Here is a 243793-nt window from a genome sequence, read left to right as displayed (position 1 = left end):
TCTGGGTTTTGTGCCGCAGGGCAGCACCTGCCTGGGCTTGGGGACAGCCTTTGTGGCCAGCCCTGGAAGATTCAAAGCCCAGGATGCTGCTGGATGTTGCCAAGCCACTCAGGGTTCCTTTCTGCAGTGTGGTGACAGGAGAAAGCCCAGGCAAAGGGACATGGAGGTGTGGGCCACCCAAAGGAACCTGCAGGGTGTGGCCTCCCAGAGGGGGGATGAGATTTTGGGGGCTTCCGTGCCCAGCAGCTGTGCCGTGCCAGGGGGAATGTGAGAAATCTCTGTGAGAAAACTCTGTGAGAAATCTGTGTCAGAATTCCGTGTGCTGCCTTGGCAGTGCTGGGGGGCTCCTGGAGTGACACAGAGCAGCAGTGTCACCCCCAGGTCCAGCCTGGGACAGGCAAACAGAGCCCAGGCAGAGGGAGAGGAGATGCACTCTGCAAAGGGGATGATGTGCATCCGTGTCCCTTGTCCCCACGGCCGCCCCGTTTCGCCCGGTTGTCACGGCCACCGTGCCCTGGTGACCGGGCAGGAGGGGCTGGGGGCAGTGGGGGTCCCTGGCCGGGTTTGGGGTGTCCTGGCTGGGCAGAGGGCAGTGTGTGCCCGTGCTTGCTGTGCCAGGGGCTGTGTGCCCGGACAGCTGCCGTGTGTTGTCTCGGCTCCTTCCCTCCTTTGTTTTTCCCCGTCTGCCCCCTCTGGTTTATGCGCGAGTTCCCTTCCTCCGATTGTCAGAAATTTCTTTTTCACTGTGTGGGCAGGAGACAGATTTTAACTGTCTCTATTTTCTTCCCTTTTTTTATTTTTTTAAATTTCGTTTTATCCCCCCCTCCCCCTTCCCTGCCTTCCTTCCCCGCTCCTCTCGTCTCTCCCTCCCCCCTTCCTCTCCCCTCCCTCCTTTTTTCCCCTCCCTTCCCCACGGCTCTTTCCCTCCCTTTCCCATTACAAACCATGCCTGTGGAATGCCCCCCGGCCGGATCCATGCCTCCGTGCCCAGGTAAGGATGCTCAGCGCCATGGGGGCCCTGGACCAGCTCCCGCTGCTCTCCCGAAGTCCGCGGGGACATGGCGTGTGTCCCCCTCCCCATCCAGCTCGCTGCTACCTGTTGGGGCCGGTCGGGAGACGCCACTTGGGGCTGTCTCCATCCTCCTCCTCCTCCTCCTCCTCTCTCCGAGCGGTTCCCGGTGGGCAGCGCTGCTGGCTCCGCTCTCGGGATGCGCGGGGCTCCGCGGATGCAGCGCGGGGGAAGGAGCGGGAGGCAGCCGGCGGCCACAGGTGGGTTCAGCCCGGCCCCCTCGGGGTTCCAGCACCGCTCTGGGACGACACCCCAACTTTGGAGCCCGGTTTTGCCCATTCCCGAGGTTTTTGAGGCGCGGGGATGGGCTCTGGCAAAGTTTGGCTCTGGGCGGTTTGGGGGGGAATGGGGGTCCCGGGGGACCCGCCACGCTCGGGGAGGATGCTGTGTTAGTGGGGGTGCCCATGCTAATGCCCCGGTGGGTGAGGCCGGATTGAGGTGTCACCCCTCTGCTGCCGTGCCCTGGGTGCCCTGGGGTGCCCTGGCTGGGATGCTCGGGGCTCCTCCGGCTCCAGCCCAGCGCTTCCCAAATGAGCGGCATCCTTTTGCTCCGCTTCTCTTCCGCGGGGCTCTGCCTCGTGTTGTCTCCCTGCTCCCAGTCCCCGCTTTCTGTGGGTCCAGGTGCTGCTCCCGAGCGCCTGGCTGATGCTGGTGACAGTGATGAGTGAGTGGGGTCCTAAATCAGGGATTGTAGGGATTGTTTGCCTCGTTGCTCCAGCTCTCCCAGCTCCTCCTGCGGTGCAGAGCGTGTGTTTGGGCGCTCGTGGCTCCAGCGGCTGGAGCAGGACCAGGGATAACAACACTTCCATCCTGGGATAACTATCCCAGATGACAACTGACAGCCTGGACCCTGCCCAGGAGGGGTCACACCTCCCTCCTGCGGTCCCGGGGTGATCTCAGCCTGCTCTGCGGGCTGGCTCCGTGCTGCACTCCGGGCTCAGGGTGCCCTGGATGAGGTGACACTCTGGGCTTGGGGTGCCCTGGATGAGGTGACACTCTGGGCTCAGGGTGCCCTGGATGAGGTGACACTCCAGGCTTGGGGTGCCCTGGATGCAGTGACACTCTGGGCTTGGTTCATGCTGCATTCCGGGCTCAGGATGCCCTGGATGAGGTGACATTCTGGGCTCAGGGTGCCCTGGATGAGGTGACATTCTGGGCTCAGGATGCCCTGGATGCGGTGACACTCCAGGCTTGGTCTGTGCAGCACATGGGGCTCAGGGTGCCCTGGATGAGGTGACATTCTGGGCTCAGGGTGCCCCGGGTCCAGTGACATTTGGGCTGGCCCTGAGCCATGGCAGGGCAGCTCTGGCACAGGGGGCAGAGCAGCACGGAGGGCGCTGCCAGCGGGATGTGCCAGGCGCTCCAGCTGCTGCTGCCGGCAGCTCTGGCAAGGCTGGGACACATCCAGCACCCCTGAGTGACAGGAGCCACCCCAGAGTGACAGGAGACATCGAGTGCCACCCAAATGTCAGCGTTTCCTGCAGCCCCCTCTGCCCAGAGCAGGCAGGCTGAGCTCTCCTGGAGCTGCTGGTGGTGGCATCAGGCCCTGGCACTGAACTCCCCTCTGGTCTCTGCTGCTGCCTGGCAGAGTTGCTTCGCTCCTCAGCAGTGCTGGAATGCCTGGAAAGTTTGTGTGCTGTAGTTTGGGAAGCATTTGCATCCCTTGAGCACCTGGGGTAGGGTTCCTCCTCCTCTGCTGCCACGCCGGGCAGTGCAAACCGGGCTGAGTGGGAGCACGGCCAGCCCCTGTCACCTTGGCACCTTTTTGGGGCAGGTGACGGGCTGGTGCTGAGGCAGAGCCTCCCTCTGGCTCACTGAGGGCACTAATGGGGACCTGAGCACGTGTGTGACACCCCTGGCAGCCCTGTCCCCTGGGCCATGTGAGGCTGCAGCCCCCCGTGGCCCATCCCCGGCGTGGCTGAGTCAATGCAGTCACCCACCGCATCCAGCGTGTGACTCACAGCTCCTCATGCACTGCTCTGAATCACTCCCAGCCACACCGGTGACTTTGGTGACAGCTGAGAGGAGAAAGCGGTGCCCCCAGCACTCCCCCAGCACCTCTGCTGCTGCCAGATGGGCTCCTGGTGGTGATCCAAGGGAACTTGTGTGAGTGGCAGCCGGAGTTTCTGCTCACGCCTGCATCCCGAGGATGCTCGTGGCTGCAATTTATGGGTGGACACTGGGCTGGTGCAGCCAGGGGGTGACTCTTGTGCTCTGCTTGCTGCTTTGGGGTGAGTCTGATGTCGTTCTGAGCCACTTCCCCCAGGCCAGGGCTGCACTTTGGGCCTGTTCTCCAGGTGCTGTTCAATATTCCCCCTGTGCCTCTCTGCCGTGGTGGTGTGGAGCCCCTGGGGTGCAGCAGCACTGCCTGAGCAGCTGGGGATGAGCAAGGGGTGCCAGGAAAAGCTGCAGATGCCCCATGGCTGTGGCTGGCAGATGGTGTGGCCGGCAGCTGGGCTGGTGCTGCCCTGTCCCTGCTGGCTCCCCGGGGCCGGAGGCGCCTGCTGGAGCTCACACAGGCTCGGTGATTAATGAACCTCCCCGGGGGCTGCCGGCTGTCACCTTCCTGCCTCTGCTGGAGACACTGCAAAGGAGCAGCCTGGGGACACACTGCCTGCTCCTGCCTCCCCGGGCAGGGATTCCAGCCGCCCTGCATCCCTCACAGGGATTCCAGCCACCCTGCATCCCTCACAGGGATTCCAGCCACCCTGCATCCCTCACAGGGATTCCAGGGACCCTGCATCCCTCACAGGGATTCCAGGGACCCTGCATCCCTCACAGGGATTCCAGCCGCCCTGCATCCCTCACAGGGATTCCAGCCGCCCTGCATCCCTCACAGGGATTCCAGCCACCCTGCATCCCTCACAGGGATTCCAGGGACCCTGCATCCATTCCCAACCATGGAGAGGGATTCCACTCATCCTGCATCCCTTCCCAACCACAGACGGGGATTTCAGTGACCCTGCATCCCTCACAGGGATTCCAGCCACCCTGCATCCCTTCCCAATGAATTGACAGGGATCCCAGCCCTCCTGGATCCCTTCCCAATGAATGGGTAGGGATTCCAGCCATCCTGCATCCCTCCCCAGCCACAGACGGGGATTCCAGTGATCCTGAATCCTTCCACAACCACAGACAGGGATTCCACTCATCCTGAATCCCTTCCCAATCACTGATAGGGATTCCAGTGATCCTGAATCCCTTCCCAATGATGGACAGGGATTCCAGCCATCCTGAATCCCTCCCCCACCACAGAATGGGATTCCAGCCATCCTGCATCCCTCCCCAGCCACAGACGGGGATTCCAGTGATCCTGAATCCTTCCACAACCACAGACAGGGATTCCACTCATCCTGAATCCCTTCCCAATCACTGATAGGGATTCCAGTGGTCCTGAATCCCTCCCCAGCCATGGACAGGGATTCCAGTCACCCTGCATCCCTTCCCAACCACCCACAGACCCGCTGGGGGTTACTGGAGCATCCCTGTGTCCCCACTCCAGCCGTGTGTTTGGGAGGAGATGATAAATGAATCCAGTGCCTTGCAGCTCCACAGAGCTCCAGGGAAGGCACAGCCAGGGAGCAGAGGGGACCAGAAAAGCTCCCCAGGTGCCTCCCAGGTCTCAGCCTGCCCCTCATCCGCCTCCTGAGTCTTTTCCATGCTGCTCTGCTTTATCCCTGCCTGTTGCTCTTGCGAAAGCTCTTTCCACCCTCCCCTCCCGGTGCTGGCTCCCCACCAGCCTGTCCCCTCCTTCCTTCCTGCTCCCTGCGGCTGAAATGAAGTGCTGGAGTATTTCAGGGATGTCAAAACATACCATTAGTCACGGTGGTGAGGCCTCGTGCCTGGGGAGAGGCTGCCGAGCTCTCTGTCAGGCTCAGGAATGATCAGGGCAGGAGGGAGCCCAGGGGCAAAGGCTTTGGGCTTTCTCCCTTTCTGGTACCCCTGGCATCATCCTGACTTTGTTCTGAGCCAGCAGGTTGGTTCAGGTGCTCCCTGGCCCCAATTGTTCCACAGTTCCCCAGGGATGCTGGGATGTGGCATCTGCAAAGTGAGGGGGGTGGGATTCTCCCCACAAAAATCCCGTGTCAAGGGGACCCTCCCATCGTGGCGTTTACTGGCTCAGAAGGGCTGATTTTCCTCCTCTTCAGCAGAGATGTGCTGGGATCCGTGCTCCCTGCTTCAGAGGCTGCCTGTGGTGGATTTAAATCCAATATTGGGTTTTTCAGGCAGTTGTTTAAAGGAACCAGCATGGGCACCAAAACACCCGCTCCTGCAGCTTGCCATCCACAGGCATCTGTGCTTCCCAGCCTGCCTCTGAGTTATTGTTCTGTTTCTTTAGTGACAAAACACTTTATTTCCTCTCACTTAACACACAGGGAGTGGGGAGGTTCCATTAAAAACACCCCAAGGTCCGGGTGTGCAGCCCCTGCCCCAGGCATTGGAGATGTCTGAGCCTGATCTCTGCTGGAAAGCTCAAAATGATCAGGGGATCAGGGGCTCAGCTCCGGTGTGGTTCTGACAGGAGTGCTGCCTATAAATCAGCACAAACCAGCTGGAAAGGTGCCTCAAAGCACAGAGGTGTGGGCAGGCCTGAGCCTCACCCCTGACAGCACATCCCTGGAGAGCCTCATTAGGCTGTGGCTAATGCTTTTCTGAAGTTCTCTGGTGCAGCCAAGAGCATTTGCATTCCCCTTGCCTTGTTTGCCCACCGAGCTGCAGGCAGAAGGTGCTGAGGCTTCCCAAGCAGGGCTGGGAAATCATAACCTGGTTTAAAATTAATTAAAGCTTGTCCTAAAAGGAGAACAGCACCTCTTGTGCATGTTCCCATGTCCTGGATGAGCCCCATGGCGGGCCAGGGTGGTACTTCCATGTCGGTTTTGAGACGAGTTTTAATTGAAACCTTGTGTGAGAAAATCAGGCTGTACCGAATGGGAGTTGCTCAAGATGGTGACTAATTACTGTGATTAACTGAGCAACACTTTGGGCTCCTCTTCCTCCTGCTCTGCCTCTCATCCTGGCCCCTGGGGAGTGAGTGGGTCAGGGAAGGATCACACCCTGCTTATTTGGGGGATTGGGAGATGGGGCACAGCCCCCCAGTAATGGGGTTGTTGTCTATATGGCCTCTGCTTTCCCTGAAAATAGGAGATTTTCTCTGTGGAAGCAGCTTGGGAGGGGAGAATTATTGCTGTGGGCAGGGCTGGAGCTGGGACCCTTCTTGTGGTGTGATACAGGGTGAGAAACTCCATCCTAAAACCTTGCAAATGTGAGTTGGGACATATGGGATGTGTTGGGAAACAGGGGCAGCCCTTGAGTTTTTTTCCTCTGTGGGATTTTTCTCTGTGATGGGGTCCCTCCTTCAGTTCTGCCCCACCCAAGGCTGCCTTTGGGTGTTTGGTTCTGGCTCCCTGAACCCTAAAAAAGCCCTGTTTACAAAACCTGTCCCTGCTGTCTGCCTCCGTGGGCTGCGCTCCCGGCTCCCAGCGAAATGTGTCACTGGCACCCAGCGTTATTTTTAGAGCTGAGGTTTGCAGAATGCAAAGGCTGGGCAGGTTTTTCCAGGGTGCCAGATTTTCCAGGGAGGAGGAGGAAGAGGGGACTGAGTTGATTTCTTGCTCTGTGCCACTGTGTGGTGGCTGCTGCCACACCAGTGTCCTCTGGTGAGATGGTTCCACATTTCCATGGGGATTTATGGATCCTTCATGTTCCTCTCTACTTGTCCTTTTTTGCTCTGTGTCCGGGGGTGTTGCTGCCTCTCTGACCCATCTTTGGCTCCTTCCAGCCCTTTTCCTTGCCTGGCAGCAGCTGCACTGTGTCCAGGGCTGGTTGGGATGCACAGGCAGCAGGAATGGGCGGGGTGTCAGCTGCTCTGGAGCTGTGGGGAGCTGGTCCTGCCAGCAGAGCTTTGCTTTATCCAGGTTCACCTTCACACCTGTCTCTGGAGCTCCTGCTTCTGATCCAGGCTGGAAAACCACCATGTACATCAGCCTGCTGTCCTGTCAATCCTCTCCTGCTCCTCTCTCTGCATCCTGAGCTCTGGGAGAGGCTCCTTCCCCTTCCAGCCTGACTTGTATGCATCAATGAACTCTTAAATTTCCCACTGGGCTTGTGTCTGCTTCTGTGTTTGTTCCAAGGGGTCTGGAGGTGGATGAGGTTGCTGGTGGGTACCAGATTCACGCTCCACACGTGTGAAACTTGGTCTCTTCTGAGAGATTCATGTTTTTTTGGGCAGGGACCTACAGGGGGCTGTGGAAAGTGAGTCTTTATAAAGACAGTGTCCCAAACTCTGCAGTGTGACATGGGCACTAGGAGGTTGGCTTTGCTCTGTTGATAGTGGATGTGTATTCTGTGATTCAGTCCCAGGGCCATCCCCTCTGTCGATCCTGGAGCATCAGAAGTGCTGGAGCACTTTGCAGTGTCACAGGGGGTGAGGAATGCCCTAAAATGCCTTTTTGTGGGTTGGGGTGATGCTGGGCAAGGAGAGGAGGAAGCCACTCCTCAGGATGATCCAGGGAATCCATGGACATCCTGTGTGTTGGACCAGGGTGCAAAACCAGCACACCATGGACAGGGATGTTCCCCCAGCCTTGGAAGCAGCATTTTGGTTGAAGTTGAAATGCTTCTGTGGGGTGAAGCTGGTTTTACACCAGGCAAAATCATGAGAACCAGTAGAAAGGGTGAGAGGAGGGCAGAAGTTTAAACAGCATCCAGACTTGATGGTAAGGGCAATAGGAAGCTGAAGGTTTGGAGGCTTCAGGTTTGAGAGCCATCTTTTAAATCTGGTGCTGTTTTTCCTGTGGTGGATGTGATATAAAAAGCAAAACTGCAATGAAGTGTGCCTGCTGTGTTGGAGTAGATGCTTTCTACCAGATAAAATGACTTTTTTTTTCTTCCTTCTCCCCCCACCTTGGCACTTTTGCCCCCAGCAGATCTCTGCCTGGCTGCCACCCCACACCCTGGGCAGGCAGACCTATTAAAGACCTTGCAGGGAGAATTTCTCACTCTGCTGCAGGATTTTCCCCTTTTCCCACTGAGTTATGGTCCAGGTGTTGATCTGGCCCTTTGGGGTGGCGTTTCCCATCTCCCAGCACTGCGTGGCCAGGGATGCTGCAGCGTTCCCTGCCTGCCTCCTGTCCCAGTGCCTGCTCCCAGCCACCTGCCAAACCTCCCTCCGTGGCTGCCACATCTCCCTCGAGTCCCCCGTGGCTGCCATGACTTTGTTTTAGTCACTTTGTGTGCGTTGCTCATGCAGGGAGCACTCAGTGCTGCTCAGAGCGTTTATCAGCCTTGGAGCCGTCACCTGTTTCCTACTTGTTATTCCAGGTATTTAATTTGCTGCTTGAGAGCTGGAGCTTGTTTTTCCCTATGATTCCCTCTGAAGGGAGGTGGTTTTTCAGCTTCTGCCTCGGGGAGGGGGTGATGGAGAGGGCTTTGCTGTGCCTGGGGCTGAGCCTCAGAGCTGGGCTCTGACCTGGCTCCATCCCTTACTGGGATTTTTGGGTGACTGGAGCTGGCCCAGAGCAAAAGCTGTAATCTGAATTAATGTTTTAATTATGCTGCTCTCTTCCCCAAGGGCTGTTCTCTTTGTTTTGAATGTGTTAAGCTCTTGCATGCATTTTTTTCCCTGCTCCCCTCACCGTGCAGCTCTTTCCAGGATGAGCTGGGGTGAGGCGATGAAAAGAAAAGCTGAAGCTGCTCTGATGGCTCAAATATGTATTTTACTAATAAAGGTTTCCTCTGTGAATGAAGTGCCCAGCAGCAGGAGCAGAGTCAAAGCGAGGTTTTAAATCAGCTTGAAAAAAAATCAGATTGGAGAGGGAGAAACTGATGGTGTTTTCATCTCCCTCTGTTATTCCTCAGTTCCTTTAATAATTCAGGTGGGGTTTTTTTGTCTATATTAAACAGAGCAGACTTGGCAAATGAGTGGAATGTGGCTCCTGGAGCTACAGGGTAAGTACTGAGCCTTGACAGTTCTCCTTTCTGGGTGATATTGGATCCTTGCTGGTAGAAAACACAAGTACCCTACACCAGGAATTGATCAGCCTGTCTTGCAGCACATTATTATTATTATATATTATTATTATTATTATCATCATCATCATAATATTGATAATAACAACAACAACAACAATATTTTTTGCTGTATGGGATTGCACTGGAAGTGTTTCCATCCAGGTGTGATGGGCTAACTCCCACTGGCACGTTAGGGTGGGAATAACCTCCCCATCCCCTGCGTCCACTTTAGGGGCTGCTCTGAAGCTGGGCTGGGTGAATGTGGCCACAGAAAGGTGCTGCCTGTGTGATTTTTGTGCCCTGGGAAATGTTCTGCACCCCTCAAATTACCCTGGCTGCTGTGGCTGTGCATCAGTGTGGGGAGAAGACAAATCACCTCCCTCGGGCCATGCATGGTTCCCAGCACATTATAGGAAATCTGTCTTGGAGTGCTTAATGTGTGTCCAAAGGGTGTGGGTGACTTGAAAAGGTCTCCTTGTGTGTTGGTTGCATTAAATGCCTTTATTTGGGTTTTTAATCCCTTTTCTCCCCCAGTTTTGGGGTGGATCTGGAGCTTTGTGGATTCAAAGGTTGAGTGCTGCAGGCTCTGTGCTGCTCCTGCTGTTCCCTTCAGCCGAGGAATGTAAACATTGCACTGGGATATAGAAACTGTGTGAGGCTTTTAGTTTGTCACCTAAAAAAAATTAGCTGAAAAGCACTAGCTCTTGGATTAACTCCTGGCTTCTTGTATTAACTCCTGGCTTCTTGTATTAACTTTTTCAGGTCTGTTTTCTGAAGGTTGGCACAAGGAGGGAGGGCTCAGAGGGACTGCTGGTGCAGCCCTGTTTTGGTTGTGGAACGTTTTGCTCTGGTGGCCTCTCAGTGATGCTTGGTGGAGTTGAGGGGGCTGCTGCCTCTGTTTCATCTTGTGAATGCCAAATAACTGCATTTCTCATCTCTTCCCCAAACTCATGTTTTTCCACATCATGCTTCTTTTCTGGGCTCTTGCTTGGTGTGTGTTTTCCTGAAGCCTCAGTGGCTGGGGCTGCTTTGGGAGTTGCCAGGCTCTGCTGCTCCTCTAGTTCTGAGCCAGGATTGCATCTCATGGCACAGCACCTTGGGCTGGGCCAGCCTTTCCCCTTCAGTCAGCTGAATTTTCCCTGTTTTCCTGCCTGCAGACCCCATAAATAACCCAAACTTAGGTTTGCAGGCCCCTGTGGTGGATTGGGATGACACTTTTTTAACTCCATGGTGGGACCTGGGAGCTGAACCTGGGTGGTGCTGGGAGTGAAGGGCTCACTGCCTAGCCTTTCCTGCATGGAAAAGCTCCAGCTGGGTCAGAGCTGGCCCTGGGGATGCTGGGGAGCCCTGTGCAGGTTTGGCTGGGGGGTTGAGCCCCTTGTTCTCTGGTGTGTCCCATGAGAGCAGGCGTTTGGCACAGGAGATGTCCCAGCTCTGCACCAGCCTGGTGGCGCTCAGTGGGGAGCCCAGCAGCAAGGGTGAAATCAGGACAGTTCTGCTGGGTTTAGGGTGAGCTCTCACCCCTGCCACTCCTCACTAAGTCCCATGAGGTGACAGCCTGGTGGCTGCATGCTCCTTACTCTCCAAGGCAGCGTGGGGCCAGCCTGGGTTTCCATGCCCTGCTTTGGACCTGGGGTGAAAGTGCAGGTTTTGCTTCTTAAATAATGAGCTGCTGCAGTGGATGCTGAACAGTGACAGACCAAGCTTGCTGTTGTCCTTTTGTCCACAATATGCTGTTATGGAAGTGGGCTTCCCCCTCCTCTTCCTTTTGACTTAATTTGCACAGGGGAATTTCTGGGAGGCTGCTTCTACTACAGGTTTGGTTTGGGTTTTTTTTTTTTATTCCTTCCTTTGCTACAGTAGCTTTATAAATTTATCACTGCTCTGATTTAAGGCCTTTTTTTTCAATTATTATTTTTTTCCTCCTGGCATATGGAAATAGCAAGCTTGGGAAAAATGCAATCCGTTAGCCATTTCAAGCAGGCTCTGCATCCACGGGGCTCAGCAGGCTGAGATTTTTAGAAACACTCAGCACTGGCCTTGTGTTACAGCTCCTGTGGGATGTGGAAAGCACCCAAAGCTCCTTTAGAGATGCCTTGCTTGGTGTGGAGCACCCTCAGGCAAGGTTTGTTTGGGGTTTGGGCTGTGTGCTGGGGTCTGGGAAAGCCTGGAGGTGAAGGAATCTTCACCCAGAGGTGTTGGCTCAGCTCCTGGCAGCTTGCTGGGACACCCTTGGAAGGGAGCTGGGTACCTGGGTTTGCTCTTGGATCCCCACCAGGCTCTGGGTGATGTCTGGATCCATGCAAGGAGCCTTAAACCATTGTGGATTATTCTTGTGGCATTCACAGTCTTTGAAAAAATCCCTTTGCCCAGGGTTTTTCTCCTGGGAAGCTGAGAAGCCTCAGAGAAAAGAAAAACAATTCTTATCTCATTTGCTTCTCCTGTGTTGTGCTGCTTTGGAATGTGTTTGGAGACTGTTTACCCACAGGTGATTGTTTCATTGGATTCCGCTGTGAGTTGTTTTCACTCTTTGGCCAATTGGGGCCAAGCTGTGTCAGGACTCTGGAAAGAATAATGAGATTTTATTATTATCTTTTTAGCATTTAGTAAGTATCCCTTCTGTATTCTTTAGTATAGTTTAGTATTCTTTAATATAATATAGTATAATAAAGTAATAAATTAGCCTTCTGAGAACATGGAGTCAGATGCATCATTCCTGCCTTCATCAGGACACTCCCAGCAAATAATACAATATTATTCTTGCTTCCCAAAAGCTTCTCCAGAAGGGTCCCTTGGGTGCCAAGGCTTTGTTGAGTCCTGTGCCTCCTGGCACTGCAGAGATGCTGAAAGCTCAGGGAGCTCTTTGCAGATGGCTCCACACCTTCCTTGGGCACTCAGCGGTGCTGAAAATCCTCCCTGCTGAGCTTCTGGGGCCAGGTTTGCTCTGCAAAATAAACCTGGGTGTGGTAATGTCCTGGGTTGACTATATAATGCTTTTATGATATAAAAAGCATCTCCCAAATTTACCCTGAACCAGAACAAATACATTTAGGGATGAGCCAAGGTGCAGCCTGAGTGTGCAAGGCTGGGCATGCACCCCAAGGGGCTGCAGGATGTGGGTAAAACCTGAGGGATCTGCTCTGCAGAGGGCTGGCTCATGTGGAGGAGTGGTTTTGGCTTGAAGGTGTCAGTGCTTTGGCTCAAGGATGTTTTTGGAGGAAATGTGGCAGATTTATGTCTTTGTGCTTCCTCAATAATTTCTGGAGTGGTTTGGATGAGAAGGGACCTTAAAGGTCATCTTAGTCTGGCACCCCCCGCCATGGGGTGTAGGGGGATAGAACATAAGTAAATAAAGGAAATGTAGAATGTAATTTTACCCCCTAAAGAGTTGCAGCTGAGCTAATTATTAAGGATTAGGAGCAGGCCTGATTTTACCAGTCTACAGCTGTAGCCAATAAGAAGAATGTTATAAAAGAGTGGATTGGTTGGTTGAGGGGGACTGGAGTCAGTTGGCTGCTGTGGGGATGAGGAAGAGTCAGTGCCTGGAGGAGCTGCCTACGAGAAACATCAAGGAGGTAGTAAACTCTGGCAATATGGAACCCTTGCAATGTAATGACAATAGAACTCCTGCACTATAATGACAACAATGGGGGGACACCTTCCATGAGACCAGGTTGCTCAAAGTGGCTTTGAACGCTTCCAGGGCGTTCACAAGCAGGGGAGGAGGGAAGAGTGAAGTTCTGAACACGAGGCCTGCTTCCTCCCTGTGGGCATGCTGGACATGTTCCCTCACAGCAAGAAGGACTAGGACAGACCCTTTGCCTTCACCTGCTCTCCAGAACCCATGGAAGTGTTCAAGGCCAGGCTGGACAGGGCTCGGAGCACTCTGGAGTCCCTACCCAAGGCACTGGGGCTGGAACAAGATCATCTTAAGGTCCCTCCCAGCCCAAACCATTTTTTGAGCCTTGACCATTCAGTGGGGCCCAGTGCAGTGATGAGCTGGGTGTCACCTGCAGCAGGGGTGACAACCTGATCATTGCCTGGGGAGGGTGACAGGGCTATGGGGCAGGGCCTGTGAGCAGCTCTTGGAGAGGCCATAAACTCAGTCCTGGCAGCCCCTGCTTTAGGGGAAGCCTTGGTTTCTCTGGAGGTGCCTGGTCCTGGCTGCAGTGCTGGCCCTGTGCCAGGGACTCCCTGATGTAGGGGATCCTATCTGGGTGCTCAGGGTTTGAGCACCCCCCTGTTTTCAGCTTGGGGCCCTTTTAGGGAATGTCCAGCCCATTTCAGGCACAGAGGAGGGTGTAAAACCCAGGAACACATGAGTGCAGCATTCCCAAATGGAGTTTCTGTGCTGCTATGTGGTGTGAGGGAGTTTTGATGCACCTCAGGTAGATCCATACACCCTGAGGAAGACTCTGGTATTTTTGGGGTCACATGAATGGAGGCGGAATTGAGAAATCTGACTCCATGTTCTTAGAAGGCTAATTTATTATTTTATGATATTATATTAAAGAATTCTAAAGCTATATTAAATAATAGAGAAAGGATACAGACAGAAGGTTTAACAAGATAATAATGAAAAACTCGTGACTCTCTCTAGAGCCTTGACACAGCTGGCTGTGATTGGCCATTAAGTTCAAACAATTCATGTGAAACCAATCAAACAATGACCAGTTGACCAAAAGATGAAAACTTGTGACTCTTTCCAGAGTCCTGACACAGCTTGGCCCTGATTGGCCAATGAGTCAAAATAATTCACACCAGAACCCAATGAAACAATCTCCAAACACATTCCCCATGAGCAAAACACAGGAGAAGCAAATGAGATAAGAATTATTTTCCTTTTCTCTGAGGCTTCTCAACTTCCCAAGAGAAAAATACTGGGTAAACAATGTCCAAACCACATTCCAAAGCAGCAAAACACAGGAGAAGCGAATCAGATAATTATTGTTTTCACTTTTCTTTGCAGCTTCTCAGCTTCCCAGGAGAAGAAATCCTGGGCAAAGCAGATTTTTCCAGAAAATATGAAAGTGACAGAAAGACTGGAGCCCTCACAAGTGGTTCAGCTGGCAGCTGACACACAAACAAGGTTCAAAGCAAGAATATGACCTGGTTTAAACCCGGAATGTTGGATGGCAGTCATGTAGCAGTGCCAGTCTGGGGAGGGTGGAGGTGTCAGCCTGGTCCCTTTTGGGAGGGATGGATTTTGGTTGCTGCCACTTTGAGCTGTGCAGGTGGGGGCTGGGGGCCATGAGGGATGATTGCTTACTCCTCCCCAGCTCAGACATGCTGCTGGTGCTCCCAATGCTGCTGGCAGACGGCGGATGGCTGGCATGGGGAAAATCAGTGGTGTGAAGCTATTTAGGAAGGAGCGAGTGGGCACGAGGAGAGAGAGAGGGGGAGTGGCACTGCCAGAAATAGCCCTGGCGAGGGGCTGCAAGCCAATGGGCTCTGCTGGTGTCCAGTGTGGGGGTGGTGGCGAGCACAGGGCCGTGCTGGCCAGCTGGGCAGTGCCAGGTGGCCGTGCCAGGCTGCAGGAGGAGCCCCTGGTGTGTGCAGGCTGGGTGACACACGCCGCCAGTCTCACACCGCCGGGCCTCTGCCATCCTGGAGATGTCTCAGAGTTCCAGATGGCAGCTCCCTGGTGTAAAAAGAGCTCTGTGTGTGTGTGTGGCTGTGGAGGAGCCTCGTCTGGAGCCTCTCCAGAGCTGGAGAGGGATGGATGGGGGGCCAGCAGCGAGAAGTGTGAGGGGCTGGTGTTTGCAAATGTGGTGAAGTCCAGGCTCCAAGGGCACGTGCTGCTGCAAAAGGGTCAATTCTGCGGTGGATTTAGCAGCTGATTGAGCTGTGGGGCATCATTTCAGCAGGGAGATGGAGCAGTCAGCTTGGGTCAGAGCCAAGCTCTTTCTAGCTCCGTGCCTGTCCTGGCTGTTCAGTCAGGGCTGTGGAGAATGTTGGGCTGGACTGGTGCATGTCTTATACAAAGAAGAAATGGGATATGCATTGCTCTTTTCCTGCTGGACCTTCCTGGGCTCCAGCTTTCAGCAGCACCAAGCTTGGAGATTGGGGCTAGGCTGTTATTCCTGGCTGTTGTTTCTGCCCTCCTCCGCTCCACGAATTTGATCCTAAATTCACCCTAAATCTGAGCTCCTTTGCACTGTGCTCAAGTGCCCCACAAAGCGTCTCCCTGTCTGAAAGTTTGCTGTGGCAGGAATTATTCTGAGAAACGTGCTTCAGAGGGATGGAACAGCAGAGAGGGAATGATGGCACAAAGAGGAGAAGGAGGGAAGGCAGGCACGGCTCGGCGCCAGCGATGGCAGCGGGCGGATGAAAGGAGGGAAAGCAGCGCTGGGTGAGCTCTTGTTGGGAGAAAAAACACTCAGAAAAGAGGGAGCCCAAGGATAAATCGGTGGCTCTGGTCCAAAGGGAGGTGCTGGAGCTGCTGGCTGTGAGGAATCAAGGCAGATGGGGGGTGATCAGCAGTGCTGGGGCAGGATTGGCATTGGGGCTGAGCTGTGCTGCTGGAGGGAGAAGGGGCCACTGCTGGTGGCTGGGGTCCAGCTGGGTGTATCTGAGAGAGCAGTGCCTCCAAATGCTGAGCTTCATGCCTGTCTTCTTGCCCAGATGGCTTCCAGAAGCACAGACCCTTCGCTCGGCCCCTCAGCAAAGCATCTGGGCTCGTGGCCAGGCTGGCTCAGACCCTCTGCAGGGTCCAGCCTTTGGCAGACAAGAGGAATCCCTCAGCCAGGCTTTCCTGAGGGATTTGATGGTGTCCCCTGAGCAGGAGAGGGGCCCCTGGGACTCACTGGGAGTGTGTGTGCATTGAGTAGGAGGTGAGAGCTCTGTGCTTGCTGAGCCAGGTTATTAGTCCTGGTGGAAGAAGCAGGATTGCTGAAATGTTCTTTTTAGCTCCCTGATGACATTTGTTTGTTTTGTTCCCATCTCCCCAAGTGTGGGAGAAGCTGGGCTCAGAGGATGAGCTCTGGGGGTGTGTGGCAGCTTGGAGTGGCTGAGGATGGCAGGAACAGGGGAGGGGCTGGTCCAGGCTATTGGCCCTAAGCAGCAGAATGCCCTGGATATGCTTTCCCAGCCACTAGGCAAGCTGGTTGCTTGCTCAAGGGTCCTCAGGGCCTGATTTCAGCATGTGTGATGCTGCCAAGGCAAAAAACCACTTTTTATTGTCCATTTATCCCAAGTCAGGATAAGGCAAATCCACTTTGTTCTCTGTGGCAAAGAGCAAAAGCAAAAGGAAAATATGCTTTTCCTCCTTTAGGGTGGAATCAGGAAGGTTTTGGCCTGTTTAGCAGGGATTTAGGGCTCTGCTCTGTCCTAGTGCTTGTCAGGCTGTAGCTGCTGGTGAGGACCCTGCAGCGGAGGATGCACAGCACGTGCTCTCCATGGAATTCTGGAATGGTTTGGGTTTGAAGGGACCTTAAAGATCATCTTGGTCCAGCCCCATGGGACACCTTCCATGAGAGCAAGATGCTCAAAGTGGCTTTGAACACTTCCAGGGACGGAGAATTCACAACTTCTATGGGTAACCCATGTCTCACCACCCTCACTGAGAGGAATTTCTTCCCCCCCAGCATGGCAGCCCAGACTTATCCTTTATCCCCTTCCCTTCCTCACTGTGCAATTTGTGCAAGAGACTGTCTTCGTTTTTGCACAAACAATGAGACCTTCCCAGCAAATCTTTGTGCATAATGGGAGCAGGATTGAAGGAAGAATAAAGCCTGCTGTCGCTCACCCTCGTGGCATCCCTTTGTTTCCCCCTCTCAGGGGTGCTGTGACTCCTTTTGCCAGGAATCTGCTGTTTCCAGGATGGAGTAATTACCTGTGCAGGTCTATTAAGCACTGACACACTTTGTGGCTTGTGAGTCACCTCAGCCAAGGCTCTGTTGGAAATCAGAGCTTGTTTTCAGTGCCTTTGCCAGGTTAAACACTGATTTTGTGGCCATGGGATGCTGCCATCCAAGCTGGGTGTCTTTCCTGCTCCATCCCAGCTCCTGGCTCAGGCAGGTGTTTTTTTGGGGAAGCCATCAGTGTTTTTTGGGGAAGCCAGGGTGCTGGTGATGCCTGGGGTGCAGCAGGTGTGGGAATCCACACTATCAGAGGGTTTTGGGAAAGCTGCAAAAGGCAGGCCTCAGACAGCAGAACTGGGATTAGAGCTGAGCAGAAGCCATGAGATTGGTCAGCAGAAAAATTATTTAAAAAGTAGAAAAGCAAGGACAAATAGAACAATGGTCTGTGTATTAATGCTTGTCTGGAATAACTCCCTAAGCTACAGAAAGTTTTTCTAGCAAGATACTAGGAAGGTTAAAGCTTAATAATAGATCTCTGTGCATTATGTTTTAAGGCTTACAAGCAGGTATTGTATTCAAAATAAGCAAGCATTGTTTAACCAAAGGTACCTGTGCTTATTATAGTGCTTGGATAGAACTACTGTCAATGTGCTTTTGCTCTGTGTGATTGGTTAAGAAACTTTTAAAGTGAGTTGTAACATTGAGTTCTTGGTCTGCTGCCTGGGATGTGAGCTGCTGGCATCTTCCCATTGTCATTTCCTTCTCCATCCACATCAGATCCTCTGTATGTCTGTGGTTTCAAGCTGACCTGGTGTCCCCCAGCAGCAGCAGTGCCCTGCTCTCAGCTCCACCTCATTCCAGGTGGAAGGAAACAGGGCTGGCTGCGTTTTGCCAGCAGAGCTTCCCAGAGGCTGCTCCATTTATTTATTTTTAAAAGCATTTTCTGCCCCTGCTGCACAGCAATTTTAACACACCCTGGCTGGTTGGGCAGCTCCTGCTCCTCTCCATGGCTTGGCAATACTTCAGCTGCTTTAGGCCTCAGGGGGATGGGGATTGATGCTGAGCTCTGATGTGCTGTGGGTTCTCTTGTTCGCCCTGAAATGTGCCAGCTCAGGCTGAGTTTCCAGGCTTGGCAGCACTGCTTCCCATATTCCCATTCCCTGGGTGTGGGAGCAGCTGAGGTGTGATGTGCAGAGTCAGTGCTGCTGTGCACTGTCAGGAAAATTAACCCACAAACACCAGAGGTTTGTGTCCAAAAAGGAGACAGAGGAGTGCTTTTACTTTATTCCAATAAAGGGAGAGGCCATGGGGCATTCCTCTGGGGTCTCTCCAATTTTTGGAGGATGTAGCCTCCTTTTTATCCCAATTTCCCAGCTGCATTTCCCTTCTCTCTTTCCCCATTTCTGAGGGACTTGAGAGGTTCAGACTTCCCAGAATGCCTGATACCAAAGATTTCCCTCTAATCTACAGCCCTCCCTTTTAATTTTTATTTCTTATGGAATTTAGGGGATTTCCCTCATTTCTGAGGTACCTGAGGGGTTCAGACTTCCCAAAACACCTGACACCGAAGATTCCCCTCTAATGTATAACCCCATTTTAATTCTTAATTCTTATGGAATTTAGGTATTTTTTTCTTCCCCATTGCTTCTTTCATCTTTCAATGTCTAATTTCATTTATCAGTGGAATCCTTCCCATTGTTTCCCTTTTCTCTCCCAGTGCTGGTTTTATCTAACAGCAGACCCACAGCTTGTTTCTAAAGACAAATCCACTATTTGTAAAGACAAATTCCACTATTTAGTGCTGGGATCTCTATAAAAAAGTGCAAATTTATGTTGTTCTTGGGGTGATGGGGGTCTGTCCATGACCACCTGCATCCACAGGCTCTCAGATCACCAAATGTCCATGGAATGGTGGGCTGGGCTGTGCAGATGCCACTCTCCCTGTGCCTGTGGCTGGGCAAGGGGACAGTTTGAGGCTGTTCCCATAGCTGTGCTGTGCCTGGGCTGTGTGCCCTGCCTTGGAGCACCACAGGGAGTACAGGAGTGTCACAGACATCTTTCATGGAAAATCCTTTCCTTAGGATTTTTTCCTCCTGAGAAGCTGAGGCCTCAGGAACAAAATGTAAACATTGATTATCTGCTGCTGTGGAATGCAACAGGTGCATCTGTGATTGGTCTCATGTGGCTGTTTGTAATTAATGGCCAATCACAGTCAGCTGGCTCGGACAGAGAGCTGAGCCACAAGCCTTTTTTATCTTTCCTTTCTATTCTTAGCTTAGCTACCCTTCTGAGATGAAGCATTTTCTTCTATTCTTTTAGTATAGTTTTAATGTAATATATATCATAAAATAATAAATCAAGCCTTCTGAAACATGGAGTCAGATCCTCATCTCTTCCCTCATCCTCGGACCCCTGTGAACACGGTCACACAGGAGGACTGCTGTGCCTTTCCAGAGGGGAATCTCCTCCTGGTGGGAGTGGAGGGAGAAGGGCAGCACGGTTCCATAGGGGTGACAGCTGAGCTAATTCCTGGAGGGTGGCCTGGAAATTCTCTCCAGGAGCCCTGGCTGTGCCCTTCTTTGGAAAGCGAGCTCCTGCCCGTGCTCGGCGCTGCTGGGCTCTGGACGCTGCTGCTGCTCCTCAGATCCCTCTGGAATTCCCATCCTGGATTATTCCTGTTGCCAAGCTTCATTCCTGCTGTTTGCAGAGCTGCTCCCACTGGAGCAATCCCCTTCCCTCCTGGGTGGAAGAGCTTGTACACGGAACACTGAGCTGTGCCAGGCGTCGTCCCATCTCCCCCATTCCTGCCCACGGCGGATGGCACAAACCCCTTCAGGTCTGTCTGTCTGTCTGCCTCTGCTCTGCTCTCTGCGGGTTTGGGATGCTGGTGTGGAGCTGGAATTGGGGGTGGCAGGGTGTAGGTGTGGTGGATGTGTGATGAGCTGCAGGCAGAGGGGTTGGGATGAGGCTGTCTCAAAGGTGGTGCTGGAAGAGGTTTGGGTTGTCAGGACGTGTGTTCCTGATAGGAAAAGATTTTAAAATCACAAAATTTGGAGAGCTAGAAAGAAAGTCAGGCGTAGTAGACCCTGGGAAATGTTAGACCTTGTATTTGCTGGATCCTGTGAAACTGCACCTGTGAAAGCAGCATATGATAAATGATATAATTGTTAGATGTGATTAGATGCAATTATTGCTTAAAGAATCATGAGAAACTATGTTAGGAGTTTGAGGGGGATCATGAGAAACCCATGCTTGGATGAAATCAATGTATACAGTAGAACAATGTAAGTTTAATCATTAATATGTGAGTTATATAACAATAGAATATAAAAACATGTTCGGCCCAAAACTATGTCAGAGTCAGATTTGGGTCTGTCAACTCCTGACCCCAGAGCTCTCAATGAAAGCACCTGCATGTGATCAATCTGTGATTATGTGTTCCTGAATGCTCACATTTTCAATCTCTGTGCCTGGTTCTGCCCCAGTGCCAGGCCACACAGCCCTATCTCTCACTGCCACTGCAGCAGGGATGTGCTGCCCGTGCTCTGAGAGCATCCTTGGGGCTGGGTTTGCTGTTTCCTGGGCACAGGGATAAATAGTTGGTGGTGTTGTGTCGCAGACATCTTTTATGGAAAATCCTTTCCTTAAGATTTAGTCTCCTGAGAAGCTGAAAGGCCTCAGGAACAAAATGTAAACATTGATTATCTGCTGCTGTGGAATGCAACAGGTGCATCTGTGATGGGCCCGTGTTGGATGTTTGTAATTAATGGCCAATCACAGTCAGCTGGCTCGGATAGAGAGCTGAGCCACAAACTTTTATCATTCTTTGCTATTCTATTCTTAGCTGGCCTTCTGATGAAATCCTTTCTTCTATTCTTTTAGTATAGTTTTAATGTAATATATATGATAAAAAAATAAATCAAGCCTTCTGAAACACAGAGTCAGATCCTCATCTCTTCCCTCATCAAGAACCCCTGTGAACATGGTCACAGTGTTGTTTAACAGTTGCTGTTAAAGGAGGGATGAGATGATTTAATGTTTTGTTTCTCCTAAAGCTGATCCCCTGAGATTGGGCTCTGTAGGAGGGCTCCTGTGCTCGGGGCTGTGCCCCCCAAGGTGAGCCCTCAGCCTGGGGGCTCGCTGCCCTTGGAGCTGCTCCTGCCTGGGCTGGGGCCTGAGCAGCAGCCTGGGCTCAGCTCAGCCTTCCCTGGGCAGCACAACTGGTGCTGAGCCCTGGGGAGTGGGCTCTGCTGCTGTGACAGCCCTGGCCTGGCAGAACAAAAGCTGTTCCCCAGACAAAAGGTTCTCTCGTGTCTGCTGCTGAGGCTTCTCCTGGCCTGGAGCAGCTCCTGCGTGTTCTGAGCTCTGCTCTTTGCTCCTTCTGATCTTTGCAGGTGTTCCAGGGCTCTTTGTTGTGTTGTTTTGCTGTCGCTGTGGCCCAAAAATAAGCGTGTAATATACCAGTGGGTGATGAGAAAATGATGGTTTTTGAGCCAAATGGCCTTTCTTTGATTCCACCATGTCCCTCTGCCCTCAATATGCCAGCACATGTGATGCTGCCTTTCCTGACTCTCCCATTTTGGTACATTTGACCCAATCCTTTCATCCACACCTTTTGCTGTGTGTAGGACTAAATCTGTGCAAGAAACCTCTGCCTGTAAATACCTTTTCCTTCTCCCTTTTCCTTCTCCCTTTTCCTTCTCCCTTTTCCTTCTCCCTTTTCCTTCTCCCTTTTCCTTCTCCCTTTTCCTTCTCCCTTTTCCTTCTCCCTTTTCCTTCTCCCTTTTCCTTCTCCCTTTTCCTTCTCCCTTTTCCTTCTCCCTTTTCCTTCTCCCTTTTCCTTCTCCCTTTTCCTTCTCCCTTTTCCTTCTCCCTTTTCCTTCTCCCTTTTCCTTCTCCCTTTTCCTTCTCCCTTTTCCTTCTCCCTTTTCCTTCTCCCTTTTCCTTCTCCCTTTTCCTTCTCCCTTTTCCTTCTCCCTTTTCCTTCTCCCTTTTCCTTCTCCCTTTTCCTTCTCCCTTTTCCTTCTCCCTTTTCCTCCTCCCTTTTCCTCCTCCCTTTTCCTCCTGCCTCTCTCTTTTTGTCCCTTTCCTCCCTTCTTCCCCACCTCATTTAAATCCCTCTGTTAGGGGTGTCCAAATCTCCCAAGCCTGGGAATGCAGCCCCAGCTCTCAGTGGATCCCAGGGATGCTGGGAGCAGCTCTTCCCCAGCAGAACCACTGCAGATCTGCCAACGCTGGGGGAGTTTCATCCCACAAACTTCCCCCCCAGCATCAAATGACTAAAAATAACCCCCTCACCAGCTGGCACTGCTCTGAAACAGAGCCCCAGATGGGCTGGAGCCCCCCAGAGCTGCCCCAGGCAGGGCTCACCCAGCCCAGCATCCATGGCAGTGCCAGGGGAAGTGCACGTGGCAGGAGAGGAAAAGGCCATGAGGATGAATCAGCCTCTCTCACAGCCCATCTGTCTCTGTTTGGAAGGGCCCCACGCTGAAATTCTTCCTCCGAGCTCTGCTTTTCCACCCTGCCTGCCTGAGCTCCCCTTCCCCCCTGGAGGTAATTAGCAGGGACTGGTGATTAGCAGCTCAGGGCAAGCAGGCTCGGTGGAGAGAGGCTCTGGATTGTCCTGAAGTGTCCCAGGGAAAGGTAGGACCAGGCCAGGCTCAGGTCCCAGCCTGTGAGCTCCCAGCCAAGCTCCTGTGGGCAGGTGACATGGAAAATCCTTATCTGACTTTGGTCATCCCCAAGGTGCTTGGGTGCAGCATCCTGGATGCTCTTGTTAGGAAAATTAATCCACAAACACCAGAGGTTTGTGTCCAAAAAGGAGACAGAGGAGTCCTTTTACTTTATTCCAATAAAGGAAGAGGCCATGGGGCATTCCCCTGGGGTCTCTCAGATTTTTGGAGGATGCAGCCTCCTTTTTATCCCAATTTCCCAGCTGCATTTCCCTTCTCTCTTTCCCCATTTCTGAGGGACTTGAGAGGTTCAGACTTCCCAAAACATCTGATACCAAAGATTTCCCTCCAATGTACAACCCTCCCTTTTTATTTTTAATTCTTATGGAATTTAGTTTTTTTTTTCCTTCCCCATTGTTTCTTTCATCTCTCAACGTCTAATTTAATTTATCAGCAAACCTAAAGTTTATTTGTAAAAGCAAATCTCTTTTTTCCATTCATCAATCAGTGGAATCCTTCCCATTGTTTCTTTTCTCTCCCAGAGCTGGTTTTATCTCCCAGCAGCCTCACAGCCTGTTTGTAAAGACAAATCCCTCATTCCTCTCACTCTCACACAGAGTTATATTATGTGTATATATAGCTAGTACCATACACATTTCTCATACATACATATATTTAACAGCTTCTTGCTCTGATGCTGCTGTCAAAACCATCCTGCAAACCCTCAGGGGAGGCTGCTGAGCCACGTTTGGAGAGCCTGTGGGATACAGCATGACCAGGGTTTGTCCATCCTGCCCTCTCTGGGAAGGGATCTCTGCCTCCCTGCTCTCCGGGGCGCTGCTGGAGCTCAGCACAGCGTTTAAACCTTTTCCTTTAACTCCGGGATTTTTGGCCAAAGTTGTCCAGCTAATGGAAGCAAAGAGCTCACCCAGCTCTGCCCTGAGTGTGCTGAGTGTGGTGATTATGGTAATCCACCTTTCACTTGGCTAAAGGCTTGATTGCTGCCCTTGGAACACAAACACAGCACTGAAAACCCCTACAAGGAATTTCCTCCTGCTGCTGCTGCCAACCTGCTCCTCCCTGCGGCTTTCTATTAGTTAATCAGCTGCCAGAGGGGAGAAAAATGAGCCATGGTGTGAGATCTCTGGGTCTCCTTCCCGCTGGGGTTGAGATAACAGGTTGAGATAACAGGGTTGGGTCCCTTGAGGATGCTGTAGGGAGGATCTGTGTGTGCTGCTTCTTCCATCACTTGTGCTCCTGTGCTTGAAAAGCATTTTCTCAGTGGGTTGTGGGGTGGGGATGCTGATTTTGTGCCCCATTTCAGCCCACACTGATGTACTAGTGGGGCCAGAGCTGCTCTGTGTTTGGCTGTGTAAGAAGGAAAAGGAAGGAAAGGAAATGAAATGGAAAGAAGGAAATAAAATGGAAGGAAGGAAATGGAAGGAAGGAAATGAAGTGAAGGAAGGAAATGAAAAGAAATGCACAAGTGCCAATGTTGTTTTTGGTAGCTGAATATCTCCTCTCTAATTCAGTTTGGCCATTCTCAGTGCCCCGTGGCCATGGTTTTATCCAGATGATTTCTCTGCAGCAGGAGCTAACAGTAATTTTCCTGACTTTTATTGCTTTTAGAATGAAGTTTGGGAGATGAGAGCTTCTAGACACTTCACTTTAATGTGTTGGAAGCCTTTTATCACAGTGCAGTAATTCCTTGGGTCTGTATGAAACACAGACCAGTTGGGCAGTGACATCCCTGTTCCTGTGGCAGGGGCTGGGAAACCACCTCTGGGACCACAGGGGTGTCAATACACGTGGATGTGCTGTTTTCCTGTGCTGTTTTTAACCCCTAATTGTCATTAGTGGAGGTGTGAAGTCATTTTCTGCCTGGCTGTTAGCAGGGAGCTGTGACAATCTGGGTTGATCCCCAGGAAAGGGCTGGTCTGCAGCTGGAAGGCCTCAGAGGCACTGAGACCTGAAGGGAGCCTACAAGAAAAATGGAGAGGAATTATTTATGAGGGGCTGGAGTGACAGGACAAAGGGGAATGGCTTCACACTGACAGAGCAGGTTTAGGTTAGATATCAGGAGAAAATTCTGCCCTGTGAAGCACTGGCATTGGTTGTCCAGAGAAGCTGTGGCTGCCCCATCCCTGAAAGTGTCCAAGGTTGGATGGGGCTCGCAACAGCCTGGGATAGTGGAAAGTGTCCCTGCCTTTGTCAGGGGAGCTGGAACAAGATGAATTTAAAGTTTTTTCCCATCCCTGGCCATTTTGTGACACACACACGCGCAGAGTTCTGTGTTATTAAGAAAATCCAGGCTGGAGGCAGGGCTGCTGGCTGGCTCCTGGCTCTGGCCATGCCCCTTTCCAGCATGGTTCCCACCAGCAGGGGCAGGGCTGGCATTTAAACACCAGAAATCAAATTACACGAGCCAATGTGGTGTTTTTCCCATTAATTCAGATCTTGGGTAAAAAATAAAATGTTTGTTTTCAGTGCGTGAGGAAGGGTCCAAAGGCCAGAAGAGGTGCCCTGGTGCCAGCTGCTCTGTACCTGGCATGTGGCATCCCTCGTTAGCGTGAAACCTCGTCAGCTTTCCTTAACAAAATGTTCTGGCATCCTCCCTTCTCTCCTTGTCACTTCTCCAGAGGGAACGTGGCTTGTTCTGCTGGCAGCATGAGCCCTGTTTGCTTGGGGGAGGCAGAGCTAATTATTTCTGTTTGTTTCCTCCAACTTTCTCAGGGTTTTGTTTGAGGGCTCTGCCTGAGCTTTCCCTCTTGCCCCCAAGCCTTGGACTCAGCTGGAGTGGGAGATGCCCTGGGAATGTCTGTGGGGATGCTGGACCTGCCCTTGGGATTTATCCTCTTTTGCTCTTGGCTAATTGTCCTCAGGCATGCCTGAAACCTGGAGTGTTCACGCCTGGTGTACGTGAAATCCTCCTGTCCTTGCCAGGGAAATGTTAAGGGAACGAACAGGGCTAATGGCTGTTTAAAATAAGCATAAAAACCCCAAAACAAACAGAAGCTGAACAAACAAAACAAAACAAAAAAGCTCACCAACCACAGGAAAAAGAGAACCAAAAAAGCCCCCCCAGAAAGCTCACCAGCCACAGGAAAAAGAAAACCAAAAATGCTCCCCCAACCCAAGGAAACCTAGAGTTAAACTTTGAGAGGCGAGGGTTGAGAATAAGCAGAGCAATATGAAAAGGAAAAGCAGAAGCTGGTGGAAATGAGATATGATGAAGGTGTCCAGAACTGACTTGAAGAAGTAATTAATGCTCCTAAAAAAAGTCGCATGGGTAAGCAAAGTAGTGGAGTGGAGGATCCGTTTATAGCTCTCAGTGGGAGCAGCCAAACTCCTCTTATCAATGTGCTAATTAATTTGCTGAGGCTCTTGCTGGCAGTTGCCTTCTTCCTCCTGGAGAGCTTGCCAAGGGCTGAGTGCCCCTTGGGCTGGACTGGTTTAAATCTGAGGGCGGCTTTGGATGCCTTCTATTTACAGGGCATCACCTGGAGGAAATGGGATGTTCCCCTGGGCCCTCCATCCCTTCCCCTCGTGAGGAATGGCAGGTTTATTTTCACTAGGATTGCTGTCCCCTCAGTTACTATTAATTCCCCCCCCCCAATATTTAATTTATTTTTGCTTCTGGTGGAAATGTAGTGCTCCCCAGCCTTTATCCCATCCTCTCTTCTCATCTCCCTGTTTGTTCTGGAGGTGTCTCCAAACGGGAAGGGGTTAAGATGATGATGTGCTTAGCTTGCTGCATGGCTGGGGGGTTTAAATCCTCCTTTTCCTTGCTTTCTCCTGCATTAGGGATGGAGTTAGGAAGGGAGCAATGGCCTTGGCTGCCTGCTGCTTTCTCTCATTCCCTTTTTCACCTTCATCATGGGTAAATGCTGGACAGGGAATTTCTGGGACTGCCAAATCAAAGCCTTTCCTGCCTCAATAAGAGGCTGAACAGAGCTTTTCCAACACGAAAATAAAGCATTTCTCCATGGCTTTGGGTGTAGTCCTGGCCATGAGCATCTCCTGCCTGTAGGGCATCCCCTACTTTGCTTGGCCAAGGAAGGAGCACTGCTCTGTGTGGTGTTCCTGGCACTGTTCCCCTGTCTCTGGCTCCCTTGTGCAGCTCCCAGCTCAAAGCCAGGCTGGTATTTCCCCATCCAGCCTCCTGAAATTCTGCTTCTCTCCTTGGTTGTCCTTGGCTGTGGGGCTGGAGGAGAATCTGGATGCTCCAGCCAGGGGTGTCCCATAGAGGAAAACCAACCAAATGGAAGGATTGATTGTTTGGTGTGGTTTGATCCATGTGTTCCCAAATCCTTTTTCCCATCTCATCCAGCTGTGCTGCTCCAGGGAGGGCTGGCTGCTGGGTCAGGGAGCTGCAGGTTCCAGAGGCTCAGTTGGGAAGGATGAGGGAGGCAGGAGCTGCTGTCCTGTTGCTGTAGGACACGAAATAAAATGATGCAGACACTGGAACTTTCAAGGTAAAAAGAAGACAAGTTTAATTTCTGACTTCAACATTTATAGATTTTCAAGAGTGATGGTGGATTGGAGGATGACAGTGCCACCTCTCCAATGACACTGGGCAAACTAACAGACTATTAAATTTCTCTTCTTCCAGAAAAGAATGTAAACCAATAATTATTTGCATAAAACTGCCTGAGAAAGTTCGTTACAAGGGTGTAAACATCAGAAAGCTTAGAAGAACAGGATGACACTGCCCCTTGCCCTAACCTTGGGCATCCAGTGATGTGTGTCCTGTGTGAGAGGGTCCAGCCCCATAAACCAGGGGGAAATGGGACTTTTGGCTTATGGGGGATCAAAACCAGCAAACTCCAGCCCAACAAACTAATGAGAAACAGAACTTTTGGTTGATGTGAGGGGAATGGAGGGAATCATGGGGCAAAACCAGCAAACCCCAGCCTGACAAACCAAGGGGAAATGGGTCTTTTGGTTGATGTGGGGCAAAACCAGCAAACCCCAGCCTGACAAACCAAGAGAAAAGGGACTTTTGGTTGATATGGGCCAAAACCAGGAAATCCCAGTCCAGCAAACTAATGAGAAACAGGACTTTTGGTTGATGTGGGGGGAATGGAGGGAATCATGGGGCAAAACCAGCAAACCCCAGCCTGACAAACCAAGGAGAAATGGGACTTTTGGTTGATGTGGGAGGAATGGAGGGAATTGTGGGGCAAAGCCACTTACCCCAGCCTGACAAACCAAGAGAAACAGGACTTTTGGTTGATGTGGAGGGAATGATGAGGCAAAACCAGCAAACCCTAACAAGGGGAAATGGGACTTTTGGTTGATGTGGGGCAAAACCAGTAAACCCCAGCCTGACAAACCCAGGAGAAACGGGACTTTTGGTTGATGTGGGAGGAATGGAGGGAATTGTGGGGCAAAGCCACTTACCCTAGCCTGACAAACCAAGAGAAATTGGACTTTTTGTTGATGCGGAGGGAATGGAGGGAATCATGAGGCAAAACCAGCAAACCCTAAACAAGGGGAAATGGGACTTTTGGTTGATGTGGGGCAAAACCAGCAAACCCCAGCCTGACAAACCAAGAGAAACGGGACTTTTGGTTGATGTGGGTGGAATGGGGGGAATCGTGGGGCAAAACCAGCAACCCCCTGAAGCTCCCTCTGTGCTGTTCCCTTGCAGAGTGATGATCCCCAGCAGCAGCAGCCATAGCCATGCTGGGATTCGGGACGTGCTCCATGGGCGCCCCGGTGAGGGCGGCTGAGCTGGATGCCGCCTCGTCCCGCTGCATCCTGGCCCTGCCCGAGGAGGAGACGTGGCGCCAGCACCGCCTGGGGCTGATGCAGAACACCCATTCCTGCAACCTGCTGGAGCCCCAGAGCCTGGCCCAGGCCCTGGTGTCGCGCGCCGCCTCCTTGGACGCGCTGTGCGGGTCGCGCTGCCGCGATGGCGAGGTGGAACCGGGGCTGGCCCAGCTGGTGGCCGTGAGCCCCGAGGTGATCAAGCGCCGGCGGGGAGGGCTCATCGAGCAGAGGGACATCATCAAGGCCCACGAGGCACACAAGATGCAGAGCACGCCCCAGGCGCGGAGGAAGGAGTGGGAGTAAGTACTGGAGCGTCCTGTGGCGTTCGCGTTCTCGGAAAAATTCCTTTGCTCACGGTTTTTCTCCTGGGAAGCTGAGAGGTCTCAGAGAAAAGGAAAACAATTCTTGTCTCATTTGCTTCTCTTGTGTTGTGCTTGTGCGGAATGTGTTTGGTGATTGTTTCATTGGATTCTGCTGTGGGTTGTTTTGGCTCTTTGGCCAATCAGGGCCAAGCCGTGTCAGGACTCTGGAAAGAGTCACGAGCTGGGATCTCCAGCTGGGCAGAGTGACCCCAAGAAAAGTTGGAAAGTCTCTTTTTCTAGCCCGGCACTTGAAGGAGGAGTCAGAGCTCTTCATTTGTCATTCTCAAGGTTGTTTATTGTTTCTTATCTATAAAAAATTTTCTGTTGTCTAGCTGAGGTCTGTTCAGCAGGACAGTTCCAGGCCTTCTGCCTGCCCCAGGGCGGTGTTATGTCTTTATGCTAAAAACTACATGTACAATATTTACAATTACTTTCCAATACCCATCACCCATGTTAGACAGTGAGCTTCTACTCCAAACCAGTCCAGAAGTGCCAACATCACAGCAGAAGATAGAGGCCAAGAAGGAGAAAGGCTGGATATGCCCAGTTCCCCCCATCTTGCCTCCTGAACCCCCATACCAAAAACCCTAAAATCTACTTTTCCACCCTGTGATAACTTCACTAATATTCTATTTAAGCTGTTGTAGCCTGCTGATCTTCATACAAGGTTGGTAATTTGCTCCACGGTTCATAATCAAACCCACAGGGGCATTTTGGGCTCTGTGCCAGGGTCTCTGAGCCCCCTGGCAGGGTCTTGGCTGCTCAGGACAGCCAGAGGGATGCCCTGGGTCCTGACAGTCACGAGTTTTCATTATTATCTTTTTAGCATTCTGTAAGTATCCTTTCTGTATTCTTTAGTATAGTTTAGTTTAGTACTCTTTACTATAATATAGTGTCATAAAATGATAAATTAACCCTCTAAAAACATACAGTCAGATGCATCATTCCTGCCTTTGTCGGGCATCCCTACAAATGCAATAGCCCCAGCCAAGGTGGGCAGCTGGGGGGACTGGGAGCATTCCCTGTCCTGTGTGGGGCTGCTGGAAGGGTCTGGGGGTGCCCTCTTGGCTCCCTGTGGAGACAGCTGGGCTCCATCTCCTGACTCTGAGCTGGACGGTGGCATCCCATGGGAATGGTGTGTCCTCAGATTGTGGGGTGGCAGGTAAAAGTTGGAAACTTTCTGTTTAGGAAGTCCTCCAGGCAGTTTCCCTTGGCTGTATCTGGGTATTTAGATAACATTTGGGGCTGTTGCCTTTCTGCTTTTTCTGTGGCTTGACCCAGCTATGAGGGGATTATCTGTAGCTATGGTGGTTGGGGACATTTTTTGTGGGATTTGGAAGTGCTGAACCAAGGGTTGGACATGATCTTTGAGGCTTTTTCCATGATTTGTATTCAATTCTAAAAGGTGCCCAAGTCTTCCTGAATCAGAGCAAGCTGGGACATTAACAAACTTGAGAAAACAAGAGCTAGAACCCACAGGTTATTTTATTATTTTCCATTAATTAGCTTATTGTTTTATTTTCCTTTAATTAACTTATTCTCATGCTTTGCCTTGGTGCTGTGAGAAAAGCCCAGCTCCAAGTCCTGGATTGGGCTCTCTCACCCTATGCTCAGTGTATGGCAAGGCTGTGGCCACGCACTTCAGTCCCACATAGAAATAACATAATATTAATAATAATAAAAAATTATTATTTTATGTTTTAAATTAAAATAATAAAAACTACAATTAAAATTATAATCAAAATGATAATCACTATCATAATAATAGTGATATTAATTAAATAGAAATAACAATAATAACAATAACAACATCAATAATAATAACAATAATAATAATAATAATAATAATAATAATAATAATAATAATAATAATAATAATAATAATAATAATAGTAAAAACAAAAAAACCCAACTTCCCCTCCCTGTGCCTGCCCAGCAATCAGCAAGACAGCCTGGCATAAGCTGTTGCAGCACATCCTCCTCCACTATCACTGGTCTGGAGCAGTTCCCTGCCTCCAGAAGCTGATTTGGGAAATAATGTTTAATAAAACACCCAAAGGAGACGGGAGCCCCCGAATTAATGAGATGTGGCACGTTGCTTTGGCAAGATCTAGGTCAGTGCTCTGCTCGTGTGAGGCTGGTAGGGTTTCCTTGGGATGGCTTCCATGATTAAACCACTTGTGATAAGGCTGAGGCTGCTCCTGCTTTTATTTGGAGAGCAGCCCATGGCTGGGGCTGGGCTCTCCCTGGCCCTGCTCATCCCTTCGTGCCCAGGGAACCTCCTGGCTTTGCAGGGAAATAATAAATTGCCATATGGGCTCGGCAGGCGCTCGGTGCCTCGTTATCTTGTGCAGCCCCCTGGGGGTGCCAGATGAATAAATCATGGCGGGGCAGGAAGCTGAGGGGTGGCCTCCTTAATTGTTGGCTCGCTAATTAGCAGCCTGCAGCTCCACAGCTCTGCTTGGTGGCAGGGACGTGGGGCTGGAGCTCTTCCTGCTCCTGCTGGCGGGATGTGCCCACCTTTGGCTGCCCTCAGTTGCTCCATCCAGCAACACAATATTTAAAAAAAAAAAGCCCCCAAAAGCCCAATATTTCTGTTTTAAACCCAGAGGGAATGCTCAGTGTGGTTTAAGAGGATGCTTCTCCAGGCTGGAAGGGTCCTGGCTTTGCATTTCCCAGCTCCTGGGTGATTTGGTTTGTTATTTCATCCCATTTTGTGATGGTTTTCTGGAAGGCTGTGATGCTGGGGAGGACAATGGGCCCTTGGGCTTTGCAGCCCCCATGTCCCACTGAGGAGCAGAGAGCCCCACTCCCTGCCTCTACCAGGAATCTTCCTGGGATGTGGGTGTCAGGAAAATTAATCCACAAACACCAGAGGTTTATGTCCAAAAAGGAGACAGAGGAGCCCTTTTTGGCTTTATTGGAATAAAGGGAGAGGCCATGGGGCATTCCCCTGGGGTCTCTCCAATTTTTGGAGGACGCAGCCTCCTTTTTATCCCAGTTTCCCAGCTGCATTTCCCTTCTCTCTTTCCCCATTTCTGAGGTACTTGAGAGGTTCAGCCTTCCCAAAACACCTGATACCAGAGATTTCCCTCTAATCTACAACCTTCCCTTTTAATTTTTAATTCTTATGGAATTTAGGGGGTTTTCCCCATTGGCTGAGGTACCTGAGAGGTTCAGACTCCCTGATATGCCAGATACCAAAATTTCCCTCTAATGTACAACCCTCCCTTTTCATTTTTAATTCTTACAGAATTTAGGGTTTTTTCTTCTCCATTGTTTCTTTCCTCTCTCAATGTCTGATTTAATTTATCAGCAAACCTAAAGTTTATTTGTAAAAGCAAATCTCTTTTTTCCATTCATCAATCAATGGAATCCTTCCCATTGTTTCTTATCTCTCCCAGTGCTGGTTTTATCTCCCAGCAGCCCCACAGCTCATTTGTAAAGACAAATCCACTATTCCTCTCACTGGTGAGCACCAAGGGGCTTCTTCTGTTCCTTTCCCAGATTTCTGTGCCCTGCTAACCAACCAAGCCACAAAAACCACGTGCCAGAGGGTCCTGCTTGAACATCAGGAGGAGAGGGACTTTTGGTGAAGCAGGATGAGGGCGAATGGCTTTAAACTGGAAGTGAGTGGGTTTAAGGTTAAGAATTCTTGACTGTGAGGGTGGGGAGACCCACCACAGGTTGTCCAGAGAAGCTGTGGCTGCCCCTGGATCCCTGGAAGTGTCCAAGGCCAGGTTGGATGGGGCTTGGAGCACCATGGTCAGATGGAAGGTGGCTCCCTGTGGCAGAGAGGCTCAAACAAGATGATCCTTAAGGTCCCTTCCAATCCCAACCATTCCATCCTTCTGGGACAAGCCATCTGTGCTCTCCCCAAAGCTTTGCCAAAGCCCAGGCAGGTGGGCAGAACCAGCAATCCCAAAGCCCAGTCACAGGCATGCAGAACCAGCAACCCCAGCACCAGAGACATTTTCTGGCAATAGATGGATGCCCTATGGGTGAGAAAACAAAGCAAATTGATTTCCTTATGAGTAATTTTAATAGTAACAAAGCAATTTCCCTATGATTTCATTTTCCAAAGGGCCCATCTCACCTGCCTTGGATCACCCTGGGGGCTTTCACTGGGGCACTCTGGCTCTGGTTAGCAGTGAGGAGGGTATGGGAACTATAGCTCCATGTGTGGTGGAGGGCATTAAATGGGACATGGGAAACATGGAAAATGTCTGAGCAGCTCCAGGCTGTGGCTGGGTGCTCTGCAGGGTGCTGGGCACAGCCAAAGATGCTGCATGAGCTCCCCTGTCCTTGCAGATGTGGCACTGCTGGTGTGTAGCCAGATGTGGTTTAGCTGCTCTGAGGGGAGGGAAGAAAGGCTCTTTCTTTGTGCTCACCAGTGTTATTGTATTATTTGTGTTGGCAGGTCTGACCCTCACTAAACCTCTGCTGCCTTTTGCCAGGGAAACAATTCCACAAGTAGAATAGGAATAGGAAGGGTAAAATTATGTTTTCCCTGGTATTTTGGTTTTTTTTTCCCAAGAAGAAACCAAGACAGAAAACACCAAGTGCCTGTGGGGCAGTGGCTCTGGGGGAGGATTAACTTTATGGTGAAAAATGAATGTTCCAGCCCACCTTGTTCACGTCTGAGGGGCTCCAGCCCAGGGCAGACACTAAACCCCATTTTTCCATTGTGCCAGCCTGCTGCCCTGCCCTCCATCCCTGTGCTCACACACTGGGCTCAGGGATGGAGGAACCTGGAGAGATCTGCAGTGCCCCAAGGTGGGATCAGTGCTGTGTTTGCTCTGGATGCCTGGCAGCACCCTTTGGGTAGTGCTGGGCTTAGAGACAGCTCAGAAGAAAAGCTCCTCATCAAAACATGCAAACAGGGACCCTGCTGTGGCTCCTCCAGGAGGAGCAGCTTCTTCCTCAGGTGATGGTGAGGACAGGGAGCACATCCCAGAAAGGCTCCAGGCTGAGTTTGAAGCACACAGGGCCCAGCCCTGCTTCGCATGGCTGAAACCCACATGTGCATGGGGATTTAATCTTGGTTTGTGCAGTTTGGGGAATGCAAGCTGTGCTCTCGTTTTGGGATGATATTTACAGCCAGGGTGCATGGAAAAGCCTGATTCCAGGCAGGTGTTGGGCAGGCAATGGAGGAGGCTGAGGGGAAAGCAGCAGACCTGTGGCACAGTGAGGGTGGGATGCTGTAATTCAGCCTTTGAGCACCTGAGGTATCAGCAATGAGGAGAGATGGGGAAGACTTGGAGGTGGTCAAAGAATCCAATTTTACTGTGGAGTACAACTGCTTTTATACTTATTCTAGGAAGGCTAGTAATGTTTTACTACAGTGATTTGGTTAAAAATCATATAAACCAACTTATACATTTTAAGCATCTCTTGCTTGCAGAAGTCTGATGTAATTTTCTTTTTCTGGTAAACCTGTCTGATTGAATCTTCTTGCAATCTTGATTTAATCCTCAAAGTTCTGTTTGCTCTTGCCAAGGCATCCTGTTATCCAATCTCTTAAGCTAGCCAGGTACAAAATCCATAATCTGTCCTGTGTGTCCCAATATCCCAATCCTGAGTGAGGTGGAGGGTCTAAGTGTCCTGTGGGAAGCAAAACACTCTGCCCTCAGCACAGTGACCCCAAAGGAAAATGTAGATAAAAGTGATGTCCTGCCTTGCAGCATCTCAATTCACGTCTCTGGCGCTGTGAATTTGTGAGATCTCCTTTTTTTTGGGAGCCTGGGAGCTGCCAGGAGAAGGAGACCCAGCAAATGCCTGCTGTAGGGAGCTTGGTGCTGCCCTGTGAGACAAAGGGCCCTTTAGGTGTGTGCTGGTTCCATTTCCCCCAGTTCCATTGCTGTCTCCCAGTGTACTCCCCAGCACTATTGATTCTTTTGCTTCTTTTCTCTGCCAAGGTTGGGATTAAATGCATGAGATGGCATTTCTTGCTCAGACTCAGATGTTTGTTAGTTCTTATCCATGTCACAGTCTCACAAACTGTGAGCTCTACAGTACTTAAAAAAGTAAAAATGGAGCCCTAGCTCTCTCTTCACAAGGCCTTTCAAGGATAAACTGTCCAATTAAGAAGTGACACCTGAATTATTTTTACTTTTAACCCAATAACCAACAACCTGTAGCCCACAATGGAGACTTTTTTACCCAATTACACAAAATCACCCAAACCCATGAAGAAGAAGGTGGAGAAGAAGGTGAAGAAGGATCAGTCTCTGCCCTAAAACCTCCATCTTGCTTTGTATTTATTACTATATTCTAAAACCTTAAACTCTAAATTTTCCACCCTGTGATATTACACACTTTTATTCAAACTGCACATCTATAATCTCAATTCTGTCATTCAATTTTGGAAGCCTTCTCCACGGCCTCAGGTCAAATGCAGTGTTCTCTTGGGGGTCAGTGCCTGTCAGCACAGAAAGTGTGAAATTCTCAGTGGCCAGGGTTCCAGCACATCTGGGTCTGTCCTTGCCCACCTTGGGACATTCCATACCTGGGACATCCTTCCTCTAGATCCACCCATGCTTCCAAATCTTCTGCAACCCCCTGCAAAGCAATTAACCTCTCTGAGCCTAATGAGTGTCTCTTTGTTGATGTGGCTCTGCCTGTTTTTGTTTCCACCTGCATGAGGAGCAGTGCAGGCAGTGAAAAGGATCTGGGTGTGCTAAACCTGGCACAAATGCATGCCCTGAAATGTGGCTTTTGTCATGGCACCTTGCCTTGAGCAGCAGACAAACATTTCTCCAAAAGGGACCTGCCCTGAACCTCCTGTAAGAGCCAAAATGAGGGATGAGGAGCTCTCCAAAATGCAGTTTATTCCATCCAAGGTGTTACAGCAGTCCAGGGTCATGGGTGACAGAGCTGTGCCCACAGCTGTCAGCTCCAGCTGCAGGCTGGCCTGGAGACCCTTAGTTTAGGTTACAATGCATTATAGACTTTTCTTTTGGTTACAATACATTATATACTTTTCTTTTGGTTACAATGCATTATATACTTTTGGTTACAATGCATTATATACTTTTCTTTGCTGAATATCTTAATACAGTAGAACTAATCTATACTTTTACTATTATCTACAGCCTATCACAAATGCTATAATTACCATATTCATGTTACTGCTCTCCAATCACTAAAAGTCAGTACATTGCAGTTTAAGCTAGAAGTTGTTTTTCAGTTTTCTTGCAGTGGAAAATTCTGAGACATTTTTGCTGCAACATTTGCTGCCTTGTTTGCCTGTGCTATCTTTCTGCTTGGTAAAAACATCTTGTTTGAGGTGGGTTTATCCTTTGCTCTAACTCATAAAAATCCTTTCTAACTAACACACCCTTTGCCTCCTTGGTTATCCAGTCAGACTGGCTCAGCAATTCTTTTCTTCTGTATCAAAACTTGATTTCATTTCTATTCCTTCTTCAGGTTCTACATTCAAAACTCTTTCTGCTAAGCATGCATATCTGTGACACTTTCTTGCCAAACTTTCATCCTTCCCAACAACCTGCCTGTGCTCTCCCTGCTTCCCTTTGGTGCAGATCAAGGTTTGCATCCTGGGGAGGAGTTTTCTGGCTTTTCTGTGGTTGAGATGATCTCCAAGGTATCAGAAAGTCTATTTTCTACCAGCCCCATGACTGAAGAAGTGGAGATTCCTCAGTTCTGCTTTTCAAGGTTGTTTATTTTCTCTTATCTGTTCCATTCCGTCTCTGACCTGCTGAGATCTGTCCAGCAGGTCGGGTTGTGGCACAGTCCCTGCCCTTGGGGTGGTGTTGACTTTTTATATTAAGAACTACATGTGCTTTATTTACAATAATTTTCCAATACCTATCACCTATGTTAGACAATCTGTCTCTACTCTAAACCAATCCAGAAGTGTCACCATCACAGCAGAAGATGGAGGACAAGAAGAAGGAGGACAGGACACACCAGATTCCATCTTGCCCCTTGAACCCCCATTCTAAACCCCCAAAATTCTACTTTTTCACCCTGTGACAAATTCACTATCATTCTACTCAAACCCTTGTGGCTTGTAACTCTTCACACAAAGTTGGTAATTGTTTCCATGGGCTAAAATCAAAGGCACAGGTGTTTGTGACTCTGTGCCAAGGTCTCTGAGCCCCCTGCCAGGGTCTGGAATCACCCAGGGCAGCCAGAGCAATGTCCTGGGTTCTGACAGAGTTTGTTTTTCTGACGTGGCATGAACTCGAGTTCCACTGAATATCCTGGCAACAGCGTGGAAACAGCAGCATCCTTCACCCAGTTTCCTCAAAGCCTGGGTTTCTGGCACACCCTGCAGGAATTCCCTGAGCTAATTCCAGCGCCTGCAGAGCCTCCCAAGGGCTGCAGAGGGGTGGGCATCGAGGAGAGTCCAAGCCAGTTCATGTCACTGTGGTATTTTCTGAAAAATCCCTTGGCCAGGATTTCTTCTCCTGGGAAGCTGAGAAGCTTCAGCTTTTCTCTATTTTGCTGTTCTGGAATGTGGTGTGGAGATTGTTTATCCAAACATGTGGATTGTTTTTAATTAATGACCAATCACCATCAGCTGTGTCGGACTCTGAGGAGTCAGTCAGAGCTTTCATTATCATTCTTGTTTGGCCTTCTGTCTGTATCCTTTCTATTTCTTTAGTACAGTTTTAGTATAGCATAATATGTAATATAATGTAATATAATGTAATATAATGTAATATAATGTAATATAATGTAATATAATGTAATATAATATAATATAATATAATATAATATAATATAATATAATATAATATAATATAATATAATATAATATAATATAATATAATATAATATAATATAATCAGCCTTCTGAGAACTTAGATTTTCATCTCTCACCTCGTCCTGGGGACCCTCACAAACACCACCAGTGCAGGCTCAGAAGGGGTTCCAGGGAGCTCCTCAGGAGCTGAGCATGGAAGGACAGGGTAATTCCCAAGAGATGGCTTACAGAAGGCATTATTTAATATTTCTACAGAGGGGGGAGACAGGAGTCCCACCAGCAGAACAAAATCCTTAAATACGGAATGGAAAAATTTTAGACTAATATGGACCAATATGGACAAAAGAGAGCACAATGATTGCTTTGTTTTTGATGAAGCCACAAGTAGTTGCAAGCAAAACAGACTCTCCTAAAACCATGATATGCTTTTTGTCCCCTTTTTACTTTCTCCAGTAAATTTCTCATGTTGCTATTTTCATTGTAGTGCTATGTTTTATTATTCCATTAAGTTAATTAAGAGCACTTTCCTGTTAAGATTGATTTATGTTAAAGGCTGATTGGTCTTAAGTTTATTTAGAAATAATGCAGGCTCAGAAGTGGTTCTAGGGAGCTCCTCAGGTGGTTCCCAGGAGATGCCTCCACTCAGGAGCTGCTGCCTTGTGTTTTTCCACTGCCTCCTGGCAGCCCCTGCTTCCCTCACTGGAATCCCAGCTGCAGGTTTTTGGGAAGCTGTGTTAGCACCTCAAAATGTGGTCTGTGCCTTCCAGGGACCATATTGGTTCTCTTTTGCCCACATTGGGCCGTATTAGCCTTTGGAAGGAGCTTCCCCCTTGGCCTGGGGCTGGCTCAGAAACGCAGAGTTATTGTGGGGCAGGGAAGTGGCAAAGAGCCTCAGGCAGGGTCACCTATAGCAGGCTCCAATGTCCTCCAGGTTTCTCCCAGCAGAACATCCAGGTGGGTTTTGAGTGTCTCCACACATGGAGAGCCCACAGCTGTGACCGTGTTCACAGGGGTCTGAGGATATGAGGGAAGAGACGAGGATCTGACTCCATGTTTCAGAAGGCTTGATTTATTATTTTATCATATATATTACATTAAAACTGTACTAAAGGAATAGAAGCAAGGATTAATCAGAAGGTTGGCTAAGAATAGAAAAAGAAAGAATGATAGCAAAAGCTTTGGTCTCGGACAGACTCCGAGACAGCTGACTGTGATTGGCCATGAATTAGAAACACCCAACATGAGACCAATCACAGATGCACCTGTTGCATTCCACAGCAGCAGATAATCATTGTTTACATTTTGTTCCTGAGGCCTTTCAGCTTCTCAGGAGAAAAATCCTAAGGAAAGGATTTTCATAAAAACATGTCTGTGACACACAGCCTCTCTGGGTAGCTTGTCCAAAATGTTTCCTTGCCCTCACAGTGAAAAAGTTTATTCCTCTGTGCAGGCAGAATTGGTTTTGTGGCAGTTTGTGCCTGTTGTCTGAAGCCTCTGGAGGAGCTTTGCCTCTTCTCTCCCTCTGTGCATGGATCAGATCCTCTGTGAGCCTCTTCTGAGCAGCCCCAGCTCTCCCAGCTCCTGTCCTTCTGTCACCTTCCCTGGAGCTGCTCCCGGAGCCCCTGTCCCCTGTCCTGTGGGGCACAGCACTCTGGATGTGTCACCAGGGCTAAGTGAAGGGGACAGGCCACCTCCTTGACCCACTGGCTTTGCCTGACACACCCCAGGGAGTTGCTGGCCCATTTTTTATAAGACCATAGTGCTGGTGGCCACCACGTCCCTTGGGATGTGTCCTTGGGACTGGTGAGGGTACACCCTGAGTGAGTGCTGTGTCCCCTTTGTTTGGGAAGGATGTTGAGATGTTTGAGCACATCCAGAGGGGGCAACGAGGCTGAGGAGGCGCTGGGAACACAAACCCTGTGAGGAATGACCGAGGGATCTGGGGATGCTCAGCCTGGAGAAAAGGAGACTCACAGGTGCCCTCATCAATCTCTGGAGCTCCTGAAAGATGGCTGTGCTCAGCTGGGGCTGGGCTCTTTCTCCAGCAGCACTGACAGAACCACAGCACACAGCCTCAAGCTGCACCAAGGGAAATACAGGCTGGATATTAGGGTAAAGTTTTTCACAGAAAGGGTGATAAAGCTCTGGAGTGGCTGCCCAGGGAGGTGGTGGAGTCCCCATCCCTGGGTGTGTTTAACAAAGCCTGGATGTGGCACTGGGTGCCAGGGTTTAGTTGAGGTGTTGGGGCTGGGTTGGACTCGATGGTCTTGGAGATCTCTTCCAACCCAGTGATTCTGTGATTTCTGTGGGGCTCTCCCTGCCCAGCCCCTCCCCAGCCAGCACAGACGGGTTTGTTTCTCCCCCAGTGCAGGGTTTGGTGTTTCCAGCTCCACGCTGCTCTTCTGCTGTTCCTCCAGGCTGCTGGAGTCCCTCTGGATGGCAGCACAGCTTCAGCACTGCCTGGTTTTTAGCATCTCCCTGCACTGGCAGAGCGTGATTCGCTGCAGCACCCACACTTCTGATATTTCCTGCTCATTTTCATCCTAGTCCTTTCCCTCCTCTGGGATAATTCAGCCTCTTCCCCTCTCCCAGCCAGTCCCCAGCTGTCCCTGTGTGGTTCTGATGGGAGGCTGGCTGCTGTTTGTGACAGAGGCGTTTTCCAGCCTCTCCAGTTTGTAGGGTTAATGTTATTTACTATTCTCTATTTCTCCAGTGTAGTACCTGCCTTGACCCTCCCACCTCCCACACTGTTTGTATTTCAGGGATAACAGTGTAATAGATTAATTCAGGGACCTCAGGAGGGATCTAGTTTGATCAGACAATCACTTATTTTTCATTTTCTCCACATTTCCATTTGACAATACGGAGGATGGTTCACTGGGCACTCCCAAAATGGCATTTTCTCAACTAAGTGTGGGGAGGCTCTGGCGCAGGTTGCTCAGAAAAGTTGTGGATGTCCCATCCCTGCAACTCATAGACAGCACCTGATTCACTGTAACTTCCTTTCCTATTGTATTTGTGGGGTGCCCCGTGGCAGGGAGGAATGATGGATCTGACTCCATGTTCTCAGAAGGCTAATTTATTTTTATATATTATGTTATATGTAATATGTTATATTACATTACATTACATTATATTACATTACATTATATTACATTACATTATATTACATTACATTATATTACATTATATTATATTATACTATATTATACTATATTATATTATGCTATATTATACTACATTACATTACATTACATTGTGTTATAATTATGCTATACTAAAGCATACAGAAAGGATACTTACACAATGCTAAAAAGATAATAATGAAAACTCCTGACTTTTCCAGAGTCCTGACACAGCTTGGCCCTGATTGGCCAATGAGTCAAAACAATTCACATGAAACCTATGAAACAATCACCTGTTGGATAAACAATCTCCAAACCACATTCCAAAGCAGCAAAACACAGGAGAAGCAAATGAGATAATTATTGTTTTCTTTTTTCTCTGAGGCTTCTCAGCTTCCCAGGAGAAAAATCCTGGGTGAAGGGATTTTTCAGAAAATATGAATGTGACACTTTCCCTTGCATTTTCCCTGGTGGAATTAAGCCCAAAAATTCCTCAATGAGTTTTTTCCCCATTGAGGAATGCTGGGGGCCGTGCTCAGCCTTGGCTGCTGAGGGTGTTTGCCTTCAGGGAGGCTGCTGAGCTGCCTGCCTGTCACTGCAGCAAGGGGGAAGCTTTTTCACACCTCCCAGCACTGAGGAGCTCTCAGAGAGAGGTTTTGCTCCTTTGGCCTTTTCTCTTTCACAGGTTTGGGAGAGGGAAGCAGCATCTCCTTCCTGGCTGCACGCCAGGGATGGGGCTTCTCTGGCTGTCTTGAGCATCAGCTGCTCAGTGCAAGTTCAGACCTGCTGAAAAAAAAAAGAAAAAAAAATTTTCAACAGCTCTGTCTTCTCCTGGCTCTTGTCCTGACAACGTGGTTTTGTCAAAGCCACCCCTGTTTGCTAGCAGGGCTGCTTTGGGGAAAGCTGAGCCTGGGAGTTTGGTTTCTTTAGGTTGGAGATGGAGCTGGAGGAGTTGTGGTCCAGAACTCGCTTTCTTGCTTTTTTTCTGGTCCATCCAGCCCTGGATGGACCATAAAAGAATATAATATAAATAATAACAATAATAAAAAGAATATAATATAATATAATATCCTTTTTATCGCAAGGGGTGTTTGCAGCCCAAAGACAGGAAGGAGGCTCCTGTGCCATCCCACCCCCTGGCACTGGGTGCTCTGCTAGGTTTATCCACCTTGAGCCTTGCAAGGTGGGCAGAGAGCAGAGAAAGCACTGGAGGCTCCTCAGGCATGGACCTGCCTCTTGGAGGGGTGAAAATGAGAATAAAAAGGGTATAAGAGAGAAGAAAATCTCCTGCTGGCTTTGGCAGGAGCTAACACTGCTGTGCTGGACCCCTCTGGAGGCTGGGGGATTTCTTTTGCTTTGGGTAGGGCAGCAGCTGAAAAAATGCTTCTAGAAATCCCTCTCCAAGCCTTTGACAGGCTAGAAATAAGTTTTCTGCTGTTGGCTGTTCATGGATGGCTCTGGGGATGTATTTTCTGAGCTTGTTCCCACACACATGTAGAGTTTGGCAGCTTGCTGTCTGGCTCTTTGGTGGCAAGAAGGAGAATTTCCCCCCAGGTCTCTGCTCCATCCCTTCCTCACCTCTTTGCTCTCCCTTTCTCCATGCTGCTCAGCCCCAATATTTTGGGCATGGCCATTCTGAAGAATTCCTATTTTCCCTCATTGGATCTTCTCAAGTGGATTTCTCTGGAAGTGCCTTGCCCAAAGCTGGACCTGTGTGAGGCGGAGGAGAGTGGGGATCTGTGATCTCACCTCCTGCCATCAGCCGGGGATGCTCCACAAGCTCTTGCTTGTGTGCAGGGATTTGGGGGCTGGGAACAGCCATGGAAATTCCCTTTAATGTGGTGGCAAAGAGGGGAGGGTGGACAGCTGTTCCCTGAGAGGGGGGATCGCTGCAGCCTGCCCAGAGCAGGCAGGATGTGACTGCAAATGCCAATTACAGCCCGGGCTGGCAAAGCTGAATGAAGCAGCAGGGCACTCCAGGCAATTTATTAATGGCTGATTATTGCAGGGCCCTTCAGTTGAGCCACAAAGCCTCCAGGGCTGAGGCAGGGTTGGCCTGAGGAGCTCTGCATTGCCAGGAGCTCTCAGAGTGGGGTATTTGGGTAGGAAAGGGGAGAGCAGGCAGTGTCAGGCTAGGGGGAAGCATCCCTGCAACGCTGTCCCTTTTCTCAGCAGTTTTAGGGTGATGGGGTCTCACCTGCCTGTGTTTGAAGGGGCCAGCAACTCCCCTGAAGTCGTTTGGCTTCAGAGGTGGCTCTGGGTTTTGGTTGGGTGTTTTTGTGGAGCACAAAGTGCTGAGCCCTGTGGGGGTGGGTTAGTGCAGGCACTGAGCCCCACAGGGACAGAGTGAGCCCCAAAACCAGCCCCTGTGGGTTCTGTGGGGCTGGGTGCACATCCATCCCTGATGGAAATCAGCCCCTGTGGGTTCTGTGGGGCTGGGTGCACATCCATCCCTGCTGGAAATCAGCCCCTGTGGGTTCTGTGGGGCTGGGTGCACATCCATCCCTGCTGTGCCCCTAAAAGCGCCCAGGGCTGGAGGTTCCTTTGCTGTCTTTAATATTCTCCCAGCCTGCCATCATTTAAAAGTCTAGTTGAAGATTGGGAATTGGACTAAATGGCCTTTAAAGGTCCTTCCCAACCCAGTCCATTCTGTGATCCCACCATTTGGTTGCTAAGTCCACCTTTAATTCAAGATTCAACAGCATTCTCCTGTATCAGTGGCTCTGATACAGAGAAGCCCCACTCTATGCACGTGGGGCCACATCTCCCTTAAATGAGTTTAATCTTCTTTTATAAGATGTATTTTAAGAGAAATTAAATTTTTCAAAATAATATAACACTTTTTAGCTTCTAACTGCCAAGTTTTTGAGATATTTAGGTTTTTTTAGCTTAACAAAATATCAAAACTACGCTCAATGGTTAAACTTAAAAATTAACAGATATGCATGTTAAAACCACTAATATATATATATATAATTTTAGAAATCATAATGGCATCAGAGACACCATTAATGTGTGTATTTATAAGGTGTATTTTAAGAGAAATTTAATTTTTCAAAATAATATAACACTTTTTAGCTTCTAACTGCAAAGTTTTTGAGATGTTTGATGTTTTAGCTTAACAAAATATCAAAACTACGCTCAATGGTTAAACATAAAAATTTACAAATATGCATGCTAAACCCACTAAAATATGTATATAAAATTTATGAAACTGTTCCTGGAAAAAACCCTGCATTCCTGCATGGTTATCAACACACTTCTGAGTCACAGCTACTCCTCAGTCCCAATTTGAAACTTGGCCAGAGCACACTGGAGAGATGCCTCTCATTTGATTTTTTTATTTTTTTAATTTTAAATTTTATTTTTTTTTTCCTCTCAGCAGAGCCACATTTAAAAAATAAATCAGGATGCCAAAAGGCACTTTCTAAGATGAGTGCAGGCCTGGGAATATCAGTCATGGAAGGGGAGCCTGTCCTCCCTCTCCAGACTCTATTAGAATTATAGAATGGCCCAGGTTTGAAGGCACCCTAAAATTCATTTTCTCCAACCCCTCTGCCATGGGCAGGGACACTTTCCTCTATCCCAGGTTATTCCAAGGCCCATCCAGCCTGGCCTTGGACATTTCCAGGGATGGGGCAGCCACAGCTTCTCTGGGCACCCTTGGGAAGAAATCCTCTGGAATTCCCTCCCAATATCCCATCTCACCATTCCCCCTTGTCCTGTCACTCCAGGCCCTTGCCCAAATTCACTCTCCAGCTCTCTCGAGTCCCTTTAGGCACTGGAGCAGCTCTGGTGTTCTGAGCATCCCGAGGCTTGGCAGAGGATGCTTTTAACATTAGTTCCTGAGTTTTGGTTTTGATTTTTGGGTTTTTTTGTTTTTTTGTTTTTTTGTTTTTTTTTTTAATTTTTTCTATTTGTTTGGGGTTCTTTGATTTTGTTTGGTTTTGGGTTTTTTGGTGTTTTTTTTTTTTGTTGTTGTTGTTTTGTGTGGGGTTTTTTTGTGGTTTTTTTTTTGGTTGGTTGGTTGGTTTTGGGGGATTTTTTTTGTATTTTTGGGGCTTTTTTGTGGGTTTTTTGTTGTGGCTTTTTTTGGTTTTGGGGGATTTTTGGTTGTTTTTTTTTTTTTCCCTGGGTTTTGTGGTTTTTTTGGTGGGATTTTTTTTTGCTTTTTTCGGTCTTTTTTGTTTGGTTGGTTGCTTTTCATTTTATTGGGGGGGATTTTTTTGTTTATTTGGTGGATTTTTTGTGGGTTTTTTGTGTGTTTTTTTGTGGGTTTTTTGTTGCTTTTTTGGTGCAGTTTTTTGTTTGCTTTATTTTGGGGGGATTTTTTGTTTTCTTGGTGGGGTTTTTTGGTTGTTTTTTGTGGTTTTTTTGTTGTGTTTTTTGTGTTTGTTTGTTTTTTAGGGATTCTTTTGGTTTTTTGGTGTTTTGGGGTTTTTTTTGTTGTTTCCTGTTTTGATGAGTTTTTTGTTTTCTTTTATTTAGATTTTCTGTTTTGGGGTGGGTTTTTTTTGGTGCCCAGGGGCACCAAATCTCTACCTACCAATGCACAGACAGGAGATTTTTGTTTGTTTGTTTTGGGGGGATGTTTTTTTGTTTTGCCTTTTTTTTTTTTTTTGTGGTTTTAATGTTTTGTTTTCGTTTTGGGGATTTTTTTGTTTTCTTGGTGGGGTTTTTTTGTGGGTTTTTTGTTGTGTTTTTAATGTGGTTTTTTTTTTTTTGTTTGGTTTGGGGGATTTTTTGGGTTTTTTTGTGGTTTTTATTTGTTTTTTTTGTGGTTTTGTTTTATTTTAGTTTTTTTTTTGTTTTCTTGGTGGGTTTTTTTGCATTTTCTTTTTGTTGTTGTGGGGGTTTTTTTGTTTGTTTGGTTTGGGGGGATTTTTTTTTTTTGTGGGTTTTTTTTTTGTAGTTTTGTTTTTGGGGATTTTTGTTTTGTTTTCTTGGTGGGGTTTTGTGGTTTTTTGTTGCTGTTGTTTTTTTTGTTTTGGTGGTTTTTTTTTTTTGTTTGGTTTGGTTTTGTTTTGGGGTTTTTTGGTGGGATTTTTTGGGTGTTGGTTTTTTTTTTTTTTTTTTTTTTTTTTTTTTTTTGTTTGTTTGGTTTTGTATTTTTTGGTGCCTGCAGCCAGCAACGCAAAGATTTTGGGATACTCCGCTGGCCGCACAAAGGGATGCTCGGCGGGCTCTCACCCGATCCGAGCATCCCTGGGGTGGCCGGGAGGGGACAGCTGCCACTAGATGGCAATGCCGGAGCGGCTGCGGCTCCACGGAGGGGGATGCGACACCGGGATGTGACACCGGGATGTGACACCCGGGATGTGACAGCGGGATCCCGTGTGCCATGGGGTGTCCGGCCCTGCTGGCGGGGCTGGGAGAGGCGGGGACAGAGCACGGAGGGGACTCGGGTGTGAGAATCGCAGAATGTGGCATCGTTCCGGTGGCAAAAGGCTTTAAACTCATCGAGTCCAACGTTAATGAGGGATGTGGGACTCCAGGCAGCTCTCCAAAATGCAGTTTATTCCATCCAAGGTGTTACAGCAGGACAGAGCTGTGCCTACAGCTGTCAGCTCCAGCTGCAGGCAGGCCTGGACACTCTTAGTTTAGGTTACGATGCATTCTATACTATTCTTTTGGTTACAATGCATTCTATGCTTTTCTTTGCTGAGCATCTTCATACAGCAGAACCAATCTATACCTTCACTTTTATCTATAGCCCATCACAACTGCTATAATTACCATATTCATGTCACTGTTCTCCAATCACTAAAAGTCAGTACATTACAGTTTAAGCCAGAAGTTGTTTTTTCAGTTTCCTTGCAGTGGAAAATTCTGAGACTTTTTGTTGCAGGATTTGCTGCCTTGTTTGCCTGTGCTATCTTCCTGCTTGGTAAAAACATCTTCTTGTTTGGGATGGGTTTATCCTTTGCTCTAAGCCATAAAAACCCCTTCTAACTAACACACCCTTTGCCTTCTTGGTTAGCCAGTCAGACTGGCGCAGTCTTTTCTTCTGTATCAAAACTTGGTTTCCTTTCTATTCTTCTTCAGATTCTACCTCCAAAAATCTTTCTGCCAAGCACACATATCTGTGAGACTTTCTTGTCAAACTTTCACCCTTCCCAACACACTAACCCAGCACTGCCAAGGCCACCACCCGGCTGTGTCTCCAAGTGCCACATGTGCACATCTCCAAATCCTTCTAGGGTTGGTGACTCCACCACTTCCCTGGGCTGCCCTTTCCAGGGCTAGACAATGCTTTTGGACAAGGCACCTTTCCTAAAATCCAGCCTGAACATCCCCTGGTGTGACTGGAAGCTGTTTCCTCTTGTCACTTGTTGCCTAACAGAAGAGACTCACCTTGCTTCATCCTCCTTTCAGGAGCAACCAGGTCTCTCCTGGGCCTCCCTTTCTCCAGGCTGAGCCCCCCTCATCTCCCTGAGCTGCTCCTCCTCAGAGCTTGCTGGAGCCTGGCTCTGTAAAACCGAGCTCATCCCCAGCGCCTTCCTGTCCTGGCACCTGCTGTTCCCTGTCTTCCCACATTTCCTGCCCTGATAAAAAACCCAAACAGCCCCACAGAGCTGGCTCTGAGTCCCTGGGCCACGTTGAATCATGTGGGCATCAGCCACACTTGTCCCTGACTCACAAATCCCAGCGTGCTGGGTGAGGGTCAGGATGAGGATGGCAATAAACATCCTGGGAAACAGAGCCTGCATCTCTTGGCATAGCCAGAGAGGGTTTTTGTTTTTTTTAATTTATTTCCTTTTGGCTCTCAATCTTCTCTTAAGGAGCTGCTTTCTCATAAATATCCCATCCTTTAGCACTGTCTGAGCAGGAGAGAGGCTCCCAGCGGGGTCATCCTCTGCAGCAGTGAGTGTGGAGCAGGGGTGAGAGCTGGCTCTGGGTTCAGGGCACAGCTCAGGGCCCCAGCAGAAGTGTCCAGGTAAGGGATCTTACCTGCATCTGAGGTACTCAGATCCCTGCTTTCAGGGAATGAGGATGAAGGCTGCCTTCCTCCTCCTCAGCCCTTGCTCAGAGCCAGGCAGGGATGCAGTGCTGGTGCAGCCCTCCCCATCCTCCCGGGGCTCTGAATTGGGGCTGGGGGAGGCCTTGCTGGGCAGGCAGGGGTGGGACAGGGCTGGGGCAGCAGGAGCAGGAGCTCTGCGAGGCCGAGGAGCTGCCCCTGGCAATGGACCAGCCTCAGGCTTAATTAACAGGGCTGAAAGGTGGCAAGAGCAGCGTTGGTGGGAAGGAGGAGGAGGAGGTGGAGGAAGAGGAAGAGGTGGGGTGAGCCACAAATTGATTCGTTTGGGGCAGTGTCTTGCCTGGGCTGGCTGGAAGGGACTGTAACCAGCTGGTGGCTGCTGTGGCCACCCCCTTGCCTGATGTCAGTAGGATGCAGAGCCAGGGTCACTGTGCTTTGGGAGGGATCTGGGTACCTCTGCTCCACTCTGGGCTGCAGGGGCTTGTTGTTCACCCCCAGGTACCCCACTTTGCTTATAAACATCATTGGAAGGAGAGAATTAGGAAGGGTTGGGTGTCACAGGGAGCTGGTGGGTGCCTGGCTGAGCTTGGGGCAGAGCTCCCACAGCCCTTTTTGCAAACACTCCTCTGTTGCCTTGCTGAGGAGGATCTGGCCCTTCCTCTTTCTCACCCAGCCAGACCAAGGGCTCCTGGCAGTGCACCCAGCAGAGCCTGGCCCAAAAAACCCAAACCCTGTGGCCCTTCAGCCACTCCAGAGCCTGCAGAGTGCTCAGTGTCCACTCCCTGCTCAGGTGTTGCCAGGCTGCACGGACGGAGAAGCCCTGGCCCAAATGAGTCAATGATTTATGTGATTAGGAGCTTTATCAATTTATTTATTAAAATTGAAATGCCTCAAGCAGCCCTGGCTGCAGGTGTGAGGGGCAGGGCAGCAGGCTCTGTGCTTGCAGGGCAGGGTGCTCTGGTGGGGTGGGCAAGGGAAGAGCATGGCAGGGACCCTGGGTGTCCTGTGCTGCTGGCTGGAGCCGTGGGGTGGGAAATGCAGGTAGAGAGGGTGTCACAGGCCCTGGGGTTCAGCAGGAGGAGTGGGGGACCCTGCATGTGAACAGCTCTCAGGGTGTGTGCTGTGCTGTGCCCTGCTGTGCCAAGAGGCCCTGGGGACATCCCTGGGGGCACCCTGTGTGTGCCAGCAGGGCAGGGTGGGTTCCCCAAAGCTGGCTGGGTGTGCAGGCAGCCCCCAGAGCGGGGCACAGCTCAGCACAGCCCCAGGGGACCCTGGGTGACCTTGGCACTGCAGCAGCAGCAGTGTCCCCACTGCCCTGCCCTCACTACAGGGGGGAGCAGGGTCACCCCCAGCCCCAGGGAAGCTCCTGCAGGGGGGCACATCCAGCCCAAGGGTTTTTACACCTCCTGGACGAGCCGCTTTTCCCAGCCACCCTCGTGTGTCAAGAGGAGGAAAATCCCGAGGTGTGGAGGCTCATCTGTATGCGAGTGAGCAGCAGGGCACTCCCCGGGCACCCGCGGGCATCGGGCGGCTCCGGAGCGCCCCGGGCATGGGCAGGATGATGCGTGTGCCCACAGAGAGGTGGCTGGGGGGGATGCAGGGAGGGCAGCCCCCCTTTGCCCCCCAGTTCAGCCCCTCACCTAGGAGCACCCGTGTGTGCTGGAAAGCCCTCTGCAGCCAGGGCGGGGATGGGGATGGTGGGGGGAGTGTGTGCGCGCTTCTGGCAGGGTGGGGGCTCCCCCATTGCCTTTGTTCCCTTCAGACCCACCCCTCGCCTCTGATTTTCCTTTGCGGCAGCTCCCGTGCTTGCCAAAAGAACGCGCTGGATGGAGCGAGGCAGCGAGCCGGGCGTGTGTGCGCGCTGCTGTGCGCCTGCCTTGCCGCTGCCTTCATCAGAGCCGGCCGTCCCCGAGCTGCAGAGCCGCGCCAGCCGCCTCTAATTCCCTGGCCCGGCTCCTGCGGGAAGCCCTGCGTGCTCCTGCCCCGGCAGCCGAGGGCCGGGCATCGCTGCCCACCGCCCGTGTGCCCCCTCCGGCCCCGCCATGGGCGGCCGGGCTCCCGCAGGATGCTGAAGATGGAGCCGGGAGGAAGGAGTTGGACACTTGGCTCCAACTAGGCTGGACCACGCTGCTGCAACCTGTTCGCCCGGGTGCTGTTCCCAATCGTGCCTTGCCGTGCCGCGGGGTGGCCGCGGGGACCCGGCTCCTGCCCGTGCTGCGGGGGGCTGGGGGGCTGCTCTGGGGGGGATGTGCCTGGGGTTCACCCCTTGCTTCGGGGGGAAGGTGCTTAGGGACCCCGCGGCTGCGGCCTCCGCTGGGCACGGAGGAGGAGGAGGAGGAGGGGGAGGAGGGCTGGCTGCCCGCCCCGCTGCCCGGGTGGCCGTTCTGGGGGGGCCCGGCTGCCCCCCGTGCCCAGCCGGTGCTGCCTCTCCTCTCTGCCGCGGGTGCCCCGGAGGGATGGAGCAGAGCCGGGGCTGAGCATCACCCGGAGAGGAGGAGGGGGCTGTGGTTGGGACTGCGCCCCGCAAACCCCCTCCCTCTTCTTTCCCACCCTCCCCCCGCTCCCCTCCGCCGCCTCGGTGCCGCTGCTTTGGCTCACCTGTGCGTTTCCTTGCAGGATGGCTCGCTTCGGGGAGGCAGTGGCCGGCAGGCTGGGCTCCGGAGATGGGGGCTCCGAGCAGAACCGGAGCCGGCAAGGAGCTGCTGCCCCTGCGGGAGGCAGCCCGGGAGCCTTCAAGCAAACCAAAGCGCAGAGAGCCCGGACTATGGCTCTGTACAACCCCATCCCCGTCCGGCAGAACTGCTTCACCGTCAACAGATCGCTCTTCCTCTTCGGGGAAGAAAACATAGTCAGGAAATACGCCAAGAAGCTCATCGACTGGCCATATCCTTTCTGCGGCCCCCGTGAGCCGTGCTGCCCGGATCTGCCTCGGGGGCTGCCCAGGACACGCGTGTGTGGCACTGTCGGGCAGGTAAGGTGTGCCCACAGGGGTGCCCCGGCCCCCGGGGATGCTCTCCTCGCCCTGTTGCTGCTCCCCCTCCTGTCCTCGGATCCTCACAGGAGCTGAGCCCCTTTTCCCCCCCTTGGGAATCCCCCAGCCCCTCCTGAGGCTTGGATTTATTATCCCCCCGTGCTGATACGGACGGGTGCTGTGATCCCTGCGTGCTTTGGGATGCTCTGTGTGCGTGCCTGGGGAGCTGGGAGGCAGTGGCCTTTCCTCGGTGCCTCGATGTCTCGTGGAGTTTTGTCACCCCACCCCACCCTGGGGAGCCCCGTGTGTCCCCAGTCCCTGCTGGGTGGTGGCTCTGTGCCCACTGTGTGTGCCTGGCAGGGGCACAGCCGCCCTTGCCCTGCAGCCCCCGGCCCCCGCGGTGGCTCTGGGAACCGGCTGCCCCCTCCCTGCGGCAGAGGGAAGGATGGTGGGAGCCTCTGGCTGTGCCCCGTGGCCTTTTTTGGGTGAAGCTGGCACGCTTTTATCCCAGGGACCCCTCTGCTAGCGCAGGGTGGAGGGTGCAGATCTCTCCCACTCCTTCCCCTGCTCCTCCATCCTTCCACCCCTCCCCACGCACCTCTCTCTCCTCCCACCCTCGCCGTGGGTGCTGCCCAGCACCACATCCCTCATCCCCACACCAGCCTGGCCCCAGCGCCTGCTGCCCCTGAGACACCTCCAGGGCTTTGCCCCCAGGGAGGATCTGAGCCTGAGAACTTGAGCGTGGCTGGGCTGTGGCTGTGGGAGCCTCCCCGTGCCGCGCTCTGCAGCACTGATTCCATGCAGCTCCTGCTGCTGCCGCTGCTTTCTCTCCCTCCAACTTGTTGGTGGAGTTCCTGGCTCCTCTGGTGGGCACGGCAGAGCTCTCCCTGGTGCCATGCTTGGTTTGGTGCAACAGGTACCACGAGGGGAGGCCTCTGGTGTGGCCCAGGGATGCAGAGCATGGCAGGGGAATTGTCCCTGTGCAGCTCCGTCAGGAACAGCTCCTGCCTCGGGAGCTGTGACAGCTCCAGGCTCCAGAGGGTGACCTGGGCTTGAAGGGCTGGCTTGGAGGGGCTGAATTCCCCAAATCTGTCCCTCCTGGCAGTGCCCAGGGTGTGGGTGGCTGCAGGAGTGCTGGTGGTGAGTGCGGGGCCCTGGGCGGCTCAGCGCAGAGCCCTGCAGGGCAGCAGCCAGGCCGCTTTTCCAGAATATGCCAAATTATTCATGTGCTTTTCCAGCATGCTGTGGGAGGGCTCTGGCCCCTCCAGCTTTTGCTGGGAGCCAGAAGGAGCTGGGGTGCTGCCACTGGGCCGGCACTCGCGGTGTGGGCTGGGGTCCCGTGCCGGCGTGATGTCTCATCTCCAGGCAGCCGCTGTCTCCTAGAGACTGGAGCTCCACCACCACCACCACCACCACCACATGAGCACAACTCCCCAGCATTATTCTCCCCTGGAATTTGCAATGCATGAGGGAGATGGGCTCATTTTGTGGTGTTTTTTTTTTTTTTTCCCCCAGAAGTAAGTGACATATTCCCATGTGAGCGCTGGGAACAGGCGTGCTCCAGGCGCGGGAGCTCGGTGTTCCTGCCTGTCCCCCGCCCTGCTGCCATCTCTTTCCCAGAAAAACCCATCCAGCCCTGGATGTTTCTCTGCACCACTGGAGTTTTGAGGGCTTGGGAATGGGCAAGGCCTTTTGGTGATGAGTTTGGTGAGGCTGGCCAGGCTGGTTGTTCCCATCCTTGGAGTTGTAGCCTGGCACGGGCAGCTGGTGCCTTTTGGTAGGGCCAGGAAAACCATGTGAGCACCTCAGCTGCCTGGCCTGGAGCCCATGGCATCGCTCCTGGGCCAGGGAATTTTAGGGAGGAGAGCATTGGATCTTGGCCATGGTCAGTAGGAGCTGCTGGCCCTGGGAGGGTGATGCTGTGGGTCAGGGTGGGCTCAGCACTGAGGAGAGCCAAAGGGGCTGGAGAGGAGCTCGGGGTGGAGTGGAGGCTCTTCTTCATCCAGCTCTGGTTGACTAGGTAATAGGGCTAAAAATATCTGGTGATTCAGGCCTGGATATCTGCTGGGTAACTGTGTAATTATAACCAGCAGCCTCTGCAGTTTGGCTTCCCAGTGTAAATAGGGATGATGCATGGAGGAGAAGGAGGAGAAATACGAGCAACTGGGATTGGGATGCAGCTCCATGGGAGGCAGACCTTTGCTGAGTTCCTCGCTGGGAACCTCCACTGGAGCTGCTCTTTTAAACCTGGTCCTGCCCAAACTGTGGTGCAGCTGCTGCTTTGGCTGTAGGGAACATCTCCTTCTCTTCTCCTTGGGAAACGCAGCCTCGTCCTCTTGCCTGCTCTCCTCCTGCTGATGGCCAGGCCTTTCACCCTGATTTCATTTGTTTGGCTGCCTGGAAGGCTCCAATTCAGTTAGGATACGAGATGGGCTGCAGCTCATCTATATCTGCTCCGTTCCTCATCCGCTTAATCACATTTGACCTGGATAAGATCCCTCTCCCGCCCCAGGAAGGCCAGATGACATTGTGTGGCTCTGGCTGTGTCCCCAAGGACAGCATCTGCCTGCAGCCTGTCCACTGCACCTACCCCTAGTGTGGCAGGGGAAGAGGATGCCCATGTTCCCTGTGCTGAGGGATTTCATCTATTTCATCCCCAGTCTGGTGTTGGGCTGGCCTGGAGCAGCTGGAGTGCCCTCAGAGCATCATCAGGGGGGTTTTGCTCCGTGGGAAGCACACCCGTGAGTGGCTGAGCTGTTTTGCTGTCCCTGTGACCTGGTGCTGTGTGGGCACAACCCCCCTGGCCAAGCATCTCCTCCACCTTGGCTTTTCCCCGGCCAACATTCCAGCAGGTCTCGCCTTCCCAAGGGAAGAGCCTGCACCATGTCGTGCCATCCTTGGGCAGCTCCATCCTTACCCTCCCCAAGAACATTTCCCCCCTCCCCCTGCTCCCAGGCTGTTTTCTGTGCCCTCCATTCATCAGATTTTAGAAGGGTTTTTTTTTGGGAGGGGCGAGTAGGTGTGATGGCAGGTCCATCTTTTTGACAGCCGGGGAGAGCGAGGCTGCCTGTCAGATGGTGAATTTAAACAGAGGCAGCTGTTGTCATGGTGATGCCAAGTTGCATCCTGTTGCTGTGGCAACCAAAGTTAAAAAACTGATGTTAAGGCAGGAAAATCACATGATGTGGTCCTTTTTTGTTTAAAAAAAAAAAAAAAAAAAAAAAAAAAAAAGAAGGGAGGAGGAGAGGAGAGAGATTTGATTTCCAGGGTGAGGTGGGGGAGAAGGAGACGCTTCTCCATGGAGCTGTTTGCACGTGGCAGGCAGGCATCCCACATCCTGCATCCTGCATCCCTACGGGAGGGAGGGAGGGAGGGAAGGAAAGGCAGCAGTGTGGGCAGCTCTGCCCCGTTGGACTCCTGGCTGTCACTGCCTTTGGCTTAACCCTTGGTGGAAACCACACCACTGCCTTTTGGAGCTGTAAAAGCTGGGACTGCAGAGAGGGAGGGGAATCTCCTGCGTCCCTGCAGTGGGATTGAGGCAGGCTGGGTGCTCCAGGACACAAGCACAAGCCAAATTCACTCCCCTGAGCCTCTGTGCAGCAGGCACACAGCAGCTGGCTCGTGTTCCAAGTGGGAGGATTTGGGGTCTGGATGTTGCTTTCTGTGGCAGGACACAGGGATGGAGAGAGCCAGGAGGGGCCACAACTCTGTGGACAGTGTTATCAGTGGAGGGAAATCCCTTGTGTCCTCGGGGACAAGCCAGGGAGGCGCTGCGGGGATGGGGAATCCCAGAGTTGAATTAGGGCCGCTCACAGACTTTGCTCTACTTGGCACTTTGGTTTTTTTCTTGGAAACCAAAAACCTCCCTTGCCCAGGGAGGCTGTGGACTCCCTGGAATTGTTGAAGCTCTGATGGGATGGGAATCTGAGCAGCCTGGTCTGGTCTGGTGGAAGGTGTCCCTGCCTGTGTCAGGGGGTTGGAACGAGATGACTTTAATGCCTCTCCCAACCCAAACCATTCCATGATTCTGTGAAAACAACCTTGGAGAGAAGGTGCTCTCTTTCCTGCTGAGGGGAGGAGGATTGGGGCATCCTAAGGGTGGATGCTGAAGGTGTGGATCTGTGGTCCTGTCTGTGTGGGACAGGCAGCAGTGCTGGGACTGGGACCAGCAAGATGAAGTCCACAGGTGTAGGAACTTTTTCTCATTGGCATCTGAGGGGAAGAGAGAGCCCCAGGGAGGTGTGGGGAGAGGTGGGAAATAGAGACATGACTTTCTAGGAGGTGTTGGAACCTGGATGATGCAGGCGTGGACAGGGCTTAAGTTGCTCCTGCTCTTTTGGTGGCACTGGAAGGTAGAATTCCCCAAGGCCTCATAAACCCATTCACCCAGCACCATAAACCCCTCCAGGGCCTGGAGCTGGGCTCACTGCCTGCCTTAGCCAGGTGGGTGCTCTGGTTTGGGCTTCTGGCTGGCGAGGAAGGTGAAGAGGAAGCTCACAGCTGCAAGATCTTCCTGGCAGAGCCACCAAGGAGCTCCAGCTGCAGGCATGGGGTTATCCCTCCTCCAGGTGGCCTGGGGGGTGCCCCCATGGCCTGGGGTCACTGTCCCTGCCTCAGAGGCATCCTGAGGGAAGCGTGGAGCTGCAGGTGTGGCGTGCACAGGGATCAGCCCAGTTGCTAAGGAAACAAGTCAACGGTGCAGGGGAGAGAGCATTGGGTAAAGGAGATAAATCAATAAGAAAACCTATTTTTATCGGCTCCCTAATGATCCTCCAGGAGCAGCCAGACGGAAGAGGAGGAGGAGGAGGAGGAGAAGGCTGGAGGGACATGGGCTCTCATTACTTGGCCTGGAGGGAGGAGAGGGCTGCTCTGCATTTTGGGTGGCTGAGAGGTTTTGTAATTACTCATCTGATGTGGGAGAAAACAAAGCACTGATGGAGGGTTGTCTAGTGGCCCTGACTGGGAGGATGTTTGCTTGGCAGAAGTAAAGAGTGGGTACAAAACATCCCTCAGTTCAGCCAGATGTTCCTGCTGTCCCTTGGGAGATTCTTTTCCTCTTGGAACTCAAAACCTGTCGCAGCTGGAGCTATGGGGGCTGGTTTCCATGGGGCTGATGTCTCACACAGCTCTGGATGTGAGAAACTGGATTTCTCCAGTTTCTCCTGGAGAAACTGGGCCACTGGGGTTTGGGGAGTCACTTTTGGCAGTGCTGAGGTCAGTGCTTTGGGGTGCAATTGCCCTTTTAGGCTTGGCCAGGTTGGACAGGGCTCTGAGCACCCTGGCCTAGTGGGGGACATCCCTGTCCATGACAGGATGGAATGAGATGGTTTTTAATGTCCCTTCCAGCTCATTCTTTGACTTAGTGGTATCTGTTCACCCACTTGCTGGAGGTGCAGCAGATGTGCACCGTCCTCCTGCTCTCAACCAGATGTTGTGGCCAGGTGGTCCTGAGCCCCCCAAGCCCTTCTGAGCAGGGCTCCCACGCTGCTGCAGCTGGGTTTTTCCCTCTCCCACGGGAGCAGTGCGGGATGCTGGGGCGGACAGACGGACGGACGCTCCCGCGCCGCTCCCACACTTCTCCTCATCTAGGCAAATGTGCCTGGTGCCTGGGGAGCTGCTGCCCCGCCCCACTAACACGCTGTTTGTCTCTCCAGCCGGTGCTAATTGCTCGCAGACTTTCAGGAAAATGATACAGAAAGGTCCCAAATAGGCTGGTGGCGCCGGGCCAGCGCCGCGGTGGATGGAGCGGGGTGGAACGCAGGGAGAGGGCTCTGCTGGAGCCTTGCAGGGAAATATTCACTTGTGCCGAGCCTCAGAGGAGAACTTTTGGAGTCTGGCCCCCCTCCCCAAGCACGGGGAGCTGCTCCTGCTCCGTGCCCGGCTGGCTCTGCAGCCTCTCTCTTTCGTAGCAATCATTAATTTCACTGAGCGCCTTTATAAATGCCTTGGATGTCTCTTTCCTGGCTCTTCTTCCTGCCTGGGTTAAACACATCCCAGCTCCCACGGGCTCTCCCTGGCTGCCTCTCCTGCCCCTCTCCCTGGGGATGTTTCTGTGCCCATCCCTGCTCTTGCTTTGCCAGCATGCCCAGCCTCACTGGGGCTGGGTCACTCCATGCTTTGGGCTGGGGTCACTCCATGCTTTCCCTTTTCCCATGCTCATGCTTGGCACTGAGGTGTCTTCTCTTGCCCGTGGGCTCAGGGCCACTGGTTGAAAGCATTTTGCTGTAGTCAGTGGCCAAAAGATGAGGTTGGAAAAGAAAATCACCCCTTTTCCCAGAGCTGTTGGACACCTCCTTGCCTGAAATGCGTAAGCCTGAGGGTGTTGTGTGTGGAGAAGCTTTGGTGTGGTGGGGAAGGGCTTGGCCAGCTTGGGATGGTGGAGTGTGGATGATTCCTTCATCCCAGGTGGGATCACATCCCCTTTGCACAGGGGAAGGTGGCAATCCTCTCCCTGGTGCCAGTGGTGACAGTAATAGAGCTGTTTTGGCAAGGAGGGAGCAGAACCAGGGGTGCATTGCTCCACATTCAGTTATTGAGGACAACAGGGCTTTTATGGTGGAGAATTGGGAAAGATGGATGGGAAGTTGGAAAGATATGGCCACCCTGTCATTTGGAAGTGCTTTGTATTCAGAGCTCGGCCCTGGGCCAGGCAGGAGAGAGCTCCGTGTCCCTGCCTCCATCCCATGAATCAAAAGGCAGGAGGAAGCTGAGTTTGGGGTGTTTTCCTGGGCATCAGCCTGCCCTTTCCTTCCTCAGCTCCTCAGACACCAGCTCCTGCTGCCACTGCTCAGGGTGGCTCCTGGAGAAGGGCTGTGTAGGACCCAGACGTGGATGTAGGATTTGGGATTGCTCATAAGGGTCCAACCAGGTCCTAGACGTGGATGTAGGATTTAGGATTGCTCATAAGGGTCCTAGACGTGGATGTAGAATTTAGGATTGCTCATAAGGGTCCAACATGTGGATGTGGGATTTAGGATTGCTCATACGGGTCCAACCAGGTCCTAGATGTGGATGAAGGATTTAGGATTGCTCCTAAGGGTTCAACCGGGTCCTATTGTCCAGGTGCTGCTGCCCCTTGGGGTCTTTCTGGGGTGTGTTTGAGCTGGGATATCTCCACAGGGAGTTTCCACCCTGCTCAGAGCCAGGTGCCATCAGAGCTGTGAATGCTCAGCCAAGTGCTCTGCAGCTCCCAGTGCCACCTGGGCTCATCCTGCTGCCCACAGGGTGCTTGGCAAGGGCACAGGGTGGGCTGATCCAGGTCAGAGCCCCAGGACCTCCAAGGGATGCTCCATCCTCCCCAGGCTGTGCAGGTGCTCCATCCCATGGGGGTGTTCAGGACAAGGGCTGCCCACGCCTTGTGACACCTCCCCTTTCTGAGCCCCATCTCCTGCTGATGGGTGGTGGAAAAGGAAGGAAAAAGGGACATGCCAGCCCTGGCATGCCAGGGAGAGCTCCCCCTGATCCTGCCCAGGACCATGCCAAACCTTCTTCCAGCCAAAGCCCAGCCTGGTTGTCCTGCTCCAAACCTTGTGTGCACCTTCTGGGCTCCCTGCACAAGCAGCATCTCTCCCATGCTGGGAGACGAACAAACTCCACTTGTTGGGAGTTTTCATCCCAACAAAGGTGTCCTGTGAGCCTGGGGAGGAGGAGATGAGGCCCAGCAGGTCTGCAGGGAGGAAGGTCTTGGGGGGCTCTCACCCCTCTCATTTCCAAACACCACCGAGGTGGGCTTCATGAGGATGTTCCTGCGGGGAAAGCAGCTCCAGTGGCTGGGCAAGTGAAACCAAGGGTGGGCTGGGGGGTTGTGGGTGTCACCCAGCTCTTCTGTGCTCCTTAACTCCCCTGCACTCCCTTCGAGTACATGATCCTGGCCACCATCATTGCCAACTGCATCGTGCTGGCGCTGGAGCAGCACCTCCCCGAGGATGACAAGACGCCCATGTCACGGAGATTAGTGAGTACCCCGTGCCCATCCCTCCCTGCTGGGCTGGGGGCTGGCCCAAGGGCACCCACACAACCCTACCAGGCAACTGCTTCTGATTTTGGGGTGGCCTGACAGGATGTTTCCTCTGGGAATATCTCTTCCAGCCTGCCTGGGGCTGGTGTAGCAAATTCCTTCTGCGTGGAAAGGGTTCAGGAAGGTTTAAGCCCCTTAAAAAAAATGGGTAGGGGAGGACTGGGCAACCTGAGCATGTCGTAGCCACCCTCTGTTTATTCCTGAGGTTGCTGCTGGCTGAGAAAGGGCTGGGAAAGCTCCCAGAGGAGATGAGGGGTCTGGGGGAGGTGGGAAGGGATGCGAGTTGGGTCAATGTGAAATGCCTGCTGCTGTGTTTGCTCAGTCTGCCCCTCTCACTGGCTCCCTGATTTCACCCTGGCAGGAGAAGACAGAGCCCTACTTCATTGGGATTTTCTGCTTCGAGGCTGGGATTAAGATCGTGGCCCTGGGGTTCGTGTTCCACAAGGGCTCGTACCTGCGCAACGGCTGGAACGTCATGGACTTCATTGTGGTCCTCAGTGGGTGAGTGCTGCTGGGGGCCCTGCTGGGCTGGCCTGGGCTTGGGGGCCTGTCCTGATGATGACACGAGCTGCAGGACGTGGGGAGAGCCCCTGGTTTGCTGTTGTCAGCGGTGTTTTGTTGTCCTGATGAGGGAGGAGAGGATGTGCTGGAGGTGCTGTGCTGGCATTGCTGTGGATGCTGATGGTGGGACAAGCTGTAGCGCTGGCTCTGAGGGCCACCATGTCCAGCTGTCCTCACTTGGTGGTGGCCTGTCACCCACCTGAATACAAGGCAAGGTGATGGCATGACCTGATAAGCAGCTGGATGTGATCTGGGAGAGATTCTGGTCAAACCCTCCATGGGGAGGGGGAAACCTCTTTTCCTCTTGCCTTCCCGAGCACTTCCCAGGCTTGCCCTGGTGCTGGAGGTTGGGGAATGAGGTCTGGGCAGGGTCACACTCCCAGGTGATGCTGCTCACCATGCCAGCATGCAGGAGTGGTGCTGCTGGGGGTGGTAGCACACACGTGTGCTGCTTGTGTCACTGGTGGTGCCACCTGCCAGGGACATGGCCCAGATCTGAGTCCTGCTTGCCGTGTGCTGGGCTGTCCTGGTGACACAGAAACAGGCAGCGACATTTGGGCTTGTGTTAGCCAGCACTGGAAGTCAGCTTGAGCAGGAGGCCAGCCAGGGTGACCCCTGGGCCCCTCTCTGTGTGCAGGGCACGTGGAGCCTGGATTGTGGGTGTTTCTTCTTGCCTGCTGGAAACATCACGCTCAGAGGAGCTGGTTTGATGTGTACAAACAGATGGAGCCTGGGGGTCTGAGTGCTCCGTGAGCTTTGCTGGGTGCAGAGCAGCTGCAGGGCTGGCTGGGAAACTGAGGCACGGTGACCAAGGGGGTCTCTGCAGAGCTTCAAGCTGCACAGTCCTGACTCTTGGTGGCACCATGTGGGATGTGACACCCGGCTGGGTGTTTGGAGGAGGAGGGGAATGCAGAGCCTGCTTCTGCTGGGGTGTGGTGGTGGGAGCTGCTTGTCCGTGGTGGTGGCACTGTGCACCACAGGAGGCTTCAGGAGAGCATGGCTGGGGACAGTTTGCCTCCCTTGGTGCAGTGGGGACCTGGATGGCCGTGCTGGGACCACGTCAGCTGGGAATGGAGGGTGTGCTGGTGGGTGTCTGACGGGCAGCGAGCAGGCGGCCTGTGGGAGGTGCAGCCCTCGCACGGGAGGGTGCTGCTCTCCCACATCTACATGGTGACTCATGGAGAGGGTTCTGTGGCTCCTGGGCTGGGCAAAGGGGCTCACACCTCTGGGAACAGCATGGGACACACTTTGCTAGAACAAGAGGGGCTTTTGGCCTCTCTGGGCTGAGTGTGCGGGAAGCAGCTGGGAAATGCCCATCACCTGCATCCTGACCTGGGCATCCTTTGGGACGTGGGCCAAGGGGCAGCACTGAGCTTCACCAGGGCCCTGTTCCTGCTCTCCCCACGGCTCTGGGCCGGCTGCTGTGCCCAGCAGGTGCTGAGTCAGCGCTCAGCAATCACTCACTGGCAGAGCCTCGCCAGCTCCTCTCGCTGCTGGGCTGAGCCAGGCCCCGTGCCAGGGAATCAACTGCCCATGAAGGGCTGCCAGCACTGTGCTGCCCCCCCCAACAGGAGGGGCCTGTGTCCCCCCCAGCTCTGCCAGTCATGGGGTGCACCTCTCCAGTGTCTGCTTCCCCACCATTATACTCCTCCTTGGGATCCTGGTGTTGGCTCAGCAGAGTGGAACCCAAGGGACGCCCCTTCACCTGCTGGCTCTGCCCCAGCACTGTTGGAGCAAATTCTATCATATCTCAGAGGGTGGAGGAGGCAACCCGTGGGTTTTTACCCTGGGCTGGCTTTGGGGTCACTGGGATCAGCTGCAGCTCCTTCTCCCTGTCCATCTCCTGCCTCTGCGGTGCTGCCAAAGCTGCTGCTCCTCAGCGCTGTGCCTCCCATGCAGGAAACTCTCAGCCTGTTTAATCCGCTGAATTATTGGCAAATTCCTGCAGCAAATAATCCTTGGCTGGCAAATGCCTTGCAACAGCTTGTGGGAGAAGGTTTGCACTTGGCGGCTCGCTCTGTGTCGGTTGCGTAAGGCGGGCGGGCGGCGCAGCCTCGGGAGCGCCTCTGCGGCTCCAACTTGGGGAATGTAAAAGTGTCTGGATGGAGACTGGGGAGATCTGGTGGTCGTGGGGGTCGTGTTGTGGCTTACTGAAAGGTTGTGGCTGTGGTGGAGGGGATGTTGTGATCAGAAATGCAGGGTGGTGCTTGCCTCAAGGTGTGCTTATGGGTTTGGATGCTGGTGCATCCAGAGAAAACATCCATGTGAGCAGGACCCACTCCAGGATCTGACCCAGAGGGAGCCAGTGTCACACTCACTGGCTCTCGTCCCTGCAGTTGTGACACAGGGTGTTACTGCTCCTTTCTGGAATTATTTTTTTGCTATGTGTCTGATGGGAGAGGTTCTTGGTGCAGGTGGAATAATTTTTTGCCATGTGTCTGATGAGAGAGGTCTATAGTGCAAGTGGAATCATTTCATGCCATGTGTCTGATGGGAGAGGTCCTCAGTGCAGGTGGAATAATTTTTGCTGTGTATTTGATGGGAGATGTCCTTAATGCAGGTGGAATAATTTTTTGCTATGTATTTGATGGGAGAGGCCCTTAGTGCAGGTGGAATAATTTTTTTGCTGTGTGTCTAATGGGAGAGGTCCTTGGTGCAGGTGGCATCATTTTTTGCCATGTGTCTGATGGGAGAGATCCTTGGTGCAAGTGGAATAATTTTTTGCTATGTATCTGATGGAAGAGGTCCTCAGTGCAGGTGGAATAATTTTTTGCTGTGTATTTGATGGGAGAGGTCCATGGTACAGGTGGAATCATTTTTTGCTGTGTATTTGATGGGAGAGGTCCATGGTGCAGGTGGCATCATGGTCACAGACACCATGCTGGGATTTCTGTGAGCAGAGGGATTTTCTTCACCCTCTCCCTGCTGGAAATAAGCCCAATGAGGGATTTCTCCCATGAGTGGCCTCCTGGGACCTTGTGCAGGAGTGGATGGCACTGACTAGAGTTCAACTGGTGTTTGCTTCTTCTGTCAATAAATCATTTTTTTTTCCATCTCAGTGGAAATCAACACCCACATAAAACTCCCTGATGCTAAAGCTTCCACTGGGGAACTAATAGTCACATTTGTAAACCTGTTCTCTTTGTAACCTGTGGTTTCCAAATCATCATTGCTGCCTGAAAAAACAGCCTGTTCTCCTCCAGCTAAAAATAATTTTATATGAAAGTGTGCATAAAATATCTTTACTCGTTCTGAGGCAGAACCAGCGAGGGGAACATCTGCATTTCCCCTGGGGTTTGGGGATGCTCACCCTGTCTCTGTGAGAACCAGAGCCAGCTGGGTGCTGAGGCTGGATTTGGGACCTGCTTGATGCAGTGTGACCTGGACCAAAAGGGAAAATGGCTCAGAAATGGTCAGAAAGGGCAGGGGAAGGTTGGTGATCTCTTAATTGGTGGTTCTGAGAAAGTGAGGCTGAAAAAGCCACCAGCAACTGGAGCATGAGCTCCCTGTGTGCCATTGGGAATAGAGCACAAGGACCCTACAGCTGCCTGCTTTGCCCTGCCCCCTACTAGATGGAACAGGAAGGGTTAAACTCCCTCTGCAAATATCCAGGTGGGTGTGTGCTTCACACACTCCAGTGCCTGAGCCTTATCAAAGCACCACTGGCTTTTCTTTTTTTTTTATAGCAGCAATACAATAACACGTGAGAGGTGAAGGGGTGGGGGAACGCTGCTCACAATGAGTGAAAAAAAATCCAAATGTGAATCAAAAGGCCCTTGTGAAGTTGTTCTGCTCAGGAGCTGGGGAAGCAGCCGCTGTAAGAGCTGGATAAAAACCCCAGGGTCACTAAAAGGAAGCTCTGCTGTCAGGGTTTTTGGGAGGGTTTAACAACCCTCTACACCTGGGTGCCTTTTGTGAAGCCCTTGGGCACGGTGGTTTTCATTAAAGGCTTTTGTGGGGTGGAGCATGGCCAAGGGAAAGCAGGAGTGAAGGATTGCTGGCACTGCCTGCCATGCCCTCAGCAAAGCCAGAGCAGAAATCCTGGCTCTCCCAGTCCTGTCCCAAAGGCCAGGCAGCAGCTGTAAGCCTGGTGTGTCTCTCTGACCTCCCAGGGAAATCCTGTGCATGCTTGTGCATCCCTGATTTCCTGCTGTGCCTGGTGGGAAGCAGGATGGAAGCATTCCAAGGCTGCAAGGTGAGCCCAGGGATGAGGAGGGCAGCTTGGCTTTTCTGCTGGTTCTGATGCTGCCTGGGTTTTGAGATGACTGCCCTGGAAAGTTCCCTTTTCACGGTTCCCCCTGAGCTCCCCCGTGGGAGAGGTCGGGATGTTTTGCCCTCAGGGATCTAGTGCACCTCACACAAGCCCAGTTCTGTGGGTTTGGATGCTCTTTTCAGTCTTGGAGTTGCAGAGATGGAAGGGGCATCCTTGACCAGGCGCTGGCAGCAGCTGCATCAGGGAACATTGAGGTGCTGCATGCCCTGGTGGTTTGTTTTGGGGTGCTGGCCCTACAGGTGTGGGAGCACACCTGGGCTGGGAACAAGCTCTTCCACAGCCCCACACCTACATTTCCCTGACCCAGGGAGTGGATAAGAGGTTTGGAGAACTTGAGGGAGTGGATAAGAGCTTTGGAGAACAAGTGTGGAATCAGGGCACAATGCAGCATCCTGATGTGGTTGTCCTGCTGGAGCTTGAGCCCCTGCAAGGAATGCTGTGCTCTAGGGATAAACCAGCAAAGAGACACTCCCAGGTCCAACCCCAGCAATACTTTGATCACACCAGACAAGACTTTCCCCCTGCCTCTTTCCTTCTTTTTATTTCATGAATGTTGGAAGTATCCAACGTGATGCCTGCCCCCCTTTCCCAGCTCTTTCCTTTCAGGACAATTAGTAAAATGTTTGGTCTCTGGTTTGGATGAATAATTAATCTCCCAGCTTGGTGAATGATTCATGTGCCATATGCCATGGCCCTGGGAGCAGCACCTTGCACAAAGGGCAGCACAGCTTCCCTGGCTGGGTCAGCGGACAGGCTGGGGAGGAGGGTAAAGCCTTCCCCTTGTTGTGATGCCTTGTGAAGGCTGACCTAGAACAGAGGCTAGACAGAGCTGAAGAATAAAGTAGGGACTTATTAAGAGGATTCCATAGATCCCCTTTGGGCAGCGCAACCCAAAATAGCCACAAATTGGACAAGTCACAGGGTTTTATGCTTTTATTAAGTTTTGGTCTATTAGCATATTGGAGGTAATGGTTTAATTACACCTTTACCCCATGCAGTCCCATCCTTCTTGTTTTTGTCTCTTCAGCCCACATTGTTTGTGCTCTTGGGCCTGAGATTTGGATCATTTGTCCTTGGTCCCCAACTAGAGCAGGAATTGTTTTGTCTCCCTGCTCTGTGCAGAGAGCTCATAGGATGCCCAGACCCACACACTAAAGAAGCCCAGAATCTGAAAACCATAAAGGCTCAAACCTGAGGCACCACCTGGGCAGGCAGAGCTGTGTCTCTGGCTCTGGGGGAGCCTGGCACCCCCTTTTCCCAGTGCAGCATCCGTCCCTTGTGCCGCTCACGCGATCGCGGCTCCATCGGCTCCATCCTCCCCACCCCGCTGGTTCCCTGAAGCTGCAGAGTGAGTCAGCCCCTCCCACGTGGCTGCTGGTCCCCGGGGGCACTGCCTCCCCTGCCAGGCACCCCTGAGCTCCCCAGGGGCTCTTGCTGCACCCCGGCACCCTGGCAGAGCTCCTGCCCTGGGGGATGCCCTCATTGTCCTTCTTGGCACTGCCATGTGCCTTCCTCTGGGAGATGGGGTGGGGGGCATGGCCGGAGGAAAGGGGGTTGTTCCCTCCTCATCCTTGGTGAGAAGGTGGGTGCACACAGGTGGGTGCTCTGCGGTCTCCTCCCCCTCCTTTGGCACGAGCCCTGCTGTGATCAGCCCTTCCCATTCTCTGTTTCTCTGTGGGGCCAGCTCTCCTGTCTGCTCTCAGTGGCTTTAGCTTTCCACCAGGTCCTGTGTGTGCAAATGCAGTTTTATCAGCACCCTCTCACCCTGCCAAATCCTCTGTCTGCTGAGGGGCAGTGTGGGGATGGAGCAAGGAGGGAGATGTGGGGTTTGGCCAACCCATGGGGTCCAGGACAGGGGATGCTCCCTCATGCCCCAAATCCTGGGGGCTTCTCTGGGAAGGAGTGGCCTTTGGGGGTGATTTCACCCCCCAGATCAAAGGCTGGTAAAGGCAGATTTTGTCCTTCAGCCTCATCATATTGTTCAGGGAGGGGCAGGAGCAGGAGCTGTGCAGCAGCTCAATCCACCTGGGTCACAGCCCCGAAACCTAGAAAGAGCACGAGAAGGTGGTGGAGGCTTTGACGCTGCTCTGAACTGTGCCAAGGGCAGGACTTGGCCCTGCCGTCCCTGTCCCTTGGTGTCCCCAAGGCTGTGCTCTGCTGTGGCATCCTCAGAGCGGGTGACCTGACCCTGCTGGCCCTGCCTCAAGACAGGTTGGCCCCCAAGAATCATGAGAACATCCTGCTGCACGTGATGCTGCCTGCAGAGAGGGCAGGGATGGATTCACCCCATTGATTCACCCCAAACAGGGCAGGAAGGGGGTGAACTCATCAGGTACCTCACTTTCTGTGAGCTGTTTGACCAGTATATTAATTATGAAGTAGTCTCCCTCCTAGAGTCAGGTGGCAGTGCAAGCCTTCAGGGGCCTTTCCACTTAATTATAAATATTAATTTGCATGCCAGCCAGCACCCTGCCTGCCCCAGATTTTGGGCTGAGATTAGTCTGTCTCAGCCTATGCCTCTCTCCACCCAGCACACCCTTTGCTGGGACAGTTTGTGTGCGTTTCAGCAGAGGGGAATGCTTGAGGGGGGCTCAGTTTGGTGTCAAGAGGGGTGAATTGAGGGTCAATCTGATAATTTGGGGTTCAGCCTTTGCTGGGAGTCTCTGATGTGAAGCTCTTTGCAACGTGGCCTGAGCTGTGTGTGCTGTTCCTTAGGGTTGAGAGCTGTGGGTGGGATGTCATGGGGATGGGATGATGGTGATGATGGGGGTGGGGATGGGGTGATGATGATGATGATGAGGATGGGATGGGATGATGATGAGGATGGGATAAGGGTGGGGATGGGATATGATGGGGTGGGATGATGATGGGACGGGATAGGGATGGGATGAGATGGGATGGATGGGATGGATGGGATGGGATGGGATGGGATGGGATGGGATGGGATGGGATGGGATGCAATGATCATGAGGATGGTATGGATGGGATGATGGGGATGGGATGATGATGGGGATGGGAGCCCAGCAATGCACAGGCACAGAGCCACGTTGGCTGCTGCAGAGTGGGATAGTGCCCAAATTCAGTGTTGGCTTTGTGTGGGCAGCATTGTCAAGCACCGCTTGTTCTTTATTCTTCACGGTCCCAAAGATCAGGGAATCCTTTAAAATGAGATGATTCTTGGGGCTTTTTTCCTTCTTTTGACCCCTGGGAGAAGAGATCTAAAGGTGCAGGTCCTCAGCTGGAGGTGAGGGCGTGTTCCCTGCTCAGATGGGGGCTGATCCTGGCTCTGCCCAGCCCCAGAGCCCACGGGTGTGGTGGCCCCAGCGGGAGCTCGCCCTCCTCCCCAGAGCCTCCAAATAAATAAAATCAAATCATCATCCTGGTTGCAAACACAAAGCAATGGATTATTATTTTTTTTTCCTCTCCTGAAAGAGTGTTTTTGTCTGCTGGTGATTGCTCACTATTCAATTATACTTTGGGGGATTAGCATATATTTCCCATCCTGCCTCCTCTCTCATTTGCATCCTTCCAAAAGCTCCTCTCTGCTCTTTTCTCCACCTGAAGTCTCTCTTCCCCCTTTCCTCAGAAGTAAAACTAACCCCTTTGCCTGGGTGACCTATAAAAACGCCTTCACTCTTTTTTTTCCCCCCTTCTTTTTTTCCTCCAGTACATATGATGAAAAGCATGAGATCATTGGGATTTTTATAGCCTAAATCTGGCAGCTTTTTTCAAATAACTTGGATGGTGAGATGTAATTTTAGTTTGGGTCCTTGCCTAAAAATAAAGAATAATTATTAGCACATCAGACGTGAATATTGTAAGTGATCAAAAAGGGTTTAAATTGTTCTACAGATACCAGAGCTCCTGCCCTGTGGCAGCACAAAGGTCTGTCACAGCCTGAGTTTCATCTTAGAAGCTGTGAGAAACCTTAATTCAGAAAGTTCTGGCTGATAGGGTTTACAAAAAAAATTAAATTATTAATAAAAACCATGGCTAGAGTGTTAATAAACAATTGCCAGGTGAGATATGCTGAAGTCCAAAGCAACAAGGTGTGTTTTGAACATTGGATTTACAATCAGCAGTGCTGCCTGTGCCTACCAGCAAAGCCTGGCTATCCAGGAGAAGGGATGTGTGTAACTTCCAGCCACAGAAGGGCTTGGGAAAAGTTATCCAGGAGAGGGGATGTGTGTAGCTTCCAGCCACAGAAGGGCTTGGGAAAGGCAGCCAGCAGCCAGGCTGGCATGCCTGGAAGCTTGGTTTGCTTTTCCCAGACACTTTATTAGGTGTGAGGGTGATGTAGGGCTGCTCAGAGGCTCTGGGCTGGCTGGGATCAGAGTGCTCTCTGTCCTGCCTGCCTGCACGAGGATGTGCAGGCACCTGTGTCACACCTGGGTTAGCTTTTTGTCACCGCCCAGGTGACAGCTCCCAGTGCCACCGCCTCAGTCTGGTGATCTGTCCAGACCTCCTTCCCGAAGCACTCGTGATGTCCTCTGTCCCCCGGAGAGGACAAGGAGCATGTCACCTTGCCTGTCACAGAGGAGTCCCATTCTTAGCAGCTAATTTAGAGCGCGGGGAAGGAGTGCCCTGGAATCGCCCGAGCCTTGCCTGGAGGCTCAGCCAGGCTCCGGAGCCCTTCACACAAATCTGGGTTAGCCGAGGACTTTGCAGCCAGGTGCTGCTCCTGCCCCGGGGGCTGTGGGCTCCACCTCTGTTGGTGTCACCAATATCGTGGATGGGACATGCCTTGGCTTGTGTGGCCCTTGGTGCTGAACCAAACCACGGCACTGTGGTGTTTCACCCCAGAGACACTTTTGGCCTAGTGGATGTTGGTGTTTCACCCCAGAGACACTTTTGGCCTAGTGAATGTTGGTGTTTCACCCCAGAGACACTTTTGGCTGGCTGGGTGTGTGGTGTTTCACCTCACAGACATTTTTGGCCTAGTGGATGTTGGTGTTTCACCCCAGAGACACTTTTGGCCTAGTGGATGTTGGTGTTTCACCCCAGAGACACTTTTGGCCTAGTGGATGTTGGTGTTTCACCCCAGAGACACTTTTGGCTGGCTGGGTGTGTGGTGTTTCACCCCACAGACATTTTTGGCTGGTTGGGTGTATGGTGTTTCACCCCACAGACACTTTTGGCCAGCTGGGTGCTGCAGCTGGGCTCTTGGAGGCAGGTCCAGGCCTGCAGGAGCTCTGGTGGTGGTGGGATGAAGCTTTCCCCCATAACAGGGTCTGCTCCTCAGGTTTCCCTCTGTGGAGAAGCTTTAAGGTGATGGTGAAGGAAAGGAGTCGGTTCTGATGGAGGGTTTGGATCCAGAGCTTTATTCTGGCCCTCAGGCCTCTGAATCCAGCACCAGCTCCAACAGAACTCCCTGACCCCATGGTTGCTGTTCCTTTAACCCCGGGGAGAGGGGCAAGGAAGGGGTAGGGAGCCACCAACCAGGTCCAAGGGACAAAAGACACCTGGATGGCCCAATGTCCCTCCAGGGCTTGAGGGCACCTTTTGAATCTGCCAATCACTCAATGCCCTTCTGTAATTCCAGGATTGACAGACAGTGCTGGGAGGGGTCAGGATGGGGAAAAGAAGGGTGATTGACACACCTGGGAGGGGATCTTCAGGGGAGAAACCCAGAGTTCTGGGGTAAACCCTGAAATCACACTGCAACACACCTCCATCTGTGTGGCATCAAGGCTCTGTGATGAGGGGAGAGAGCTGCCCATCCCTGTGCTGCTCTGCTGTGGCAGCTGGGCTGGCTGGAGCCTGCATCCTGCATCCTGCCCAGGAGCATCCCCGGCCTCCTGGAGCTCCTCAGCTGCTGGGGAATGTTTGAAGGAGCTGGGGTTGTTTAGCCTGGAGAAAAGGAGGCTTAGAAGTGACCTTATTGCTCTCTACACCTTCCTGAAGGGAGGCTGTAGACAGCTGGTGTTGGTCTCTTCCACCACGCAGCACTGACAGAGCCAGAGGACACAGTCTGTAGCTACAGCAGGGAAGGTAGAGGTTGGATATTAGGAAAAAAATTTTCACAGAAAGAATAATAAAGTACTGTAATGCTCTTCTCAGGGAGGTGGTAGAATCACCATCTCTGGATGTGTTAAAAAAAAGATTGGACATGGCACTTGGTGCTACAGTTTGGTTGAGGTGTTAGGGCATGGGTTGGACTCGATTCTATGATCTTGGAGGTCCCTTCCAACCTCATTATTCTATGATTCTGTGATTCTGTGATTCTGGGATGTTGTGATTCTGTCCTGGCTGGAGTCAGCGCTGGGGCTGCTGCTGCCCCTTTGGGAGGCTGGTGCCACACCAGGGGCTGGGACACAAGGAGCAAAAGCTGAAGGAAGGTTTCCAGCATGGTGTTGGCACAGTGTGTCCCCTGTGCTGGCATTTTGGGGAGCACTGGTGTACCCTGCTCTCGCTGGCAGGGTGGGTGAAGGGTGGGAAGTGACGGGGCTTTTGTCCCTCCCTCGTGCTGCTGAGTGGCCGTGCTTTATCATACTTATTGATTTTGATCTTACAACCAATTTAGCAGCACAGCTCTCCCCAGGCTCTGGCTGCTCCTGACTTAATTAAGTCCCTTTCCTGCTCTCCTGTCAGTGCTGTGGGCAGCAGGGGCTGGGCACAGGCTGGGACATGGAGACTGAGTGCACAGAGGGAAAGTGCCAGGAAAGGTAAAAGATCCCAGTAAATATCAGGGATAAGCAGTGTGATACCCAGGGGGTTGTGGGTGATGCATCCCACTGCTGCTGGGGCCTCGCAGTGGGGCAGGGAGGAAGAGGAGGCTGGGGAAAGGAGCTGAAACAACCCGGTTTGCAGATGTGAGAGCTGCCAGGGTATCCTAGGAAACCCAGCCGCCTTTCTGGAGGGACAGGTTGGTACCTGCTGTACCTCAGGGAGAGGGTGAGAGAAAGAGTGCTAATTGCTCAGCACGCCAGAGAGCTGCTCTGGCCTGTAATTAGATGAATTAGTGGAACAATGACCCAATTTCCCTCAGTTTTTGGATTGCTGCAAACAAGCCTGAGGTTGCTGCCTCCCTCTGTCCCTTTCTCCTCCCCATCCCCTCCTCTCCCACCCCTTCTCTGCTCCTCTCCCAGCCCCTGGGGACCAAGCCTGGATGGGAGAGGATTCTGCCAGCATCCCTGAGGTGCAGCATCTCTCAGCATCCCAGAGCAGGTGCAGGAGCCCTGAGTGTTTCCATTGCTGCACTCAGTGTGCACCAGCTTCCCTCCCTGCCCCAATTTGTTTTCCAGAGATGGGCTTGGGAAAAGAAAAAAAAATCTTTGTGTTTTAAAAGAAAACCTCTGGAGTCCTTCCTGTGCCTGCTGGTTGCCTTCCAAGGTCATCAAACTTTCATTACTATAGATTTTGGAATGTGTGCGAGGTTCTGGGCTCCTTCTCAGCAATCCCAGAGGTGGGACTCTGAGGAAGCTCCATGCATGGAAAAACCCAGGGCAGCTGATGGCTGGAGGTGCTGCCACAGGAGCAAGGAGGGGAGGGACTCACAGCCCTGAGCTGCTGCTCCTGGCCCACGTGCCACCTTCCTGGGAGGGATCCTGCATGATCCTTGGGACCCCAAATGGGATCTGTGGGTGATGTGGGGCTCTCCTGGGATGGGATCCTGGGATGTGGGGGTTGCAAGGGCTGGGGGACCTCTGTTTGGCTTTGTCTGGTCATAGCTGCCCATGAATTTGGGTTTGAGCATCAAAGGAGGCTCGCTGACCCTTGAGAGGAATTGAATCTCTGTCCCTGCCCAGGGACACGGCTTGAGAAGCTTCATGGCTTCCCCAGCTGGTTCAGGAAAATATTTCCTTGTAGAGTAGTGGGAAAAACTTGTTTATTTAACAGGCACAAGCACAAAAAAATGAACAATATTACACAATAAAATCTCTTGGTGCTCCCAAGAGACGACCAACTCAGCAAGTCCCCTCAGTGGGCTGTAGCCTGGCTAGCTCAGCCAGCAGAGTGTGGCACTCTCAATCTCAGGCTCGTGCCTTCCCACTGGCCTGGTTTGACCGCATGGCACTGAAGTGGCCAAGAGCTTTCCGTGGGCTAACTGTGCTCTGTCTCTGTGTGCCCACAGCATCCTCGCCACGGCCGGGACACACTTCAACACCCATGTGGACCTGCGGACGCTGCGGGCCGTGCGCGTGCTCCGGCCGCTGAAGCTCGTCTCGGGCATTCCCAGTAAGTTGGATCTTCCTGATTTTCTCCCTGGGGGTCTGCATCCACCTCTGATGGCCCTGCGGGGAGAGGGGTCCTTGTGCCACCTTGTCCTGAAGCCTTGAGAAGGCTGGCCTAGAACAGAGGTTGGACAGAGCTAAAGAATAAAGTAGGGATTTATTAAAGGCCTCAATGGATCCACCTTGGGCAGCACAAGAGCCCAGCCAGGGCTACACCCAAGATGAAACAAAATGGTCAGAAAAAATGGACCACTGGCCATGAGATCTCACACTTCCTTAAGAGCTGTTCCATTTGCATATTGGAGTTAATGTCCAATTACAGCTTTACCCCATGCAGTCCCATCCTTCTTGTTTTTCTCTCTTCAGCCCACGGTGTTTGTGCTCTTGGGCCTGAGATTTGGATCATTTGTCCTTGGTGCCCAGCTAGAGCAGGAATTGTTTTGTCTCCCTGCTCTGTGCACAGAGCTCACCAACCCCTCATATGAAGCCCAGACCCACACACTAAAGCAGCCCAGAATCTGAAAAACGTAAAAGCTCAAACCTGAGGCATCAATCCCACCTTTCCATCTAGTGGGAGCTCAAAGGTGGCAGCACTTGGTGTCCCCGGGTGGCACTGTCCCCTGCAGAGCCCGCTGGCAGCTCCTCTTCCCTGGCCAGAAGGCAGTGGGTGGATCCTTTCAGGACTGGGGTTTGTTCAGGGGAGATTTCTTGGTTTGTTTGGGTTTTTTTTTCCTTTTTGTTGCAAGATTTCATCTGTTGGCACAGGGTTAAATAAAGAAACTAGACTGCTGCTGGCACAGTGCTCCTGTGCCTCCTGCCCTGGGCACTGGCAGGGCTGGATCCATGCCCTGGGGGCAACAAGGGGGACAGAGATGCACGAGCCATGTCCCACCAAGTCCAAGCTGGACATTGGAGTGGGGATCAGAAACAATCTCTGCTGGAGGCTGCTCTGTAGCTTGGCTGTCCTTCCCCTCCTTTCCTCCAGGATCCTCCTGCCCTCCAGGAGGGCGCCTCCAGGCTGTGCTGGCCTCTTTTATCTCTCTGTTGGCTGTCCATCTTCTCTGCTTCCTGTCCTTCTCCTACCAGATTTGGAATGGATGAGTCCCTGGAAGGGTGTTAGCACTGCTGCTCTGAGCCGTGCCCTTTCTCTCCTCTCCCAGGCTTGCAGATTGTCCTGAAATCCATCATGAAGGCCATGGTGCCTCTCCTGCAGATCGGCCTGCTGCTCTTTTTTGCCATCCTCATGTTTGCCATCATTGGCCTGGAGTTCTACAGTGGGAAGCTGCACCGAGCCTGCTACACAAACAATTCAGGTGGGGACAAGGGCTGGGCACCTGCTGTGTTTGTGGGGTGCCCTCGTGGGAGGAGGGAATGATGGATCTCCCTCCATGTCCTCAGAAGGCTAATTTATATTAAGATACTATTATATTTATTTATTTAAGATACTATATTATATTAAAAAATACTAAATGAAACTATACTAAAGAATATTTGAGTATATTATAATATTTAAGATACTATATTATATTAAAGAAAACTAAACTAAACTATACCAAAGAATACAGAAAGGATAGTTACAGAAGGCTAAAAAAGATAATAATGAAAACTCCTGACTCCTTCCAGAGTCTCGACACAGCTTGGCCCTGATTGGCCAATAAGTCCAAACAATTCACATGAAACCATTGAAGTAATGAACCCCAAGACCATAAACAATCTCCAACCACATTCCAAAGCAGCAAGTCACAGGAGAAGCAAATGAGATAAGAAATGTTTTCCTTTTTCTCTGAGGCTTCTCAGCTTCCCAGGCAAAAAACCCTGGGTGAAGGGATTTTCCAAAAAATATGAATGTGACAGGCACCCTCTCCACATCCCACGAGTGGGAAAAGATCTGGATGAGCTGTCCCTCACCTCTGCCTCCTTTGGGTCTCTGCTGTGTGCTGCAGGTGAACTAGAGGAGTTGGACCCTCCCCATCCCTGTGGGGTGCAGGGTTGCCCCCCGGGCTACGAGTGCCGGGAGTGGATCGGTCCCAACGATGGGATCACCCAGTTTGACAACATCCTCTTTGCTGTGCTGACCGTCTTCCAGTGCATCACCATGGAAGGGTGGACCACAGTCCTGTACAATGTGAGTACTGCTGCTCTGGCTGGGCAGCTGGAGGCTCTTTCTGTGTGCTGGAAGCTCAGAAGATTCAGGGTTTCCTTTGTGAAGGAAATGGAGTTAATCTTTCCAGAGTTTGGGTGTGTTCCTTGCCTCGAGGCAAAGGGAACTCTAAGGGCCTAGTCCCTATCTCTGACATGGAAATGGGGTTAATCTTTCCAGAATTTGGATGTGTTCCATGCCTCCAGGCAAAAGAAATTCTAAGGGCCTGGTCCCTATCTCTGAAAAGGAAATGGTGTTAATCTTTCCAGAATTTGAGTGTGTTCCTTGTCTTCAGGCAAAGGGAGCTCTAAGGGCCTGGTCCCCATCTCTGACTTGTTTCTGAGAGCAAAACTTCATGGGCATGTCCTGTAGTGATCTTCTGCTTGAAGGTTGAGCTGGATGGAGGCTCTTTCTGTGTGTTGCATGCTTAGAAGATCCAGAATTTCCTTCGTGATGGAAATGGGGTTAATGTTTTCAGAGTCTGGGTGTGTTCGATGTGTGTTCCTCGTGTCCAGGCCGAGGGAGCTCTGAGGGCCTGGTCCCCATCTCTGACCCATTTCAGAGAGCAAAATCTCATGGGCATGTCCTGCAGTGATCCTCCTGCTTGAAGGCTGAGCTGGAGGCTGTTTCCGTGTACTGGATGCTCAGAACATCCTGAGTTTCCTTCGTGATGGAAATGGGGTTAATCTTTCTAGAATTTGGGTGTGTTTCATTGCTTCCAGGCAAAGGGAGCTCTAAGGGCCTGGTCCTCATCTCTGACATGGAAATGGGGTAAATCTTTCCAGAATTTGAGTGTGTTCCTTGTCTCCAGGCAAAGGGAGCTCTAAGGGCCTGGTCCTTATCTGGTGGCCTGGGAAAGCCTCAGAGCTGTTCTCAGACCCCTTCTCTGGGGCAGGGCCAGAATTTCAGCCTCCAGCAGGGAGCTGGGATCTTTGTGCTGATGGAGCAGGGAGTGCCTGAGCTGAGTTCTTGTGGTTTGCAACTGCTGATGCCCAAACCCTTGGGGTGCCCAGAGAGCAGCTTGAGGGCAGAGCTGGATAAAAAGCTCCAGGAGATCCCAGAGTGCCGTTTTGCCGTGAGTGACTGGCCATACAAGCATGTTGGAGTTTGTGGGCTAGAGGAGCTGTGCCTCTGAGGAACTGTTCTGTTCCCAGCCTCATTTCAGCTGCAATTTTGGTGTCACTGCACCGGGAATGTTTTTATACCCTGGTTCCCATAACGCCCGGGGATTTGCAGAGTGGCACTGCTCTGCAGGAGGCAAATGGATGGCATGAGGTGGGGAAATGCTGCAGGAGGGACTCTGGCACTGGGAAAAAGGCTGGTTTAAACCCCAGGCTGTCAGCATTGGGGCCCCCCTTTCTTGCTGAATCTGTCCCTCTGGGGGTACAGGATGGCTTGTGTGGACAGATGGATTGTGAAACCAAGACTGGAGTAGAAAGGGGAGAGTTCATTGCAAAGGCTTGAACTTTCCACAAGGATTTGGTTTTCCTCTTCCTGAAGGAGACAGCAGTGGCAGGATCTTGCTGTGTCAGTGGGGGAATTAAGCAGGATTGAACCACCTGAGAGTTCAGACCAAAAAACTTCAATTTTATGTCTGTTTTTGGTGTGTCAGTGGGATTAGAGACTCACCCACAGCACGTGTTACCCAGGTAAAATTGAGTATATCAGGGAAGGTGGTTTGCCAGTGTATCATGTGTAGCCTGTGCATGCCCGGGGTTGGTGCCAGCCACCTGCCCTGAGCCTTGTACCTGTATTAATATCTTCCTGCAAAACCTGCTTTCTGCTTAATTAAGTCCCTTTTCTGCTCTCCTGTCAGTGCTGTGGGCACCAGGGACTGGGCATGAGCTGGGGCTCAGAGATTGGGTGTAGAAAGGGCTCTGGGGAAAGGAAAAGTGCCAGCAAGGGTAAAAGATCCCTGTAAAAATCAGGGATAAGCAGTTTGGTTTTCCTCTTCCTGAAGGAAAGAGCAGTGTCAGGTGGGGTGATGAAGGAGGATTGAACCACCTGAGAGTTCAGACCAAAAAACTTCAATTTTGTGTCTGTTTCAGTGCTCCCTGTGTCTCCCCCTTCCCAGCAATCAGCAGCAGCACTGCCCATGCTGGAGTCCTGCTGGTGGGGTGTGAGGCCATGGGGAACAGGTGGGCAGTTTACGGTCTGATGGACCTCAGGGGTTTGTTTGAGTGAGTCTGGTCTCCTGCTGCTCGGGGTGTCCTTGCTGGGAAGGTTTGAGGTGATCCCTTCAGTGTCTGGGATTTGCTGATTCATCACCTGGCTCTGAAAACCCAGGGGCTGGGAGCTCTCAAAGCTGTGCCTCCCCTACAGGAACCCCTATACATAAATATAAATATAAATATAAATATAAATATAAATATAAATATAAATATAAATATAAATATAAATATAAATATTCTATTTTAAATATATAAATATATAAAAATATACTATAAAATATTATATATAATGTATATGTATATATATATAAAATATATAAAAATATATATAATATATATTTTTAATATAATATTTATTATATCAGGAGGCCCCTATATATAAATATATATTATATATATTATATATATTTTATATATATAAACATATAAATATATATTTCTATATTTTTATATATATAATATATATTATGTATAAAATAGGGATTTACTACCCTAGCTGCTGAGCTGGGGGCTCTCTGGGACCTCCTTGGGGATCCAAATAATCTTCTCATCCTGATCAGCAAAGCTGAGCAGAGGTGCTCTGTCACCAGTGTCACTTTCACGCTCTGTCACCACATTCCCAACAGCCAGGACCACAAATAAGGTGCCTCCCATCCCTGTTCCTGTGCAAAGAACCAGCTGTTAGTGCTCAGTTATGGGAAGGAGCAGGGAGCTTCCTTGGCTTTTAATTGAATGCGAGTTTGTGGCCTTGGTGTCATTAAATGCTGCTGATTCACCTCGGGGGTGGCCAGAGCTGGAGTTCCCAGCACTGCTGGGCTGCACCTCCTGCCCTCCCCAGGAATTTTCCAGGGGCCTCATGGTGCAAAGGTTGTGGGTACTCGGTCCTTTTGTTGTTTAGAGACAGAAAAATGGATTTTTGTCTTTTTTTTTTTTAATAAGAAGACGAGGGATGCAGTTCCTGGGGGATGCAGGAGGAGGAGGTGGCCAGAGCTGGAGTTCCCAGCACTGCTGGGCTGCACCTCCTGCCCTCCCCAGGGACTCTCAGGGGCCCTCATGCTGCACAGGTTGAGGGTGCTCACTCCTTTTGCTGCCTGGAGCCACAAAAATGGATTTTTGTAATTTTTTTAATAAGAAGATGAGGGATGCAGTCCCTGGGGGATGCAGGAGGAGGGCTTGGAAACCACAGGGGTGCTCTGCCATCACCTTCATCACTTGGGGCAGCAAGGCAGAGCAGACTCCTGCTGCTAACCCTGCCCCAGGTTTGGGGAGCTCCATTTTCCCACTGGGATAAAGCAATGGGGGACTGTGTCCTTGTGGATTAACACTGCAGGGGAGAGGGAGATGGCAGGAAAAGCACTTTAGCAATCTCTCAAAGAAATTGCTTACTCTAGAATTCCCCTGTGTGACTGTTATCATGATTTTAAGATCTGTTTTTTCACCATTTTACCAGGTTTACAAGTGTGGCTCCTGGAATTTGCAGGCAGCATTACAACAAGCTAATTTCCACATGGGTTATTTAATCCCTGTGCTTGCTTCTTGCTTTCTCCATGTCAGCTTTGCCCTCATGAAGCAGAAATCACAGCATGGGTTGAAATAAAAGAATTGTGGAGTGTTGGTGCTTTTCCACCTCCTGTCTCTGGGAGCTTGGAGGAGTTTGATTTTTTTTGGAGGGAAGTTTGGCTTTGGAATTGCTTCTGTAGTCTGAAACAGAGGCACACTCACTGTCCTGCTCCTCTGCCTCTGGGCTGGCCTGGGACCATTCCAGGAAGCAAAGGGGAGAGGGGTTTGAAAATGATATTTCCTGAGAGAGCTGGGAGGACTCACCTTTGGAGAAAAGGAGGCTCAGGGGGGACTTTCTCACTTCCCTACTGTCATGGGAGGATGGTGGTGCATCCATGTATTTTTTTCCTCTTCTAAAAATGTCTCCATAACCTTAACGAAAAAGTTTCTCTTCCTAACTAAACTAAAAAAAACCCTTTTTAAAATATAAGCTAACTAAAAATTTTAAGGTTTATTTCTTTACATTATCAACCTGCAGCAGGAGGGGAGCGTTTGCTGGGGGAAAGAACACCAAGATGCTGGTAGCTTCCATAAACACCTCCCAAAACGCAGCAGTGGTGGGCAGAGCTGTGTCCATGGCCTCAGGGGAGGTGGGTCTGGGTCTTGCAGCCCCTTGCAGAGCTGGGCAGCTGCAGCAGAGAGCCAGGGGGATGCAGGGCCGTGGGTTGGGTGCCAATGTGAGCCGTGAGTGCGGGCACGCTGCGGGAGCTGCTGCAAGGATGGGGGTTTGCAGCATGTGTGACTCAACCCCCACGTGCTTCCAGCGTGCTGGGAGTGCTGGGGCCAGGAAGGGAGGATCCCCTCAGTGTCTGGGATCTCCTCTAGGCTGGGTGCAGAAGGGTTTGGGTGAATCTCACCGTGTGCAGAAGTCATTTCAGGCTGGGTTTGCACGAGCTGGCTCAGACTGATTTTGTGTGTGAAGCACCAAACTTGAGATCACAGGATCACAGAATGGTTTGGGTTGGAAGGGACCTTTTAGAGATTATCCAGTCCAACCCCCTGCCATGGGCAAGCACACCTTCTCTGTTCCAGGTTTCTCAGAGCCCAAATCAACCTGGCCTTGAACACTTCCAGGGATGGAGCATCCAACACCTCTCTGGGCAGCCTGTGCCAATGTGAGACCACCCTCCTTGGAAATGAATTCACAGAATTCACATAATCTCTGGGTTGAGAGACCTCCAAGATCATCAAGTCCAACCCAGCCCCAACCCCTCAACTAAACCCTGGCACCCAGTGCCACATCCAGGCTTTGTTAAACACACCCAGGGATGGTGACTCCACCACCTCCCTGGACAGCCATTCCAGAACTTTAAATTCTTCCATATATCTAATTTAAATCAACCCTCTTTCAGATTGAAACCATTACCCCTTGTCCTGTGACAACAGGCCCTGCTGAAATGTTTGTACTCATCTTCCTTGCAATTAAAGTTCTGAAGGTCTTCTGCTGGAGGCTGCCTTTGGAATGCAGAGGCACATCCATCCTTTTTGAAACAGGGGCTGCTCAGGCCAGCCTGGTTTGGGATGCTGGGGAAGGGAGGTGTATTGATATCTCTGGTCATGCACATGGGTCAGAGATGTGAGAATGGCTTGGCTCTTCTGCTTCCTGCCCAATCCCCATCTGCCCCAGTCACCCTTGGAGGGGTCAGAGGAGGAATCTACAGCAGAACAGTGGTTTTCCAGGTGTGTGTGTACAAAATTGCTCATGGCATGTTGGCATCGATTCCTGGGGTTTCACAGGTGTCCCTTGGGGTGCTCAGCACTCACAAGCCCTCCCTGAAGCACCTTTGTGTGAGCAGTGTGAGTGAGACCTGAGCATGGTGCAGCTCTGGGGGCATTCCTCCTCAACCTTTTGGAGAGTGAGGGCAGTGCCTGGCTTTCCATAGAGGCAGCAACATTGCCTTGACCAGACAGGATTTTCCTCTTTTCTGGGGGTTTGCTCAGACCTGGGATGAGCCTGGAAACCTCCCTGAGCCCCAGTCCTTCCAGGAGCTGCTGCAGATCCTCTGGACACTGCTGTCTGTCTCCTGGGGTCCCAGGGTGTAAAAGCCTAAATGAGGGATGTGGGACTCCAGGCAGCTCTCCAAAATGCAGTTTATTGTATCTAAGGTGTTACAGCATCCAGGATTGTGGGTGACAGACCTGTGCCCACAGCTGTCAGCTCCAGCTGCAGGCAGGCCTGCAGACCCTTAGTTTAGGTTACAATCTATACCTTAACTTTTATCTGCAGCCTATCATAACTACTATAATTACCATATTCATGTTACTATTCTCCAATCACTAAAAGTCAGTACATTACAGTTTAAGCTAAAAGTTGGTTTCAAGTTTTCTTGCAGTGGAAAATTCTGAGACCATTTTGCTGCAACATTTGCTGCCTTGTTTGCCTGTGCTATCTTTCTGCTTGGTAAAAGCATCTTGTTTGGGGTGGGTTTATCCTTTGCTTTAAGTCATAAAACCCCTTCTAACTAACACACCCTTTGCCTCCTTGGTTATCCAGTAAGACTGGCTCAGCAATTCCTTTCTTCTATATCAAAACTTGATTTCATTTCTATTCCTTCTTCAGATTCTACATTTAAAAATCTTTCTGCCAAGCACACATATCTGTGAGATTTCTTGTCAAACTTTCATCCTTCCCAACACCAGGACAAGAGCTGCAGCCGTGCCAGCTGTGCACCAAGGGCTGTGGGAGCTGTGCTGGTGGTGCAAGGATCCCAAAAGCAGTGATGGGCTGGAGGAGCTTGGTACAGCAGGAGGCTGATGCATAATGGTGGCTCCCAGCAAGGAGCTGGGAAGAGGACAAGAAGGAGGAGGAGGAGGGAAGGATGGCAAAAAGAGGGAAACCACCTGGCTCTTTAGCCCTCTGTGCTCTGGGATGGCACAGCCAGCCAGGTATGTGGTGTTTCACCCCACAGACACTTTTGGCTGGCTGGGTGTGTGGTGTTTCACCCCACAGACACTTTTGGCTGGCTGGGTGTGTGGTGTTTCACCTCACAGACACTTTTGGCCAGCTGGATCACCCCAGAGACACTTTTGGCCAGCTGGATATGTGGTGTTTTTGAGACACTTTTGGCTGGTTGGGTGTGTGGTGTTTCACCTCACAGACACTTTTGGCTGGCTGGTGCTGCAGCTGGGCACATGGAGACAAGTCCAGGCCTGCAGGAGCTCTGGTGGTGGTGGGATGGAGCTTTCCCCCCATAACAGGGTCTGCTCCTTGGGTTTCCCTCTGTGGAGAAGCTTTAAGGCGATGGTGAAGGAAAGGAGTCGGTTCTGATGGAGGGTTTGGATCCAGAGCGTTATTCTGGCCCACAGGCCTCTGAATCCAGCACCAGCTCCAACAGAACTCCCTGAGCCCCATGGTTGCTGCTCCTTTAACCCTGGGGAGAGGGGCAAGGAAGGGGTAGGGAGCCACCAACCAGGTCCAAGGGACAAAAGACACGTGGATGGCCTAATGCTTCCCAGGGGTAGAGGGCATCCTTTCAATCTGCCAATCTCTCAACACCCTTCTGGAATGCCAGGACTGACAGACAGTGCTGGGAGGGGAAAGGAGAGGAGACTGACACACCTGGCAGGGAATGATCAGCGGAGGGACCCGAGGTTCTGAGGTAAACCCTGAAATCACAATGCAACAGGACAGAGCTCTTTCCTCCCCCCTCCTCCGAAATGCTGCTTTAAGCACGGCTGGAGCAGATTCAGAAAGGAGGGTGCAGGTTTCACCCCAAGGGTTCAAGCCTTTCAGAGCTCACAAAATGAGCTGTTTTGCCCCAAATGGCTCCAGTTGGTGCCTGTGCTGCCAGGCACGTGTGTGGCAGCCAGCCTGCTCTCCCCTCTCCTCCTCCCTTTGGAAAATCAGAGCACTTTCCTTCTCCACGCTCAGCAAAGCCAGACCCTCACCAGCTTGCCAAATGTTCCTGCCTTTTTTTTTTTTTCCCTTCCCCTTTTTCCCTCTGTGTGTGTGTGTGTATGCAATGAAATGACGCAACAAGAAACAAACTGTGTCTGCTCGATCCCATCTTCCAGGCATGTTCCATTGAAAGCTGCCTGCCCACATCCTCCTCCCTGCCCACATTGGGGGTACCAGGGGGGCTCTGGCATCACCCAGCAGCTCCAGACTCAAGGGTGGGAGGTGGCAGGGGGGTCTCAGGGCTGCCTTGCCCATCTTTGTTAAGCCCAGGATTTGTAATTCCATTAGCAGGCTTGGTGCTGGTGTTGGTGAGGTGTTGTATTTGTAGGGTGCTTTCGTGGCAGGAGGAATGAATTTGACTCCATGTTCTCAGAAGGCTAATTTATTATTTTATGATAGTATATTATATTTAAAAATGCTATACTAAATTATACTAAAGAATACAGAAAGGATATAGACAGAATGCTAAAAGGATAATAATGAAAACTCATGACTCTTTCCAGAGTCCTGACACAGCTTGGCCCTGATTGGCCATTGAGCCAAAACAATTCACATGAAACCAACCAAACAATCACCTGTTGGATAAACAATCTCCAATCACATTCCAAAGCAGCAAAACACAGGAGAAGCAAATGAGATAATTATTGTTTCCCTTTTTCTCTGAGGCTTCCCAGGAGCAAATCCTGGGCAAAGGGATTTTTCAGAAACTATGAATGTGACAGTGAGGTGTTGGAAAGCTGGTTCCAGACCTCTTGGTGGATGTGCTCCTGTCCTCCAGGGCTGGGTTATGGGGCTGTTGGGGTGTGTTGCCCCAGGGCAGCACAGCTGAAGCCGGTGATGTTCCTCCATGTAGGAACGTCATAAAACAATGAAAAAAATCCCATTGTGGGGCCCAAGCTGCCTCTGTGGGCTTGCAGCATGCCCAAAACAAAGCAGGGAGCCAGGTCCCATGAGAAAACAGCCCCAAAGGTGATCCTGTGGAAGCCAGGCCCTGCTGCAGAGTCCAGCTGGAGAGGCAGCACATTGGTCTGCACTGGAGAGAACTGTGAAGCTTTGCAAATGCTCCATCAGGAAAAGCTCATCCTGCATTTCCCAAAGGAATATAAAAAGCCTGTCCCAAAGGGCTTGGGTGAGTGATGGGACCTGCTCAGCTGTGCAGGGAGCAAGGCAGGAACCTGGAATTTCTTCATTAAAGAAGTTGGTGTAATTTAGGGATTAAAATTCCCATGGCTACCCCGAATTCTGCAAACAACAACCTCCTGATACCTTCAACACAGGGGGAAAAAAACCTATGGGAAAGTGCAGTGGACCAAGGTGATGAAGTACAGAGGGATATCAAGAACAAATTATGCCCCAAAGGAATGGGAAAAGAGGCTGCTCCATCAAGACAATGACATCTTGGTGCCAAAAAAGCCTGAGGAGTGGTTAGAGGTGTGCTGGGGAAGGTGCAGGAGGGGTCTGGGCAGGGGGGAAAGGGAAATTTTGGGAGCAGAAGCAGAGGGATCACAGTGAGGGATGGCTGTGGGCAGAGGCAGAGCAGGAGGCACACACAAGGACTGGGTTTGTGCATCGATGCTGGGGCATCTGGGTGCAATTTCTTGGTGGGATGGAGGAGAGCAGCACCAAAATTGCTCTCAGTGCCTGTTTCAAATATTTTGAAAACGTTGGAATTTTAGTAATGCTTCTAGCAACACATTTTTTGCATTCCCTTTAGGAAACAGAAAAATGAAACGCATGGTGTCCTTTTCCTGCTTCCCCACTCCCTCCCTCCCTGCACACACTCAGAGACAAGATTATGCTGAGTTTTATGTCCTCCTCTGGCATTATTCCTGCCTGTTCCTGGTACCCCAGAGCTTCCCAGGGCCACTGAAGGGCACTGCTGGGGTGCCCACTCTGCTGGAGACCCTGACACTGGGCCATGGCAGGATGTGTCCCACCCCAGGCCAGTCCTGGCCTTGCAGAGGAAATGCTCCCATTTCCTCATTAACCTGATTTGGGAGAGCAAAGCATTTCCATTCAAATCTTGTCCAGTGCCAGGGTCACTGATGGATCCCAGGCAGGGAGTGAGGCATGGCCCTGCATGCAGGAGATTCAATTACTGCCATTAAAGGGAACAAGGAGATCTGTTACTGTGCTGGGGAGAGCAGCAGCGGGTGGCAGGGGCTGCAGGGAGCTGCTTAGGCCAGGGAATCTGCTGAGAGGTATTTTTATAACTCATTTTCTCCCCCTTTTGCTGGGCTGTGAGGCTGTGGCTGCTGGCCTGTTCTCAGCTGGATGCAGCTGTGGTTTGCAGGGAGGTGCAGGTCAGGAGCTGGGGAGGTGATGCTGGGGGGCACCATCAGCCATGGCAGGGGCACAATTTGCTGTCACCACCAGGCAAAAGCCGTCAGAAGTTGCCAAGCCAAGGGTTTGGAGCACAAATCATGGAGGCTGTGGTGGTTTTGCACCTCCTGTCTCACTCTGCAAGCACCTGAGAAGTGCTGGGGAAGGCAGGCACAGTTCCCAGGGTACAGGCCCTTGAGATCCATGGCTTTCCCCATCATCCCCAACCCTCTGTGTGAATGCAATCCACACCTTGCTGCTCCCTGAGAGCTTTGGGTGCCCACAGGTTTCCAGATCCCCTCCTCAATGAGGGAACTGCTCCCTGGTGAGCAATGGAGTGGCCACGAAGGCTCCCTGCACAGCCTGAACCTGCTCCCTGTGTATTTTTAGCCAGGAGAGACTGACTTTGAGGGGTTTATTGAGGTTTTCCCCCCTCCCTTCCCCTATAGCAAAGAAATCCTGAAGGTTCCCATGCGCCGCAGCCCGAGGGAGGGGACGTGTGGGCTGTGAGCTTGTGCTGTGCATTCAACTTGCGGATATATTTAGATTTCTTTAGATTTCTGGCCCCCCGAGTGAGACCTGCTTTTGCAGCTTCCCGCGCCTTTTCCTGCCCTTTGGGGGGAGAAAAAAAGGAAAAACCAAAAAAAAAATCACCAAACAAACACCACAAGAGCTGCCTAAAGAATAACCTTGTGGTAGGGGGTTGAGAAGCAGGAGCTGCTGGGGGCTCTTTCCCTCAGGAGGGTCCTGCTCCCACGCCTTGGTGGTGTCATTTGTAGGCTCAGAGGGCTTTCCTGGCAGCAGCAGGGGTCATTCCAAGGTGTGAGCGTGGTGGTTCTTGGTCTGGAGGCCACAGAAGGGTTTGGGGGATGGTGGGGTGCATAATGAGGAGGAGGCATCTCAAAGGGAAGGGAGGAAGCAGCAAAGATTTGGCACCAAGCAGCTCCTCCATTTCCCAAAGGAATATAAAAAGTGGGTCTCAAGGTGCTTGGGTGAGTGATGGGACCTGCTCAGCTGCGCAGGGAGCAAGGCAGGAACCTGGAATTTCTTCATTAAAGAAGTTGGTGTAATTTAGGGATTAAAATTCCCATGGCTACCCCGAATTCTGCAAACAACAACCTCCTGATACCTTCAACAAAGGGGGAAAAAAAACCTATGGGAAAGCACAGTGGACCAAGATGATGAAGTACAGAGGGATATCAAGGACAAATGATGCTCCAGTGGATGCTGGTGGCAGGAAAGCCCAGGACACATCCCCAAGGACTCCATGAGGAGTGGGAAAAGAGGCTGCTCCATCAAGACAACGACATCTTGGTGCCAAAAAAGCTGGGAAGTGCAATGAGGGCCGTGGCAAAATTGTGTTGACACAGAGCTCCTGGAGGAGCAGTGAGCAGTTCCCCAGCTCTGCAGGTGGAAGCAAGGCCCAGTGAAATGACTTCTGGAGAGATTTGGGCACAGATGGACACTTCAACCCTGCTTTTGGTCAACACAAAGCAGCAAAAGGAGCGATACCAGCAATGAGGGCATGGCCAATGTGGGAACCATGGAAGCCCAGCACTGAGACCACTGTGCCCACCAGCCTGGCTGCTTGGGATGGCTTCCCCCCCGAGCTCAGAGGGAGCTGGCACATGAAATGGCAGGTCTGGTAACAAGTATTTTTAACAGCTCCATCGAGTTGGGGGAGGCACCATCTGACTGGAGAATAGCGAATGCGGTGCCTATATTTAAAATCTGGGGGGAGGAGGGGAGGAAAAGTAAGGCAGGCAGGAATAGGACTGTGAGGATGACCTCGATCTCATGCCATTTCAGAACAGGTTTGGGAGGCAAGGGAGGAAAGTGAATCATGGGTTTGTCAAAGGTAGGTCACGCCAGGCTAACCCGGCATCTCAGGCCTGGAGACGTCCCAGGGCTGCTCCTTGTAGTAAAGGGATTGCTGTAGGAGAAATGGGAGAGGGGGGAGAGGAAAAGGGGATATGTTGGAACCCTGGCTGCTGGGAATTTTAGATTTTCTGTGCTGACAGGCACTGACCCCCAGGAGAACACTGCATTGACCTGAGGCTGTGGAGAAGGCTTCCAAAATGGAATGATAGAACTGGGATTGTGGATGTGAGCATGGTGGATCTTGGTCTGGTGGCCACAGAAGAGTTTGAGGGGTGGTGGGGTGCATAATGAGAAGTAGCTTAAATAGAAGTGTGTAATATCACATGGTGGAAAACCTAGAGTTTAAGGTTTTAGAACATAGTAATATATATAAAGCAATATGGAGGATTTAGGAAGGAGGCTGGTCCTTCTCACCTTCTTCTCCATGGGTTGGAGTGGTTTTGGATAAAACATCTTCTTCTCCATGATTTGGGTGGTATTGGATAAAATACCTTCTACTCCATGGGTTGGGGTGGTTTTGGATAAAATACCTTCTTCTCCATGGGTTTGGGTGGTATTGGATAAAATGCCTTCTTCTCCAAGGGTTTGGGTGGTATTGAACAAAACACCTTCTTCTCCATGGGTTTGGGTGGTTTTGGATAAAATACCTTCTTCTCCATGGGTTTGGATGGTTTTTGATAAAATGCCTTCTTCTCCATGGGTTTGGGTGGTATTGAACAAAACACCTTCTTCTCCATGGGTTTGGGTGGTTTTGGATAAAATACCTTCTTCTCCAAGGGTTTGGGTGGTATTTGGGTGTAATTGGATAAAAAAGTCTGCATTGCGGGCCACAGGTGGTTGGTTATGGGGTTAAAAGTAAAAATAATTCAGGTGTCACTTCTTAATTGGACAGTTTGTCCTTAAAAAGCCTTGTGGAGAGAGAGACTGGGCTCCATTTTTAGATTGTTAGAGTGAAATGCTGTAGAAGTCACAGTTTGTGAGACTGTAACAGAGATAAGAACTAATAAAATCTGAGTCTGAAGAAGACACGCCGCCCCATGAGGGGCTCTGTGAGGCTGGCAGGGAAGTGAGCAGTGCTGGGATGGTGTTGAGGGGACAAGAGAGGATGGCATCAACTCATGGAGTCCTTAGGGATGTGTCCTGGGCTTTTCTGCCCCCAGCATCCACTGGCTTCCCAGAGCTGGAGGGACAGAGGCTGCCACCCTGGGCTGGGAGGCCTTTGGGATGCTGGATGCAGTGAGAAATGGAAATCCAAAGCAGTAAAGGGCTCTCCTTGGAGCTCAGGTGTTGTTGGCTGGGAAGCAGTGGTGTGGAGGAGGAGAGGGTGACATCGGGGTGGCCACGAGGTGGCTGCAGGGCAGGGGTGGCACAAAGGAGGAGGGAGGGTGGTGGGATGCAGGGGAGGTGGTGAATTCTCCGTGGCATCATGCAGGGATGGGGTGTGACTGCCCAAATTGATCACTCCTGTGTCCAGGAAGGATGAACTGAGCCCGGGCTGGAGCAGGGAAGGGGCTGCTGGATAAAAGTTGGGCAAGAGAGAACTGGAAGAACCTTGCTTTGGCCAGGAAAGCAGAGGCTGGAGATGGCTGTGATTGCTGTCTAGAAATAGATCAGGGTGGAAAGAGGAAGAAAAAGAGCAATTTCAGCCAAAGGCCACTGCTGGCAAAAGAACGGAGCAGTGTCGAAAATGACCACAAATAAATTTAGGCTGGAAATTGCAGCAGCCATTGGAGCATCTGCTTGAGGAGGCTTCCAGTGGAGATAGTGAGTTTTTGGCAGCCTGAATGGCTGAGCAAGTACCAGATGATGGTGTGGAGCCTCTATATCCAGACTGGGCATTACCAGTTCCTGGATTTGTAGAGAGCATTGGGATGTCCCCTGGGAGATTTCATGTTATAAAGCTGGCACCAGCCAGGGGGACCCATGTGGCTGCTGGTGGCAATGCTGTTCCTGGGGCTGCTGGTGGCAGCCTGGGTGGTTGGGACCATCCCTGAGCTCACTGTGGCCACTGCTGTGTCCTTGAGTATGGCCACAGCTCCCCATCTCCTCCTCTGCCCTAGAAGTGCCCCTCCTGCAGCTGCTGGGTGCAAGTGGTGCTGTGACCTCCCAAATCCCCTTAAAAATCTCTCCAACCCCCTTTTCCTCCACCCCCAGGGCAGCCAGGCACTCAAATGCACAGAGGTTGGGATCACAGTCAGCCTACACCACCAGAATCCTGCCAGACCCCTGCCTCAGCTTTCCCTGCTGCAACATCCCCAGTGCCACCAGTTTTGCTGTGCCTGAAAAATGGACAGGGAAGAGATCTGGGCACTGATAACCCTGGGAAAACTTCCTATTTCCCCCTCTCTCTCCTGCTGGGATGGCTAAAGAGGGAATGGCGATAGCCCAGCTCTGGGGGAAGATGTCTTGTTCTTCTGTAGGAAAGGAGCTCCTGTGTTTTGTATTCCCTGTGACAGAGACCTCGGGGAAAGCCTGTGTGTTTTGGGCAGGAGCCAGGTTCAGAGGCAAGCAATCCTGACATGAGTGGCAGGTACCCAGTGGCATCTTGGCAGGGAGCTGAAGGCCTGCCAAGCTTGGGCTGAGGGCTGCAGGATGCCTTGAAGGCTGATGCCATGGGAAATGGTGCTGCCAGGGCAGAGCAGAGTGCCCTGGATGTCTCCGGAGGGCTGTGGTGAATACTGGCTGTCAGGAATTCCCGTGCATCATTCCTTCCTCCCTCTGCCTGCTTCTCCCATGGCCCCAAAGGAAGGGGCTGGAGGCGAAATGGGGCTCTTTAAAGAGCAGGATCTTGAGAGGATATGTGTGGTTTCCTTAGGGGCAAAGCGGGAGGGCAGTGAGTCCTTCCAGCTGCTTTCAGAGCCCTTACAGATGCTGTGTGCCTTGTCACTGAGATCACTGCCCACATCCCAGTGCTGTGGTCAGTGCCTGTGCTGGGCTGTGCTGGTGTCACCCTGCCTGCCTTGGGTGTCAGGGTGATGGGGACACCCAGCTGAAGTCCCCACTTCAGGGAGGAAGGCTCCAGCCCTCACTTTCTTTGCTCCTAGGAGCCACACTCCTTGCGCCGCAGAGCCTTCCTCACTCAGCTCCTGCACTGGCCGAGCAGGAGATGTGGTGCCAATGACTCAGATGAAGATGAGGGCTTAATTAGCACAGGGAGAGGGGGGAAGAGAGAGAGAAAAGAGAAAGAGTCTTTCATTGCAAGAAGATTGATACCACCTCCCCCAGACAGTCACGTTCTGCCGCATCACCCTCAGCCCGGCGTCATGCGCACCGAGCCTGACACCAGAGGACAAATGGGGCCTGGGAGGGACACAGGGGCACTGCTTTATTAAAACCCCTGGTGAATTCATGTCTGGAGGGACTGAGCAGGGCTCAGCAGGAGCCTTTGCAGCTGTAGGACTGTGCCCTGAGCTCGCAGCTCCCGTCTGGTCTCGGCTCCGTGGCTTTGGTGGGAGGGTGTCTGCAAGGTGTTAGTGATGATGCCAGCAGCAAAATGCCTGTTTAGAGGCTTCCCACCATGCATGAAGGGACAAACCTTTTCTTTAGATGCCACCTTAAGGCACCCTATCAATCTGTGCTGCTGTGGGGCTGCTTTGCCTTATCCTGGTGGATGTGCATAGGAGCCCTGAACCAAAATGCTGGGGAAAACATGAGGTGAGCCCTCGCCCTCAGCACCCCAGTTTTGGGCTGCAGGATCCTGCACCTCCAGCTAAACCCATCTCTTACAGTCTCTGCAGGATGGTTGGAGGGGGTGGAGGAGGGCAGTCCTGCCTAATGAGGGCTGGGGCAGGGTGCTGAGGGGTGCCAGGGCTCTTATTGTGGAGAAGAGTGCCCAGCACGTCTTGGCAGGCATGGCCGGGTCACCCTGAGGAGCCTGGTGTGGTCAGCCTGGAGCACTGGAGTTACCACACCCTCCCTCTGCCCCGATGATGGTGTTGGAGGTGATCTCACACTTGTTTTTTTTTCTTTCTCCTCCAGACCAATGATGCCTTAGGAGCCACCTGGAACTGGCTGTACTTCATCCCCCTCATCATCATTGGATCCTTCTTCGTCCTCAACCTTGTCCTGGGAGTGCTGTCAGGGTAAGCAGAGTGGTCATTCTCTCTGGGCTGTGCCTGTCACACATCCCTCCATCCCCTCCAAACCCACTGCCCCACAGCAGGGCATTGCTCCCTGCCTGTGCTTGGTTCTTCCTCAACCTGGGGAGCTGGGAAAGGGACAGCCTTGGAGATATTTATTTTTACTGTCATTTCACCTGGCTGAAGACCTCCTGCTTTTGGTTCCTTGTGAGAAATGATCACTGGGGATCTTCTGGCTGCTTGGGACCTGCGAGAGGGGAGAGATATGGGGGTTTTGTGGAAATGTGTTTGGCTCCAGGCTGTTGGTGATGGGTTGGGATGGGTTTGGGGAGTGATACAGAGCACCAGGAGGATGTGCCCTGCACTGGTGGGCTGCAAGCTGGTGAGGACAGGGATGCTTGGGGTGCACGTGGATAAGCCCACAAGATAAGGATATAAGGACATAAGGATATAAGGATATAAGGATATAAGATAAGGAAGTAGGGACAAAGCAACTGTCCCTGTCCTGCACTTCCCAAGGGAAAGGGAGTTTTAATCCAAGCCTTTAAGCTGGGTTTGGAGACAAAACCTCTTCTTGTCTCCATGACAATGAACTGTGGTTGCACCAGCACATCCTCAGCTGCTGGCAGGGTTTGGTGAACAGTGATTGTGCCCTCTCCTGCACTGGGGGAAGGTGTGGGCTCCTCTGTTCTGACTGAAGCAGGTCATTTCTTAGCTAGTTATGCATCATGGCAAAATGCAGAAGTCATTGTAGTGCTGGTTTGGCCAGATGGAAAGCCCTCAGCTGCAAGGGTCAGGGTGGAGAATGGTCTTGGTCATCTCAATCACTTTCCTGAGTGTCCCTGGAAGTCCCAGTGTGATGATGGTGGGACTTCCTGATGATGGTCAGGAATTTCTAGAGTGGCAGGCTGGGGTCTGTTATTAGGCTGTACTTTTCCACCTCCCATTCTGGGGTCTGGCTGGGTCCAGAGGCTTCACTTTGCCTTGCGGAGAGGCAATTCTTATGGGGGATGAAGATATCCAAGCAGCCTTGGGTGGAATTTGTGCTTCTTATGCCACATCCAGCTTGGGCATTTGGGCAAAGTCCAGCGGGGTCTCAGGTCAAGCAGGAGCTTTCCTACAAAAGCCTGGAAAAGGGAAGTTAGGAAGATGAGAACCACGTTATTACAATGTTAGAGAATGTCAGCGTAGTGTGTTGTGTGGACACCGAGGCTTTTGGTGCTGGGGTGATGCTGAAAGCAGCTTGGGGACACAAACCAGACGCTGGCCAGAGGACCACAGTGGGGCTGGTGGGATGCCTGGCCATGCCCTGGCCCAGCTGGGTGTTTCCCTGCCCAAGGCAGCGTTCTCATGCCTGCTGGGTTGGATGCAGCTATCCAGGACTCTTCCCAGGCACCGGCTGGCATTTCCACTGTTTGTTTATTGTTAGTAGGGTTTGTACTGGGGAAAGATGCAAGTGGGTGGGTGGCTTAATTGGCAGCAGAGATGTTCTTGTGGCGTGGCAGATATCCAGGGTAAAGCAGGACTGCTCATCTCCCTGGTGGGCTCAGGTGCCAGCTGGGCTGTGCCACTCCATGGCAAGGCCACTGTCAGTGTCCCCCTGCCTGGGCACGGCCACATCCTCTGTGGCTCAGTGGATGCAGCATCTTGGCTAGGTGAATCATCCAAAAGTGCTGCTGGAGCCCTGGAGGAGCAGGACCTAAGGGCAGGAGCAGGTGCTTGTGCACACAAATGCTGAGTGCAGCAGGAAGGGCCTCACTCCTTGCTCTGTTTGCTGAACTCCTCTTGTTTTTAGCACTCACCACAATCCTCTCGTGCTGGAAGAGAGTTCTTGGCTCTGCTGGGGGATGGGAGGTGTGTGACCTTCCCATTGCCCAGCTCTCAGCTGGATGCACGGGCAGGGCCTGGCCAGATACCCCCCCGTGTGGCTGTGCTGAACTGAGAAGAGCTGGTCACTTTGGGAATGAGCTCCACAGAAACACCTCCACCTAAGGAATTATTTCCCTGGCAGTTACACCAGTGCCTCTGGGGAAGCCAGGCCGTGCTCAGCTGAAATCTTGGCCTCTGGGAGCCTCCTTGCAGAAAGCTGGCCCCACACGTAGCTTGCAAACTGCACCATCTGCATCACTGGATAACAAGGTCCACTCGGGATTTCCAGCATTCTCCTCAAGGTTCTCCTCAGGAGCTGCTGCTGAGCTGCTCTGCCCTCGCCTCATCTCAGCAGAGGCTCCCTCTGGGGAAACAGCCCAGCAGCCAGGGTGGGCCCCCAAGGAGGAGAGGCTGCAGGAGGACATTTGTGTGTTTCACTTGCCACCAGCAGAAGTTTGCCAGAGCCCAGATTTAGCAGCCTCCTGGTGCCGATGAGCATCTCCCCCAACAGTCAGTTCCCCAACTGTTAGGCTGAGGCATGACCTCTGTGATGTAAACAGCCTGGATCCATCTGCTCCTTGAGCACAAAGTATGTGGGAGAGGAAAAGAAATGATTTTCATCACAGGCAGGCTCCTCAGTTTTTCTCCCTAAATACGAACAGGCACACACGCACTGGAGTCGCATGCAGACTCTGTTAAGGGAGGATGGAGCTCCTCCAGGCAGGGTCTTGGAGAGCCAGTTCTGCTGTGGCTTTGGCATTTATTGCCATGTCTATTAACTTCCTCCCTCTATGGGTGCAATTATGGATCAATTAATTCTGACTGGAAGCAGGAAAAGATAAAAAAGTTGGCCCCGCTCCTCTTTGGGAGCAGGTACGGAGCCCAAGGAGATGTGACTGCTCAGCTTTTAAAGCTGCACGAGCTGCTGAGATAATCCTGCCAGAGGAGAGTCAGTGGGAGCCAGTGAGGATGGAGCATCCACTGAAATGCCATTTTCTACCTGAAGCTGCCATGTGGCCTGAAGAATTGCCTGTGCTGGAGATTTGCAAAGATCTGCCCTCCCTTTTTTTTTGTGAAATTGTTCAGTTTTGGGGTTGTTTTTTTTTCCTCAGCTGCTTCTCACATAAAACAATTTGAATGTGTGTGTTTGGGCTCTGTCTCCGGAGCAGCAGAGACCTGATGATAGCCACACTGCCCTGTCCCTGCTGCTGGTGTCATGTGCCAGTGGCAGCAGTGCTACCCCAGGAGGGGCCACAGCCTGAGGACTCATCAGAGCTTCAGTACAGAACAGGCTGCATTTTGACTGTTTCCCACCTCCCTTTCCACAGCCTCTGCAGAAAAAATTTGGTTTGCAATCACCCTCCTCCATTCATTGCAGCATCATCCTTCTGCTGAGAGCTGGGAGACTCCATCCCCATATCCAAATCTTGCTCATCCAGCCCCTTTCCAGGGTGTCAGAGTGGAAGGAGATGCTGCCTGGCTCTCAGGCCAGCCAAGGAGACCTCTGGAAGCTAACAGCAGAGCAAGAAGTCGAGCACAATGGCAAGAAAAATGAAATCTATCTGCCTTGTACCAAACAAGAGAGTAATTTAAATCCTCCTAATTGCTTCCACTCATCCTGGTGATGTTAAGTCTTTTCTCCCTTTAAGTCTTTTCTGCCCCCCACCCCCAGCTCTTACACTGAGCCTTTGAAAGAAACGACTAATGTTATAATTAAAGGATCAAATTGGCAAGATTTCTTTGTCTTAAGATCTTTCTTTCAGGTTGGGTTAGCACTGCGTTTGCAGTCTCCGGAGAGTTTTCTTCAGTTCCTTCAGGAGCCTTCTGCACCATCTTCTGAAATCTTTTCACTTCAGTTAATTTGAATTTTTTTCCCCATCCAATTTGGATGCATAACAAACGATGAATAAAATTAAGTTTTGTAGCAATTAATAATAAGGGTGTTGAGGGACAAGTGTACATTTTCAATGGAAAGAGGGTTCTTTTTTCCAGCTCCACACAAAAACCTGGACCCCACACAGCTGAGCGGGATGTGTTGCTTTGAAGCCAAAAACATTGGGAAGAGGATTAATGTCTCAAAGATTCCTGGAAGGAGAAGTGGTGAGCATGCAGAAAATACAGGAAAGCTTGTGGGGAGATGATAAATTCCCAGCAAGATGTGAACAAAAAAATTTCTTTGCTGTAAGAATGGTCAGGCATTGGACCAGGCTGCCCAGGAAGGTAGTGGGATCACCATCCTTGGAAGTGTTCAAAAAACATGTGGATGTGACATTTAGGGACATTCTTAGTGGTGAAAATGGTGGATTTGAGGATCTTCAGCTTTTCCAACCTGAATGACTCTGTGATTCTGCACCCAAGAATTTTGGATTTGGAAGTACGAAAGCTTGGAACCATCACGTTGGCTTTTCCCTGGAATGGTTGTAGGATCTCAGGGCGTGGCTGGGATGAGATGTGCAATGTCTGCACTTGTGTTGTGCTTGGAAACTCAGTGGCTGAGACCCCTTTTGAAGGGAGGAATGGGTGCCACACGGGGAGGGGGCAGTGATGCCCCTCCCAGGCCCCCCAGCACCACCATGAGTGATGCCCACGCTCCTCACTTGGTTCTGGGGATGCTCCTTGTCATCACTGTGGTCTTTGGGCACAGGCCAGGCAGAGGAGTCTGGGGGACCTTCATCTCTATTCAGCAGGCAGGTGGGCATCCATATTCATGCCTCTCTGCCGTGCTCTGCTGGGCCACCTTTCTGCCAAGGGCTCCAAGCCCCGTGCAAACAAGCTGCCTGACAAGAGGCGTGCGTGGCTGCTGTGCTGGATCCTCTGCTGCTACAGGGAATAATGACTCCTCTTACAGCCAGCTGGGTGAGAAGGGAAAAAAAAGGATTAAAAAATCCACAACAAAAAGATGACTCGCTGACTTTCCCCTTTGATTTCTCCTGGCAAATTATTTGCCAGCATGTCTCCGCCGCTTCAAAATTGCTCTTATTCCTGCCTCCTTGCAAATCTGCTCCGTGGACTGCCTGTGGTCTGCGGGCTGTGGGTGAAAAGGCTCCGTTTTGATCCTCTCAACAAGGCACTCAGCAGACAGTGCTTGCTTACAGATTGCTTTGGGAGCTGTTTGTTCCAGATTATGGTAATTTCTGTCCTCCTGGTTGATGGCAGCAATCGCGTGGCTCCACAGATTTGAGCCAGCGGATGGCTTCGGAGATGCCCAGTTCCTCCAGGAGCAGCCCCACCCTGGCAAGGGGGTGCTGGGCACTGCTGTTGGGTGAAGAAGGTGTTGACTGGAGTGCTGGAAGCTCCTGGGAAGTTTAATGTGATGAAAGGTTGAAAATTGAAGTGGGGTTTTCTTTCCGTACTACATCTCACCTGCAGCACTGACCACACACCTTTCATCTGCGGATCGCTGTCACATGCAAAAGGAGACTATAAAGATCTTCTCTGCTTACAGAGGGGATAAAAACTGGAACATAGGAGGGAAAGGGAGGAGTGACATTTTCCCAGCACTGCATGAGCCAGTGGGAGTGATTGTGAACAAAGCCCGGGGCTCTTGAAGCATTGAAGCTGCGCTGCTTATGCCAGCCCTGCCTGATAAGAGTGAAGCACAATCTCCAGCTCCCATCTCTGCTCCTTGCTGCTGGGGCTGCCAGACCCTCTGCCACCCTTCTGCAGCTTCTTTGCAGCGTGGGCTGAGCGTGCTATTGCTGCCTTTGGTGCAGCATTGCAGAGTTCTCTGGGCAGTGGGACAGCAATGCAAACCTCAGCGGTGTTATCCTTGGAAAAATGATGAAATTGAGTTTACAGCTAGAATGTCTGTGGCTCTCTTCTCTGCCGTGGTTGATGCAGCCCAGAACCCTGCTGGCTTTCTTTGCTGCAGCAGCACACTGCTCACTCATACTGAGCTCATCCCTGGGCCCTGCAGGTCCCTTTCCACAGAGCTGCTCCCCAGCTGGGTACATCCCAGCCTGTGCTGCCCTCCTGGATTTTGTTTTCCCATGTCCAAGACCTTACATTTGAATCAGAGAATGGCCTGGGTTGGAAAGGACCTAGTAAAGATCATCTCATTCCAATTCTCCTGCCATGGAGAAGGACACTTTCCCTAGACCAGGTTGTTCCAAGCCCCATCCAGCCTTGAACACTTCCAGGGATGGGGCAGCCACAGCTTCTCTTCATGAGATTCTCATTAGCCCATCCTTCCAGCCTGATCAGGTCTTCCGGCAGGATTGTTCTCCCTTCTGAACTCTCCACTTCCACACTCAGTTTGGTATCAGCACACTTGGCCTTGGAGAAATCCAGGTGGACAACCACAAGTTTTCCACAAGGTAGAAGGTATCAGCATCTGCCCCTTCTTAAAAGGGACAGTGATGTGATGGGTCACTTCAGGGCTGGCATCTCCCAGCTCCTTCCCGTTTTACCCTTCCATGTCACCAACAGCTTGTCAGCTTTCCCCTCCCCAGCTCGTGTGAGTGCCAGTGCTCTGTAAATGTGCTCTGCTCAGCAGCTCTGTCACACCCTCACACCCTGGTGACACAGAGCTCCTGCCCCACTGCACGGAGCCGATCAGAGCTGATGGACAGGCAGTACAAGAAATGGGCTGCTGCTGGTTGCCTTTCTTTTTGTGCCCCTTCTCCTTCAAGTTCAGAGCAAGGCTTTATTGAGATGGCACAGCTTTGTTATGGAATCACAGAAAGGTTTGGCTTGGAAGGGACCTTTAAAGGCCATCTGGTCCTATGACCGTGTTCACAGGGGTTTGAGGATCTGACTCCATGTTTCAGAAGGCTTGATTTATTTATGATATGTATTATATTTAAACTATACTAAAAGAATAGAAGAAAGGATTTCATCAGAAGGCTAGCTAAGAACAGAATAGAAAAGAATGATAACAAAGGTTTGTGGCTCAGACTCTCTCTGTCCAAGCCAGCTGACCGTGATTGGCCATTAATTAGAAACAACTCTATGAGACCAATCACAGATGCACCTGTTGCATTCCACAGCAGCAGATAATCAATGTTTACATTTTGTTCCTGAGGCCTCTCAGCTTCTCAGGAGGAAAAATCCTAAGGAAAGGATTTTTCATAAAAGATGTCTGTGACATGGTCCAACCCCATGCCATGAGAAGGGACATCTTCAACCAGACCAGTTGCGCAGAGCTCCACCCAGCCTGGCCTTGAATCTTCTCTGGCACTTCAAGTGAACTTAAACCAAGCAATTACCCTCACTGAAAAACCTGTGATCTCCTTCAAAGCAGGCACCCAAGCCCTGCAGAGGTTTTGGTGCCTTTTGGACGCCCTGCTGCTGCCTCTGCCGTGGGTTCAGTGCAATAATCCCAGTCTGCAGTGGCAGTGCTGCTGTCACTGTGTGTTTAAACTCAGGTTACAGGCTGCTCCATCAGTTCAACACTCTCACTTCAGTTCCTGTACACCTCCTGGGTAAATACCATCTGATCCCCCCCATTTGCAACTGCCTCAGCTGTGTTTGCCACACCGTCTGTTGTCACTTCTGTCCCATAACCACCTCTGACACCCTCCTGGAGGCTCAGAGGCTGTTTTTCCTCAGATTGTGGTGCTCAGACCTGAAGTGGAGCCATGAGCCAAGACCTGAGGAGAGCAGTGGTGTTACCTGATGTCTTACAGATGGTCTCTCTTGTTATGCATCCCATTATGTTTGGGGTTTTATTCATAGCAGAGTGGTGCTGCTGCCTCACCCTCAGTGTGTAATCTGGTATTTCCCTGATTTCCATCCTGTCCTTTCTGCTGCCTCAAGCTGTTTTAAGGCCAATTTGATAACTGGTTTGCTGGAAATCATCTTTATAATAGAGGCAAGAGGTGATGAATTGATGGCTTTGAAGATAGATGGTTTGTTGTTTCAAAGCATGGAGGCCACAACATTGATGTGATCAGCGCTACTTGCCTGCTTTGAACTCAAAGATGGTCTAAAATGTAGAAAAAAATGGATTGCAGTGGCTGTGGTAGTCTTTTCTCTTAACTTGTTTTTGGTTCTTGGTTTTCTTGTAATTGGTTGTTTGGGTTTTTTCCTATTTTCTTGTGTTTTGTTTTTGTTTTTTTTCAAGAGGGGACCCATTTTTATGCCAGATGCTTCCATGAGTGTTTCTCCCCTTAAAACCAGACTTGAGTTTTCCAGTCCTTAGGCAGGGACCCTATGGGGAAACACCATCCAGGGCTCTTTTCAGGGCAGAATTTGGCCATCCCAGGTGATGTAACCCCAAGAGAGCAGGAGCAGACCCTTCAATGGGAGACGGCACCCGCTCTCTGGGCGATGCGAGGCTGCCCTGCCTGTGACTTGGAGCCTTCCCAAGCGTTGTCAGTCACCATGGCTGGCCCTGTTCTCACTCACACACAGTATTATCTCTACCCGTTTGCTGCTGCAAATTGGCTCTGAGCAATCCTTGATCTGTCAGCATCGCCTACCCACTCTCAGATGTCACCAGCCCCCGCTGCTGCCCTGCTTGGGAACGTGTCTCTTGAAATGTAATAATTCATTAACTCGAGATTAACTTTTTTTTTATTCTCCCCCCCCCTCCCCTTTCTGCCACCTTTTCCTCCTTCTAATGGACAAAAGCAATTAAGCTCCATTAGGGATCAAGTGAGTGGGAAGTGGCTCCCTCAGAGACGCTGCCACAGCTGCATGAACCCTGTCCCTGAGTGTGTGTGGCACCAGCCTCCAGTAAATTAGTGCTCCATGAGCAAAAGGGCTGCCTCAGGAAAAGGGGGAGAGTGCTGCTTGATGAGCACCTTTTCCAATGCCCCCATTCCCCTCTGCAGGAAGAGGTGGCCTGAGGCTCAGCTGGTCCTTCTGGGTGGCTTCCACTGGGGGCACATGATGCTGGTTTCTCTTGCCACGCAGCACAAGGAGCTGGAGGACAGAGGGATGGGCAAGCAGGAGGCAGCAGAGAGTGGCCAGGTTCCCAGCTGATACACGTCAGGAGGAGCTTCCCAAGTTCTCCCAGGTGCACACAAGCTGAGAGAGCTGGGGTGTGACCGTGTTCACAGGGGTCTGAAGATGAGGGAAGAGACAAGGATCTGACTCCATATTTCAGAAGGCTTGATTTATTATTTTATGATATATATTACATGAAAACTATACTAAAAGAATAGAAGAAAGGATTTCATCAGAAGGCCAGCTAAGAATAGAATCAGAAGGAATGAATAACAAAGGCTCTATCGGACTCTCTGTCCGAGCCAGCTGACTGTGATTGGCCATTAATTAGAAACATCCAACATGGACCAATCACAGATGCACCTGTTGCATTCCACAGCAGCAGATAATCAATGTTTACATTTTGTTCCTGAGGCCTTTCAACTTCTCAGGAGGAAAACTCCTAAGGAAAGGATTTTTCATAAAGATGTCTGTGACACTGGGGTTGTTCAGCCTGGAATGGAGAAAGCTCTGGGGAGACCTTAGAGCTCCTTCCAGGACCTAAAGAGGCTTCAAGAGAGCTGGAGAGGGACTTTGGACAAGGCCATGTAGTTATAAGACAAGGGGGAATGGCTACCCACTGCCAGAGAGCAGGGTTGGATTAGATATTGGGGACAAATTTCTGCCTGTGAGGGTGGTGGAGCCCTGGCACAGGGTGCCCAGAAAAGTTGTGGTTTCCCCATCCTTGGAATGTTCAAGGCCAGGTTGGATGGGACTCTCAGCAGCCTGGGGTAGTGGAGGGTGTCCCTGTCCATGGCAAGGAATGTGATGGTCTTTAGGGCCCCTTCAAACCCAAATCACTCTAGGATTTGGTATCTATGGGGTCTGGGAAAAGTGCTGCCAAGGCTGCCGTGGAATTATGGCCCGTGGGGCAGAGCTGGGAGGACCAGAGGACAGGAAACTTCCCCATTGCCTCTGGCTCCAAACAGCATTTTCTCATTCCTTGACATCCCAAATTTGCAAACAAAGGGTGGTGAGGGGTGATTGCACAGCCAGAATGCTCCTGCCTTTCCTCCAGCTAGAGCAAGGAGGCATGGCATACCCAAAACCGCGAGTGCATTTCACTCTTGGCTGAGGAGGTCCTCATCCCCATCTCCTCCCACCCTCCTTCCCTTCACTTAGGCTGATTTTTCTCCCCCTTGCCTTTTGTTTCCCCGCCCCGCTTCCCTGCCCCAGGAAGAAAGTCTCATTTCAGTGTGAAAGGCAGTGCTGGAGGGGGAGTCATTTGTCACTTAATGCCGGAGCGGCAGGAAACTGCACCTTCCTGGGGTGGAATGAAAAGCGCTTGGATTGTCTGGGGATCTTAAACAAGAGATGCAGGGAACATTCCGGGCTTTCCACACAAACACACTCACACACACACACATGCAGAAGCCCACACAGCATCAGGGTGTAATAGCTCAGCTGGGGTAATGCACTTGAACACTCTCTGCAGCAGACAGAGCAGCTCTTTCCGTTCTTTGGAATAGTTTTTGTTTTTCTGAGGCCTGAGATTGCTGCTGGTCTCTGGGGAGAGAGATGTTCCTCTCACAGAGAGAACAGTGCCATTTGCTCTCTGTAATCACGCTTCTCTCTGAGCATCCTGGGACCAGGAAGGGGCTGAGGGCATGGGATAGAGTTCTGTAGGTGCAGGGAGTCTGTGCTGGTCATCACACCTGGACAGCTCTTGTGAGACCCTGTCATCCAGAGGAGGATAGCCATGTCTCAAGTCCTGGGAGAATACTCCAAGGAGAGGCTGGAAAGGAAAAGGATTCAGAGAAGGAGGTGAAAGCAAGACAGGACCTTCCCTCCTCCATCCCCTCAGTGCCTCCTCACTCACAGTGCCCAGATTTTATTCCCTGAAGGGACACACAGAAGCTGAGCTGGCTCTGGAGTTGGGTGGCACTGGGATCATCCTCCCTGAGTGGCATCAGCTCCCAGCTGGAGCATGCAGGACTGAGCAACCAAGCAGGGAGTTTGCTCACATCCACCCAGTGCTGCTTTTCTCCTCCCTGATCCTTCACCCATCCTCTGGCCATGCTTTGGCTGGGGGTACCCATGCACATCCCCAACACCCACCTTGGTCCCTGCTTCCTGTGCCGTGGCTCCCCGGCCCCCTGGGCATCCTGCTGCCCCTCGGGCCTGCTCTCAGCCCTCCCTTCTGCCCTTCCCCAGGGAGTTTGCCAAAGAGAGAGAGCGCGTGGAGAACCGCCGAGCCTTCATGAAGCTGCGGCGGCAGCAGCAGATCGAGCGGGAGCTCAACGGCTACCGGGCGTGGATAGACAAAGCGGGTAAAGGACGGTGCCCAGGGGACATCTGGGGGGACAGCACACTGCTGCTCATGTGGGCTGGTGGGGATACAAAGGAATCCCTGAGTTCTGAAGTGTCCAAGGTGCCCAAGGTGATGTTGAGTGTATGGGTGAGGTTGGTCCCGCCAGGCTGCAGGCAAGGACATCACCAGCCTCCGGTGAGTCCTCGTGCTCTGTGGCATGAAATTGTCACATTCTGTACACAAACACACTGCATCTGCAGGGAGGCTGTGAGCAACAGGGTGTCAGCTGTGCTGTGCAATGGTTTCGTCTCTCCCAGCGTTTGCTGGAGTCCCCTGCAGTGGTGGGCAGTGGGAAAGAAGAGCAGTCAGCAGGGAGAAGGGTTTTCCAGTTAAATCTCCTCCTGGAGCCATCTGGAGGGGATGAACTTACTGGTTCCTACCCCGGGGCTCCTGGACCTGGACTGGGGGTGGTGGAAGTTCCAGGCTTCCTCCTGACACCAGGCATGACAGCCCGTGGGTGTTGGTTCCCAAACTGCCACAGCCCATGTCCTTGCTTGCTCCTCCTAGGAATGAGGCCAGTGCATTCAGCTCTGGGAAGGGAGGATTTACACTTTCATCCAGTGTTCAGACTTGTAAAACATGGGTGTCTTCAAATGAGTCCTGAGCACCAGACGTCAGTTTTAGCCCTGGGCTGGGTTGATTGAGCCCCTGACCTGCTTAGAGATTTCAACTTCTTTCATGAGCTTAATGACAGTGTAGGGAGAAGGGCTGATCACAAGTAATTCTCTTTTCTGATGCAATATTTGATAGCTGACACTTGTCACCCTCCAGAATTTGCTTTTGGACCCTTAACCAATACTTGGTAAGAGTTTGCAGAGCCAGCCTCTGGGCTGGGGGAAATTCTTAAGTAGCAGGCAGTGACGTGTGATAGTGCCTTGTCTCCTGATGCTGAACTGTGTGTTTTGCGTAGAGGAAGTCATGCTGGCTGAAGAGAACAAAAATTCGGGGACCTCAGCCTTAGATGGTAAGACCAGCAATGCCCTTAAAATCTGCCTGCCCTTCCTTCTGCCTGCCTGGAGCTGGAGGCTCAGACCCTCCAGCTGTGATGGGGAGGCCCCAGTGGGGTCTGCAGCCCAAGAGAGGGGTGAGGGGAGGTAGATTGGCCCCCTAACTCCTGAGACAGCGTGGATGCTGTGTCTGATCCCACACAAGGGACAGCTCTGGAGTAGCATCACCTGGGTCTCTTTGTCCTGTTACCAGACCTGAGTTCTGACCACCAGGTCCTGATCCAACGGGCTGGCTATGGTCAGAGTTGGGCCACTGAGACTCCAACAGCTGTTCCTCTTGCCTTGCCAGTGCTCAGGAGAGCCACCATCAAGCGGAACCGCACGGATGCCATGTCGGGTGACGAGCACTGTGTCGACATCGCCTCCGTGGGCGAGCGGAGGCTGGCGCAGAGGAGACGTCTCAATCCAACCTTGGGTCAGTGCAGTCTGCAGCTTGCTCCCCCCAAACCTCTGTCAGCTGGTTGGGCTCCCAGAGCCCCACCCATCGCGTGGAGAGTGTCACAAACCAGACATCTCTGCTAGTTTAGCAGTGAACCTCCTGCTGCCACATAAAAATTCTCCGGATGCGTTGCGCCCCATAAGAGCAATGTCCTGTCTCATATCACAGGAGAGACTGGAGCATCCAACTCCTTGTTCCCCTTCTTTTTCCCTTTAGGCAACCCCTCGAGTAACTCTGGCCTCAAAGGTGCCAGGGTGGACGGTGCCTCCTACTTGCGGCACAAGGAGCGGCTGCTGCGCATCTCCGTGCGCCACATGGTCAAATCCCAGGTCTTCTACTGGATCGTCCTGAGCCTGGTGGCTCTCAACACTGCCTGCGTGGCCATCGTCCATCACAACCAGCCAGCCTGGCTCACCCACTTCCTCTGTGAGTGCCTGGCCTTGGTGCGGGTGGGAGAGCATTGCAGCATGCCTATTGCCGGCTGGAGGCTCTTTATAAATCACAAATGGGACAGGACTGCTGGGAACATGCCTTGAGCTGTTTGATTTTCCAGCATCAGTCTCATTCCATGGTTATGACAATGGGAAGATGCCACCAGCTCACATCTCAGGCAGCAGACAAAGAACTTAATGTTACAACTTACTTTATAAGTTTTCTGACCAATCCCACAAAGCAAAAGCACATTGACAGTAGTTCTATCCAGCCACTGTAAGCACACGTACTTTTGGTTGTACAATGCTTGCTTATTTCGAATACAATACCTGCTTGTGAGCCTTAAAACACAATGCACAGAGCTCTATTATTAAGCTTCAAACTTCCTAATATCTTGCTAGATAAACTTTTCTGTAGCTTAGAGAGTTATTCTAGACAAGCATTAATACACGGACCGTTGTTCTATTTGTCCTTGCTTTTTCACTTCTTAAATAATTTTTCTGCTGACCTATCTCATGGCTGCTGCTTAGCTCTAATCACAGTTCTACTGCCTCTGGGGCTTGCCTTTTGCAGCTTTCCCAAAACCCTCTAATTTTGTGGATTCCCACAATTTCCCCCTCTCTGTTCACCTAAAAAGAAACTTTCATAATCGCGTCATTTATTACTTGCGTTTCGTAGCCACAGTTGTGCTGGTGTGGAGCTGGGTGGGGAATAACCCCAGCTCCATCCATTGTTGATAACAAAGACCATGTAGAGGTGTTTAATTCAGCTTTGCCCTTGGCTCCATGGCCACTGAGGGATGTCTCAGCCTTGTGAGCAAACACGGAGGAGTTGTGCTGCCTCTGTGTCCTTCAGGTCTGACGTCATGAGAGAGAAACACTGCCAGTCTCTGTGGAGTTTATCCCAAAATTGTGAGCAGTGGTGATGGAAAGTTTGCTGGAGAACCACCTTGGAATGTGCACAAGCCATTGCTGGAAAGGTGTAAATTTGCAGGGATGGGACTGGTCGTGGCAGAATAACCTGGTTGAAATCCTTGTGCAGAGCATGGTGAGGGAATCCCAGGCTTGGAGATTCCCAGTTATGGAGCCTCCCTGAGCCCAGCACAGCCAGAGCACAAGGTCAGGTCTCAGAAGCACTGCATCTTTAGGGACACTACATCTTTATGGTGTAGTGTCCTTAAAGGACACTGCAGTGTGGGCTACTGCAGAGCAGCATGGTTAGCCCCACATGTGTCACTCCTGAGCTGCTGCAGTGGGGACAGTGCTGCTTTCTCAGATGTGTTATTCTTCCTCACCTTGAAAATGTCCCTGTCGAGCCCCAGCTCTACCCAAATCTGCAGCAGTAGGCTCAGGCCTGTCAGGCTTCCAGCATGCTGCAGCGTGGTGTGGCAGCTGGTCATGGTGAGAAGCATCTTCTGGGAAAGGTGAAGAGCCAGGCTCTTGCCTGCTAAATGTTCATAAAATAGCTGGAAAGGCTTTTCACTGGCTCTGGGCTGTTTGGCTCTGTTTCCCTGGCCAAATTCCAGCCATGCAATGATTTTAATCCAGGTTGATAATATTCCCCTCCAGTGTCCTGTGGTTGATGCCTTTGTAGGTTTAATGCCAAAGAGCTGCACTGCTCCATGCTGGCCATGTCTGGTCCTGTCAATCCCCTGGGACACTGGTGCCTCTTCCCTGAATGATTAACTCATGGGCCTGATGCTCTGTTACATACAGAGGTTTAGCTCCTCACGGACCAAATTCCCTCATCCCAAACCCTGAGAGTTTGGGGATGCAGCGTGGTCCTTGACTTGTTCCATCTCTGTGGTGTGCTGAATGCTCAGCTGGTGGGTGCATGCAGCATGCTCCCACACACCTCAGTGCCTCCAGCACGCTTGGGTTTTGTCTTCCAGACTATGCAGAGTTCCTGTTTCTTGGGCTCTTCCTTCTGGAGATGTCCTTGAAGATGTACGGGATGGGGCCACGCCTTTACTTCCATTCTTCCTTCAACTGCTTCGACTGTGGGGTGAGCGGCCCCAGGGATGCTGGGCGTGTGGGGGGAGATATTTGGCAGGGCTCTGCAATGCAAGACTCCAAGGGGGAGATTGGGATGGCCCTCACAGTGGTCAGGGAGCACTTTCTGCCAGGACAGCCTGAGACACCAGGTCCTGGACAGGGTGGTGGGTGCCTCATCTTTGGGGATGTTAAAATTCCCTGCAGCAGCCCATCCTGAGTCTTTGACTTGTGGCTGTGTCTGCTTCTCAGGTCACAGTGGGAAGCATCTTCGAAGTGGTTTGGGCTATATTCAGACCAGGAACCTCTTTTGGGATCAGTGTCCTACGAGCTCTTCGTCTCCTGAGGATATTTAAAATAACCAAGTGCGTACTCACCGTCAGTGCCTGTTACCCTGTCTCAGACTGTGGCTGCAGCCCAGATCCAGTCCCTCCTGCTCTCCAGCATCACTGGCAGTGCTCCAGCAATATCTGTTTTCTAGGTACTGGGCATCCCTGAGGAATTTAGTGGTCTCGCTGATGAGCTCCATGAAATCTATTATCAGTCTGCTCTTCCTCCTCTTCCTCTTCATTGTAGTCTTTGCCCTGCTGGGAATGCAGCTGTTTGGAGGCAGGTATGTCATTTCAAGGCTGAGGAACAGGGGTTTCTTGGTGTTATAGCCAAGTGAGGACACCCTCTACAGGGGCCCAGCAAGACTGTACCTTCCCCCTCCATGTCCTCCCACACAAAAATCCCTGCTCAAGGGCTGCCTTTGGGCTGTGTGGGCTCTTCTAGCCAGGAGACCTTCTGGCTTCTGGCACCAAATGCTCAGGAGACCTTTTTTAGAGTGGGGAAAGGTCCTGCTAAAGACAACTGGTAGCACAGCAGCAGTCAGGGGTTTGGTGACCTTGGCATTTCACCCACCTGGTTCCCTTTGCAGGTTTAATTTCATGGATGGGACTCCCTCGGCCAACTTTGACACCTTCCCTGCAGCCATCATGACGGTGTTCCAGGTAGGAGCTGGGCTGCCAGGAGACCCAAGCCAAGGGACTTGGCACCACCTGGTTTCTCCCCCATGGCTGGGAGGGGCTCTTTACACCAAACAAATTCCTCTCTATCAGCTGTTGCTTCCTCCCTCTTCTGCACAACAAAGTAGATGGAAGGAGGTGGGAACTCTGTTACAGAAGGTGAAGAGTTTCAAAACTCTTCTGAGGAGGCTTTGAATCCTCATCGGTGCGCAGTGGGATGTCCCTCAGGCACTGCAGAGCTGGGCTATCCACTGCAGGGGGTCCCTGCATGTGCTGGCACAGATGTGCAGGGGATGGGCCGTGCAGGTGACAGAGCTGCTGCCCTGTGTCCCCGCAGATCCTGACGGGCGAGGACTGGAACGAGGTGATGTACAACGGCATCCGCTCCCAGGGAGGCGTGCGTTCAGGGATGTGGTCCTCCATCTACTTCATCGTCCTCACCTTGTTTGGGAACTGTATCCACCGGGCTGCTGGGCTTTCCGTGCTGACAACCCCACCTCCTCATCCTCCCCAGGGGCGTCCCCTTCACAGAATCCCAGAATCACAGAATAATGAGGTTGGAAGAGACCTCTTCCAATCACCGAGTCCAACCTATGCCCTAACACCTCAACTAAACTATAGCACCAAGTGCCATGTCCAGTCTTTTTTTAAACACATCGAGATGGTGATTCTACCACCTGCCTGGGAAGAGCATTCCAGTACTTTATTATTCTTTGGGTGCAAACCTTTTTCATAATATCCAACCTACACCTTCCCTGACGTAGCTTGAGACTGTGTCCTCTGGTTCTCTCAGTGCTGCCTGGAGAAAGAGACCAACCCCAGCTGTCTGCAACCTCCCTTCAGGAAGATGCAGAGAGCAATAAGGTCACCTCTGAGCCTCCTCTTCTCCAGGCTAAACATCCCCAGTTCCTTCAAATGTTCCTCATAGACATGTCCTTCCCCTCCCAGGTGAGGGACACCCACCACGCACCTGTGGGTGCCCCAAGGGCAGAGAAGGAGCCGTGGGGAGGGGCACTGAGAGCTGTGGGATGGGTGAGGAGTTTGTGCCTCTGGCTGGGCTCCTTGGGAGCTGCAGATACACATGTCCTTAACACACGGCTTGTGCATCCTTAGCTGCTCTCAGATACTCTGCTGAACGTCTTCTTGGCCATTGCCGTGGACAACCTGGCCAACGCCCAGGAGCTCACCAAGGTTTGTTCCTGCTGCTCCTTCTCCTGGGGACAGAGTGGGGGCAAAGCCATTTAGGCTTTGATTTGGGAGAATGCTTAAACCTGCTGGTCTTTGCAGAAACACCCACACTTCAAGTATGGCTTTATTTCGTTATTTAAACTCCCCAGTCCCGTTTGCCATCAGTCAGATGGAGATAATCCTCATCTGTTGGGTGGGACCCGATGTGGGGACTGTTATCTGCCCGAGCACTCTGGAGATGTGGAGTGGGAAGCATTTTCCAGTGGTGCCAATATTTATTCCCCATTTGCCCACAGATGTGGGCAGTAGATGTGATTTAGGATGCAATTTAGGCTGGTGCTCAGCTGCTTTTAAGACCATGCTGGGAAATATTTGTGGAACTCGAAATTGTTGGGGCACCATCTGGATAATGGTGAGCAGGAGAGAGCTGCAATGGTCAGTGCCACTCTTTGGAGCAAACCAGTGATTCTGTGGTGCCCAGATTTTTGTGGAGCTGGTGCTGTTATGTCCCTGGGGCTCGCTGGAGATTTCCATGCAGGTGTAAATCTGACCAAAAAGGGGGCATGGTTTGCCTGAAGGGTGTGTGCAGGGGTCCTCCCACGGTGGGAGGGTGCGGATGGCACCTCCAGGGGAGCCCCACGGGTATCAGCAGCATCAATTAAGAGAGCGCTGAGTTTTTGAAAAGGCTGAATGCTCGCTAATGACTCCTAATGACATTCCTTGCTCGGGAGACACAGCCGTACTCATTAAAGCAACCCGGGCTCTGCCGGGGTCATTCATGGATGCCTTACCTCCCACCCGGTTTGGAGGATGCCTGTCTGGCCCCTGTGGCTGTGAAGGAGGGAGGGCTGAGCTGGTCTGTGCTCTCTGGGGTTGTCCCACCGTGCTCAGCCCAGCTCATGCCTGGAGTGGGCTGGCTTCCCTTTTGTGAGCAGCCCTGATGCCTTGGGGAGGATCTGGGGTAGTGGGGAACCTGCATCCCCACAGCACAAGGGAAATAAAGTGTCTCTGGAAGTGATGCCTTAAAATTTTATATTTTTTTCAAATCCTGTACTGCATTACCGCACAACTCTAAACTCCACATAGAGTGTTAGCTGCTGTCTTCACAATTTGTTCAGACAAAACAATCCCTCTGGGCCTGAAACCCAAGGACGCCTCACAACCTCAGGCCCCAAAAAGTATGAACAAAAAGTGAAATGGGGAGGAGCAAACTGAGGGTAAATGACTTCATTACCTGAAGCTGTCATTGTAGGATTAACCCCTGAAATGTAAATGGACCGAATTTATAATTGTTTGAGAAACTTGTGACCATTTTGGTATACATCCATCTTAGGTGTAGCCCCTCCAGGAGGCTTTTGACTGCCCAAAGTGTACCTATTTAAGGTGTATCTACTATCCTTTAATGAATACCCACTGTATCCTCTTAACCTTGTCTAGCCTTTGTTCTAGGCAGCTGCCCCAAGGCATCAGAAGTACAGATCCCCCTCAACCCCTCAAGCCTTGGCATCCAGGGTTGCCCTGCACATCCCTCACTGCTCCCAGTGGCTGAGTTTTCCCTCAGAACCCCAACATCCCACTGAGCAAAGCCCCTCTTTTCTCTGCAGGACGAGCAGGAGGAAGAGGAGGCCTTTAACCAGAAGCACGCCCTGCAGAAAGCCAAAGAAGTCAGCCCCATGTCTGCCCCAAACATGCCTGCTATCGAGTGAGTGACTCCCCAGCACCCTCCTGGTGACTCCCCCTGAGCCCAGCCAGGCTCAGAAGGGCACAGAGCTGCAGCACAGCCTGGCCTGGCTGGTTATGGGCGGCTGCCAACAAGAAAAATGGGGTCCCCACATTGGGTGAGTCCCTCTCTGGGCATCTTCCTTGAAGATGGATGGAGGTCTAGGAGTGTGCTCCCCATGAGCAGCAGTGCTTTTGGAGAGGTGAAATTTTTGGTTGAAATTGCCACCCTCTACACCAAGCTGCAGCCTCAGTGCTTGGGCATGGCAAAAATATGCTGAAAGAGGCTTTCTGCCCCAAATATAGAGCTCAAGCACTCGGGGCTGATGGTAGGAGGCTGGGGGAGGAGGAAGGTATCTCGAGTTATTCTTGAGGAGGGATGATATTTGTTCCTGGGGAGTGTTTCTTCATGGCAGAGCTGCAGGAGAGCAGCCAGGGCTGGGGGAGAAGGGAGCAGTGGTGTCACAAATCTCCCTCGGGCTCCTTCCTTGGGAGCCAATGCAGTTAGGGAAGATGGAGCGGGTTTGTGAAACCATGTTTGATTGTTCAAAAATTTGATTTGGGTGCGAAAAAAAAAAGTCCCAAATCACATAAACCTCCAGCATGGTGTTAAGAAGCCTTGTCTCTGCATTTCAGCAGGAGAAATCTCTGTTTTTTCCTTCCTAGCTGCCTAGCTGCCTTTTTTCTCTTTATTTTGCGGTGTCATATGGTCTAAATCACATAAAACTTTCAAAGTCAACATTGGAACGAGGCGTTTTGATTTGTTTCCCAAAACAGTACATTTCAGTACAGCTGAAGGGATTATTTTTTTTCCCCCTCTTTTTTTTTTTTTTTTTTTTTTTTTTTTTTATAGAATCCCTTCCCAGGGAATTTTAGGTTTTGTTATGCTTTGAAACCCAGCCAAGCTTGTACAAGGCAGAATCTCTTTGCAGATTTGCGGAGAGAAACTGCTGTCTCCAGGAGAGGGCTGATCTGGGGGGGTCAGAGGCAGCCTTGGGAATGGCCCCCTCCCTGGTTTGGCAGTGGTGAGATGCTGTCGGATGCTGGTTTTAGGGGCAGCAGGAATGGGGTGCGCTTGTAATGCCTGCCTGACCCCCCAGCAGCCACAGATTTTACCCTGGATTGGGGCTGATGTTCATAATAAATCTGTCTGCACAAGTACTAGGGGGTTAGGGGAGAGGTGGTGGAGTCTATGCTGGCTCTGTTTCTGGATACCAGTGGGAATGTGTTGGATGAAGTGAGGGAATAGAGAGCTTTAGGCAGCGGGAGAGGGTGAGGAATGGACAGATAGGAGAGAGGAAGAGGGGGAGATGGAATATATTAGGGCAATAAAAGATTTGCCCACACTTCACATCCCCAATAGAGCTCTCTAGTCATTGCCAGACAGAGTTGGTTGGGAAAACAGATCTTTTCAACCTTTCCTTGTTGTTCTGGTGCCGTTGAAAGGGAGCTATTGATATTCATGGGGCTTTTTTCCAGCTCCTCCCACTCACCAGGATGGACTGGGGTCAGTAGATGCCACGGGTTAGGCTTCATGATGTAGTCAGCCTCAGGTTTGGTGTGCTTTTGGTGGTGCTGAGCTTGTGGAGGGACAACACAGAGGTGGCCAGGGCAGAGCAGAGCTGGCACAGGTGGGAGCTCAGAGCCAGGCCCTGCCTTTGGTGGCTCCATTTCCCTGTGGGTGCCTGGTGCATGCAGGCTGGCACGGGTATTCCTGCTGGCAGTGTGGGCATGGATGGGTGTTCTCACATGGCCAGGGATGGTGTGGGAGCTCTGTGTTTGCACAGCTGGGTGCAGCTGGCTCGGGGCTGCCAGCTGGGCACTACGAGCGTTGAACAATGCACTGGCATGCATTGGTGCTGGACGTGCTGCGTGGGTGTGTCTGGAGGCTCTGCAGCTCATTGTGGGGATGATGTGGGCACTGGCAGCTCCAGCCCTGCCTCCAGCGTGGCACTGAGGCCTCCCCATGCATGGGGATCCATGGAGACCATAAGCACTGGCATGACTGGAGCGGCTCTCCCGTGAGCTGGGAGGTTGTTAGGCCTGGAGACCTTGGAGCACCTTGAGAGGGCTGAAGAGGGATTTCTGACAAGGTGGTTTTTGACAAGTGATAGGACAAGGGGAATGCCTTCAAACTGTTGGGAAGTGAGCCTGCCAGAGCTCAAGAAGCATTTGGGCAGTGCTTTCAGGCACACAGTGGCATTCTCGGGGTTGTCCTGGGCAGGGCTGGGAGCTGGATTGAATGATCCTTGTAGGTCCCTTTGAGCTCAAGATGTTCTGTGTTTCTATGATTGCATATTCTCAGGGCAGAGTTCTTGGAGCTGTGTGTATCTGAATCCTTTCTATGCTGAGGCAAAGGTTAATGCCTGGAATCTCACCCTGCCAGCCCTGTTAACTTGCTCTGTGTGGGGGCTGCTCAGGTGACAGCAGCTCTGTGGCATCTCAGCCTGGCCTTGTGCCTTGTGTTTGCTGGGGAAGTTCACGTTCCCCTCTGTGCTCCCAGGGCACCAGCAGCTCATGGTGGTGGCTCTGAGCATCTCAGGGCCGGCTTGATGCATTGCTCCCATGTTTCTTGGGAGAAGTGAATTTGGAGCAGTCTGAGACAGAGGCTAAGTATCCAAGGATGTCTCAGAGGTTCTGAAGGACTGGAGCCTGCACTGGTGTGGGGAAGGCTCCCAGGGAGCAGAGTGCCAGCTGGAGTGTGCCCGCCCGTGACCAGCGTGCCCGTGGGATGCCCAGGGCCAGGAGGAGCCCTGCCCAGGGAGGGGGGACAGCTCTGTGCGCTGCCCACACGAGTGGAAGGAGGGGATTGAACCCGTTTGTTTTTCCTCCGCAGAAGAGACAGGCGGAGGAGACACCACATGTCGATGTGGGAGCCACGCAGCAGCCACCTGTATGTGGGCGGCGGGGGCGCGTGTCCGTCTGTGCCTCCTGTGCTGTCTGTGCGTCCGTCCGCGGGGCCGGGGCACGCCCCGCTCCCCTCGGGAGTGGGAATTCATTGTGTGTGTGTGTGTGCTGTATCCGTGTGCCCCGTTTTCCCCGCTGTGTGCGGATCCCCGTGCGCGGTGCCGCGGTGCCAGTGCCCGCCCATGGCTCGCTGCCCGTGGGTTTGCAGTGGGGTGTGAGCAGTGCCCGTGCCCGTCTGTGCTCCTGGGTGTTTTCCCTGTGCCGCGGGGGTGTCGGGAAGGGCACGTCTTGTCTTCTCCAGGGTGCTGTTTTACCACGCTGCAGAAGTTTAGTGGTGTAGCCCAGAAGCCCAGTGCAGCTCCTTCCCCTCAAAATCGCTGCTCCTCAAGCCTCAGGTCTGGCTTTGTACCTGGGATGTGCTGGGAGAGAGGCGAGGAGAGGTCCCTGGGTGCAGCAAGAGGGCTTGGCCCGTATTTAAGGTGTCCACACAAAGGGAAGGTGGTCTCTGCTTGTGTGGGATAGGGCAAACCAGGATGCTGGCTGCTCCCAGAAGCTGGACTTGCTGCCTGAAAGCTTCAGGGCAGCAGCGAGGCTGCTGGGGCTGGTCACCCATCAGCCTGATGCTTTCTGAAGGGACACAAGCGCACTCCCAGCACCAGAGGAAAACTGATGAACCACCCAACTATCTATAAACTTGGCCCTAGCCTTCCCCCTATGACTATCCACCCTCCTAACAGGACTGTGAAACCAACCCTCTGCTTCACTAGGCCACTTCCTACCAGAAGGCACCCCCACCCCACTAATCCTTGCCCTAATCCTAATCGAGACAACAAGTCTACTTATTTGCCCATTAGCACTGGGTGTAGGCCTAACACCCAACCTCACAGCAGGCCACCTTTTCATCCAACTCATCTCTACAGCCACAACAGCCCTGTTCTCCACAAATACCAGCAGATTCACTCCTAACCTTACTAGTTTTCTTCTTACTAACTATCCTAGAGGCAGCAGTAGCGATAATCCAAGCCTATGTTTTCGTACTCCTACTGAGCCTCTACCTACAAGAAAATATCTAATTCTCAATGGCACACCATTGAGCCTGTAACCCTGGTGGTGGTGCTTCCTTGTGCCTGGGGTTCCCAGATGAGATCCAGGGTGGGTGTTTCAGCGGGGGGACGCTGAGGGCAGCCGGGATGGTGACCCCTGGCCATGCCCCGTTGCAGGCGGGAGCGGCGGCGGAGGCACCACATGTCGGTGTGGGAGCAGCGCACCAGCCAGCTGCGCCGGCACATGCAGATGTCCAGCCAGGAGGGCATCAACAAGGACGAGCCGCCCCTCATCAACCCCCACGCCAGCATCTTCCGCAGGAAGAGACCCGGGGAAGGAGTCACCCTGGAGAAATGCGCCGAGGAGCAGGGCAAGACAGAGCGTGAGGGACCCGAGCAGCCGCTGCCAGGGGCCAACCCCGGCGGTGGGGAGGAGAGGACATCACCCCGGGCCAAGCGGGACATGTGGCAGCAGAAGTCTTGCCACGGGAACTGTGAGCCAGGAGAGCAGGACGGGGCAGGAGGCAGCATGGAGGATAGGGCGAGGATGAGGCAGAGCCAGCGGCGCAGCCGGCACCGCAGAGCCCGCGTGGAGGGCAAGGACACGGCTGGCATCTTGGGGAGCCGCTCGGCCAGCCAGGAGATGGGGCTGGAGGAGGCCAGCGCTGCTGAGGGGACACAGGATGGGGACCGGCGCGGGGACGTGGCTGCTACAGAGGCGCTGATTCCCGGGGAGCCAGAGGCAAGCGGGGAGTCCATCAGGTTGGTACCTGCAGAGGACATCTTGCAATCCTCACAGCTCCTCAAATTCTCTCCATCTCCTGCCCCTGTATCTTCTCACACCTCCTTTTCTCCCCTGTCCCTACTGCAGGACAAACGGGGTCCCTGCCGGCGACGCCGATCTGATTGGCACCGCCAAGAGGGGCAGCCCCCCACACGTGGCAGCCGAGCTGTGCCAGGGGAGGACGGGCACGCTGACGGAGCAGGAGTGCAGCAGCCCGGACACGAGCGAGCAGGCGCTGCTGGAGCCCAGCCGCAGCGTGAGCCGCAGCGAGCCCGACCTGTCCTCCATCACCCCCAACACCGAGAAGGCCACCGAGAGCACGGCCATCATGATCGATGTGCACGACTCCGCTGTGGTACAGAGTGAGGACCCCTCTCTCTTTCCTGAGCCCCTCTCCCAGCCCTCGGGGACCCTGTGGGGGTGGAAAGCTGCTCGTGTGGGTTGTCCTGTCTGCATCCATCAGCTGGGGGGATCTCCGTGCTGCTCCTTGCAGCGCTTCACCCCAGTTTTGCAGGGGGACCCAAACACCGATGCGCCAGCATCCACTTTCTCACCTCTTCCCATCCACCCCTTCATCTGATCTATCATTTCCCACCACCCCTTCATCCAATCCATCATTTCCCCTTCCTCTCTGCCTGGGAAAATCTCTGGCATTCCCTGTTTTTCCTGTAACATCTGTAGCCTCAGGCAGCTCACTGTCACTCAAACCCCTTAGCAGCATCCTGGCTGTCAAGGTGAGCTGCTTTAAACAGTGTTATTAATTAACCAGCAAGGTGAAAATTGGCCTCGTTAAACCCATTTTATCTGCTCCATGCCAGCAGCTGGTGTGTTTTCTTCCTACCTAGTCCCTCTCCCTGTGACAGCACAGGGATTCAGAGCAGGAATTTGGGGGGGTGGCAGGGACATCCCAGGGTGTTGTCTGGGTGCAAGGTCGGGCAAAGGCTCTCGCTTTCCTGCAGTTAGCAACAAGACAGACGGCGAAGCCAGCCCCTTAAAGGAGGCTGAGACCAAAGAGGATGAGGAAGAAATGGAGAAGAAGAAGAGGAAGAAGGAAAAGAGCGAGACAGGCAAAGCCATGGTGCCGCACAGCTCCATGTTCATCTTCAGCACCACCAACCCGTGAGATGTTTTTCACTCTGGAGCTGGGGAGGGCTGCAAGGGGAAGGAGCCCCAGACATCACCAAAACCAGGAAATCCCTGTGAGAAGGGAGATGAGTGTCTCCGAAACACGCTCCCAAAGCAGCCACAGAGCTCCCCAAGCCCCACATTGCTCTCCCTCTGTGGCATGGCTCTCTCCCAAACTGGGATTTTTATTCCTTGTTTGTTATATTTACCTGCAGTTTTCTGCTGCTCTGTAGCTCTTCCCCAGACCCAGCAGCCTGGAAGAGTAAGCACCCCAATTTCTTGGGGACTCTCCCTGCCTGGCTGTGGGGCTGAGACAGCTGAGAAGAGGGACCAACATGCCCAAACACTCCTTGGGCTCCCTTCTTCTGCTCCTCAGGCTTTGCTGCCCATCTCCCCACCCTGGAAGGCGGCATCATGGGGTGGGCTTTGCACAAGGGCTGTGGCTGTGTCCTGCCAGGGGCTCACGGGTGGGGTGTGTGTCCCTGCAGGGTGAGGAGGGCCTGCCACTACATCGTGAACCTGCGCTACTTCGAGATGTGCATCCTGCTGGTGATCGCTGCCAGCAGCATCGCCCTCGCCGCCGAGGATCCCGTCCTCACCAACTCCGACCGCAACAAAGTGATTGCAACCCCCTCCTGCTCCCCCACCAGGGCAGGCAGAGCTCCTGCAGGGTTTGAGGGATCAGGGCAGCCCACGGTGGCACATGCATTGTGCTGTGGAATCTGATTTCTGCCCCATCACATTCTGTTGTGAACCGTGGGAGTCACCCCCAGCTTCCCCCACGTAGGGTTTAGAGCCTGGGGAGAGACCAGGATGCCTGGTCAGCTGTAAAGTGCCTTGGACTGGGGAGATGCTGGTACTGGTGTGGGGCAGGTGATCCTGGCTAGCAGTGTCATTTCCAAGCCATTTGCATGGGGAATGGTTCCCTCCTGCCTGCACAGGCTGGGTTTGGGGCTGTCCTGAACTCTTAGGGATGAGGCTGAGTTTGGGACAAGCAAACCAACCCCATTTTGCTGTCCCTGAGCTAAGCAAGCTGCTGTATCTGGGTGTCTGGGTGGGCACATTTTGCTGAGCAGCAGCTGCAGAGCACCTGTGCCCTCTGTCTGCAGGTGCTGAGGTATTTCGACTACGTCTTCACTGGTGTCTTCACCTTCGAGATGGTGATCAAGGTAAGAGCCCTGACAGGATGCAGCTTCCCTGGGAAATAGCTCAGTTCTGCAGTTCTGGTCCTCAATTTAGCAGGTGGAGACCTTAAAGTCTGGTTCTCAGCAATGCTGGTCCAGAGTGCTCAGCACCTCCTTTATCAGTCCCGAGGCTTCCACAAAATACCAAGTCCTACAGCCAGGACTCTGGGATGTGTCTGCAGTGTCCCTGTCCCCCAGCTTGGTGTCTGAGCTGCTCATCCCCTGCCTGTTTTTCTCTCTGTATCTCCCCTCCAGATGATTGACCAGGGCTTGATCCTGCAGGATGGCTCCTACTTCCGAGACCTCTGGAACATCCTTGATTTCATCGTGGTGGTGGGAGCACTGGTGGCTTTTGCCTTGGCGTAAGTGGCCCTTGTCCTTGTCAGCTCCATGCCTCCCCTGGGCTGGGAGAAGGGTGAAATTGTGTGCTATGGCTACTAAACTCTGATTTTGTTTTGTATTTTATTTCTGGTATGGCTCCTGGCAGTGGTGTGTGGCTGCTCCAAAGATGTTTCTCCTGGTTGGCAGAAGCTGATGAGAAAGCAGGCAGGGAGCAAGGCAAGGCAAGCTGGAGATGCTAGGAAGAAGTTTCTGGTGCAAGTGGATTTGAAACAGAGCAGAAGGGACTGTTAGAGACGGGGGAAATGGCCTAAAGGGGCCAGACCTGGAGTTACACACCTGTCATGCATCTTGGGGTGCACAGAGACAGCAAAAGCTGCAGCCTGCCAGGTGGAGCTGCCCTGCGAACACATTTGTGCTGGAAATGGTAGCCCTGGCTGGTGACTTTTCCCTCTGGTCTGAGTGGGACATTGCTCTGGACCCCTGCAGGAATGGGGATGAGGCTGGTGGGGCTTGTGCCAGCATCCTCTGAGGCATCACAGAGGGGGCTGTGTGCTTGCCCTGCAGCATCCCCACTGAGCATTGCTTGGAGATTGGGCCCTGGCACTGAGCTTGTGGCACCTGTGGCTACTGGGGTGTGCCATGGAGGGCAGGAGCACGCAGGGATGAGTTTCCTGCTGCTCTGATGTGCCCTGTGCTGCTGGCTGGGGCAGAGGGTGCTGTGACAGCATTCACAAGGGTCTCAGGATGAGGGAAGAGACGAGGATCTGACTCCGTGTTTCAGAAGGCTTGATTTATTATTTTATGATATACATTAAAACTATACTAAAAGAATAGAAGAAAAGGTTTCATCAGAAGGCTGGCTAAGAATAAAATAGGAAGGAATGATAACAAACGTTTGTGGCTCGGACTCTCTGCTTGAGCTAGCTGGGCTGTCATTAGCCATTAATTAGAAACATCTAACGTGGACTAATCACAGATCTACTTGTTGCATTCCACAGCAACGGATAATCAATCTTTACATTTTGTTCCTGAGGCTTCTCAGCTTCTCAAGAAGAAAAATCCTGAAGAAAGGATTTTCCATAAAAAATGTCTGCGACAGGGTGCAGTGAGCTCAGGGAGGGATGTGTGGTGCCAAGGTGGTGCTGGCAGGGAAGGGGCACCCCCTGGTCTATCCCCAGGACTGTGCTGCCCCATTGCAGAGACAGGAGCAGAGAGGAGAGGCTCAGGCTCCTTTGTCACGCTGTTGTTCTCTCTTTGTGCCTGTGACACTGGCAGCAGTGGCTGCTGACAGGGGAGGACGGGAGCCTTGGCCACAGCTCAGGTACCGTGTGGGGCTCCCTGGATGGATTACAGTCCATAATCCATCCCTCCCACCTCACCTCACACTGGGAAGCAGCTCCTTCTCCTGGTTCTCACCCACCTGTGCCCCTCTGGCTCATTGCTTGTGCCTTCCTCACCCTCCTGACCCAGCACTTCCAGCCCTGCTCTCTCCTTGGGAAGAGCATGGGAGAAGTCAGCTCGCCCAGCACAGGGATGGAGCAGCCCCTGGGCAGGGCAGGGGGCTGAGCACAGACCATGGGGAAGGGGCTGGGGGCACGTTTGTAGACTGGGGACAATGCTCTGAGCCTCTGGGAGGCCACACAGGCCACCAGGAGGGTGGATGGAGCATCTCCAGGGCCTGGCTGATCCCTGCTCTGCCAGGACAGCCCCTCAGCATCAGCAGCCTGAAGATGCATTGTTTGAGTAGGAGGACAAAGGAGCCTTTTCCTTCCAAGGCAACTTCCATCAAGAGTTTTGATGGCTGAAGGAGCACAGGTTGTTGGCTCAGCCTGCTCCTGGGTGGAGGGGTGTCCTCACCGGTGGTGTTTGTGAGAGTCCCCAGGACAAGGTGAGAGATTTGACTCCATGTTCTCAGAAGGCTGATATTATTGATATGATATGATATGATATTTACTATAAATTATATTACATTACATTATATTACATTACATTATAATAATATGTATACATATTATATATACACACACATATATATAATATGTATACATATTATTATAATGTACATACAATACATATATAATATTTATAATATTATTCTATACGGAAACTATACTAAAGAAAGAGAAAGGATACATCAGAAGGCTTAACAACAAGAATGATAATGAAAACTCGTGACTGACTCAGAGAGTCTGACACAGCTGGCTGTGACTGGTCATTAATTAAAAACAATTCACATGGAACCAATCAAACATGCACCTGTTGGTAAACAATATCCAAGCCACATTCCAAAGCAGCAAACACAGGAGAAGGAAATCAGATATTTTTTTGTTTTCATTCCCCTCTGAGGCTTCTCAGCTTCCCAGGAGAAAATCCTGGACAAAGAGGATTTTTCAGAAAATGTCATGGTGACCCTCACCACTGCACAGGAATTGCTTGCTGTCCCCTTGCCCTCGCCCCACAAGGGTGGCACAGTTCCTGTGGTGGCCCTGCAGCTGGCAGGGGATGTGGGGGAGCTGCCTGGCACCTTCCAGCCCTGCTTGGCCCCTGCCTGCTGAGGGAAGGATGTTCCCTCTGGGCATGGGGCAGCTGAATTCTCGAGGGTGAGGATGTGTGGAGAAGGCCTTGGCATCTCCACACACAGGTTTGCAGTGAGCACCGGTGTCTCCCGCTCTCTCCTGCAACTGTAACTGGGCAGATGCTGAGCTGCTTGTGCCATGGATGGGGATTTTGTCCTGTAAACCTGCAGGATTGTCTGTCTGTCTGCCCCACCTCCAGCCCAGCTCCTGCTGCAGGAGATGAGCTCATGGCTTGGGCAGTGAGGGGAACAAAGGCCTCACGGTGATTTCTGATGGGTTCATGCATTATAAAGCATTTCTAAGAACACCTGCCTCTGCCCTCGGCAGCCCAAGGAGCTGCAGGATATTCACCAGCTCTCCATGTCCCAGCCTGCCACCCTCCCTCCCAGCCTCCCTCCTGATCCCCAGGGGAAAACTCTGGTGCTAAAGTTCCAATCAGTCTCCTTTTCTTCTCCCTCCGTGAGCTCTTTGATGTGGGGCCAGGGCACGGGGAATGTTCTCCTTCTTCTCCTTTCTCCTTCTTTCTCCTTCTTTCTGCTTTTCCTTCTCCTCCCTCCTTCTCCTTCACCTTCTCCTTTCTCCTTCTTTCTCCTTCTTTCTGCTTTTCCTTCTCCTCCCTCCTTCACTTTCTCCTTTCTCCTTCTCTTCCTCCTCCTCCTCTCCTTCTTCTCCTTCTTTCTCCCTCTCCTTCTTTCTCCTCCTCTTCTCCCTTCTCCTTTTTTCTCTCCCTCTCCTTCTCTTCTCCTTTCCCCTTCTCCTTCCTCCTTCTCCCTCTCCCTCTCCTTTTCTTTTCTTGTTCTCCTTCTCCTTTCTCCTCCTTCTCCTTCTCTTCTTTCTCATTTCTACTTCTCCTTCTTTCTCCTACTCCTCCTCTTCTCCCTTCTCCTTTCTCCTTATCCTTTCTCCTTCCTCCTTCTCCTTCTTTCTCCTTCTTTCTCCTTTTCCTTCTCCTCCCTCCTTCCTCCTTCTCTTCCTCTTCCTCCTCTCCTACTTCTCCTCTTTTCTCATTTCTACTTCTCCTTCTTTCTCCTTCTCCTCCTCTTCTCCCTTCTCCTTCTCTCCTTTCTCCTTTCTCCTTTCTCCTTCTCCTCCTCTCCTCCATGGTGCTGGGTGGGAGCAGCAGTGCCTGTGGAGTGTGGTGATTACCTGGATGAGACCAGCTGGTGCCTGAGTCCAGCACTTCCCAGCAGGAATTCTGGGGTGTTCCATGCAGGTTTCCTGCCCCTCCTGCCTCCCTCTTCACTCTGGTTTTCCCTCAGGGGTGGCTGTGGAGCACAGCAGGAGGTTTGGAGCTGGTTCAGCAGTGCCACATCCAAATCTCTGACCACCAAGTGTCCACCCACAAAGCTGTCTCTCTGTGAGCCACTGTGGCTTGTCCACTGCTCCCTCAGAGGCCACAAATCCTGGGAGAGGCTGTCTCCATTCATCTCTGGCTCTCCACGTGGAAAGCTAATCCATCAATCCATGCACAGCCTAAATAAAAAGCTGTAAATCTCCAAGGAGTTCCAATTAAATTAGCTGAAATAACCAGAACCACAAGTAAAGACCCTGCTGGCTTTTGCCTCCCTCTGAGGCTGCAGTTCTCAGCAGTTTTGCAGAGCTGTCCAGGGCTGGTGGAAGGGTTGGTGCAGAGGTTGAGTGGCCAGTGTGGAGCCCTGGCTGTGCAGGGGCTGATTACCCAGCAGAGGGGCTTCTTTCCTTGCAGCATCTCCTTGTGCCCACTGGGTCTGGAAGAAAGAAGGACCCCTAGGTACTGCAGAATAACCTGGTGTGAGGCAGGTCAGGGCACCACAGAAGTGCTGCAAAGTTAAGCTGTCACCTTTTCAGCACACCTCCCACATTCTGGACTGACACACAGCCAGGGGCTGGGGTGAGTTTGATGTGTTTAAGGAAAAGTTTTGCTTACAGGCTTTGCCCCAAGTGCTGAGCACTCTGTGTGCACATGGCAGGGACTTGGCTCAAGCAGGGACAGAGGTTTGGTTACAGCCAGGGACCTTGGAGCCCACCGTGGCTTGTACAAATGGAGCATCCTGCTGGCTTGCAGGAGACCCTACACTGCAGCTCAGGCTCAGTGCAGCTCTCAGTGGAGGTGATTGAGCAGAATTTGGATGGGAACTATTGTGGCTTGCAGGTGGGTTCCCTTGGAGGCACCTGCCTTTGGCTTACTGACCCCACAGCTGCTGGCTGAGGAGCACTGTGCCTTCCTGCTGCTGCCCACTGTCCCAACTCCATGCAGGTTCCTCTTCCAGCAGAGCTTTCACCACATGCCCCCCACCCAAAACCTCCAGCAGGGAGGGCAGGAGGGGATTCTGGAGGAGTTCCTCCCTGGAGATGTGCCCCATCCTGAAGGCTACAACATGGTCTACACACTGTGCCTTTCTCCTCAGGTCTGGGGTGGTGGGCAGCTACTGCAGGGTCCCCATGCAACTCCCCTGACCCTTTTCTCACCTTCCTCCTCTCTTTCTTTCTTTTTCCACCTCTCTGCTGGTGCTGCTCGCTGGCTGCTGGGCTGGATCGCCGACAGGAATGCTTTGGGGTAACTATGGTGCTCCTGGGAATGCAGGGGGGGTGGCTGCAGCTGGAGCTCACTCTGTCCCACACCTGGGCTGACCCTCAGCTGCATTTTCAGGGGCTGCAACATGCTGCTCTGCAGGCACTCCTGAGGGCTGAAGGGATTCCCCATAGCAGGTGTCAGACACTGCACTTGGGGTGGCCTTGGTGACAACTTGCACCAGATGAGTGCTGCCCTCAGTCAGATATCCCAGGCCTTTATCCAGGCCCTATTTCTGAGCAAAGCAGTGAGTCCTAGGTTCGTCTGTACAGTTGCTTCCCATGCATGTGAGGGCTGTGCTTCTAGGGAGGGCTATTAATTAGTGGTTTTGTTTACATCTCGTAATGATTAAGCCCATTATTGTACTCCCTGTTGCATTAACCCTCGCCAAGGAGCTGTGTAATTGGGAGCATCTGTTGTTGCAAGTAATTTCCTTGACGTTTTTTCGAGGGTGCCTGGTGGAGCCAAGCTGTGCCACCTTCACCAGGACCTCGAGATCCAGGCTTTGGTTAAAAAAGAAAAAAAAAATCCTACCTGGTATTGTGATATTGTGATTAGGGAATAATCATCATATGCAAGAATTGAGGGTCATGAGGGGGCTTTTAAAGAATTCTCCTGGTAAACTCTGCCTCCCTCAGCTGATTTGGGGTGAAGGCAAGAACAGCTCTGATCTGGAGAAACCTTTGAGACCCTCCCAAGGGTCCAACCCCTGTGCCTTAGTCAGGGACACCTTCCACTAGACCAGGCTGTTCAGGGCCCCATCTAACTTTGTCTGGAACACTTCCAGGCATGAGGCACCCACAATTTTCCTGGCAATGTGGACCCCCTTGAGCAAACCTCCCTCGTTTTATTCTGCATCTCTTGCAACGGGAAGGAAACAATTTGCAGCGGCGGTGACCCTGCACAAGCCCTGTTTACAAACAGCGTGTGCCTGTGCCCTGCAAACCTCCTGGCACTGTCTGCCCTAGCCCTGGCACTGCTTCCTACAGCGAGGGGTTTGTTGAGGGCTCTGGAAGGGTGCTAATCCCAGGAAAAAGGGGATTACCTGGTTTTCCATCTCTGCTGGCTGTCGGAGGAGCTGTGTTGAGGTGGGCTGGGATCTCAGCAGTATTTGTGCCCCTCCTGTTCCCATCTTCACACATGCTGGGGGGTGTTGTTGGCAGTTCAGCTCCCCAGGGCACCCAGGTCTACAAGGTTATTGTCTCTCTGTTCCACTTTTGGGTGTGTGTGCCTCCCTCCCATGTGGCAGGACCAACAAGGGCCGGGATATCAAGACCATCAAGTCCCTCCGTGTGCTGCGGGTCTTGAGGCCCCTGAAAACCATCAAGAGGCTGCCCAAGCTGAAGGTAACGAGCTCCATCTCCTGCCTCACATCCTCTTCTCCTCTTCCCTGGGAGCAGGGACCACCCCAGTGATTTGTTTGTGAGCAATAAACAAGATGTTTTCAAAGCTTTTGGGGTGTTCTAGGAGCCCTTTGTATCTGGAGGTTCAGGGAGTTTTTGAAAGCAAGCCTGGAGCACTGCAAGGTGTCCAGAATAGTTCCTCTGCCAGGGAAGGTGGGGCTTGAGTGGACAAAATGGAGCAAAGCCCAGATGTTCTCCTGAAAAATAGGCTGCCCTGGTTTTGGAGAGCTCAAATCTCTTTGGGAAGTTTTTCATCTTTCCCACCAGAGCAGGTTGCAAACAGCTTGGGGTTTTGTGTGCTGTGCTGTCACAGTGTTGTACTGGAGAGGGATTTCCCATCTCAATAATTGGATTATTTCTGCATCACAGGTAGGATTATGAATTTCCCTACCTTAGCTGATGGGGTACAAAACCAAAAAGAGTATGAGAACGAGGAAGGCCCTTTTTTTCACTTTTAAGTGGTTTGGCTGATTGATGAGACCTGGGTGCCACCCCAAAAACATGAGGGTTGACCCCAGCTTTTTTTCCTGATCAGTGGATGGAGTCAGCCTGTGTCAGTTCCTTTCTGGAAGTGCCTGTCTCCATCAGGGATACAGGGATAAGGAAAATGAAACATGATCCCATGAAACAAGGATCAGGACAATCCCCACTTGAAGTGCTGTGAGAGCCAGGGCTGAGAGCACTAAGGAACGTGCTGTTCTGGCAGGCAGAAGTATTTGCTCTGTCCTGCTATTGGGGTGATGCAAAATGATGAAGTGCTCACTAATTAGTCTTGAGTGCTGCTAATTGCATCATTAGGATGGTCCCCCATCTGCTTCCCTGGTTGCAGAGAACACTGAGGACACAAATATCCATCCCTGGTGCTGTCTCAGGGGCTGCATGGTGCCTACATGTGTGCTGTGGGTGCTCTGGGTGTTAACCTCGTTCACAAAATAACTTTTGGCCTGGGAGAAGGCCCAGCTCTTTCCCTCTTTACCCAGCAAGTAACCTGGTCTTGGTGCAGGTCTGTGGGTTCCCCAGGGTGAGCTCTGCCCTCTCTTCCAGGCTGTTTTTGACTGTGTAGTGACATCTCTCAAGAACGTCTTCAACATCCTCATTGTCTACAAGCTCTTCATGTTCATCTTCGCCGTCATCGCTGTGCAGCTCTTCAAGGGGAAGTTCTTCTACTGCACTGACAGCTCCAAGGACACGCAGAAGGACTGCATGTGGGTGCCCTGTGGAGAATCTCTGGTGCTTCTCACCCCTCTGGCAATGGCAGGGCGCTGGGTTGTGTCTGCTGTGGGTCCCTGTTTAGTCCTTGCTCCTGGGGACAGCATGGGCTGAACCCCATCCCCAGTGCTGTGGCCCGTCCTTCTGTGGAGTGCAGAGCCCTTCATTTGCTCCTGTTCTTTCCTTCTTCTCTCTTCTGTTTTACCTTCCCCTCCTCTCTCCCCTTCCTCATGGCTGAAGGGAGGAGAGGTGACCCCAACACACCTGCGCTGCCCCCAGGGTTCAAACCCGCCATCCCACACTCTGGCAGCCAAAAAACCCCAAGGTCACTGCTCCCTGTCCTCCTTGCAGAGGGAACTATGTGGACCACGAGAAGAACAAGATGGAGGTGAAATGCAGGGAGTGGAAGCGGCACGAGTTTCACTATGACAACATCATCTGGGCTCTGCTCACCCTGTTCACGGTGTCCACGGGCGAGGGGTGGCCCCAGTGAGTATTCTGCTCCTCTGTCCCCTCCCATAGGGGTGGTCACCCTGTTGGGGTGGTCAGGTTACACCCAGTGAGACTGAGAGAGGAGCTGCTGGGCTGGGAGGTGGAGAGAATAACACCTCATAAACATAAATTACACCAGCACAAGAGAGGTTTTAGCCCTGCTATGAGGCTGGGGCCGTGGCTGCGGTTAGCTTCTTCCTTAGGGAGTGAATGATGGAAAATGCCTTTTCTGTGTGGCCTGGAGATATATTTGAAGTCAATATTAGGGATAACGGTAGGACTGGACCTCTCTAAATGCCCATGTGAGCTCGGGCAATATTTTTTTCTCTGTGTGCAGAGCACAGGAAAATCCATTTTCCATCAGGGATGCGGCAAAGCACTGTAAAACAAACTGCAGCCATTTAAAAGGGTCATCCTTGAAAGCAGATTAGGACAGAGCTTTACCTTGTCATTACACAAGAGTGGACAGACAGAGCTGGGTCCCGTTGGAAGTGATGGATGTACCCCTGGTTGCTTTTCTCCACCTCTCTGCCCACAGGGTGCTGCAGCACTCGGTGGATGTGACGGAGGAGGACCGCGGGCCCAGCCGCAGCAACCGCATGGAGATGTCCATTTTTTACGTCGTCTACTTCGTGGTCTTCCCCTTCTTCTTCGTCAACATTTTCGTGGCTCTCATCATCATCACCTTCCAAGAGCAAGGAGACAAAATGATGGAGGAGTGCAGCCTGGAGAAGAATGAGGTATGGTCTGGGGAGGGGGAATGAGGACATTTCCATGGGGCTTTCAGCAATTTGGGAGCTTGGAACTCCCTTGCTGTCGAAAAGGTGAGAAACCCATGAGCCTGCTGCCTCCCCAGATCATGAAGGAAGGAATTGTGGCAGCCACCAGCACCTCCCTGTAGTATTTTCTGGGGTCCCCTGTGGCAGGAAGGAATGATAAATCTGACTCCATGTTCTTAGAAGGCTAATCTATTATGATATGGTACGATATGGTATTATATGATATGATTGATATTATATTATATTATATTATATTATATTATATTATATTATATTATATTATATTATATTATATTATATTATATTATATTATATTATATTATATTATATTATATTTATTATATAAAAGAATACTATACTAAAACTATACCAAGGAATAGAGAAAGGATACTTACAGAAGGCTTAACAAGATAATAATGAAAAACTCGTGACTCTCTCTTCAGAGTCTGACACAGCCTGACCGTGAGTGGTCATTAAGTCAAAACAATTCACATGTTGGATAAACAATCTCCAAAGCAGCACAAACATTCCAAAGCATCAAAACACATTTCACATTTCACATTCCAAAACAGCAAGACACAGGAGAAGCAAATGAGATAATATTGTTTTCCTTTTTCTCTGAGGCCTCTCAGCTTCCCAGGAGGTGAAGGGATTTTCCAGAAAATATGATGGTGACATTCCCAGGTGTTCGTGGGGGTCTGATGGGCATTATTTTGTTGCAGAGGGCCTGCATTGACTTTGCCATCAGTGCCAAGCCCCTGACGAGGTACATGCCCCAGAACAGACACACCTTCCAGTACCGCGTGTGGCACTTTGTGGTGTCCCCGTCCTTCGAGTACACCATCATGGCCATGATAGCCCTCAACACCGTGGTGCTCATGATGAAGGTGAGCTGGGGCTCAGAGGGAGGCTGTCCCCTTCGTCTGGAGCAGTAGGATCAGTCAGGATGGGAGCAGAGGGAATTTTGGTTGTGGAGATGCTTTGAGACAGTGTGTGAATTCCCTGGGCACATGCCCGGGAAACAGCACAGGACCCAAACTGGAGGTGGCACCTTTTCTAAAGGAAATGACCCAAATTATTTAGACCTCTTAACTACTGCAGGTAGGCCTGGATTTCCTCTGTGCCACCTTCTTAGAAGGAATGGCATCTGTCCTGGGAGAGGGGTAGAGAGAGCAAGGAGATGTTCTTGATGCCTCCAAGGCAAGCAATGTGGACCACCACAGGCCTGTCCTGAGGGAGGGATGAGGAAAAGAAGGAATTCTGGAGGCAGCCAGGGCAGCAAACATAGGCCATGTCAGGTCTGTGCTGGGACAGTCACCAGCCCTGAGGCTGGCAGGCTCCTCCTGGCTAGTGCTGTCTCTGTTTCCATCAGTACTATTCTGCTCCATACACCTATGAGCTGGCCCTGAAGTACCTGAACATTGCCTTCACCATGGTGTTCTCCCTGGAGTGCGTCCTCAAGATCATTGCCTTTGGCTTCCTGGTGAGTGCCTGCTCCTGTTCTTTAGTAGGGTGTTCATTTGCACTTTGGCAGTGTGAAAGAAGGAAGGGAAGGTGTTAATAAAGTGAGGTTGCTGCTACTTATTTTGGATCCTGGCCTGAGAGCTGCCTTTGGGCTGGAGTTCTGTGGTTCTCATTGCACTTCCCAGTGCTGGGAAAAGCCACACTGCTGTTTTACTTCTTGCCTTGTGCTCTGTGCCTGGGCTGTGCATGTTCTGGGCTGTTCCACATGCTGGGGGCTGTGCTCCCTTGTCCCCACAAGTCAGGAGATGCTGCTGCACTTCTGTCCTTGTGCTGTACCCGAGCAGCAGTGAGACCTCCCTGACAGATTCACAGTGCTAAAACTCCCAGCTGCTCATTTGGTATCTGAAACCACGGATTGCTGTTTCTTCAGCTATTCCTTGCTGCTTATGGGACACAAAGCCCACTGCCAGGAGGGTTTCTAGCCACCCTTCTTGCTGCCAGTAGCACCAGTCGTGGTCACGTTTGGTGTTGTGCCAGCTGCTGTGTGTTTGGAGTTTGTCACAAACAGGACAGGGATACATTCCTTGAGCTTTATTGCAGCATCAGCCTCATTAAATGGTTGAGACAATAGAAAGATGGCAAAAGCTCACATCTTGCCAACAACAGCCAAATATTTCTTTGTTACAAAGCATTTAAAAAACTTTTTAGCTAATAGCACATTGCTAAAGCTTACAGATGATTGTTCTAGCCAATCATTAAAAGCACATTTACACCTGCTTCACACAATGCTTGCTTGTCTGCTCTCTATTAACAATACACAATACTCCATTATTAAGCTTAAAACCTTCTACTATCTTTCTAAGCATATTTTTCTGCAATCCTAAGGTCTGTATTAGCCAAGCCTAAAACTCAAGCTATTGTTTCATGTCCTTGCTTGTTGTACTATTGTAACTTCTTCTACTTTCAGACTTTGGAGCTGCAGCTAGTTTTACTTTCTCTGTTCTTTCTGTTTCCAAGGCCTGCTTTTACAGCTTTCTGAAAACCTTCTTACCTTTACTGTTTCCCACACTGCTGCACAAACAGCAGGGGCTGAGATGTGTCCAGGTGTCTGTGAAGAGGAGGGCACAGCAGCCTCCTGGCTGTGAGGGCCAAGGTGCCGAGCTGTTGTAGCCTCATCTAGGCTGTGGCTGCTTTTCCTGATCCCATTTGCCAGGGTGGTCTGTTGGAGGCATGAATCATCTCCCAGGAAGAGCTGCTTGCTGCAGGCATGCTCAGGTCTGCTGTTGTCTCAGACACAGGATGCTGTTCCACACTGTGGCTGCATACAAATGGGCTCTGAGGTCTCTACCACTGCCCATGAGCAGCTTTGGCTTGTGGCCCAGCACCCTTCAGACCTGCCATCCCTGAGCTGAAATCCACGCTCCCTCTCTCCCTCTTTCTTTTGCAGAATTATTTCCGGGACACCTGGAACATCTTTGACTTCATCACGGTCATCGGCAGCATTACGGAGATCATCCTGACAGACACCAAGGTGAGGCAGGGGCTGGGAGCAGCGGGCTGTGGGGTGGTGCTGGGAGCCCCCAGCTCCCTCTGACCCTCTCATCTCCCCCCAGCTGGTGAACACCAGCAGCTTCAACATGAGCTTCCTGAAGCTTTTCCGGGCTGCTCGGCTCATCAAGCTGCTCCGCCAGGGTTACACCATCCGCATCCTGCTCTGGACCTTTGTGCAGTCCTTCAAGGTCAGTCTCCTGTGTCCTGGCCTCTTGCCAGGTGTCCTGGTTTAGGGCAAATTTGGGAGAAAACCTCCAAAAGGGGGCCCCTCCAGAAAGCAAACCCACATGGGCCCTTTCCCCTAATCCTAACCCTAACCCTCCCCAGCCGGTTTGGGAAGGATTCCTTGGAGACAAGTGGAAAGAACCTGTTTATTTAACAGGTACAGCACCCCCCAGCACTCAAAATTAGCAATACCAGATGACAAAACTCTTTCACTGCTTTGAAAAAGATGACAAATTCAGAAAGTCTGTCTTGGGGGTGGTCGCTCTGTTATCAGTCCTTCCAGCGCTGGGGCAGCTGCTGCAGCCACAGGGTGCAAGCTCTCAGTGTTTCCCAGGTCCCAGTCTGGAGCAGCTTCAAGTTGGTCCAAAAAAGGGAAACTAAAAACAGTCCAGGGAAAAATTCGGACTGCTTAGCTAAACTAACTAATGAACAGAAGCAAAAAGCAAGAGCAAAAGTAAAGCAAAACCCAAGCAAAAAGGCAAAGCAGCATCATGTACTGCCCTGTCTCTGTGTCCCCACCAGCTGTGGGGGACCAGCTGATAACAAAACCAAAACAAAATATTCACTTTTCAGAGCCAGTCTTGAAGGCACAGAACATAATATCCAGCATAAACAGAACACAGAAATAGGGATACAAGCATCATAACATCACCCTAGGACACCAGGCCACAGGGATGTGGTACTGCTCCCAAATACAGGCTGTTCCCAAGGCCTTGTAGGAGAGATGGAGCAGCACAGCTCACCTGTGTGTGCTGTACTCCTCTGGGGCTGGACCTGTGATAGATGAGGTGACTCATCTGCTTCTCTTGCAGGCACTCCCCTACGTCTGCCTGCTGATTGCCATGCTTTTCTTCATCTACGCCATCATTGGGATGCAGGTGAGACAGACGTGTCCGTGTGTCCCCCTGGCACAGACAGTGGCACTGACACGTCCCCGGTGTTGCACACAGGAGCCAGCCTTGTGTGCAACACTGTGCCAGGAGGGTGCTGAGGGTGGAACAGCTTCTCTGGGAGCGGCAGGGCCCTGGGGACACTGCCATGGCCTTGTTCAGTCCAGCTCCACAGCTGCTACCTTTGGAGCTGTGGCCCTGGGCGCTCAGCTGGGTGCCTGCCATCCATTTGTCCCTGTAGCTGTGCTGCTGTCAGTCTGTTTGGGTGCTCCCCTTTGGGGCCCTGCCCTGATCTCCCAGCTGCTGGGGGGGTCTGCAGAGCAGGGGGAGGCGTCAGCTGGTGAATAAGAGGCACGTGAGCCAAACCCTTCAGCTCCACACGTGCTGCAGGGCTGGCTCGCCTCTGCTGTGACTAAATCCCACGCTGGAGATGTGACAAAGAATCCTCTGGGGATGTGGAGCTGCCCTGTGAGCTGCCACAGTACCCAGTGCCTCATTTTGGGGTGACAGAGGCCCCTGGCTTGTGCTGCTTGGCAGCTCTGCTGTTTAGGATCTTCCAGTGGCTGATTTTTGCCACCCTGTCCTACTCACCTGAGCAGCAGCTCCAGGTGTTCTCCTAAACAGCCACCATCTGACTCAGCCCCCCTCCCTGCTGGGTGGTAGTATTAGATTTATTTTTTTTAATTTTTCTTTTTTTTTTAACACCATTGTGAACAAATCCCCAAGCAGTAAAGTCTGTGGGCGTTATTTGAGCAAAATAGCTGGAGGCAGAAAATATTCTACAATTACACATTCCAAAAAACCTGTACAGGGAAAAAATACTCTGCAGTTGGTGTATTTTTAGGTTCAGGGAAAGGGGAATAAATATTTAACAGTAATAACAGCACATATTTCCAATTTGAGGCACTTTACTAATGTCTTAGCACAGCTTTGGCTGAGGGTTGTTGTTAGATTCTTGCCCATGGTTTGATCTTTGCTGCCTCTCCTGGCCCTGGGGATGGTGGGGTCTGTCCCTCCATCCCTGAGCCCTTCTCCATGCTGTTTGCAGAGCTGTGCCTCACCCCAGCATCACAGACCATTCCTCCAGCAATGCAAAATCTCCTGGGAGTGTCCAGGAGTGTGACCCAGCACCCACCCAGGGCAGTGGGACCTTGTCCTTACACCTCCAGTGTGGTTGGGGTCGCTGGGTGCCATGTGGTGCTCAGATGGCATTGAGGGATGGATGGGTGGATGTGGAATGGTTGGACTCAGTTGATCCCAGGCCCTCCATGCTCCTGTTTCCATGGCAGCTCAGCCTCTCGCAGCCTTTGCAACCCACAGCAAATCCCTGCCAAGGAGAGCAGAGTCTCCTTCCCCCATGGCTGCCTGGCACCAGCTCCTTGGCACGCTGGCTGTGCACCAGCCTGTGTTTGCTGGGGCACTTTTTGTGCAATCACACAGGCAGAGGATGTTTGGGGTTGGAAGGGACTTGGAAGGCCACCTTGTCCAGCCCCCGTGGCAGGGACATCTCCAGCTAGATCAGGTTGCTCAGAGCCCTGTCCAACCCAACCTGGAATGTTCTCAAGTGTAGGAGCGATGGTGGTAGGACAGTCAGGATGGATGGAGAACCAGATATCTCTGAGGCCAGGGCTTGGAACTTGTGGTTTATTCCAAAGGGCCTGGGTGCAGGGCCCTGCTGGGAGCTGCTAAACACAGCTCAGAGCAGGCCTGAGAGAAGAGAGGGGTAGAGAGGATGAGAGAGAGAGAGTAAAAGAGGATAAGAGCGAAGAGGGTAAGAGAGCGAGGTTCCTGTTACAATGCCATAAATCTTCTTCTGTGCTGAATATTCTAATTCTCACTAACCAATCTAATACAAGATACAAATCCTATAGCATTTACATACAGCCTATAAGAATCATTACATTACCATACTGTGTTACATTTTAAACCCTAAAAACTCCTCTTTGGGCCCCTTCTGCCAAGCTGTAAGGTCTGCTCTGACCCTTGGACCTGTCTGCAAGCAGAGGGTGTTGTTCCATCAAAAGGGGATCACCTTCAGTTGGCCACACCATTGTTTTCCAGTTGTTCAGTAACTGAGGCATCTCAAAGCTTGCTTTCATTTCAGTCTCACTTATAGTTTCCGTATTCTCAAAATCTTTTACCAGGCAATCATATTTATAAGGCTTTCCTGTTTCATCTTCCCCAACACTCAAGGACGGCAATATGAACGTGCAGCTGCTTCCCTGGCTGACAAGCTCTTGCCTGAAGAGCTGAGCCCTTTTTCTGCCTTCTGCAGGTTTTTGGCAATATCAAACTTGATGAAGAAAGCCACATTAACAGGCACAACAACTTCCGCAGCTTCCTGGGCTCCCTCATGCTCCTCTTCAGGTGAGCAGCCATGGAAAACGTTCCTCTGCATGCCAGAGATGTGTGTAATGTGGGCAGGTCACGGTGAGGTTTCTCCTGGGGGCATCCGTGCCACCAGGAGCTGCTGACAGGGCTGTGTTGGGGACAGGAGTGCCACTGGAGAGGCGTGGCAGGAGATCATGCTGTCCTGCCTGGAGGGCAAGGGCTGCGAGCCGGACACCACAGCCACGTCCGGGCAGAACGAGAACGAGCGCTGCGGCACCGACCTGGCCTATGTTTACTTCGTGTCCTTCATCTTCTTCTGCTCCTTCCTGGTGAGTTGCCTTCTCCTCTGAGGGGTCTGGGGATCCCTCTTGTCAGCCATCATGTCATCTTCCATCACCTTCCCACAATCACTCTTTCTCCTCTTCCCTTCTCTGCTCCCTCTCCCCCACTTTCCCTCCACTCTCTCCCTTCCTTCTCTGCTCCCTCTCCCCTCACCTTCCTTTCTCTCTGCCTTTCCCCCCTTTCATACAGATGCTCAACCTGTTTGTGGCAGTCATCATGGACAACTTTGAGTATCTGACACGGGACTCCTCCATCCTGGGCCCTCACCATCTGGATGAGTTTGTCCGGATCTGGGCAGAGTATGACCGAGCAGCGTGGTATGTAGCCAGCTCCTTCTCTCCCAGCCAACCTCTCAGAGCTGGTTTTAAACCAGGGTCTCTGTGCTCTCCTACTGGAAGTTTAGTTCTCAGTGATGTCTGGGACAGTCAGGGGTGTGCTGCTGTCACCTGTGGTCATTGCAAGGGCAGCAGCTGGTTCTTGTGCTGGTTGGTGGCGCAGGCGTCTTGGGTGATGTTCAGTTTGCCATGGGGTGTTCATCCTGAGTGCTGGACATTCCTGCTCTTCCTCTCCTCCCTGCCCAGCAGGCAGATCCCTCTCAGCCTCCTTTCCCGTCCCCAAGCACCAGCTGGGAGCCTTTGCTCTGAGACTGGCTCCATCCCATCCTCCCCAGCACCCACAGCCCCTGATAACAGCAGGGCTGAGCAGGGCTTGTTCCCACCACGGGGATCTGCTGGGTTCCTGCCAAACCACCTGCACAGGACCTTGTCTGGGGCGTGTTTGGGGAGCTGTGTCCTGTGCTGGCCAGCCCACTCACCCCTCTGAGGTGGGAGGGCTTTGGCCGCTGCACTCCTGCCCTTGCTGATGAGGACCTTGGAGAGCAGGGCTCCTGTTTGGAGGCACAGCCTGTTCCCAGCAGTAGTGGGGGCTCACAGGGTCCATACACACCCTGGGTTGGTAGATTTTGGCTCTGCTCCTGCTGCTGCTGCTGCAGAGGCCTTGCTCTCCATTGCTCCTTCTCCTCAGATGGTCCCAAGCATCCCTAGAGCAAAGGGGGACCTGTGGCAGCTCTGGGAATGTGTTTGCCCTTCACTCAGCCCAGCCCCACCAGGATGCCTTGTGTGGCCCCTTCCAGAGCCCAGGGACTCCATGGGGCCATGATCCACCACTGCAGAGAGCCTGTGCCATCTTAACTCTTGGCCTTGGCACCCTTCACACTCCCTTTGGAGACTCCTTGCCTCCATGTCCTGCCCTCAGGAGACCAGCCCCAGCCAAGGTATTTTTTTTATGCCCAATATCAGCTCCAAGCAGAGACAGGAGAGGAGGTGGAGCAGTGAAACACCCAGCTGCTAGCTGCGGGGTGGCTCTTGGGATGGGTTTCTTCACACTGGGCACTTGGTGGTGGCTGGTGGCCAGTTTGTGATGGCCCATGATGGAGCCACTATAAAACAAGCCTGAGCTGTCCTGTCCCTGCCATGTGCCCCTCTGATTCCGTGAGCAAGCCATGTTGTAGCCAGTGCTTAGGGAACTCAGGAGACAGTTTTGGCAGCCCTGGCCCCTGTGCCAGGCCAGGAACGGGTGAGTACATCCCAACAGCTCCCAGCACATCCCGACCGCACACGGAGCTCTCCTGGGGACAACACCCAGCACCAGGGGGGAGCAGGGATGGGGTTTGGGGTCTGGTTGGTTCTTCACTTCTGGCCAGCAATGGAGAGGGGATGGGAGAGGATGAGGAGAAAGAAACCAGAGGCAAAGGCGCCTGGGGTCGGACGGTGACGCCGCTCTTTGCCTCCCCGCCTGGTTTCCCTCCCAGCTTGTCCAAGGATGCCCGGGAGGCTGCAGCAGCTGCACCTCAGCACTTCCACCCCACGCTTCCCCAGGGGCTCTGGGCTGGAGCAGAGTGGGGAGCTCAGCATCCTGCACCCCCTCCTGCCAGCTCTGTGCCCCGGCTGCTTCCTGGTCCCCGCGGTGCCGGAGGATACGGCCATATCCTGGGATGGCTGCATCTGGGCAGATGTGCTTCCCTGGGAGGAAAGGGGGGGTCTGTGTGTGTCCAGGGAGGTTTGCTTCTCATAATGTGCACCCTTGGCAGAGCTGGGCTGGCGGTCAGAGCACAGGAGTGGACTGGAGAGCCACAGCCAGGTGCCACAGCCAGCAGCTGGTCACATTATCCCTCCCTGTCTCAGGTTCCCCAGATCTTGGAGGCACGAGTGGCTCAGCTGCCAACCCCACTGGGACCTCGTGGCTCTCAGAGGGTTGGCTGTGTGAGGACAGGGGCTCTGGTGATGTGATGGGGCACAGCTCCATGGCTTAGAACTCCACCAAGCTGCAGGCTCACCCTGTGTAAAATCCCACCAGGCCCAGGGGTCAGGGGCACAACGAGGAGGGGTCACCACCAAAACTGTCCTTCTCCAGGGTGAGGATGGGACAGTGTGAGGAGATAAGAGCCAGCTCTCATGGTGGAAAAGGCAGTAGCTGATGCTCACAGCTTTTTCTCCTCTCTGGGTCTGACAGAGCCAGAAGGAGAAGAGCTGGGGGTCTTGCCCCACAGACAGCCCCAGCATCCCCCCGTTAAGCTCTCCACCCTCCCCTCCACCCTCTCAGTGTCCTATTAACCCACCTGTGCTTCCTTTGCAGCGGCAGGATCTCGTATAAGGATATGTACAAATTAGTACGGGTGATCTCGCCTCCTCTGGGCCTAGGAGAGAACTGCCCCTACAGGGTGGCGTGCAAGGTTTGCCTCCCAGTCCTCCGCCACAGCCTGGCCACGGGACACACCATCCACCCCGCTCCCCGCTCCACTGCCACCGCGCCTCCCCAGGGAACCCTGACCTTGCTTTCCTCCGAGTTTAAAGAGGTCCACTGCCTCCCAGAACCAGCAGCTGTTCCCCTGCAGGGGAGGCATCAGGGGGCTCAGAGCCTCCTGGCGTGGGTTGTGACAAATTTTGCCCCCCAGCAAAGCCCCCCAGCCCCGGTTCCAGCAGCGCAGAGAGCCCCGAGGGGCATCAGCCCAAATGCCACTGCCCCTGCTGGACACCTCCAAGCACCTCACCGGGGGGACAACGAGGGTTTGGGAGGGTATTGTTGGGGACTTTGCTGTTGTTTTGGACAGGGAGGATGAGGAGGTGACCCCTGTCCCTGGAAGATGCTGTGCTGTACCCAACAGCCCTGTCCTTGAGGGTGGCACTTGGCAGGACAAACAGTCATGTCTCTGAGGAGCGGGACTCTTTCTAGGCTTGCACAAAGCTGGCTGGATCTCCCTGGGAGATGGTGACACCTCTGGAGCTTGGCAGCTCCTCTCCCTTGAGCTCAGCTCCTGGCTCCTGGCCTGTCAGGATCTCCAGCTGGTCAGAGTAAACTCAAGAAAAGTTGGAAAGTCTCTTTTCTCAGCTTGGCGCTCAAAGAAGGAGTCAGGGCTCTTCATTCCTCAGTCTTAAGGTTGTTTATTTTATCTTGTCCATAAAAAATTTTCTCTTGGCTTGCTGAGGTCAGCTCAGCAAGTATACTATTGTATACTAAAAACTACGTATACAATATTTACAATTACTTTCCAACACCTATCACCCATGTTAGACAGTGAGCTTCTACTCTAAACCAATCTAAAAGTGCCACCATCACAGCAGAAGATGGAGGCCAAGAAGAAGAAGGAGAAAGGCTGGACACACCTAGTTCTTTCCATCTTGCGTCTTGAACTTCCATACCAAAGACTCTAAAATCTACTTTTCTACTCTGTGATAACTTCACTAATATTCTACTTAAACTGTTGTGGCCTGCTGATCTTCATACAAGGTTGGTAATTTGCTCCATGGGTCATAATCAAACCCACAGGGGCATCTTGGGCTCTGTGCCAGGGTCTCTGAGACCCCTGGCAGGGTCTTGGCTGCTCAGGACAGCCAGAGGGATGCCCTGGGTCCTGACACTGGCCCTGAGTCCAGGGCAGCGATTTGGTCTCCTCGTGTCTCTCTGACTTGAAGGGTTTTTTTAAAAAAAAATTATTTTGGGGTGACACTTGAGCAAAATCCCACATCTGCTGCGTTCTCTGAAGTGCCATGACACCTTTGTCTGTGCCTGTGCCACAAAAGGATGAATCACAGAGCTTGCTCTTCCTCCTGCATCCCTCATGGCTTCTGAGGTGCACAAGGGAGCTCAGACAAGCCCAGTCCTGGCTCTTGCCTCTGCAGAGGAGGAGGGTTCCTTGCTGCAGCGTGGTGCAGTCACCACATCCTTGTGGAAACATCAGGAAGGCTTTCCTTCCAGGTGCCACCCCTGGAACAGCTCTGTCACCCTCCACAGCTGGGTGTGGGGATGGTTTTGCCAGAGACAAAGCAGCACAAAGAACACAAGGCCTGGATGATTGGTCACCTCGTTTAGGAAGATGGATTTGGGAACGGGAGATTTCTTGCAAGAATCTCAGATGGGGTCATCTGTTCCAGGAAGGGCTTCTTGGAGTCTTTCTTCTCTGCTGATGCTTCCTTGGAAGAGGGAGTCTCAGAGCAATCTGATTTCTGCTGGCTGTGGATGGGCAGAGCAGTGAAGGTGGATAAATGCAGGGAGAGGAGAAGGAAAGAGTGCTGAGAACAGCTTCCGTTGCCATGTGGGAGAGACATCCCCATCCCCATCTCTACCTTGTGTTACCTCAGTCTCCTCCTCCCTGTGCAGGAGATATTTCAAGAACAGGAGATTTTCAGGAGTTCCTATTGCCCTGGAACAATTCCCAAAAGATTGGAAAAAAAAAAAAATCCATGTGGTTGTTGCATCTTGCCAAGATCCCAAAATGCCAAGTCAGCTTGCAGACACCTTTCAGTTCAGTGAGCCTGCCTTGCCTGCCAGGTGAATGCTCCACAGATGATATCCCTGTGAGGTGAAGACAACTTCATCTCTTCCTGAATTTACTCTCACAGCACTCCTGCTGCTCCCTTCCTAACAGACTGTGGGGCACAGCACTTATTTCCTAACCACAGGAGGAAGATGTCCTGTCTCCCATTTCCTCCTCTGCCACTCACAGGCTTCTCTCAGGCCAAGCCATTAATGCCTGGTGGGTTTACAGGGTTTACAGAATCACAGAATAATGAATAATTTAATCCCTGGTGGCCACCTCGTGCTGTAGCCATGGGTCACATCTCTGTCCAGACACGGATGGATGGGTCAGATCCCCCATCCTGGGTGTGCACCAGCTCTTGGGAGTCATCCTGATGCCTCAGGTTTGAGCTTTTATATTTTTCAGATTCTGGGCTGCTTTAGTGTGTGGGTCTGGGCTTCCTATCAGGGGATGGTGAGCTCTGTGCACAGAGAAGGGAGACAAAACAATTCCTGCTCCAGCTGGGGACCAAGGACAAATGATCCAAATCTCAGGCCCAAGAGCACAAACAACGTGGGCTGGAGAGAGAAAAACAAGAAGGATGGGACTGCATGGACTAAAGCTGTAACTGGACAATTAACTCCAATGTGCAAATGGAGCAGAACTTACAAAAGTGAGAGACGCTGTCACTGAGGATCCATTTTTTGTGACCATTTTGGTTCATCTTGGGTGCAGCCCTGGCTGGGCTCTTGTGCTGCCCAAGGTGGATCCATGAGGCCTTTAATAAATCCCTACTTTATTCTTTAGCTCTGTCCAGTCCCTGTTCCAGCTCAGCCTTCCCAAGACATCGATCCTGCTCAGATGGATTTCATTCCCTGTGCCTGCCTGTGCCTCACTCCATGGGGAAGTGGTGTCTGGGCACAGCTGTGCTGCTCAGAAAGCTCCAAGATCTCTGCTCTGAGGAGCAGCAAAGTGTGGAGCTCTCATGGGATCCCTCTTGGTCACTGATGCAAACTCTCATGGGATCCTTCTTGGTCACTGATGCAAACTCTTCCTTTCATGGACTCCATTCCTCCTTGGCTGCGTGGAGAATCTCAGGCTGAAAGGCAGTGCCTGTTTGGTGCTGGGTTCCCCAGAATTCCCCCTGCCAGGAAGGATGGCTGGAAGATCACTGTCTTGCTTCTTTTTTTGCACTGAATTCATGCATGAAAATTGCAGCCACCTCACCCTGAGCTGGTGCTCATCCAGCCCTGCCAAGGTGCTGTTTGTGGACTCCTGGATGTTTCCTCTTGATCCTCCTGCTCATCATTCTCCAGAGCTCTTATCAACCATCTTTTGGTGTGCCTGCACCCCAAACAGCTCCTGTCACCAGTTCTGTTCACACTTGAAATGTCAGGAATTATCTTGGTAGGAGCCTTTTTGACCAGGGGGCTGAGAAGAGACCTCATCTCCCCTTTCCACACTGCTCTCAGCACATTCTAGGGAAGAAGCCAAGATCCCATGGGGATCCTTAATTTTTTATCAGTGCCCTCTCTCCCAGCTGAGATGGGGTCCTGTCTGGCAGTGAGGGTGGATGCCTTTGGTGTCACAAGGTGATTTGACCATCCAAACCTCGCAGTGGCAGGGTGGGGTCCTGGCACGAGGGGAAGAAGAGGTGAGCAAGCCCAGGATCCCTGGGAGATGTGGATGTGCAGAGAGAGGGAGGCACAGCCCAGCTACCCCAGCCTGGGGTGGCCAATCTTTGGTGGCATTCCTTGCTCAGCAATCCCAGGCAGGTCCTTAGGGAGCAGAGGAGTGCAAGGAGGGGAGGAGGGAGGGAAATCCCACCCTAACCGCTCCCATGGGGAACCCAAACCAACCCCAAATGTTGGAAGGCCCAAACAGCTGCCTCTGCTGAGACTCTTTAAACTCCAACCTGGTGGAACTTGCAGCCGCATGTGGGAGAGAGCCAGGGCGGGAGCATGGCATGCCCAACTTTTCCTCCCGTTTTTTTTGTTCCAGCCGATTCAGCATGCCTTTTTTTGCACTGCTGCATGGTGGGGAAGTGCTCCATCCGCAGAGCCAGACGGAAGCAACTGGGCATCTTCCTGTGACAAGTGACCCTGGCCCACTGCCTTCTATGCAAGATGCTGCCTCCCAATTGCATAGACCCCACCAGCTGGGGATACACAGCCTTTGGCTATGGGTTAGGTGGCCATGCCAAGCAAATACCAGGCACCCCCCCGGGAGGGAAGAGGCTCCGGAGGCCACGGAGCGCCGCGGTGCAAGGCACCCTTATCTGCAATAACCCATGGCTCGAGTGCCGTGTATCTGATTTATACCACTCGCACACAGCCCTGGAACCTGTGGGACGAGGTGGGGGCTCGTGGAGGGCTTTAGCAGAGGGGTTCAGAGCACAGGACTCGTCCCAGGCTGGTAGCGAGACAGGCGCTTGAGGCCAGCAGCAGAGAGGAGAGGGGTGAGTCGCTTTCTGCCAGCATTCCTGGGTCTGTGTGAGCAGTGCTATAAATCCACATCAGGACAGTCTCTCATGTATGATTTGCCTTGATTAACGGGTTTCCTGTTCTTTTCCTGTTTGTCCGTTTGTTTTTTCTTTTTTTTTTTCTCTCCTGTTTTTTCCTGTACTATTTTTCCGTTCGTACGTTTTTGTTTTTTTTTTTTTCCGCTCTCTGGGAATGCCTCCTCTCTCTGCATCTCCCTCCCTCCCCTTCCCCCTCCATGAGCAGTGGCCGAATCCATTACACTGAGATGTATGAAATGCTGACTCTTATGTCACCACCGCTAGGCCTCGGCAAGAGATGTCCTTCCAAAGTGGCCTATAAGGTAGATCAACCCTTCCTTCTCTGGGGGTCAGAGCCCTGCAGGAGCCGGGCCACAGCGGGAGGTGGGGAGCTGGGGACTTGTTGGGGTGTCCAACGTGTGTTTGGCTCACTCCTGGGGAGCCTGGTGTGCCCACAGGAGCCCTGGCCACGCTGGCTGGTCCCCAGTGTGTGACAGTGACAGCTCGAGGGGAAAAGGATCAGCACTAGTGTGGAAATGGGAGGGCTGCAGGAGGTGAGGTGAGGCCACAGTTAGGAGGGTGAGATGTCCTCAGGAGTTCATGCCCAGGGGCTTGGAGCCATCCTGATCCCAGCCGGTGCAGAAGCCCGTGGAGATGGGAAGCAGGTGGGCAGTGGGGACAAATCCCAAATCTCAAATCCCAAATCCCATAGGAGCAGGCCTGCTGTGTGTGAGGAGCCAGGACCATCAGCAGGGGCTCTCCAAGCCCTTTCATTGCTTGTGCAAGGCAAAGCCAGGACCCCCTTCCAAAGGCAGCTCTGAGTTGTCCCACCTGGAGTGGTGGCTGTCAGTCAGGTCCCAGCTGCAGATCAGGATCGTGGATCAGGAGCATGGGAAGCCATGGAGCATGAGCAGTGGGAGATGTGTGGCTTTCTGAGGGCAGCAGCTGCCAGGACGTGGCCCAGAGCTACAGAAGGATCTGTTGTTGAGGAGGAAATTTGGGTTTTTCTTGGCCTTTTAGCAGGGATTGCACAAAGAGATTCCTGCACACTTCCAAACACGCTTCCACCCTCTCAGGTTCTCACAAGCATACATCCACCATCACACTTCTCTAGGGGGAAAAAAGAGAGGCTTGAAAGCAGGAAAGGGATGTGAGAAGCTGGGTGAACAGGAATGGGCAGGGAAGGGCTGACCCAAGGTATTCACAAAGCAAAATATACTCTCTGGAAAGTGGATCTGGTCACTTCGGTCTGCACCCCGCCTTGCCAGGGTGGGGAAGGAGCATGGCGTGTCTAACCTGCCTTGGTTGCCCTTTTCTCTTTCCTTCTGCACTTTTTCCACCCTCCCCTTTCCCTTCCTTTCCCTTCCCCACCCATGGATAATTTGGAACCCCCCTGCATGTGCTGGCAAACTTCATCTCTGAAAGACGCAAAAAGGGAGTGCCAGGATGTAGCATGCTAGAGGAATATCCAGCCCATCTCAAGTCCCTGGAGGTTAGGGACCCTCCTCTCCCCTGCCCCAGCTGGGAAGGGTTGAGAGCTGGAAAGCCAAACCCCCCGGGAACGGAAACCTGAGCCCGCCTCCCCTCCCGCGCATCCCACATGCCCGCATCCCTGATGGATGGGGTGTGTCTTCCCAAAAAAGTGCCGGGGGCTGCTGTGGCACGTGGGGAGGGGGGCTCAGGGGCCGTTCCTGGGGCGCAGGAGGAGCCCTGGAAGGCAGTGAGCCGGTGTCCTGGGGTGGAAGGAGCCGGGGAGGTGGGGGGGCTGGTGGGGTGATCCTCGCCCTTCTTTTTTGGCTGTGCTGTTTTGACACTCCTTGTTGCTTTTTATTTTTTTTTTAATTTATTTATTTTTTTAATTTGGATTCTTTTTTTTTTTTTTTTTCCCACCCCCCTTTTTTTGTTTAATGTTTAATTTCTTTTCCTCCAGCCTGGTCGATGTGTTTTTCGATATTGTTTTCCGTCCGCTGTTTTCTTCTCTCTCTTGCGCAGAGACTGGTGCTGATGAACATGCCCGTGGCCGAGGACATGACAGTCCACTTCACCTCCACCCTCATGGCCCTCATCCGCACGGCCCTGGACATCAAAATTGCCAAAGGTAACGCCTGTGTCACAGAGGGGCACTCTGAAACCCTTTGCAGACTGCTCATGGTCCTTTTGTGGAATCTCAGCATGGGTTTGTGTTGGAAAGAGCCTTGAAGATCATCCTGTCCCACCCCCCATCCCACAGCTCCCACCACCCCTCCAGCCTGGCCTTGGACACTTCCAGGGATGGGGCATCCACAGCTTCTCTGGGCATCACCACCTTCTGAATTTCTTCCTGATATCCAAGCTCAATCTACACTCACTCAGCTTAAAATCCTTCTTCCTTGTCCTATCACCTCTCAAAAAAGTCCCTTTCTCTTTGGCTGGGCTGAGGACCTCACAGCTACTTTGGGATTCAGAGCCTGGATGCACAGAGATGGGAGCAAGTACATTGAACAGGCAAATTTGCCATTTTCTGTCAAAAAAACCCATGAGTTTTTGTTGGAAAGAGCCTTGAAGATCATCCTGTCCCACCTCCCGTCCCACAGCTCCCAACACCCATCCAGCCTGGCCTTGGACACTTCCAGGGATGGGGCATCCACAGCTTCTCTGGGCATCACCACCTTCTGAATTTCTTCCAAGCTCAATCTACTCTCACTCAGCTTAAAATCCTTCTTCCTTGTCTTACAGCCTCACAAAAAAGTCCCCTTTTTCTTCCTAATATCCAAGCTCAGTCTATCCTCACTCAGCTTAAAATCCTTGTTCCTTGTCCTATCACCTGGCAAAAAAGTCCCTTTCTCTTTGGCTGGGCTGAGGACCTCACAGCTACTTTGGGATCCAGAGCCTGGATGCACACAGATGGGAGCAAGTACATTGAACAGGCAAATTTCTGCCACTTTCTGTCAAAAAAAATCTGTTTCTTTAGGAAAGGAGTAGCGAATTCTTCATCAGAAGCTGTTTCTAGAGAAAAGAAACAGCTCAATGTCCACTGTGTAATGGAGGAGAGAGAGAATTCCCCTTCCTCCCCATGTAAAAAGCCAAACCAAGGATGGGAAAGACGTGCTTGGCTTCCTGAGCCTGTGGGGAAAAGATACCTCTCTGTCTCTCAGGGAAGATAAAATGTTCAGAGCAGGAAAACCTCCTTTGTTGTTGTTACTGGAAAGGCTGTGATTCATCAGATCAAAAACTTCCTGCAGAAACATGGCATTTTCAATGAAACATCCCCTGGGAACAGCTCAGCTATTGGGAGAAAACCCAACCCAGGGTGAGATGTCATCCAAAGCCCAGTGCTCAGACAGCAAGGATGGGTTCAAACCCCTCCAGCAAAGCAGAGATTTGAACCTGGGTGTCCTACAGACCACCAAAATTGCCCCTGTGCTTGGGTGGCTCTGCTGGGGCACATTGGCAGCTTCTGGTGCTCCTGGGGCTTGCTAAGCTCAGCAAAGCCCTGGCCAGAGAACTCTGCTCCCCGTGCACAGCCTCACTGAGCATTTCTGGGTTTACCAAGCAGAGCTGCTCTTCCACCAGCACATGATCTGCTCACCAGCACAAGGAAAGTGGGGCAGCAGCAGGTGTGTGTGGGCTGGAGTGGGATGGGAGCTGCAGAGACGGACCCAAGGCAAGCTTGAAGGTGGCAGCTTTGAGTGGGAGGGCAGGGGATGGGGAGATGGAGGCACATATGGAGGGGATGGGGGGAAGGTTTCCCTGTGGGAGCAGGAGACCAGGCTGGCTGATGCAAGGTGGCCCTCCCAGCCCAGAGAGATGAGTGCTGAGGTGGAACCTCACTGCAGGATGGGAAAGGGGGGCTGCTTGGACCCTGGTGCTGAGGTTTGATGTGTCTGGGCCGGTTTTGCTCCCTGCTCTTGAAGGTGGTGCAGATTGGCAGCAGTTGGACTCCGAGCTTCAAAAGGAGATCCTGACCATTTGGCCTCACCTCTCCCAGAAGATGCTGGACCTGTTGGTGCCCATGCCAAAAAGTGAGTCTCTGGGGGGGCTGTCATTGCCTTCAAACTCCCCTCATCCCCACAGCAACTTCTTCCCAAAGGGAGGTGGGGACTGGCCAGACCCATCCCCGGCTCAAGGAGAAGTGGAGAAGGGTTTGTTTTGCCTTGTTCTGCCTCTTTCTGATTGGGAACTCTCTGGAAAAGCCCCCAGTTTGCAGGGATCTGCTCCTGCCAAAGCCACAGTCTCCTGCGAATGCTCTCTGGAGCACAGCAGGGAGGGAGGCTGAGCACACCTGATGAGATGATGAGGATGTGTGCCTTGGTGGATTAGGGTGATGATGATTTCAAGCCATCTCCATCTATTTTATCCCCACGGGGAGTGTCTGGGTGCTCAGCACTCTTTTTTTTAGAGTGATGACAAGAGTTTGAGGGTCACCAGGGTATCCAGAGCAGGGCTCTTCCCAAGATCCACATCAGTGCCTTATCTTACAACACAAGTGACCCCATTTTGTTCCTTCTCATGCTCCCAGCCTCTGACCTGACTGTTGGGAAAATATATGCAGCCATGATGATCATGGATTACTACAAGCAGAGCAAGGCCAAGAAGCAGCGGCAGCAGCTGGAGGAGCAGGTGAGGCTCAGCCAGGGCAGGACACGGATGCTCAGATCACCCTCTCTCCTTCTCAGCCCAAACATGCAGTCAGCTAGGGTGAAAACAACAGCTCAGGCTGGGGCTGGGGACTACAATGTGTGTCTGTGGTCATCCTCAGTCCCTGACAGGGAGCATGAGCACGGTGCCCTCTTTTTCTGAGTTGTGAGAGCTTGGCTGGGGAAGCACTGGGTGCTCATCCAGGTTTCCTGCAGGCTCAGTTTCTTCCTTTCCTCAATGCAGAAGAATGCCCCCATGTTCCAGCGCATGGAGCCGTCCTCTCTGCCCCAGGAGATCATCTCCAACGCCAAGGCTCTGCCGTACCTCCAGCAGGACACCCTCTCGGGCCTGTGAGTGCTGCCTTGCCACTTTCCTGCTCCTGCAGCCCCTCTTTCCTTCTTGGAGCTGGCACTGGGCTGCAGAAAGGGTTAAATTGCTGCTGGGAGCAGGGGGGAATCTCCTGGCACAAAGCTTTTGCAGGACTCCAGGTACCTGGTGTGTGTCAGCATCGCTAGCAGCAGCCAGGGTGGGACAAGGGAATGGCCAGGGGTCTGTGGATGCTCCTCCTGCAGGAAGGGTGAAGCTGGACCCCAGGAGCTGTTGAGCAGTGCAGGGTCACTGGGAGATTCCAGCACCCTGGCTGGTGGGAATGAGCTGATAAGGGTTTCTGTCACTGCCCTTGGGATGTCCCACTGCTGCTGCAGGACTTGGGGCACTGCTGTCCCCTCCTGCCTTGGGGCACCACTTCAGCTCTCCAGGGAACTTGATGCTTGCTCAAACACGGGGTCTCAGCAGCCTGGGGGGGCAGGCAGGGGGCTCCCCAGCTGCAGGAGAGGTGATGCCAGGGTGGTGGGATCACGTCCCTGAAGCTGGGCTGTGTTTGCAGGAGCAGCCGAGGCGGGTACCCCTCGCTGAGCCCGCTCTCGCCACAGGAGATCTTCCAGCTGGCGTGCATGGATCCAGCCCAGGAGCAGTTCCAGGAGCACCAGTCTCTGGTAAAGTCATGCACTGCTCCTCTGCAGCCCCAGCGTGGATGCTGGTGGGCATGGGGAGGTGTGGGGAGCGAGCACAGCTCAGGGATGGCAGCAGATCCAAAACGGGACAAATATCCCTGGATGTCCTGGCACTGGGGACACAGCCATGCCTGGACCTGCCCTGGCCCGTGGGGCCAGGCAGCGCAAGTGCTTTTGGGGTGAGAGCCATGACCAATGTGCTGCAGTAAAATATCCTTCTCTCCACAGGCTATTTTTTCCACTGAGCACTCATGTCAGTGGGTTACCCCGTGCTGAGTGATGGTATCTGATGTTTTCGGATTTCGTGTCCATTTTGTTGTCAGTGGTGCTGTCCCCAGTCCCCCCAGCCAAGCTGTCAAACTGTCTGCAGCAGGAGCAGCCCTCCCTGGCCTCCTGTCTGTCTGTGTGTGTATATATATATATCTCACATATTTATATATATCACACATCTCTATATATCACACATCTCTCTATGTCTGCGTTCCTGCGCCACCCCGCGCAGTGTGGCACCACCCTGTGTCCCCAGCCTGTGTCCCCAGGGTCTGCAGCTCTGTGTCACCTGTGTATGACACAGGCAGGTGTCCCCTGCCTCGGCCACCCCAGCCACGTGGGGAGGGGGCACATCAGACCCCCCTGCCCCCATAAAGTCACCTCCCAGTGACCCCTCCAGGGTCGCTCTGTGCCCGTCTCCTGGACGCCGCGAGTGCACATGAACATCCACAGAGTCCCCCAAAATCTGGGAATTAACCAAAGCATTTAAGTGCTGTGGGCAGTGTGTGCTTTTTTAACAGGGATGTGGCCAGGAAGACTTGTTTTTGAAAATCCTATCCATTTGTCCCTTTGGAGTTAAACCCTGAGCAGTCAGGGTGCCCCCAGGCCCAGGCAGGGTTTGCACTGTCACTGTAGAGGTGCAAGGGCAGCTAGCTGGCCATGAAGCACCACATCAGGGCTCACCTGGGCACTGGAGGGTATTTTTCAGTGGCAATGTGATGAATTCTACTGGCTTAGACTCTGTTTTTCATAGAATCATCAAATAGTTTGGGTTGGAATGGACTTTTTAGAGCTCATCTATTTCCAACCCTCCTGCCATGGGCAGGGATGTCTTCAGCCAGATCAGGTTGCTCAGAGTCCCATCCAACCTGCCCTTGAACACATCCAGGGAGGGAGAATCCACCACCTCTCTGGGCAACCCGTGCTAGTGTTTTACTACTTGATTTTGGCCAACCTAAATTGTGTCCCTGGCTGAGCAAGCAGGGCTGTCCCCTGCCAAGAGGGCCAAAGCAGCGTGCTGCCCTGCTCCAAGCCCATCCCAAGAGCTTGGCTGTGTGTTTATTTCCAGGAGCCAGAGGTTAGGGAGTTTCAAAGAGTGCAGCCCTCTAACCGTGGCAGCTACCTTCCCGTGGACACTCAGGACCACGCTGTCTCTGGGAGGGCCTCCTCCATGCCTCGTCTCACTGTGGATCCCCAGGTAAAACCAAGCAAAGCCCCCACAGGTGATCAAAGCCTGCCAGATAAGGCTGAGGCTTCTCTGTGCTGAGCCCTGTGGCATTCCCAGCACCCTGACACCGGAGCTTCTCCCCTTCTTTGGGTTCTGCACAAGCAGGAGAGCTGCTGGTGCCCTACAGGGGGGATGCTGGCAGCAGAAAGCAGCCTGGGGGATCCCTCTCCAGGCTCATGGGGGAGGTCCAGGATCATTTTGTCCCCCTCCTTTCCTGCAGCCCTGGGCACTGGCTGAGGTTTGAGGAGCCCCAGCCCAGCTGTCAGAGGACCACAGGTGATGAAAAGCCTTCTCTGTCCTTTGCCATCATCCCAACACGTGCTCTGTCTGTCCAGGGGAACCCAGGCCACGTCTCACCTCCTCATCTGTCTGCCTGGTTTCTCTGTTGTTCTGTCCTGTGCTCAGCCTCCCCCCAGACACAGATGTTTTTTGGGGTTTGGTGTTTGCTGTGAAGTCTCTGGTTCTGCTGACTCACCTTGGTGCAGGCACCAAGTCCTGGTGTGGCACTTTGTGAGGGTGTGAAGACAAAGGGAGGCTTTGTGTCATGGGCTTTCTTGGTCATTCAGCAGCAAAGGAGAGGACGAGAAGGAGGGGATGGGAGCAGGAAAGGAAAGAGGAGATAGAGAACAGCCTGAGGCTGCAGTGGCAGAAAGCTGCTAGAACTAAGCAAAGGAAGTAAGGAAGGAGGTGATGTTTTCCCCATAACATGTGAAAACACAGGGTGTAATGAGGGGAGAAGGTAGGAAGGAGAAGCATGGGAGGCAGGAAGAAAAGGAAAGGGAAGATACAACAACAGCATAAGTGGGGAGATAGATAGGGAATGAGTGCAGGGAAAGGGCTGGGGATGTGGGAATAAAGGAAGAGTAGGGAGGTGTGTGGAAAAGTGGTGGCAGCTGGAAAGATGAACCCAGAGCAAAGGGCACTGGGGGACCTCTCTCTCCCAACAATCTTTTCAAGGATTGCTCCTCCTGACCCTGCTTTCCCAGTGGGGAGGGATGCTGGGGAGGCAGCAATGCTGTGTGCCCTCTGTGTCCCCACACAGAGCAGGAGGTGCTGCTGCTCTCCCCCAGCCCCTGGGCTTGGCTCTACCCGTGCAGCACAGCTCCAGCCCGCTGGGGAAGGGCAGCCCACGAGCTCCAAGGCCAAACCCCCCTTTCCTCCCACCCCCGCTTTGTGCAGAGGTTATCTGGGGGGGCTGTTCTCAGGCTGGCTGCCCCCCACCCCAAATTTCCCCGTCCCATGGCGTGGCCATCCCCGTGGCTGGGGGTGAACGGATCCCTCGTGTCCCCCAGCCCTGCCTGGCTCTAATGCTGTCCCTGGCTGGCCGGGGTTGCTTGCAGGTGGTGACAGACACCAGCTCCATGCGGAGATCCTTCTCCACCATCCGGGACAAGCGGCCCAACAGCTCCTGGCTGGATGAGTTCTCCATGGAGCGCAGCAGCGACAACACCTACAAGTCCCGCCGGCGCAGCTACCACTCCTCGCTCCAGCTGTCCGCCCGGCGCCTCAACGCCGACTCGGGTGAGCCCAAAAACACCCCCAAAAACCCCTCCAGAGCTGAGCTGCTGCCGAGGGGTGGTGCTAGGGACTGACCTGATGGGGGTGTCCTGCAGGCCACCGGTCCGAGGGGCACCGCTCGGGCAGGGAGCGGGGCCGGTCCAAAGAGCGCAAGCACCTGCTGTCCCCGGACATCTCCCGCTGCAACTCCGAGGAGAGGACTCCCCAGGCACAGGAGGAGTCACCAGAGCGGCGGCGCGAGTCACGGTCACCCAGCGAGGGCAGGTCACAGACACCCAGCAGGCAGGTGGGTGACAGGGATCCCTTCCTAAGTGTAAAGGAAAAATGGGAAGACAAGCCCCGCTTCTGGGAGGTCTGAAACATCTCATCTCCTGGTAGTGGCATCTCTGTGTCTCCTGAGCACCCTGCAGAGTATTTGGGGACAGGGTTGGATGTCATGCTGATCCTCTTGCTGCTATGGCATCCGCTCCCTGCCAAGGTCAGGTGTGCCAGCCTGGAGGTGCCTGCTTGAGTGAGCCTGAAGCCACCCATGGAGATGCCACCCATGGAGATGCCACCCATGGAGATGCCACCCATGGCGAGCTGTCAGCTCTTCCTAGGGTGTGTTTGGGAGGGCTTTTTGCTATTGACCACCAAGAGCATGGAATCATAGAGTATCCTAAATTGGAACAGAGCATGAGGGTCGTTGAGTCCAGCTCAGAATCCCACCATGTGCCCAAGAGCATTGTCTGAAAGCGTTTTGAGCTCTGTCAGTCCTGGTGCTGTGACCACTTCCTTGGGGAGCATTTTCCAATGCCTGACCACCCTCTGGGTGAAGCACTTTTTCCAAATATCAAACCTAAACCTGCCCTGGCACAGCTTCACGCTATTCCCTTGGGTCCTGACACTGGTCACCAGGGACATCAGTGCCTGCCCGTGTGCTTCTCTTTGTGAGGAAGACCACGATGAGCTTGTGGGGCAGGGATGGGACAGAATGGCCCTCTCAAGACAGAGGCAGCTTCCACGGGTGTTGTGGTCTTGTGAGGTCCCCAGGATGAGGTGAGAGATGAGAATCTGACTTCATATTCTTAGAAGGCTGATTTATTATATTATTATATTATATTAAAAATTATAACCTAAAACTATACTAAAGAAAGAGAAAAGATACATCAGAAGGCTAAAACAAGAATGCATAATAAAAACCCGTGACAGACCAGAGAGTCTGACACAGCTGGATTTGGATTGGTCATTAAGTTAAAACAATTTATATGCTGGGTAAATGATTCTCTCAATCACATTCCAAAGCAGCAAAACATGGAGAAGCTGAGGCTTCTCATCTTTGCCAGAAGGAGAAATCCCAGCGAAGAGATTTTTCACAAAATAAAGGCAAAAAAGCTCAGGATGTGGGGAGAGTGTGGTGGTGTTCTCAGGAGTCTCAGGACGAGGGAAGAGACAAGAATCTTGACTCCATGTTTCAGAAGGCTGATTTATTATTTTATGATATATATTTTATTAAATGATATATTAAAAGTATACTAAAAAATAGAAGAAAGGATTCCATCAGAAGGCTAGCAAGGAATAGAAATGGAAAGGAATGATAATAAAATCTTGTGACTGACTAGAGAGTTCGAGACAGCTGGACTGTGATTGGCTGTTAATTAATGAGAGCAATCAAAGATGCACCTGTCACATTCCAGAGCTGCAGAAAACCATTGTTTACCTTTCGTTCCTGAGGCCTGTCATCTTCTCAGGAGAAAAGATCCCAATGAGAGGATATTTCATAAAATATGTCCGTGACATGAGAAGGGTGTGGTGTGGTGTGGTGTGGTGTAGTGTGATGTGTGGTTATCACAGACATCTTTTATGGAAAATCCTCTCATTGGGATCTTTTCTCCTGAGAAGCTGACAGGCCTCAGGAACAAAATGTAAACAATGGTTATCTGCTGTTGTGGAATGCAACAGGTGCATCTGTGATTAGACTCATGCAGTTGTTTCTAATTAATGACCAATCACAGTGAGCTGGCTTGGACAAAGAGTCCAAGCCACAAGCCTTTGTTATCATTATTTTATTTTTTCTATTCTTAGCCAGCCTTCTGATGAAATCCTTTCTTCTATTCTTTTAGTACAGTTTTTATATAATATATATATCATAAAATAATAAATCAGCCTTCTGAAACATGGAGTCAGATCCTCGTCTCTTCCCTCTTCCTCGGACCCCTGTGAACACTGTCACATGCAGTGTAGTTTGGTGTGGTGTGGTGTGGTGTGGCCTGGATTGGCTTCCACCACAAACACCTGAGAAATCCAACAACTTTCCACTCCTTCCCAAACTCCTACATTACCCCTACTAGGTCTCATTCTGGCCACAACCGCAAAATCCACCCAATTCGGCCTCTACCCATGACTCTCAGCTGCTACAGAAGGACCAACCCCCGTATCCACACTACTCCACTCCGGCACAAGAGTAGTAGCCAGAATAGTCCAGTGTAGTGTGGTGTGTGGTTTGGTGTGGTTTGGTTTGGTGTGGTGGTACTGTGCCAAGAAGAGCTCAGGGGAGGATGAAGGCAGCCACCTTGTCTGGACCCCCCTGAGCTGAGCTTTACTCTGTGTGTTTCACAACACCAAGGACCAAGCCCACATGACCTGTGGTAGGGACTGCTTTTATCCTGCCTTTCACTTTGGGTGAATTCCCCTTTATTTCCCAAACGCTGACAGATCTGCTTTTCACTTCTCTGGCTCATGAGAAGCGATAAGAAGTTTTTTCAGTGGGAAGTGTGGAGTTCCAGGAGATGGCCCAGCTTTGAGATCACTTCCCGAGTGTGGTGTGGTGTGGGTTGGTGTGATGTGCTGTGGTTTGGTGTGGCGTGCTGTGGTTTGGTGTGGCGTGCTGTGGTTTGGTGATGTGTGGTGTGGTTTGGTGTGGTGTGGTTTGGTGTGGTGTGGTGTGGTGTGGTGATCGTTGGTGTGGTTTGCTGAGGTGTGATGTGGTTTGGTGTGGTTTGGTGTGTGGTGCGGTGAGGTGTGCTTTGGTGTGGTTTGGTGTGTGGTGCTGCCTGCATTGCCCACGGTGTCCCGCTGCCTTGCAGGGCATGGGCTCCCTGAGCGAAAGCTCCATCCCCTCCATCTCGGACACCAGCACGCCCCGGCGAGGCCGCCGCCAGCTGCCGCCGGTGCCCCCCAAGCCGCGTCCCCTGCTGTCCTACGCCTCCATGCTGCGGCACGCCGGGGACACCTCTCCCCCGGCCGACGAGAGCGAGGGCGGCTCTCCGCTGCTCTCCGCCAGCCTGGATCCCAGCGCGGCCGGCCCGGCGGAACCTTCCAGCTCTCCGGCGGGCAAGCAGAGCCGGCAGTCCACGCCGCAGCGCTACATCTCGGAGCCCTACCTGGCGCTGCACGACGACTCGCACGCCTCAGACTGCGGTGAGGAGGAGACGCTCACCTTCGAGGCGGCCGTGGCCACCAGCCTGGGCCGCTCCAACACCATCGGCTCGGCGCCGCCGCTGCGGCACGGCTGGCAGATGCCCAACGGGCACTACCGGCGGCGGCGGCGAGGCGCGGCACAAGGCGTCATGTGCGGGGCCAGCATCGACGTGCTCAGCGACACCGAGGAAGATGACAAGTGCTAGAAGCTGCCCCTCTGTCCCCCCGAGCCTCAAACCCCGACCTCGCCTCGGCTGCCCCCCGTCCATCCCGCCCTGCCCTTCTCCGATGCATGCTCTTCGCCGCGCCTGGGAATGAAACTGAAAAACCAAAACCAAACGCAGGGGGAAAAAAAACAAAAAAGCAAAACAAAGCAAAACAAAACAACCAACCAAACAAAAAAAAGCCCCCACCCCAAACCGACCGGAAAGGAGAGAAAAAAACCAAACCACAATGAAAAAGAAAAGAAAGGGGAAAAAAAGTCTTTGTGCAAAAAAAAAAAATTAAAATCTGTTGAGTTTCGGTTATTATTATCACTTTTTTTTCTGCACAGAGAAGCATTGGATGGGCAGCAGAGCAGCCTGGCCGGGTTGGTGTGTTGGGGGACAAGGGAGAGCCCTCCCCGGCCGCAGCCCCGCTCCCTGCCCCAAGGGGATCCCCAGGCAAGCTCATCCCGAGGGATTTTCTGCTCCCTATGGCCGGAGAGTCCCAGCAAAGGGATGCAAGGCACCCACCCCCTTTGCTCTGTCGCTTGGGCTTGTGCTGCTGTGGCTTTGCACTTCCCTGCCGAGGGTCTCATCCTGCCTGGAAAAGGGGCAGGATGCGACCGTGCGGGCAGGGATGAGGGGCTGGGATGCACCCAGACAGAGCAGAGCAGCTGTGGCTGCCAGAGGGGGCAGAACTGGTTTGTACTGGGGGTGGGGGGCTCAGTGCTGCCGGATGTACCCTGTGTCCCGCCGACATATATTTATTTATATACGGAGAACTCTAGGTGTGCCTGTGTGTGTATATAACGGGGTGTGTGTGTGTATATATATTTATATGCTGTATATATAAAGATATACACATACATAGATTTGTTTTAATCACCTGACAATGCTGGCCAGCCCCTTGGGGCTCCTGCTGCCTGCTTTGGTGGGGGCAGGACTGAGCCTCCCCGGGGGGCTGCTGTACAGAGCATTGGGAATGTCACCTAGCTCCCTCTCCCAGGTGTTTCCAGCGCTGGGAATTGCATTTTCTCTCTCAGAGATGGCTGTGGCGAGGGCTCCTCGGGCAGCTCGGTGCCTGCAGGAGGGGGATGCCCAAGGGATGAGGACAGAGCTGTCCCAGGGAGAAGGCAGTGCCGAGGGGGTGATGGCAAACCTCTCTCTCAGAGGTCTCTTTGCTTGTTTTCCCAGAAAAAGAAGAAATCCATGTGTGCAGGGGAGTGAAGATGTTTTGAGTGCATGATGTACCTTTAAGATCTTTCCTCTGGGCACAGGCATTGGGGTTTGGCACCAGCCCTGCCTCAGTTTCCCCTGCAGCCATGGCCTGTGCCCTTTCTGGGGGCTGCCATGGGGGGCTGGCTGTGCAAACCCCATGGCCCCAGTGTGGGAGCAGGAGAGAGCCCAAGAGCTGGGGAGACTTTGGGAAGGAGCATTGTCCTGAGCAGGGAGGCTCAGCCCTCCTGCAAACACTGACAGTGCAGAACAGGACCACCTTCCAGCTCCAGTCATTAATTAATCTGCTAATTAAGTGCTGTCAGCTCTCAAGGATCCATGCAGTGGGTGCAGTGCTGTGCCCAGGGAGGTGCTGCTGGTGGCCTGTGCTGATGGGGGGCTCACCCTGGTGAGCAGTGCTGTGTTTCTGCTGTGAGCTGTGTCTGGTGTCAGCCCCAGTGTGGTCTGGGGAGCTGGAGGGTGCTGTGCCTTTGGAGCCTCAGGGAAGGGTTTGTCCTGAGGGCTGGAGGATGCTTGGTGTGTTTGGACTAGGTGTGGTGGCCCTGGGTGGCGATGGGACCTGGGGATGGGCAGGTGAAGGCAGCACAGCCTCACCCTGCCCTTCCTCCTGCCCACGGCTTTGCTTTGCTGCAGGTTGTTGTGGTCTGGGTCTCTGGGGCTGTTCTCCAGCTGAGCAGCAGCTCTGGCCTGGCTTTGCTTTGGTCCTGGATAGTTCATTGCCTTCTCCTGATGGGAAGATGCACCAAGTGCCCTGCTCCTGCATGTGCACACCATGCCCTGACCGCTTTGTGAGCTCCCCTGAGGGAGCTCTGCTTTGTGAGAAGCAAATCCCAGTGGCTCTGAAGGCTTCCAGCTCCAGGGCTTGTGCATGGACTAAACCCCCCCCTTCCCATGGCCAAAGTGCCCCCTGTGCCCCCTTAGAGGGCCCAGAGCTCCTCCTGCCTCCAGCGGTCCCTGATGCTGGGGGACCCCTCTGCTGCTTCCCAAACCTGCCCAGGGATCCAAAACTCCACAGGCTCAGATCCTGCACACCCCCTCTGTCTCCATGGGACAAACCCTGTCCCATGCAGCCCTGGGGAAGGTCCCTTGGTGGCTGGGGACACGGGCACCTCCTGTCCCCTTCCAGCCTTCCATGAGCCGTCCGTGGCTTCACCCCGAAGCCTGCGGAGCTCTGGGATTTGGGAGAGCCGGGTCTGGCCGGGGGCAGGGGAAGGCGATGCCGTACCTGCTCTAAATATAGGTGTCGGTATCGTCTCCTTCTAAATGCGGAAAGGTGTCTGACAATGCGCCGGGCTCTGAGTAAGAGCCCGCGGAGGGGAGGGAGGGTAGGAGGAGGCGGCTTTTTGTGTCTGTGCCTGGCGGGTGGGAGGGAGGCAGCGATGCTCTCCGAGCGGGGGCACCTTCCATGCGATTTCCAGCTTTTTGGGCGCTTTTCCTTCCCCCAGCCCCGAGCATGGGGCCGGCCAGCGGTGTTGGTGCTGGTGGCACAGGATGGGGCACAGCCACCGCCCGAGCCGCAGCTCTTTGGCATGTCAGCCCTGTGTTCAACTAACGTACAGAAACTGTGTGCGACACGACACAGCCCCTTTTCGCCCAGAAAGGGCCCGAAACTGCCCCGTTCTGCCTCTCCCGGAGCAGCCGCAGCGCTGGGGACAGGAGGGGACACGGTGGCGCCTCCACAGCGCGTCTCTGAAACCAAAAACACCCCCCGGGAGAACCACGGGAGAGCCGAGGGGGGACCCGAACCGGCCCCGAGGCACCACTGCAGCCCGTGCCTTGCTTTTCAAGGCGCTGGACTGGGCTTTGCCGCTGGGCAACCTCTCCTCTGTGGAGTTCGGGACATTTCCGCGGCCTCCCGGACACCAGGATTGTGCCAACTCGGAGGCAGGATGGGCACGGAGGGATGGATTTCAATCTCTGCCTGCAGAGGACATGCCCTGGGCAGGCAGGAGTTCACCAGGGGCGTGCAACTGGTTCCCAGTTGGGCGCTGGGACTGGATTGGAAGCCCTGCAGATCTCCTGGCGGGGCTGTGTGAGGAGGGGTGGCAGCCCTGGCACACAGAGCCCAGCTGTGCCATCCTGGTGTCTCTCCTGGGGAGGGTGGGAGATGCTCTGCCTTCATCCCCCAGGCTCTGGGGTGGGATGTTGTAACATAAAGCTGCTCGTTGGGACCCGAACGGGGAACCGAGCTGACCACCAACAATGTACAACTCCTCAATGTTTTTTGTCAAAAGGAAAGAAAAATAAAACCTTGTTGTAAAGAAGTGCTGCAGGCTTGGTCTCATTGGCACCCGCCCGGTGCTGGGGGGGCTGTGGGGACTCTGGGTATTGTCATGGACCCCTGAAAATGTCCCCATGGCAGGGAGGGGGAGGTACAGAGCCTGTGCTGGCACTGCCATCATGTGGGGGGCTCTGGAGGAGAGGGGCAGGGAGGATATTTGAGATGTCCTGGGCTAGCTGTGGCTCTGACCTGGCTGCTTCCAGGTGCTGGGCTCTGGGGGAGCTGGGAGGGCCAGGGCCAGGAGCCTGAGGAGCTGTTGGTGGTGGCACTGCAGCAAAGTGGCCAGGGGAAGCCAAGGGCATCACGGTGACACGGTGTCACTGCAGGAATGGTGTCACTTTGGGTGCCCCCCCGTGCCTTGGGGGCATCCAAAGAGCTTGGCCACCCCTCCATGCCTGCATTCCAGAGGTGCCAGGGCGCTGCAGATGCTGTTGCCTGCTCCAAAGCTTGTGGGTGAGTTGTCAAGCAAAGATGCTGAAGTCACATCTTTCTTTTTTTGTTAAAGCATGAAAAGCTCTCCGGCAGCCAGAGGTGAGGCAGCAGCCTGTGGCAGCCTCCAGGCTGAGCTGGGGTGACAGGGATGCTTTGTGGCTTCTCAAGAACATTCTCCTCCTTTCCCTGTACTGTGCCAAGAAGAGCTCAGGGGAAGATGAAGGCAGTCACCTCCTCTGGACCTCCCTGAGCTGAGCTTTACCCTGTGTGTCTCACAATACCAAGGGCCAAGCCCACATGACCTGTAGTAGGGACTGCTTTTATCCTGCCCTTCACTTTGGGTGAATTTCCCTTTATTTCCCAAACGCTGACAGATCTGCTTTTCACTTCTCTGGCTCATGAAGTGATAAGAAGTTTTTCAGTGGGAAGTGTGGAGTTCCAGGAGATGGCCCAGCTTTGAGAGCACTTCCCGAGGCGATGAATGCAGTGACAGCCCAGCAGTTTTTCCAGGCTGGGAAGTGAGTTCCCATTTTATAGCCAAAAAAGTGATCTGCAGTCCTGACTGTGGGGAAGGCTCTGCAGGGTGGTGATGCCACCTTCAGCTCTGAGGCCTTTGCAGCGCTGTTGGAAGCAGTTTGAGGAGAGGATGAACTCCTGAGTGGGCCAGAAGTGCTGCATTAACATTCCTCAAAGTGCTGTTTTAAGTATAAGCTGTTCCAAAAGTTCTGAAAACCTTTGGAGTGCGATGGACATCCCATGGAACCCCACCTTGCACGAGTGGTGGATGCAGCTGCTTGAGTGCATGACCACCTCCAGCACATTTCCCCAAATCCCCTAAAAATGCCTGGGGCCATGGAGAAGACACCCAGAGCAGTGCAGAGGCAGAGCTTCCCCCTCACAAGGGAAACTGGTGCTGCAAAAAGGGGGGCCTTGGCTGTGGGAGAGCCAGAGCTCTGCCTGGCAGGCACAGAGGCTAAAAAAAGCCCCTTGACAAATGGAACAGAAAGGTTAAAATTATCTGTACATCATCTGAATAACAATGGCGATGCAGATTGTACCTGCTTATAATAGCTCCGGGAGACAGGGGATAAATCGGGAACAAAAGTACCCCAGAAACAGATGCGGCTGCCAGAAGTGCTGGGGCTGCTCCTCCTTGAGGAGCCGCTGGGGGCAGGGCCACCAGAGCCCAAAATCCTGCTCGGGGAGTGCTCCAGGACATTTCCAAGCCCCTGTCCCATCAGAGCTGCCCAGGTTCCCATGGGAGCAATCCCAGCCCCTGGTACTGCATGGCCTGGGGGACATGAACAGTCCATGGCACAGCTGCACATCATCACCCCCTAAGCTGGGCCTTCCTCCTGGGAAAAGAAGGATGGATTCCTCATCCTACTGGATTGTTTTTCTCTGTCTCTGCCTTGCCTTCCCTCCTGCAAAGCCAAAGGAGAGCCCATGGCATGGGGTGTGTCTGTATCTCTGCAGGCACAGGCACAGGCACTTCTCTAAAATATTCCTGGATTATTTTACAGGCAGGATGTCAGCAATTGAGCATCCCTGCAAGGGAAGCCTGGCTCTGGTCCTTTGGTCAAACATCCACTCCCTCCTCCAGCAAAACAAGGGACACTTGGCCATGAGGCTGCTGCAGCCAAACCCAAACCTCTAGGGGTGCAAAGGACAAGAGGAGGGGGCAGGAACTTGAAAGAATGAACCCTTTTCTCCTCCTTTTCCCCATCCTAGCGAGGTGTTTCAATTCCATGGGTTCAGGGAGGAGGAGGGCAGGGTTTGCTCCTGCTGGGGGCACAGCTGATAGCTCGGATCTTGGATCAGAGCCGCCTCCTTCCCTTCCCTTCCCTTCCCTTCCTCTGGTGGCACTTCCAGCACACCGAGGATGTGCGTGGGCTCTGAAGAGGGGCTGGTGCTTACTCACAGCGGCAGCCACGTGGAGCTGCCGGCTCGTGGGCTGCCACAGCACTGGCAGTTCCCTGGGACAGCCTTCCCCCGTGCCAGGAGCATCCCCCACAGGTGAGCATCCCCCCGTGCCTGCCAGGAACATCTACCTGTTGTCTTATATATCAATGTTGTCTTACTATTATCATTACAGTGCAAGGATTCCATATCACCAGAGTTTCACACATCCTCAGTATTTCTCACAGACAGCTCCTCTAAGCACTGACTGTTCCTGGTCCTTGCAGCAGCCATCTGACCCCAGATCCCACCAATCCACTATTTTATGCCACTGTTCTTATTGTCTACAGGTGTGGCCTGTTAAGATCAGGCCTGCTCCTAATCTTTAGTAATTGGTCCAGCTGCAACTCTTTAGGGGCTAAGATTACATTCTGTACCACCTTCATTTACCCATACTGTGTCCCCCTACATCTACCCACCAAGGCCAGAGGTGTGTGTCCAAAAAGGAGACAGAGGAGTCCTGTAAATTTGCAGGAAAAAAGGGAGAGGTCACGGGTATTTCCCATGGGGTGTCTCAAATTTTCAAAGGACTCAGCTTCCTTTTTATCCCAATTTCCCTCTCTCTTTCCCCATTGGCTGAGCAACCTGAGAGGTACAGATTTCCCAAAATGCCTACTACCTAAGACCCCCCTTCTAATGCACACCCCCCCCACACCTTTTTTTCTTTGCCTTGTGTCTACCAGTGGAATTCCAATGGAATTTGTGGTTCTTCCCATTGCTCCTTTCACCTTTCTGTATCTAACTTTACTTATCAGCAGACCCACAGCTTGTTTGTAAAGACAAATCTCCCTCATTCCATTCATCAAACAGTGGAATCCTTCCCATTGTTCCTTTTATCTCTCAGTGCTGGTTTTACCTACCAGCAGACCCAGAGCTTGCTTGTAAAGACAAATCCCTCATTCCTCTCACTCCCACAGGTGAGCATCCCCCCATGGATGAGCACCCAGCTGATAAACCATCCCATACAAACCCTGTTCCTTTTCCCTGTGTTCCCCACAGGAATTATCCTCCCTGAAGGGCTGGAACAGCCTGGCCTGGCTCAGCACCTCTATTTTTTGTTCTTCTCATTTATTTCTGTCTCCTGGCACCGATCTGCCTTGCTCAGGGGTGTAGCTCTGCACATCTGCGCTGCGTTTGCCAGACACCACGGGGAGCAGGTGAAATCCCATGAAATTCCCTGCAAACTGCCCCCTAGCCATGCACAGGAGAGCCAGCTGACTCCCAGGAGGTTTTTGGGAGCTCTTTTGTGTCACCTTTTGGCTTTACATGCAGCAAGGGGACAGGCAGGGCTGAGCTCGCCTGCTCCTGCTGGAGCTCCACTGAGCAGGAAAGAGCCCACTGCTCATTTGACTTTGCTATTTCTGTGTGGATCATTAAAAATAACCCCAAACCAACACAATTCTGGCTTCTAAACCGACGCCAAAAAAGCACGGATTGCTCTCCTTCTCCAGCTGGTGCCTCCCTGTCCCCACGGCAGGGTGTCCCTGGCACGGGGCAGTGGGATGCTGGGAGGGCTGGGCGAGTGGGTGGAAACCATTTTGGCTGCAAGTCGCCCCAAAGCACGCTCTGTGCTCAGCTCAGAGGCACTGCAGGGCTGAGCTGGCTGTCCCTGGGTGTCCCTGCAGCGTCCCAGTGCACGGATGGAGCTGCCACAGGGACTCTGGCACAGATGGGACACCGCCAGCGGGCAGCTCCAGACCTCAGCGGGGGTGCCAGTGATGCTTGGGGCGCAAGGCAGAGGCATCAGGGACAAGGATGGGTTATTTTTTAAAGCCAGGCCTGGGCCAGACTCACTCTCTGCCTCCCACACACCCTCCCCAGGGACTCAGTGAATTTATGGAGCACTCTGCCACAGATGATGTGAGCTTCAGATTGTTTTTTCCAGATCCACAGAATCACGGCCATCGTGAATGATGTGAGGAGTTGGGTTTTTTTGGGTATTTTTTTCCTTTCCTAAAGAGGAAGAGCAGAGAAGAAAATAAATCCAGGGTTATATTTCCCAGCAAAGTTTAATCCTATGGCATCAGGGCAAATAAGAGGGGTTTGTGCATCTCTGGGTGAGGGATGCAGTGTGCAGCACCATCAGCCAGAGCCTCGAGTCCCCCCCCCTTCCCTTGGCCTCTGAAATGTTGAGAGGGGCCTGCAAATATCCTTTATAATAATTTACTTCAGGGAAGTGCAATCAAGCTTATTTTTGGGGGTTTTGTGGGTGGGGGTTGGGTGGTTTTTTTGGGGTTTTTTGGTTTCTTTTAGTTTTGTTTTCATTTTTAAATTTTATTTCAGTTTTTCCCCTCGTTGATCAAAGGGCGGCCCCCATTTCCACAGCCATAGGTTTCCCAGCCCTTGTCCCAGCCTGAGCCTCTCTTCTTTATAATGATTTACTCCTTTACAATAATTATATCCTTTATAATAATTTACTTCAGGGAAGGGCAATCAAGCTTATTTTTTTTTTTGGTTTTTTTTTTTTTTTTTGTTTTTAGTTTTTTTGTTTCTTTTAATTTTGTTTGTTTTCATTTTTAAATTTTATTTCAGTTTTTCCCCTCGCTGATCAAAGGGCGGCCCCCATTTCCACAGCCATAGGTTTCCCAGCACTTGTCCCAGCCTGAGCCTCTCTTCTTTATGATAATTATATCCTTTATAATAATTATATCCTTTATAATAATTTACTTCAGGGAAGGGCAATCAAGCTTATTTTTGGGGGTTTTTTGTTTTGTTTTGTTTTGTTTTAGTTTTTTTGTTTCTTTTAATTTTGTTTGTTTTCATTTTTAGATTTTATTTCAGATTTTCCCCTCGCTGATCAAAGGGTGGCCCCCATTTCCACGGCCATAGCGTTTCCCAGCGCTTGTCCCAGCCTGAGCCTCTCTTCTTTATAATAATTTACTCCTTTATAATAATTATATCCTTTATAATAATTTACTTCAGGGAAGGGCAATCAAGCTTTTTTTTAAATTTTTTTTGTTTCTTTTAATTTTGTTTGTTTTCATTTTAAAATTTTATTTCAGTTTTTCCCCTCGCTGATCAAGGGGTGGTCCCCATTTCCATAGCCATAGGTTTCCCAGCACTTGTCCCAGCCTGAGCCTCTCTTCTTTATAATAATTTACTCCTTTATAATAATTATATCCTTTATAATAATTTACTTCAGGGAAGAGCAATCAAGCTTATTTTTGGGGTTTTTTTGGTTTTTTGTGGTTTTTTTTAATATATATTTTTTTTGTTTCTTTTAATTTTGTTTGTTTTCATTTTTAAATTTTATTTCAGTTTTCCCCTCGCTGATCAGAGGGTGGCCCCCATTTCCATGGCCATAGGTTGTCCCAGCCTGAGCGCCTCTTCCCCCAGCATGTGACGCGGTGCTGGATCAGCAAGTCTCACCTCCCCAAGAGCCAGCAGCTCGTCAGGAACCCAGCGTGAGCTGCTCCAGGGAGCTGTGAACGAGCAGAGGGAGCCTCCCCTGGCCCTGGCAAAGGCTCCTCTCCCACCTCCCTGCAGGAAAAGCTGCAGATGCAGCAGAGCCAGGGTGGCGCGGGGGATCTCTGCATCCCCTCCATGGAAAGGATGAGAGCTTGACAAGAAGGTGACACGGGTATGGGCGCTTGGCAGAAGGATTTTTGAATGTAGAACCTTGCGAAAAACGCCAATTGCTTGTTTTTTTAAAATTTTAAAAGTTTAATAGTAATAAAATGGGTATAAAAATAGCAATATAATTAGATTAATAACAATTTGGACAATTAGGATTAGGACAATATGAGGCAATAGAAACAAAGAGATACAGACAGTCCAGGTACCTCTTTATGGGCAAAATAAGCCCGAAAAAGTACCCACGTTAACAGAGGATTAACCCTTAAAAGCAACAGCCTGTTGCATATTCATACACCTCATCCATGGTGCATAAATTCCATTCAAACACAGGATTCTGTCTGGGCAGTGTCAGCTTCTCCCTCTGAATCCTGACAGCATCTCCAGGGCTGAGCGAGGCAGGAAGAAGTTCATTTCTGATAATGGAGCAATAAATTCTCCTTTTCTGAAAGATTCAGGTGTCCTGTGGCTGCTATCTTGGCACAAGTCTTCTCTTTAAAAAAGTATCTTACATAGCACAGTTTCTATTTTAACATTATGTTATAACCTAAAACTATATTTAACACACCACTTAAGAAAATTAATACAGCATCACTTTCTAACATAACCCCCTATAATATTCATTTTAATATTTGCGAAAAGCCAATCATAAAATACACATTTTTCACAGCTGGCAAATCCCAGGGCTGGTTTTGTGGATGCAATAGTCTGGTCAGAGAGAGGGAAAATTAGATAAGATTTCCATGAATCGGTCTGGGAAACTTTAGGGAGTTGGAGAGAAAGAATTTGAAACAAGCTGCACCTGGTATTTGTAACAAGTTGTTTACTCCCAAGGGGTGTCATCTTAATTAGCCAATCATGTGAAATGCACTGATTAAATTACCAGGTCCACCTCTGTCAGACAAGGCTCTAAAAGAAGATGTCTCAATAAACGTGAGAAATTTTGCCCTTTTTGCCTTCTGATTGTTTTTGGAATCCGTGTCGTTTCTGACTCAAAATGAAGGTTTGGGAAGAAGGACATCTTTCCACCCACTTCTCCAACATCAGAGGGCAGATGGGATTAGCAGTCACATGTGCCAGCACTCTCTCCTTGTCTTGGCCTCTTTTTCCCTGCACCGGCTCCTCCAGCCTGTGCTAACGACAGCGATTTGGTGTTTGACACAACCTGTGCTGGCTGGCAGGGCTGGTGGGTGCTGCAGAGCCCAGCAGCTCCCAGGGGAAAAACCTTCCTGCATTGTCACCCCTGGCCACAAAGCTGCTGCCCTCAGAAGCTCTGTCTGTCACCTCTTCACAGAATTCTCAGAATCACTGGGTTGGAGGAGACCTCCAAGATCATAGAGTCCAACCCAGCCCCAACAGCTCAACTAAACCCTGGCACCCAGTGCCACATCCAGGCTTTGTTAAACACACCCAGGCATGGTGACTCCACCACCTCCCTGGGCAGCCATTCCAGAGCTTTATCACCCTTTCTGTGAAAAACTTTATCCTAATATCCAGCCTGTATTTCCCTTGGTGCAGCTTGAGGCTGTGTGCTCTGGTTCTGTCAGTGCTGCCTGGAGAAAGAGCCCAGCCCCAGCTGAGCACAGGCACCTTTCAGGGAGTTATAGAGAGTGATAAGGTCACCCCTGAAATCCTTTCATCCAGGATAAACACCCCCAGCTCCCTCAGAACCATCCTTTGGAATGGTCAGCCAAAGCAAGAGGGCTGCAGGAAACTGCTGGAGAAGATTTGGTGGATTTGCTGCTGCCTGAATGTTTTGTGTTTCACAGAGCTTCCCCCTGCAGAAATCCTTTATTTTCCCCCCTAGCAGTGGGAGTTCAGGAGGCTTTCAGCCAGGGCTGCTCTTGGTGGGGCTGAGCTGCTGCCCCATTTTCCCCAGGGCTCTCACCTGCCCCCCTGCACCAAAGGACAGAGTTTCAGCCCTATTTTGGCACACAAGTGACTGCAGCTCCAGTGAATTAACTCACAGATTATTACAGGCTATGAGGACAGGTCAGGTTTCAGGCTGGGGAGGAAAAGTGGGTAAGTGCTGTTCTACAATCATCTCCTGGATGAAATCAGGCTGACAAATAGGGTTTTCCCCCCCATATTCTGCCCCATTTCTGTGCTCACAGTGGAGGGGATGGCTCTGCAGCACTGCAGGCATGGGGGAGATGGAGAATGCTGTCCCACAGCTTGAGGAGAGGCTCCAGCAGCTCCAGGAGGGAATCTGGCTCTTCTCCCAACAACAAAAACTTATTTTAGCTGGGAAATTGCAGGTCAGGAGGGTTAGACAGAGCTCCCAGGCTGAATTTCACAGCCCTGAGTAGAAATGGTTGATTTTGCCAGCACTGCCATACGGAGAACACGCTGCAGACAGGGAACACTGCATCCTCTGTTCCTGACAAACGGCTGCCAGGACAGCTTGAACAGAAAGCAGGGGCTGAGGCACAGGGAGCTTCTTTGGTGCTTGCAATTCCTGTTTTCCTGTGGGTCAGGATCTCTACAAGGCCTGAGCAAAACTGCTGTGCAGGAATGCAGAGCCCCAGGCTGGGTCCTGCAGGGCTGGAAGCTGAGCCCAGCCCTGGGGTGTTGGCATCCACATCATGCAGAGGATGGCAGAGGTGTGAGGAACCTCAGCTGGATGGACCTGGAATTGCCTGGTCCTGATTCCAGAAAGCCAAGATGTGCTGGCATCCAGGTCATGCAGAGGATGGCAGAGGTGTTCCCTTGAGGAACAGACTGGATGGACCTGGAATAGCCTGATCCTGCTTCCATAAAGCCAAGAATCCATGCAATAATGCTGGTGGCCAAGCCACCAACACCCCCAGCCCGGTGCCAATGCCAAGATGTGCAGCAGAGAGGAGAGAAAGCTCCTTTTTTTGCCAGTGTCCCCAAGGAGAGACCCTCTTGGGCATCCCCCTCCTGCTCCTGTTGCATGCCACAGCAGCAGATAATCATTGTTTGCATTTTGTTCCTGGAGCCTCTCAGCTTCTCAGGAAGAAAAAATCCTATGAAAGGATTTTCATAAAAAGATGTCTGTGACAGGGAACCCAGCAGTGGAGGCACTACATGGCCATGAGTTGCTGTATCTCTGTTTTATGGGGACAATTTGGGCAGATGCCAAATTAACTCTCCTGGTGTTATCCCAGCAGTGATGGTGGCTTGGGAACTGGGGGGTGAACCAGCTGGGGGGGATTTTTTCAGTGGGTTTCTGGGTTGTGAGTCCAAACCTCATCTTGGCTTGCACGGTGGAATTGGCTGTGAAACAGGATTCAATGTCACTGTGCCACCAAATGGGTGATGGGGGTGAGAAGGGAGGGAGGGCGCAATCAAAAGGGAAGGGAGAGAGAGCAGCAGGGGTGGTGGTGACCCATGAAGAGCCATCCTAAGCAAAGCCAGCCCCCGGGAGCACAAGGATGGAAGGAGGGAGCTGCAAGCAAACAGTTTTTCATTAATAGAGCCGTGGTGCTCGTGTGGCCACGGTGACAGAGCACAGAATGCTCTGGGTTGGAAGGGACCTTGCAGCTCATGCTGTTCCAAGCCTCCTGCCAGGAGCAGGGACACCCTCCGCTGGACCAGGCTGCTCAGAGCCCTGTCCAAGCTGGCCTGGAGCACTTGCAGGGATGGGATGCAAGGTGCCTGCAAGGTGCTGCCACTTTTGCACCAAGAGCTGTCTCAGTGCTGCTCTGAGGCTGCTGGAAGGCTGGGCTGTCAGTGCTCTGTGCTGCAGTGACAGCCTGCCTCTCAGTGGGGACAGGGATGCTGGGGGCGAGGCCATCTGCATGCACAGGAGGAGGAGACAGCCTTTGCTCCCTGAAACGTGTCAGCTCAGGGTGAAGGAAGCAAATCCTGTTTCATGGAGGCACAAGCAGCTCCACTGGTGGGAGAAGGAGACTGTCCTGGAGGTGATACCGAGCCCTGAGCATCCCAGCCCTGGCTCTGAGCACGAGATCCCTGACTATGTGAGCTCTCAGCAGTGCAGGGAGCAGAACATGATCTTGGATGCTTGCAGACATCCCTCTGACCATGCAGGCAGTGGCTCCTGCCTTGCCTGCCCAGTGCACATTGAGCTCTCCTGGCATGGGGCTCCTTTGATGCCTCAGATTTGAGATTTTGTATTTTTCAGGTTCTGTGTTGCTTTAGAGTGTGGGTCTGGGCTTCATGTTAGGGGATGGTGAGCTCTGTGCACAGAGCAGGGAGACAAAACAATTCCTGCTCCAGCTGGGGACCAAGGACAAAGGATCCAAATCGGTAGGAGAGACAGGGGTAGGATGGTCGGATCAGATGGAGAGCAGAGATCTCTGCAGCCAGGGCTTGGAATTTGTGGTTTATTGCAAAGGGCCTGGGTGCAGGGCCCTGCTGGGAGCTGCCAAACACAGCTCAGAGCTGATCTGAGAGAATAGAGGGGGAGAGGGGATGAGAGGGTGAAAGAGTAAGAGGGTGAGAGAGCAAAAGCATATGAGAGTAAAAGGGCAAGAGAGTGAGGTTCCTGTTACAATACCATAAATCTTCTTCTGTGCTGAATATTTTAATTCTCACTAGCCAATCTAGTACAACATACAAATCCTACAGCATTTCCATACAGCCTATAAGAATCATGACATTACCATACTGTGTTACATTTTAAACCCTAAAAACTCCTCTTTGGGCCCCTTCTGCCAAGCTGTAGGGTCTGCTCTGACCCTTGGAGCTGTCTGCAAGCAGAGGGTGTTGTTCCATCAAAAGGGGATCACCTTCAGCTGGCCACACCATTGTTTTCCAGTTGTTCAGTAACTGAGGGATCTCAAAGCTTGCTTTCATTTCAGTCTCACTTATAGTTTCCGTATTCTCAAAATCTTTTGCCAGGCAATCACATTTATAAGGTTTTCCTGTTTCATCTTCCCCAACCCAAATCTCAGGCCCAGGAGCACAAACAACATGGGCTGGAGAGAGAAAAACAAGCAGGATGGGACTGCATGGACTAAAGCTGGAATTGGACAATTAACCCTAATGTACAAATGGAGCAGAACTTGCAAAAGTGACAGACCCCATGAGTGGGGGTCCATTTTGTGACCATTTTGGGTGCAGCCCTGGCTGGGCTCTTGTGCTGCCCAAGGTGGATCCATTGAGGCCTTTTAATAAATCCCTGCTTTATTCTTTGGCTCTGTCCAGCCTCTGTTCCAGCTCAGCCCCTTCACAAGGCATCCCTTTGCTCCCCTGCCTGGCTGCTGGGGCCTCGTGCTGGCCAGGGAGACACTTCCCATGGCTGCAGGGATTGCCATGGAACCCAAAAATCTCTGCACAGACAATCCAGGTGCCCCCAGCAGTCACCTGTGCTCGGTGTGGTCACATCTGGGCTGTCACAGTGGATCTGGGTGCTGAAAGATGAAGGGAAGTGGCCCAGGAATGTCACACACAGAGATGGCCCAGGAATGTCATAGAGACGGCCGAGGAATATCACGGAGATGGTCCAGGAATGTCACACAGAGATGGCCCAGGAATGTCACACAGAGAGGTGGCCCAGGGCTGTCATGGAGTGCCAGCATCCCCAAGCCCTGCTGGTATTGCTCTCCTGGACTTTCCTTGCCTTTCCTGAAGAAAACCCCATGGTCTAAAAGTGTCCTATCCATCTAATTCCCTGTCTTCATCCCCTGGTGTGCTTTACCAATGTGTGGGACCAGCAGGATTGCTCCTTCCAGCACTGCAGTGCTGGGGTGGCACTCTGAGGCTGGCCCTGCCCTTCCTGCACCCCTCACAGTTTCCCAGCTTCTCCTTCCATCCTCTCCCTTAGGGAGATGTTTTCCTGCCTTTTTCATTGCTATTTTACAGCCAGGCTCTTGTTTAGTGCTGACCTCTGGAAGGGGCTGGCTGGGAACATCTCCAGAGGGGAGCCAGGAGCTCCTGTGGCCACTGCGGATGGGCTGGGGGCTTGTCAACCTCAGCCACCCTCACCCCTCCAGGAGGGTGGGGGCTGCTGGCTCTGCAGGCAGCTGAGGCATCACTCGATGCACAAGGACGAGCCCTTGTGTTTTCCTCTCTCATTTCCATCTTTGTCTCGTGTAATTTTCTTAGCAAGTCTCTATGGAAACAGGTGCTGTTTGTAATAAAGCCTCTGTTTTTCACTTTGCTTTTGTTGCTGTCGAGGAAGGAGGGGGCAGAGACCTATAAAGGGCAGATGAGGTTTAGGTAGGGAGAAGAGAGATGATTCAGCTGCCTCAGCCCTTGGCACAGATGGGAGCAGCCTCAGCATCCCTTCATCCTGTCCTTGCTGATGGGAGTGGGGGCTGAAATCATCCAGACCTTTCCTGGCTACCTCAATTTTGGTGGGGCCTCGCTGATCTTTAAAGACCTTTCCAACCCAAACCATCCCAGGGTTCCTGTCCCAGCTGTGGAACCGGGGTACATCATTCCTGTCCAGAGCTGACAGCACACATCTGACATGTCCCCATTCCCAGAGCCTCACCTGGCTCTCCTGAAGGTCACCCGGTGCCAGCCGTGCCTCAGTGCCCTGCCAGGACCTGCTGTGACACTGCATGTGACAAGTGACATTGTGTGCAGGGAGCTGAGCGGTGGGAGTGGCACAGAGGGGACAGAAAGCACCTGATGCCTTCAGAAGGCTGACCTGGAGCAGAGGCTGGACAGAGCTCAAGAATAAAACAGGGATTTATTAAGAGATCTCCACCTTGGGCAGCATCAAAAGATGGTTGATAAGAGCTCTGGAGAATGATGAGCAGGATGATCAAGAGGAAACATCCAGGAGTCCACAAACAGCACCTTGGCAGGGCTGGATGAGCACCAGCTCAGGGTGAGGTGGCTGCAATTTTCATGCATGAATTCAGTGCAAAAAAGGAAGCAAGACAGTGATCTTCCAGCCATCCTTCCTGGCAGGGGGAATTCTGGGGAACCCAGCACCAAACAGGCACTGCCTTTCAGCCTGAGATTCTCCACACAGCCAAGGAGGAATGGAGTCCATGAAAGGGAGAGTTTGCATCAGTGACCAAGAGGGATCCCATGAGAGTTTGCATCAGTGACCAAGAGGGATCCCATGAGAACTCCACACTTTGCTGCTCCTCAGAGCAGAGATCTTGGAGCTTTCTGAGCAGCACAGCTGTGCCCAGACACCACTTCCCCACGGAGTGAGGCACAGGCAGGCACAGGGAATGAAATCCATCTGAGCAGGATCGATGTCTTGTGAAGGCTGAGCTGGAACAGGGGCTGGACAGAGCTAAAGAATAAAGTAGGGATTTATTAAAGGCCTCATGGATCCACCTTGGGCAGCACAAGAGCCCAGCCAGGGCTGCACCCAAGATGAACCAAAATGGTCAAAAAATGGATGACCAGTCATGGGGTCTCTCACTTTTGTAAGTTCTGCTCCATTTGCACATTGGAGTTAATTGTCCAATTCCAGCTTTAGCCCATGCAGTCCCATCCTTCTTGTTTTTCTCTCTCCAGCCCACGTTGTTTGTGCTCTTGGGCCTGAGATTTGGATCATTTGTCCTTGGTCCCCAGCTGGAGCAGGAATTGTTTTGTCTCCCTGCTCTGTGCACAGAGCTCACCATCCCCTAATAAGAAGCCCAGAGCCACACACAAAGCAGCACAGAATGTGAAAAATGCAAAAGCTCAAACCTGAGGCATCAGAGCAGGGTGAGCCAGAAGGATTTAGGAGCCCCCGCCCGCCGTGGGACGCTGCAGCTCCGTCAGCGCTTCCTGCCCGCAGCAGCTCGTGAGCTCCTCACTTGTTTGTTTATTTTGGGGAGGGAGGGGGATGCTTCAAGAGCTGAGATTGGAATATTTTAAAGGAGGAATTCAGTGCCAGATTGGCATCCTCTGCATCAGAGCGTGCTGGGAGCTGCAGGAGGGAGCTGCATGTGTCAGCTCCTTCTGCTCAGAGTCACCCGTGGTATTCAGCCACCCTGGGCCTTTCCAGGGGCTGTGGGGGCTGCTGAACCCAGAGAAACCTGCAGCACACTCATTCCCAGGTCCTGGGGTTTCCTTTAGGGTGTTCTGAGCTTTTTCTGCTTTGCACCATGTCAGAGTGAGCCGGGCCCTGAGGCAGAGGTAATTGGCACACAGAGGAATCCATGGTGGCACCTGGCTCTCAGGGGTCACAATGAAGATCTTCCACCCTGACTGACAACTGGGGTCCTCTTCCCACTGAGAGCTAGTCCTTTCAGCTTGGGAAGGACCTCTGAGGTCGCTGAGACCCACTGCTAACCCAGCACTGCCAAACCCACCATGAGACAGGCCCAGGGCTCCCCAGGGCCTGTGTCACGGTGGATTTGGCAGTGAGGATGCAAGGATGTGCTTTGAGAGGTCCCTCTCCCACCCCTGCCTCCCTTCAATGGTTCTTCGTGTTCATCCCAAGCTGAGGCTTTCTCGAGGGGAAATCATCCTCACCCGATCCCAGACCTGCTCTGCCCTAGGGGGATGCTCAGCAATGATGCTTCAGGATTGTCAGGGTGCTCCAAGGGCACTGAGCTGGAAAACATTCCCTTCCCACTGCTGTTTCTGGGAGAGTTTGCTTTAAGAGCAGGGATCCAGACTATAATGTTAATTTTGCTGCTTTCCAAGAGGAGTCAATATTACAGAGTCTTTGTGATTCTGCTGGAATTAAAATATGTGATTACCGGGGTTGAGCCGCTGGTTAATTACCTGCTCATTTGTTGTAATGCTCCTGAATAGCTTTGTGAAAGTGTGGCAAATGCATTGCTTCTGCTTTTAATGCCTTATTCACAGATAGTAGAAGATAAACAATGTTCTGTGTCACATTAGGGTGCTGCAGCTCTCCCCTGGGGGTTCCTCCTCAGCCTGGGGAAGGCAGGAACTCACAGGTGAGACGAGTTAGGAACCTTGATGTCCCTGTGACTGTGATCACATCCCCTCGGATGGGGACCCTGACCAACCCCAGGGCCGCACCAGCAAGGTGGGATGGCCCAGCCTGCTGGGGAAACTGGCTGGGAGTGTGAAATACAAAGAACACAAAGCTATGGTTTGTGTCAGGCACATACAGGCAACGTGTGTATTTGTGATTGCCACATGTGTGGAGACTGACCATGGGACAGTTGCAAATTCTAATAATAACTGAGCAAAGTAAAGCATGGAAAAAGGCCTTTAAACCTATCCTTTGTTTGCAATTAATCTTGGTTGATTTAGGAGCATTGGAATTAAAGTGTTAAGGATGCTGCTTTTTGCTTGTAGTTAATCTTTAAAGAGTTCTGCAATAATAACCTTTTGAAGTATAATTTTAGAATATTGCTTGTATCCTTGAAACTATAGCTTTGGAATATATATAAAGGAAATATGCTTATCTCATGCCTTAATAAAGCAGAGTAAAACAGCTTGCGAAAGGAAGATGAGCATCAACTCAAGGATTTATGGTTTTGACCAAGGGAAGCTGGACATCACTGTTATGAGATTTATAGTCTCTGCAATTAAAAGGTGGACCCACATTTGGGGAGCTGGACTTCACCAGATGGGACTCGTCTTTCTTCTTTCAGAAACTGGACCGCCACCATCTGGGATACTCCTTTCTGGGATACATCCTGAGAAAAACTAAATCACAATCATGTATAGAATTGTGACGTAAAAATTGGGAATAGAAACTGCTGATGAGTAAAAATTGGAATAGGAACTGCTGAGAAAGCTGATGAGTACACCTATAAATACCTGTCACCCTCAACTATCAGTGTGCAGTTGGAGGGAAAACTTCCCCCAATGTACACAGCACTGCATTGCTCACAGTTTACCATATCAATTAATAAATTGATTGCTGGTTGAATATTGGCCTAGTCAAGCTTCTTGTTCATAACAGGAGGAGCTCCTGCAGCAGTGCCAACCTTCCTGAGCCTCTTTGAGCCTGTTTGTTGTGGTCTGTTGGTGTCAGGGAAGGGGTTTTGTGCCCCAGGAGAGGGGTCAGCCTGCCCCCAGCCCCATCCTGCTCCTGCCAATGCAGAGCCTGGTTCCGTGCCCACCAGAGAGGCAATGTTTGCTCATAGCAGGCCCTGTTTGCCCACACAGCTCATTTGGACATCTGGCTTGGCAGATTGGTGCACATGGAAAAATGGGCAAGGAAACACTGAGGCCTGGATGGCAAATTGGGACTCCTTTTCTTTTTTTTTTTTTTCTTCTTTTTTTTTTTTTTTTTTTTTTTGTGAAGGTGCTGCTTGCAGTATCCTGGTTACAGCTGCACAGAAATTTGCCCTTCAGGAGATCTTTGTCTCCCTGATATTGCACTCCAACCGTCTAAATTTTATCTCCATTTGGTGCAGCCATTTATCTCCATTTTTGGTGCAGCCCACCTAAAATATTTGCCAGCTTTTTAACCACAGTTCTCTCTCATGACCCTGTCCTGGATTTGCCTCTCTGGACACATCCCTGCTACAAAGCCCTTTGGTTCCTTCCCCAAACCACTCCAAAGAAAGGGGTCTGTCAGCACCAGCACAAATCTGGGTCCGAGACCAAGCCTGGCATCTTCATAGGACAGAGATTTAAACAAGCTGCTCTGCCCAGGGATGCCAGGAGGTTGCTTTCAGTCTTGGTTGTGTGTCTGGACTCAAGGCAACAAGGAACCAGAGCACCTCCTCCAGCTCACTGAGTGCCACAGGGGAGATCTGGCAGGGCCAGCACTGCTTTAAAGGTGTTTCTGGATGTGGCTTACTCCATGAAGGTTGAGGGAATTGGGATTGCTCAGCCTGGAAAGGAGGAGGACTTGGGGTGACCCAATTGGAGTCTTGAAGTACCTGAGGAGAACTTACAGGAGAGGTGGGGCAGCACTTAGTGACAGGACAAGGGAGAATGAATTGAAAGAGAGGATGTTTAGATTGGATTTTAGGAAAAAATCCATTGTTGTGAGGGTGGTAAGGCATTGGCACCAGAGAAGCTGTGGGTGCCCCATCCCTGGATGCTCAAGGCCAAGTTGGATGGAATTTGGAATGACCCGACCCCATGGCAGGGGGTTGGAATGAGATGATCCTCAAGGTCCCCTTCCAACCTAAAAACTTGCATTTCCTTTAAGCAGAGATCTGGGGGTGCCCAGATCTGTGGGTGGCAATGAATACGACAACACACAGATATCGAGGTGCAGCTCACCGTGCAATCTCCCTGCTCAGCAAAGACAGGCTCGAAGGATTATCCCAGCCTGGGCGACTGCTTTTTAACCACAATGGCCATGAAAATCTCCATTCTTTATCTCCAAGCTGCTTAGTGATACGGTGGGTGGAGAAGGAAGCCACATTTCCTGCTCAAAGAGTGTGTGGGAATACCTTTTCAAATGTTAATTCCTCATGTTTTTCAAAAAGCTACCCGAAGGCACCGGTCAGAGCAAACACTAGGGAAGCCTGTGCATATTCAAACCAAGCAGGTTTTTAAAAGTCTGGGGAGATATTTGGGGCGAGGAGGGAGTGGGGAGAATGAGAAGAAGCTCCAGGAAAAATCCTACCACTATTTTCCCCACTTCAAAGTTAAAATGAGATGCGTGCCTTTGCCTCTCCTCTGATGTGCCTCCCTCCAGGGAAATGGGTGATGGATGCAAAAGGCCAGGGGGAGCAGGATCAGCCAGGGATTCCCCTCCAGCAATGCTAATGAAGGTCCAAATCCCAAATCATTCCTGCCCCGACCCAACGGCAACCAGGAAAAGCTGATGTGAGTGCCACGGGGATCCAGCAAGCCACACTTCTGCTTTGCATCCAAGGTAAAATATCTGTTCCCTTGATATTAAATCGCCCCACTGTAAAATTCATCACTTGCATAGCTTTTTGGTTGATAAAAATCCTCTCTGCAAGAGCCACCTGTGGCTATGGGCTGCTGTTAGCACACAGCCCTGGGTTTTCAGTGGTAGCTTTTGCTTCAAAAACAAAACAACCAAAAAAAAAAAAAATTCATGCATGATTTTAATGCAGATTTGAAAGAAAAGAGAGGGGAAAAAAATCTCTTGGGTCTGTACCCACCACAAGTTTTAAAGTGCAGAATCTGTGTCTGTTGTTGAATAAGAGATGTGTGCCGACTGCCAAATTTCAGCTTGAAAGCAGCCAGAAGCTATCTGGGGGAAAAAAACCAAAACAAATGTTTTGCAAATACCTTTTGTAATTGTAAAAATAACATAATAATTAAAAGGAAAAAAAAAACCCAAACCAGCAAGAATTCACCAGCTGTTAAACCTTGAAAAATGCGGGATTCTTACATGACTCGGAGCCCAGAAGTGACGTCTAAGCTTGGAAAAAACCCACTGAAAACAGGGATTTATAGTTATTCTCATAGCCAAGCAGTTTTATAACCAATGTCTCTTTATCCCAAGTGCTCCAGAAAGAACAGAAAATGCCTCAAGCCTGGCAGTAAATGTGGGGAAGGGATACAGATCCTTGAGTCCAAATTCCCTCATTTCTAAGGGTTTGGTTGACTCTCATTTTGGCCAGCCCTGAAACATCATCTTTTCTTTGCTTGGGAGTTTGTCACCATTGGCTGTGGAGGAACAGCTGATGGTCTTTGCTTTTCCTTTGTCCTGGGGAGAGATGGGGATGTTCCACAGAACCTCACCTTGCTTGCTGCTCCTTCCAGAGGGAATAAAGAAAAGGGGTTTGGGGTGCAGCAGACGCCTTTTCCCTATTACAACACCCTGGGTGCACAGCTGGTGGTGATTTTAGGGGTGGATTTCCATCCTCAGCCTCCTATCAAGCCACTTAGTGCACAAAAAAAAAAGAAATAAAAGGTCTTCATGATGCACAAAGACAAGGAAATCATAGGGAAAAGCGCTTCAAAACAGACTTCTTTTTTACAGATAGAGAATTTAATGACTTGGTGGAAAGCACAAACAATGCTGGGACAGAAATTCATAATATTTGGGGGCTGGTTTGTGTAGCTGCTGCAGCTAATACCTCAAATAAATACTCCCGTGACTAATCCCTTGGAAAGAAAAAGCACAAAGAAAGAGGCTGTCACATGAAACAAGGATGATTTTGATGTTTGTTTTGTATTTCTAAATTCAAATTCTGCCTCTCGAGCTGTGTAACATCCTACATCTAAAACCCTGTTATTCTCTTGCTGGGTAAATATGTGTTTGTTTTCTGTCCTCATCCCATGCCTCCCTCCTTCCCCAAACCCCAAGGATCCTTTTCCTCCTCTCTAGACTCTAGCAAAAATCTGAATATTTTGCCGTGGATCTAGAAGCACCAAGTCTTAAATTCTAGAAATAATTGTGATTTCATTCTGTGTGATTAAACTATGGAAATTTTCTCCTGGGAATTTTTTTTTGCATAAAGGGAAAAAAGACAAAAAAAACCCCCAAAAAACAACAAAACCTGTTGGCGTCATCAGAACCTAAAAATAACAGGAAGATGACTGCTGGTGCCAGAGTGATACCAAACAAAATCTATTATTGAATTAGATTCTTCCCAATTGGTGTTCTTAGGAATATATTTCCCTTTGCCCCTCAGGGTTCATTTGGAGCCAAGGTATTCTGCCTGCCAGTGCCATTCCAGCACTCAAATAAACAAGAAGTGATGTCTCTTTACAGTAAAAAAACCCCAGGAACTATTAAAATATTGATGAAGGCGAAGAAGCTGAGGAGTTTGTGGTGTCTGGTTTCTTGCTGGCAGCCAGGGAGAGCTGTGAAAGGAGGGCAGAGCTGGACACCCTCACCCTGCTGCCGTGGCCAGGGCGCTCATCCTGCTCCCAGAGCACAGAGCTGTTATCTCAGGACTCCAGGGATTGAGACAGAGCCTGGAATTCCCTCTTTCCCCTCCCTCTTTCCTGCCTGCTTTTCTCCCAGTGCCTGTTTTCTCTCTGCACTGCAGTTCTACAGCCTGTGCTTTGCTGTCCATTCATTTAAAGGGTTTCATTTATTCTATTTATTCCCCCTCATGTTTCATTCTAATTAAGCACCTCTCACTCTTGTGTTGTAGCTGCACATCTCGGTGGCCACAGGGCTGTGTTGAAAAGGGGCTGAGCTTTTAGAGCTTCATCCACCCTGTCCCCTGCTCCAGTGTTAATGTCACGTATTTTCTGAAAAATCCCTTTCGCCAGGATTTTTTCCTGAGATTTTTCTCCTGGGAAGCCAAGAGGCCTCAGAAACAAAATGTAAACAATAATTATCTGATTGCTTGGAATGTGGTCTGGAGATGGTTTACCAACAGGTGCATCTTGGATTGGTTCCATGTGAATTGTTTTTAATTAATGGCCAATGACAGCCAGCTGTGTTGGACACTCTGAGTCTGTCACGAGATTTTATTATCATTCCTTTCTAATGTCTCCTTTCTCTTTCTTTAGTAGAGCTTTAATATAGCATTTCTTTTAATATAATAGATACAATAAAATAATAAATCAGCCTTCTGAAACATGGAGTCAAGATTCTCATCTCTTCCTCGTCCTGGGGACTCTCAAACACCACCACAGTGTTATTTTAAGGGCTCCTGGAGTCATCTGTCACTATTCCCCAGAGCATTTCTTGCTGGCCCAGCATTCCTGTTCTCCTGGCAGCAGGAATGAGCTGGGTGCTGACACAGCAGCATGGCCCTCCTGGCAGCTCAGAGCACTCCCTTCATCTGCACTCCCACCCTGAACCCATCTGAGCGTGTCTTCTCCAGCTGTGAGGCTTCCCTGGAAGTTCCTTTAATGCTGCTGGCACAGCTGGGCAGAGCTGGAGCATCTCCTCAATCGTGAGTGAGCACAGTCCTGCAGAGATGCTGGTGCTCAACTGTGGCATTTGCATTCTCTGGAAAAATCCCTTCACCCAGGGTTTTCTCCTGGGAAGCTGAGAAGCCTCAGAGAAAAAGGAAAACAAGTCTTACCTCATTTGCTTCTCCTGTGTTGTGCTCATGTGGAATGTGTTTGGGAATTGTTTACCCACAGGTCATTGTTTAATTGGATTCTGGTGTGAGTTGTTTTGAGATTGTTTTGGGTTGTTTTGTTTTGTTTTTGAGTTGTTTTGGAGATTGTTTACCCACAGGTGATTGTTTCATTGGATTCTGCTGTGAGTTGTTTTCACTCATTAACCAATCAGTGCCAAGCTGTGTCAGGACTCTAGAAAGAGTCACAAGTTTTCATTATTATCTTTTTAGCCTCCTGTAAGTATCCTTTCTGTATTCTTTAATATAGTTTAGTATAGCACTCTTTAACATATTATAGATAATAAAATAATAAATTAGTCCTCTGAGAACATAGAGTCAAGATTCATCATTCCTCCCTGCCACAAGAATCCCTGCAAATACAATACTCACCAGACCCCTTGCAAAGGCTGGAGGGGGCCTGGCTGCCATCCAGGAGCACAAAAAGGCATCCACATTAAGCAGCATCCTCCCTGGAGGTTTTCTACATTGATGGGAGGAGTATGAGATTGTTGCCCTGATTTTTTAAGTTTTTCTAAGCCTTCTGATGTTTACATTCTTATAATGAACTTTCTCACGCACTTTATGTAAATAACTTATTGGTTTGCATTTTTTTATAGAAGAAGAGAAATTTGATAGACTGTTGATTTGTCCAGTGTCATTGGAGGGGTGGCACTGTCACCCTCCAATCCACTGTCACTTTTGGAAATCCATAAATGTTGGAGTCAGAAATTAAATATTCTCTTTTTTGCCTTAAGAGAGCGGCGTGTCCTCGTCGTGTTATTTTGTGTCCTCTATGACATGAGATTGTGGGAACCTCCCTCGTGGGTCCCCCTGATGGGGAGACCCCTAAAAAGTTCTGGGCCAGGAATGAGATGGATGGGACTCCTGGATTTTTGGTCTTCAGGTTGTTGTTTATTTTTCTCTTACCAGAAGTTCTGCATGCTGTCTACCTCTCAGTGTACAAAGAGAAGGCACCAAAAGCCATAAGACACACAGGTTCAAGGTCTTTTAAAGCTATTTTGTCCAATTTTCACCTTTCTAGCAATAACTAATTATTTGTCTGTCCATGCAGCATCTGCATTGTGGCTTTTTCTAACCAATCACTCTGTGCCACCAACACTGCAGAAAATGGAGCAGATGAAAAACAAGGAGATCAGACAACACCCAAAATCGTCCATCTTGTCTCCCATCTACCTCCATACTAAAACCCCAAAACTCTGAGTTTTTCACCCTGTGATAAGCTATACCACTGCCTGTTTCACACACTCATAGATTCCAATTCATCCCAAAGTTTTGGAAGCTTTCTCCAGTGTTCTCCTGGGGGTCAGAACTTCTCAGCACAGGCAGAGAAATGTGCCCTGGCTTCCAACACAAGATGACCCAAACAGGGTGATGCCCCTGGCAGTGCTCACACCACTGCTTTACCCCGAGTGGGTTTTTCCCCAATAACCAGCAGGAACATTGGATGTGATGCCTCCATCTCCACGATCCAGACAGGCAGTAAATCCCACCCAATGCAGGCTGGAAGGAGCCATGTGTGTTTTCCCCTGCATGCAGCTCCCTCTGTGCTTCCAAACACGTCTCCCCTCTTTCCTTTTTCTGTACAGCAACTTTGCACACACAAACGTCAAACAGCAGCTGTTTGGCCAGCATTTCAAAAAAGCAACTAGTGATTTTAGCTGCCTTAATTCTGAAGCTAGGACTTCTATTCTGCATGGCAAAAAGGGCTTTTTTTCCCCCCCTTCTTAAGAAGCTGTAGATATTTTTACCTGTTTCTTTTGTAAATGTGGAAATGTGGAAACAGACCTTATCAGGCAGGAGTGTCTTTGAGGTTTCCCCTTTCAGAAAGAAAATGTCAGCAGTGCCTGTCAGAGCCAGGTTACTCAGGGCTTCTCCTGCTTCAATTAAGCAGGAGCAAACCTGTGATGTGTCAGAGCCTGCCCTAGGTAAGCAACATGCTGGATAATTTTGGAGGTCACTTCAGTGCAGGGGGGAAAACTTGAGCTGGAAGCTCTCCTTAGAAGGGTTTCTTCAAAAATCTTTTTCTTCTGGCTGAGCCATCCCATGCCCAGAACCTTTGCTGGTGTTTGGCTCTTCTTGTCTCAGGGTGGAGATGGAATCAAAAAGGATCCAAGCCACGAGTCAGATCAAAGCTTTGAATCCTCCAAATTGTCCTGGGGGAGCCTGGAAATTGCACTGAAGGAATTGAGTTTTGGGGTGCTGATTTCATCTGCTGCAGGGGAAAGTCACTTGTTAACAGTTTGGATTTTTACCAATGGGCCCAGACCATGGTAAAAATGGTAAAATGAGCTTGGATTGCAGGGCTGCAGCTTTTCCAGTAATGGGTTAAGGGAAAGAGGGAACCAAAGTCAACAGGTGTCCCCTATGATTGAGCTAGGAGCAGCTAGTCATGAAATGCTATTTATTTTGGAAAACACTACAGAATGGTATTGGGGTTTTTGGTTTGGTTTTGTTTGTTTGTTTGGGTTTGTTTGTTTTGGGGGGTTTGGGGGGGGGTTTTGTTTATTTTTGGGGTTTCTTTGGTTTGGTTTGGTTTTCTTTTGTTTTTTGTGGGTTTTTTGGGGGGTTGTTTTGTTTGTTTTTGATTTTTTTGTTTGTTTGTTTGGGGTTTGGTTTGGTTTGGTTTGGGTTGGGGTTTTTTTTTTGTTTTGGTTTTTTTTTTTGTTGTTGTTTTGTTTTTGTTGGGTTTTGTTGTTGTTGTTGTTTTGGGGGTTTTTTTTGTCTCCTTTTTTGATGACACAAAAGCAAAAAACCTCCATATCTTTAACCAGAATTCCTGGTTTCACTGCATGCAGAGATGGAAGTGCAGCACCAAGTCAGCTGAGGGCAGCTCTGCTGGTGTGCTCCCACCATGTGCGGAAGAAGGGACAAACCTTTGTGCTTCCCAAGGGCAGGACAAAGTCACAGATCCCACCCCAGAGCACCTCCAAAGGGTTTTGCCCACACCCCAGAGCACAGAGGAGAGGCTGGTGAGCTCCTGCACTTTTTGACTGGAAGCAGCAGCAGGACAAAGAGCTGCAGAGAAGAGCTCAGCTCTGCCTGTGGCCCCCTCCCATGGATGGAGGCAGAGAGAGGGCTTGCCAGTAAATCCCATTCATCACACCCCAAGCCTTCTCCTGCCTAATCCTCTCCTCTCCCACGCCTGGCTCAGTGATTTCCCTGCAGCAAGGCAGTTGTCCCTGATAATGTGATGGCAGGGGATGGCTCATGTCAAACCTCAGCAAAATAAATGTTCGAGAAACGTCGCTGGGGATTTATCCACTCCTCAGAAATGGAATCTTGCTCATCTTTGCCTCTCAAACATCCCCTTTGGGTGGGGTGGAGCTGCTCAGGGGGTGCATTGCCTGCCCTCCAAGTCCCATCCAGCCTGGCTTTGAACATTTCCAGGCATGGGGCATCCACAGCTTCTCCTGGAGGTCTGATAGCAGGACACAGAGGAGCTGTACAAATCCTGCTCACCACACGTGGTGGGAGAAGGAGAATGCAGTTTGAACCCAGCAGAGGACTGAGGGGAAACCTGGTCCTGAGGGGTGTAAGGTAAATGCTGGAGCAGCTCGTGGGAGAGATTGCAGAGGCTGCAGCTGAAGAGGTTCTGTGTGGGGCTGTCAAAGTTCCCTCTCTGAAGTGGATTTAGGTGTGGATGAGCACACCCTGGTGTTAGAGGGGAGCTGTCCCATCTCTGCCCTTCACTTCAGCCCCATTTGTCATGATTTCCGTGGGACTGCTGCTGCGGATCAGGAGGAATAAAAGGGAAAATCTGTCTTCTCTTACATAACTAGAAGTAAATGCATAATGCAGCTTAATTGAAATTACTGACTTCCCCAGATAAGCTGGATGTAACTGGATCATGGTGATAAAGTGATCTGGTTAATATATAAAAAATTACTCTGGGACACCCAGTGCACATAGATAAGGGCACTGAGGATGGAGTAGGGAGACACCAAAACCAAATCTACCTGGTAGAAGACTCTATGGATTTGCTGCCGTGTCAGTAAGGATAATTTGAGCAAAAGCAAAATCCGCTAGTTCAACCCCAGAGCAGGAAAAAGAGGGGATGAAGAGCTGGATTAATGGCACCTCCTCTGGGGTTTTGGTTTTTTGTTGAGTTTCTTGAACACTTCCCTGCTGTTCTGGACCTCAGCTGAAGGTGTAGGCTCAGTCTGGTCTCTGAAGCTGTGGAAAAAAATCAAGCCATTTAACAATATAATTTGAAAACAAATCTATTGAGCTGAGAGCTTTGTCCTTGGGTTCAGCTAGATACGTTTGAGGGACACTCTGGAGGAAAAGAAGATTATTTAAGGAGCATCTGGAGAGATGGGCTTCAGCTGCCCTCTTCCATATTTATGCTTATTAGAGATGAAATTGAAGTGCAGCATGATTAAATTATGCATATAGAGAAAAGCTTCTACAAACAAGAAAACATAAGCAATGTGGGAAGGAACAGAACTGCAAAGAGAACGAGAGGAGCAAAACCAAACAGGATGCCAAACTGCAAAAGACATTTCAACAGCACCTAATTAAAACTGTTCACATTTGCAACAGACAGAAGGTAAAGACATTCACTAGGAAACAGAAGAAAAGGGGGGAAGAAAAGCCCACTAAGAGGAGTGATTTAGTCAATCACAGGAGATTCTGGAAAAACAGCAAGCTTTTGAGCAAAGGCCAGTTGCAGAACGTGCAGTGCATTTGGAGTTGGGGGTTCTCTCCCATTGTCTGCCTGCAGAGGTGACTCCAGCTGGAATAATGAGGGATGTGCAGAGCACAGCCCCTGCCCACAGCACCAGCAGCCTATGGGGAGCTGCCACCGCCGCCTTCCCGCTCGTCTCCAGGCAGGGATTTGAATAATATCACATAGCAACCAGCCCAGGACTGAGAAATCAACCCAGGTCCCACTCCAATAACTTAATCACAAGATTATCTCCCAGCTTCTTTTGTTAATTAATGAGCCTTTGCCTTTTGGCTTCAGAAAGCACAGACACAGCAGTCAGGGAGAGGCTGCAAATCCAGCGTGGCACCTTTCTTTGTTAGCACGATGAACTAATAACACTTCTCCTCCTGTGACACCTTTCAAAGCTTGACACGTTCACCACTGGGTTCATCTGCTTCCCAACGTGTAGGAGAGCAGCACAAGCTCCAAAGTGGAATAATCAGGACAAATGAGTCCTTAGCCATCTTTCAAAGAGGCCAAATCAAACCTTCTCTGGTGACAAAAACAAGAACGAGCTGCGCTGTGTTTTCCTCGTCTCTCGTCTAAGCAAAATTATTTTCATAATTGGTGAACATGGGATGAAATAACACTTCAGCAAGGGAAAAGACTGTCATGTACCATGTCTGGGAATGAATAAGGGAAGGTATTTTTTCCTTCTTGTCATACAGGCTTTGCTTTCAGACAGGGTTGGCCAGGAGAAAACTGAGCTTTCCAGCTAGAGAGAGGCTGATTTATATGTGCACAAGAAATCTCCCTGTTCAGAGATAAAACAGCTAAGTGCTTTGTTAATGATGAAGTGGCAAGAAGAGCTGGAGGAAGAAGCTCTGGAGCCACAGGAGGCCTTTGGTAACCCCCCCAGTCTGGATGCTGCCTGAATCCTCTCCTCATCCACACAGGGACACCACAAGTCACTCGTGCACTCCGTGAAGAGCTGCCGTCAGTCCAAAGGTGCTCGTTAAACAATCCCATTCTTACCATGTTTGTGTGCATGGAGAGGTCCCAAAGAATTAGCTCTGTGGCTGGCAGCCAGCAGGAATATCTGAGCCCTCTAAGCCCAGAGAAGGAGGGAGCCCACGGGGCTAGAAGTCCTGCTTGGGCCAGCCCAGGTTACCCTGTCACCTTTGTGAGAGCCAGGACAAGGCAGCAGCGCTGTCCCCAGCCCTGACACAGAGAAATGAGCATCACCACAGAGGGACAAGTGGCACAGACATGTGGCTGTCCTTGTTGTCTTCTCTATAACATCATTTTTGCAGGGGCAACAGGAGGGGGAAGAGCAGAATCCCCCCTGGACTGCCTCCTTTGCAGGGAAGTGAGTGATGAGCCTGGCAGCCTCTGAACAAATATTTCTGATGCACAGAATTCACTTGTCAGCGTGGAGGAGCCTCGAGAGGAAATTTCCAAAGCAGATCTGTCGGGGATAATGACACTGCACAAGGAAGCCCTCCTTAGGAGGGATGTCTCCTGAAGATGTGGAGTGTTTGAAAACATGATGCTTCTGTGTGTTCCTGTTGATGAGTTAAAATCCAAGCAGCCGTGGCTGAATTTTTAATCTGGGAGCTCTAACAGGTGAAGCACAAGGAGGCAGTGAGTCAGTTTTTAACCTTCCCTGATGCTGCCTTTGTTTTCTTTCCAAATCAGAAGGCTCTCTTCAGGCCCAAGATATCACACTGTGTTCTGCCTCATCCAGATTACAAACCAGGGAATTTCTGTGCATCTGCATGTTTGTGTAATTGCCTAACACCGTGAAACCTCATCTCAGCTGAAGCTTCTAGGCTCCACTGTTAGATAAAAAGCAATTAACAGCAACCATAACCAGAAACACTTCCAGTGTGAGGGCAGGCAGCAAATGGCAAATAGATACATCAACAAATCTGTTTTTGCCTTGTACTTTGCTGCTTGCAGCCAACGGGTCATTAATTTTTATATGAGTATCACGGATTTATCAGCAATTTGGGAACTTTGAAGTTATTACCTATTGACAGTGGCTCTGATTGTGTTGGCTGCTCTGTGTTGCCTCTGCTCTTTCAGTTTAAGAATCACTCAAAAGAGTGCAGCAGCCAGAATCCCATCCCAAGGCAATCCTGGGCACCCAAAAGTTATTGAATATCTCATATTTGTTTCCTCAATACAGGGCTGGGTCTGTAGAGCCCTTTACCCTCTGAAAGCTCATCAGCATTCACCTGTCGTAGGTGTATTCTTCCAGCTCTCCTAAGTAGCTGTATTTTATCCTGTCAAATATAAAACTGGCTCAGGTCAGGAATTTTGTGCTGAGCTAGTCAATCTTTAGGGTTTTTGCTAATTAAATCTAGGACAGATAACCAATAGATTCTTCAGCTGAACAAGGATAACTATTTTAACCTCTCCTGTGCAGGTGTTTTGGGATCATTTTACATGTTCTGATTCATTGGTTTGAGTTTCAGTTCCACGGAGGAAAAGAAAAGTAGGAAAACCTATATTTTACTTGGCAATTGTCCTGTATAAAATAAGGTTTACTTTCCATATGGTCACAGAGGCACTTGGAGATAAGCTGTGTGCAAAGTGATGTGAGGAACCTAATCTGGATTCATGCAAGTGGTGGTTTTTTTATCTGAATAAATGCTATTCTTAAAAAAAAAATTAAAAAGCAGATACAGAGGTGTCAAGGGTGAGACTGCCTGTTACCATTCTCTGCTCTGGAGCTGTGCTTTGGCTGTCAGGTATTTTAAATCTCTCTCTCCTGGCTGGTTTGGTGTGAGCCTGTGCCTCCAGATAATCCATCAGTAATTACCTGTTTAGATTTATTGCACTCTTGTTGCTTTGTGCAGCTGCTCAGGAGTTCATTTGCTCCCACCTTGCAGACAGATTTAAATGTTAAGCTTGTTTTCTTCCCAGATGGGGAAGAGATGCCTTTGTTTCAGGTGAGTGTTCTGTGAGCTCTCCCCAGTGTGAGGAGATGATCCTGAGCCTGTTACAGCTCAGCTCAGCAAGGCTGAGAAATGCAAACCAAACCAGACCTTTTTTTGTCTCTTTCGGGTTAGAGGGGCTTTGCTGAGCTCTTTGTGTGTTTAAAACAATTTGGGTGTCCTCCTTGTGCAGTCAGTGGCTGCAGGCATCACAAAGGGATTTTGCTGGAGGGGTTCAGGCTGGAAAACTCCATCCCTGGAAGTGTTCAAGGCTGGGCTGGGTGGGGTTTGGACAGCCTGGCCTCATAGAAGGTGTCCCTGCAGTGAGGTTGGTCCAGATCATTTTCAAGGTCCCTTCCAACCCAAACTATCCTGTGATCTTTATGCTTTGACTCTTCCTGGAGGTTATGCTAAAGAAAATTTAAAACAAACCAAAGGAAAAGGCAATTATACAAATGGGCAAAGAGCAGCACCTTGGTCATCCCAGCAATGACCAAAATATCCAGGGAAGAGATATTTTACCTCTTTGTGAACACAATTTCCAGCAAGCTTTCCCCTCTCTTACTTCTCTTGGAAAGGGTAAATCTCTGCTGTACAAGTTTCTCTTTTTTTACAAGCTGAATGCAAGCAGCCTGCCTGTCTTATCTCCATTTGCCCCCTTCTGTGCAAACGTTTCAGTCACTTCCTGCAAATTTAATGTTTTTTCAACTACTGACGTGCTCCTCATCTCCACTCTGCAATTATGAACCCATGTGCTGATGTTTTAAGTGTTTTGTTTTAAAATGTGTAACATCCGAATTTACTAAAAAACAAACAAACAAACCCAAACTGAAAAAGACAGATCCCTCCCCAAATTCTCTCTTGTGCTAATTATAGAAATCTCAGCTCTCCAGCAGAAGCGTCAGTCAGCAGAGGATTTGGTTCTTATCAGAGGCTGAAGCTTTGGAAAAATACACTGAGGATGGTGCAGGTACATGCTGGAAGTGAATGCTGAGAGTTTGGAAGTGCAAACTTCAGGATTTTCCAGTGCTCTTCCTCCCCCAGCACCCAGAACATTGCATTGTTGGTTGCTCTTCATTTTTAAATCATTTGCTGTCAAGATACATGTGTTGTTTTCATAGAGTTGGCAGCAGAAGTTATTATTTTTTTTTTTCCCCCAGCTAAATTTAGAGAAGGGTAACAAATATTCTGGGTTTGCTCTGAAATCATTCTGGGAGGAGCTCCTGGGTTATACATCATGGTTGCTCCAGCAATGAAAGTGCAGAGAGTTTCAGCTTAATGATGGCTTTGGCTCTCAGGATGCAGCCCCACACTCTGTCCCCAGCACAAGAGAGGGTCGGAATCTGCTTGAAAACTCATTTTTATTAGGGAATATTATTTACATACCTCATTCTCCTCTTGCACAAGAAAGCTGAAGGCATTTCCCCCCCTTCTAACTCATTTTAGAGGCGACCTGACATTTTCTAATGGCTCTCAGGTATGTATAATTTATCCTGCTCAGTGTCTGCACTTTCCAAAATAACACTGGAGAATTATCTGGGCTCCTGCTTTTTTTGGCCAACCATTACTCTTCCTTTTTCTTTTTTGGGGGTTTTTTTTTTTTTTTTTTTTTTTACCTATAAATGTCCATATGCTGCAGGATAATTGCAGTAGGTGTAGGTTCCTTTGGAGATGCTCTTGTGTGGGAGACAATATGACAGCTCATCTGCATAGCACAGGCATCATTCCCCTGCCTTGATTTAGCAGAGTCCTGAATCCCAAGGCTTCTCCCATCTCTCCTGAATATTTAGGGATTGCTCACACACACACCCCGTGCACTGGTGCTCTCCCATGCAGTCATTTCTCCATCTTCTGTGGGCAGCTCTGCTGCTTGCAGGAGGCACAGAGTGCCACAAGCCTGGCACAGCCTGCCCCCCTGCTCCTGGATTCCCACACTCTATCCAGGCATCCCGAGCATCAAAATCCTGTGTGAACCCACAGCCAGAGTGTTTGGTTTGGAAAATTGTGTGAGGTGGAAGTGATGTCCCAGGAGAGGGACCAATCTCCCAATTGTCGTGACCTGTGATTGGCAACTCCACACAAAGTCCCCAGACTTGCTGAAGCTGTGTGATGCTTTCGAGAGGGATAAAAAAAAAATCCTAAAATGAGATTATCAGCAAGGGATTGGGATGAGGGGCAGGAAAAGGAGCTGTCACCCCAAACCTGGGCATTCCTTACCCTGCTGTAGCTGCATGTCCATGATTGTCCCCTGGAATCTCAGGAGTCTGGGGGCATTTGAGTGCTTAATTTAAATTTAACACTGGCAAGAGTGTTTTGGAGCAGGATTGAGCATCTGGGCTTGAACACAGAGCAGTTGTGTGGCACTTTTATTACTTTTGGGTTTTTTTATGCCCTGACAAGGTGTGTGCCATGACTGAGGGGCTGCAGTGGTGTGACAGGGGACAGGGACGGTGCCAACGCGTCACTTGCGATGGGGCGGTCCCTGGTGGTGTCAGTCACATTCGGGGTGTGACAAGGGGCAGTCCCTACTGGTGTCACTCACACTGGGGCTGTGATGTGGGCAGTGCTATTGGCACTGGGGGTGTGACAGGGGCGGTCCCCAGCTCTGTCTGTCACACTGGGGGTGTGACAGGGGCGGTCCCCAGCTCTGTCTGTCACACTGGGGGTGTGACAGGGGCGGTCCCCAGCTCTGTCTGTCACACTGGGGGTGTGACAGGGGCGGTTCCCAGTCTGTCTGTCACACTGGGGGTGTGACAGGGGCAGTGCTATTGGCACTGGGGGTGTGACAGGGGCGGTCCCCAGTCTGACTGTCACACTGGGGGTGTGACAGGGGCAGTGCTATTGGCACTGGGGGTGTGACAGGGGCGGTCCCCAGTCTGATTGTCACACTGGGGGTGTGACAGGGGCGGTCCCCAGCTCTGTCTGTCACACTGGGGGTGTGACAGGGGCGGTCCCCAGCTCTGTCTGTCACACTGGGGGTGTGACAGGGGCGGTCCCCAGTCTGATTGTCACACTGGGGGTGTGACAGGGGTGGTCCCCAGCTCTGTCTGTCACACTGGGGGTGTGACAGGGGCGGTCCCCAGTCTGATTGTCACACTGGGGCTGTGATGTGGGCAGTGCTATTGGCACTGGGGGTGTGACAGGGGCGGTCCCCAGCTCTGTCTGTCACACTGGGGGTGTGACAGGGGCGGTCCCCAGCTCTGTCTGTCACACTGGGGGTGTGACAGGGGCGGTCCCCAGTCTGATTGTCACACTGGGGGTGTGACAGGGGTGGTCCCCAGCTCTGTCTGTCACACTGGGGGTGTGACAGGGGCGGTCCCCAGTCTGACTGTTACACTGGGGGTGTGACAAGGGGCAGTCCCTACTCGTGTCACTCACACTGGGGCTGTGACAGGGGCAGCGCTATTGGCACTGCAGGTGTGACAGGGGCAGTCCCAGCTCTCACTGTCACACTGGGGGTGTGATAGGGAGGTTCCTGCCCGTGTCTGTCACAGTGGAGGTGGGACAAGGGATGTCCCTGTCCCTGTCAGTCACACTGGAGGAGTGACAGGGGCGGTCCCTGGCGGTGTCAGTCACACCAGGGGTGTGACAAAGGATGTCCTTTTCCCTGTCAGTCACACTGGAGGTGTGACAGGGGCGGTCCCTGCCCGTGTCTGTAACACCAAGGGTGTGACAAAGGACGTCCCTGGCAGTGTCAGTCACTTTGGAGGTGTGACAGAGGCTGTCCCCAGCTGTGCCCGCCCTGCCGGGGGTGTGACAGGGGCTGATCCCTGGCTCTGTCTGTCACAGGGAGTGATCCCAGCCCCTGGAGCCGCAGCTCTGCGAGGAGCGAAGGGCAGGGGTGGAACAAGCTGGGGAAATCCCTCCTGCAGGGTTTTGGGGTGGGACAGGCTGGGGAAATCCCTCCTGCAGGGTTTTGGGGTGGGACAGGCTGGGGACATCTCTCCTGTAGGGTTTGAGGTGGGACAGGATGGGGAAATCCCTCCTGCAGGTTTTTGGGGTGGGACAGGCTGGGGACATCACTTCTGCAGGGTTTTGGGGTGGGAGGGGATGGGGAAATCCCTCCTGCAGGGTTTTGGGGTGGGACAGGCTGGGGACATCCCTCCTGCAGGGTTTTGGGGTGGGACAGGCTGGGGACATCCCTCCTGCAGGGTTTGAGGTGGCCCCAGTGCAGCCGGAGCTGCTCGGTCAGTTCCCGTTTTAAATTCCAGAATGGCTCAGGTTGGAAGGGACCACTCTGGATCATCTTACCTCGCCTTTCTGCTCGAGCAAGGGCATGAAAAAGAGGAAGAAAAAGAACTGGCTGAGAGTTTGTGATTTCCTGGGACACAACTAAAAGCTTCTCATATAAACTTCATGAAGAACTGCAGTAAAAATCCTTAGTGCTGAATGGTTATTGAATAGATTATTAAATGCTGCTCTCAGCCAATCTAGGAATTCTTTAGAAGAAAAAACCAATAAGTGCAGAGCCCAGGTAGAGATTTCCCCTTTATCTCTTCAGCAAGCTCATGGATGCATTTTTAGGGTTTCCAGATCCCAGATCAGAGATGCAGCGCCTCCAAACCTCAGCCAGGAGCCCACAGATGAGGATGTTCTTGCACAGGCACCTCTCATCCAGCACTAGAAGAATCTGGTTATTCCCTGGCAGGCTCATTTGCAGTCCTGGATCTCCAGCCAGGTGTATTTGCAGAATCAGACAGCAGGTTTTGCCTAGAATTTGCTGAGTCTCCATCAATATGTGCAGAAGAAAATCCAAGTTTGGGAAGCTAAAGCATGCCAGGAAGTTATTCCTCAACCAGCCTGCTTCTTACAGCCCTTGCTTGGTTTGTTCCTGTTAATTTTCCCATGTTCTTTACAGCCTGATTCTGGATTTTGGACCTCTGTCTGGCTTTTGGTGTATGTGGGAAATGGATCTGTAGAAAATTCTCAAAACCTGACAGAAAGCTCACATAGTGTGCATCTGTATGCAAACACTGAGATAAGAAATGCTGACAGAAATGCCATAGAAGAAGACAGATATTGTTGAGAGAGAAATTAAACTAAAAACAAAGTTCACAAGATAGCCTTAACAAATAAGACTAAATACTTAAAAAATAAAAAAATAAAAAATACATTATAGCAATACCCACAAAGAGTAATTTTAGATTATTACCTTTAAAGCATTTAGAAAATAGTGTAACAAAAGCTAATAAGCCAAAAAGCACTTACAGTAATTAAGAAATAGTTGGCTTCTGATTATAATAGTGTAAATTAAAACATCTATATTATCTCACCCTTCACATGAAACTAAAAATAGGACAAAACTGTTTTAAAAACTCAGTTACTGCATCTGAGTCAGAAAAAAGCTTTATCCAACAGGTGTAGTTAGAATTTGGATTTTTTTTGTGTGTGTGTTTCTTCTGAATGCCTCATTCATGAGATGCCACATCACTGGACCCAAAGATGTGGAAGATCCTGGCAAACGTCAGGAAAATGTGTGTTAGGGTAACAGGATGGAGCTGGATAGAGTGAAACAATTCCCTGCACCAGAGATCCTGAACCTCCTTTGAATTGAGCTCTTAGGGTCCTGTCTGGGTGTCCTTTCAAAATTCAGTGTCCCCAAAAGGCACTGCATGTTTAAGCTCAGTGGGCTGAAGGGAGCCCAGATTCTCCCCGGAAGTTAAAAGCTCAAACTTCAGCCAAATATCAGTGAAATCCCTCTGGATTCAGCTCCTTCTTAGAAGAAACATTGCTTAGGACTTCCTTTTTCTGGTTTTACATAGAAAATTCTGAAGCTCTCAGATGTTTAAAGTGTTTATGGCAGTCTTAAAACAGAGTAGCCAGATGTCAGAAAACTCTATGGCCCATAAAGAGTCCAAATTTGATGGAATGTGATGTTAAACCCTTCACAAAATGTATTAAGCTCCCATTGTGACAGCGATGTGAACCATAAGTTCACATATTTTAGTGAATTTAACAGAAAATTTGAATTAAGAAATTACTCCAGAGTAGATCTAACTGGCAAATACATTACAGATCCTCATCTGTCCTGACAGACTCTTCACATTTAAGACACATAAAAGTGAAGTAGCATAAATAAAAAGGATTTGGCGTCCACAAATGTCTGTGTGGGGAATATGAATGTAGGGCAGGCACAAAACACCAATAATGTAATTTTAATAGGAATCATATATTGCAAGGAAGTGGGTGATTCAATTAGTCTTCAGCCTTCTCCTGGAGGATTACAGCTGATTTTTGTGTGTGTGTGTGCTGGAAGAACTCATTAAGGCTGATGGGAAAGGCTCAGAATACAGAGTTTAATGAAATCATGGGCTCCTAGATGCAACATGTGAAAGAGAAAACAGAAAACATTTAAATACCTCATTATTAGGAGGAAAAATCAAAATATGTGGAAGTTGATAGAGCTAAGTGTGTTTGTCTGAGGACCAACAGAGCAAGATCTCTGAATTTTGTTGTTAATTTATGCTAATAGGGAAACACTGGCAGAGTGTTTTGTGTTATCAGAGCCAGAAGGGAGGTTTGGGGCTGTGCTGATGGATTTGATGAGTGTGTGGACGCTTTTCCAGTCTGGGTGTGGGGTGTGTCCATGCTGGTTTTGTTGCCCTGCACAGAATCCATTCTCTGTCTCATCTCAACAGCAGCCACGAGGTTCTGCCTGGAGCTGCCTGGGGTCTTTGATCTCACCCACGAGGCATCATTTGCACTGCTCTGCATTATTTATCACCACTGAAGTATTTTCAATTAAACTGACAGATTAAATACTGACTTTGCCTGGCAGATAATGAAATTCTTGTTTCTTTCCCGAGGAAGCTGACATGAAAGAAGCCAGGCACGGCTGGGCGCAGGAATTTGCACTGCCTGAGAGTTTCCACATTTCCTAACAAGTGAGCACTGTGTGATACCACAGGTGGGAGGCAGGCTTGCTTCCTGCTGCTGACAGTTGTCACAAAGGTGAGGAACACCCAGGTGATCCCACAGAAGCCTCACAAAGAGTGGGAAGCTGGAGCTGATGGAAGATTCCTCACCACCTTCCAGCCTTAGGTGCACCTTGTGAGACCTTCAGTCCAACAGGAAACCCATATGGGGCTGCAGTGCCAAGAAGAGGAGACCTAAAAATTTCCTACCAAAAGTGTGATTGAATCAACCCACCAGCCCTGCCCTACAGCATGGAGATGAATATTGAGAATTCTTTTCTTCTGAACATTCTGAGGAACCTCAAAGGAGGATAAGTGGGGATAAGGAAAACGTGATTTATTGATGCTTTTGAGGAGGAGCATGTGGACTTTGGCCTTTTCCTCCATGATCCCTCAGAAGAGGGACACTATGGGCACTACACCATTCCTTGGTGGTTGTGATAAACCACAATTTGTAATTTTTAAAAACAATTTTAAAAATTTGTAATTTTTAAAAACCATTTTAAAAATTCATCATCTTGGCCCTACACAAACATACTTGGCTGTGGAGATGTGGGTGCATGTCCTTATGTATTCCTAGAGTTTTCCTTACGAAAAAGGGGAGAGGGTGTGTGTTTGTCTTCTATGAGGGATGTGGAAGGGGTATGTGATTCTGTGCATCCTGAGTCTAGGTGGGAGATTAGCCTTTACCCTGCCCAGCTAAGTAAGAAACATCTAAGCATTTAAAAATAACAGAAATCTTCTGAGCTGTTTTGGTTTTTTTCCTAGTTTGGGAAAGTTGGAATGACAGTTCTTCCCCTGCAAGGTTTGCCATTCCAAGCAGAGTGTGGGCTCCTCATGGATTCAAGGACTGTCATTAAAGGATTGTTGCAAACTTATTTTTGAAGTGTCTTATCTGAAGGAACTGAACTGCCACTTACTCTGCTCTCAGAAGAAACTTGCTTTTCCATGTGGAAGGAGTAGGTACATTTCTCTTCCTCACCCTCAACTCCCAGCAGAGCAGTTTCTGGTTTCATGTCTATTTTTAGCAATATCTGTGCAACCACAAAAATAATACAGAGCTTGGAGCATTTTTCTATACCATATCTGGATGCTGGCAATGTACACTCTTGTTCATTTGTCATCTCAGTTCTGTATTTGCTGCTAATTGTGGAGCCCATTTCCCAAAGCTGGAGGAGTTTTGCTAGGAAAAGGCAGTGAAAAGCTGGGTTTGCTCTGGGCTTTTTCCCAGAGCTGGGTTTAAAACTGGACCAATCTCCATGAGATTTCGCAGAGAGTGGTTTCAGCTGTGGACCATGATCCTGGTGTGGCTTTGGCAAAGGCAGGTGGGATCCTTGGATGGCTGGGCAAAGGAGTTCCCAAGGACCTGTGGCCACTGTGAAAGGCCCTGGTGAGGTGTCACTGAAGATGCTGAATGTCCTTTTGGGTGCAAAGACTTTTCTAGTAGGAAGTGGGACACAATCCTGGGAGGTGGATTGATCCCTCCTGACGGGGGCAGAGCTGTTTTTTTCTGACAAGGCAGGGCCTGAGAGGGAATCAGTCCGTGCCACACTCCTGCAGGAAGATGGATGCACAGTTATTGCCATAGTGAGGGGCACAGGGGACACTCCATGAATTGCTGTGGGCTGGAGCTGAGGGACAGGAAGGACGCTGAACCTGTTGGGGTGAGTCCAGAGGAGGGCACCAAGGTGATCAGAGGGATGGAACACCTCTGCTGTGGGGAAAGGCCAAGAGAACTGGGAGTGTTCAGCTTTTGGGATGACCTAATTGTGGCCTTGCAGTACCCTATGGGAGCCTACATGAAAGATGGGGCAAGACTATTTGCAAGAGCTGGGGTGACAGGACAAAGGAAAATGGGTTCAAATTGAAAGAGAGTAGGTTTAGATTAGATATTGGGAGAATTTTTTTCCCTGTGAGGGTGGGCAGGCCCTGGCACAAGCTGCCCAGAGAATCTGTGGCTGCCCCTGGATCCCTGGAAGTGGCCAAGGCCAGGCTGGATGGGGGTTGGAGCACCCTGATCTAGAGAAAGATGTCCCTGCCGGCGGAAGGGGGCCGGACCGAAAAGACATTCCAAGCCATACCATTCCATGAATCTATGAACAGGCTCCTGGAGCACCGGGATCCCCCGAGCCGGGGCGGTGGGAAGGGCCCGGCCGCGGGGCCGGGCGGGGAGCGGTGGCCGGGGAAGGGGACGCGGTGGCCGGGTTGGGGACACAGTGACCGGGGAGGGGACGCCGTGGCCGGGGAGGGGACGCGGTGTCCGGTCCCGCCCCGCTGCTGGCAGCTCCAGCCCGGCCGGCCTCCACTGCGCCGGTGCCGCTGCCGCGGGCTCCGCGCCGGCGCGGGGGATGCGCGGGGGATGCTCGGGGCCGCACCGGGACCCGCAGCGCCCAGGTAGGGCCGGGGAACCGGGAATGGGCACCCGGGAAAAGTTGGGGGGGGGTTACGTTGCCTGGAACAAAAAAAGATTCTCCTTTTTTAATATATATACATATATATGTGTATGTATTTATTGTTGATATTATTGTTTTTCAGCCCACGCCGTGGTTTCCGCACCCCCTATTTCTGGGTAGCCGTGGTTATGGAGTTCTCTTAAGCCAAGCAGCGCCAGCATCCCTTGGAAAGTTTTCCCGCCCCAAAGGCATCGGCAGCTCAGCTGGAGGGCTGGAGGTGAGGAATGCTCCTGTTAGCAGCTCCTTATTAAATTGTCGGGAATGGCTGGAGTGGGGGTGAGTCGAGCCACGCTGTTCCAGGCAGTGACTAATGAGGACTAATCCAGATTGTTTTCCATGTCTCCAGCAGAAGAAAGCGTGGCTTGTGCTGCTGATGGAGCCAGCCTTTCTGGAATGTGAATAAGAGCTTTCACTTAATGCACATCGCTGCACTGCCTTGATCACTGCATTTGATAAGCCTGCTGAAATTAAATAGGCAAGTTTTACATTTATGTGACACGTGGAAATACAGAAATATTTATGTTTTTACATATATGTGTTCATTAATATGTATGCTTATATTCATAGATGTCTTATCCCACCTTCCAGTACTTGAAGGGATTTTACAGAAAATATGGAGAGCAACATTTTACACAGATAGAACAAAGGGAAACATTTTTAAACTAAAAGAGGAGAGATTCAGATTAGTTATTAGGAAGAAATTCTTTACTGTGAGGCTGGTGAGGCCCTGCTACAGGGGGCCCAGAGGAGCTGTGGGTGCCACATCCCTGGAAGCATTCAAGGCCAGGCTGGACAGGGCTTGGAGCAGCCTGGGATAGTGGAAGGTGTCCTGCCCATGGCAGGGGGTTGGAATAAGATGGTCTTTAAGGTCCCTGCCAACCCAAACCATTCTGGGATACTGTAACTTCTCATCTTTAGGAAAAATTAAAATAGGAACTATCAATTTATATTTGTTAGTGAAGGCTGGCTGATGATAGTGGATTTAACTTTATTGAACATTGTCTATGCTTTATGTGCTGAATGTGTATTTTCTACATATCTAATAGTCTGTCCCTTTTTTGAATCAGAAAAATACCTTTGCTATTCTAAATTTATAATATCAGACGAATCACTGATGAAACAGGTGTTTTATTTTCTAGGGAGGACTGTCAGAAGAGCTGAGAATGAGATGGACACATAAAGGACACAAAGTTCTGGGTGATGATGAGCTAGAGTTTTAACTTAGAAGAACACAGTGTTTGCCTCAGAGGATGGATGTGAGTGAGAATAACATTTGTGACACAGGGGGGAAGAATTCAAATTATCCCAGAAAGGCCACAGAGCAGGTGGGCCACAGCTGTAGGTCACAGAAGGAGGTGGACATGAATTACTCCTGCAGTCCTCCTGGAAACTCTGCTGGACCCGCAGGAAAGCAGGAGCTTTCCTGTGGAGACAAAGAAACCTGTGCCACCTCCTGCCAGAAACAAGGTGAGAGCCCACCTGGGGAGTTCCCCCCCTCCAGCACCAGCTTCCACCTGCAGAGAGAGGATGAGGATTTAGATCACTGTTCCTCTGAGCACCCCAGGAAACCACGGATGATAACAAAACTCCGCGAGGACAACGGCAGCGCGGCTCTGGGAGATGCGCTTGGTGAGGAGCTGGGGCCCGTCCCCGAGGAAGCTCTGCCCTTTCGATGCAAGAAGTGTGGCTCCTCTTTCCACAGCATGAGCGAGCTGCAGGAGCACAGGCGAGCTCACCTGCTGGAGAACTCCTACCGCTGTCCCATCTGCGCCAAAGGCTTCTCCCGTGCCGCCAACCTGCGCATGCACAAGCTGATCCACTCCAGCGAGAGGCCGCACAAGTGCCCCGAGTGTGACAAGGGCTTCATCCGCACGGCCGACGTCTGGAGGCACCTGCGCAACGTGCACAAGATCGAGCGCTCCATGGTGATCCTGGCCAGCGGCATGGCCAGGAACCCCTGGTCTGTGGTGCACCACGGCCAGCAGCACAATGCCGAGTGCCCGGATCAGGCTTGTCCTGCAAACCCAAAGTCTCACGAGGACGACTTCAAACCTTATGCGTGCCCGACGTGCGGTAAAGGCTTCGATAAGCCCAACCTGCTGTCCAAGCACAAGGTGATTCACCGGGAGGACAAGCCCTACAAGTGTCAGGAGTGTGGCATGGCGTTTGTGCAGCTGCTCAGGCTCAAGAGACACCAGCAGACTCACTCTGGGGCACGGCCCTTCTACTGCGAGGAGTGTGGAGGGACCTTCACCCGGCTGGCATCGCTGCAGCGCCATCACCGCATCCACACCGGAGAGAAACCCTACTCCTGTAATTTCTGCGGGCATTCCTTCACCGAGTCAGGGACTCTACGGAGGCACGAGCGCACACACAAGTTGGACAAACCTTAATTTGGGGTCTCTGTGGTTGCTTTGTACCTAAACAAGGTCTGCTGCTTGGCTAGGCTGGAAAAGCACCCCATGGTGTGTGCTCTGCACAGTCCAGACCCACTGCCCAGCATTGCTGCATCACAGGGAGCTCTGGAACTTGATTGCACTGCTGGGCTTTAAACTGCTTTGTATGAGAAAATAATCTAATTACCCCTGAGTAATGAAACAGGAGACTTGAGGAGACTGAAACCACTCGCATGTGCTTGCTCTGTCTCTGTTTGCTGGACTGGACATGCATCCACTCGAGCTTTGTGCAGGATCTGCAAGCAGAGGCTGGGAGAATTCACTGCATAAATTGGCCCTGCCCTCATGAGTGTGATGGCTCTTGGACACTGGCTTTGGAGATCTCTTAACTCACTAAGTTAAAACACTCTAGGGTTGTCCCTCTGTCCCTTCTTGTATTTTGCTGAGTTTTCCTTTCTGTTACACTTCTTTTTATTTGGAAGGGAAAGTATCGTGTTGGTTATTAAAAAAAAAAACAAACTCAACTTACAAACAAGTTCCTTAATAAACACAACAGTTACCAGCTGTATTTCAGAATGTTTTTATACTTTAGAGCACTTTTGAGTGATGGGTTAATAATGGGGAAAGCTTTATTTTGGCTATGGTGGTGCATGCTCTTGGGGTGACACTTGTGTGTCTGATGGAGCCATGCACACCAAAGCTGACCAGCTGAGTATTGTGGAAGGAAATGTTTGAGGAAAAGAGCAAAAGACCAAATTGAAGCCACTTTTGCTCCTCATTGCACAGGAACCTTCTTCATTTAAATATTTTCACACATAGAGAAGCTTCCTATAACAAAAGCAAGTTCTGTGGTGTGTCCAAGTACTGCCCAAAGTGTCTTTGATTTAAATTCAAATGGTTAGTGAAGAAAAATTTCCTTAGGAATTAGCCTGGCAGACTAGGGCAGGTGTTGACAAATCCTCCAAGGCTGTAACTGCTGTAACTAATGCCTCAGTGTCAGCAATGGGGTTTTACCTTTGAAACTTAATAATGACTTTACATCTTCTGTTAACCACTGTGGTAGAAGTATCCAGTTTGTCCTGAAGTTGCAGCCTGAATTTCTTTTCCACGTCAGAAGGTTTGGCTTCTTTGCTTCCTTTTTCCTTACCAGCTGCCATATTTCATTAATTTCTTTCTAGGGCTTTCTGCCTTTTCAGTGGAAGGTTGTGCAGCAGAATGAAGGTAAAGCTCCAAGGTAATGTACCTTTGCATTTATTACCAGGTTATTTAATATAAAGTACTGATTATGCTGTTTGTTTCCATATTTCATAGAATTAAAAAGGGATGTTTGCAGCTCAGCACCTCCCACCTGTGCAGCAGCTGAGCAGGTGTCACAGTGTGTCCTCTTGTGTTTGATGTCAGGTTCTTGGCTCAGATCAAGATCTACCACTGTTCACAGCAAAACCTTAGCTTGATTGTACATGGGTGACTAATTAGTGTCACTAATGGATCATTTTCACTTAATTCCTCAAAGAAATCTCCAGATAAGGGAACCGATGTGCATCCTGCCCCCGAGGGATGTGTTCTGTGGTCTGTGTGTGTTTGTAATTCTGGGATGGCTGGGCCCTGAGTGAGAATTCTCCAAACTCCCCTCTGCAGGAAGCTCCAGTTCGGTTTTAGGTTTGCAAAGGCCTTTGATGGGGCCCCTTAGCAACTGCTCAGTCTTATCTGAAGGCTGTGCAGCCTCTCAGAGAGGAAAGATCTTTGCATGAAAAGAATCCTGGCTGGCTGTGGGTGAGTGATCTGCAGAGGGAGGTCACCAGTGATGCTCTGTGGGGACCGTGCTGTTCAGCACCATCTGAAGCGACCTGGAGAGAGGGCAGACAGCAAAGTGACAAAGCTGTTCCAGAGACTATCATGCATTAAGTTTCCACACTCATTTTCTAACCCCCATTTTAAAGTTACCAGCTCCAATCTCCCCTGTTCATCATCCTGCTTTTCCTTTGGGTATAGGGATGCTCCTGCTTTAGGGTGGTTTAATATCCATTTAAACTGCACCACTTATGCACACCTTTATGTTGTGTGACAGTTCTGCTCAGGCAGTTATGGTAATTGGGAACATCCAGTTATTCTGCTTTTTAGTACTAGCAGTCAGTGGAATTTGTACCTCTGGCATAATGGTGGAAGTATTTTGAGCAGAGGTCTGTTATATGGGAAGAGTAAATGGTTGGTGAAATGAAAAGTACCAGGCTTAACTAAAAAGTTATTAAAAAGACACTTGCCTGGAAGGTTGACTTGCATATAAAGTGCTTGGATGTGTGAAAGGAGTAATTAAAATGTATGATGATTTCTGGGAAAAGTGTGTAGAACTTGCCTCAAAGAAACTTCCACAACTCCTGTGCAAGGTACAGGAAACCCCGTGGAGCTTAATTTAACCCAGAGATCAGCACTTCTGCACTTCACATTATTCACATAAAGGTTTGGAAATCTCTCCCACGCCCTGACCCTCTCACAGTGTCAGTCAGAGTGGGTGATAGCCTAAAACAGACACAGCCAGTCATGACATGTAGCTGACATGGGGCAGATAGACCTGCTCTGCAGCATTAGGGAGGGTTTGAAGGGTCTGCTTTCAGCAGAAGTCATTTTTCTTTGGCCAGAGGGGCCAGAATATCTGTTAGCTCATTTGGATCCATGAGGCCACCATGGAAGACACAACTCCTTTGCTGGGGCATTACAGGAAGCCCATGGACATGAGCTGGAGGACACAGGGCTGGAGCCCTGAGCTAGGCAGAGGATCCTGATTTGATCACTGGATGGTATTTGTCAACAATGGAACATAGGAATACACTTTGCTTTTTGCTGATTTTCCTGTTGCTTCCCTATATCTCTTCTGCCAAACTCATTTCCATCACAGAAACGAGTTTTCAAAACTAAGAAGGTAGAATAACTCCAGCCCTGAAGATTCCAGGCCCTCACTGACCTGGAATCACCAGACAATCCTTGGCAGTTGGTACTGTTCTCTTACTTTGTTAACAAAGATGTTGATGGTAAATTTGCTCACCTTGTTGAAGATAAATATGTCCATAATTGAGGAGTGTGGATACAGCATTTTGAAGAAACGCAAAGCTGCTGCTGTACAATCTGTGACCCCCTGCACACCATCCTCCCCCTCTTCCACTGCTTGTCTTCTCCTGGCAAGGAGAAGTCTGAAGCAGGAGTCTCCCATGTAAACAGGGAGCACCAAGCAATCCATCATTTGTCAGTTAACCCCAGCAAAGGGCACTGATATCTCTGGAGGAGGGAGCTTTTATTTTAAGTGAGGCTTCATCTCTGCCTCTGCCCTTGTGGAGTTTCTGTTGGAACAAGGAGCTCGCTCTCACCAACAGAACAGCAGACAAAGAGCTTTTTTTTTTTTTTTTTTTTTTTTCTAGGATAACAATCTGGAAATAGAAAGGAGAATGATGTCCTTTTTTGGATCATTTCAGCTGTCGGATGCTTTGAGCAGTAAAATTGCTGTGGGCCTGTGCAAGGTTAGAGCCATCTTCAAAGAGCAGGCATGGAATGGGAGCAAGCCCTTGAACCAGCTAATACAGGTCTCTGCACCAGAGTGCAGCCCACTTGTAAATTCCTTGTAGGATGTGCTGCTGAACTGCCCCTGCTCTGTGGGAATGTTGTTTTCCAGAGTGTGCTCAATGTGCTACTGCAGTTCATGTAATGGCCTTCTTGTTTATCTGCTTGAAGAAATCATGAGAGCAATAAATTCCTTTTCTCATTAAGGGATCTATTGGAATTGTTGTTCCAGTGCTTTCCACCTGAGAGCAGAAGCAGTGATTTATTTTATTTCTCTTCAAGCTTCCAGCACACATCCTGTTGGCTGCAAGGGATTCTGAGGGAATGGCTCAGTGACTTCTGTGGTTTCTGGTTTCCAGGGATGAGGCATCCTCTCTGGACAACCTGTGCCATCATTTTACCACCCTCAAAAAAAACCCCCCATTTTTTCCTTAGAGGTAGTATATGGGAAAAGCAGGGCACTGACACCACACTGCCTCAGCTGCTGGCACCAAATCCAGAAGACTGGGGTTGTTTTTCACCTGGTACAGTCTTTTAGACTGTACATGGCATTCATAACTAGATAAGAGAGTATTTATCTCCAATTTAGTCAATTGAGATGTAATAGCAGCTCTAAAATAGCTACAGCACAGGGAAGTTCATGTAAACACAAATAATATCCCCAGGTTTACCTACATAATTTCCTTCTCTGTTTGCAGACTGTGACACAGCATCCTGTAATGATCACACAGTGATCACTGCAAGAGTGAAAAATACAGCTGGGTTCCCCCATCCTTGGCAGCTACAATACTGTAACAATAAAAGCACAATTATTAGAAGCACATTTCTCTATTATCTGTCATAGATATCTCCACATGCCTTCAATAGCACTGTGTGGCCAGATGGTCAGAGTCTGGGGCTTGGCTCTTCAGCAGGTTTTGACCATGCGAAGGGCAGAATAAGAAATGCACAAGAAACATCTGAGCAATGTGGAATATCCTCCCAAAGTGCAGGGGGCAATGCTGGCAGCAGAGCCCTTGTAAAGGTCTGAGCCACCAAAGCACAAGGGGAAAGCCCTTCCTCTGCTCTGTCCCCAAACTGGAATCAGGTGCTAGGAAAGACCTTTCATGCCAATGCAATAAACCAGAAAAGGAAGCTGTGAGCATTTCATGGGAATCACTTGAGCAGGGAAGTCCTGCTGGCAAAACGTTGTTGGTCACCAAGTGAGGCTGGAAAAACCAGGTACCAAGCACTAAATCTCTCTCCAGGGGTTTGGAAAACCCCTGGCTTCTGGCATAGCTAGAAACTAATTACAAGAAAGAAAGGGGGAAAAAAAAGCCAAAAAATCTTCTTGCCATTTTATTCTTTGTAGCAGACAGGTGAAAAGAGTATTTTGCCAGCAGTAGCTCTGAATTATTTCACAACTGCACATCCCTCTTGTGCTGCAAGTTAGAAATGACAGTTTAATTCTTTTTTAATTGCCTCATCTCTAAAGTACCTGAAAGAAGCCATTGTTGCCAATTTTTCCTGGCAGGTGATTGCTGGAAAAGCAGTCAGTGCTCCTCTACTTTGGAAGGGGGCTCTGCAGAGAGGACAGTGAGGGGTGCAAATATTTTTGAAATGACTCTGTAGTTCCCTCATCCCGTGTGCTCAGTGTTTGTGTGGGCTGTATGTTTTGCAGTGCTCATCTGGCTGGTGGAATGGGAGGCTTTCGGATTTTTTTTGTATACATTTGAGGCTCTTTAAGCTTCCCAGGCTCCTCACCTGCAAGAGGGCAGGAGGCCTCTGGGGCTCCTGCACTCCCAGGGCAGTTCCTGCAGGGACCTGGATTTTTGAGCAGGAGGGGATATCAGGTGTGAGGAGCAGAGCAGCTGGCAACTGTTTCTGCATAGAGGTGTGTTTGTCCTTGCTGACATCAATTCATGCGTAGATCTGACCTCCTTTCTCCTTCTTCTCACAGCTAAAATGTTCATTTGGAAGCACAGATTTTTATTTTCTGCACTCTGTTATCGCTTCTCCTGCTCTTACAGAACAACCAGGAAACACAGTGCAGATGTTATGAATTACAGCGGTGCTGGGGCTCTGCCAGCTCTCAGATCTGTTTCTCCTGGTGGCTGAGGAACTCCCATTTGCAAAGCCAGACAAGCAATCCTTCCAACAGAGATCCTCCAGAATGATCTCTGCACCAAAGCACCACACCAGGAGGAGAACTGGGGACGAAAGAATGGGGTCTTGCATCCAACAAATGCCTTGTGCTGCCAGGCACAAGGGCCTTGGTGTCCCCTCATCCCTCCCAGCCCAGGCAGTGCCTTTCTCCTCTGCCCACGTCACACACACTGCACCATCCTGGGGACCAAAAGGCTTTGGCTCCAGGATTTCCCCCCAAATCAATGACTACAGGGCAATGAAAACTACAAGCATGTCCGATTTACTCATTCTGTCCTTTTATTTCAACAAAAGCATCCATCAAACCACTTCTAACTTAGGAAAAGCTACAACTCAAGAGACTAAGGAACATATTCCAGAGGAACACATTCCTGACATAGTGTAGAATAATACCATCTATCAAAACAAAAAATGGCCTCCTAAGAATTTTCCTAAGAGTTTTCTTCTTCTTCCTAAGACTTTTCCCACCTCTACTCCAAGCCTTTAGAATTCTTAACGTAATCCCTTGGCTTCTTTCACTACATGTAGTGAACCTCGATGTGTAATTTATTAATGAAAGAGGAAGAGAAGGCATGAGATGGCCTTCACCCGACTGGCAGGGAGTATTACAAATTACTACCTTGTATTTCACATAAAGAAACAACTTTATTAACACTCCTGTTTATTATCCTCATGTTCGTGGTATGAACATGGGCAGACATGGGAAGGAGCATGAGGCACTCACCTCTCCCTCGGTGCTCCAGCTCAGGTGTCTTCTGCCTACACTCCAGAGAGTCCTGGGTCCCTTGGAGCCAGAGCCCTCCTCGGGTGGTGGCGTGGCTCAGCTTCTGTCCCTAAAGAGGCTAAACCTAACACTAACCCTAGCACTAACCCTAACACTAACCCTAACACGCTAACACTAACGCTAAGAACTACGCCTTACTCAAAAATGAAAAATAACACTATGCCTAACGCTAAAACTAAGCCTAACCCTAATGCTAACGCTAAGCCTAACCCTGACCCTGGACTAGTGGGAGCTTCCAGCAGGCTTGGGGAGGGGCTGTGGGGGCAGCGCTCTGGAACCAGGCCTGGAGTCGAGGCCTCTGCCCCGCTGTGAGGGGCTCTGCTGGGCAGGGCTTGGCCTTGGCCTGTGGCGTGCCTGGGAACTGCCAGGGCCCGAGATGCGCTGGGCAGGTCCCCACACGCCTCTTCTTCCCGCGGCGTGTCGGGCTGCCCCAGGAGCTGTGGGTAGCGGGGGTTCACCCAGATGGTGCGGATAGTGATGGCCCCGCTGCCCTGCTCCTCTGACAGCTCCTCGCTCGTCCCGGCATCCCCTTTGGCAGCTGCTTGATCTCTGCTTTGGGGAGTAGGCCCCAAGTGTCCTGTGCCTTTGCATGGCACCAGAGGTTTTGGTACCGCCTCACAGGACACATAGGCACTCTCCTCCCCACCACTGCTGCTGCTGCTGCCCGGGACATCCTCTGAGCTGTCCCCCTCCTCGCTGGGCAACGCTGCCAGGAGGATCTTTGCTGCTGCTATTGCCCACTGCCTGCGAGCTTCCACCTGGCTTGGGGAGGGGCTGGGGGGCAAGAGACCCAGAGTTATTTCACAGCTGGAGTCCTCTGTCCAGCTGTGAGAGGCTCTGCTGGGCAGAGCTGAGACTTGGCCTGAGGATGTGCACGGGGCAACGTTGCTGTGCTCAACCCCGGCCTCGCCTGGCCTCACAGAGGGCCTCACTTCTCTGCCTCTCTGATCTGGGTCCTGTTCCCCCAGGGACAGCTCTTTGGGGCTGCTTGCTTCCCAGGCGGCCTCCTCACCATCTGGTGTTGACAGGACAGCCCCCAGTGCTGCCCCTGCCCCCTGCCCACCGAGAGCTTCCAGCGGGGTGGGCGAGGGTGTGGTGGGACAGCTGGGGCCGTGCGGCGAAGCCGCCCGGCTCTGTGCCCCTGCTGCGGGGGCTGTCGCTGCCGCCACTGCCTCCGTGCCCTGATCCCCGTGTCGCTGTGTCCCCGGCTGCCGGCTGCGTCGCCGGAGCACAGCCGCCACCCTGCTGAGGATGGCACGGGAGCCGCGGCGCAGCGAGCGCAGCAGAGCCCGGCCGCGGGCCCTGCGGCTGTGCGGGGCCGCTGCCCGGCTCTCTGCTGCCGCCGCCTGCGCTCCAGGGCCGGCACAGGAGTCACTCTGCTCCTCGGCCTCCAGAGGTGCTGCCCCATCCCTCACCCCCTGCCTCCGGCGAGACATTAGCCATTTGTGCTTGGGCTTCGTGTCGGTGCTCGTCTCCTTGTCCGTGGACATCTCGGAGTCGCTCCGACACTGCCGTCCCCCGGGAAGATGCTGGCTCCTGATGGAGCTGCTCTCCTGGGAGTGGCACCCCCGGCCTCTTTGCCCCTTTTTATACTGTCCTGCTCAGGGCGTGGTCCCAGACGTCACAATGGGCTGTGGGCACACGCAAGCCTCACGTCACAAAGGGGAACGGTCTGGGGGGGGGGTGGGGGTCCGAAGTGTCCCCAAGGGCTTTGGGCCCAGACAAGGTGTACAAGCAATCCATCTTTCTCACTTTATCAGGCAGAGTAACACACAAGACAGCTCACAAGGCTCATGAGGCAAAGGAAAAGAATCTGCTCATGAGCTATTGGAAAAGAATTTTGAAACAAAAGAGGCCAAAGACGCATGATGGCCTGGTCTGCTTCAGCGTCTCTTTGGCTGGAGCTGAATTCAAAAGATTTCCTTCCTAATGTGATTGGAAGTCCTACACTGCAAACCCTTTCAAGTGTGCCTTCGCCTTGTTGCATCTTTCTCTAAGAATACCACATTTGGTTCACCTCATGAAAGGTACAATCTGCGCAAATGTTGCTCTGAATCGCTGTGACGTCTGGGCTGTAGCTGGGTTTAGATGTGATTCTGGTCAGGATCCCCTGCGGCTCAGTTTTGTCGTGATATGAACTGATGCAGTTAGCTTGACTTAAAGAGCGCCATGGGCTAAAGGAGTCAGTGTTTGAATGCTTCTGAATATTTCACCTCCCGGTCTGCTGTTTTTTTGGGCACAGCTGCAGGTCCAGGGCCTTGAGGCAAAGCCCAGTGTGCAAATTCCTGTTGCCATTCTTGCCCTCCTACAGGACACTTTCTTCAGAACGTGGTTGTTTCTGTTATAGGGTGGTTTTCCCAGGCTGGACGCCTTGGGCTTGGCCTACGAGGAAAAATATGGATGTTTATAGCTCCTGGATGTTAAGAAACAAAGACAAATGAAACCAAGCCCTGTTGCCGCCCGCACACTCCTCAGGCCCCTCCGTTCCCGCCTCCTGCCCTGAGGGCCGTGGGGGCGGGACGGCATCCTCAGGGCGGCGCCGGGATCGTGTGGGCCGAGCCCGGGTCCTGTGGGCGGCTCCTGGATCCTGTGGGCGGCTCCTGGATCCTGTGGCCAGAGCCTGGCTAATGTGGCCAGAGGCTGGATCCTGACTGCATTGCCCGCATCGTCTGGGCCGAGTTTGGATCCTGCGGGCAGCTGCTGGATACTGTGGGCAGGGCCTGGGTCGTGTGGGCCGCGCCTGGATCCCGTAGGCGTCACCAGGATCCTGAGGGCAGTGCCCAGATCAACCAGGCAGCACCCAGATCCTAAGGGCAGCTTTTGGATCGTGTGGGCAATGCCTGCATAATGAGGGCAGCTATTAGATCCTGAGGGCAGCACTTGAATCCTGAGGACAGCACCCGGATCCTGAGGGCAGCACCTGGATCCTGAGGGCAGCACCCAGATCCTGTGGGCAGCTCCCGTTTCCCTCCCAAAATTCACCCACTATCCACAGTTCTGGAACACAGTGACTTCTCCAATCAATAAAAATAGTGAGAAACCACATAACGGCATGTGATTGTCTAAAGTTCAAATTCCTGCCCCAGAAGATGAATGGCAAAAGCATCACCCACCTTCCCTCAGCCCAGGCCAGGGCCGACATCATCCACAGCCCTGGGGAGGTTCATGTCTGCTTCCTGAGGGAATGTTTCCCGGCAGTTCCTCACACTTCCAGTCAGGAGAAAGGATGAAGACAAGTAAGACAGAAGGGATACATGTTTACTTCCCCAGGATGAGCTCACTCTTCCCTACATACACATAGGGGAAGTACCCCCAAGCACAGGACCTGATGTGTGTTTTTAAAAGCTTGAGCCTCAGCACATCCTTATGGCCCTGCCTGAGGTGAAACTGTTGCCAGGATCCTCCAATAATGCTACCAATCATGAGAACAGCAATTAGGGAGCACAGGTACAAACACACATCTGCCCTTTATCTGCCAGGTCTAGTTGGCTGTGCTCAGTCCTGGAGAATCAAGGTTGGGAGTTGCCTAAAGCTCCTCAAGAAGCTGACGGATTTTTGCCCTCACTTAAAAAGTGCCCTCTCTGTTCAGATGATATTGAAGGACTGTGACTTTGAAATTAAATGCAGAACTATTTGCCTTGCTTAATGGTTTGGGCAGCTTTGCGGTTCTTGGGAAGTTTAATGCAGATTCCCTCAAAGAACAAAGTGTTTTTTAGGGAATATTCCTGATTTTTACCAAAATACAAGAGTCTCAGGGCCTCTGCACTTCATTTAGGTGATCCAAAATTCAGGTTGTTCATCCCTTTTGGCCCAGTGAAAGCACTGTCATGAAATTTCATCTCTGACATGGAATCTCACTGCTACCTGCAAGGAAGCTCTGGAGAACTCATCATTAGGGGACCATGTGCTCATTTGAGATGCTTCAGAACATGAAGATCGATGATTCCAAAGCTGTGCATTCCCCAGTCTGGAAAGGAAGGTGCAAAAAAAGAGAGAAATGGACACAAAAGAACGGGGTCTTGCATCCAACAAATGCCTTGTGCTGCCAGGCACAAGGGCTTGGTGTCCCCTCATCCCTCCCAGCCCAGGCAGTGCCTTTCTCCTCTGCCCACGTCACACACACTGCACCATCCTGGGGACCAAAAGGTTTTGGCTCCAGGATTTCCCCCCAAATCAATGACTACAGGGCAATGAAAAGTACAAGCATGTCCGATTTACTCATTCTGTCCTTTTATTTCAACAAAAGCATCCATCAAACCACTTCTAACTTAGGAAAAGCTACAACTCAAGAGACTAAGGAACATATTCCAGAGGAACACATTCCTGACATAGTGTAGAATAATACCATCTATCAAAACAAAAAATGGCCTCCAAAGAATTTTCCTAAGAGTTTTCTTCTTCTTCCTAAGACTTTTCCCACCTCTACTCCAAGCCTTTAGAATTCTTAACGTAATCCCTTGGCTTCTTTCACTACATGTAGTGAACCTTGATGTGTAATTTATTAATGAAAGAGGAAGAGAAGGCATGAGATGGCCTTCACCCGACTGGCAGGGAGTATTACAAATTACTACCTTGTATTTCACATAAAGAAACAACTTTATTAACACTCCTGTTTATTATCCTCATGTTCGTGGTATGAACATGGGCAGACATGGGAAGGAGCATGAGGCACTCACCTCTCCCTCGGTGCTCCAGCTCAGGTGTCTTCTGCCTACACTCCAGAGAGTCCTGGGTCCCTTGGAGCCAGAGCCCTCCTCGGGTGGTGGCGTGGCTCAGCTTCTGTCCCTAAAGAGGCTAAACCTAACACTAACCCTAACACTAACCCTTACACTAACCCTAACACGCTAACACTAACGCTAACAACTACGGCTTACTCGAAAATGAAAAATAACACTATGCCTAACGCTAAAACTAAGCCTAACCCTAATGCTAACGCTAAGCCTAACCCTGACCCTGGACTAGTGGGAGCTTCCAGCAGGCTTGGGGAGGGGCTGTGGGGGCAGCGCTCTGGAACCAGGCCTGGAGTCGAGGCCTCTGCCCCGCTGTGAGGGGCTCTGCTGGGCAGGGCTTGGCCTTGGCCTGTGGCGTGCCTGGGAACTGGCAGGGCCCGAGATGTGCTGGGCAGGTCCCCACACGCCTCTTCTTCCCGCGGCGTGTCGGGCTGCCCCAGGAGCTGTGGGTAGCGGGGGTTCACCCAGATGGTGCGGATAGTGATGGCCCCGCTGCCCTGCTCCTCTGACAGCTCCTCGCTCGTCCCGGCATCCCCTTTGGCAGCTGCTTGATCTCTGCTTTGGGGAGTAGGCCCCAAGTGTCCTGTGCCTTTGCATGGCACCAGAGGTTTTGGTACCGCCTCACAGGACACATAGGCGCTCTCCTCCCCACCGCTGCTGCTGCTGCTGCCCGGGACATCCTCTGAGCTGTCCCCCTCCTCGCTGGGCAACGCTGCCAGGAGGATCTTTGCTGCTGCTATTGCCCACTGCCTGCGAGCTTCCACCTGGCTTGGGGAGGGGCTGGGGGGCAAGAGACCCAGAGTTATTTCACAGCTGGAGTCCTCTGTCCAGCTGTGAGAGGCTCTGCTGGGCAGAGCTGAGAGTTGGCCTGAGGATGTGCACGGGGCAACGTTGCTGTGCTCAACCCCGGCCTCGCCTGGCCTCACAGAGGGCCTCACTTCTCTGCCTCTCTGATCTGGGTCCTGTTCCCCCAGGGACAGCTCTTTGGGGCTGCTTGCTTCCCAGGCGGCCTCCTCACCATCTGGTGTTGACAGGACAGCCCCCAGTGCTGCCCCTGCCCCCTGCCCACCGAGAGCTTCCAGCGGGGTGGGCGAGGGTGTGGTGGGACAGCTGGGGCCGTGCGGCGAAGCCGCCCGGCTCTGTGCCCCTGCTGCGGGGGCTGTCGCTGCCGCCACTGCCTCCGTGCCCTGATCCCCGTGTCGCTGTGTCCCCGGCTGCCGGCTGCGTCGCCGGAGCACAGCCGCCACCCTGCTGAGGATGGCACGGGAGCCGCGGCGCAGCGAGCGCAGCAGAGCCCGGCCGCGGGCCCTGCGGCTGTGCGGGGCCGCTGCCCGGCTCTCTGCTGCCGCCGCCTGCGCTCCAGGGCCAGCACAGGAGTCACTCTGCTCCTCGGCCTCCAGAGGTGCTGCCCCATCCCTCACCCCCTGCCTCCGGCGAGACATTAGCCACTTGTGCTTGGGCTTCGTGTCGGTGCTCGTCTCCTTGTCCGTGGACATCTCGGAGTCGCTCCGACACTGCCGTCCCCCGGGAAGATGCTGGCTCCTGATGGAGCTGCTCTCCTGGGAGTGGCACCCCCGGCCTCTTTGCCCCTTTTTATACTGTCCTGGTCAGGGCGCGGTCCCAGACGTCACAATGGGCTCTGGGCACACGCAAGCCTCACGTCACAAAGGGGAACGGTCTTGGGGGGGGGGGGGGGCCGAAGTGTCCCCAAGGGATTTGGGCACAGACAAGGTGTACAAGGAATCCATCTTTCTCACTTTATCAGGCAGAGTAACGCACAAGAGAGCTCACAGGGCTCATGAGGCAAAGGAAAAGAATCTGCTCATGGCTATTGGAACAGAATTTTGAAACAAAAGAGGCCAAAGACGCATGATGGCCTGGTCTGCTTCAGCGTCTCTTTGGCTGTAGTTGAATTCAAAAGATTTCCTTCCTAATGTGATTGGAAGTCCTACACTGCAAACCCTTCCAAGTGTGCCTTTGCCTTGTTGCATCTTTCTCTAAGAATACCACATTTGGTTCATCTCATGAAAGGTACAATCTGCGCAAATGTTGCTCTGAATCGCTGTGACGTCTGGGCTGTAGCTGGGTTTAGATGTGATTCTGGTCAGGATCCCCTGAGGCTGTTTTGTCGTGATATGAACTGATGCAGTTAGCTTGACTTAAAGAGCGCCATGGGCTAAAGGAGTCAGTGTTTGAATGCTTCTGAATATTTCACCTCCCTGTCTGCTGTTTTTTTGGGCACAGCTGCAGGTCCAGGGCCTTGAGGCAAAGCCCCGTGTGCAAATTCCTGTTGCCATTCTTGCCTTCCTGCAGCACACTTTCTTCAGAACGTGGTTGTTTCTGTTATAGGGTGGTTTTCCCAGGCTGGACGCCCTGGGCTTGGCCTACGAGGAAAAATATGGATGTTTATAGCTCCTGGATGTTAAGAAACAAAGACAAATGAAACCAAGCCCTGTTGCCGCCCGCACACTCCTCAGGCCCCTCCGTTCCCGCCTCCTGCCCTGAGGGCCGTGGGGGCGGGACGGCATCCTCAGGGCGGCGCCGGGATCGTGTGGGCCGAGCCCGGGTCCTGTGGGCGGCTCCTGGATCCTGTGGGCGGCTCCTGGATCCTGTGGCCAGAGCCTGGATACTGTGGCCAGAGGCTGGATCCTGACTGCATTGCCCGCATCTCTGGGCCGAGTTTGGATCCTGCGGGCAGCTGCTGGATACTGTGGGCAGGGCCTGGGTCGTGTGGGCCGCGCCTGGATCCCGTAGGCGTCACCAGGATCCTGAGGGCAGTGCCCAGATCAACCAGGCAGCACCCAGATCCTAAGGGCAGCTTTTGGATCGTGTGGGCAATGCCTGCATAATGAGGGCAGCTATTAGATCCTGAGGGCAGCACTTGAATCCTGAGGACAGCACCCGGATCCTGAGGGCAGCACCTGGATCCTGAGGGCAGCACCCAGATCCTGTGGGCAGCTCCCGTTTCCCTCCCAAAATTCACCCACTATCCACAGTTCTGGAACACAGTGACTTCTCCAATCAATAAAAATAGTGAGAAACCACATAACGGCATGTGATTGTCTAAAGTTCAAATTCCTGCCCCAGAAGATGAATGGCAAAAGCATCACCCACCTTCCCTCAGCCCAGGCCAGGGCCGACATCATCCACAGCCCTGGGGAGGTTCATGTCTGCTTCCTGAGGGAATGTTTCCCTGCAGTTCCTCACACTTCCAGTCAGCAGAAAGGATGAAGACAAGTAAGACAGAAGGGATACATGTTTACTTCCCCAGGATGAGCTCACTCTTCCCTACATACACATAGGGGAAGTACCCCCAAGCACAGGACCTGATGTGTGTTTTTAAAAGCTTGAGCCTCAGCACATCCTTATGGCCCTGCCTGAGGTGAAACTGTTGCCAGGATGCTCCAATAATGCTACCAATCATGAGAACAGCAATTAGGGAGCACAGGTACAAACACACATCTGCCCTTTATCTGCCAGGTCTAGTTGGCTGTGCTCAGTCCTGGAGAATCAAGGTTGGGAGTTGCCTAAAGCTCCTCAAGAAGCTGACGGATTTTTGCCCTCACTTAAAAAGTGCCCTCTCTGTTCAGATGATATTGAAGGACTGTGACTTTGAAATTAAATGCAGAACTATTTGCCTTGCTTAATGGTTTGGGCAGCTTTGCGGTTCTTGGGAAGTTTAATGCAGATTCCCTCAAAGAACAAAGTGTTTTTTAGGGAATATTCCTGATTTTTACCAAAATACAAGAGTCTCAGGGCCTCTGCACTTCATTTAGGTGATCCAAAATTCAGGTTGTTCATCCCTTTTGGCCCAGTGAAAGCACTGTCAGGAAATTTCATCTCTGACATGGAATCTCACTGCTACCTGCAAGGAAGCCCTGGAGAACTCATCATTAGGGGACCATGGGCTCATTTGAGATGCTTCAGAACATGAAGATCGATGATTCCAAAGCTGTGCATTCCCCAGTCTGGAAAGGAAGGTGCAAAAAAAGAGAGAAATGGACACAAAAGAACGGGGTCTTGCATCCAACAAATGCCTTGTGCTGCCAGGCACAAGGGCTTGGTGTCCCCTCATCCCTCCCAGCCCAGGCAGTGCCTTTCTCCTCTGCCCACATCACATACACTGCACCATCCTGGGGACCAAAAGGTTTTGGCTCCAGGATTTCCCCCCAAATCAATGACTACAGGGCAATGAAAAGTACAAGCATGTCCGATTTATTCATTCTGTCCTTTTATTTCAACAAAAGCATCCATCAAACCACTTCTAACTTAGGAAAACTACAACTCAAGAGACTAAGGAACATATTCCAGAGGAACACATTCCTGACATAGTGTAGAATAATACCATCTATCAAAACAAAAAATGGCCTCCTAAGAATTTTCCTAAGAGTTTTCTTCTTCTTCCTAAGACTTTTCCCACCTCTACTCCAAGCCTTTAGAATTCTTAACGTAATCCCTTGGCTTCTTTCACTACATGTAGTGAACCTCGATGTGTAATTTATTAATGAAAGAGGAAGAGAAGGCATGAGATGGCCTTCACCCGACTGGCAGGGAGTATTACAAATTACTACCTTGTATTTCACATAAAGAAACAACTTTATTAACACTCCTGTTTATTATCCTCATGTTCGTGGTATGAACATGGGCAGACATGGGAAGGAGGATGAGGCACTCACCTCTCCCTCGGTGCTCCAGCTCAGGTGTCTTCTGCCTACACTCCAGAGAGTCCTGGGTCCCTTGGAGCCAGAGCCCTCCTCGGGTGGTGGCGTGGCTCAGCTTCTGTCCCTAAAGAGGCTAAACCTAACACTAACCCTAACACTAACCCTTACACTAACCCTAACACGCTAACACTAACGCTAACAACTACGCCTTACTCGAAAATGAAAAATAACACTATGCCTAACGCTAAAACTAAGCCTAACCCTAATGCTAACGCTAAGCCTAACCCTGACCCTGGACTAGTGGGAGCTTCCAGCAGGCTTGGGGAGGGGCTGTGGGGGCAGCGCTCTGGAACCAGGCCTGGAGTCGAGGCCTCTGCCCCGCTGTGAGGGGCTCTGCTGGGCAGGGCTTGGCCTTGGCCTGTGGCGTGCCTGGGAACTGCCAGGGCCCGAGATGCGCTGGGCAGGTCCCCACACGCCTCTTCTTCCCGCGGCGTGTCGGGCTGCCCCAGGAGCTGTGGGTAGCGGGGGTTCACCCAGATGGTGCGGATAGTGATGGCCCCGCTGCCCTGCTCCTCTGACAGCTCCTCGCTTGTCCCGGCATCCCCTTTGGCAGCTGCTTGATCTCTGCTTTGGGGAGTAGGCCCCAAGTGTCCTGTGCCTTTGCATGGCACCAGAGGTTTTGGTACCGCCTCACAGGACACATAGGCGCTCTCCTCCCCACCGCTGCTGCTGCTGCTGCCCGGGACATCCTCTGAGCTGTCCCCCTCCTCGCTGGGCAACGCTGCCAGGAGGATCTTTGCTGCTGCTATTGCCCACTGCCTGCGAGCTTCCACCTGGCTTGGGGAGGGGCTGGGGGGCAAGAGACCCAGAGTTATTTCACAGCTGGAGTCCTCTGTCCAGCTGTGAGAGGCTCTGCTGGGCAGAGCTGAGACTTGGCCTGAGGATGTGCACGGGGCAACGTTGCTGTGCTCAACCCCGGCCTCGCCTGGCCTCACAGAGGGCCTCACTTCTCTGCCTCTCTGATCTGGGTCCTGTTCCCCCAGGGACAGCTCTTTGGGGCTGCTTGCTTCCCAGGCCGCCTCCTCACCATCTGGTGTTGACAGGACAGCCCCCAGTGCTGCCCCTGCCCCTTGCCCACCGAGAGCTTCCAGCGGGGTGGGCGAGGGTGTGGTGGGACAGCTGGGGCCGTGCGGCGAAGCCGCCCGGCTCTGTGCCCCTGCTGCGGGGGCTGTCGCTGCCGCCACTGCCTCCGTGCCCTGATCCCCGTGTCGCTGTGTCCCCGGCTGCCGGCTGCGTCGCCGGAGCACAGCCGCCACCCTGCTGAGGATGGCACGGGAGCCGCGGCGCAGCGAGCGCAGCAGAGCCCGGCCGCGGGCCCTGCGGCTGTGCGGGGCCGCTGCCCGGCTCTCTGCTGCCGCCGCCTGCGCTCCAGGGCCGGCACAGGAGTCACTCTGCTCCTCGGCCTCCAGAGGTGCTGCCCCATCCCTCACCCCCTGCCTCCGGCGAGACATTAGCCACTTGTGCTTGGGCTTCGTGTCGGTGCTCGTCTCCTTGTCCGTGGACATCTCGGAGTCGCTCCGACACTGCCGTCCCCCGGGAAGATGCTGGCTCCTGATGGAGCTGCTCTCCTGGGAGTGGCACCCCCGGGCTCTTTGCCCCTTTTTATACTGTCCTGGTCAGGGCGCGGTCCCAAACGTCACAATGGGCTCTGGGCACACGCAAGCCTCACGTCACAAAGGGGAACGGTCTGGGGGGGGGGGGGGAGGGTCCGAAGTGTCCCCAAGGGCTTTGGGCCCAGACAAGGTGTACAAGGAATCCATCTTTCTCACTTTATCAGGCAGAGTAACACACAAGACAGCTCACAAGTCTCATGAGGCAAAAGAAAAGAATCTGCTCATGAGCTATTGGAAAAGAATTTTGAAACAAAAGAGGCCAAAGACGCATGATGGCCTGGTCTGCTTCAGCGTCTCTTTGGCTGTAGCTGAATTCAAAAGATTTCCTTCCTAATGTGATTGGAAGTCCTACACTGCAAACCCTTTCAAGTGTGCCTTTGCCTTGTTGCATCTTTCTCTAAGAATACCACATTTGGTTCACCTCATGAAAGGCACAATCTGCGCAAATGTTGCTCTGAATCGCTGTGACGTCTGGGCTGTAGCTGGGTTTAGATGTGATTCTGGTCAGGATCCCCTGTGGCTCAGTTTTGTCGTGATATGAACTGATGCAGTTAGCTTGACTTAAAGAGCGCCATGGGCTAAAGGAGTCAGTGTTTGAATGCTTCTGAATATTTCACCTCCCTGTATGCTGTTTTTTGGGCACAGCTGCAGGTCCAGGGCCTTGAGGCAAAGCCCAGTGTGCAAATTCCTGTTGCCATTCTTGCCTTCCTGCAGGACACTTTCTTCAGAACGTGGTTGTTTCTGTTATAGGGTGGTTTTCCCAGGCTGGACGCCTTGGGCTTGGCCTACGAGGAAAAATATGGATGTTTATAGCTCCTGGATGTTAAGAAACAAAGACAAATGAAACCAAGCCCTGTTGCCGCCCGCACACTCCTCAGGCCCCTCCGTTCCCGCCTCCTGCCCTGAGGGCCGTGGGGGCGGGACGGCATCCTCAGGGCGGCGCCGGGATCGTGTGGGCCGAGCCCGGGTCCTGTGGGCGGCTCCTGGATCCTGTGGGCGGCTCCTGGATCCTGTGGCCAGAGCCTGGATACTGTGGCCAGAGGCTGGATCCTGACTGCATTGCCCGCATCGTCTGGGCCGAGTTTGGATCCTGCGGGCAGCTGCTGGATACTGTGGGCAGGGCCTGGGTCGTGTGGGCCGCGCCTGGATCCCGTAGGCGTCACCAGGATCCTGAGGGCAGTGCCCAGATCAACCAGGCAGCACCCAGATCCTAAGGGCAGCTTTTGGATCGTGTGGGCAATGCCTGGATAATGAGGGCAGCTATTAGATCCTGAGGGCAGCACTTGAATCCTGAGGACAGCACCCGGATCCTGAGGGCAGCACCTGGATCCTGAGGGCAGCACCCAGATCCTGTGGGCAGCTCCCGTTTCCCTCCCAACATTCACCCGCTATCCACAGTTCTGGAACACAGTGACTTCTCCAATCAATAAAAATAGTGAGAAACCACATAACGGCATGTGATTGTCTAAAGTTCAAGTTCCTGCCCCAGGAGATGAATGGCAAAAGCATCACCCACCTTCCCTCAGCCCAGGCCAGGGCCGACATCATCCACAGCCCTGGGGAGGTTCATGTCTGCTTCCTGAGGGAATGTTTCCCTGCAGTTCCTCACACTTCCAGTCAGCAGAAAGGATGAAGACAAGTAAGACAGAAGGGATACATGTTTACTTCCCCAGGATGAGCTCACTATTCCCTACATACACATAGGGGAAGTACCCCCAAGCACAGGACCTGATGTGTGTTTTTAAAAGCTTGAGCCTCAGCACATCCTTATGGCCCTGCCTGAGGTGAAACTGTTGCCAGGATGCTCCAATAATGCTACCAATCATGAGAACAGCAATTAGGGAGCACAGGTACAAACACACATCTGCCCTTTATCTGCCAGGTCTAGTTGGCTGTGCTCAGTCCTGGAGAATCAAGGTTGCGAGCTGCCTAAAGCTCCTCAAGAAGCTGACGGAATTTTGCCCTCACTTAAAAAGTGCTCTGTCTGTTCAGATGATATTGAAGGACTGTGACTTTGAAATTAAATGCAGAACTATTTGCCTTGCTTAATGGTTTGGGCAGCTTTGCGGTTCTTGGGAAGTTTAATGCAGATTCCCTCAAAGAACAAAGTGTTTTCTAGGGAATATTCCTGATTTTTACCAAAATACAAGAGTCTCAGGGCCTCTGCACTTCATTTAGGTGATCCAAAATTCAGGTTGTTCATCCCTTTTGGCCCAGTGAAAGCACTGTCACGAAATTTCATCTCTGACATGGAATCTCACTGCTACCTGCAAGGAAGCTCTGGAGAACTCATCATTAGGGGACCATGTGCTCATTTGAGATGCTTCAGAACATGAAGATCGATGATTCCAAAGCTGTGCATTCCCCAGTCTGGAAAGGAAGGTGCAAAAAAAGAGAGAAATGGACACAAAAGAACGGGGTCTTGCATCCAACAAATGCCTTCTGCTGCAAGGCACAAGGGCTTGGTGTCCCCTCATCCCTCCCAGCCCAGGCAGTGCCTTTCTCCTCTGCCCACATCACATACACTGCACCATCCTGGGGACCAAAACATTTTGGCTCCAGGATTTCCCCCCAAATCAATGACTACAGGGCAATGAAAAGTACAAGCATGTCCGATTTACTCATTCTGTCCTTTTATTTCAACAAAAGCATCCATCAAACCACTTCTAACTTAGGAAAAGCTACAACTCAAGAGACTAAGGAACATATTCCAGACGAACACATTCCTGACATAGTGTAGAATAATACCATCTATCAAAACAAAAAATGGCCTCCTAAGAATTTTCCTAAGAGTTTTCTTCTTCTTCCTAAGACTTTTCCCACCTCTACTCCAAGCCTTTAGAATTCTTAACGTAATCCCTTGGCTTCTTTCACTACATGTAGTGAACCTTGATGTGTAATTTATTAATCAAAGAGGAAGAGAAGGCATGAGATGGCCTTCACCCGACTGGCAGGGAGTATTACAAATTACTACCTTGTATTTCACATAAAGAAACAACTTTATTAACACTCCTGTTTATTATCCTCATGTTCGTGGTATGAACATGGGCAGACATGGGAAGGAGCATGAGGCACTCACCTCTCCCTCGGTGCTCCAGCTCAGGTGTCTTCTGCCTACACTCCAGAGAGTCCTGGGTCCCTTGGAGCCAGAGCCCTCCTCGGGTGGTGGCGTGGCTCAGCTTCTGTCCCTAAAGAGGCTAAACCTAACACTAACCCTAACACTAACCCTAGCACTAACCCTAACACGCTAACACTAACGCTAACAACTACGCCTTACTCGAAAATGAAAAATAACACTATGCCTAACGCTAAAACTAAGCCTAACCCTAATGCTAACGCTAAGCCTAACCCTGACCCTGGACTAGTGGGGGCTTCCAGCAGGCTTGGGGAGGGGCTGTGGGGGCAGCGCTCTGGAACCAGGCCTGGAGTCGAGGCCTCTGCCCCGCTGTGAGGGGCTCTGCTGGGCAGGGCTGGGCCTTGGCCTGTGGCGTGCCTGGGAGCTGCCAGGGCCCGAGATGCGCTGGGCAGGTCCCTACACGCCTCTTCTTCCCGCGGCGTGTCGGGCTGCCCCAGGAGCTGTGGGTAGCGGGGGTTCACCCAGATGGTGCGGATAGTGATGGCCCCGCTGCCCTGCTCCTCTGACAGCTCCTCGCTCGTCCCAGCATCCCCTTTGGCAGCTGCTTGATCTCTGCTTTGGGGAGTAGGCCCCAAGTGTCCTGTGCCTTTGCATGGCACCAGAGGTTTTGGTACCGCCTCACAGGACACATAGGCGCTCTCCTCCCCACCGCTGCTGCTGCTGCTGCCCGGGACATCCTCTGAGCTGTCCCCCTCCTCGCTGGGCAACGCTGCCAGGAGGATCTTTGCTGCTGCTATTGCCCACTGCCTGCGAGCTTCCACCTGGCTAGGGGAGGGGCTGGGGGGCAAGAGACCCAGAGTTATTTCACAGCTGGAGTCCTCTGTCCAGCTGTGAGAGGCTCTGCTGGGCAGAGCTGAGACTTGGCCTGAGGATGTGCACGGGGTAACGTTGCTGTGCTCAACCCCGGCCTCGCCTGGCCTCACAGAGGGCCTCACTTCTCTGCCTCTCTGATCTGGGTCCTGTTCCCCCAGGGACAGCTCTTTGGGGCTGCTTGCTTCCCAGGCCGCCTCCTCACCATCTGGTGTTGACAGGACAGCCCCCAGTGCTGCCCCTGACCCCTGCCCACCGAGAGCTTCCAGCGGGGTGGGCGAGGGTGTGGTGGGACAGCTGGGGCCGTGCGGCGAAGCCGCCCGGCTCTGTGCCCCTGCTGCGGGGGCTGTCGCTGCCGCCACTGCCTCCGTGCCCTGATCCCCGTGTCGCTGTGTCCCCGGCTGCCGGCTGCGTCGCCGGAGCACAGCCGCCACCCTGCTGAGGATGGCACGGGAGCCGCGGCGCAGCGAGCGCAGCAGAGCCCGGCCGCGGGCCCTGCGGCTGTGCGGGGCCGCTGCCCGGCTCTCTGCTGCCGTCGCCTGCGCTCCAGGGCCGGCACAGGAGTCACTCTGCTCCTCGGCCTCCAGAGGTGCTGCCCCATCCCTCACCCCCTGCCTCCGGCGAGACATTAGCCATTTGTGCTTGGGCTTCGTGTCGGTGCTCGTCTCCTTGTCCGTGGACATCTCGGAGTCGCTCCGACACTGCCGTCCCCCGGGAAGATGCTGGCTCCTGATGGAGCTGCTCTCCTGGGAGTGGCACCCCCGGGCTCTTTGCCCCTTTTTATACTGTCCTGGTCAGGGCGCGGTCCCAAACGTCACAATGGGCTCTGGGCACACGCAAGCCTCACGTCACAAAGGGGAACGGTCTGGGGGGGGGGGGGAGGGTCCGAAGTGTCCCCAAGGGCTTTGGGCCCAGACAAGGTGTACAAGGAATCCATCTTTCTCACTTTATCAGGCAGAGTAACACACAAGACAGCTCACAAGTCTCATGAGGCAAAAGAAAAGAATCTGCTCATGAGCTATTGGAAAAGAATTTTGAAACAAAAGAGGCCAAAGACGCATGATGGCCTGGTCTGCTTCAGCGTCTCTTTGGCTGTAGCTGAATTCAAAAGATTTCCTTCCTAATGTGATTGGAAGTCCTACACTGCAAACCCTTTCAAGTGTGCCTTTGCCTTGTTGCATCTTTCTCTAAGAATACCACATTTGGTTCACCTCATGAAAGGCACAATCTGCGCAAATGTTGCTCTGAATCGCTGTGACGTCTGGGCTGTAGCTGGGTTTAGATGTGATTCTGGTCAGGATCCCCTGTGGCTCAGTTTTGTCGTGATATGAACTGATGCAGTTAGCTTGACTTAAAGAGCGCCATGGGCTAAAGGAGTCAGTGTTTGAATGCTTCTGAATATTTCACCTCCCTGTATGCTGTTTTTTGGGCACAGCTGCAGGTCCAGGGCCTTGAGGCAAAGCCCAGTGTGCAAATTCCTGTTGCCATTCTTGCCTTCCTGCAGGACACTTTCTTCAGAACGTGGTTGTTTCTGTTATAGGGTGGTTTTCCCAGGCTGGACGCCTTGGGCTTGGCCTACGAGGAAAAATATGGATGTTTATAGCTCCTGGATGTTAAGAAACAAAGACAAATGAAACCAAGCCCTGTTGCCGCCCGCACACTCCTCAGGCCCCTCCGTTCCCGCCTCCTGCCCTGAGGGCCGTGGGGGCGGGACGGCATCCTCAGGGCGGCGCCGGGATCGTGTGGGCCGAGCCCGGGTCCTGTGGGCGGCTCCTGGATCCTGTGGGCGGCTCCTGGATCCTGTGGCCAGAGCCTGGATACTGTGGCCAGAGGCTGGATCCTGACTGCATTGCCCGCATCGTCTGGGCCGAGTTTGGATCCTGCGGGCAGCTGCTGGATACTGTGGGCAGGGCCTGGGTCGTGTGGGCCGCGCCTGGATCCCGTAGGCGTCACCAGGATCCTGAGGGCAGTGCCCAGATCAACCAGGCAGCACCCAGATCCTAAGGGCAGCTTTTGGATCGTGTGGGCAATGCCTGGATAATGAGGGCAGCTATTAGATCCTGAGGGCAGCACTTGAATCCTGAGGACAGCACCCGGATCCTGAGGGCAGCACCTGGATCCTGAGGGCAGCACCCAGATCCTGTGGGCAGCTCCCGTTTCCCTCCCAACATTCACCCGCTATCCACAGTTCTGGAACACAGTGACTTCTCCAATCAATAAAAATAGTGAGAAACCACATAACGGCATGTGATTGTCTAAAGTTCAAGTTCCTGCCCCAGGAGATGAATGGCAAAAGCATCACCCACCTTCCCTCAGCCCAGGCCAGGGCCGACATCATCCACAGCCCTGGGGAGGTTCATGTCTGCTTCCTGAGGGAATGTTTCCCTGCAGTTCCTCACACTTCCAGTCAGCAGAAAGGATGAAGACAAGTAAGACAGAAGGGATACATGTTTACTTCCCCAGGATGAGCTCACTATTCCCTACATACACATAGGGGAAGTACCCCCAAGCACAGGACCTGATGTGTGTTTTTAAAAGCTTGAGCCTCAGCACATCCTTATGGCCCTGCCTGAGGTGAAACTGTTGCCAGGATCCTCCAATAATGCTACCAATCATGAGAACAGCAATTAGGGAGCACAGGTACAAACACACATCTGCCCTTTATCTGCCAGGTCTAGTTGGCTGTGCTCAGTCCTGGAGAATCAAGGTTGCGAGCTGCCTAAAGCTCCTCAAGAAGCTGACGGATTTTTGCCCTCACTTAAAAAGTGCTCTGTCTGTTCAGATGATATTGAAGGACTGTGACTTTGAAATTAAATGCAGAACTATTTGCCTTGCTTAATGGTTTGGGCAGCTTTGCGGTTCTTGGGAAGTTTAATGCAGATTCCCTCAAAGAACAAAGTGTTTTCTAGGGAATATTCCTGATTTTTACCAAAATACAAGAGTCTCAGGGCCTCTGCACTTCATTTAGGTGATCCAAAATTCAGGTTGTTCATCCCTTTTGGCCCAGTGAAAGCACTGTCACGAAATTTCATCTCTGACATGGAATCTCACTGCTACCTGCAAGGAAGCTCTGGAGAACTCATCATTAGGGGACCATGTGCTCATCTGAGATACTTCAGAACATGAAGATCGATGATTCCAAAGCTGTGCATTCCCCAGTCTGGAAAGGAAGGTGCAAAAAAAGAGAGAAATGGATACAAAAGAACGGGGTCTTGCATCCAACAAATGCCTTGTGCTGCCAGGCACAAGGGCTTGGTGTCCCCTCATCCCTCCCAGCCCAGGCAGTGCCTTTCTCCTCTGCCCACGTCACACACACTGCACCATCCTGGGGACCAAAAGGTTTTGGCTCCAGGATTTCCCCCCAAATCAATGACTACAGGGCAATGAAAAGTACAAGCATGTCCGATTTACTCATTCTGTCCTTTTATTTCAACAAAAGCATCCATCAAACCACTTCTAACTTAGGAAAAGCTACAACTCAAGAGACTAAGGAACATATTCCAGAGGAACACATTCCTGACATAGTGTAGAATAATACCATCTATCAAAACAAAAAATGGCCTCCTAAGAATTTTCCTAAGAGTTTTCTTCTTCTTCCTAAGACTTTTCCCACCTCTACTCCAAGCCTTTAGAATTCTTAACGTAATCCCTTGGCTTCTTTCACTACATGTAGTGAACCTCGATGTGTAATTTATTAATGAAAGAGGAAGAGAAGGCATGAGATGGCCTTCACCCTACTGGCAGGGAGTATTACAAATTACTACCTTGTATTTTACATAAAGAAAAAACTTTATTAACACTCCTGTTTATTATCCTCATGTTCATGGTATGAACATGGGCAGACATGGGAAGGAGCATGAGGCACTCACCTCTCCCTCGGTGCTCCAGCTCAGGTGTCTTCTGCCTACACTCCAGAGAGTCCTGGGTCCCTTGGAGCCAGAGCCCTCCTCGGGTGGTGGCGTGGCTCAGCTTCTGTCCCTAAAGAGGCTAAACCTAACACTAACCCTAGCACTAACCCTAACACTAACCCTAACACGCTAACACTAACGCTAACAACTACGCCTTACTCGAAAATGAAAAATAACACTATCATTAACGCTAAAACTAAGCCTAACCCTAATGCTAACGCTAAGCCTAACCCTGACCCTGGACTAGTGGGAGCTTCCAGCAGGCTTGGGGAGGGGCTGTGGGGGCAGCGCTCTGGAACCAGGCCTGGAGTCGAGGCCTCTGCCCCGCTGTGAGGGGCTCTGCTGGGCAGGGCTGGGCCTTGGCCTGTGGCGTGCCTGGGAACTGCCAGGGCCCGAGATGCGCTGGGCAGGTCCCCACACGCCTCTTCTTCCCGCGGCGTGTCGGGCTGCCCCAGGAGCTGTGGGTAGCGGGGGTTCACCCAGATGGTGCGGATAGTGATGGCCCCGCTGCCCTGCTCCTCTGACAGCTCCTCGCTCGTCCCGGCATCCCCTTTGGCAGCTGCTTGATCTCTGCTTTGGGGAGTAGGCCCCAAGTGTCCTGTGCCTTTGCATGGCACCAGAGGTTTTGGTACCGCCTCACAGGACACATAGGCGCTCTCCTCCCCACCGCTGCTGCTGCTGCTGCCCGGGACATCCTCTGAGCTGTCCCCCTCCTCGCTGGGCAACGCTGCCAGGAGGATCTTTGCTGCTGCTATTGCCCACTGCCTGCGAGCTTCCACCTGGCTTGGGGAGGGGCTGGGGGGCAAGAGACCCAGAGTTATTTCACAGCTGGAGTCCTCTGTCCAGCTGTGAGAGGCTCTGCTGGGCAGAGCTGAGACTTGGCCTGAGGATGTGCACGGGGCAACGTTGCTGTGCTCAACCCCGGCCTCGCCTGGCCTCACAGAGGGCCTCACTTCTCTGCCTCTCTGATCTGGGTCCTGTTCCCCCATGGACAGCTCTTTGGGGCTGCTTGCTTCCCAGGCGGCCTCCTCACCATCTGGTGTTGACAGGACAGCCCCCAGTGCTGCCCCTGACCCCTGCCCACCGAGAGCTTCCAGCGGGGTGGGCGAGGGTGTGGTGGGACAGCTGGGGCCGTGCGGCGAAGCCGCCCGTCTCTGTGCCCCTGCTGCGGGGGCTGTCGCTGCCGCCACTGCCTCCGTGCCCTGATCCCCGTGTCGCTGTGTCCCCGGCTGCCGGCTGCGTCGCCGGAGCACAGCCGCCACCCTGCTGAGGATGGCACGGGAGCCGCGGCGCAGCGAGCGCAGCAGAGCCCGGCCGCGGGCCCTGCGGCTGTGCGGGGCCGCTGCCCGGCTCTCTGCTGCCGCCGCCTGCGCTCCAGGGCCAGCACAGGAGTCACTCTGCTCCTCGGCCTCCAGAGGTGCTGCCCCATCCCTCACCCCCTGCCTCCGGCGAGACATTAGCCACTTGTGCTTGGGCTTCGTGTCGGTGCTCGTCTCCTTGTCCGTGGACATCTCGGAGTCGCTCCGACACTGCCGTCCCCCGGGAAGATGCTGGCTCCTGATGGAGCTGCTCTCCTGGGAGTGGCACCCCCGGGCTCTTTGCCCCTTTTTATACTGTCCTGGTCAGGGCGCGGTCCCAAACGTCCCAATGGGCTCTGGGCACACGCAAGCCTCACGTCACAAAGGGGAACGGTCTGGGGGGGGGGGGGGGGGCGTCCGAAGTGTCCCCAAGGGCTTTGAGCCCAGACAAGGTGTACAAGGAATCCATCTTTCTCACTTTATCAGGCAGAGTAACACACAAGACAGCTCACAAGGCTCATGAGGCAAAGGAAAAGAATCTGCTCATGAGCTATTGGAAAAGAATTTTGAAACAAAAGAGGCCAAAGACGCATGATGGCCTGGTCTGCTTCAGCGTCTCTTTGGCTGTAGCTGAATTCAAAAGATTTCCTTCCTAATGTGATTGGAAGTCCTACACTGCAAACCCTTCCAAGTGTGCCTTTGCCTTGTTGCATCTTTCTCTAAGAATACCACATTTGGTTCATCTCATGAAAGGTACAATCTGCGCAAATGTTGCTCTGAATCGCTGTGACGTCTGGGCTGTAGCTGGGTTTAGATGTGATTCTGGTCAGGATCCCCTGCGGCTCAGTTTTGTCGTGATATGAACTGATGCAGTTAGCTTGATTTAAAGAGCGCCATGGGCTAAAGGAGTCAGTGTTTGAATGCTTCTGAATATTTCACCTCCCGGTCTGCTGTTTTTTTGGGCACAGCTGCAGGTCCAGGGCCTTGAGGCAAAGCCCAGTGTGCAAATTCCTGTTGCCATTCTTGCCTTCCTGCAGGACACTTTCTTCAGAACGTGGTTGTTTCTGTTATAGGGTGGTTTTCCCAGGCTGGACGCCTTGGGCTTGGCCTACGAGGAAAAATATGGATGTTTATAGCTCCTGGATGTTAAGAAACAAAGACAAATGAAACCAAGCCCTGTTGCCGCCCGCACACTCCTCAGGCCCCTCCGTTCCCGCCTCCTGCCCTGAGGGCCGTGGGGGCGGGACGGCATCCTCAGGGCGGCGCCGGGATCGTGTGGGCCGAGCCCGGGTCCTGTGGGCGGCTCCTGGATCCTGTGGGCGGCTCCTGGATCCTGTGGCCAGAGCCTGGATACTGTGGGCAGAGGCTGGATCCTGACTGCATTGCCCGCATCGTCTGGGCCGAGTTTGGATCCTGCGGGCAGCTGCTGGATACTGTGGGCAGAGCCTGGGTCATGTGGGCCGCGCCTGGATCCCGTAGGCGTCACCAGGATCCTGAGGGCAGTGCCCAGATCAACCAGGCAGCACCCAAATCCTAAGGGCAGCTTTTGGATCGTGTGGGCAATGCCTGGATAATGAGGGCAGCTATTAGATCCTGAGGGCAGCACTTGAATCCTGAGGACAGCACCTGGATCCTGAGGGCAGCACCTGGATCCAGGGCACAGCACCCAGATCCTGTGGGCAGCTCCCGTTTCCCTCCCAACATTCACCCGCTATCCACAGTTCTGGAACACAGTGACTTCTCCAATCAATAAAAATAGTGAGAAACCACATAACGGCATGTGATTGTCTAAAGTTCAAATTCCTGCCCCAGGAGATGAATGGCAAAAGCATCACCCACCTTCCCTCAGCCCAGGCCAGGGCCGACATCATCCACAGCCCTGGGGAGGTTCATGTCTGCTTCCTGAGGGAATGTTTCCCGGCAGTTCCTCACACTTCCAGTCAGCAGAAAGGATGAAGACAAGTAAGACAGAAGGGATACATGTTTACTTCCCCAGGATGAGCTCACTCTTCCCTACATACACATAGGGGAAGTACCCCCAAGCACAGGATCTGATGTGTGTTTTTAAAAGCTTGAGCCTCAGCACATCCTTATGGCCCTGCCTGAGGTGAAACTGTTGCCAGGATCCTCCAATAATGCTACCAATCATGAGAACAGCAATTAGGGAGCACAGGTACAAACACACATCTGCCCTTTATCTGCCAGGTCTATTTGGCTGTGCTCAGTCCTGGAGAATCAAGGTTGGGAGTTGCCTAAAGCTCCTCAAGAAGCTGACGGATCTTTGCCCTCACTTAAAAAGTGCCCTCTCTGTTCAGATGATATTGAAGGACTGTGACTTTGAAATTAAATGCAGAACTATTTGCCTTGCTTAATGGTTTGGGCAGCTTTGCGGTTCTTGGGAAGTTTAATGCAGATTCCCTCAAAGAACAAAGTGTTTTCTAGGGAATATTCCTGATTTTTACCAAAATACAAGAGTCTCAGGGCCTCTGCACTTCATTTAGGTGATCCAAAATTCAGGTTGTTCATCCCTTTTGGCCCAGTGAAAGCACTGTCAGGAAATTTCATCTCTGACATGGAATCTCACTGCTACCTGCAAGGAAGCTCTGGAGAACTCATCATTAGGGGACCATGTGCTCATCTGAGATACTTCAGAACATGAAGATCGATGATTCCAAAGCTGTGCATTCCCCAGTCTGGAAAGGAAGGTGCAAAAAAAGAGAGAAATGGACACAAAAGAATGGGGTCTTGCATCCAACAAATGCCTTGTGCTGCCAGGCACAAGGGCTTGGTGTCCCCTCATCCCTCCCAGCCCAGGCAGTGTCTTCCACCTCTGCCCACGTCACACACACTGCACCATCCTGGGGACCAAAAGGTTTTGGCTCCAGGATTTCCCCCCAAATCAATGACTACAGGGCAATGAAAAGTACAAGCATGTCCGATTTATTCATTCTGTCCTTTTATTTCAACAAAAGCATCCATCAAACCACTTCTAACTTAGGAAAAGCTACAACTCAAGAGACTAAGGAACATATTCCAGAGGAACACATTCCTGACATAGTGTAGAATAATACCATCTATCAAAACAAAAAATGGCCTCCTAAGAATTTTCCTAAGAGTTTTCTTCTTCTTTCTAAGACTTTTCTCGCGTCTACTCCAAGCCTTTAGAATTCTTAACGTAATCCCTTGGCTTCTTTCATTACATGTAGTGAACCTTGATGTGTAATTTATTAATGAAAGAGGAAGAGAAGGCATGAGATGGCCTTCACCCTACTGGCAGGGAGTATTACAAATTACTACCTTGTATTTCACATAAAGAAAAAACTTTATTAACACTCCTGTTTATTATCCTCATGTTCGTGGTATGAACATGGGCAGACATGGGAAGGAGCATGAGGCACTCACCTCTCCCTCGGTGCTCCAGCTCAGGTGTCTTCTGCCTACACTCCAGAGAGTCCTGGGTCCCTTGGAGCCAGAGCCCTCCTCGGGTGGTGGCGTGGCTCAGCTTCTGTCCCTAAAGAGGCTAAACCTAACACTAACCCTAACACTAACCCTAACACTAACCCTAACACGCTAACACTAACGCTAACAACTACACCTTACTCGAAAATGAAAAATAACACTATGCCTAACGCTAAAACTAAGCCTAACCCTAATGCTAACGCTAAGCCTAACCCTGACCCTGGACTAGTGGGAGCTTCCAGCAGGCTTGGGGAGGGGCTGTGGGGGCAGCGCTCTGGAACCAGGCCTGGAGTCGAGGCCTCTGCCCCGCTGTGAGGGGCTCTGCTGGGCAGGGCTGGGCCTTGGCCTGTGGCGTGCCTGGGAACTGCCAGGGCCCGAGATGTGCTGGGCAGGTCCCCACACGCCTCTTCTTCCCGCGGCGTGTCGGGCTGCCCCAGGAGCTGTGGGTAGCGGGGGTTCACCCAGATGGTGCGGATAGTGATGGCCCCGCTGCCCTGCTCCTCTGACAGCTCCTCGCTCGTCCCGGCATCCCCTTTGGCAGCTGCTTGATCTCTGCTTTGGGGAGTAGGCCCCAAGTGTCCTGTGCCTTTGCATGGCACCAGAGGTTTTGGTACCGCCTCACAGGACACATAGGCGCTCTCCTCCCCACCGCTGCTGCTGCTGCTGCCCGGGACATCCTCTGAGCTGTCCCCCTCCTCGCTGGGCAACGCTGCCAGGAGGATCTTTGCTGCTGCTATTGCCCACTGCCTGCGAGCTTCCACCTGGCTTGGGGAGGGGCTGGGGGGCAAGAGACCCAGAGTTATTTCACAGCTGGAGTCCTCTGTCCAGCTGTGAGAGGCTCTGCTGGGCAGAGCTGAGACTTGGCCTGAGGATGTGCACGGGGGAAAGTTGCTGTGCTCAACCCCGGCCTCGCCTGGCCTCACAGAGGGCCTTAATTCTCTGCCTCTCTGATCTGGGTCCCGTTCCCCCAGGGACAGCTCTTTGGGGCTGCTTGCTTCCCAGGCCGCCTCCTCACCATCTGGTGTTGACAGGACAGCCCCCAGTGCTGCCCCTGACCCCTGCCCACCGAGAGCTTCCAGCGGGGTGGGCGAGGGTGTGGTGGGACAGCTGGGGCCGTGCGGCGAAGCCGCCCGGCTCTGTGCCCCTGCTGCGGGGGCTGTCGCTGCCGCCACTGCCTCCGTGCCCTGATCCCCGTGTCGCTGTGTCCCCGGCTGCCGGCTGCGTCGCCGGAGCACAGCCGCCACCCTGCTGAGGATGGCACGGGAGCCGCGGCGCAGCGAGCGCAGCAGAGCCCGGCCGCGGGCCCTGCGGCTGTGCGGGGCCGCTGCCCGGCTCTCTGCTGCCGCCGCCTGCGCTCCAGGGCCGGCACAGGAGTCACTCTGCTCCTCGGCCTCCAGAGGTGCTGCCCCATCCCTCACCCCCTGCCTCCGGCGAGACATTAGCCACTTGTGCTTGGGCTTCGTGTCGGTGCTCGTCTCCTTGTCCGTGGACATCTCGGAGTCGCTCCGACACTGCCGTCCCCCGGGAAGATGCTGGCTCCTGATGGAGCTGCTCTCCTGGGAGTGGCACCCCCGGCCTCTTTGCCCCTTTTTATACTGTCCTGGTCAGGGCGCGGTCCCAGACGTCACAATGGGCTCTGGGCACACGCAAGCCTCACGTCACAAAGGGGAACGGTCTGGGGGGGGGGGGGGGGGGTCCGAAGTGTCCCCAAGGGCTTTGGGCCCAGACAAGGTGTACAAGGAATCCATCTTTCTCACTTTATCAGGCAGAGTAACACACAAGACAGCTCACAGGGCTCATGAGGCAAAGGAAAAGAATCTGCTCATGAGCTATTGGAACAGAATTTTGAAACAAAAGAGGCCAAAGACGCATGATGGCCTGGTCTGCTTCAGCGTCTCTTTGGCTGGAGCTGAATTGAAAAGATTTCCTTCCTAATGTGATTGGAAGTCCTACACTGCAAACCCTTCCAAGTGTGCCTTTGCCTTGTTGCATCTTTCTCTAAGAATACCACATTTGGTTCATCTCATGAAAGGTACAATCTGCGCAAATGTTGCTCTGAATCGCTGTGACGTCTGGGCTGTAGCTGGGTTTAGATGTGATTCTGGTCAGGATCCCCTGCGGCTCAGTTTTGTCGTGATATGAACTGATGCAGTTAGCTTGACTTAAAGAGCGCCATGGGCTAAAGGAGTCAGTGTTTGAATGCTTCTGAATATTTCACCTCCCGGTCTGCTGTTTTTTTGGGCACAGCTGCAGGTCCAGGGCCTTGAGGCAAAGCCCCGTGTGCAAATTCCTGTTGCCATTCTTGCCTTCCTGCAGGACACTTTCTTCAGAACGTGGTTGTTTCTGTTATAGGGTGGTTTTCCCAGGCTGGACGCCTTGGGCTTGGCCTACGAGGAAAAATATGGATGTTTATAGCTCCTGGATGTTAAGAAACAAAGACAAATGAAACCAAGCCCTGTTGCCGCCCGCACACTCCTCAGGCCCCTCCGTTCCCGCCTCCTGCCCTGAGGGCCGTGGGGGCGGGACGGCATCCTCAGGGCGGCGCCGGGATCGTGTGGGCCGAGCCCGGGTCCTGTGGGCGGCTCCTGGATCCTGTGGGCGGCTCCTGGATCCTGTGGCCAGAGCCTGGATACTGTGGCCAGAGGCTGGATCCTGACTGCATTGCCCGCATCGTCTGGGCCGAGTTTGGATCCTGCGGGCAGCTGCTGGATACTGTGGGCAGGGCCTGGGTCGTGTGGGCCGCGCCTGGATCCCGTAGGCGTCACCAGGATCCTGAGGGCAGTGCCCAGATCAACCAGGCAGCACCCAGATCCTAAGGGCAGCTTTTGGATCGTGTGGGCAATGCCTGGATAATGAGGGCAGCTATTAGATCCTGAGGGCAGCACTTGAATCCTGAGGACAGCACCTGGATCCTGAGGGCAGCACCTGGATCCAGGGCACAGCACCCAGATCCTGTGGGCAGCTCCCGTTTCCCTCCCAAAATTCACCCGCTATCCACAGTTCTGGAACACAGTGACTTCTCCAATCAATAAAAATAGTGAGAAACCACATAACGGCATGTGATTGTCTAAAGTTCAAATTCCTGCCCCAGGAGATGAATGGCAAAAGCATCACCCACCTTCCCTCAGCCCAGGCCAGGGCCGACATCATCCACAGCCCTGGGGAGGTTCATGTCTGCTTCCTGAGGGAATGTTTCCCTGCAGTTCCTCACACTTCCAGTCAGCAGAAAGGATGAAGACAAGTAAGACATAAGGGATACATGTTTACTTCCCCAGGATGAGCTCACTATTCCCTACATACACATAGGGGAAGTACCCCCAAGCACAGGACCTGATGTGTGTTTTTAAAAGCTTGAGCCTCAGCACATCCTTATGGCCCTGCCTGAGGTGAAACTGTTGCCAGGATCCTCCAATAATGCTACCAATCATGAGAACAGCAATTAGGGAGCACAGGTACAAACACACATCTGCCCTTTATCTGCCAGGTCTAGTTGGCTGTGCTCAGTCCTGGAGAATCAAGGTTGGGAGTTGCCTAAAGCTCCTCAAGAAGCTGACGGAATTTTGCCCTCACTTAAAAAGTGCCCTCTCTGTTCAGATGATATTGAAGGACTGTGACTTTGAAATTAAATGCAGAACTATTTGCCTTGCTTAATGGTTTGGGCAGCTTTGCGGTTCTTGGGAAGTTTAATGCAGATTCCCTCAAAGAACAAAGTGTTTTCTAGGGAATATTCCTGATTTTTACCAAAATACAAGAGTCTCAGGGCCTCTGCACTTCATTTAGGTGATCCAAAATTCAGATTGTTCATCCCTTTTGGCCCAGTGAAAGCACTGTCAGGAAATTTCATCTCTGACATGGAATCTCACTGCTACCTGCAAGGAAGCTCTGGAGAACTCATCATTAGGGGACCATGTGCTCATTTGAGATGCTTCAGAACATGAAGATCGATGATTCCAAAGCTGTGCATTCCCCAGTCTGGAAAGGAAGGTGCAAAAAAAGAGAAAAATGGACACAAAAGAACGGGGTCTTGCATCCAACAAATGCCTTGTGCTGCCAGGCACAAGGGCTTGGTGTCCCCTCATCCCTCCCAGCCCAGGCAGTGCCTTTCTCCTCTGCCCACATCACACACACTGCACCATCCTGGGGACCAAAAGGTTTTGGCTCCAGGATTTCCCCCCAAATCAATGACTACAGGGCAATGAAAAGTACAAGCATGTCCGATTTATTCATTCTGTCCTTTTATTTCAACAAAAGCATCCATCAAACCACTTCTAACTTAGGAAAAGCTACAACTCAAGAGACTAAGGAACATATTCCAGACGAACACATTCCTGACATAGTGTAGAATAATACCATCTATCAAAACAAAAAATGGCCTCCTAAGAATTTTCCTAAGAGATTTCTTCTTCTTCCTAAGACTTTACCCACCTCTACTCCAAGCCTTTAGAATTCTTAACGTAATCCCATGGCTTCTTTCACTACTTGTAGTGAACCTCGATGTGTAATTTATTAATGAAAGAGGAAGAGAAGGCATGAGATGGCCTTCACCCGACTGGCAGGGAGTATTACAAATTACTACCTTGTATTTCACATAAAGAAAAAACTTTATTAACACTCCTGTTTATTATCCTCATGTTCGTGGTATGAACATGGGCAGACATGGGAAGGAGCATGAGGCACTCACCTCTCCCTCGGTGCTCCAGCTCAGGTGTCTTCTGCCTACACTCCAGAGAGTCCTGGGTCCCTTGGAGCCAGAGCCCTCCTCGGGTGGTGGCGTGGCTCAGCTTCTGTCCCTAAAGAGGCTAAACCTAACACTAACCCTAACACTAACCCTTACACTAACCCTAACACGCTAACACTAACGCTAACAACTACGCCTTACTCAAAAATGAAAAATAACACTACGCCTAACGCTAAAACTAAGCCTAACCCTAATGCTAACGCTAAGCCTAACCCTGACCCTGGACTAGTGGGAGCTTCCAGCAGGCTTGGGGAGGGGCTGTGGGGGCAGCGCTCTGGAACCAGGCCTGGAGTCGAGGCCTCTGCCCCGCTGTGAGGGGCTCTGCTGGGCAGGGCTGGGCCTTGGCCTGTGGCGTGCCTGGGAACTGCCAGGGCCCGAGATGCGCTGGGCAGGTCCCCACACGCCTCTTCTTCCCGCGGCGTGTCGGGCTGCCCCAGGAGCTGTGGGTAGCGGGGGTTCACCCAGATGGTGCGGATAGTGATGGCCCCGCTGCCCTGCTCCTCTGACAGCTCCTCGCTCGTCCCGGCATCCCCTTTGGCAGCTGCTTGATCTCTGCTTTGGGGAGTAGGCCCCAAGTGTCCTGTGCCTTTGCATGGCACCAGAGGTTTTGGTACCGCCTCACAGGACACATAGGCACTCTCCTCCCCACCGCTGCTGCTGCTGCTGCCCGGGACATCCTCTGAGCTGTCCCCCTCCTCGCTGGGCAACGCTGCCAGGAGGATCTTTGCTGCTGCTATTGCCCACTGCATGCGAGCTTCCACCTGGCTTGGGGAGGGGCTGGGGGGCAAGAGACCCAGAGTTATTTCACAGCTGGAGTCCTCTGTCCAGCTGTGAGAGGCTCTGCTGGGCAGAGCTGAGACTTGGCCTGAGGATGTGCACGGGGCAACGTTGCTGTGCTCAACCCCGGCCTCGCCTGGCCTCACAGAGGGCCTCACTTCTCTGCCTCTCTGATCTGGGTCCTGTTCCCCCATGGACAGCTCTTTGGGGCTGCTTGCTTCCCAGGCCGCCTCCTCACCATCTGGTGTTGACAGGACAGCCCCCAGTGCTGCCCCTGACCCCTGCCCACCGAGAGCTTCCAGCGGGGTGGGCGAGGGTGTGGTGGGACAGCTGGGGCCGTGCGGCGAAGCCGCCCGGCTCTGTGCCCCTGCTGCGGGGGCTGTCGCTGCCGCCACTGCCTCCGTGCCCTGATCCCCGTGTCGCTGTGTCCCCGGCTGCCGGCTGCGTCGCCGGAGCACAGCCGCCACCCTGCTGAGGATGGCACGGGAGCCGCGGCGCAGCGAGCGCAGCAGAGCCCGGCCGCGGGCCCTGCGGCTGTGCGGGGCCGCTGCCCGGCTCTCTGCTGCTGCCGCCTGCGCTCCAGGGCCAGCACAGGAGTCACTCTGCTCCTCGGCCTCCTGAGGTGCTGCCCCATCCCTCACCCCCTGCCTCCGGCGAGACATTAGCCACTTGTGCTTGGGCTTCGTGTCGGTGCTCGTCTCCTTGTCCGTGGACATCTCGGAGTCGCTCCGACACTGCCGTCCCCCGGGAAGATGCTGGCTCCTGATGGAGCTGCTCTCCTGGGAGTGGCACCCCCGCGCTCTTTGCCCCTTTTTATACTGTCCTGGTCAGGGCGCGGTCCCAGACGTCACAATGGGCTCTGGGCACACGCAAGCCTCACGTCACAAAGGGGAACGGTCTGGGGGGGGGTGTGGGGGGGTGGGGTCCGAAGTGTCCCCAAGGGCTTTGGGCCCAGACAAGGTGTACAAGGAATCCATCTTTCTCACTTTATCAGGCAGAGTAACACACAAGACAGCTCACAAGTCTCATGAGGCAAAAGAAAAGAATCTGCTCATGAGCTATTGGAAAAGTATTTTGAAACAAAAGTGGCCAAAGACGCATGATGGCCTGGTCTGCTTCAGTGTCTCTTTGGCTGGAGCTGAATTCAAAAGATTTCCTTCCTAATGTGATTGGAAGTCCTACACTGCAAACCCTTTCAAGTGTGCCTTTGCCTTGTTGCATCTTTCTCTAAGAATACCACATTTGGTTCATCTCATGAAAGGTACAATCTGCGCAAATGTTGCTCTGAATCGCTGTGACGTCTGGGCTGTAGCTGGGTTTAGATGTGATTCTGGTCAGGATCCCCTGCGGCTCAGTTTTGTCGTGATATGAACTGATGCAGTTAGCTTGACTTAAAGAGCACCATGGGCTAAAGGAGTCAGTGTTTGAATGCTTCTGAATATTTCACCTCCCGGTCTGCTGTTTTTTGGGCACAGCTGCAGGTCCAGGGCCTTGAGGCAAAGCCCAGTGTGCAAATTCCTGTTGCCATTCTTGCCTTCCTGCAGGACACTTTCTTCAGAACGTGGTTGTTTCTGTTATAGGGTGGTTTTCCCAGGCTGGACGCCTTGGGCTTGGCCTACGAGGAAAAATATGGATGTTTATAGCTCCTGGATGTTAAGAAACAAAGACAAATGAAACCAAGCCCTGTTGCCGCCCGCACACTCCTCAGGCCCCTCCGTTCCCGCCTCCTGCCCTGAGGGCCGTGGAGGCGGGACGGCATCCTCAGGGCGGCGCCGGGATCGTGTGGGCCGAGCCCGGGTCCTGTGGGCGGCTCCTGGATCCTGTGGGCGGCTCCTGGATCCTGTGGCCAGAGCCTGGCTACTGTGGCCAGAGGCTGGATCCTGACTGCATTGCCCGCATCGTCTGGGCCGAGGTTGGATCCTGCGGGCAGCTGCTGGATACTGTGGGCAGGGCCTGGGTCGTGTGGGCCGCGCCTGGATCCCATAGGCGTCACCAGGATCCTGAGGGCAGTGCCCAGATCAACCAGGCAGCACCCAGATCCTAAGGGCAGCTTTTGGATCGTGTGGGCAATGCCTGGATAATGAGGGCAGCTATTAGATCCTGAGGGCAGCACTTGAATCCTGAGGACAGCACCCGGATCCTGAGGGCAGCACCTGGATCCTGAGGGCAGCACCCAGATCCTGTGGGCAGCTCCCGTTTCCCTCCCAACATTCACCCGCTATCCACAGTTCTGGAACACAGTGACTTCTCCAATCAATAAAAATAGTGAGAAACCACATAACGGCATGTGATTGTCTAAAGTTCAAATTCCTGCCCCAGGAGATGAATTGCAAAAGCATCACCCACCTTCCCTCAGCCCAGGCCAGGGCCGACATCATCCACAGCCCTGGGGAGGTTCATGTCTGCTTCCTGAGGGAATGTTTCCCTGCAGTTCCTCACACTTCCAGTCAGCAGAAAGGATGAAGACAAGTAAGACATAAGGGATACATGTTTACTTCCCCAGGATGAGCTCACTATTCCCTACATACACATAGGGGAAGTACCCCCAAGCACAGGACCTGATGTGTGCTTTCAAAAGCTTGAGCCTCAGCACATCCTTATGGCCCTGCCTGAGGTGAAACTGTTGCCAGGATCCTCCAATAATGCTACCAATCATGAGAACAGCAATTAGGGAGCACAGGTACAAACACACATCTGCCCTTTATCTGCCAGGTCTAGCTGGCTGTGCTCAGTCCTGGAGAATCAAGGTTGGGAGTTGCCTAAAGCTCCTCAAGAAGCTGACGGATCTTTGCCCTCACTTAAAAAGTGCCCTCTCTGTTCAGATGATATTGAAGGACTGTGACTTTGAAATTAAATGCAGAACTATTTGCCTTGCTTAATGGTTTGGGCAGCTTTGCGGTTCTTGGGAAGTTTAATGCAGATTCTCTCAAAGAACAAAGTGTTTTTTAGGGAATATTCCTGATTTTTACCAAAATACAAGAGTCTCAGGGCCTCTGCACTTCATTTAGGTGATCCAAAATTCAGGTTGTTCATCCCTTTTGGCCCAGTGAAAGCACTGTCACGAAATTTCATCTCTGACATGGAATCTCACTGCTACCTGCAAGGAAGCCCTGGAAAACTCATCATTAGGGGACCATGTGCTCATTTGAGATACTTCAGAACATGAAGATCGATGATTCCAAAGCTGTGCATTCCCCAGTCTGGAAAGGAAGGTGCAAAAAAAGAGAGAAATGGACACAAAAGAACGGGGTCTTGCATTGAACAAATGCCTTGTGCTGCAAGGCACAAGGGCTTGGTGTCCCCTCATCCCTCCCAGCCCAGGCAGTGCCTTTCTCCTCTGCCCACATCACACACACTGCACCATCCTGGGGACCAAAAGGTTTTGGCTCCAGGATTTCCCCCCAAATCAATGACTACAGGGCAATGAAAAGTACAAGCATGTGCGATTTACTCATTCTGTCCTTTTATTTCAACAAAAGCATCCATCAAACCACTTCTAACTTAGGAAAAGCTACAACTCAAGAGACTAAGGAACATATTCCAGACGAACACATTCCTGACATAGTGTAGAATAATACCATCTATCAAAACAAAAAATGGCCTCCTAAGAATTTTCCTAAGAGTTTTCTTCTTCTTCCTAAGACTTTTCCCACCTCTACTCCAAGCCTTTAGAATTCTTAACGTAATCCCTTGGCTTCTTTCATTACATGTAGTGAATGTCAATGTGTAATTTATTAATGAAAGAGGAAGAGAAGGCATGAGATGGCCTTCACCCGACTGGCAGGGAGTATTACAAATTACTACCTTGTATTTCACATAAAGAAAAAACTTTATTAACACTCCTGTTTATTATCCTCATGTTCGTGGTATGAACATGGGCAGACATGGGAAGGAGCATGAGGCACTCACCTCTCCCTCGGTGCTCCAGCTCAGGTGTCTTCTGCCTACACTCCAGAGAGTCCTGGGTCCCTTGGAGCTAGAGCACCTCCTCGGGTGGTGGCGTGGCTCAGCTTCTGTCCCTAAAGAGGCTAAACCTAACACTAACCCTAACACTAACCCTAGCACTAACCCTAACACGCTAACACTAACGCTAACAACTACGCCTTACTCGAAAATGAAAAATAACACTATGCCTAATGCTAAAACTAAGCCTAACCCTAATGCTAACGCTAAGCCTAACCCTGACCCTGGACTAGTGGGAGCTTCCAGCAGGCTTGGGGAGGGGCTGTGGGGGCAGCGCTCTGGAACCAGGCCTGGAGTCGAGGCCTCTGCCCCGCTGTGAGGGGCTCTGCTGGGCAGGGCTGGGCCTTGGCCTGTGGCGTGCCTGGGAACTGCCAGGGCCCGAGATGTGCTGGGCAGGTCCCCACACGCCTCTTCTTCCCGCGGCGTGTCGGGCTGCCCCAGGAGCTGTGGGTAGCGGGGGTTCACCCAGATGGTGCGGATAGTGATGGCCCCGCTGCCCTGCTCCTCTGACAGCTCCTCGCTCGTCCCGGCATCCCCTTTGGCAGCTGCTCGATCTCTGCTTTGGGGAGTAGGCCCCAAGTGTCCTGTGCCTTTGCATGGCACCAGAGGTTTTGGTACCGCCTCACAGGACACATAGGCGCTCTCCTCCCCACCGCTGCTGCTGCTGCTGCCCGGGACATCCTCTGAGCTGTCCCCCTCCTCGCTGGGCAACGCTGCCAGGAGGATCTTTGCTGCTGCTATTGCCCACTGCCTGCGAGCTTCCACCTGGCTTGGGGAGGGGCTGGGGGGCAAGAGACCCAGAGTTATTTCACAGCTGGAGTCCTCTGTCCAGCTGTGAGAGGCTCCGCTGGGCAGAGCTGAGACTTGGCCTGAGGATGTGCACGGGGCAACGTTGCTGTGCTCAACCCCGGCCTCGCCTGGCCCCACAGAGGGCCTCACTTCTCTGCCTCTCTGATCTGGGTCCTGTTCCCCCAGGGACAGCTCTTTGGGGCTGCTTGCTTCCCAGGCCGCCTCCTCACCATCTGGTGTTGACAGGACAGCCCCCAGTGCTGCCCCTGACCCCTGCCCACCGAGAGCTTCCAGCGGGGTGGGCGAGGGTGTGGTGGGACAGCTGGGGCCGTGCAGCGAAGCCGCCCGGCTCTGTGCCCCTGCTGCGGGGGCTGTCGCTGCCGCCACTGCCTCCGTGCCCTGATCCCCGTGTCGCTGTGTCCCCGGCTGCCGGCTGCGTCGCCGGAGCACAGCCGCCACCCTGCTGAGGATGGCACGGGAGCCGCGGCGCAGCGAGCGCAGCAGAGCCCGGCCGCGGGCCCTGCGGCTGTGCGGGGCCGCTGCCCGGCTCTCTGCTGCCGCCGCCTGCGCTCCAGGGCCAGCACAGGAGTCACTCTGCTCCTCGGCCTCCAGAGGTGCTGCCCCATCCCTCACCCCCTGCCTCCGGCGAGACATTAGCCACTTGTGCTTGGGCTTCGTGTCGGTGCTCGTCTCCTTGTCCGTGGACATCTCGGAGTCGCTCCGACACTGCCGTCCCCCGGGAAGATGCTGGCTCCTGATGGAGCTGCTCTCCTGGGAGTGGCACCCCCGGGCTCTTTGCCCCTTTTTATACTGTCCTGGTCAGGGCGCGGTCCCAGACGTCACAATGGGCTCTGGGCACACGCAAGCCTCACGTCACAAAGGGGAACGGTCTGGGGGGGGGGGGGGGGGGTCCGAAGTGTCCCCAAGGGCTTTGGGCCCAGACAAGGTGTACAAGGAATCCATCTTTCTCACTTTATCAGGCAGAGTAACACACAAGACAGCTCACAAGGCTCATGAGGCAAAGGAAAAGAATCTGCTCATGAGCTATTGGAAAAGAATTTTGAAACAAAAGAGGCCAAAGACGCATGATGGCCTGGTCTGCTTCAGCGTCTCTTTGGCTGTAGCTGAATTCAAAAGATTTCCTTCCTAATGTGATTGGAAGTCCTACACTGCAAACCCTTCCAAGTGTGCCTTTGCCTTGTTGCATCTTTCTCTAAGAATACCACATTTGGTTCATCTCATGAAAGGTACAATCTGCGCAAATGTTGCTCTGAATCGCTGTGACGTCTGGGCTGTAGCTGGGTTTAGATGTGATTCTGGTCAGGATCCCCTGCGGCTCAGTTTTGTCGTGATATGAACTGATGCAGTTAGCTTGACTTAAAGAGCGCCATGGGCTAAAGGAGTCAGTGTTTGAATGCTTCTGAATATTTCACCTCCCTGTCTGCTGTTTTTTGGGCACAGCTGCAGGTCCAGGGCCTTGAGGCAAAGCCCAGTGTGCAAATTCCTGTTGCCATTCTTGCCTTCCTGCAGCACACTTTCTTCAGAACGTGGTTGTTTCTGTTATAGGGTGGTTTTCCCAGGCTGGACGCCTTGGGCTTGGCCTACGAGGAAAAATATGGATGTTTATAGCTCCTGGATGTTAAGAAACAAAGACAAATGAAACCAAGCCCCGTTGCCGCCCGCACACTCCTCAGGCCCCTCCGTTCCCGCCTCCTGCCCTGAGGGCCGTGGGGGCGGGACGGCATCCTCAGGGCGGCGCCGGGATCGTGTGGGCCGAGCCCGGGTCCTGTGGGCGGCTCCTGGATCCTGTGGGCGGCTCCTGGATCCTGTGGCCAGAGCCTGGCTACTGTGGGCAGAGGCTGGATCCTGACTGCATTGCCCGCATCGTCTGGGCCGAGTTTGGATCCTGCGGGCAGCTGCTGGATACTGTGGGCAGGGCCTGGGTCGTGTGGGCCGCGCCTGGATCCCGTAGGCGTCACCAGGATCCTGAGGGCAGTGCCCAGATCAACCAGGCAGCACCCAGATCCTAAGGGCAGCTTTTGGATCGTGTGGGCAATGCCTGGATAATGAGGGCAGCTATTAGATCCTGAGGGCAGCACTTGAATCCTGAGGACAGCACCCGGATCCTGAGGACAGCACCCGGATCCTGAGGGCAGCACCCAGATCCTGTGGGCAGCTCCCGTTTCCCTCCCAAAATTCACCCGCTATCCACAGTTCTGGAACACAGTGACTTCTCCAATCAATAAAAATAGTGAGAAACCACATAACGGCATGTGATTGTCTAAAGTTCAAATTCCTGCCCCAGGGGATGAATGGCAAAAGCATCACCCACCTTCCCTCAGCCCAGGCCAGGGCCGACATCATCCACAGCCCTGGGGAGGTTCATGTCTGCTTCCTGAGGGAATGTTTCCCTGCAGTTCCTCACACTTCCAGTCAGCAGAAAGGATGAAGACAAGTAAGACAGAAGGGATACATGTTTACTTCCCCAGGATGAGCTCACTCTTCCCTACATACACATAGGGGAAGTACCCCCAAGCACAGGACCTGATGTGTGTTTTCAAAAGCTTTAGCCTCAGCACATCCTTATGGCCCTGCCTGAGGTGAAACTGTTGCCAGGATCCTCCAATAATGCTACCAATCATGAGAACAGCAATTAGGGAGCACAGGTACAAACACACATCTGCCCTTTATCTGCCAGGTCTAGTTGGCTGTGCTCAGTCCTGGAGAATCAAGGTTGGGAGTTGCCTAAAGCTCCTCAAGAAGCTGACGGATTTTTGCCCTCACTTAAAAAGTGCCCTCTCTGTTCAGATGATATTGAAGGACTGTGACTTTGAAATTAAATGCACAACTATTTGCCTTGCTTAATGGTTTGGGCAGCTTTGCGGTTCTTGGGAAGTTTAATGCAGATTCCCTCAAAGAACAAAGCGTTTTCTAGGGAATATACCTGATTTTTACCAAAATACAAGAGTCTCAGGGCCTCTGCACTTCATTTAGGTGATCCAAAATTCAGGTTGTTCATCCCTTTTGGCCCAGTGAAAGCACTGTCACGAAATTTCATCTCTGACATGGAATCTCACTGCTACCTGCAAGGAAGCTCTGGAGAACTCATCATTAGGGGACCATGTGCTCATTTGAGATGCTTCAGAACATGAAGATCGATGATTCCAAAGCTGTGCATTCCCCAGTCTGGAAAGGAAGGTGCAAAAAAAGAGAGAAATGGACACAAAAGAACGGGGTCTTGCATCCAACAAATGCCTTGTGCTGCAAGGCACAAGGGCTTGGTGTCCCCTCATCCCTCCCAGCCCAGGCAGTGCCTTTCTCCTCTGCCCACATCACATACACTGCACCATCCTGGGGACCAAAAGGTTTTGGCTCCAGGATTTCCCCCCAAATCAATGACTACAGGGCAATGAAAACTACAAGCATGTCCGATTTACTCATTCTGTCCTTTTATTTCAACAAAAGCATCCATCAAACCACTTCTAACTTAGGAAAAGCTACAACTCAAGAGACTAAGGAACATATTCCAGACGAACACATTCCTGACATAGTGTAGAATAATACCATCTATCAAAACAAAAAATGGCCTCCTAAGAATTTTCCTAAGAGTTTTCTTCTTCTTCCTAAGACTTTTCCCACCTCTACTCCAAGCCTTTAGAATTCTTAACGTAATCCCTTGGCTTCTTTCATTACATGTAGTGAACCTTGATGTGTAATTTATTAATGAAAGAGGAAGAGAAGGCATGAGATGGCCTTCACCCTACTGGCAGGGAGTATTACAAATTAATACCTTGTATTTCACATAAAGAAAAAACTTTATTAACACTCCTGTTTATTATCCTCATGTTCGTGGTATGAACATGGGCAGACATGGGAAGGAGCATGAGGCACTCACCTCTCCCTCGGTGCTCCAGCTCAGGTGTCTTCTGCCTACACTCCAGAGAGTCCTGGGTCCCTTGGAGCCAGAGCCCTCCTCGGGTGGTGGCGTGGCTCAGCTTCTGTCCCTAAAGAGGCTAAACCTAACACTAACCCTAACACTAACCCTAACACTAACCCTAACACGCTAACACTAACGCTAACAACTACGCCTTACTCAAAAATGAAAAATAACACTATGCCTAACGCTAAAACTAAGCCTAACCCTAATGCTAACGCTAAGCCTAACCCTGACCCTGGACTAGTGGGAGCTTCCAGCAGGCTTGGGGAGGGGCTGTGGGGGCAGCGCTCTGGAACCAGGCCTGGAGTCGAGGCCTCTGCCCCGCTGTGAGGGGCTCTGCTGGGCAGGGCTGGGCCTTGGCCTGTGGCGTGCCTGGGAACTGCCAGGGCCCGAGATGTGCTGGGCAGGTCCCCACACGCCTCTTCTTCCCGCGGCGTGTCGGGCTGCCCCAGGAGCTGTGGGTAGCGGGGGTTCACCCAGATGGTGCGGATAGTGATGGCCCCGCTGCCCTGCTCCTCTGACAGCTCCTCGCTCGTCCCGGCATCCCCTTTGGCAGCTGCTTGATCTCTGCTTTGGGGAGTAGGCCCCAAGTGTCCTGTGCCTTTGCATGGCACCAGAGGTTTTGGTACCGCCTCACAGGACACATAGGCGCTCTCCTCCCCACCGCTGCTGCTGCTGCTGCCCGGGACATCCTCTGAGCTGTCCCCCTCCTCGCTGGGCAACGCTGCCAGGAGGATCTTTGCTGCTGCTATTGCCCACTGCCTGCGAGCTTCCACCTGGCTAGGGGAGGGGCTGGGGGGCAAGAGACCCAGAGTTATTTCACAGCTGGAGTCCTCTGTCCAGCTGTGAGAGGCTCTGCTGGGCAGAGCTGAGACTTGGCCTGAGGATGTGCACGGGGCAACGTTGCTGTGCTCAACCCCGGCCTCGCCTGGCCTCACAGAGGGCCTCACTTCTCTGCCTCTCTGATCTGGGTCCTGTTCCCCCAGGGACAGCTCTTTGGGGCTGCTTGCTTCCCAGGCGGCCTCCTCACCATCTGGTGTTGACAGGACAGCCCCCAGTGCTGCCCCTGCCCACCGAGAGCTTCCAGCGGGGTGGGCGAGGGTGTGGTGGGACAGCTGGGGCCGTGCGGCGAAGCCGCCCGGCTCTGTGCCCCTGCTGCGGGGGCTGTCGCTGCCGCCACTGCCTCCGTGCCCTGATCCCCGTGTCGCTGTGTCCCCGGCTGCCGGCTGCGTCGCCGGAGCACAGCCGCCACCCTGCTGAGGATGGCACGGGAGCCGCGGCGCAGCGAGCGCAGCAGAGCCCGGCCGCGGGCCCTGCGGCTGTGCGGGGCCGCTGCCCGGCTCTCTGCTGCCGCCGCCTGCGCTCCAGGGCCAGCACAGGAGTCACTCTGCTCCTCGGCCTCCAGAGGTGCTGCCCCATCCCTCACCCCCTGCCTCCGGCGAGACATTAGCCACTTGTGCTTGGGCTTCGTGTCGGTGCTCGTCTCCTTGTCCGTGGACATCTCGGAGTCGCTCCGACACTGCCGTCCCCCGGGAAGATGCTGGCTCCTGATGGAGCTGCTCTCCTGGGAGTGGCACCCCCGGGCTCTTTGCCCCTTTTTATACTGTCCTGGTCAGGGCGCGGTCCCAGACGTCACAATGGGCTCTGGGCACACGCAAGCCTCACGTCACAAAGGGGAACGGTCTGGGGGGTGGGGGGGGTCCGAAGTGTCCCCAAGGGCTTTGGGCCCAGACAAGGTGTACAAGGAATCCATCTTTCTCACTTTATCAGGCAGAGTAACACACAAGACAGCTCACAAGGCTCATGAGGCAAAGGAAAAGAATCTGCTCATGAGCTATTGGAAAAGAATTTTGAAACAAAAGAGGCCAAAGATGCATGATGGCCTGGTCTGCTTCAGCGTCTCTTTGGCTGTAGTTGAATTCAAAAGATTTCCTTCCTAATGTGATTGGAAGTCCTACACTGCAAACCCTTCCAAGTGTGCCTTTGCCTTGTTGCATCTTTCTCTAAGAATACCACATTTGGTTCATCTCATGAAAGGTACAATCTGCGCAAATGTTGCTCTGAATCGCTGTGACGTCTAGGCTGTAGCTGGGTTTAGATGTGATTCTGGTCAGGATCCCCTGCGGCTCAGTTTTGTCATGATATGAACTGATGCAGTTAGCTTGACTTAAAGAGCGGCATGGGCTAAAGGAGTCAGTGTTTGAATGCTTCTGAATATTTCACCTCCTGGTCTGCTGTTTTTTTGGGCTCATCTGCAGGTCCAGGGCCTTGAGGCAAAGGCCAGTGTGCAAATTCCTGTTGCCATTCTTGCCTTCCTGCAGGACACTTTCTTCAGAACGTGGTTGTTTCTGTTATAGGGTGGTTTTCCCAGGCTGGACGCCTTGGGCTTGGCCTACGAGGAAAAATATGGATGTTTATAGCTCCTGGATGTTAAGAAACAAAGACAAATGAAACCAAGCCCTGTTGCCGCCCGCACACTCTTCAGGCCCCTCCGTTCCCGCCTCCTGCCCTGAGGGCCGTGGGGGCGGGACGGCATCCTCAGGGCGGCGCCGGGATCGTGTGGGCCGAGCCCGGGTCCTGTGGGCGGCTCCTGGATCCTGTGGGCGGCTCCTGGATCCGGTGGCCAGAGCCTGGCTACTGTGGCCAGAGGCTGGATCCTGACTGCATTGCCCGCATCGTCTGGGCCGAGTTTGGATCCTGCGGGCAGCTGCTGGATACTGTGGGCAGGGCCTGGGTCGTGTGGGCCGCGCCTGGATCCCGTAGGCGTCACCAGGATCCTGAGGGCAGTGCCCAGATCAACCAGGCAGCACCCAGATCCTAAGGGCAGCTTTTGGATCGTGTGGGCAATGCCTGGATAATGAGGGCAGCTATTAGATCCTGAGGGCAGCACTTGAATCCTGAGGACAGCACCCGGATCCTGAGGGCAGCACCTGGATCCAGGGCACAGCACCCAGATCCTGTGGGCAGCTCCCGTTTCCCTCCCAACATTCACCCGCTATCCACAGTTCTGGAACACAGTGACTTCTCCAATCAATAAAAGTAGTGAGAAACCACATAACGGCATGTGATTGTCTAAAGTTCAAATTCCTGCCCCAGAAGATGAATGGCAAAAGCATCACCCACCTTCCCTCAGCCCAGGCCAGGGCCGACATCATCCACAGCCCTGGGGAGGTTCATGTCTGCTTCCTGAGGGAATGTTTCCCGGCAGTTCCTCACACTTCCAGTCAGGAGAAAGGATGAAGACAAGTAAGACAGAAGGGATACATGTTTACTTCCCCAGGATGAGCTCACTATTCCCTACATACACATAGGGGAAGTACCCCCAAGCACAGGACCTGATGTGTGTTTTTAAAAGCTTGAGCCTCAGCACATCCCTATGGCCCTGCCTGAGGTGAAACTGTTGCCAGGATCCTCCAATAATGCTACCAATCATGAGAATAGCAATTAGGGAGCACAGGTACAAACACACATCTGCCCTTTATCTGCCAGGTCTAGTTGGCTGTGCTCAGTCCTGGAGAATCAAGGTTGGGAGTTGCCTAAAGCTCCTCAAGAAGCTGGCGGATTTTTGCCCTCACTTAAAAAGTGCCCTCTCTGTTCAGATGATATTGAAGGACTGTGACTTTGAAATTAAATGCAGAACTATTTGCCTTGCTTAATGGTTTGGGCAGCTTTGCGGTTCTTGGGAAGTTTAATGCAGATTCCCTCAAAGAACAAAATGTTTTCTAGGGAATATTCCTGATTTTTACCAAAATACAAGAGTCTCAGGGCCTCTGCACTTCATTTAGGTGATCCAAAATTCAGGTTGTTCATCCCTTTTGGCCCAGTGAAAGCACTGTCACGAAATTTCATCTCTGACATGGAATCTCACTGCTACCTGCAAGGAAGCTCTGGAGAACTCATCATTAGGGGACCATGTGCTCATTTGAGATACTTCAGAACATGAAGATCGATGTTTCCAAAGCTGTGCATTCTCCAGTCTGGAAAGGAAGGTGCAAAAAAAGAGAGAAATGGACACAAAAGAACGGGGTCTTGCATCCAACAAATGCCTTCTGCTGCAAGGCACAAGGGCTTGGTGTCCCCTCATCCCTCCCAGCCCAGGCAGTGCCTTTCTCCTCTGCCCACATCACACACACTGCACCATCCTGGGGACCAAAAGGTTTTGGCTCCAGGATTTCCCCCCAAATCAATGACTACAGGGCAATGAAAAGTACAAGCATGTCCGATTTACTCATTCTGTCCTTTTATTTCAACAAAAGCATCCATCAAACCACTTCTAACTTAGGAAAAGCTACAACTCAAGAGACTAAGGAACATATTCCAGACGAACACATTCCTGACATAGTGTAGAATAATACCATCTATCAAAACAAAAAATGGCCTCCTAAGAATTTTCCTAAGAGTTTTCTTCTTCTTCCTAAGACTTTTCCCACCTCTACTCCAAGCCTTTAGAATTCTTAACGTAATCCCTTGGCTTCTTTCACTACATGTAGTGAGCCTCGATGTGTAATTTATTAATGAAAGTGGAAGAGAAGGCATGAGATGGCCTTCACCCTACTGGCAGGGAGTATTACAAATTACTACCTTGTATTTCACAT

General features: G+C 51.9%; 2 protein-coding genes and 1 long non-coding RNA gene across 7 annotated transcripts; all 3 read left to right on the top strand.

Annotated features, from left to right (window-relative positions):
* Nucleotides 1-912: 912 nt before the first annotated feature.
* CACNA1E (calcium voltage-gated channel subunit alpha1 E) lies at nt 913-154706 on the top strand. 5 transcript variants are annotated; one of them, XM_058029919.1, is made up of 50 exons: nt 913-991; nt 28207-28627; nt 50142-50408; nt 58345-58450; nt 58875-59014; nt 71422-71525; nt 72682-72834; nt 73465-73646; nt 89472-89575; nt 100526-100641; nt 101593-101646; nt 101979-102104; nt 102345-102554; nt 104452-104564; nt 104804-104916; nt 105033-105164; nt 105471-105543; nt 105896-106013; nt 106682-106749; nt 108351-108448; nt 111302-111358; nt 112593-113177; nt 113287-113561; nt 114159-114318; nt 114813-114942; nt 115434-115493; nt 115764-115870; nt 120951-120962; nt 122227-122323; nt 123425-123585; nt 123941-124078; nt 124620-124821; nt 125583-125747; nt 126233-126343; nt 127772-127855; nt 127938-128063; nt 128913-128978; nt 131266-131357; nt 131485-131650; nt 131853-131980; nt 139185-139281; nt 140951-141056; nt 142852-142959; nt 143457-143557; nt 143819-143925; nt 144462-144570; nt 145928-146056; nt 147427-147607; nt 147700-147890; nt 150670-154706. In XM_058029919.1, exons 2-50 carry the CDS (start codon nt 28239-28241, stop codon nt 151207-151209), a joined length of 7257 nt encoding a protein of 2418 aa, XP_057885902.1. In that variant the 5' UTR covers nt 913-991; nt 28207-28238; the 3' UTR covers nt 151210-154706. The 5 variants fall into 5 exon arrangements, with proteins under 5 accessions (XP_057885902.1, XP_057885899.1, XP_057885901.1 ...); XM_058029916.1 differs by lacking the exon at nt 145928-146056; XM_058029918.1 differs by lacking the exons at nt 139185-139281; nt 145928-146056 and adding an exon at nt 134298-134394.
* Nucleotides 154707-192313: 37607 nt separating this feature from the next.
* Nucleotides 192314-192915, top strand: LOC131086760 (uncharacterized). The gene is made up of 3 exons (XR_009114801.1): nt 192314-192386; nt 192528-192662; nt 192792-192915. It is a non-coding gene; the product is annotated as an uncharacterized LOC131086760 (long non-coding RNA).
* A 672-nt stretch (nt 192916-193587) lies between these two features.
* Nucleotides 193588-195697, top strand: ZNF648 (zinc finger protein 648). The gene has a single exon (XM_058029932.1). The coding sequence runs from the start codon at nt 193696-193698 to the stop codon at nt 194836-194838; it is 1143 nt and encodes a 380-aa protein (XP_057885915.1). The 5' UTR covers nt 193588-193695; the 3' UTR covers nt 194839-195697.
* The last annotated feature ends 48096 nt before the right edge of the window (nt 195698-243793 follow it).

Source organism: Melospiza georgiana, chromosome 9 (assembly GCF_028018845.1).
Source record: "Melospiza georgiana isolate bMelGeo1 chromosome 9, bMelGeo1.pri, whole genome shotgun sequence".
Taxonomy (NCBI): domain Eukaryota; kingdom Metazoa; phylum Chordata; class Aves; order Passeriformes; family Passerellidae; genus Melospiza; species Melospiza georgiana.
This window is presented reverse-complemented; position numbering and strand designations above follow the sequence as displayed.

What these genes read in the sequence shown, in the direction of transcription:
- ZNF648 (XM_058029932.1), top strand. Translation starts at nt 193,696, where the DNA reads ATGGATGTGAGTGAGAATAACATTTGTGACACAGGGGGGAAGAATTCA.
- CACNA1E (XM_058029919.1), top strand. Translation starts at nt 28,239, where the DNA reads ATGCTGGGATTCGGGACGTGCTCCATGGGCGCCCCGGTGAGGGCGGCT. An exon ending in ACGTCTCAATCCAACCTTGG is followed by an intron (nt 102,105 to 102,344) that starts GTCAGTGCAGTC and finishes TTTTCCCTTTAG; the next exon opens with GCAACCCCTCGAGTAACTCT. An exon ending in CAGGACACCCTCTCGGGCCT is followed by an intron (nt 143,926 to 144,461) that starts GTGAGTGCTGCC and finishes CTGTGTTTGCAG; the next exon opens with GAGCAGCCGAGGCGGGTACC.